Source organism: Aedes aegypti, chromosome 2 (assembly GCF_002204515.2).
Source record: "Aedes aegypti strain LVP_AGWG chromosome 2, AaegL5.0 Primary Assembly, whole genome shotgun sequence".
Lineage (NCBI taxonomy): Eukaryota > Metazoa > Arthropoda > Insecta > Diptera > Culicidae > Aedes > Aedes aegypti.
This window is the reverse complement of record NC_035108.1, coordinates 248156996-248445353: the sequence shown is the minus strand read 5'-3', so window position 1 is coordinate 248445353 and position 288358 is coordinate 248156996. Positions and strand designations below refer to the sequence as shown.

General features: G+C 38.2%; 1 protein-coding gene across 6 annotated transcripts; it reads right to left on the bottom strand.

The window, feature by feature from the left end:
• Positions 1-88832: 88832 nt before the first annotated feature.
• LOC5569378 (dual oxidase) lies at positions 88833-282266 on the bottom strand. 6 transcript variants are annotated; one of them, XM_021844763.1, is made up of 15 exons: positions 282201-282266; positions 212027-212228; positions 133726-133806; positions 109315-109869; positions 108837-109240; positions 100816-101093; positions 100585-100752; positions 99553-100522; positions 99291-99494; positions 98919-99228; positions 98736-98859; positions 91172-91422; positions 90281-91113; positions 90087-90215; positions 88833-90025 (listed from the first exon to the last, which is right to left on the bottom strand). In XM_021844763.1, exons 2-15 carry the CDS (start codon positions 212115-212117, stop codon positions 89897-89899), a joined length of 4527 nt encoding a protein of 1508 aa, XP_021700455.1. In that variant the 5' UTR covers positions 212118-212228; positions 282201-282266; the 3' UTR covers positions 88833-89896. The 6 variants fall into 6 exon arrangements, with proteins under 6 accessions (XP_021700455.1, XP_021700459.1, XP_021700456.1 ...); XM_021844767.1 differs by having other exon boundaries at positions 212027-212173; positions 282201-282264; XM_021844764.1 differs by lacking the exon at positions 282201-282266 and adding an exon at positions 212515-212692.
• Positions 282267-288358: the final 6092 nt, after the last annotated feature.

The following is a 288358-nucleotide window of genomic DNA, read 5'->3' as shown; positions in this document are numbered from 1 at the left end:
GTGACAAAATCGGAGCGTGATAAAATCTGAACGTGACAAAAACTGAACATACCTGTACTATCATCGGTGGTAGGTCATTTGGCATAAAGTCGTTTGGCATAAAGCCGTTTGGCATAAAGTCGTTTGGCATAATGGTCATTTGGCATAAAGTCGTTTGGCATAATGGTCGTTTGGCATAAGGGTCTTTTGAAATAATAGTCATTTGACATAATGAGTCTGAAACCAAGAATTTCTCAATTTTTCGTTTTTACGTTTCTATTGATTCTTTCTGATGACATCAGGCTTGTTTTGGAGTCAATTGATACAAAATGACACTTTATTCAACAATCATTAGCTCTTGAATAAATTTAAGCAAATTTGGAAAGTTATTGCCAATAGTATTTTATTATTTATCCAGAAATTACCCTTCTTTCAAATAATAATTCTTCTTCTTTTATGCATAGGCTCCTTCTTTTATGCATAGACTGTTGAAGCTTATTTTTTTATTTTTTTTTCGTTTCCAACTGACAAAAGGGTGGCAAACAATAACATTAATCTGCTAAAATTATCAGCGAAAAGAGAAATCGATTACTGCAGTAACTTGTGCTACTTTTCCCCGAATGTCGTTTCCCCGAACGCCAGTTCCCCGATTAGCCCACTTCCTCAAAAAGTTTTTGGCACTCATAATTGTAGTAACTTTATACATTTCAGGGTGGTGAACAAACTGACCATCTAATATGCACTCTTCTTTATTTAATTGGCGGTTCTTTCGAGTTTTACCGTCCTCAGCATTTTTGCCAACATCTGTATAGCCGAGAATGACAGAATACTTCCTTTTTCTGACTGTTTATCGCTCTTTCTTGCCACCACTTTTCGGGGAAACCAGTCATTCGGGGAAAAGTAGCATAATCACTTCGATGATTCTGAACGTACTTTTTTATGTCTTTTCGTTTTATTATGCCGAAATAATTTTTGGCGTCCATTCTTCTATTGGTTTAATCATAAATTTTGCCTTCTTTTAAAATAGGCTGTTCTTTATACTTACACACTAAGCTCTTACGGTGAATTTCACCGAAATCTCAACAGCTGAACAGTTCGGTGAAATAAAACACCGAAACTTCGTCGGAATTTAACGGATTCCGGTGATTTTTTACGGAACACTGTAAAAATTAACCGTACTCCGTTAATTTATTTTACCGAACTGTTCAGCTGTTGAGATTTCACAGGAATCCGTAAAATAATTTAAATGTGTATACTGTTTTAAATTTTATTATTTAGTAAAGCTAAGTGTTAACCATTTTTATATTTTGCTGTATTATCAATTCTTGCCAGATGTGTTGTTAGAATGATAATTACTCTAGAACCTGCCAATATTCAACATCTACTTTTTTGGGGGCAAACGCGTGAGATCTCCTCCCGAGATATGCTAGAAAAAATATTATTTCAATCACAAATTTTCTCTTTTCTCGATATAAGACGGTGTTTTTTATGTACACTTCCAAAATTAGAATTAATATTGAACCGTTGAAAAGTTTTGCCACAAATGTTTTTTTTAAAGATGTGTTGTTCATTTGACCTATGCTGTGAGCAGATTTTTTGCGTTAGAGCCTTAAACATTTTAAACGAAAAATAATCTGCTCTCGTATTAAGGCTATTTTTGCATTGAGTCGCATTAATAGATCTTTGAATTAGAGCTTTTGATATTTTGCAACATAAAGATCTATTCTTTTATCAATTAATTTTCATCGAGTGTTACGTCCAAACTGGGACAGAGCTTGATCTGCAGCTAAATATTCTATGAGCGTTCCTTTGATCAATAACTGCGAACTTTCTTTGCCAATTCACTGTTTTCAAATATGCACATCGCAACAAGCTCGAAGATACTCTATGATCTGAGATGTAGATACCCGTCACGAGTTTTATTTTGTAATGCTCTCTAATGTCACAACAATTTTTGAAATTCTTAGCTTGAAAAATCTCTGAACGAACACCACCTACCAAATTTTTGTACTACGGGCTCGGTGGTGTTGATCTCGATAAAAGTTTAAAAAATACCGATATTTATTTTAAGTCAATCATTATGCCAAACGGCCAATATGCCAAATGACCATTATGCCAAACAGCCATTATGCCAAACGACCATTATGCCAAACGACTTTATGCCAAACGGCCTTATGCCAAACAACCTAATGCCAAACGACTTTATGCCAAACGGGGTACAATCCTATCATCATCCGGGTACAAGCTGATCACTATTTTACCCTTGAGACCTCAATTCCCTTACTTATTTTACCATTACCGTTATTACCATTGTATATATATTGTAACCAAAACCAGTAATTCGTTAATCTCGATCATTATAGGGTACGTTATTATATTTTTAATGAAATAATAATAAATTTATCATAAAACTAGCTCGAATACAGTACTTACCTGATTTCACCAGCTCCTTTACGAGGAGAACTTTTTGTTATCACCGTTCAATTCAATATTTTTTTCAAAATTTATTACAATTCTGTTGAAATTTGTTCAAATACGCATTGACGAAACGTTTATATTGTAAAATGGAGCTTAACGAAAAAAAATATAAATAGTGATTCTGTCAAAATTATCTTCATGCATATTTCTTCAATAGATTACTTGTTCCACTATTTTTCCAGAACCAGCTTCTAAAAATGAATCCTAGAATTCATACAGAAATTGCTCTAGTGATTCCTGCTGATATTTCTTAAGTGTTTTCTATGGGAAATCTTACTCGATTTTATTCTGAAAATCTTTCTCTGTTTTATTTCATCAGAAACTTTACCTTTCTACGGATTCTACTAGAAATTTCATTATGTATTACACAATTATGTTCCTCCAAAATTGTCAAATTATCCTCAGTGGGAAAAAGCCGGCTTCTCAGATTAGTGTTCAATGAACACTTCCACGGTTATTAACTGAGAGCTTTATTTGCCAAAGTTGCCATTTTCGCATTCGTATATCGTGTGACAGGTACAATGATTCTCTATTCCCAGGGAAGTCAAGGAAATTTGCATTATGAAAAATTGACCGGAATCGCAGACACCTTCAACAAGGCTTTGCTTAGTAGCCGAATGACTCTAACCACTCGGCTAGGGAAGGTCCCGGGATGATATAATATTTGAAAGAAATTTCTTAAAGCAGTATTGGCGATATATATTGGAGAGTGTTTTGTGCAAATGCAGGCATTATTTTTTAAATAACTACTTTTTAAATTCAGGATAGCACCGGCAATGTTTAGAATGTTTTACTCAAAGATACTTTTAAGATTTCCATAAGTGTCTTTGAGTAAAACATTTTTAACATTACTGAAGAGTTATTAAGAATTCTAAAAATATAAGATAAAAAGAAATAAAAAGGCACAAGTCTTTGAAAAAAAAAAAACGATTATTGATGAAGTCAATGGAAAAATTAATAAGAGAACATCTGGTAACACCAGCAGTGGGGTTATTTGAAAACTACTGAGCTCATATTTGGCTACAATATGCAACGTATTGAATTGCTTCTTATTGAAATGTTTAAGACAATTCGGCCAAGAAAAACTTCCATGCAAAAGTGAATCATGGAAGTGTCCAAGTAGCTCTGCACCCTAGTAAATGTTTTGAAGTTTTTAAATTTCCGGCGGGACGCTTGAAAGATTATAGCAGGTACTTAGGAAGCATTAGATTGTCTTAGAAGTGAGCCTAAATATGATTTGAAACATTGAAGAACAAGAAACATTGAATTGCTCGAAGATTGCATCACAAATACTGACAAAATATTGTCGAACGTTTCCTTATAAAATTTTTCCCAAGAACTAATTGACAATATCTTAGAGTTTATGACAAAATATTCAAAAAATCTCCTTATAAATAATAAGAGGGATACTGAAAACATCATTTTTAAATTTCTTAGAAATTTGATAAGAATAATTTACACCTGGTGGACGTTTCGATGGAATTTGTGAAGAAATTTCTAGCAGGATTTGTGAGAAATATGAAGAAAGAAATTTCTTACAAATTTAAAGATAAAATACATTAAGGAGTACATGTTGCAATTCTTAGGGGAAAAATGTGAGATAATTTCTGCTACAATATCTAGTAGAATTCCGTGTAAAATTTTATGTTATACTTTTGAAGGAATATTCAAAAAAATATGTCAAAAGATCAATTTTCAGTAGATTTCTTCCCAAAGGTGTTAATGGTAAGAAAAACAAAGATGTTATTATGGTTAGAGAGGGCTACAGGATTCTGGAGAGGGCTTTGTATGGGATTTATTATGGGAAAACCTACTTCTGCAAAGAAAAATCGTCAAAGTGCACTCATTGATCTCTATAATTAAATCTAGTCCTAGACCTAAATATGTATTTCTATGACGAAGAATATTGCCGACAACCGCAATACAATCAGAAAGTTTTGAAAAAAGTTATTTGATGATGACGACAATTAACACATAAAGGAATGGCAGACACGATGATACTCTATGCCCAAGGGAGTCAAGGAAATTTCCATTACGAAAAGATTCACACGCGAAGGCCCCGAATTGGTTTGCTGTCTTCAATATTCTTCATCTTAGAATTACCTAGGCCTACAGGGTATCCGCAAATTATCCGTACAAACTTTGAAGACATGGCTCTATACAATCAAGCATAATAAATTCAATATTCTTGCATGGATTTAAACATTGAATTATTATATTCTTAAGAAGTAAGTTTGACACATTTCCAATTTCAAATATTTGCACAACCAAGCCAAATGTATTGAGGCGGCTTAAAGGGAGCTGTTTTTCAAGCTTTGTGGTGGAAGAGAAATGTCCATAGAACTCACTGGATTTGAACCGTATAGTTTGCTATTTCCTGTATAACTTGAAGCCACTAAGCTGTAGGTTACTTTAAATAATAATAGGACATTTGGATTCATCTGTTTTATATTTCAGGGATCACACATCTCCAGTATGACTAGCGGCCCTCAGGAAAACGTCTCCGAAAAATTTAAATTCGCCTAGGGTCAGTGTTCCCTTAGTGGTCAGTCCCCTATAGTCGCACTAGTGACTTTTTACGGCCGTTTTGCTATGAATCTTTTCAAAATATTTTTTTACATGAAGGTCAGGAGCTATTTATCTAAGTACCATTGATACACAGCTTGATTTTGTTCAAAAAATGATCGAAATAATTAGTTTTGCTTAAAATTTTAGCTCTCTTGCGCCTATAGTTAACCTATTGTTCCTATAGTAGCACTACTGAGAGAAACTATTTTTTATTATACGAAATAATTGATGAATTAAGTACTTTTTTACATCAAACTTTTGATCCACATTTTGAAGGAAAAATATAAAAGCTTTGTAAAAATACGGTTTTGATTAGTATTTTGCCAACGCCGTGATGCTAGTGCTACTATAGGAACAGAAATTAGAAATAGTGCTACTATAGGCACATGTATTCCTATAGTGGCACAAGCGATAATAAATGCAAACATATGATGTTTCGCAGTTTTCGTATTTTTCCCACAAAACCAAGATAAAAAGCTTCCAGATGATGTAAAAATAATGACGCTAGCGTTATTTTTCGATTTTATACGAATATTTGTTCTTAGATATGCGGCTATTAGTACATCGACCCTATCTCAATAACAAGCAATCATTTCGAAAGTAGATTAAAAAACCGAATTTAGTACTATACCATTTAATTCCACTAGAGTTTGTATCCTTTGACAGATACGCGTATTTCGACCTCAACTGTAAGGCCGTCTTCAGTGTCGTGTACTAGACTCGACTTAGAGTCTAGTATACGACACTGAAGACGGCCTTACAGTTGAGGTCGAAATAAGCGTATCTGTCAAAGATACAAACTCTAGTGAAATTAAATGGTATAGTACTAAATTCGGTTTTTTCATCTACTTATAGGTATTCTACTAAACAGCTCGAAGATTTATTATCAATCATTTCGAAATTTTTTAAAGTTGTTTTTTTGTTAACATAAAGTTGTTTTATAAAAGGTAGCTGTACATCAATTTTTCATTGTTTTCAATGCGAGCTCATCTGTCCAATATTTTGCTGTTCGGATAATTTGCGGACACCCTGTACGTTTAGATTTTTATAGAAATCAATAGGCGACCTCTGGCAATCTTTTTTTTTTTGCAAAAGTAAGTTTTTCCATAGTAAATTTCATACAAACTGTGAACGGCTGGCGCTAAATTATAGTTTTACTGGTCAAGCTGAACTTGTGTACACTTGTTATGGGACCGAAATGACACCTAAAAGTAGACTGAAGCGAAAATTTATATGTTTCATATTATCAGGTTCCAAGCCTCTAATAAGCTCATGATAAGCTATCGAAAATCTAAGGGGATCGGTACTCAATCAGCAGTTTTTCAAACTCAAAGTTGAAGATGACCATCATTGTGCTACAGTTTACATAACTAATAGATAAATGAAATGGGGCCTTCCTTAGCCAAGTGGTTAGAGTCCGCGGCTACAAAGCAAAGCCATGCTGAAGGTGTCTGGGTTCCATTCCCGGTCGGTCCAGGATCTTTTCGTAAAGGAACTTCCCTGGGCATAAAGTATCATCGTACCTGCCACACGATAAACGAATGCGAGAATGGAAATTTTGGCAAAGAAAGCTCTCAGTTAATAACTGTGGAAGTGCTCATAAGAACACTAAGCTGAGGAGCAGGCTCTGCCCCAGTGAGGACGTTAATGTCAAGAAGAAGAAGATAAATGAATACTTTTGCGATGATTACATAATTTAGAAACATCGGATGAAGACATTTTTATAAGAAATAGAATACGAAACGAAAATATAAAAATCATGACATAATGATGTTACAATGTCTTGGATATTCGGGTAGATTGAACGATTCTTTTGAAATGTATTGTATAATGTTTTTATGATTCAATGGGCCTTCCTAAACACACTTAAAAATGGAAGTACCATAATTATATATCCATACCATAATTATATATCCAACATAACATCAATATCAGAACAATTTGGATGACTTTAAACATTGCTTTTTACATTACTTTTGAAACAGAAGAACTTTAATGTGTTCCTACAAAGTATGTAGAAAAATGTCGTCCTAAAAGGTTAAAACGAAGATATTAAACCAAATTATAATATCTACGTTTAATATTCGTGCAACATTTGAAGCACCACCCTATCCAACACGAATCACACGCAGAAACTCAAACAGTTTCTCAGTCTCGGAGTGCCAGACCCAGGAGCGATCACTCATCGAGCTCCGTCTTGAGCGAGTTACTGCTGTTCACCATTATACGTTGGGTTTAGCAGTTTCCTACTTCACACGTTGGTATGTTGGGTACCTCACTGGCTACAAGCAAAAAAAAAAACACTCTCTGGGCTCCGGATGACGGAGCTTTTCCGCATCGTCTGATGCTGGGGATTGTACAAACGAAGTTCACGTCCGCATGCGAGTTTCGCCTTCGGTTAATATGCTGCGAATCTGTAGAGTGAGGAGCTCTTCACCTACACTTCCAGTAGCTGGTTGTGACACAATAATGACTTCTGTGCGACAGTTAAGCACAGCACATATTTTTGCACGCATTGACCCGAACGTAATATGAGCGGCTTTTGGGTCGTTCATTCATGGGTAACGACCAGAAGCAGGAAGTAAAGCTCGAAGTTTTTCACAACGATTGAACTTCGTGTTGTTCCATTGAGACACGCGCATAGTATCCTTTCTATTATATGAATAATCACAATAAGCAGTTACCCTCGCTCGCTCAGTACAACGATGGCTGGTTGGATTTCATATCCGCGTGCTACATTCACTCACGTGCCATACAATATTTGCAGTACGTGAGCGTAAATCAGCCTCCTGTTGCCCTTGGTTAAGGTCGCAGTGAACAGTTGCGGAGGCTGACATAAGATATCTTACCCCTGGTGTATTCTTCAAAACACTTATAGGGTTATCAGTGCGCGTTATACTCGTGTGGCGTACACAAATTATTTCTGCTGGAAAATGATTTGATACTAACTTAACCAATAAGACAAACACAAATTTTCCGAAAATTTTGATATATTACCAAAAGCAATAAATGAAGACATTTTCCGAGCTTTTCAAATCAAGTAAGGGGCTGTCCATTAATTAATCAATTTTCAACTCCCCCTCTCCCCATGGTATGATTTTTTGTATGAAAATTAAAAATAAAATGTATGGCACGTAAGAAATCTCAAACCCCCCCTCCCCCCACGAACCCTTACCTAATTAATGGACGGCCCCTAAGGAAGCAAAAGGTACTGCTAATCGTAGTCAGTATTTCTAAATATGGTGAATTTAGACAATGAATCGTGAGCTCCATCAGAGAAATCAAGGTTCCCTTCCAAATGACCAAACATACTAGCGCGTTTTACGGGAAACCCTCAAAAGAAAAATAACCATCATCGTTTTAATAATTTTCAAAAACATTTTTTTTTGCTCAAAATTGAAGCAATTTTCAAGAAAATTTCTTACTTACTATCTGTAATGCAATGATCGATTTTCTTGAAGATTTAATAAAATTTGAATGAAAAAACAGTTTTTTCATGATTTATGTTTGCTGATGATTGAATGATGGATGATTCTTTAGCCTTGAAGACCGTGAAAAAATTCTCAAACATCTTGGAGAAAAGAGGCACAAATTGTTCACTTATGGCCGTTTATAAATAGATCTCAAGTGACTATTGATCATATGGATTGATCAAAACTTAACCCGTTAATACCCAAGGTAACTCACAAAAATAAACACAGTCTCGCGAAAAACTTAAAGTCTATGGTGAGGATCCAAAAAAATTCTTAAATGTGTGTCGTCGATATCTGATACCTTTATACAATTAATTTTGCATTTTATTAAGACAAAAATTATGCAAGTTAATCCTTTAGGAACAGTAAGCGTTGTAAAAAAATCTTTAGGGTTGGAAACATTAAACTTTTTTACTACCACGAGGGTGGGAACTTACGCTTATAACAAAGGGTCCAGAAAAAGTTAAAAGTCCTACTTAACGATGCCTAACTCCGTCGTTTTCTAAGCGATTTTCAATTTTTTTTTGTTGCAGACAGGCACTATTCGTGATCATTACCCATTAGGAATGTATTTAAAAAGATAGTAAGGAGTGTGTCCAAAAGTAGTTGCAAACATTCAAAACAATATATCTCAGAGCATAGTTTATCTTTCTAAAAGCTTTTTTTCACGCAAATCTTCATCATGTCATCAAGTTTTGAATCAACTTAAAAAATATTAAATAATATGTAGTGTTAAAATAAATACAACAAGCTTTAGAAAAAAAATCTTGCACAAAATTACATTTTTGAAGTGCCTTCTGAAGATTCGATGATTTGTATTGAACAAAATTTAAACAAAATAGGATGAGAAACTTATTCCATTGGAAAATATGTGTACATCATACAGCACGTAAAACGTATTTAAAAAAAATATTGCTCTAAGAAAGCTCATTTGTTGGGATAAGGTCGATTTTAGAAAGTCTCTTTTGTATAGTCAACTTTTGAAGCTCTGCCATTATAGCGGTAATTATATAGAGTGCCATTTTTTGCTTACGTTACTTTTTAATATGCAAAGAAACTTTTACAATCGAAAACAATTTTTTTTATTCGCTCCAATCGTTCGATATTACCTTTAACGTGTAGAAAAAAAAAAATAAAAAAAAAACAAGTTCCTTAAAAATCGTGTTTTTTCGATTTTTGTATTTGCTCTCAAATGCTTGGTAATATATTTATTTTTCAATATATTTTTGACACTATGTCATAAGAGTTGTGGCAAAGAATATATTAGCAAACACAAAAAATATGTTTTCCTAAAATTTAACATATAAATTTTTTCGAGGTGTGCAAAGTTTTCATCGTCATCTGTTAGTAATTTGAAAATATATCATACAAAATGCCACTGAAACAATATTAACTTTGGCAACGAAAACTCTCAGTTAATAACTGTGAAAGTGCTCATAAGAACACTAAGCTGAGAAGCAAACTCTTTCCAGTGTGGACGTAATTGCAAGAAGAAGAAGAATGCCTCAAGATTCTTAACACAATCTTGAAGTTTGGTACTTCCAGAAAATTAATTAAATCAAGCTCATATGTGGGTTCTCCATTATCTGGCATTTCAAAACTATGGTGAAGCAAACGAATACCAAAGGTTTCGAAAACCGTAACCACAAAATTGAATGGTTGCCGACTGAGAAGCAATTAATACTTTGTCGACAATACCTACAGCTAAGTCACTGATATACAAGGTTTTAAAATATTCAGCTCACTATTGCCCCTCAGTTGCCAAAAATAGAACTAATCAGACATGTATTGCAAAGCCTGTCTATCAAAAAACACCATCGAAAATATAAACCTTCTATTGATCAACATCGGCAGATATAAAAGATTCCAATTTTCAAAGCTCACTAGCCTCACTACCTTGTCAGGTTCAGGGCTATGTGACAGAATATGGTAATGAAAAATAGTCCACACTTTTGCTGAAAACATTGGCTTAATAGCTGTTTTGAATAATGAGATATGAGTTGAAAATACATGGTGCTATCTAGCACCTCCAAGCGGTAGAATGCTTTAAATTTTAGAAATGCATTCTATAGCCATTCTCCTAACTATAACAACTTTATCGAAAACAAAAGCCTTCTATCAAAACTACATTAGCCAATATCTTAATTTTGGTTTGGTTTGGTTTCTTTGCATTTTTAAGTTAAACATTTCAAAGTTTGTATTTGAAAATCTGTCAAAACTACAAAATTAGTTCCCTATATGAATATTTTTTTAAATTTATTTGTTTACCTTCAACTGTCGTTAAGCACTGGTATCAGTGGTAACACGTACCTCATCAACTAAAACATTACGAAAATTATTTATGCACGTCTTCACTCGTACTGGGAACCCTCAACACGTGCCACATTGGTGCGGTTCAATCGATGTTGTCATCGAATGACGTTTCTCATACCGAATCAATGGCTAATTGTCCACAAGCGGCGAGATGATACCTCATGAATGACGCCACTACCATATAAACACTTTGCTCGAGGCGATGTGCATTGCTACCGGTTCTGAGAGGAGGAATTCATCGCCGCTTCGTCGAGACATTAGATGCACAACACCTTATAAAGGAAGTTGATGTATTCAGCCAACAACGAGTCGATACCTTCCTTCTATTCATTCCGGATTTGAACCGATAGATACACACGTACAGACCTAGCACGAGTGCGATATGAGCTGGAGCAAACGAGCTTCATCAGGTTGTTTCAGAATCATAAATTAATCTAACCCCCCTTGACTGAGAGACGAGTAGTGTGATGCAGAGTCCTACAGTACTGGACAGAATAGAGTATGCATTCCATACTTATGGTTATTAGTGTATTTCATGACTTCTTGTTCATAAATCCGGCAACGTATTCCATGTGCTGGTGCATAAAGTAAAATAGGCTTTACCAATGCATACACAGGGCTGTCATTTCCATAGAAGAACTGTCATACAGTTTCCGAATAAGCTAATAATGATTTGAAACGTCTCATGAAAAGACCTTTAGAAATTTCACTTACGTTTGAAGCGTCTTTTGCTAGTTTTATGACTTGAAAGTTTTGGTACATTATTGAATTTGGATTCCAAGCTGTTTCTCCTTAAGTTATGCATTTTTTTTTTTGCAAAATGGATGATTTAAGATAAATTAAAAGTTTGACTTTGAAATATTGGGAATTCCCTGCTGAGTGAAATTCAAGTTATTTTTGAACTGTGGTGAAAGTTTCAGATCGTTTGAAGCTGTTGAAGCTATGAATGAAAGCTTGATCATTTTGTATGGTAACACAACCAATGTGTACTTTATTCTGACCAGTACTGTATGTACGTGCAGGGGAAGATCGTTCGCGAGAAGATGATCGTAATTCTAGTGCCTTTATGGGCTGCTGCTGCCCTGCCGTGGTCGTTGGATGGAATCGCATTTCATTATTATTGTAAATTTAATAATAATAGAACCTGAGCTATTTAGCATTGACTTTTAAGTTTCTACAGCGCGGTACTTGCTGGTAGAAGCTTCCACGTTCGACGTAAATTAAGCAGTATCGTGTTTTCTCATTTGTAGCCGACGGATTTTTTTTTGTTCGGCTTGGAATCTGATGAGCGCACGTTGACTCAACGGGAATACGTGTGATTGCACTGCGAGCCGGCACGATCGAGCAGTAACCTAGAGGTCATAAATCGAGATGAAGGTTTATCAGGCGCTGATTTCATCGGCGTCCTTATGGAAGATATCCTACAGAGATTGTCGGTCAAGAATCCCTACGAAACGAAAAAATACAAGATATTCGGAAAGCAGAGCATTAGTCAAACTACATAAGCCTACAAATGATGTGATATTTTCCGCTTCACCTATGGGGACACAACTAAAAACTGAGCGGTTCCATTTGAATTCGAATGTCGGTTTACTTTTGTATTTTTTGATTTGGATGAAATTTTGCACATGCTTTCTTTATGCCCAAAAATGCCTTTTTGCATCATCGGCTCGCCATTTTGACTCTAGCCTTACTTTTGAGAAGGGCCTAAGAAAAAAACCCTTAATAATTTTCAAAAAATTATAACCTAGAAACGGTTTGTCCGATCAGTTTGGTGCCTTCCGCAAAGTTTTAGGTGCCTTCCGCAAAGGTGGATCAAGCTGGAGAAATCATGGACAAAAAAGTTATGATTTTTTTAAAAAAAAAAGGTGAATTTGTTGAAAATGGTCATAATAAACTTTTCAAATGTTTCGGTAGCAATTAACAAAATTTTCTCATATACCTTTTTTGTTGAAAATTTTGCGTACTTTCATAAAATCGGGTCGAAAAGCATTCAAAAAGTTTATTTAGACCATATTGAAAAACCAACCTATTTTCAAAAATATCATAACTTTTTTGTCCATGATTTCTCTATCTTGACCCACTGTGCAAAAGACTTCATTTTTTGTCTACTTTAACATATAAAAAAATTAAAAAAATCAAAAATACGATTTTTGAGAAAATTGATTTTTAAGCTTTATTTTCGATATATAAAATACACATTTTTTTACAGTGTATATTTTTTCCAGATAGTCCTAACAATAACCTAAAACTTTGCGGAAGGCACCAAACTGATCGGACAAACCGTTTCTAAGTCATAATTTTTTGAAAATTATTTAGGATTTTTTTCTCAGGCCCTTCTCAAAAGTAAGGCTAGAGTCAAAATGGCGAGCCGATGATGCAAAAAGGCATTTTTGGGCATAAAGAAAGCATGTGCAAAATTTCATCCAAATCAAAAAATATAAAAATGAAATTTGGGAAAAAAGTCGTCATTTTCTGTGGAACCGCTCAACTGTTTTTTATTCTTTCTGGCGTTATATCCCAACTGGAACAGAATCTGTTTCTCAGCTTTGTGTTTTTATGATCACTTCCACGATTATTGGGTGAGAATTTTCTTTGCCACCTTTTCACTTTTGCATTAGTATATCGTGTGGTAAGCACAAAGATACTCTAAGCCTTATTAAGTGACCCAGTTACCCACCAGAATAACTTCAGCCACATGAACATTCCAGAGTTTCTTTGGTCCCTTTCAGTAAACGTAGAAGTAGGCGTAGGTATATTCTAACAAACAGAGTGACCACGAAATAATGCAAAAGTTTCAAATGGCCAACATGGTTTTTAATCAATACTTGGTGAAGTATTTGTACAGTGTACAATTAATCTAACCCAATATGCAAGTTATTATGTTTATGCCGAAACAGTCCTTGTCGTTTTGAAACATCCAATACAGTTCTTGAAAATAAACAAATAAATACATAGTTCTTAATATTACACACTTCGTTTTTTTTTCTACAGGAATTCATCTGAATGTTATCTACATAGCCGGATATAATCGGCTTACAAGCAGGGACGATGATTAATAACTTCGGACCACTAGCGATCAATTAGCATCTATGTATTTCGGTTAGATCCATACCAGAGATAACATTTTCCTAATTCAAACATTCTGGCTGTGCCTGGTAAGTAGACCAAATCCATTAAGCTGCTGCCAAAACCAAATGAAAAAATGAGCACCGTCGTACCATTATTTCCACTTCCTACAAGTGGCGAACCTACAATATCACGGCAGATAATTGACGATCACCAATGGGTGAAATATAGAATGAAGGAAAAAAATCTAACAGCATAAACACCACCTGCAAAGTTCACACTCCAACGATTGGTAGATTTTGAAACCCCCGCTGTTCCCAGTCTTAAGTCGAATTCACATTGGATACACATTGGTACCGCCCATAGGCCAAAAATCGAAAAATAAGTTGTCTTGTTTTTTCAAACAATTTGAAGTACAGAGCCTTTGAACAAATGTATATTTATTACAGTCAACCCTCCATGAGTCGATATTGAAGGGACCATCGACTCATGGAAATATCGAGTCATGGAACAGCAATGCTATGGAAAGCTGTTTGAGGGGAGCATCATAGTAACCATGAAATTTGATTTTTAGTATGTTTCCATGAGTCGATATCGAGTAATGGAACATCGACTCATGGAGGTTTAACTGTACTTGTGGTGCATAATAAAGCACGATGTCTTTGTGGAGTAACTTTATTGCAAAAAAAGTAGGCCTGTAATTTCAAACTAAATGAACTCAGACTTTGCTCAATCATTTACGCCTAACATCAAAGAAATCGTTCGGGTCCAGAATATTTTTTTTTAATTTTGCGTTAAATATTTAAATAAATTGCTATTTACGAACTAACCCAGCGATCACGTTCGACATGTAGGCTAGTCATATCGAATTCGTCCATCGTGCGCAAGAGTATCTGACTCGGTATTTCCACTACCGACTAAATCCACCTTCGCCCACGAGCCATTCCCCATGGAACTGCCTCTTGGCATTACTTCATGGGGGATGCTGTTGTGCTAACCAGCACTTGTGCTCCTGTACTTCTCTTGCTCATTTCATACTGCACTTGAGGCTGGCGTCAGGCCAGGACCATGTTTCTACTGTCGCTTCTGTGTCGCTTTGTTGCTCTGCTGCGATGCGTTTGGGGCTGATATTTCGCCAGAGCCCTGCGCAGTTTCTGTGCCTGTTGCTAATCCACTGTTTCACGAGCTCTCCAGGTTTGACCAGTTGGATTCCGAGGTCGGTCCAGCGATTCTGTGGGTAGCTTCCGGTTCACTGGCGTCCCGATGACACAAAACTGGTGGTTTGTCACGATCGATGCTACTCGGCATAGTCCCGACAGGGGAGCTAGCCTACTCCAGCGGAGAGTTCCCGACGTAGGAATATCTCGGGAAACCATTACCGTAACGCGTTTGTTTTCGCTTAACTTCTGCTGACCAGTGGAGTGTCGAGGTCAATCCAGTAATTCCGGTTGGAGGATGACTTCCGGTTCATTGGTCCCTCAACGTTTCAAGCGGGTGACTCGCTACGGACTACTCAGAATACTCCCCGATGGTGGATCTATTCTACTCTTACGAAGCTTTACCCGACAGCGGAAGATCTCCAGAACCGATACTTTCCGGGCAGATACCGAGGTAAGTCCTGCGATTCCGGTGGTGGGAAACTTTCAGTTCACAGGCGCCCCGACGATCAGTTGCCGGTGCAACAACGCGATCTACTCAACTAGTCCCTGACGGTGGACTTAACCTACTCCGAAGCTGGCCGGGCAGATGCCGAGGTTGGTCCTGCGATTCCGGTGGAAGGAAGCTTTCGGTTCACAGGCCCCGCGACGATTATTTGCCTGTGCTGTTTCGCGATCTACTCAGCTAGTCCCCGGCGGAGGATCTAGCCTACTCCGACTCGATGGTGGTCGGCCAAATGTCAGGGTCGGTTCTGCAATTCCGGTTGGAGGATGTTTTCCGGTTTGCAGGCGCTTCGACGACTTATTACCGATACTACGCTGCGCTCGCTCTACTCGGTCTGCTCGCTTCAACATCCTGACTTGTCGAGTGCCGTGGTCGGTCCGACGATTCCGGCTGCCCCAACGACTCAGAGCCATGTGCTGTCCGCTACGATAAGTGCCACTACTCCTCTTGCCATCTTCGTTATAACTGATACATACGCTGGACGATTGTCGAGCGCTATCCCACTGCTGTTGCTATTTTCTCATGGTTTCATCTCTTGACGAATTCCATGCCAAATCGGTCAGTCACAGAACTCGACCATCTTCTATTTGCAGTCAATTTTGCACATGGATTTGATAGGGAAGAATAAGTGTTTTCCATAGAAAAATCTAACATTTTGACTCAAGAATAAATTTGAAAATGGCCTATAGGTTTTTGCATGCAATTTATTTGAAAAACTCTATCACCGAAACTGTCTATTTCAGAGAAAAATGTTCTTTGAAGAAGTTGTAGTCCAAATACTACAATAAAAATATACACTGAAAAATATTTAATGTTTTTCCTTGGAAAATTCAACACCAAAATTAAAATTTTAAATTGCACAAAAGCTCAAAATTTAATATTTTTTGAATTTACAGAAACTTGATAGTAAACAGATGTTTGGGGCAAAGTTTCATGATAAAGAAATTTTAAATAAAAAAGTTTTCTAAGAACAACTTTGGTCGATTTAAAAAAAAATGTTTTTTTTTTGTCAAAATAAATAAGTTGTGTAATACAATAAGAATCTTCAAATTATTCTAAACCATAACACTACGGGACACGTTTTTGTCTCCAGAACCAAAATACCGCTATTTACTCAATTAAGGATTGCAGAATCCATTGCCGCTTTCAGAAATATTACAGCACGTCTAGTTTTTGAGATATTGAATGTTGAAAATGAAAAAAATTACTTTTTCAGCCAACTTGCATGCAAGTTTGACAGATTGTAGAGCAATTTATTTGCTTTATTTGCCACATAATTCAAACGTTATGCAAAAAAACTGTTTGAAGTTGAATAATAACTGTTTGAATAAAACTGTTTGAAGTTGAACTCAATACTTTTGAGACTGTTATAAATGTTTGCAACAACATTTTGGTACACTCCTTATGTGAAAAAATCCTAATACCGTCAAACGGGGCTACTTTTGAATCCGGGGGCTACTTTGGACACTCGCCTTCTGGATTTATTTGCAGCATAAATATTAATCTGAGCCATTTCGTGTCTTCAGTACTTTTATAAACCAATATATGCTCTACAACTCTTTTTTGGAACAACATCAACAATAACAGGATAAACAAGAAAATGTTTCAAAAAAGTCCAAACAAATATTCGCAAGCTACAAAACATTTGCTATGTAAGCCTTTTTGGAATTTTTCACGTATCGTGCAAAGTTATTGGGAGCATCACAAAACTAACGAATAGTCCTGTTTCAAAGAAACTTTCGATAATTTAATGTTGAAAATTGCTGTTTTATAAAAATAATTGATAAAAGGTCATAATTTTACGATTTTTTTTTTATTTAGAGTATTGGTTTGTATATTTTACAACACAAACAAAATTAAACTAATGATTCAAGAAAGTAAATAACAATAAAGCATATATATTCCAATATATATAAACAGCAAACTCACGACATTATCTTAAAACAAAAATGTTCGGTCATATTTTTCATGAATCCGCAGTACAAAGTTATTGCATACATCATCTGCTACAAATAAACTATTCTCACGGCATCTCAAAACTATTGAGAACCAACATGCATGTAAGATAAGCAAAAATTTCAATTGTTTACGATCTTGTGAAACTTATTCTGATACTTTATGGATGGCACTTTAAACGAAAATTACTTTTATTTACAGGAATTGATGAGATTCTTCTACATATCATTCATATAACATTAAGAATCAGAACGAATGTTTTTGTACAAAACTCATTGATCATCGCAGTACTTGGTAGTTACATCATTCGTGTGTATCAACTTAAACAGTCAAACATTCGTAACAGACAGTTCTATTTTAAAGAAGGTAAACTTGAAGTTACAAACTAAAAATTGTGAGGAGCTTGTTTCGCAGAAATGTGTTATGTATATGCATTTTTTCAGCTTTACAATTTTCTAAATTATGTTTTAAAAACGTTCAAAAACATCATAATCGATGATAATCTATAGGATCTGTTTCAAATGAATGAGAACAAATCATATTATTATAAAATTGTATTGATTTCTAAAAGTGTCCAAAGTAGCCCCTTTTTTGTTTTTAAGGACACATTTTTTTCGCTATTCAAGCAATATATTTATTACTTGATGGATTTGTCTTATATTTTGCACATTTGTTACATATATTATATTTTGCACATTTGTTACAACATGTATATAGTCAAGAATTATCGAAATCTGTCCATAATTCTTCAAGCTACAAATTCTCAAAGTTGAAGAATGTGGAAATAATGTCAAAAGAACAGGTAACATGATTTGAATGGACGTCAATGACAATCACCACGAGTGTGTTTCCGATAGTCAAAACATGACCGCTTGGTAGAACAAATGGTACCACTGTGCAATCCTATTGGCCGATCGTCCAACCGGTAGTGCTCACCAAATAATGTACGGTTCTCATAAGTTTATCGTCCACCGAACGCTCCACTGACCGACCCGCGCGCAATATCTGGAGATTGACCTTGGAATATTTTTTCCTCACTTCGGATGGTAATAACAATAAAAAAATGGTTTTAACCACGCTGACTCGCCAACATTCCCTGGCTGTTGTTGAGGAGTTTTTTTTTTCTCTTATAGTTATTATTGTTTTCAGGTATGTACTCGACAGCGTTCTTAAAAAGCGGATGGCGTTCACTTACCAACCCGTTGATTTGAAGCGTGCTTCTCCAAGTGGAACTACCGTCTTTGTTCGGGCTCTGATGATCGTCACAAATCGCTGAGAATCGAAATAAAATCATCGCCATCGCAAAACAAGCTCAAGCCAAAGCATGAACCAGTGACCGCCGCGCTGCAGTTGAATGTGCTCCCCAGTTTGCACTCTGCGGGTTGAAGGATCTTGATCGGATGTGACTGGCGGCGGTGTAGCGAAATTAGACAGCTAACTAATCGACTGCCGTTGGAATTGGCAATTGTTTGATTTGGCACTTTTAGGGTTGATCCTTCTGGGTGAATGAATGGGTGATGCAAAACAGCCATAAGTTAGAGCTGTTCGTAGCACTTGGAATCTAAAATAAGGTTCAAATTATTTGATCAGAATCAGGAGCTAAAATGTTGCTGTAAAATGAGATATTTTTGGTAAAATTTTACATGAACCAATTGAAACAATCAAAAATCAATCGAAAGAAGAGAAAAGCGGACAAAGAGGATTACATTTTTAGTATTAACCGTAATCCGGGGTAAAATTGATTAGCGGGATAACATTGAACGGAATGCCCCTCCTGATAGTTCGAATCATCATTTATCGATGGAATATTTTCAATGCATCCATGATGCTTTTCTTTAATATATTCATAAGCTAATAAAAAATAAGCTTTTTGTTAAAAATATTTTTCGTTCATACGTGAATTTTTCAACTTTTTGATACAATGATTTCCAAGATTAGCGATAACGTTACTCTAAATTCATGTCTCACATGTGTTATGCAACTGATGTAAGCAAGAAACATGGTTTCGACTAATTATAGCATCACCAAAATTAATCCAGTTGTCAACATTTTCATAGGAATTTTCAATTCAACAACATTGACGAATTAATATGAAAAGCCGTTTATCTCGGTTTAAGCTGTTTTTATTTTTGAAATAACTTAAGAAGGAAATTAGGGTCGGTGTTCCCTTAGTAGACAATCCCCTATAGTCGCACTAGTGGATTTTGTTAAAAAATAATCGAAATAAATAGCTTTGCTTCAACTATAGGCTCCTTGACACCTAAAGTTGACCTTTTTTTCCTATAGTAGCACTACCAAGAGAAACTATTGTTGATTGTGATGAATTTGAAACTATTTCAGATCAATCGAAATATTTCGATTCACACTAAAAAAAAGAACGGGTTTGAGTTGTATTTTGCCTACGCCGTGTAGCTAGTACAACTATAGGAACATAAATTAGAAACAGTGCTACTATAGATACATGTGTTCCTATAGTGACACAAGCGATAATAAATACAAAAATATGAGTTTTTGTAGTTTTCATATTTTTCCCACAAAACCGAGATAAAAAGCTTTCGGATGATGTAAAAATAATGCCGATAACTTGATTTTTCGTGATGATAATAAATCTTAGAGCTGTTTAGTAGAATACCTATAAGCAGATGAAACAAATAGAATTTAGTACATTACCATTTAATTCCACTACATAGGATACAAACTCTAGTGGAATTAAATGATAAAGTGTTAAATTCATTTTTTTCATCTACTTTTATTTTTCGATTTTATACGAATATTTTGTTCTTAGCCTTGCGGCTATTGGTACTAGGGTTCCTAGTACCGACCCCTTTTGGCGAGTACCGGTTCTACGGTACTGTCACTCTCAGTACCGGTAGTACCAGGAAAATACCGGTACTGGAAGATTTTTTTGCAATAACATACTGCATTGGACAAAAAAATTGCAAATTTTTCGAGTTCGTTCATAAACACAAGTTTGCTGAAGCTTATTCTTCATTTTAACGAATTATTCATCTAACAAAATATGGTTTTCAAATTATAATAAGTATACCGTTCTAACTTTATAAAGCTAAATATGCTGTTTTGTTCAGGGAAAGCAAAAATTTTTGCGGAAAAGATGGTCAAGAAATTTTCTAGAGCAAGTTTTAAGAATTTTTTTTTCTCAGGTGCATTGTCCTCATATCTCATGAAATACTGAAAAATATGTGTTGCAATTCAAGATTTGTCTGGACCACATTCATTCAAATCTGTTCTTTAACCATCCACAGTTGACAGTTTTATAGCTATTTAGGTACGGAAAATAATTCAAAATGAATAATTTATTGACTTTTTTCACCTTGCTTTTCATTCATAAAAAAAAATTCAGACACGGTGAAAGAACCTTCTGGGTTCATCCGGATTTTGTTACCCATGCACCGTGAAATGTCAACAAATATTTCGCCTTGAACAGACTCGTAATACACGAATTATTCCTGTCAATTTCAGTCAATCTTAGTGCCATAATTGGAGTACCTTTAAATGCTTCAATATCCTGAGACCTTTCTTTATATTTGTGCCTAGTTTTCTAGAAAGCTTTAGCATCAATAACCATCAGCAGCTTTAATTGTATTCGATAATTGATAAGGGGTCGTCCATAAATGACGTAGCTTTTAAAGGGGGATGGGGGTATTTACGAATTTGTGACAAAGTGTGACGAGGGGGAGGGAGGGGTCCTAACTAGTGGACGTAGCATTTTGAATCAAGATTTAAAATCAATGCTCTAACTACTTGGTGTACATTTTTTTGCCATTTGTTAACATGACATAAAGTCAGCCATTCTAGTATTATCCATATTTTCTGTTGAGGCTTTATTTCTTCAAGAAAATAAAACATGCTACTCTTGGCAAATATTACAAAGATATTTATTCCATGAATTATGCCTTCAATATTGCAGGAGATCTCCACCAAATCAACTCATCATTTGTTTTGATATATCAATGCTCTTGCTGGAATAGCCTGAATATTGATGAGGATAATAGATTCGAATGTTATCAAAATTTCCCTTTCATAAAATTTTCTTAATAACTCGGTAATTTGAAGAATTTTTATTATTTAACTGTTTAATTATATGTGTGTAAGATTATTTCAGTATGGAAACGATAATGAAATTCAACTGAAATATAAATAGAGATTATTGTTTTTGTATAATAATCGGTAAAATTTTCTAAACATTCCAAATATTTCAAGTGCAATCTTTTATGTATCTGGCCACTGTTTGCTAAAATGATTTGAAATTGGATAATATTAACGATGATTCTTTTCAAATTAATATATTTTCTTGATCATCTTTATTGAAATCTATTTCCTAACAACGAATAATTTAAAAAACAATATTCTAATATAACGAAATTTTTGTTCAATATATTATAAAATATATTGGACCCTTACTCGACAGTAACGAGCTTCATCAATCCAATCAAAATTTTTTTTTCACTTTTTTTATAGTAAACTTGTTTTTCATAGTAAGAACAGCAAAAGTAAAATAATAAAACCTATATGAAACTGGAAACCAAAACCAAGGAAAAAATTTATTTAAAACATTTCCAAATTACTTTTGAGCGCTACTGTATATCAAACTGTTAGATTAGATTATCCTTACATTTCAGTCAGTAATTAATATCAAACTTTGTATTGAACTTCTCAATTTCAATTTTTTGTTTCAACCCAGGGGGAGGGGGATGCTTGATATGCTACGTATTTTCCAGGGGGGAGTACCAGCATTTGTGACGAAATGCTACGAGAGGGGAGGGGGGTGTAAAAAATCATTGAAAAAATGCTACGTCATTTATGGACGGCCCCTAATTCGTTAATCTTTGGTAACCATAAGATGTAATGTATCATTTCCGTTTAATCATATCTCTCTCAGTAAGGTACCCCGGGGCAAGTGAGAATCCGGGGTAAGTGGGGCGTTTCGTCATAGCTCAACTAGGAAAAGTTGTTCATGGGGGTATTCTTCTAGAAAGTTGAAGATACAATGACAAGGAACGTATTTAGTACTAAACATATTGTTATTTTTTATTACCATGTGGTTCATGTAACAGTTGTCAGTTCAGTGCCATTTTCAACTTGCATGACAAATTGTGACACGTTTCACGTCTTGCATTGACTCGCAAAAAATAAATGTGTTTTGAATCGAATTTTCATCAGTAAGCTATAATTTTTAGTATTATTACAAGCTGCTAACGATAAACCAGTATTTTGCTTTCATTTCATATGAAATTTTCGATGGTCTATCTTACCCTAAAATATATTTGTACCTGGGGTAAGTGGGATCTATCAAAACAAAAACCAGAATCAAAACTTTTCGTACACGTTTCATACATTTTGCTAGAGAGTAGCGCTAAAACATTCAAACAAATGATTTTTATCAAAAAAGATCAATCTCAAATTACGTAATTGCATAAGAGGGAGAAGAAAAGTGTTATTATTCTTTATTTTTTAATTTTTTTTTTATTTTTGAAACACGACTTCAAAATTGAACAAACACACAGCTGAAATTTGAAATGCATCATGAGAACAATTACTTTTCTATGTTATTTGAACTTTATTTGTTATTTCTACCAAATTAAGTAGTGATGGAAAACAATTCCATCCCATCAGGTGGTTTTCTGCCATGCATATAAATAATAACAAAACATATTTATAATTTCGTCAATTATTGATTGTTTATGTGTTACATTTTAATTAACAACTTATAAATGGTATATTTTGAACATGTTTAATCCTCTTTACGCTTATATTGAGGAATTTTAAGTTAATATTAAATGTGAGGTGACATACTATTGAATAAAAAGTATTTATGGTTGATCCCTTATGTACATCAAATATGTACTTAAAATTAAAAATCTATGACTTATCAATCCTATTATTGTAATGGTTGACTTTTTTATGTGGATTGACGCATGAAACTGGATGTGTTCCACTTGCCCCGCTTAGCGAGGTAACTGCGTACATTGGCTCATTCTAAAACTTTCTTCCAAGGTTTTCACAATTTCGAAATTATTCGATTAATTTCATGCACACACCAGCAAATATGTTGCCAAAACGTGATAGTGTTGTTGGATTTGAAAAATATTGACGTGTGAAAATTTTATTGAACAATTTGTTTGAACTATCGTTTTTTTCGTTCCCACTTGCCCCACGGTACCCTATGATAATAATGATTTCTCTGTTCTAACGATTTTATGTACGGAGATGAACCATATTTAATGATGAAAGGATGATAATTATAATTATTATAATTCTAATTAGAATGAGCCTTTAAATACGTTCTATAATCGACCTGAAAAAATCGCCATCAACGAACTTCATCAAACTTACGTACCGTTTACTGTGAAGAAATTCATTGGTTCAAACGATTATCGAATTATTCCTTAAGTACCGAAAATACCGGTACTCACTGCTTTCCAGTACCGGTATTTCGGTACCAAAAAAAATGGTCGGTATTATTGGTACTTTCGGTACCGTTACTCCCGGTACCAAAACCCTAATTGGTACATCGACCCTACTTGTTAGAATTTGGCCCTCATATTTGGCTTCAGGGGCTATGACTTAAGTTAGTTAAGCCTACTTCAATAATTCAAACCATTGTTTAATTGGGTGTTCAATGCTACCCCATATCAGCTAAATCAAAAAATCTCACAAAACATTTTTTTAAACATGCTTGAATCTATCAAAAAAATTAAATGCAGCGTATAGTCATGAGCAATATTGCCAACTATTCTTCCAATACCCGTAAATAGATTTTGTTTGTTTGTTTATTTGAGACATTTTACACCAAAAGAATGCACCCCCCATGTCTTAGAAAAAGAAAATTACCTCTAACCATTTTTACATTTTCAGAGCTTCTTGTACAAGTTGGTTTCATGCAGAAATTTTATCCTCTTCGTTACTTAAAGCATCTTGTAAGCTCGTTCTACTAATGCCATACTTAACTCGCTCTTCTTCATCCTTTCTACAGAGTAGAATTATGTGTAGATTTTGTTCGTTCCGGTCTAAGCTTTCTTTTCAAAATCATGATGTTTAGTACCCAAATTTGGCGGTGTCCACAAATTACGTAACGCTCAAAGGGGGGAAGGGAGGAGGCTCAAGAGTTACAAACCATACATTTTTTTTTTTCAATTTCCTAACAAAAGGAGTTACGGAGGGGGGGGATTTAAAATTTCCAATTTGAGCGTTACGTAATAAATGGACACTGACTTTGCCAGTTTACAAAAAAAGGTCTTTTTGGGGCAGGTTTCAAGGTGGTCCCAGAAAGAACCGAAAGAATATCCAAAGCAAAGGCTTTTACTTACTTTTGATGACGCTAAGTCATTCAAGACATGACCTGCGCCACAATATTACGCCAACTAACTCGGTCCATGGCTACTAACCTCCAATTTCTCGATCGCCCCACACTTCCAAGATCCTGCTCCACTTGGTCAAACCACCTAGCTTGTTGCGCTCCCCTTCGTCTTGTACCGGCCGGATTTGAGCTGAACACCATTTTTGCGGGATTTGTTGTCCGGCATTCTCACAACGTATCCCGCCCATCGTACCCTTCCAGCTTTGGCGACTTTCTGGATACTGGGTTCATCGTAGAGTTGCGCAAGCTCGTGGTTCATTCTTCTCCTCCATACGCCGTTCTCACATACTACGCCGAAGATCGTCCTAAGCATACGTCGTTCAAAAACTCCTAGCGCTTGCAGGTCCTCTTCGAGCATTGTCCACGTTTCAAGCCCATTGAGGACAACCGGTCTTATCAGCGTCTTGTACATGGTACACTTAGTACGGCGAGTAAAGTTTACCAGACCGGCTTGTGGAGCCCATAGTAATCACGACTTTCGGCAATGATACGTCATCGAATAACAGGTGTGGTTTCTGTTCAACTACACACAGAAAAAAAACCGTTCTCGTATCCGTGAACAGCAGTCGTGAACTCGCCAACAAGCAAAAATACACCGTGAACTAGATCATGTATATATGAACGTGTTGCCTAGTTCCGAGAATGTTCATGTAAACATGATGGTAGTTCACGGTGTATTTTTGACAGTTCACGTTTCCCAGAACACTTTTTTGAGCGTGCACTGTCACAACAAAGTTTTGTTCAGAACCATTCCGGTCATGTCACACGCCAACCACAAACCCGTCGTAATATTTGCGTTCCTTGATAGTGGTTCAGACTAAACGTTGGCGGAGAAGTCGCTGGTTGAGCAACTCTACGTGGAGAATACTGTATCCCCTTTGTGCATGCAATGGACCTTCGGTGTCAAGCGAACTGAAAAAAAAATCCAGGAAAGTTCAATTCCACATTGCTGGAGTAGGGCAGAGCAAGCAGTTTCCACTGAGAGGCGGACAGACAGTGGAAAGCCTGGATCTACCTCGACAATCGATTCACTTTAAAAAAAAATGGAATGTCGTTTTCCTCATCTGCATGGATTACCTGTCATGAGCTACCGTGACGGTGTTCCTGGTATCCTTATCGGTCTGGATAATACCAAAGTGAAGACTTCGTTGAAACAACGTGAAGCCAATGAACCTGTAACTACCAAATTCAGCCTGGGTTGGGTTGTGTTTGGCCGTTCCTATTCCGTAAGTCACGTTCAACCCAATCGAGTACTCCAGGTTTGTACCCGTTCTTATGACGACAACCTCAATGATCTAGTCAAGCAGTTTTTGTTTCCGACAGAAAGCGTTGGAGTGTCTGCTTCAATAGTAGAAGCATTAACCTAAGAACGCTAATGTCGCTGCTGTTCGTGTTACCAACATCTAGTTTGCCACGCTCTGACAGCGTGAGTACTGGACCTCAAAGTGTCAAACAAATTTACAAAAACATAGAAAATCATCCTCTACAATATGGCATAGGATAAATATTGAAAAGACTGCCCGGTTGTTTTCAGTCGATATCCTTGACGATACAAAAGCCAGTGTTACCAGTATCCTTTTAAAGCAAATCTTGTTAACAAATTCAAAAATCAAGGATCACAATTTGATTGTTACGTGCACGCTTCATTCATTTAGTGCAATAGAGGATGCTATATTTTTTAAAACTCAGGTTTAAATTCAGCACTGACTATATTTTTAGAGAAAAATGACACAAATTTCATCATATTGGTCTCAATTAGGTATTTTTTATTTATATTAGCATTGTAGGAGCACATGCTTTGAACTTAACATCGAATATAAATTGATTTGAAACAAAAAGATTTAATGGAAAATTTCCAAACTTTTGATAAAAACTCTAATCTATGAACTGGCAACACGGCAGGACTAGCAACAAAGTGCCCTGTTGCAATGAAACTCAACGATGTGAAAGTAGGCCTTTGCCAAAACGACCAATGAGAAATGGTCTTTTTTGACAGGCAATTGGTTTCATTTTTGTACTTTGACCTGTCACGTCTTGTCTTAGATCTCGATGCGTGGGAAATTTCTTGCAAGAAATGCTCAAGAAAAGCATTTCTCTTTGATCGCAGTACGCTGTTGAAAAGAAATGTCATTTCAAATAGAGCTAACTGTAGAAAATTTCTTGACCATTTCTTGGGCAGAAATTTTTACTTTTCTTGAGCGGAACAGCATACTTAGCTTAATAATAAAATAATCCAATTTTGTGACAACAGCGCCACTAGCGTTCTATTACTAATATTTCTATTGCTACAATACTAACTGAGTCCAATTTTCCAAACAGCAGACCAATGGCTGAACATCGTCTCAAATGCCTCGAATTCTGAACAACGTCTCGCCAAGTCACCCAGCGTTTACGAGAAAATGCGACAGCAGATGGCCGAATATCAGGCAAAAGGTTACGTCTTTCAAACTACACCACAGTAGTTGGTAGAATCTGATCCCAAACGGGTCTGGTACCTGCCTTTAGGCATCGTTGTAAACCCTCGGAAACCCGATAAACTGCGCATCGTCTAGGATCTAGACGTCTAGGGTCTAGCCGCCACCGTTCAAGGAGTCTCGTTCAATTCGATTCTTTCGAAAGGACCGGATTTACTAGTGCCTCTTCAGACTGTGCTTTGCCGCTATTGACAAAAATAAGAAGCGATTAGCGCGAACATTATGGAAATGTTCCATCAGGTGCAGATCAGACAAGAAGATTGACAAACCCAAAGGTTCTTGTGGCGGGACAATCCAGCAGAGCCAGCAAAAGTTTTTGTGATGAGCGTGGCAATATTCGGATCGACGTGTTCGCCATGTTTCTCGTGAAAACTGTCCACGAAAGAGCTGGTTTCCAGGTGCGGCATTGGATGTCGAACTCTTCGGACGTATTGAGGTACGTAAATCGGAGACCAGGACACTCAAGTGGTGAAAAGTTTCGTGGTGGACAAAGGCAGTCAGCAAGAATGGTCTGGTTACCAAAGGAAGACATGTTTTCGTATAAGACAAGTTTCCATAGCGATCTGGAACGCCTTTTTGGTGCAGCGGTTGTTCCTACTAAACGGGAGGTTCTGAGGCTTTTAATGAGCCTATTTGATCCGCTTGGTCTCATCGCATCTTTTGTCGTGGAAGGAAAGGGGATCATCCAAGAAATCTGGAGAGCTAAAGTCGGTTGGGACGAGCATATTCCCTCTGAAATTCTTCCACGTTGGCAGCAGTGGCTGGAAGTGTTAAGTTCGCTTGATAGAGTGAAGATCCCCCAATGCTACTTTCCGGAATATAACAAAGAGGCTGACGAAACACTCGAACTACACGTCTTCATCGACGCGAAAACTAAGGTGGCTCCGTTAAGGCTAAGTAGCCTGTCATTCGTTTTGACAACAATGATGAGTTTTCAGCTTGCATTTCAAAGTGATAAAACTCAATCTTGATAGTTTATATTGACTTGAAAAGGAACACTGTACGCGCAAACATGCATAAAGTATGCTGATACTTTTTCAGCTGTGTCAGTGCAAAACCAACTGATTTTCTTTGATTCGAAATCGTGAGATGAATTAGCAACAATCATTAACGACGCGTACAAATTTCAATGACGGCCTACTTCGCCTTAAAATTGCTCTCCATACCCCGCTTAGAACTTTAGGCGGCTACAATTGGAGTGCAGTTGATGAAGACCATCGTAGACAACCATGCTATCCCGATCAGATGGAGAGCCATTCAAAAACGGTGCAGGCGTGGCTTCGGTCAGACCAAAGGCGATATCGACAGTTTGTGGCGTTTCACGTCACAGAGATACTTGAAGCAACGAACGTTGCAGACTGGAGGTGGGACCGACCAAGCAGAATGTGGCGGACGAGACCACCAAATGGGGCAAAGGTCCTCACTACTTCGAGATCTGCCGATGATTCAAAGGAACTTCCTTCTTGTACGAGGAACAAAGTCAGTGGCCAGTGAAAAGCGTAGTGGAGTGTACCACCGAAGAACTAGTACAGTTTCAACGATTCTACCATTGGGAGAGGCTTATCAGAACCGTTGTTTATGTACGCCGTTTCTATAGCAATTGCCAACGCAAAAAGTCTGGCTCTACAATCAACGTGGGCTGTATAGAAAGCGAAGAGCTAAAATGGGCTGAATATACATTAAGGAAGTTGGTACAATCGGAAATGTTCCTAGAAGAAGTCCTTGTATTAGGAAAAAACAAAACTTTCCAGAAAGTCAGCAGAAAACTGTGAAGAAAAGTAGCCGTATCTATAGACTGTTGCCGTTTATTGGTGAAGGAGAAGTTACACGGAAGAATGGACGAATTTGCAGCATCACCATTCGCTCCGTACGATACCAAATCGCGGACAAATGTCAAGCGATGGGTAGCCCTGTTTAGTCGCGGCGTCGTTGTCCACAGAATCATGTAAACAGGCTATTCGGATCAAGGATCCAATTTCCAAGCAGTTAGTGGTGAATTGGCAAGGCAAATACAGTCCATCAGCGATACCTTCGCTTCTACCATCACCAACCACAGGACCCAGTGGAAGTTCAACCCTCCGTACGCTCCACACATGGGAGGCGTGAGGGAGATACTTGTGCGATCCGTTAAAAAGGGTCTAAACTAGTTCGGATAGACACTCTGATGATGAAACTTTGTCGACAGTGCTTGCTGAGGTAGAATCGCTTGTGAACTCACGCCCACTGACCTACCTACCCTTGGAGAGCGAAGAACACGAGGTTTCATTTTCTGCTCTTAAGCTCCAGTGGGGTGGTTCAACCAGTTCCGAGGCCAACAGATTAAGCTGCTGCTCTTCGTTCCAGTTGGCATGCGATTCAGGTAATGCTGGATAACTTCTGGAGGCGTTGGCTCAGGGAGTACCTTCCAGTTATATCGCCTTAATCAAAATGGTTTAGAGAGTTGCGAAATGTTCAAGTTGGAGATTTGGCGATGATAGCTAATGAGAAGAAGCGCAACATCAGGACGCGAGGGAGAATATTCCGAATTTATCCAGGAAATGATCGCAGAGTTAGGAGAGTGGACGTGCAGACTACGATGGGACTTCATCAACGACCTGTTTCCAAGTTGGCTATAGGGGAAGACGGGGTAAGACCGCCCGCCTAAGCAATTTAATTCATATGTCAAAATCAAGAATCAATAAATCCTTTTTCGACGCAGCATGTCGTTTTTTGAAGCCTTAGACATGATCAAAAAATATCACAGGTGTTGTATTTCTAAAAAATATTTATTTCTTGGAGCTTTGAAAAAGTGATGTCTTATCACGATTATTTTTAGCGACGGGGTAAAACCGCCCACCCGCGGGGTAAGAGCGACCACCACGATTTTCGTACACAGTTTTGCAAGAAATATATCAGTTCCCTGTGATTCTAAAAAGTATAATGTTTTATGAATTCTATATTGATTAACGTGGATATTGAATTATTTTTAGGGTTATTTTTTCCAAAAAACTTAAATATGTACTTATTACTACCTTAAAACACCCATATTTTGGAAAAAAAAACTATGCGAATTTGGCTTGTATTTTTCACAAAATTTATTTCATTTCACTTCAACAGTAATGTACAACGTAGTTACAACTTTTAAAATGGTTTACACAGTTATTTGATATAAATTAGGGGTGACGGTCTTACCCCTTCAACAGTGGTCGGTTTTACCCCGCTTGCGCAATTTTCAAAACTATGGCCTTATTTCAAAGCTTAATATTTACAATTCATATTCCACTTCACCGAAGCATATTTCACATTTCTGTTAAAGCATGGACGGGTAATTTGTAATGTTTTTCCAAAAAAATGCCTTCCGAAATCCTTAAGTGAGCATCTGTTTAATTTAGATCAAATTAAATATCGACGAGCAGAAACTTTGTTTATGACATTTGTTATGGAAATATCACACTAAATGCTCCGGAATGTCAAAAATCTTGTGTTTATGGAAAGTGCTTGGCGAACTTTTAAGAAAATTGCCATTTTCATACCAAACAGAAGGTTGTCTGTCTTACCCCGTCTTCCCCTACTGAACGTTGCTGGAGTTCTAGGTATGGGGCTCTGCACAAAAATCACACGCTCTCTTTCACTCCTTCATGAAATTAGTAAACAACAAGGCCAGTAAACGTCAAAATCCTATACAAAATCATAACAGTGCAAAGCCCCATAGCTAAAGGTTCGGGCAGCAATACGGGTGGGGGTATGTGCGCGACGCAGCCTACTACGTTCAATAACGCCCAATCAACGCCTGCTCCAATAGCAGACTAGACGTTGCTGTCATCTCTTTGACAGATTCTTTGAAGCCTATTGCTAACACAAAACAAGATAAAATTTCCATAAAAGCACGTGAATTATCATGTTACTTTTGTTAAGAGCATATTTTCCTCCCAAAACACGTTAAAATTGTAAGTTAAATTAATTAAATTTGAATTGGTAAAAACTAAAAGGTATTCTCTACAGAGCGACTCAAAATACTGAAAAATAAATAGTTATAACAGACGGAAAACGAACGAAGAAAACTAAACACTTTAAGTTAACCCTAAATTTGTTGAAATGTAAAACCTAATAAAATATTTGTTGTAGCTTGAAGCTTACTCCGCGAAAAACGAGTTCGTTTAAAAAAGTTTTTGAAACTCCATCCGTCCGTTCCATAATATTTTTTTTGAAAAGTTGTAGTTTTTCCATGAACAACCATTATGGTTCGTTCGTGACATAACGTTGATTTTTTTGCCAAAGGACTATCTTCGTTTTGGGTTTACAAGCGACAATGGAAAACCCTGTTGAAAAAAAAAACAAACAACTCCAAGAAAACGCACGGCCAAGTGCTAATCACATAATCTCGATTACATCTTAATTCAAGGGTTCGCGGCAGTGAGCTGTCATCGTCCACTTGGCACGAAGGGTATCTACAGTTCCAAACAGCAGCCGACCAGACAAACCGTTGCGTTGCGTCGCGCCATGCCGGTTACGATGATTGCGTTGCGACAAACTTGCTGGCAATGGCCACTACTGCACCATAGTTGTGATCCATAGCCGCAGATTTGCGCTGATTATATGTTACCTCCAATCACGGTACAACCACAGACGAACAGACGTTAACGATTAATAAATGTTACAAGCTTCACAACGAGTGGCGTGCACATCGATTTCCTTTGTGTATGACGTTTCGCACTAGCGCCTCTTTGCATATCATCGTATCTTGTGCAACATGGTCGTCTGTTTGTCTGTGGTACAACTATTGTGCACTTTGTTGCTACCATCTACTGTGGCATGCATCATCATGTATCTATAATAACATGAGTGGCCGACTATCTGCTGGTAAAGATTAAATTCAGCGGATAAGAAAAGAGGAAGGAAAATTATAATAACGCTCAGACTGTTTTACAAATCAAGGTATCGATCGATATGAGGGAGTGTTCGGTAGAGTAGCGCGAGCCCTTGGTAACCTTGCCCATAACGAGAGAATACGTGCTTGTTCGTTGGCCTACGTTTATACGTGAGGAAGTGTTGCAGTTTTATGTGGCTTTGAACTTCGATAGTGCGTTAATTGATTTCATAATGATCCACATACTGTTACAAGAGTGTGTACTATCTTCAATTTTATTTCAATCAACATTGCATAATATATAATCATTTCGGTACTTCCTTATTAACAGTAAATTTAGGAATCTTTTGAGGTAATCTGAGCCACAATCATCGCCAAAATATATTGCCCACTTGCTTGTAATCATGCTATTTGGTGAAAATCTCGATAAAATCTAAAATAATAGCAACCCTTTTTCCCCTTTTTGGCTCAATCTTATGTGTGTTGTCTTAGACTTGTTCAGTGTGTGGTGATAGTGTGTTAACAAATTTTGTTCTTATATATAATAATAATCTAACAGTTCACTAACATTTAACAAACAACAAAATAACAATTAACACAATATAATATTAACTCTACTAACAAATACTAATCAGAGCAATATATTTACCAGAGCTGGGAATGGTAATTGTAGTAGACTAGTAGGCTTGAGTTTTTTTTTGAGAAAATCACGTAGCTCTTCTAATACAGTAGTTCAAAATTGTAAATCTCATCATGTAGCCTATGTTGGGTACGGTTTATGGATATAAGGTCGAAAGGACAAAAGGTCGAAAGTGATTTGCTTGGTGGGAAGTTTTTCCTTCTTTGAAAAAAGATTTTCGACCTTTTGTCCCTCCTTTTTCTTTCCTTTCGACCTTTTGTCTTTCGACCTTCTGTCCTTTCGACCTTTTGTCTTTCGACCTTTTGTCATAGATTCGTTGGGTATCGTTTTGTCTCAAATTCCGAACAGACTCATATTCCGAACACTCGTTTTTTTTTTGTAGGGAGATTTGGTTGAAATGTTTCGCTGAAATATGTCACCAAATAACAAGGAAATGGCAGTCACGTGCAATTTAATTCTAACGTCCTCAATGTAATTTATACCGCGGGAGAAGTGATGATTCTCTAGTTTGAGACCAGTAGAACAAGCTCAGATGAATTTATTAGCGAAATTATTCATTTGAATACGATTTATTCGTGACGTTCGGAATTTGAATCATGGTGTTCGGAATATGAGACATAATGAACACAGTGTTCGACATTTGAATCAAGATGTTGTTCCATACTTTTACGTAAAAACAATACTAAACCTAATAAAATCAACATTATTATTAGTACACCCAATATCCAACAGTTAGACTTTGCGAAGGAATTAAAAATTACACAAATATTAGCTAATTTATGCCAATCAGATTGGGAATATGAGTCAAAATGGTACATGAATTTTTGCAATTTCTCATCGTAATATTTTTCATCATGCCAACCCGTCATGGAATGGCTTTCTTTCCCGCATTATCGTATGAGTATATTACCTAACGGAAAAGCGTTTGGTAATGACTCATTACGGAACGCATTTGAGTGATTCTATACCATTACCCGGAATACCATTACCCGGAATGCAATTTACCGGAATACCACTTACCGGAATGTACCATCAGCTGGAAAAACCATTTACCGGAATGTACCATTTACCGGAATGCACCATTACCCGGAAAGCCAAATTTCCCATTTTCGACGACCTTCTTCAGTACATTTGTGTACAATATTTATTCTCTTTCATTGATGCTGAGCACAAATCATGTCACGCTAACCATGGACATTCTTGTCTCGGTTTCCATAAACACTTTTTCAAAAGTCATCTTCAAACAGCTATGGACCAAATATGTTTTTCTTTATGCCGGCGTTACGACTCAACTAGGACAAAGCTATTCTAGTAGCATTTCTACAGTTAATAACTGAGAGCCTATGTCAATCGACCACTTTTACATTCGTTCATAGTTTAACAAGTATGTAAGTACTCCAGCTCTGATACGTCGTCAAGTTTGCCAACCAGAAATAATTTTGAACCGGTGGTATTCAATACTACCAACCTCAGCTTGATCTTTCTGAATAGCCTCACTTTGCCGCAACGAACATTACAATACCAAAATTTCATTGCACATGTCATTTATTTGCGATTAAATTAGAAAAGAATCGCCTGATATGGTGCAGAGCTACTTGGGAACTTCCATGATTCACTTTGACATGGGAGTTAGTTAATATATTTAACAAATGTTTTCAATTAGCATATTTTCGTGATAAATGGAAAAATGCTAAGGTTGTTCCAATTTTAAAAACAGACAAAAATCCTGCAGAAGCTTCTAGCTATCGTCCAATCAGTTTGCTTTCCTCCATCAGTAAACTTTTTGAAAAGGTTATTTTGAACAGAATGATGGCCCACATCAACGAAAATTCAATTTTTGCCAATGAACAGTTCGGATTCCGCCATGGACATTCGACCACTCATCAACTTTTACGTGTAAAAAATTTGATCCGTTCCAACAAATCTGAAGGCTATTCTACTGGTCTTGCTCTTCTAGACATAGAAAAAGCATTCGACAGTGTTTGGCATGAAGGTTTGATTGTAAAATTAAAAAACTTTAATTTTCCAACATACATTGTTAGAATAATTCAAAGTTATCTGTCAAATCGTACACTTCAGGTTAATTATCAAAACTCCAGATCTGAAAGACTTCCTGTAAGAGCTGGTGTTCCTCAAGGCAGCATTTTGGGACCAATATTATACAATATTTTCACATCTGACTTACCTGAGTTACCTCAGGGATGTCAAAAATCTTTATTTGCGGATGACACAGGCCTCTCCGCCAAAGGACGAAGCCTGCGTGTCATCTGTAGTCGATTGCAAAAAAGTTTGGATATTTTTTCTTCATACTTGCAAAAATGGAAGATTTCTCCTAATGCTTCCAAAACTCAACTAATAATATTCCCACATAAACCAAAAGCTCTTTATTTGAAACCTTCAAGTAGACATGTTATCACGATGAGAGGGGTTCCAATAAATTGGTCAGATGAAGTTAAGTATCTAGGGCTCATCTTCTTCTTTCTGGCGTTACGTCCCCACTGGGACAGAGCCTGCTTCTCAGCTAAGTGTTCTTATGAGCACTTCCACAGTTATTAACTGAGAGCTTACTATGCCAATGACCATTTTTGCATGTGTATATCGTGTGGCAGGTACGAAGATACTCTATGTCCTGGGAAGTCGGGAAAATTTCCAACCCGAAAAGATCCTCGACCGGTGGGATTCGAACCCACGACCCTCAGCTTGGTCTTGCTGAATAGCTGCGCGTTTACCGCTACGGCTATCTGGGCCCCTATCTAAGACTCATGCTAGATAAGAATTTAACTTTCAAAAATCACATTGAGGGCATTCAAGCCAAATGTAATAAATATGTAAAATGTTTCTATCCCCTTATTATAGAAAATCAAAACTTTGTCTTAAGAACAAGCTTTTGATTCTAATTCAAACAAATTTTCAGGCAGCCATGTTGTATGCTGTACCAATATGGACTAGCTGTTGTAATAGCAGGAAGAAAGCTTTGCAGAGAATTCAAAATAAAATTTTGAAAATGATTCTGAGACTTCCTCCCTGGTATAGTACCAATGAGTTACATAGAATATCCAATGTTGAAACATTGGAACAAATGTCAAATAAAATAATTAATAATTTCAGGCAAAAATCGTTACAATCTTCTATTGCCACGATTAATGCGTTATATGTTTAGGTTAAGTTAGGTTAAGTATATTCAAAGCGTTTTTTTCTCTTATAAACAGGTGAAATCTACTCACCTGTAAAAAATCTGAACTGCTACGGCAAATGAAATGTAATATGTTGTTAACAAAATGTTAATTAAATCTTAAATTTGTTTTACCAAATTAGGATGATAGTGTTGTCTAATAACACAGAACACCTAGATATAAGAAATGAATGTAATGTTTGGAATGATACTAATAAAGAAATTAAAAAAAAATATATATATATTTGGCAAGTCCTTTTTGGAGCCGGTCGATATTTGGAACGCATCTCCCAGGGAAGTGGTCGGCTTTATCAGGCTGATCGTACCAGATTGGGGGATTCACAATGCTGCAACTTAGGACTTTTGCCCATCAATGGCAGATGGCTAAAAGTTCAGTCACCGCGCAAAGTATTCCGGTGGCGTTCTCGCCACTGAGTGTCTTTGTAAAAGCAAAAGGGTATATCACAATAGTTCTTAAAAATGGACGCAGTGATCTCACACCCGACAGAAGGAGGAAGTATCTACGCACCATCTATTCATCGATTTCAAAGCGGCCTTTGATACTGCTGCTTAAAATTGTTGTGGTTTTAAACTTTAAAATTCACGCTTATGAAATCCGTTTCATAGATAGAGGGATCGGTTGACTATATAGACTCTTCATGATTTATAATTTAAAATGTTTTTCCAACGATCAAAATCATTTAATTTTAAAAGCATTCATCTGGTTCAGCCTGGGAATATTATGAGATTTTACAATCATCAACAATATCCATAGAAAAAAGAGTTTTCGATTAATAATTAGGATTTAATTCTTTTGCCGCAATAATAGGCAAATTATCCTACGTTATTTTAAAGAAAAGTTGTTAGAAATTCCACCTACAGATACAAAGGCCCGTGTTTACCTAATTTGCATTTTGTGTGCAGTGTATGATAAATGATGTTTAATATTCATTCAGGTACTACTGGTTGTGTTGGTTTTTTTTTTCTATGTACACCCAATACGAAACAAGGAAGTGCTAACGAGGCTTAATATATTGCTGATCGTGAGTAAAAGGAGAAACTGACAGCTTTTGTCATCGGCTCGGTAATAGTTCATTTGCATATCAGATATCGTGCAAATTTTTTCGGTGGTGATCGAAATTCATCGATATTTTAAATGAACACTGTCTCTTAAATTGCGAATGGATTTACCACCCAAAACTTATAACGTCGGTAATCGTAATCCAGTCCCCCAAACATTTGTAATTAATCAGAAGTCCCCTCACCGTCTCAATCGAATCATTAAGCGGAATGTACGCTGTTTCCCTCCTTACTCTTCCGCTTAAATATGCTTCATTTTTTGTGGTATGATGTCATGAGCTTCATAATACTCGCACTAAGAACGGCGAAGATCTTTATCCACCACACGGGAACAGGATTTTTGCTTTAGCTAAAAAAATATCTCCAACTCCTCAGGAGATTGACGTCTCGTTCCTCAGCACGTGATGAATGGAGCCAGGTTGATTTCATGCTTGATTATTGCCGTCGTAGTTCTGACAAATAGTATACTGAGAAGTGTTTGCCTTCACCGAGTGTAGGCATTAAGAACGGCAGTCAACTAGTTTCTGACTATAACGTAATCACCCCGCCATCATCAGTGAATTCTGTCACGATTGGATCCAAGGACGAGTCAGCTCGCTTTTATCTGCAAGCTGTGCTAATCTGAACGTTGCGGAATTCCAATCCCGAGGAAACAGAATGAGCTGGCATGCATTTATTAAAATCTCTCACTCAATACATGAAAAGTCGTTAGTCATAGTCGTCACATCGACTTGCGGTCAACGATCAACTCAGCAGCAGATCCTCCAGTGACCTCCCAGAATGCTCGCAAAACACAGTGAACTTGACTGCTAAAAAGCGACAATAATTGCGCCAGTCGTTCAACTTCTGCGTCGGTCGGTTCCTGAAGTTGAATGAACTGAACCGGGTCGCCTACATCGTGTAGTACGTGCATATGTGGACTCGAAATGAGTCAGTTTGTTGGTACGTTCACAGCAAAGGTGCGGAAAATGGTCATTGCATCTGTATGAATCTGATTTGAGTAGTTGTAATGGATTTGGAGACTGCTTTAAATGGCATTTGAGTTTTAACATGCACTTACCTTTAGCGTTTGTGAAGATTAGATGAGCTTTAGAAGGCAACTTGAATTTAATTCCAATTTAATCACGTGGCTCTTCGTATTTTTTGTTCTAATCGAATCCAGGATGTCTCCTGCGTTCTCGGAGCCTCGCGTGGTGTAGTTGGTAACGCATCTGTGGCCAAGCCACAATGGCCCATATCGTCAATTTATTAAAAAGAGTGTTTTCTCTGTTGTTGTTGATTTTAGACGAATGATGTCTCCAGAGAAGTTGTTCGAAAATGAGTTTAGCATCTTCGTAGAAACAAGTTGAATAAGGTGGTCCTTATTCACGGAGAACACGTATCCCTATCTGGAATCTTCGAAGACGAATCTCTCAAAGGATGGATTATTTCATTATTTGGGATTATTTCATTTTGGTACGGAGAATGCAATGACCCGCCTCCCCCTCTGGCTACCCTCATGGTGAAAACCCAAAAAAATCAAGTATGAAAACATTATTTTTGGGGGTTTTTGAATCCAGCAATCGTAGACGTTGCCATTTTAACAAGCTCACATACAGTTTGTGTGGAGTTAAAAATTATTGAAAAAAAATTATAGCCATTTGTCTCTAGCTGGATTTCTAGACATCTTTGTTAAAATATTGAGAATTCCATACCCAAAGCCATTCCAAATCAACAGTCAATTATCAAATTAGCGTGTCATCACTTAAAATTTAGGAAAAGAATGTATCATCCAATGTGTTCACTTGAACTCACGTCATCAGGATCGGAGGCTTCGATCATTTTACGCCCCCTCACTTGTACAAATTATCCAGGAATTTGCTGCGCTTGTCAAAAATATCATATTCCGATCTGCCAAATCAATTCCTGGCTCGGCACGATCGAATGACGAAGCAAACGAGAGACCTATCGGAAAGCAAAAATATCATCGCCACTTCTCCTGCGGCATCGCGCACAGGAGTAGTTCCGGTAAATTATTTATAAAATTGTTTTACATCCTTTCTCTATACGATGTTGCTAAGCTTGCTTTGTGTTTCAAGGGAAATATGGCACGAATTACGTGAAGTAGTACTTCCTCAGGCTTATGGACTTTTTCGTAAACTCTTTAGCTGGCGTACGAGGAGTCCACCAATTTAAGTAAGCTGAAACGAGTCTCCTCTAGTTTTAGCATATAGAAAAGAAAAGATCCTTGATCTGTGGGATTCAAACCCACGACCCTCAGCTTGGTATTGCTGAATAAAAAGCTGCATGTTTACCACGGCTGTTTATGTTCCATTTTATATATATCCTTAAGGTGAAAATGAATCGAAGCCAAACTTCAAATTTTCAAGAGCACGGATCTTCTTCTTCTTTGTGGCGTTACGTCCCAACTGGGACAAAGCCTGCTTCTCAGATTAGTGTTCTTATGAGCACTTCCACAGTTATTAACTGAGAGCTTTCTGTGCCGATTGACCATTTTTGCATGTGTATATCGTGTGGCAGGTACGAAGATACTCTATGCCCTGGGAATCGAGAAAATTTCCTTTACGAAAAGATCCTCGACCAGCGGGATTCGAACCCACGACCCTCAGCATGGTCATGCTGAATAGCTGCGCGTTTACCGTTACGGCTATCTGGGCCCCTAGTGACCAATCGATTAGGTTTTCAGCTTAAACGGCTGTTTGGTTCTCCAGATCCGTGCTCTTGAAAATTTGAAGTCTGGCTTCGATTCATCTTCACCTTAATCTAACTAAAACATGCGGCATACTATAGATAAGTTAAAAAATATATTGAAATAAAAAATCTCGAATATTTCTATTCAAATATGGCCACGAATAAGTGCTGATAACTCTTCTGTGGCACTGTCCGAACGGTCGCTGGTTTTGTATCGGTTCAATGTCGGTTACAGTCAGCGTACGGTCCAATCAAACACATCGAAAGAATGAGGCAAACGTGTGGTGGACGAATCATGGAGGAAGCCCAGTCATCGATCTAACAGCGGTTAAGGCGAACGTGCGCTAGCGGTTGAGTTCAAGGACGAGCTCCTTGAACAGAAAGAAAAAAAATAGTCAGCTACGCTACACGGACAATAAATCTTGCTCATAGCTTTACGCTGTCAATTATTAAAGATACGTACTTGAGAACAACAACGCTAGTGACCATAGCAAACATACTTCTTCCATGTAATTGCTGGTATCCTTTGTTAATTATGATGAACTTCAAAATATTGGGGTTACGGTTCGAATGACCCGTAATATGTAGTCCTTCCTGATTTCAGATGATGTCCATGGGAAAACAGCTTTCTCAAGTGATCTGTACACCTGAATCAAGTGGATGTGAATAAAAGGCACTTGTGGACAAATTATCACTACTTTAGAAAGATAAGAATATTTATATACCGTCGTCGGGGGTGTTATTGGGCCTAGGGGTGACATTGAACCAAAGCATAACCTGAAATATCTCAGCAAGTATTGGGCATAACAATTTAAAATTTGAATGTAGTATTCCTTACAGTTATCTGTAGCTTCCATCAACAAATTAGAATCCTGGAGCTTGTAGTTTATTTTTTTATGAATTACTGGAAGAAGCTTGATAAAAAGGTCTTTTTAAATTGTCACTAATAAAGTTTCATAGAAAATCTCACTTTATAGTGGATGAAGACTGTTTTGAAATCCTACAGAAAGGAAGAATCAAAGATGAGGTTTTCCACATTTTTTTGTTCAAAATCATATTAGAAGAAGGTGTAATGATTTTTCAAAACATCCTGTCTGGTTCAATTAAGAAATAATAAATTTGAAGAATCGTAAACAGCAACTACATAAAAATTACAAAAACCATAAAAGCCAAGAGAATTTACAAGTATATTTGAACATGAACGAACAGCTTAATTCAGCAATGCGATTGGTATATGAGAATTACTACTCGTGGCCGTGCGGTTAATGTTACCAAGGTTCGATTCCCGCTTCAGTCCGGAATACTTTGTGGTGCTTCCTTCAAAGGGCAAATCGTCCACTGGAAGCATTAACTTGTCGGTGTTTTTTAAAACTTGAGCAAGAAATCAAAAACCGTTCTAAAAATTTCTTCAACTATGTTAAATCTAAACTAAAATCCAATAAGTTTCCTTCTACAATGTACTTTAATGATAAAATTGGCCATAGCTCACATGAAATATGCAACTTATTTTCATTTTTGTTTTTCAAGAAGTTTACAAAACATACTCTAAAGCTGATTGTACTTATGAATAATTCGATTTCCATCCTGAATTTCTTAACGAAGTTGATATATATGTCATATATAATATTATATATATAAGATAATATTGAATGGTTTGAAAAACTTGGATGTAACCAAAGCAAATGGACCGGATGGAGTTCTGAAACGATGTTTGCTTCGTACTGCCTGCTGGTTGCAGACTAATATATGCCGATGACCTGAAGTTATTCTTAGCTGTGAGTTCAGTCGAAGACTGCAAGAAACTTCAACGAATAGTTGATATGTTCGTGGTCAGACGAAATCAACACACACAATACCATGGTTATCTCTTTTAGTAAGAAAAAGCAGCCACCCACTTGGAACTACAGGATGAAGGATGAGTCACTACAAAAAGTATGTGCTGTGAAGGACCTGAGCGTCCTCCTTGACACAAAGTTTCTTTTTAATAAACACTATGCCAGCATCCTTGCAGCAGAGCAAATCGCAACCTAGGAATGGTCTTCAAATTTGCTAAAGAATTTAGTGATCCCTATTGCTTGTGATCTTTGTTCTATTCATTGGTGCGGTCGATACTGGAAACTTGTAGTATTACAAATCAATTTCGCATGGTTTAAATGAATCTTCAAATTTCCAGTACTTGCCAGTACTGTACTCGTCATTCGCATTTGTTAAAGTCTGTTTGTCATAAATGACATCACAGCCAAATTCCTTCCTAGAAGATCTCCGGAAACCTTCCATAAAATATGCATAATAAATTGTGACACTCAGCGTTTACCAAACTGTGCAGCTAAAACATTCTCGCTTCCTTTATTTTGAGACCTTCGTAATTGTTACCACATGTGCGCAAACAACGCAGGCAAGTTTTGAAAACTCACTCGCATCGCTCGTGCAGTATCCAAGCCTTCTCAATACCTTTGAAGTTTTCAATAAAACACTTTCAGTCAACCGTCCAAAGGGTTCGCATGTTATCTCATGAACTGAAACTATCCGAAGTTCCGATGCCTGATACCAAAAACTACGACAACAGACATGGAGTCCTACTTCACTTATTTGAATAAGACGAATCGAAGGTATCCAGCGAAAATATATAAGATTTCCGTTGAGGAGTTTACCATGACCTGCCTCCCTATCCTGATCGCTGTCTACTTTTAGGTACGGACACTCTTGAGAAGAGGAGAAATATCATGAAAAAGGTGTTTGTAGGAAAACTTTTAAAAAGAGAAATCGACGCACGACATTTTAGCTCGAATAAACCTCAACATACGAGCAAGGACTGTCAGGAATACTAACTTTCTACGCCTAGATCACCATCGTACGGACTATGCCCAAAATGAGCCGATAAGATCAATGAATATAACGATGAATGAAAATGATCACTTATTTGATTTTAATATTTCGATCAATGTTTTTAAGAATAGGCTTGTTTCAAATGGTATTGTATAATTAAGTGTCTTCAATGTTAGAGTTAATGTAGTCAGTTTCATGTAGACTCAGAAAAGTCCGATGGAAAGTAAGCACAAATACAAATACAAACATTCTGAATGTGAATTATGATAAAGGTCTGCGTGGTCAGTGGGGATTTGAATTCTAAACTTGTAACCAAATGAGTTATTGGGTCACCAAGTGGCTCAGTAGTATAGTTGGTTAAGCGCTTGTCTAATTTCACCCATAATGTATCCATCTTTACCACGCGTAATGAGTTAATTAATTTACTCCCATATTTTGCCTCTTTAATATGTCACTGGAGTCTGGAATATTTCCAAAAATATGGAAGAGCTCATATCTTGTTCCCATTTTCGAATCTGGCAAAAAATCTGATTTAATTATTAATCGTGGCATTGCCCTTATTTCGTGCATCCCGAAGCTCTTTGAGACCATTTTAAATGAAAAAATATTATTCCAAATCAAATATAGAATCACTACAGCGCAGCACGGCTTTTTTTAAAGGACGATCGACAACCACTAATTTGCTCAGATTAGTAAACTACTCGTTGAGAGCAATCGAAAATGGAAATCATGTAGACGCTTTGTACACTGATTTTAGTAAAGCATTTGATCGTGTTTATTTACACATGCTTCTATTTAAACGGCGAAAAATGGGTAGGGCAAACGCTCCCTTAGTGGAGGTAGCTCCAATAGTGGATGTACTATGTTTTAACATGTTTCGCACTAATAAATGACTATGTGATTTTTTTTCTATGGTACACTATGTGCAAATGAAGCATGTAATCGAAAAATATCCATGGAATTTAATCTTAAAGCTAGGTGAAACAATTATTATGCTTAACGTATTTTGCTCCTTTGTACCTATACTGGTGCATCAGTATCCATAGTGGAGGGTCCCATAAGAAACCAATGGATTGCGCCACTAAAGGAACCATGTTAAAAACATACCTCCACTAAAGGAACGGTGTTCCTATTATTGGTGCAAGGGTTTTTGAAGGGAAATTTTAAATAAATCGTGATCTTTATACATTTGAATGATGGAAGAATTAGAAATCTATCGACTGATACGTTGAAATCGCATATTTCATGATTTTATCAGCATCTTTTGGCTGTTTTCCCTTAGGTGCACCACTATTGGTATATTTTCGCTATTAAAGCCAAACTGCTGAAATGGATTGAACCATATTTAACCACTCGCGAGCTAATAGTGAAATTAAAAGGAAATAGGTCAAAACCCACTTCAGGGGTTCCACAAGGCACTCATGTCCTAAACATTTGTTTATACTGTTTATGAACGATCTGTCGTTCATTCATGACAAAATCAAAGTATTAATATATGCTGACGATATGAAACTTTTTTTTGGAAATAAAACCTGCACAGAACGTTGAGTGCAGCACAATTTGGGCACTTTCATGATTCACTTTGGCATGGACGACGCATATTGTAGCCAAATATGAGCTCTGTAGCTTTTAACCCGTATAGGCCTGAGTGAAAGCAAAAATACTGAAACCTTCACCGCTCAGAGAATTCATAACGGATTCAAATGATTTTTTGTCAGTTCACTGGCCCACATATCTAGTTTCTAGAAGTGGCCAGAGGAACTCGGAAATATTCCTGTGGCCGGAGTTATTCCGGTGGATCACTGGGTCAAGTCGGGTAAAAAAGGGCTATTTTTTGTGACATGCCAAGTTACCTTTATTTATTTGCAATGACAATCATTTTAATTTGCATAAATCATTAAGATCTATTATTCAACATTATAAATAAAGAGGTAAGGACCGTTTAGGATATATTGGATGTGGCCAATCGGGCTTCATGCCGTAAAGAATAGGCTATAGATTTGTTGAATACTGTTTCGTTTCAATTCTCTAAAAGTAGAAATCAAACATAATTGTGCACAAAAATGCGTTCCCATAAGCTTAGCACAGATGTTCAGATACAAATTGGCCACTTTATCGTTAATTTTAGACGTCCCGGGATCCGAAAATGGTCATTTGTAGGATTAATCAAATGCAATACTCGTAGTTATCCAGTTCAATCGTTTCTCACAAGGTTTACACTGATGCAATTTTCTTAAAATTCCGTCATGTAGTGGCCACATTATATACGATTCCGAAAGTTATCTGTGACTTGAAATTTGCCTACCTCCAGGGGCACAAACGCACAGTACCCTTCTCTCCCGACCTGACCCAAGGATCTACCGGAATAACTCCGACCACATGAATATTTCCGCGTTCCTCGGTCCACTTCTAGAAAGTAGATATGTGTGCCAGTATACTGACAAAACAACATTTGAATCCATTAAAAATTCGCGGAGCGGTGAGGGTTTTAGATTTTTTGCTTTCACTCAGGCCTATACGGGTTAAAAAACCCCACTGCCCGAGTGAACCAAAAGTGCCAAGAATAGGATCCGGATCCCTACATACTTTTAAATATGAAGTACAAATCTTCCACGCTAGGTGTCGGAAAAGCCTACTACAACTGAAAGTTAAAAAAATTAACCTTGTATCTTTTAACGGGAGAAGAAATATTCCTAATATAACTATAACTTTAGGCAATCTAAATGTTGAAAAAATGTAATAGAATCAAAGCCTTAGGAATAATTTTAAGTTAAATATTTACTTTTATTGAACACTATACCCATTATTGCATATTTGAAACATTCGACAAAAGTAGGCATTGAGTAAATGGAGTACTAAGTATGTATTTTAGTCCAGTATGGGAAGAAACCCAAATTTCAAACAATTACTAAGAGCTTCAGAATACATATTTGAAGCTGAAATTGTGTACAGCTCATACCGCCCAGTAAACACAAACTCGTATACGATATCGCATAAGAGTACATAAGTGGAGGCGATATACGTACATGTGCCATATGGCTGCATGCAAAATGTACGTATATCGCCTCCACCTCTGTACTCTTATAGCTCATCATATACGATCGTGTGTTTACTGGGCGCATATTGTGTAAATGGACAGAAAATTAATCTGAAAGAAATTTCATCAATACTTCATTTTGAGGCCCATGTATAATCCCAATGTGTCTGTTATGCGGTTACAATTGCCAATGTGACAAAATAATTTGGTATTTTCTTCGAAATTTCAAGAACAATCTCAAAGATTTTATTAAGTTAATCGAAAGTATTTATGATTTTATGGTGTTCCACGGTATTAACTCGAAATCGTTAGCAAAAGTTTGTATGCGCAATTTACGGGGGCATTAATAAGTCCAACTTTTGGGATTGCCCTTCACGTAAGCGAATCGTCGAGGCTCGTATCAGGCAGATGAATTGTAATTTTTTTATCGTTTCTGAAATTCGCCTGGTAGAATTTCAAAGAATGCTCATTTACCAGTCAACGATTGTTTGCTTAAAAATCATACCAACCAGGAAAATTATTATCATGCTCATAAACAAGCTAATTTTGTTCCGTCGGGTAGCTGTTTGAATCTTTTGATTTTGGATACCCAAGCAAAGTCGTATGCCGATATTGTACCAAGCAGTTACAACTCCTCTTTTTCAAAATGTCTACCTACGGATAAACATTCTACTTGTTTCAAATCGTTTGGAAAACCCCTGCCACCGCAGGCAACTTCTATTCCGTCTCTTCATTAGTGCATAATCCCAACAAAAAATCATCAGAAAATAAACCTACTTCTAGTGAAATGTATGCCACTGATTTTGATTTTTAAAACGAACAATGGAATCACATGAATGATGCAATGTTCAAAACCATCATAATGGCTAAAGTAGTCCAAGTTGGTGTAAAATTTACTAATCAAATTGTTACCGGATAACTTTTCTCTAATGGATCCAAATATTTTTTTAAATATGTTAAATGGATCATTAAAATAACCAAAACGGCCGCTATGAAAAGCATAGATAGTGCCACCGTAGCCTTGTGTGTTTGACAGAACAGCAATGCTGTCACAATGTTAAATCCCATACACAGTGGCGCTTTTGTTTTGATGTGGTGAGCACTGGCAAAAACTACCTTCAATGATCCATTGCAATGCTCGTTTTTTAAATGGCAATGAGGACGAGCTGTTTAACTTTCTAGCAGCTAATAATATACATACAGCAGTTGTTACTAACACGTATTTGAAACCTGGATCCAGAATCCAGAAAATCCAGAAAAGATTCAAACATTTTTGTTTATCGTAATGATCGAGGGGAGTTGCAATCATCTTTCATAGGCGTATAAAACATCATGGCAACTTTGGCAAAAAAGCTCTTAGATCATAACTGTGGAAGAGCTCTAAATAACACGAAGCTGAGAAGCAGGCTTTGTCTCCGTGAGGACGTTAATGCCAAAAAGAAGTGTGTAAAACATCAACTTTTTTCGTGATTCAAACCCAAAGTTTTTGAAACTTTAAGTATTTCTGTTGAAACACTGCTTGGTAAATATACTTTCATAGCAGCCTATTTGCCATGTCAATGCACTGAGTAGCAAGTTAATTTGCTTCAAACTGACTTGCGAAGATTGACTAGCAACAAGTCGAAACAAATTGTCATTGGAGACTTTAAAAAAACATTTCTCATGGAATATTTGGCAAAGCAAGCTCAACGGCAGAATTTTATGTGATGAGTGTTCTTCAGGATATTTCTCAATTCAATACCCTAATAGTCCTACATTTATTCTCCCTTCAAGAAATCCTTCTACGACTGATTTGATTAATTTAGGACTTACTAGTCCAATAGAAGATTTTGTTACTCAGGATTTCGAAAACAATCTCAATCGAGAGAAAATTTTCGAAAATTCCTGAGTGATTGATTTGGAAGAAGTGAGAACAATTACACTGCGGAACACGTTTTTGTCTCCAGCACCAAAATACCGCTATTCACTTAATTAAGGGTTGCTGAATCCATTGCCGTTTTCAGAAATATCATAGCACGTCTATTTTTTGAGATATTGGCTGTTGAAAATGCAAGAAATGACTATTTCAACTAACTTGCATGCAAGTTTGCCAGCTTGTAAGACAATTTATTTGCTTAATTTGCTACAGAATTCAAATTTTATGTGTCTAACAATACTTATCATCAAAGTTCATAATAGTTTTGACGGGGAAAAAAATATTTTCTGATGGTTTAGAGAATTGTTGTATTATGCCATATTGATGAAACAAAGAATTATGTATGGAGACTGCAAGCATGTTGAAAAAATCAGTTTAATCGAAATTTAATCGTGCAATTTCAATCAAATTATATCTGAAATGAAAGTTCAAGTTCAATTTTGCATGCTTGGTGGATTAGATTACAAAAAATGATAAATTGTTCTTTAAATTTCATGTAAACATCAATGAAAGCAGTGTTTTATACAACTTTGGCGACCTGTAGCTTAAAATTATGACGTGCTGGAACATTTCTAAGAATTCCATCAGATTCAGCAACCCCAAATCTACTCGAGACACATAATTTGATCCTTGAGACACGCAAAAATGTCATTTTTTACGCTGTGTTATTAAAGAATTCAAAAATATGAAGGCTTTGGCGATCATGAAACATCTAGATAGTAGCCTATCATTCTTAGCAACTGTCGAAGTTAGGTTGTTTTTTTAGCAATAGGTAAAAACATTTTGTTTTGTGTCGTGTGCAGCCAGCAATCCTCAACATAGGTCTTTAGCTGAATGAAAACGCTCTCCTTCAGCACTGTTGAAATATTATGGGATCTGTTATTGGACGAAATTAACAATCATTCTACTGTAGTGTCATGGCAGCTTTGCCACTGATTCATTATAGGGCGCCGCTCAGTGCGTTGCTCCATAGACAAAAATCAAATTTCAAGTTATTTTTTCGGCGATAATAAGTACCCACAAGTGTTTATAGATAACATCCGTTATTGAAACAAGTATTTATAAGTTTTACAAAGCACTAAAACATCTATAACAAGCGTCGAAAAAGACAGTTGTCGGAGTAGCAGAAAACCCAAATTTTGTCGCATGTTTTCAGCATTACTTTCAACTAGCACGGAGAGTGTTGAAATCAATCTATTCTAATCTAATCTAATCTAATCTAATCTAAGCGCTTGCACAGCCAATATTGATAAGCATCCTGGAAATACTTGAATTTTTTCTAGTATTTTCTTGTCAGCATTAATATTTGCATCATATCAATGATATAACACAAATACTAAAATGGCCAGGCCCACTGTGCAGACTTGGTTTCGAAGATAATTCAAAAGATCACGGCGATCAGATTATCCACTTATGAATAATATGATGAACGTAAACATTTGAATTTCATTAAGGAAGAAACGGGGACAATCGTACCAACCGTCTCATTCTAGGGGGTAAAAGTTTAAATCGTTGGGAGTGGCGTTGCTAAGAAAGTTAATGCGCACTCCATTGCTGCTGGTTGCTGGTGTTCTTTTTCCAAGGATGGGACACAGGTATTTCTTCCTTATGTCCTGGCTTGGAAGCCTAGGCTAAAGTGCCGTTACTTGCTCTCTGTAACGAAAAGAAAATGTTAAGGTTGATTTCCCCACCCCTTTCATATTATTGCAAAACGTATCAAACCACAACAATACTCGCAAATCGTAGATGGATAAGTAGTTCGTTAATGGATTGTGACAACAGCAACTGTTTAGTCTGGCTGGATCAAGTATTTTAGGTGGAAAAAAAAAGTGTAACTGCTTACATTGTCAGCTTTGCAGCTTGCAAACCACACAAATGAAAAGTTTTAAATAATAAAAGAATAAATATGAAAGATCTCACCAAATTAGGAGTTGTCAAATGGCTGTATTCGGCTCAGCATCACACGCATTGGGACCTTGAGAGCTCCATCGGCATAAAAAGACGGATAATCACTTCAAGGTTTACATTATTTGTCAGCTTTACAGCTTTATATCACACACTAATTCCAAATTAAAACTGTTAACTCAAGACGATTCTATACTATGTAGCCGTTTGCACTTCCGATCAACTCGCGGTACTAACAAACAACTTAAGTGACAAAAAATCATTTCTTCAAGCACTATTTGTAAATTACAAATGGAAGGACCGTTACCCCACTCATCAAAACATAAATAGGTTTTGTAAAACTCTACATTTGAATAGGTCGTTTCGCGATTCAGCAAGCCGAAATGAAAATTTTATCGGAGCAAAAAAACGTGACAGAAATTTTAAAACACGTTAGCTTGCACGCGTGGCTTGCTGCGATTCTCTCGGAGAGTGTTGAAATCAATCTATTCAATCAAAATCTAAAAGAGAATATGACTAAGTATGTTTGATGGGATAAGAACACCCATTTAAACTTTGAATATTAGAAATCGACACGTTGTGTTGGCTATGAAATCAAACTTATGAAATACCAACATGTAACTTTGATTTGTAGAGTTTTACAAAAACTACGAGTGAAAAGAGACATATTTGCAAATAACTTCTTACATCATTATAAGCAATAAAAGTACAAATTGCGAGTCCTTCTTTGGCAAATAATGAAATTGGCACTTGGGACAGTTTTGCGATTATGCATATAGTATATGTCATTTATGCAAATTGTAGCTCTTTTGACCAGAAACAATTTTCCCTTACATACCAAGGTGCTCAAATGGCTTGATCTTCCAGTTTTGATTTTTGTCCCGCATCTCCATACGTTCAACGCACTGTGCGCCGTCCACAAATTACGTAACGCTTGGAGAAGGGTAGGGGATAAGCTCAAGTAGGGAAGTGTAACATTTCATTAATTACTTAAATGTATTGTGGTTAGCTATTAATACGACCACCAAATTCTCCAATACCTGGATAAGAATGCAATTTGGCATGGATATCATTCAGTTGTTATATATTGCGGAATCCAGTCGCTAGCATGTCGATGAAGTAATAACAACTACTATCATCCTTTTAGCAACGATGATCTCTATGATCTGCACTTATCAAATTCTTAAAAATGCAATCTGCTCCCTTCTCCGCTTAACCCGAAATTTGTTGAAAACAGATACAACATCGAAGCAAATTTGACGCCATGAAAAGTGGATTTGCTGATTTCTGAGCAAATATGAGTAACTCAGAGTTTGCTCGATGTGCATAGCTCAGAGCAAGGCTGTCCTCCCCACTGTACTTTTGAAGTTATAAGCTTCCACAAACATATCAGGTATAATATAAGGTATATCGGATGAGCAAGTCGCGATGGGTGGGATAAATGAAATGCAAAATTTTGAACATAAACATGATAAATGTTAGCAAATTGTTCTATTTGAAAAGATCGCTACATCGTAATACAATTTCTGACCATTCTTAAATTTCATTATGATAACTTGTCAGTTCAAGTGGTTGGTAAATGGCTGGGCATGGCGTACCATTGGTACCTCGCGTACCTGAAGGAATGAAATAGACCCCTCTGTGCGGACCCTAGCCTCCTGCCCAGCAACTCCTATCTCTACCTCCTCGCAGTACTGACCGGGGTACGAGCAACTTTAGGGAAGATCGGGTAACCAATTCCGTTTTGAACTTTGATCGTATGCTGACAGGGAAGGGGGCGTTTGCTTCTGCAAACCTGAAGCGTCTGTACTCCATGTTAGGAGCGGCTCACAACAGCGTCTGTCTCCATGATCAACGTCCGAGAGAAGGAATCTAAGCTAAACTGCGCACTATGGTCCCCCGAACATTTAGGGGGAATGGTCCTCCGGAAATTTAGGGGGTTGGTGTCAGGCACTGCAAACCAGCCGTAAGCAATCAAGCAATGAATAATCAACGAGATAATACGTACCGGGACAATCGGCGAAGACCACAGCGACGTAAAGGGACTAGCGATTGGAAGCTCGGTACGTGGAACTGTAAATCTCTCAACTTCATCGGGAGCACATGCATACTCGCCGACGTGTTGAAGGACCGCGGATTCAGCATCGTAGCGTTGCAGGAAGTGTGTTGGAAGGAATCAATGGTGCGAACGTTTAGAGGTAACCATACCATCTACCAGAGTTGTTGTACACGAAATGGGAACAGCTTTTATAGTGATGGATGATATGCAAAGGTGTGTGATCGGGTGGTGCCCGATCAATGAGAGAATATGAAAGTTGAGACTCAAAGGCAGGTTCTTCAACTTCAACATAATAAACGTGCACAGCCATCACTCCGGAAGCACTGATGATGATAAAGACACTTATAACGCGCAGCTCGAACGCGAGTACAACAGCTGCTCCAGCCACGACGCCAAAATCATCATAGGAGATCTAAACGCTCAGGTTTGCCAGGAGGAGGAGTTTTTACCGACTATTGGAATGTTCAGCGCCCACCGGCTGACCAACGAAAACGGCTTATGACTAATTGATTTCGCCGCCTCAAAGAATATGGCCATTCGTAGCACAGCCTTCCATACCGATACACCTGGAGATGGATGGACGGAAATTCTCCGACATTATCGACATTAGGACCTATCGTGGCGCTAACATCGACTCTGACCATTATCTGGTGATGCTTAAACTGCGCCCAAAACTCTCTGTCGTTAACAACGTACGGTACCGACGGCCGCCCCGGTATGACCTAGAACGGCTCAAGCAACCGGATGTCACAGCGGCATACGCGCAGCACCTCGTGGCTGCATTACCGGAAGAGTGTGAGCTGGATTAAGCCCCTCTTGAGGACTGCTGGAGAACAGTGAAGGCAGCCATCCAAAATGCAGCTGAGAGACGTGGGACGGAGTCGACGGAACGATTGGTTCGACGAGGAATGTAGGCAGATTCGGAGGAGCAGAATGCAGCGCGGGTGGTAATGCTGCATCAAGGGACCCGGCAGAACGTGGAGCGTTATAGACGGAAACGGCAACAGCAGACCCGCCTCTTTTGGGAGAAAAAACGTCGCCTGGTGGAGACGGAGTGCAAGGAGATGGATCAGCTGTGCCGGTCTCAAGAAACACGCAAATTCTATCAGAAGCTCAACGCATCCCGCAACGGCTTCGTGCCGCGAGCCGAGCTGTGTTGGGATAAGGATGGGAGCATTTTGACGGACGAGCGTGAGGTGATCGAAAGGTGGAAGCAGCACTTCGACAAGCACCTGAATGGCGCTGAAAGCACAGCCACTGAAGGACGGGACAACGGAGGATGAAAACCAACCAGCCCCCACTTTGAGGGAGATTAAGGATGCCATTCACCAGCTCAAGAACAATAATGCTGCTGGTAAGGATGGTATCGGAGCTGAACTCATTGAGATGGGCCCGGAGAAGCTGTCTATTTGTGTGCACCGGCTGATAGGCACAAGTTGGGAAACAGAATAGCTAAATGCGGCCTACAAAGTATTATCCCAGATCATCTTCCGTCGTCTGTCACCTATAGTAAGTGAGTTCGTGGGAAGTTATCCAGCCAGCTTCGTTGACGGCCGATCGACAACGGACCAGATCTTTACTGTACGGCAAATCTTCCAAAAATGACGTTAATACCAGGTCCTAACGCATCTCCTTTTCAAAGATATCAAGGTGGCATACGATAGTATCGACCGCGTAGAGCTATGGAAAATCATGGACGAGAACAGCTTTCCCGGGAAGCTCACGAGACTGATAAGAATGACGATGGAAGGTGTGCAAAATTGTGTGAAGGTTTCAGGCGAACACTCCAGTTCGTTTGGATCCCGCCGGGGACTACGACAAGGTGATAGACTTTCATGCCTGTTGTTCAATATTGCGCTAGAAGGTGTTATGTGGAGATCCGGGCTCAACAGCTGGGGTATGATCTTCACGATATCCAGTCAATTTGTTTGCTTCGCGGATGATATGGATATTGTCGGTCGAATATTTGAAAAAATGATAGACCTGTACACCCGCCTGAAACGCGAGGCAGCAAAAGTTGACCTGGTGGTGAGTGCTTCCAAGACAAAGTACATGCTAGCTGGTGGAGCCGAGCGCGACAGGGCTCGCCTAGGTAGCAGTGTTACGATTCACGGGGATACGTTAAAACAAAATAACAAAACATGACTGGGATTGAACAAACGATCTCTGAATCGTCAATTCCACGCGCTAACCAACAGAGCTATTATAGAATCATGAGGAGGATGGGTTCATTTGCCAATAGAAGCAACTATGTGATGGCATTCGTTGGTTGGTGCGAAGCAAGCGAATATACAGTAAACGGCTCCTTCTTGTGTGTAACTCGTGCATTCTTTCGTCGATGACGAGACGACGACCTGCCAGAGTTATTATACTGCATGACGATGTCATTTTTTATTTCGTCATCGCACTGTGACGAATCTGACGATTGCCTGCCCTGGTACCATGTTCAAAAAGGTTATAAGGCCGGTAGTCCTTTACGGGCATGAAACGTGGACGATGCTCGAGGAGGACCTGCAAGCACTTGGAGTGTTCGAACGTCGGGTGACGATCTTTAGCGGTGTGCAGGAAAACGGTGAGTGGTGACGAAGGATGAACCACGAGCTCGCCCAAATCTACGGCGATCCCAGTATCCGTAAGGTAGCCAAAGCCGGAAGGATACGATGGGCAGGGCATGTTGCAAGAATGCCGGACAGCAACCCTGCAATTATGGTGTTCGCGTCGGATCCGGTTGGTACAAGAAGGCGTGGAGCGCAGCGAGCTAGGTTGGCGGATCAAGTGCGCATCGATTTGGAGAGTGTGGGGCAGAACCGAGGATGGAGAGATGCGGCCACGAACCGAGTATTGTGGCGTGAAATTGTTGATTCAGTGTTGTCTGTTTAGATGTTTACTAAATAAATGAATGATACTTGTCGGTTCATCTTAGCCCAGCCGTTCCAACTTATCCCAGTGTACCTCAAGACGTTTTCTTTATCGCAGTCCCAACATGCATAAGTTTTCTGCTAGAAGTCACCAACGATTAAGAAAAAATCTCAGAGCAAAATACTATTCCTTCCGTCCCAACCAACGCCAAGGAATTAAATATGGAATAAATTGGGTATAGCTTAACCAAATTTCTAAAAACTTTCTAGAAGAAATGTGAAGTATTTCTGGACGAATGTAAAGAATTATTCTTCGAGAAATCTTAAGATAAATCTCTGATGTTCAATTTTAAATGGAAATTACGACCTAACAAATTCCCATGGTAATGTAAAAAAGTCATTCTGCTAACAATTTTGGAAGTATCCAAAAGTCTGGGTAGACGAGACCTGATACATGAGGACATTGGAGGGGTGTATTTTGGTGGTGATTGAAATTAGTAAGTTTAAATTTTTGTTTATGAATTTTCAACTTCATATTTCGTAGGGGAAGTGGGAGAGGGGATTATTGACCAAAACTACACAGTGCCACGAGGGGGACGAAAATTCAGAAATAAATTACCACGTGGATTATGGATGGCCCCTCTGTTAGTTTTCTGAAAGAGATATTTGATAAATTGTTGGTGAATCGTTGATGTTGAATGAGTTGATCTCTGTTATAATCATTGGTGTATGACTAGCGATGAAAACCATGGAAGGAGCGAAAACAACCAATTTGATGTCCTATGTTTATAAGAAACCCCATCAAACATGTGACAATTGCGTAAAATGGCATGCAATATAGAACAAACACACGTTGATAGCCTTGCCATATTACGACTTCTAATCTTAACCATGCTGGCCATCTTTGCAAATCGTTCTCAGTCACATTTTCGAAGGGCGCTTCTTCAATTGTTCAAACCACAACAAGTCATTAAAATGCAATAAAACATGCAAAAAAATGCCAACTCATCATAAACCACACGGACGCAATCGTCACATGAAAAACAAACCACGAATGGCGCTGAGACGGCTTATGTTGGAGCTGAGATGCTTATCGTACAGTGGGCTGTCACATTACGAAATGATAGCGAAAACTACAAAGCAATTAAACACGATCGCAACCGCAGACAACGCATTTAATTCCGCGCTCACATAAATACCTACATGGCAGACAGACAAGCACATAGAACTTCAGCAGTACACGGTTAATGTCATGTTATTATTACACTACGCAGCACCTGAGTGTTCAAGTTTTTTTTATGACAGTTATCCACTCCGCTGATGTCTTCCGCATTCTGGTTCAAGAATTTTTCGAACGATTCTGCGTTCCCTCCGTTGCCACAATTTCGATGCTTCACCGGCAGGGGGATTAATACATTTGTGTTTGTAATTGACAGGTTTATTTTTATGAGAAAATGGAGCAAGCAAATAATATTAACTCCATTTTCAAGGATAGGTTGTGAACTCATAATTTACTAGTAGAGGTCCGCAATGGCGTAGCGATGAACGCACAACTATTCAGTACGATCTTAATTAAGGTCGAAGGGTCCGAATCTCACTTATCGATAATCTTTTCTTGGGGTGGAAAATTTTCTCAACTTATTAGGGAATAAAGTATCTTAGTGCGTGCCACATAAGATTTATAAAATAACTCGTATAGGACTGAGTAAATACCAAAATACCCTTACAGCTCAGCGAATACTTAACGGATTTCAAATATTTGTGCTCGTACACACCAAAGGCCAAAGAATATTCGGAAATTTTCCTGTGGCGGTAGTTATTCCGGTGGGTCACCGGGTTAGGTCGAGTGAAAAGAGTGCTGTGCTTTTGTGCTCCTGGAGGTAGTAGTAGTTTTTTTTTCACTCAGGCTTATAGGTGTTAAAACCACATTAATATTAGTCAAATATTAAATGCATGAATGCTTCAATTGGAATAGAACCAATCAAAGCTAATATATATCCAGCATAATCCAACTAAAAGCTCCTTGTTGATATAACCAAACAAATTTAAGGCCAATCTTCTATTCTGAAAATCCTTCACATATCTCCGCTTTTATTTGCAACCCCCCAATTCGTTTATGGCCCGAATAATTAATCAATCAACAGTCCAAATGCATAATCGTTGTCATCAAACACGGGAATAGGCCAACCGATTGATAGAACGCTGGCCGAATGGAGAACTGCGCGATCGCAATCGGTCAGTAGAACGTGGTTGACCATGTCAGTAGTCTAAACCGGAAAACCTTGTGGAATTAGCTTTACCCACATGGAACGCTATATGTGGTCGTCCAGCGGAGTGCTCTGTGCTCTTTACGTTCCTACACGGAGGGAAAAGAAGCTAGTTTGAAGGAATTGAGTTTATGGTTGAAGTACAAACTATGAAACTGGTCGTTTGCAAATGGAAAATATATTGTATACATCTTCCGCTAAAATATATAGAGAATGAAGAAAACAGTTTATCCTGTAAAAATCAAACTGCAACGTTTGGTTCAATCAAAACTAATTCTCCTATATAAATATCGTATTTTTCGGAGAAACGACATTCGGGGAAATGTAGCATAATAAGAGTGCTCATACGGTCTCATATCTCATAAAACGAATATACATAATACGAATATAACATTTTCTGAACTTCAAGGTTGGGTTGAAGTCAGTTCATTCTCCATGAAATGTTTGAAATATTTGTTTCTTGATGCAAATGCAACAAATTCTCCTGAGATGCAATATTATTAGAATCATATGATGGCTAAAATTCCAGTTTTGCAGCTTGTATATACTGTGAGATGTGTCTTGCCTCTCTTATAGTGTCTCAAGCTGTGGGTTACGATCGCCTGAGGAATTGTAAGCTAATATTAGGCGGTCCCAAATAATGTGTTTTTCGCCTATGTATATTGTCGCAAACTTCTAAGAAACAAATCAATTGTCTCACAATAGTTGCCAATACAATAATTTTAAATTGGTCAGAAATTTATTTAAGTTTGAATTGAGGAAACAAAATTTTTTGGGTCCTGTCATAATCCACGGTGTGTTTCGTAGAACAAACACATTACAAAAAAAACAGGTAAGTCTGAAACTTCGCAAAAAATAAAGTGTAGGTCTCTCGCGTTCATTTGCGGCGAAAATCAAAACAATCGGTCGGTAAATAGATCTAGTTTAGAGTTGCCTTTTCCAGGGAACCGGCCAGAAGAACCGCATGCACAAATGGAGGCTCTTACCCGTAGGCACACGGCAAAGGTCTAGGATAAAAAGAGGAAGTTCCCCGAAATTTTACGGTATGGCGTACCATCGGCTGATCAACGGAATTCGAAGGATGAGGAGATTTCAAAATTATCGATACTAACCAGAGTTCTTACTTTTTAGCAAAGATATTTGATCGGAACAGATAGATCGCAATGAAACACGACTTGACCGATAAAACTGTCGAGTATGTACTGCACTAATTCTCATTCTAAAAGGGGTGCCGGTTTACTGTAATATGAAATAGTTTTGGCATGTATAGTTGACTCTCCACATCTCAATGTACTATATCTCGATATCTCTCCCTACATCGATGATTTCTTAGGTCCCTTCATTCTGCATACAGTTTCTCACTTCACATTTTGATATCCTCCTTATCTCGATATCTTCGTTTCTCGATGTGATCCTGTTGGTTTTTTTTCCCAATTTCCTCTCTGTATGTCGATATAACCAATATCAAAGGTTACTAGACCAAATTTTTGGGAATCGAACCAAATTAGAAACGTGCAATGACTTCTGACTTTTTATTATTTTCTTGGTAACGGAGTGTTTTCAATCTAGTATTCAATAAAAAAAAGTTCTTTGTCTCGATCTCTCTCTATCTCATGGTCCCCTCGATATTGAGATGTGGGAAGGCGACTGTAATACATCAATTGCTCAATAAAATGCAATTGAATTTTCATGATGTCATTCGATTTTTCGAATGCATTCCGATTGCCAAAATTTACAAATTTATTCATTGACACTTCAATTGTTTCGCTGTTATATTTTGTACAACATTGGCTTTTCCTTTACAGCATCTGCGTTCTGACGGTACAGTTCGCGTTACAATTGAAAATCCACTTTAACCGTAGGTTTCTTTTTTGTTATTCATGAGAGGCATGATGATGGGTGTGTACAATATTGTGGAAGCATTCCAGAAAATACAAACAACAAAATGGATTGAAGGGAAAAACTTTTTTTTTAATTTCATGGCTTGCTGACCTGATTGACCATAACAAACCTGCCAGCTGTCACCTTTTTTTCAATATGGTGGAATGCTCTATTTGACGCATCGAACTACCTCTCTTCTAAATACCTTGCCCCCTCTACAATGTTTTAGAGCAAATTTGCCGAAGAATCCAAATTTCTATTTCTTATGGTTCGCGAGTTATGATTTTTATAAACAAATAAGTTGAATTGAAACAAATGAATTGAATTGAACGGGATAATTTGAATGCCCAGATAAGATAATTACAGATACCTTCTTATCTCTATGAGAGGATATCACGGGAAGTAAGGTTTTGTTAATAAGAAAGTATTGGTCAAAGGATACGTTTAGTTATCATTTAGGGTTGATAAAAGAGATGGGACCGGGATTGTATACATGATGTTCTGCTTAGTAAGCCGAATCGGTAGCAATTTATCACCGGCCACGTCATAGGATTAGTTGGACAAACTTTATTTCACGAGAAATAACAAGATTCCGTTTATGGATAAATCTTTCGTTTCATCACTTAAAAACTGCTTCAGTAAATGTTTTTCCTACTTCCTACTCCGCTTACTGTGATGGATTTATAATCAATACATTGTCCATACTCGCATAACAGTCCCATTTGAATTTTTGACACTTTCGAGTTAACTTCATAAATAGTGTTCATTATTAGTGTACTTTTTGGAAACATTCATAAAACTGTACTTTTGTATGGACTTAATGCGGATAAAGAAATAACCAACCATGTGCGTCCCATATTGAAAGCACTCGCATAACAATCCTATTAGTAGATTACGACGAAATTTCACCAAATCTATTCCTCTTATGATTTCTGTAATCTTGTATCATAATCTTTATTCTATTATAAACAGGAATCATACAAATTTTCTTACTTCATGGGGATTGTGAAAATATTCTTACTTGAGATGATTTTTTTTTTTTTTTTCATAATGCCTTTTGGTGCGATATGTAGTGATGCCACATATAGAAACGTATTCTAGCGGTCCTCTAAACAGAAACTAAGCTAAATAGCTTACTTCTGAGATATTGTACTTCGGCCGATTGCAAACGCAATCTCCGGCAAGATCATCTTTCAAATCTATTTAGGGTGAGGGTTTTGGGCTATGAATGCGCATATCGCCACTGGCATCGCAGGTAGGGTTGTTAAAATTGAGTAGGGAAAGTGTACCAGTTATGGACATAGTGGTTCCCTATTTGGCCATATGCGAAATTCGGATAGCTTTCACATTTTTAATCATTTTGAATGTTGCAACATCAAGATATATCCTCTATCTTACTGCTAAAACTCAAAAAAACTTTTCAAAATGTTGATACATTCAAATTATCCCGTATGACGAAATAGGGAACCACTATGGCCATAACTTGTACACCTACCCTAATTGCGACATCCAATGCTGAGAAATAAGAGGGTCCAGTACACACAGTAAGTTTAACCATATCTAGGGAATTTGCTGACACCACACCATTCCAAACTTGCTCGATTATACACCTAGGTATGCGTCAAATCCAAAGTGGGGCATGTGGATCCAGGGAATTTTAAGTACTGGTCGGCCGCACGGTTCAAATCAAACCCAGGGAAATCTTTGCACCTTCACTCTTACCACCATATAATTTAATAATTTCTAGAAACTATTGCAATTAAAAGAAACGATTATAAATAACTGCAAAATCAAAAGTGTCTTGAAATCTGTTGTAATTTTGAGTATAAATATGTCAGGGTGACGCGATAACATAGTAAGCGAGTCCCAAGTAATAGGACTGGTCACTAGACCTATTCATACTTTCAAAAATGTCTAGAAACTCCCCAGTCAACCAATACTTTCATTTTCCATTGCGAAATGAACTTCTGGCCAAAATTTCACTCAATTTAGAGTCAATTTAGGTATGCTTAAAATCAATTATGTGTTTTTGGGCTGTTTTCAAGCTTTAAAAAATCATAACTTCCGAGCGAAAAATCAAAATTTATCGAAAATACCTCTACATAGTAGTTTATCCAATTTTATGAACTTTTGCCGAACACGATTCTAAAATTGGAGCAAGTTTCAACATAGTTTAGTTGAGGTTTGTATCTTGAGGTTCTTGAAAATCTCTTTTTTCGGGAAGTGTTTTCACGGAAAAGCATGCCTGCATGAAAATTTCGGATTTTAAATCTCCAGACATGATGACTATGCATATCTTAAAGCCAATCCCGTTCAAAGTTACCATTTATCTTACGAAAATAAATTGTAAAAAATAGGTAATTATGAAGCACATTTGCAAATCCACTGTAGGTGAGCCAAGAGCGCCGCCGTGAGCTTCAAAGAATACAAAAAATGAACACGTTAGCACTGCCTTTTCTCAGTCTATGATGATGATTGTTTTCAAATCGTTTCAAATGATCAGTGAAATGCGATCAAAACAATCATCACCCGGAAAGAATAAGCAATGCTAACTTGTTCAATTCATTCGTATTCGGTACATGTGTCATGCATGATTTAACTATCATTAGGTTGCGATGCGGTGTTCGATCTTTGGGCATTGATTGTACAGTCAACTCTCCCTTACTCGATATTGAAGGGACCATCGAGTTAGGGAAGTATCGAGTTACAGAACACAAAACCAGTGCAAATGAAATCCAAGGGACCATCGAGGTAGCCATGAAAACCAACTTTCACTATGGTTCTCTAACTCGATATCGAGATACAGAATATCGAGTATGGGAGAGTTAACTGTAATTTATTGCCTTAAGCAAGATGTAAGCTGTTGATGTGCAATGTATTCATAAATGTATTATGTTTGATTCCCTTTGACTAGGGCCTGAAAAAATAATGTCAATGGGTGATTTATATACCATGTATATTGAGAAAACTGTAATTTCTGGGTACTGTTGAGAACAAATTTGGATCAAACAATGTTAAAACTCAATTTAATCTCATTAGCGTGTTCTACAAACTTTAACAGAATACAATTAGCTTTCAAATAGTGGTAGGTAGTGGTTTTGATTTTCCACATGCTAGTTAGGATTTTTCAAACCTTGAAATAACCCCAAAAACAGATTTTCAACTTGAAGCATACTGAAATCTTTATCAAATGAGCTAAAAATTTGACCAGACATTGTTCTTGGCATGAGAATTCCGAATACTGGTTGACCGGTAGATTTCCAGACATTTATTTAAATATGAACAGGTATCCAGCTTTTTACGCAAACTTGCCATAGATTTTAAATCACCCCCTTCTGACATCTCTTGCAAGCACTATAATAATTTTTATAGCTTGATCAAAGCAAGCTTTGCGGTGGTAAAAAATAGTTATGTTGACATAGAGAAGTCAAGTCTTGTGTTTTTGGAAATGAAAATCAATCTTATTTAAAGTTCCCCTTTTTATTCTAATCGGTTTCGTATTTTAGATTGACAGACAGGAAGCTTATGGCTATGATACTAATCTATTTTGAAGAAGCTATACACGTGCCTAACTGAGCTAGAATCGGGTTTCACCAAGGATCTAACAACTTAAAATAAGTAGGCATCTACTGCGAGAACTCTTTAATTGATTTGTAAAAAAGTTGGAACATATTTTTAGTAGACAGCTCCGCTGATCAGTCCACAGATCGTCAGGCTTCACATTTTTCAAACCCGTTATCTACTAGTACCCAACTTATTTTATATTTTCTAACCCTGACAAACATTGAAAAGCAAACCTGGACCCGACCCGAGCCCGAGAAAAAATTGTGAGGAATCCCGAATAAAACCCCATTTCTAAAAGATGACAAGTTCATCGTTTCTAATGCATCTAAAGCTTTCCTTCAGGTTGTCATTGTATTCACAATTCTCACCCAACTCGAATCAACCCGACTTTTTTCAAGCCTAAACCCGACCCGTACCCGATAGTCTTGTAGCCTACAAACCCGATCCAAACTTCAACCTGAAAAAATTCCAATTTTCAAACCCAACCCCGACCCCGATGGATTTGAATCAGGCATTGATCAAACCAATCGGATCGTAATTCTATCCAAAACCAATAGAATTCGAATCAAATGCACCACTTCCGAGGTTGAGTGTCATTCTGGTTAGCTTTTCCAGAACGTATTCGAATATGTAAGAAAAAAAAAATCAGGAAAATCTCACAGGATCCACGATTTCGCCCAGTGTGTGGCCTGAGTATTTGGTAGAGATATAGCTAGCAATAGGGTCCTAAAGCCCTGTCCCTATTTTAGTGCCAAACGCTTAAGTTTAGGCCAATAACACATGTTTACTCAATTTTCTAATGTTTTCCGTTGGTTTGAGCCCAAAAAACATTTTTTTTTTAAATTTTGTCACACCCTTTGGCTTAAACTCAAATTTTGGGTGTATTTTGTTTTCCGTGTCCCTTCCGAAATGTCAGATAGGAACAACCCCAGTGGTCGAACTAAAACCCCCCCATTAAACATTTGACAGTTCAACAGCCGACTAAATTAGTTGAAAAATCGGTCGATTGTTGCACCGACGCTTATGGAAGATTAACACAGGGATCAACCGAATATCACCCGACTTAATAGGGTGGGCCGACGCAATCCTACTAAATAGGTGGATAAATTGGTATTTTAAGTAAAATCCAAGCAAGTTGATCTACTAAACATCAGATTTCCTCGGTTACCCGATTTAATCTAGCGACTGATCAGTTGATCGCTGTGGCCTGTGGGCCCTGTGGTGTTTTTGTCGACTAAGCGAACGTCAAACATGATCTTAAGTGTCAAGGTTCATTTATGGACCCAATTTTTAAATTAAAGTTTAACCCGTATAGGCCTGAGTGAAAGCAAAAATTCTAAAACTCTCACCGCTCAGCGAATTCTTAGTGGATTCAAATGATTTTTTGTCAGTATACTGGCACATATATCTAGTTTCTAGAAGTGGACAGAGGAACACGGAACTATTCTTGTGGCCGGACTTATTCCGGTGGATCACTGGGTCAGGTCGGGTGAGAAGGGTACTGTGCGTTTGTTCCCCTCAAGGTAGGCAAATTTCATGTCACAGATAATTTCCAGAATCGGCTATAATGTGGCCAATACATGACGGAATTTCAAGAAAATTGCATCAGTGTAAACTTTTTGAGAAACGATTAAATTGGATAACTATGAGTTTTGCATTTGATTAATCCTACAAATGACCATCTTCAGGGCCCGGGACGCCTCAAACTTACGATAAAGTGGACAATTTGTATCTGAACATCTATGCCAAGCTTATGGGGACGCATTTTAGTGCACAATTATGTTTGATTTCTACTTTTCGAGAAGTGAAACGGTTTAGTATACAACTAATCTATAGTCGATTCTTCCAGGTATTACGTCCGAATGACCACATCCGGTATATTTCAAATGGTGCAAAACTCTTCATTTATAATGTTGAATATCAGATCTTAATGATTTATGCAAATTAAAATGATTGTCATTGCAAATAAATAAAGGTAACTTGGCATGTCCCAAAAAATAGCCCTTTTTTACCCGACTTGACCCAGTAACCCACCGGAATAACTCCGGCCACAGAAATATTTCCGAGTTTCTCTGGCCACTTCTAGAAACTAGAGATGTGGGCCAGTGAACTGACAAAACATCCTTTGAATCCGTTAAGAATTCGCTGAGCGGTGAGGGTTTTAGTATTTTTGCTTTCACTCAGGCCTATACGGGTTAAACATGATATAGCCGTTATTTGAGCGGAAAAAATTGCTAAAGTAGTTGCAGTAAGGTGCTCTTTCGTGTTATTGAATAAAAACAAGATTTCATTAAACATTTTAGGACCCAACTCCATTCAACGATAGAATTTTGCAATTCGATTCATGTAAGTATTATCGTATTGATCTTCTGGTTCCTAAAAGAAATGAGTTAAATGAATAAATACGATTAATAACTCTGAGGAACAACTGTTCTAGTCAATACTTGCTGCAAAACAAACGTAGTGAAAATTTTTGACATTTCAATCAACAATCTTAAATTTTAGTCTACTAAGATTTAACTATTAAATCTGTTGCCAATAAATGCCAAAATCAAATCACCCCTCATCGTTTTATGGCAAGCGTAAAAAGCTGGATACTGGTCACGGCATAAAAATTAACAAGGCAGGCTCTTTACTGATGTAAATATCAAGTTTGATTGCAAACATGTGACGTCACTCCTATCGTACCATATACCTTCCGGACCACTAGATCATTTTTTTCGCAAATTAGTTCGAGGTGGATAGAAATGACGTTGTCAAGTAGCTGTCAGTTTCCGGATTATATCACCTTCTTAATTCTTAACGGTATACTATCCGTGGTTGGGTATTAACACTTTTGAGAACAGAAGGCCTTCAGCTCAATCAGTGTATGTAGCTAAAGTTTTGGGGGCCTTCCTTAGCCGAGTGGTTAGAGTTCGCGGCTACAAAGCAAAGCCATGCTGAAGGTGTCTGGGTTCGATTCCCGGTCGGTCCAGGATCTTTTCACAATGGAAATTTCCTTGACTTCCCTGAGCATAGAGTATAATCGTACACAGAAAAAAAAATCCGTTCTCGTATCCGTGAACAGCAGTCATGAACACGTCAACAAGCAAAAGTACGCCGTGAACTAGATCATGTATATATATGGACGCGTTGCCCAGTTTCGAGAACGTTCATGTAAACATGATTGTAGTTCACGGTGTATTTTTGACAGTTCACGTTTTCCAGAACGCTTTTTTTAGTGTGTACCTGTCACACGATATACGAATGCGAAAAATAGCAACTTTGGCAAAGAAAGCGCTCAGTTAATAACTGTGGAAGTGCTCATAAGAACACTAATCTGAGAAGCAGGCTCTGTCCCAGTGAGAACGTCACGCCAAGAAGAAGAAGCTAAAGTTTTGGTAGGCGAAATTGATTCACCTGAAATACTTGCCAATCTGTCAGTATACGCACCAGAACGGCCACTCTGTACAAGAAGTTTTCTACATCTTCCTGCTCGGACAGTTAATTACGGATTGCATGACCCTGTTCAATACATGGCAGCAAGCTTCAATGAGCACTATCACCTCTTTGATTTCGGCTTGACAACTTCTTCATTTCGATAACGGATTGAACGAGTGTTACGCGAGGAAGAACGGGAAGATATTTGATATTTGTTTGACGCATTTTTAAAGTGTTAGAATTAAGTTATTCATTGTCTTTGTCTTCACTATGCGTTTCAAATAGTTAATTGTTATTTTTTTTAACTTCAATTGTTTATTGAGACACAGAGTCAGATGAATTAACAATTATACAAATACAAATACAAACTTATCCTGACGTCCAATCAAAATGTGGTCTTTGGCAAAGTTGGAGCTGAAAGGATTTCACATGAGGAGAGTTTGTTCACTTTTCCATTAAACTTTGTGACAAAAAGATAGAGGGCTGAACACAAAAGGTTGGCGTTTTAAATCGGAATCTCCATATAAAATTAAAATTGGCGTGTGCACAGTCAAATTTCTTCAGAATCACTTCAAATTTTAGGATGATGCTATTTACCATAATAAAAATCGTTTAGGTATAGGAGAGCCGAAATTTAAAAATTTGCATCACTCTACTGCACAAGCCCTTCAAAGTTTGTATAGGAATTAAAATAAGAAAAGCAATCAATTAATTCAATCGGTCATAGTGTTCTCCCATGTGCTCTTGAGGATAAGATCTATGCTGATACTGTTAGATGCATTCCTCAGCTGCAATTTCGCCAAAGACCTTTTTCAAATCGAATCGCCTTAGTAATTAGTTATTGATTTTTGCATGAGTTGAAAATCTCAAATTCAACCTCAATTTTGGGAGGAAATCAAGAATTTGATCTAGAATCAAACTAGCGGCGTGGAGCGAAAAATGTTTTTTTGAACCTCCTATATCTATAAGGTAAAGGTTAAACTGAACGAAAACTCGTTTGCGTCTACCAATATTTTCTCTCCGTGTAGATATCTACAGCTTAACTTCTGATAGTGGCGACCAACGTGAGGTGCGACGTTGACCGCCAGCCACCGCCATGTGTCACTGCAAATTGATTGACTCCTCATACGCTCGAAATACCGAGCTATTCGCAGTAATGCGTGTGAGTAAGGCAGTATGTCATATAACTTAACCTCAGACAGTTGTTTTCGGTGCGATCAGCCAGCAGAGGTTCGTTCGATCATGCCGCCAAGGGTTGAAATGTCGATATCCCATCAGGAACAGGCGTGGAGATACCGCTCTCTTTTGCTACCTAGGTACCGTAAACCGGGGGAAAATAGATCATTATTCAACAGCTTTTTGTTAATTTCGACAAAATCAAAACTTCCATTAACAGTATACGCAATTGATTGTTTGTGGAGTAAAATTTACCATTTTATTATTTCACCTGGGTTAAGTCGATAATCATATAACAAAACAGATTTTAGAACAATAATCCCTGTTCAATGCATTTCGGTCTCCTGAATGTGAATATTATGTTAAAAGTCCTATAATTAGTGCAATTAATAATTTTATTGCAAATTAAACTTCGTAAACTATAAAAATACGAGTAAATGATAAACCGAATGTAGTACTATACCATTCAATTGCACTAGAGTTGTCAAACTTTTCAATAAATACAAACTCTACTGGAATTGAATGGTATAGTACTAAATTCGGTTTTTCATTTACTCATAGGTATTCCACTAAACAGCTTGAATGTTTATTATCACAATAATACGGTAGGATTCCCTTGTTATAAGAAGAGTTGTCAAAAATTATTTGGTTTATGATGAAAAATATATGATTATTATGCTGTATGATTTTAAACCTAAGTTCATTAGTCCACAATTAAGCTCAGATAAAATTTAAAATACTTATAGTTTGCATGTAGGCTTAGCACCAGCGGATTATTTTAATACTGACTTTTTCAACAATATTTCTTACTCCTTCCAACTCTAGCATTATTTTTATGCATATTAAATTTATGAAAAAAATAATTAAATTGAAAATAACCATTAGGCTTCTATAAACTAGGAAACACAAAATATTTGTGATGCTAACGAAATATTTAGCATCCATATAAGATAATGCTATTTCGTGCCAACCTGATCCAATTCACCGCCCAATGATCAATTTGACCCCGTATTACGGTACTCGAAACAACAACGAAACGGAATGTCGGCTGGTGAGTGGTGCCGCATTCGGTCGATTGGCGAGTTATTGAACTTGTCCGAGGCTAATGTCACCGAGCTTCTCGATCGTCTAGCTAGTATGCGGCAGCAAGCAGTCCTGGTTGGCGAGTTGGTGTTACTGACCGAGTGGCCTCGTGGGGGTATCTCAAGCTATATTTTTTGCTGCTTACTCGCATGTTTGTTTGTGATCTGCACGCACGATTATGCGGCTGACAGATATTTTATTCAGGAACCATCATCTACCACCAGTTATCCAGCGTTTTACACGCACTTTGATACAGATTAGCCTTTGATAGATTTTGATCGACAGATAAAACGTGATTCAGGGATTTCCAAAAGAATGTGATATCAGGCTTATAATCGACCGACAACAAAATTTACGACAGAAGTCTAGGATAGACGAGTTACGTTCGACAAATTTAGATGATACGTTTATAATTATGCGTACAAAGACAGTCATTGAAACGACACAATGACAGTCTCGTGACTCAAATGCACTGTCGTTTTGGCACGGCCCATACAAAATTTATAATTTTTGTTTGGACAAATGACCACGAGGTGGATATGGAAATCCAAAAAAAATGACCACGTAGTTAGTGGACAGTCCCTAAATACCATTCCGGAATAATATTGCCCAACTTACATTTTAAGTTTTTTCACTTACTTTAAGCTATTGTTACCACCATATCATTAAAACTCATTTTAGACTTATTAGTCTTAACAACTTTAATAAACCCTTGAGAAAACTCCGTTAAATCAGAAAAGGCCTACACTATAGAAGATTGTTAAGACTATACAATCAAACTTCCATAAGTCGATATCGAAGGGAACATCGACTCGTGGAAATATCGAGTCAAGGAACAGAAATTCGTTGGAAAGCTGTTTCGAGGAACCATCATAGTAACCATGAAATTTAGTTTTTATTTTGGTTCCATGAGTCGATATCAAGTCAAGAAACATCGACTTATGGAGGTTTACCTATACATCAAAACGGTTTCTAAATTTCTTAGTTTTGTATCGTATCAATACATTCATCCTTGTAATGTGCTAGAAAGAAATACATAAGAGCTATTGTCTCATTGTCTTATTGAGCTCAACTAGCGGTATTAATTCTCTTGCGATATCCTAAAACACGGAATAAAACCAGTGCGAAGAGCTTATGATCGAGCAAACATCGCCCAAAAAGATGTTTATTTATTATTAACTATTTATAATACTGAACATATAAAATAAATAATTAAAATTATGTTTTTTTGCATGTCTATAAATTCCCTTACAAATTTCTACGCATGGCTACTGAATTTCTCCGCATATCTGTCCCACTATGTATTTTTCTTTTCAAATTTTAAATAAAGTGCTCATTTGATATGCTGTGTTAAATTTGTTCTCATATCATCTCTTTACTTTGGCTTCACATTCCATGTAGAACATTACCTGTTTCACACCATAGAGAACACTACTGTACAGGGGATAGGCAAGATGATTGGATAGGCGAAAATTTTCCTATATTCAAATGCTCATGGAGTGAAGAACTAGCCAAATGTGTTAAAATTAAATTAATTCCATCGGAATGTCTTTCAAAAAGGCTCTTTTAATTTCAGTGTAAGTGTAGAAACTAACTTGTTTTTACGTTCTGCGTCAATTCCACGGGAAGACTTCGCTTGAAATTAAAATCATTACTGGTAATCAACTTTCGCTGTTTTTTTAATAACAGAGAGCAATATACCAACTGGGCTGCAAAACGGTGAGTCGACAACTAGGAACACAGCTCTGGTCCTCACAAGTTCCGACCTCACGCTTCCACAGGTCAAACGATGACAAAGACCACCAGCTAAGGATTGCGTACTTAGCTGGTAGTGCAGCCTGGGCACTGTTGTCCTTCTGACATCAGCTAGATTGAGGAGGTACGTCTCGAGCGTCTGTTCGCCAGGAGGAGCTGCTCAAACAGCATCTGTGCTGATATCATGTGGCTGAGCAAGAAATGCTGAGTCACTCACAGCTAAATCCAAGGTGGGAGCCTCATCAGCGCGATCGTCCTAGTGTTAGTTGGGACGTTTAATAGAACTGGCACGATGGCGCTCCAGTGAGACAGGAGTGTTGGCGTAGGCCCAATAAGCAGAAACTTTGTTGGACTGGACAGAAGGTGTGGAAAAGCGGGCATCGAGCGGCTACCTTCTACCAAAGCTGTGGTACTACAAATGAGCTAGGAACTGGCTTCATAGTGTTGGGCAAGGTGCGGCAACGCGTTATCGGGTGGCAGCCGATTAACGCAAGCAAGGATGTGCAAGATAAGGATAAAAGGTCGTTTCTTCAACTTCAGCATCATCAACATACACTGCCCACACGAAGGGAAACCCGACGACGAGAAGGAGACGTTTTACGCGCAGCTGGAGCAGATATATGACGGATACTCGCCGCGTGACGTGAAAATCATTGTTGGCGACATGAACGCACAGGTAGGACGAGAGGAAATGTACAGACCGGTGATCGGGCGGAACAGCCTGCACGCCGTTTCTAAAGACAACGGCCAATGATGCGTCAACTTTGCAGCCTCTCGTGGTATGGTAGTCCGATGCACCTTCTTCCCCCGCAAAGAATCGAAAACCAAATCGACCACGTTCTAAGAATCGAGAACCAAATCGACCACGTTCTAATCGACGGAAAATTCTTCTCCGACATCACCAATGTTCGCACATACCGCAGTGCGAATATAGATTCGGATCACTACCTAGTTGCTGTATGTATACGCTCAAAACTTTCGACGGTGACCAACTCGCGTCGAAGCCGAACTCCGCGGCTTAACATCGAGCGGCTACGGGACTCAGAAGTAGCCCAAGAATACGCGCAGCAGGTGGAAGTGGCCCTACCAACGCAACGGAAGAGCACCTTGGCGCCGCCACTCTTGAAGATGGCTGGAGGCACATACGAGCCGCCATAGGTAGCACCGCAATAGCAGCACTAGGTCCAGCGGCCCCGAATCAGAGAAATGACTGGTACGACGGCGAATGTGAGCAGTTGAAGAATGAGAAGAATGCAGCATGGGCGAGAAAGCTGCAACACCGCACGAGAGCGAACGAGGCATGGTATAAACAGGCACGGAACAGACAAATCTCGATCGTCCGGAGAAAGAAACGCCATCAAAAAGAACGAGATCGGGAAGTGATGGAAGAGCTGTTCCGCGCTAAAGACACATGGATGTTCTACGAGAAGCTTAACCGTTCGCGCAAAGGCTTCGTGTCACAAGCCGATATGTGCAGAGACTGTGACGGAAATCTTCTCACGAACGAACGTGAGGTGGTCGCAAGATGGCGGCAGCACTACGACGAGCACCTTAATGGTGATGTGGCCCGTAGCGAAAGTGGCACGGAAATAACTTTGGGAGCACGCGCGGACGACGAAAGACTTCCGCCGTCGGATCTCCAAGAGGTGGAAACGGAGATAAGACGGTTAAAAACAACAAAGCCGCTGGAGTGGACCAACTACCGAGCGAGTTGCTAAAATACAGTGGTGATGCACTGGCAAGAGCGCTGCACTGGGTTATTTCCAAGATTTGAGAGGAGGAAGTATTGCCGGGGGAGTGGATGGGAGATGTCGTGTGTCCTATCTACAAAAAGGGCGCCAAATATCGTGCGATCACAATTTTGAGCGCCGCATACAATAACTCTCCCAAACTCAATGCCGCCGTCTATCACCAATTGCTAAGGAATATGTTGGGCAATATCAGGCAGGATTTATGGGCGAACGAGCAACAGCGGACCAAATACTCGCCGTCCGCCAGTTGTTGCAGAAATGCCGCGAATACAATGTACCCACACATCATTTATTTATCGATTTTAAATCGGCCTATGATACAATCGATCGAGAACAGCAGATGCAGATTATGCACGAATTCGGTTTCCCGGACAAACTGATACGATTGATCAAGGTGACGATGGAGCGAGTGATGTGCGTAGTCCGAGTATCAGGGACACTCTCGAGTCCTTTCGAATCTCGCAGAGGGTTACGGCAAGGTGATGGCCTTTCATGCTTACTGTTCAACATTGCGTTTTAGGGTGTGATAAAAAGAGCGGGGATAGACACGAGTGGCAGGAGAAGAAGCGGCACGACCCCGTGTTGAAGAATTCATGTACTTGGGCTCACTGGTGGCCGCCGTCAACGACACCAGCAGAGCAATCCAAGGACGCATCGTTGCTGGAAATCGTGCCTATTTTGGACTCCGCAAAACGCTCCGATCGAGCAAAGTTCATCATCGCACGAAGTTAACCATCTACAAGACGCTAATTAGACCGGTACTCCTCTATGGGCACGAAACATGGACCCTACGTGCAGAGGATCAACGCGCCCTTTGTGTTTTCGAACGGAAGGTCTTGTGGACTATATACGGCGGAATTCAGATGGAAGACGAAACGTGGAGAAGGCGAATGAATTATGAACTGCTTCAGCTGCTGGGAGAACCAATCATCGTCCACCTCGCAAAAATTGGGAAGCTGCGGTGGGCCGGGCATGTCACCAAAATGTCGGATAACAACCTGGTGAAAATAGTTCTTAAAAACAATCCAACCGGCACAAGACGACGTGGTTGAGGAAGATCTGCGGACCTTTCGCAGAATGCGTTACTGGTGACGAGCAGACATGGACCGAGTCGAATGCAGACGTCTCCTACGTACAGCAGAAGCCACCCAGGCCTTAGCCTGACTGGTAAGGTAAGTAAAGCCCGATCCAGGAACCATGGGCGCAAAGCAATAGTAACCCGTGGATACCATCTAGAAAAAAGAAAGCAGAGAGAAACCCGGAAACAGCGACTAAGGAAAATTCCAAACCGAAGATAGTGAAACGGATGAACTTAGACGAGACCCTTGTTATCAGAATGGAGGAGGCGAAATATGCCGAGGTTCTGAAGGCGATGCGAAACACGGAGGAGTTATTGTCATTGGACGCAGATGTGCGGAGCATAACGCGGACTACAATTAGTGGAATGATCCTAGTCTTAAAGAAAGATGCCAAGCAAAAGGGTTTAGCTTAGGTATAATCAACCAGCACAAGAAGCACTTGGCGACAAGGTTGATGTGAGATCCCTGACTACAGAAGCGACTCGGCAGTGTTAACATCTGGTTGTGATCACCGATGCAGCGGAGGTCTCGGTTGCCTCCAAAAAGCAGTGAGAAATCAACATAGCCAGTAAGGTGGATGACTTTAGAAAAGGCACAAAGGGCACCCAAGAGGCGGTGATTAGACTGCCAATTGCAGAGGCCAACAAAGCAAAAAGCTTGAGCATACTCAAAGTAGGCTGGTCGAATTATCGGCAGAGCATACAACAGCATCCTGAAGTTTGTTTCTAGCGTTTTGAAAAGGGGCATAAGTCGTGGAAATGCAATGATCTCGACAGAAGTAAACTGTACAGAAAATACGGCACCGAAGGCCATAGGGCAATTGTAAGCAAAGTACCAAATATATCGACAGAGCACACAACGTACACTACACGGGTGGACCTAAATGTCCGGGCACAAGCGGAGTATCGAAACAAAATGTATCTTCGAAATTTTAGATTACTTTTTTAGAGTTTTGGCAGTATCTTAAGTGTGTCAAGGTCAGCGAAAGTATAATAACGGTGCATCAGCTTTACCAATCGATCCACCGAATACTTCTGAAGGTATAGGAAGACAAAGAAATGCCTACCGGTTGGTTGGCCCAATCTACAAATAAGGGCACAGATTGGAATGCACCAATTATAGAGGGATTATCCTGCTGAATTAAAATACCGTCATGCATCCTGTTGGCGCCAACGCCAAAGTAGCGTCTCAGTCCGTTAACGAAAATGTCACATTACAAATTTTGTTATTTCCATTCATCCTGACCGCTTGCGCAAAGTACAGTTGTTTAATTTTCATTCAAACCTACTGAACCTTACCAGCGCACCGCCAAGAAAATCATATCACTACGGCGCAGCTTGAAAAATAGCAATAATAAGCTCCACCTTTCAGCTGGAAGAAGGTAATCGTATGTTGCCATCTCCACCTTTCGTATTATATAAGGCACATAGCAGTAAGAAAAACCAAAGCAGTCCTCCAGAGTTAATCTCCACCAAGGCGATCCATCCTGAGACGAAACATTTTTCCCGAGAATACAGTCCACTTGAGAAGACTTCCGCCTGCGAAGCTGTGTAGCATTCACCGATTTGGCTTGAGTGGTTCACCCCCCCTGATATCCTTTTTAGGATAATTGAGTTGCTAAGAACCACAAGATAGCCAACATCCGCTCTTGCGAGAGCACCTTGAAAGAAATTTAGAGCTGCACATTTTCGAGGTCAGACAGTTCCGATTTACCCACTGGAGCCGGGTTAGCACATCCTATTTGGCAAACTGAGACCGCTCGAGGAGTCCTTTTTCGGTGAACACCAGACTGGTTTTCGTGAGAGCCGCTCGACAACGGACCAGATGTTTACCTTGCAAATGATCTTAGTTAATCAGGGTTACTGATTTTAAGGCAGCGTATAATTCAGTGAAATGAAATGAGCTAGGGTAGATGCTGTATGAATATGGTTTTCCTGCGAACCTAATTAGGCCGATATGTGCAACGCTGGATGGTTCGAAATCAAGTTTAGAATTGCAGATTAGGTGTCAATCTCGTTTGTGACGTTAGACGGATTGAAGCAGAGAGACCCCCTTCGAAATTACTGTTCAACATTGCACTCGAGTGTGCTGTTAGGAGATCTGGCATGAGAAACGACACTATTATCACACGGGCGCATATGCTCCTTGGCTTTTCGGGCGATATCGATCTTATTGAAATCGATCGCAGGTCAGTGGAAAAGAGCATCGTGACTCTGAAAGGGGAAACAGCAAGGATAGGCCTGACCACTAATTAAAAAAAAGAATTATGTGATTGCAGGTAAAAATAGAGGTAGGCCTAGTGGTGTTGATGGTGACGTTGTGTTTTATGGAAATGTGTTTGAAGAGTTTGTTTACTTTGGAACACTTGTGACATGTGTTAATGACGTTTCTTGCGAAGTAAAAAGACGAAGCGGCTGCAAAAAGGGCTTTTCACGGGTTACGTAACTGGCTTAGGTCCCTGTGGAGTTCATCAAAAACTTGACATTCCACTGTGACGTTACTATGGACCGATGCACGATTTCACTATTTGACGTTTGAGCGGTGCCGTGTTATTTACGTGACCATGGCAACGAGTGAATTCGGCAGATCGTTTGATCCGATGCTACATTCTTCTGATAAACTTTTGATTGTCATCCATGGACCGATGCTCGAGTTCACTAATGGACCAATGCACGAGTTCACTAATTTGACGTTTCAGCGGTGCCGAATTCACTCGTTTCCATGGTCACACAAATAACACGGCACCGCTCAAACGTCAAATAGTGAACTCGTGCATCGGTCCATTTGATGTTTGAGCGGTGCCGAATTCACTAGTTTCCATGGTCACCTACACACTCAATCACTATTTGCTTGTTCGGTAATTGTTTATACTGGGTACGAATTGTAAATCATAAGAAATACCGAACTTTCAGCTTTTTGACTGAAAACTTCTGAGGTTCAGTAATAATTTGTACTTTTTACTGAACTACGGTAGCTGTCAGACCCAATTTTGCAACATTACCGAACAGGCCGAAAAGTCAGTAAAAACAATTACCGACTATTCAGTAGCTGATATTTTTTTACTGACTTGTCGTCAAAATCAAATCAAAACAAATTGATGCGCATGCGGGAAAGTGTCAAATGAGAATCTCCTGCTGTAGAATCGTCCGGCGCCGGAAGACACGGCTATTGCAACCAAACTTTTCCTGCACCTATTTTGCGCTTTCTCGTGGTAAGTAGTCGGAATTTAGTGAGAAAATCAACCATTTTAAGCTGCCAAAAAGGCTCAGCATGATTTTAACTGCTTACGTTGGAAAATTCGGTTGGTTTCCCTACAGGAGGTAAATTCATCTGTATCATTGAGTTTTCCTCTTGTATGCAAACCAACCAAATAATGATTTTGTCACACGTTTTTCGATTACTTCCACTGAGATATAAGCATACCGTAGATGTTTATTCGTACGAAAAATGCATGTCGATGTTCATGTTCATATCGATTGGGTTTTAATTTGTATTGATTTCTGAAAAAAACAGTATCCGGAGTAGCAAAGCATGAAGCATGGGAAACTGGAAAGCCAGTAAAAACGCTCAACAATTTTACTGACTAACTCAGTTATTTCCATCAATCAAAACATATTTTGGATTACTGGTTTTTTTCGGTAATCGTAAAAATTACCGAAAAAACCGTAGTTCCAAAACCCAGTAAAATTTTACTGGGGTCGGTAATCTGAATTGGCTGTGTAGATAACACGGCATCGCTAAAACGTCAAATAGTGAACCTGTGCATAGGTCCATTATAACAGGATTAGAAACCAAGATCCATAACAATGTTTATTCAGTAAACAGAAACGCCCTGTATAAAACAGTGGCTCTTCACGGGCGCGGGACATTGAAAGAGGCAGACCGGAAAGCCTTCGGTGTTTTTAGCGTAATGTACTATGGACAATATTCGGTAGGAAACTATAAAATGGTGTTGTATCAAGTGTATAAAAATGCGAATACTATTAAGCGTGTAAAATACGGCAACTTTAATGGGTTGGTCACTTAGTGCGAATGTCAGAAGAAAAAATTGCAAAAATAATATTCAGCATGGAACCAGGTATCGTTCGGCAACTTTGTGGATGACCACGTAAACGCTGGCTGTACGTAGTAAAAGAGGACCTGGCGACCCTAGACGTTCGGGGCAACTGGAGGAGTATCGCCCAAGACCGATGAAAATGGAGTTCTACAATACGCCCGGAAATGGCGTGACGCTACGCTATAGCCATGACAGAGGATTTTTACTTCAGTAGGAAATGCACATCGTTCTTTGAGTTAGTTGAAGAGTCGTAGAATGTTTTTTTTCAACTTTATTTTGAAAATGCATTAGACGATGAACTAAACTGGTAAGATTTTGTGAATTGTTCTAAGAATTGTAAAACAAATGGCGGTATTCATTCAAAGTTTTCTACTGCAACTCTCGCAGTTAACTGAGTGCATAAAATGTATGATCGACTACCAATTTTAGAAGGACAGCTTGAATGCTTAAACGATGATCTTGCCATAATTTTATTGTGACCACATTAGTAAGGGTAATTATTTTGTCAAGGTTTATCTCACTGAAAGATAGTGTAGATATCAACTTTTCCATTATTAAATGCTTGTGGTATTTGGGTTTTCTAGCACAAACAAAAAATCGTTGAAAACCTGATGTGCACTTATATACTGTGTTGGAATGATCCTCGTCATTCAAAATGCCTAATGGGAAACAACTTCAGCAGCATCAGTTTAATGTATTTTTTATGTTTATTTTTGCCAACGGCTCCCAAGACAATTGGCGATGACTTCAAGGTCCATCCAACCATGATCTAACCTATTTGAGCGACTAGACATAATGGATCCACAAAACAATTCTATCAGAGCAATCTCTGCTGGTTAAAATAATAATTAACGACTTACGAAATAACTTCTAAATAATCGAAATACCTACGTTCCCACGTAACTGAAATCGAAAACATCCTATACAACACAATTCATCAAAAACACCACCATTATTCAGTAGCAATAAAGTTGCGTTCCGTCATCAAGCATAGATTTCATTTCGAGAGAAACGCAAAACACTTGGCTGTACACAACGACCGAGTGTCTCATCCGAGCATTGGAGTCTGCGTCGTTCAACAATTTTCCGGTTGAGTATAATCATATTGGAAGCAGATTATTGATTATTAGTTTTACGCCCCACAACGCGATGGAGGCTCGAAACAATTATACCACAAACGAGAGAAAAAAAAACAATTTGCGGCAACGTTTTCGATTTGGCCATCCAATTTGCGTTTTTCGGTTGTTGACCGATCATGTGTGCTTCACGAATCCTCATCAAACTGTAATTATCTGTCTCAAAAATATATTGCATATTGCCTACAGTGAAACCTCCATGAGTCGATATTGAAGGGACCATCGACTCATGGAAATATCGAGTCATGGAACAGCAATCCTTTGGAAAGATGCTTTTAGGGACCATCATAGTAACCATGAAATTTTGTTTTTAGTGTGGTTCCATGAGTCGATATCGAGTCATGGAACATCGACTCATGGAGGTATCACTGTATTTTGAAAGCGATGCGTACAAATTTTCACGATATTTAATTGCTGGTGGTCAACGCTACCGTAATACCGAAATCATGTCAACTTTGAGAATTACGGACGTACATACGGCGCTAACTTTTGACGTATAATAGGTTGATAACCTCCATAACCGAACAAAGCAGACAATTGCAATTATTATTATTATTATTATTAGCTTTAATAGGGAGATTTTCGGCATGTGGCTAGTTCATCTCCAAGCACACAATTTCCATGTAGTTTACGGAGGGATCCAAAACGAAATAGGTTCAGATTTCTTAAAGTCAAAAATTTGATAAGAATAATGCTGCCTTTTCTATCAAAATTGGTAGAAAACTTTGAAATTTTGTAACAATGTTTATTGATAATAAATCTTCGAAATACTTAGTGAAATACCTATAAGTAATTGAAAATCTTGTTTAGTAATATACCTAGTAACATATTTATAGTTTATTGGAAAATTAAGGTTTTTTTACTTTATCACCACACAATTTAACCAAACAATGTTGATTTCTATGTCTAGAGGAGCAACAACATTTGAATTACCCATGGCTTAACGAAAATTGATTCGTGACACGTAAATAACGATGAGTGATCAAATTGGACATTCGGATATCGGAAAAAATAAACTTTGTTTTCAAAACGTTTACTGTCAGTGGAAACCAAGCTGATTGGCCGATAGACTTCGGCAGGATTTTATCCGGTTTTAAAATTGGTACAACCTTGGTATTTTCACGAAAATATGTCAACTGAAAAATTTTGTTAAATATGTCAACCAAAAATAATAAGCTTCTTTCTGGATGTTCCTTGATGAAGGCGTAGCATTTTATAATCACCAGCAGCTTTTTTTCTGATAATAGCTCGTATTTCATCCTAACCAGTCCCCCAAGAATTGTCGGAATTATTCTCTAGATAAAAACAATATAAACTCTGAATCACTAGATTAAATTTATAAGAATTAAAATTAAATTGTGCGCGCTTATGGATAGAATATCAATTCAGAAAAACCTTTATTAATTTGATTTTGTTTATGCAGTGCAGATCCGGCTATAATATTATAATAACCGCGTGCACCGTGTTGCAATTTCCTATACTGTCTCGATGAAGGTAGATAGTTATCGATATTCACCAAGTAGTGCAAATATGATTCATGTCGCGCTGCATCTTGTTTTACGCCTAAAACTAGGCTTGCTTTTAGGTATTGTATTGGCTGCATGTGTCTCTCGTAACAACAGAGACCAACAGAAATAACAATTTTCTCGAACTTGCTGGCAATATTTCAGCGAAATCAGACCACTTGTGAAAAGTAACCTTTTTCTGCGGAGCTGCATGTTCCGCTCTGGGGGAAAACCGAATTTCATTTTCCCTAATTTTAATTACGACTAAGATAAATTTTCAGATATCTAAAGAAACATTGGCCACTTTTCGGTTCTGGAATAGACTCCATGATTTCCGAATAAGTAGACAATTTATTAATTTAATATAACTGTAGAAATTTGCAAAGTTCCATAGAAAAATCATCAAAGAAATTTTCTGTTATGTAAAGAAACATTGGCCATCTAGTGGTTCCGTAACAGGTCCCAAGATTCCCGAAAAAGTGAACAATAGCTGAGCCGTGCGGATTATCAAAATTGTTAGAATTCCTTTTAGAATTTATCATAAGTATCTTGGGTATCATTGACCCAAATGGCCAATACAAATAATTGATGGATTTTTTTTTGAGGAGCTATCATAAACATTTGCCGTTGTCTCATACAACATTTGCTACATCAAAATGTACATGACTGATTAGAAAATTCATCAGATAGCTTGTCTGAAGGAATATCGAGCACCTGGTGCTCCATGAACTGTTGCAGAAATTCGGAAAATAGCAATACTAGACTACTCCCACCAAATGCGATCGCCAGTTTTGATGAAGGGTGTTGTTTCCAAAGCAGTTAAGCCCTTTTGAAAAGTTGTTATCGATTTGGAAACACGTGAATCAAACGTAAATAAAAATACGATCAGTTTTAATATTTTTGACAGAACACAGTCAACGTAACTGTGTAATCTTACAGAATTTTATGGAGAACTAAGCAGATAATAAATAAGTGAAATCATCTAAAATATTCTCTAATAAGCCAAGCCGTAAGAACTATCATATTGGCGATATTTTGAGAACCTTCCATTCTACGGTAGCGGCAGAGTTCTACCGCTGCTGCCAAAGTTCTATCGCAGGCTTGAGAATCATTCTATCATTGTATAAAACATTTTGATCAAAGTATTCTGGTACTGCAAAAGCCATGAAAAACAGTTGTGGTAGTGTTCTGTAAAACAATAAAACGAAGAGTAATCTCTAAAATTGCAATACATCGAAGAATTTTGCAGCAAAATAGATACTGTTCTCTGAGCAGGTTAGTACATTATCAATTTATAATTTTCATTTCGAAAAGTTTGCGATAAATTATTCATGAAATTCTATAAATGTTGATGTGAAGAATTTATTTGAATTGACCACTGGTCCTAACTCCCACAACCTGTTACGGAACCACTAGGTAGCCAAAATTACTCATGATTACTGAATACATTTCTAAAGAGTTGTCTACACAACTCCAAAAGGTTTTATGAGCCGTACGGTCAGGTTCCATCAAATGTTTAAATTGGGCATTTATCCAATACTCTCGAGACCGCTAAGTGATTAATGTACCTTAGTTAACTGTTTTTGATTTTAGGCACCAATGAGTGACCAATGCACAATGGACCGAATCTACAATTTATCCGGAAAAAAGTATTTTCTTTGTTCTCGTCGATTTTACACGTTCGATGTCTTCAGAGAAGTTATTCGTAATTGAGTTTTGCAACTGTTAAGAAAAAAGTTGAATTGGGTGGTTCTTATTTAGGTTAAAATTTTGACTCAAACTATTTTGTTTGATGAAATTTGTGGCTACGCTCTTCTGCAAAGTTCTAAAAAATATTATTTTGAACAACTTTGCCGAAGACACTTTTGGTCTAACTCTTCATTTGAACTAAGTAAATTGATTTTGAAAGTTGTAACTTAGGGTGGACCCAAAAATTCAGTTATTTTGATCTAACTTTTTATTTTCAGTTTTACGTGAATGTGGTCTTCAGAAGAATTGCAGAGGAAGTAAAAATGCACATTTTTGCTGAACATCGCAAGTTTGTAATTCTTGTGATTTTGAAGTTATAACCAAATTTAAGTGAAAAACTATGCAATCCTTAGATGCCTATAACTCATGGAGTTGGTTCGATAAAAAATGTCTTTTAGCGGCATTAGAATGGCCATACAATAGGCAACTCTTGCTGCAAAAACTATGAGAACGTAATTTTTGTAAATTGAGAAAATTCACTTCAAAAATACACTTAAAAAACTCGAAATTTGCTTGTAACTCACAAGATTTTGAAGTTAACGGCGTGCTGTCTTCAGCAAAGTTGTAGAATTTAACTAGATCTACAACTTTCCCATCAGGTATCAGGTATCAGAAGGCCGGCTCCAGAGGCACGTTTCCCGCCATTTGGGAGATTTGTGCCATCGCCATATTTGAGCCTATTTCATCATCTACCCGATGGGAGAGGAAAGGGAAGGGAAAGATGGGAGGAAATAGGAGTGGGGTCCCTTGAAGAGGAAAAAGCGCATAAGAGAATTGAGAGCATGTAGCTCCATACCACAATGGGTACGAACAGCGCCCTAAAAAGGACACTGCAAAACGCATGAGCGTAAAGGGAGCCTATAGCTCATTACCACAGCGGGTTAAGAATAACAGAATGTCCTGAAGATTCAGGTTTCTGAAATCAGTTTCACTTAATAAGTGTTAACCAAGTAATTGGAATCGCAATTACGCGAAGATTGGATAGTTACATATCAGGTGAGAAGAAGTTTCATAATCGGAATCACAACTATCACACACAAATGTATCAACACACTGAACATTTGCCATGTGATAGTTGATGTTTGCTTTTGCAAACCTGGAGCGTCTGTACTCCATGTTAGGAGCGGCTCACAACAGCGTCTGTTCCCCATGTCAGGGGCGGCTGATCATCGTTCGAGTGCCAGAGAAGGACTCTAAGCTAAACTGCGCACTATGGCCCTCCGAACATTTAGGGGGAATGGTCCTCCGGAAATCTAGGGGGTTGGTGTCAGGCCCTGCAAGCCAACCGTAAAAACACATCAGCACAGGAACGTCAACGAGAGAATATGGACCGGAACAATCGGCAAAGACCACAGCGACGAAAAAGGACTAGCGATTGGAAACTCGGTACGTGGAACTGCAAATCTCTCAACTTCATTGGAAGTACTCGCATACTCTCCGATGTACTGAAGACCCGTGGTTTCGACATCGTAGCGCTGCAGGAGGTGTGCTGGACAGGAGCATTGGTGCGAACGTTTAGAGGTAATCATACCATCTACCAGAGCTGCGGCAACACACGCGAGCTGGGATTAGCTTTCATAGTGATGGGTGATATGCAGAGGCGCGTGATCGGGTGGTGGCCGTTCAACGAAAGAATGTGCAAGTTAAGAATCAAAGGCCGATTCTTTAACTTCAGCATAATCAACGTGCATAGCCCACACTCCAGAAGCACTGATGATGACAAGGACGCATTTTACGCGCAGCTCGAACGCGAGTACGACCGCTGCCCAAGCCACGACGTCAAGATCATCATAGGAGATTTGAACGCTCAAATTGGCCAGGAGGAGGAGTTCAGACCGACGATTGGAAAGTTCAGCGCCCACCGGCTGACGAACAAGAACCGCCTACGACTGATAGATTTTGCCGCCTCCAAGAATATGGCCATTCGTAGCACCTATTTCCAGCACAGCCTCCCATATCGGTACACCTGGAGATCACCTCAGCAGACAGAATCGCAAATCGACCACGTTATGATCGATGGACGGCATTTCTCCGACATAACCGACGTCAGAACCTATCGTGGCGCTAACATTGACTCCGACCACTACCTGGTGATGGTGAAACTGCGCCCAAAACTATCCGTCATCAATGATGTACGGTACCGACGACCGCCCCGATACAATCTCGAGCAACTGAAACAACCGGATGTCGCAAATGCGTACGCGCAGCATCTTGAGGCAGCGTTGCCGGATGAGGGCGAGCTCGATAGGGCCCCTCTTCAGGACTGCTGGAGGACAGTCAAAGCAGCCATTAACGACGCTGCCGAAAGCATTGTCGGATATGTGGAACGGAGCTCAAGAAACGATTGGTTCGACGAGGAGTGCCAGGAGGTTTTAGAGGAGAAGAATGCAGCGCGGGCTGCAATGCTGCAGCACGGTACGCGGCAAAACGTGGAACGATACAGACTGAAGCGGAAACAGCAAACCCGCCTATTCCGGGACAAAAAGCGCCGCCTGGAAGAGGTAGAATGCCAAGAGATGGATTTGCTGTACTGTTCTCAAGAAACGCGGAAGTTCTATCAGAAGCTCAATACATCCCGCAAAGGCTTCGTGCCGCGAGCCGAGATGTGCCGGGATAAGGATGGGAACATCTTGACGGACGGACGCGAGGTGATCGAAAGGTGGAAGCAGCACTACGATGAACACCTGAATGGCGCAGAGAACACAGGCACAGAAGGTCAGGACAACGAAGGCGATGGCTACGTCAGCACAGCGGACAGCGGAAACCAACCTGCTCCCACGATGGGGGAAGTTAAGGATACCATTCAACAGCTCAAGAACAACAAGGCCGCTGGCAAGGATGGTATCGGAGCCGAACTCATCAAGATGGGCCCGGACAGGTTGGCCGCTTGTCTGCATCGGCTGATAGTCAGAATCTGGGAAACAGAACAACTACCGGAGGAGTGGAAGCAAGGCGTTATATGCCCTATCTACAAAAAGGGCGACAAACTGGAGTGTGAAAATTATCGTGCAATCACCATCCTAAACGCCGCCTACAAAGTGCTATCCCAGATTCTCTTTCGTCGTCTATCACCAATAACAAACGAGTTCGTGGGAAGTTATCAAGCAGGTTTCATCGACGGCCGCTCGACAACGGACCAGATCTTTTCCGTGCGGCAAATCCTCCAGAAATGCCGCGAGTACCAGGTCCCTACGCACCATTTGTTCATCGATTTCAAGGCGGCATACGAAAGTATCGACCGCGTAGAGCTATGGAAAATCATGGACGAGAACAGCTTTCCCAGGAAGCTCACAAGATTGCTCAGAGCAACGATGGACGGTGTGCAAAACTGCGTGAAGATCTCGGGCGAACACTCCAGTTCGTTCGAGTCTCGGCGGGGACTACGACAGGGCGATGGACTTTCGTGCCTGTTGTTCAATATTGCGCTTGAAGGTGTTATGCGGAGAGCTGGACTTAACAGTCGAGGCACGATTTTCACGAGATCCGGACAATTTGTTTGCTCCGCGGACGACATGGATATTATTGGGAGAAAATTTGAAACGGTGGCAGATTTGTTCACCCGCCTAAAACGCGAAGCAACAAGAGTCGGGCTAATGGTGAATGCGTCGAAAACAAAGTACATGCTGGTTGGCGGAACTGAGCGCGACAGGACCCGCCTAGGAAGCAGTGTTACGATAGACGGAGATACCTTCGAGGTGGTGGACGAGTTCGACTACCTCGGATCCTTGTTGACGGCTGACAACAATGTTAGTCGGGAAATACGAAGGCGCATCATCAGCGGAAGTCGTGCTTACTATGGGCTCCAGAAGAAACTGCGGTCAAGAAAGATTCACCCCCGCACCAAATGCACGATGTACAAAATGCTCATAAGACCGGTAGTCCTCTATGGGCATGAGGCGTGGACTATGCTCGAGGAGGACTTGCAAGCTCTTGGGGTTTTCGAACGTCGAGTGCTAAGGACGATCGTCGGCGGCGTACAGGAGAATGGCGTGTGGCGGCGAAGGATGAACCACGAGCTCGCTCAACTCTGGAAGGAAGGAATAAGTTAGTATAAAGGATGTATCTAGATGTTAAAACATTCAAAAATATAAAAAATGTGAAAGTTATCAAAATTTTGCATATGGCCAAATAAGGAACCACTATGGCCATAACTGGAACACTTTCCCTATCTACAATAAAAACGAAAAGAAAACATCAAGAAACTATCAATATTTATGGAACGAGTGTTCAGACCAATGCGTTGCACAGTTTTGTGTAGAAAAATTGTAGAAATCAGTGATGGTTGCAACTCGGATCACAGGCGTTTCAGTTCAGGTAACCAAATCATAAATTATCCCTACATTTCAATAGCTTTAATTAGTACAGGATAAATGCATTTTTTTTATTTATTTATTTATTTATTTTATTTGGAGCAGGGAAAAGCCCTTGGGAGTGAAGATCAAGTGTATCCTCTTCTCCAAAAGGCATAAAACCTACTCTTCTTTTCGATATATATATACAAATCATGTGCACTTCCAGTGAGAATATGTTCTCTTTTAAGGAAGCGCCTACTATAACTACAGGATACAAGCTTACTAATTAGATAGATTATAAACTTTATATAAATTGAATTAGGTAGGATGAGCTGTTGACTATGTGCCGTTGAAATGATGTCTCGCTGACAGGGAAACTGGTGCTACTGCTGACCAAGGATACCTGGATGAAAAACGACGAAAAACGGTGTCGTTGTAGTCCAAGAGCTAACGGCGAAATGTTGTTGCTGCTGAGTGCTGGAGACATTGCTGACAGGGAAATTGGTGTTACTGGAAGGGAAACTGGTGCTACTGCTAACCAAGGACACCAGGATAAACTACGACGAAAAACGGTGTTGCTGTAGGCTGACAGGGAAACTGGTGCTACTGCTGTCGCTGTAGTCCAAGAGCTAACGGCGAAATGTTGTTGCTGCTGAGTGTTCTGTACGAAGACGTGGCGAGGTTCTGGAAGCGTTAAAGGACTCCGTTATGGGCGTAGTATCACTGGCTTCGGCCAGACATATACCAGTTTCTGTTACCTGGAAGGGAAACTGGTGCTACTGCTGACCAAGGACACCAGGATAAACTACGACGAAAAACGGTGTTGATGTAGGCAGACAGGGAAACTGGTGCTACTGCTGTCGCTGTAGTCCAAGAGCTAACGGCGAAATGTTGTTGCTGCTGAGTGTTCTGTACGAAGACGTGGCGAGGTTCTGGAAGCGTTAAAGGACTCCGTTATGGGCGTAGTATCACTGGCTTCGGCCAGACATATACCAGTTTCTGTTACCTGGAAGGGAAACTGGTGCTACTGCTAACCAAGGACACCAGAATAAACTACGACGAAAAACGGTGTTGCTGTAGGCTGACAGGGAAACTGGTGCTACTGCTGTCGCTGTAGTCCAAGAGCTAACGGCGAAATGTTGTTGCTGCTGAGTGTTCTGTACGAAGACGTGGCGAGGTTCTGGAAGCGTTAAAGGACTCCGTTATGGGCGTAGTATCACTGGCTTCGGCCAGACATATACCAGTTTCTGTTACCTGGAAGGGAAACTGGTGCTACTGCTGACCAAGGACACCAGGATAAACTACGACGAAAAACGGTGTTGATGTAGGCAGACAGGGAAACTGGTGCTACTGCTGTCGCTGTAGTCCAAGAGCTAACGGCGAAATGTTGTTGCTGCTGAGTGTTCTGTACGAAGACGTGGCGAGGTTCTGGAAGCGTTAAAGGACTCCGTTATGGGCGTAGTATCACTGGCTTCGGCCAGACATATACCAGTTTCTGTTACCTGGAAGGGAAACTGGTGCTACTGCTGACCAAGGACACCAGGATAAACTACGACGAAAAACGGTGTAGCTGTAGGCTGACAGGGAAACTGGTGCTACTGCTGACCAAGGACACCAGGATAAAATACGTCGAAAAACGGTGTCGCTGTAGTCCAAGAGCTAACGGCGCAATGTTGTTGCTGCTGAGTGCTGGAGATATTGCTGACAGGGGAACTGATGTTACTGCTGATCGAAGCAATGTAAATCTGAAGTAACTTCTGGGCGAAGGCGTGGCGTGGTTCTGGAAGCGTTAACGAACTCCGTTATGAGCGTAGTATCACTGGCTTCGGCCAGACATATACCAGTCTATGTTACCTGAAAGGGAAACTGGTGCTACTGCTGACCAAGGAACCAGGATAAAAGGGAAACTGGTGCTACTGCTGACCAAGGACACCAGGATAAAATTCGTCGAAAAACGGTGTCGCTGTAGTCCAAGAGCTAACGGCGAAATGTTGTTGCTGCTGAGTGCTGGAGACATTGCTGGCAGGGAAATTGGTGCTACTGCTGACCAAGGACACCAATTACTGGAGAAATTACTGCAAAACTGGAGTAACTTCTGGGCGAATTGCAGGCGTGGTTCTGGAAGCGTAACGAACTCCGTTATGGGCGTAGTATCACTGGCTTTGGCCAGACATATACCAGTCTATGTTACCTGACAGGGAAACTGGTGCTACTGCTGACCAAGGACACCAGGATAAAGGACAATGAAAAACTATGTCGCTGTAGACTAAGAGCTAACAGCGCAATGGTATTGCTGTTGAGTGCTATCCAAAGGCTGGAGACATTACTGCAAAACTGGAGTAACTTCTGGGCGAAGTGCATGTCTTAGAAGTGGATACGGAAACGTATTGATGAAGTTGGAGCTAATTTAGTCAAGCTAAATCAAGTACAGGTTTACATTGCTTTTAACGTATCGTTTTAGCAGCCTTAAATTTCATTAGATTCATTTCCGATTTCAACGCCGCGGGTAAAGCGTTATATCGCAGGAATCCATTGTACGTGAAGGATTTCTTCCCAACTTCCGTATTACGACGAGTAACGAATAAGTTATTTCGATTCCTCGTTCCATGCGGGTGATGAGCTCGCTGAAGAGTGAAGTTGTGGTGGATCCGTGGGTTGTAGAGGATGTTTTTCATCATAACCACGGTTTGCAGCTCTTTTAATGCTAATATAGGACTGATTGAAAGAGCTGCATTTGTGTACAGATTTATTGTTGAATATAGTCGGGGTTTGCCGTATACAATTTTGAGGCATCGATTTTGTGTACTCTGCAGTGGTTTCAGAATAGTTTTTGATGCAGCAGCCCATATAGAAACAAGGTATTGAAGTTTAGAATGAACAAACGCTTGATACATAGTAATGACTTGTTTCAATGGAAGAAACTTCATAACTTCATTTCATAAACTTGAATACACAATTGAACCTCAAGAAAATTACGTGATTATTTTAATTATTCCATGTTAATATGCATCTGTCCGGATTCTGATTCATAAGTGTCCGGATTAATAGACATGATATGCTATAGGTGTCCGGATTTAAGGACAAGACAACCCTAATTGTTTTAACTATTTTCATGTTAAAATCTCAACTTTTATCAGAAATGTTATCAATTATACATAGATTTGGCATAAAACGTTCGTTTAATGCAAAGATTTTAATTTAATATGAAACTGCATTCAGGCTGACAAAAATTCACGTTACAATACTGGTCTACAAGTGGCGTTGACCCCCGCTGGAACGTGGTCGACGAAGCTTCAAATTGGAGGTAAACATCCAATCGTTGTTTTCAACAGTAAAAAAACTGGATGAGCTTCGTCCAGTCCACTTTCGTTGCGACGCAATCAAGGAGCACTCACTGCAATTTGGAAGATTTTCAAAATGGGAAAGCTTTTTCCAAGCTGTACATCAGTACACAGATTGTACCTACGTATGACATTTTCAGGTGTTCGAACTCATGTCATCCTAGCGATACTACCTACCTAAGACGTCCAATTGATACAAATTTCATAAGATGGTTTTATGTTACGACGAATCCATCGCGTGCTGTAAGATTTTGAAATCCAGATATAATATTTTCCATCCCAGGCGAAAAGTTTGACGTCATCGAATTGCTGCCTTTACTTTTTTGTGGTTTTTGCCGAACTTAAAAAATCAGTTGAGACAAGACATGTGATAGTTTGTAAGTAAAACAAATGAAGGTAAATTTCCACTAGCATCTTATTCAATTGCGGTAATAAATACAGATTTGCTGACAAAGCTATTTACAACACATACAGTATGTATTATCGATAAATTACACGACTAAATGGAAAGAAGATGAACATTTTTTCGAAATTGTCGAAAATTTCCTTCCATGGCAAAGCAAATAGAACATCATTGGGAATAATAGAAACACCGTATCGGAAAAGCTTAGCAGTATTGGAAATTTCAACGAGTTGTACTGCCGCCAATCACAAGTCAGTCCCATGTGTATTTTCGTCATAATCAATAATATCATTTTGGGTCTCAATTGCATTTGCCTTTGTATGGAATTTCTGAAAGTTTCGTTAATTATTTATTTGTTTTTATTTTAATATTTGTGTATTTTTCATAGGTGGAAATGACTTGTGATTCACGACAGTTCTGATAACAGTACTTAAAAGATATCTATCTTTAAAAACTAGTTCACTGATGGTTTCTTCATTCGTTGTATGAAATCGGGCAGTTGATCATGCGGCTTACATCGATGCTTGGTAATTCGGCATCGTGCAGTGGTAAGTGTCTCTTATACTAATTCGATGTACAAAAGGGTTATCGTTTGCACAACTGGAATGCATTTGTTCTCTCAGGCGAATTAACGGTAATATCACTAACGTTTCATTATCAATTTGTAAATGATGCACTGGACAATGGATTAGATCGTTTGTGCTCAACACTGAAACGAAGCACATTGCTTATCGATGAATATCTTTTCGCTTGAACAAAATTAACAATCAAATAAATACGCTTCGGGGTCCTTTGAGGCACGAGAAGCTAATACTTTATTCACGACGACACATTTTGACACAAACCGACATCTGTAACGGGAAAACTTTACACATACTCAGCTTAACTTCTTAACACTAGGGAAATTGATAATTTATCCTAAGGATCGCAGGTGTAACTTCGCTAGGCTTAACAAATAAAAACATAAAATTGACAAAATAATAAAATCCTAAATGAGCAATCGAAGGGTGTGGTGGTAAGTTCTTTTTTTAATGAAAATGTTCATCGCTCTGCTTGGCTTAGCCAAAGTTTTCGAAGTGGTGGATGAAATATGGCAACTTTCTACCCTTGTTGACTTCGTCACACGCCGACATGACGCTCTTGGTGAGGGGCCGAGGCCCACACGAGAACACACCTATTTTAGATACCTGCAAGTACAACGGTTTACATTAAAAACACTTAGATAGGCTATGGTATAGGATTACTTACATAGGAGTGCTTCTTCTGTACGAATTTAAGGAAACTAGACATATCAGGACGCCCGAAATGGTTCACGGCCTTCAGACCTGTGAACATGGACGTTTTCGATAGACGCTGGAAGTGGTTTTCGCAAATATACTGTAACAAAAATATCGTTAGTTAAAATCCCGGAAATCCTCATAGAAAAAGTTTAATAATCATACCAGCATTGTCGTTCGCAGATCGAACTTATGGAAGAATTGTGTGATGAAGATGTGAATTTCCAGCACATTGGTAACGTCCTTCTTCTCCACGTCCCGCAGGACGTCTATGAACCACTCAAAATGTTTGTGTGAGGGACAAATCCACAGGAAGTACACCTTCTTACAGGCCACTCCCGAGTACCTATTGGTACTCGTTCCAAATACCAAATCATTCAAGATCGAAGCATAAGGGGTAACTCCAATACCACCGCCCACCATCACGGCCACCTCAAACTTGTACCAATCCTGGTTACCACCGCCGAATGGCCCTTCGATCCGAATCTTCGGTTGATCATCGGGGTTGTAATTGCACGGGTCGAAATAGTTTCGCAGCTTCCACGTCCATGGTCCTTGCGCTTTAATGTGACAGCTGAGGAAGTTCTCGTGCGGTGCAGAAGTTAACGTGAAACTGTGCATTTCCTCGGGCTTGATTTCTGTACAGGACAATCGGACCCACTGGCCGGAAAGATATTTTAGATTTGGAGGTCGGTAGAACTTTATCTTGATTACATCCGAGGGTAGCAAATCCGTTTCAATGACGTCCAGCGCCATATACTTTGTTCGTAGGGAAACGATCTTATCCAGAGTGTAAACAATGCCGGGTCCAATAAAGAACAGCCAGAACCGAGGTGCTCCTGTGAGACGCGCCAAGCCATGAATAAGGCAAAGCGCGTACAATACTATGTACAATGAATGGGCGTTCCAGAAGAACTTGTAGGCCTTCTTTCGGATTGTGGAGTGCGCAAACGCGAATATAATACACATTATAACAAACAACATGACTCCAGTGACACCTGCAAAAAGTAAAACGATAAAATTGCTGAACATTCTAAATGTGTGCATGATACTGACCTGTAACTGTTTGGAACAACCAGTAGGTAATGTCCGGCCGGTAATCGGAAGTGAAATGCACTTCCTTGGTGAGACATTTGAGATTCTCGATGGACTGCGTAGATACATGGTAGAAGTTAACGATATGACCAACGGTGTGCAACAACGAGAAGAACAGTGCCGTGCAAGCGGCAATCTTGTGGAACTGGATATGCGAATCCAGCGGGATGTACTGTTGGATGGGGAATTCCTTCAACTTGGTGATGAGATTTCTGAAAAAAAAGGATAGAGTTGAAATTAATAAATACCGTTTTCTGCAAGCGTGAAATTACTATCGGAGCCATCAAATAGAGAGGCTAGTTATTGTTGGAATACCTGACAGCGTTAAATGCAGAGCCGATGGATGCATTAGGCACCTTTCGGAGATATTGTGCAGAATCGATAATATACGTGACGTTCTGTAGTCAAAACTGGGCCGTCAGTATCAGTTATACTCACCTGGCGGGCAGAGAGCAGTGTGAAGTTACTCAAAGTAAGCTCCAGATTAACGGAATAATTTGCACAGTGACGACGTAGATGTAGAACTATAGCGAGGTTGTGATGCTTCTCACGATACAAGTGCACCAACCACAGAGTTTTCTTAATGCCATTTTTCTGCACTATGGACCGACAGTAGAAACGCGTCGGAGATAAAGTTGGCTGCTTTGCTTAACACTTTGGAATTTGTACTCGATGTTTTCGACCGACCAAAGAAATGAACATTGAACATACATTGTAGTTAAACGTATCGATGGGATCGGAAGGTTTACTGCGTGGACGAATATGGAGGAATTGACGATCATCGGGATGATGCAACATTTGCATGTACATCTTTTCGACGTCTGCTACAACAGCGACGATTTGTGCTTCAAGACAACCGGTCTAGCGAGAAGCGTGTCGTTCAAACAATAGCCGGACGAGGTCTTGCATGACGCGTCAAAGACTACCCGGACCTTCGTAGTCGTGATGGATTCCTTGAAAATGATGTGATGGAGAATGTAGCAGTGTGGAATACTATTATCCATAGGCTCTTGCACCTTCTTCATGTGCTGGAGATGCAGATACTCTGCTATGAATCGATTGTATGATTTCTTGGTTGTAGGATGTCTTTCAAGTCGGCGTTCCAGGCTCAAAAAGTGACGATCAGCTATTGATTTGGATTCCCCCAAAACCTTTCCTATCGTCCAGTTGCATAGCGCGCCGTCGTTGCAGCGTACAGCTTTTCACAACTGCTTTCTTCGGTGGATTGAACTGGACCCAATGGAAATGTTTCCATATCCCAGAATTTTTGTAGAACGTACTCCAGTCGATTATCGACAGTAGAAAGATAGCATAACTGTGGATACAGGTAGCAGCAACCGGAAACAGATACCGCCCAACCAAATGGAGTTTCAACTACTTATGGAAAACCTTTGCCCAGAGATATATTCCGTCCTGTATGCAATCTCTGAACTGATGATTTGCAAGCTGTCTATCGGCGTTGTCGTTTCATCAAAATCGTTCGATCTCCCGACTCGATGGTTGCAGTAATGGCACTACTAATCTTCTATGTAGATTATCCGATATCTGTGACGGACACATCCACTGTAGACCGACGGCTGTAGAGATTCTTCGCCAACGGGTTACCGTGGTCATCGACGATGTTGGGAACAACCGTTTCCAGAAGAGTCATGGTACATGTAGTTTGGACCTCCATGCTGACCTTGCAGGAACCAGAAGCTTCCACATGTTGAGGCGTGAATGGTAGCGGTTGTTGAACCATTGCAATGGAGCCGTTGAAACAGCGGGCTTTGATGCCACTGGTAAATCAGCTGAATTTGCTTGGATGGCTGGAAATGTTTTGTATGTAGTCTACCTATGCTTGACGAAATAAATTAAGGTTTTTCCGAAGGAACACCGGATAAGTCCGGAGCGAATGGCTGTCCGAATAGGAAAGCGGGCACGAATAGCTTGAAGGCGAAGCAGTTATTGCGTTAGCTGAGACTTTTTGCTTGGAATTCTTCTGTGGATAGCCGGCCATCTTCAACGAGGCTGGATTATGGAGCGGCACATCCCAATTGTCCACCGGTTCGCCCAGTTGGGATAGGGCGCGAAAATTATGTTAGTAATCGTCGACCAAACCGTGGAGCCGCGTTGCATACTCCTGCTTGATTGCTGATAGCCCGTAGAGAGCCTTGAAGAGCTGCTTCTTGAGGTACTTGCGGTTGTCGTATCTTTTCAGCAGCGCATCCCATGTTGTTGCGTAGTTGTCAGCCTCGCGAATGCTATTCAAAGGGTTTCTTGGCACTACCCTCAAGAGAAGATATTAGAGTTTGGCGACGGCAGGAATGTCACCGTTCACGTGGACCATCGACGTAAACGTATCCCGGAATGAGATCCAGCGTGAAAAATCACCGTTGAACTTCAGCATTTAGTTTTTGGATAGGCAGAGGTAGAAATTTGGATGATGTTGACGAGCAAGCACGTCTTAGGCTATTATTGATTCGTTGAGCAACGACTGGTTGGTATCTGCACAGCGCTTCGCACGAAGAAAACCCTTTGACTTGCAGTAACGTAACTCTAACACCACACGTTTGTCGATGTGTACGCCATGTGCTTCTGGATCATCGTATCTCCAGAGCAGATTGATAATCCGCGAAATCTGCGTTCAATTTATCCAGTGAATCAATTCGCACACACATCTGAAAACTGTCACGATCGTGATTGTAATCAAGGATAAGAAGAACTAACTCGCAATACAAGTGGCACCAATCAAAGAAATTTTCCGTTATCTATATAACGAAATCGATCACTTTACTTATTTACAATTAAAAACTTTTTCCAACATCAAACCAAACACCCCTCCCTCCTAGAGTGGGTAAGCATCAGGCATGCTTCGACAGTGCGAAATGGAATTCGTAAGCGGCATGCCTACAGCGTGTTAATATTTAAGACCAGAGGGGCCATGGCGCCCCAAGAAAAGTCGCTCTAACTCTTGCGATCAACAATCGATGTACTCTTTCCGCATAAAGCCATAACCTCTGGTCCCCGGTGCCGTATGCGGCAGATGAAAGGGAAGAAGCTACGAGGGTGATGAACGAAGAGCTGATAGAAATCATTCGCGTAAAACAAGGCACCAGGATCCGATGGCATCCCGAATATTGCCTTAAATGCGGCAATCAACTCGAATCCAAACATGCTCAGTACCGCGATGCAATGTTGCACAGATCAAAAAATCATCGCGGATGTATGGAATTGACCCTTAACATATACGGAAGGTGCGTATGACCTGTCTTACAACTATTTTGGATTCAGGAAAGGTACATCTATTCTGGACGCTATCCGCTATCTGCTATCGTTCAGGCAATCGAGCATAAAAAGAATGACATCCGTTACTGCGCGGTTGTCACTCTGGATGTGAAGAATGCCTTCAACAGCACAAGCACACGCACTTCACCTGCTCGAAGTACTGCATGCTTCTAGAAAGCTATTTTGATGATAGGATTCTACTGTACGACACAGAGGAGGAACAGAAAAGCGTTACGAAGTGAGTGAAGAGCTGCGTAAGCAATGCAGCCTTTGAGAGGAGGCCATGGTGAGGAAGTCGTACGACGGCATACCGTCAACGACGATTCGGAACAAATTGGTGGAGAAAGGCAAGAAGAGAATTGGCTGGTTGATATGCCCACTGAGACTGGTCACACGAGCAGATAGGCCACCGATGCGATGCTTCAAGTGCATAGACTTCGGACACCCGGCGGTGAGCTGTAATGGTCCGGACAGAACCGAACTGTGCAGGAAATGTGGAGAAAGAGGTCATTTTGGGAAAGACTGCAAGAATCGACCAAGGTGCTTGCTCTGCTCACCGGAGGAAGGAAAGACCCATTCGACGGGCAGCTTCAATTGCCGTGCGTGCTAAATCCAACAGCTGCAGAGGTAATGCAGATCAATTTAAATCACTGAGACACCACTCCGCAACTCGTCCCATTGATGCTACAACTAGATAACTCGAAATTTGAAATTTTTGACTTCAATATGCCAAAACATTTTTCTTAATTAGATCTGTAAAATACCTACAGCTCATAAGCGTGTGATTCAAAATACACAAATTAAAGTTTATTTTTGAACCATATCCTCTGCGATTAACCGTCACCTTGTGAAAAGGTCTTATTTTCAAAGTTGCACATCCCAAAATTTTGATTTTCGAGTTATCTAGTTGTAGCATTAAGGGGACGAACTGTTGTCGCAGTCGACAACTGAAACTAAGTGCGACGTTGCGATAATAGCTGAACCATATCGAGTAATCAGGTGGCGGATAGCTCAGGCACAGCGGCGATACGAGTGACGGGTAGATTTCCTATCCAGGAAGTGGTTGCCAGCTCAAACGCGGAGTTCGCGATCGCCAAAATCAACGGAATCTACTTTTGCAGCTGCTACGCGCCTCCAAGATGGACGCTAGAAGAATTTAGTCGGATGTTGGACGAGCTAGTTGGTCGAAAACCAGTGCTGATTTGAGGTGACTGCAATGCATGGGCCGTGGAGTGAGGTAGCAGGGTAACCAATGCCAGAGGTCACAACCTACTGGAGGCTCTAGCAAAGGATCTACGATTGTGCATCGAAGGCACCGTTAGCACATTTCGGAAAGACGGACAGGAGTCGATCATCGACCTAACATTTTTTAGCCCATCACTGGCGGGCAACATAAACTGGGAAGGGGGAAGAAAAGAGAGCACCCATAGCGATCACCAGGCGATACGGATACGATAGGGTTGGCCAGCGGAACACTGCGGCAGTGCAGAGGAACACAATTGGCGACTGGCAGTGAGACGAAGGCTTTCGACGAAGATTTCTTCTTTGAGGCACTTCACACCGACAGCGATGCCCTGGACTTGGATGCGGTAGAGCTGACAATAAAGATGGCAAGGGCATGTGATGGAACGAGGCACTCAACGCCATCCGCACTGCTTGCCCTCAAGCCAGGAGTCGTCCTAAAAGTAATAGGCGAAACGCTGGAGGAAGTGGAAGTGCTTGCCACGGACAGCTGGATGGATGGAGTCATGCTGAAGATAGTCCATCACAAAACGGAGGTGCTACTAGTCAGTAATCGTAAAGCGATTCAACACGCTGAGATTGGCGTAGGGATAACTTTTCATAGCATCACAGCGGTCGCTCAGTCACCTGGTTGCTGCTCCAGTATCGTCAGATCAGCTGCATTTACACAAGCAATCAACCAGATGAATGCTTGGGACTAACAGACACCCTAAGTGTATAAGTGCTGATGATTTTCTATTTTTAGGCAACAATGGCGCCTGCCACGTCAGATTGATAACCAACGAGGAGAAGGGGGAGGAATTGATATTGCACTGGCCCACTGTAGACCGTGGGGTCCAACTGCATCTGGCGTATAGTGCGGGAGTGTATGGGTCGGGGGAAAAGTATGACAGAGAGGCTTTCTATTTGGTAAGCAGACTGCCTATGTATCAGGCGTAAAGTAAGGCGTGATATAATCATGGAAAAATGGAAGCGCAGGGAAACGGTTTCTTGTTCGTCTCTGGTTCTAGCGTTTGCCATGAACGAATAGTTTCAGTGTGATAGATTTAGAGTGAACGATAGAAGCAAGCGAAATATACAACTACAAAGCACGAAGAAAGGGACGGGCCTATGATTGAACCCATGACCTTCTGCAAGTAAAGCAGAAGCGGTAGCCATTAGACCATTAACCCCGTTCCTGGACATGATGATAAACGATCAGCTAAACTTCAATAGCCACGTTCACTATGCATGTGAGAAGGCGGCAACAGCGACCAACGCACTTACAAGGAGCATGCCGAACGCTCATGGTCCAAAAAGCATTAGAAGGCGTCTTCTGTTGTTGTTGTTGTTTGAGAGGGACTTTAACCCGAAGGTCATTCGTCCCTTCTTCTGGATAGCGTATCAACGTCGATACTGAGATAGGTACAGCATTGCAAACCAAGCGCAATCGAGACAAGCTCAACAGCACGTTCCGGCTCATGGTCATAAGAGCAGCAAGCGCATACAGAACAATATCGTCGCAGGCAGTATGTGTGATCACCGAGATGATTCCGAATTGCATCACCCTGGGAGAAGACATCGAGTGCTATCAGCGGAGAGGCACTAGGCAGGTGAGGAAATTGACGTGGATCGCTGGTCAAGTGGCAGCAAGAATGGGATGCCTCCTAGAAAAGTAGGTGGATCCACAGACTCATCCCGAATGTGTCCTGGGTAAATAGTGAACCTCCATCTGATACTCTTCCTGTCAAGTCACGGTTGCTTCAAACAGTATCTGCATCGGTTCGGACACGCGCTGTCACCGTTCTGTCCCGTGTGTAATGAGAGAAAGGAAACACCGGAACATGTTGTCTTCGATTGCCCGAGTTGGAACGAAGCGCGGCGGTGTCTGCTTTTGGACAGACTTCAATGCAGACGGAATGGTAAGCGACCCTAACCTTTGTAATCTGGGGAACAATATGGAGGTGGAGATAACATCTATCTTGCAAAGAAACTGGCCGGAAAAGCAGCAAACCGAGAGGCAGAGAGCAGTGCCTAGCATCGAGTCGTCGAGACGCTTATGAACCGGAAGTCAACCCCCAACCGGAATCGTTTGACAGAAACCGAAAATCACCCCTGCACGGAGAAATATTTTTACCTAATTTTTGAGTTAACTTTACCCAAAATTAAGTATATCGATTATAGTTTCGACCCAAAATCTCTCGGTTTTCTCTTTCTCCCACACGAATGTTGTCAAAAATAGAGAGAGAGCTGCATCTACCCAATGGGGGTACTTTGGCCCAATAAGCCAAATTTGGGTAAATGCAACTTTTCTTATGTTTGGGTCGAAAGAACTCAATTTTGCGTTAAATCAACCCAAAATTGAGTTTATTTTTCTAATGGAATTAGAGCCAAACTACCTAGTGGGGACCTTGGAAATTTAGCCAAAATTGAGTTATTGGGCTCAATTACGGAATTGCGTTGAAACAACCCAAAATTGAGTTGAATTCCGTCTCCGTGTGCGATAGCCGCCGGTAGTCGGGGCATCATCAGTGCGGACGTCTCCCCAACCAGTATTGGTGACAACCTCCGACGCCGAAGGAAGTCAGGAGGAGAAGAAGGATAAATGACGGAAGGAGACAGGGAGGCGAAGGAAGATGAAAAAGTAGTCTGCTCAACATGCAAGAGCAAACCACTGTCAGACTGCGCAGGGTGCAAGAGCACAGAGCGGGAAAACGTCAAGAGCGTGATAGAAGTGCAGATGCACGCTCCAGCTCCATAGTCGAGGAGGACTTACACCATAGTGTCACAGCTGGAAAGTACAGCAGTGAGTCTTGAGATTTTTTCCAATATTACGGTAAGTCCAGCCCATTTCAGACCATCATCTCATTTCATAAAAAAATGCATAACTATGAGGCCTTCTCATTTTCCAATCCTTCTGGAGTTACCGAACAGTGAAACATGAAAGCAAGAGCGGGTGTCCTTGACTTGACTTTGGCAGCCTATTATCATGAAGCATTTAATTATGAAAAAAAAAACATATATCACAAGAACTTACCTTGACATCGTGAGTAATAACAATGAGTAACAGAAGGATAATGAAGCGGCTGAACCTCGGGTGATAGCTATTCCAACCCCCATGATGTGTCTAAGATCTGTGTGTTCAGCCATGAAAGAATAATCTAAGAAAAAACGAATAGGAGTTACTTAAAAGCCATCTGTTTGATTCCACAATACTTACGAATGAACCTCTCGACAAACAGCACAATAGTAATCACGTAGAACAAAAACAAATAGAAGATATTTTGCCGGTTCTCCTCCAGAAACGTTGTATAGCTATCCCACTTTTCCTGCATCCAATTTCGGCGGGCATCAGAAGGTGGCTCAATATGGAACGAAGTCATACGCGCCACATTCGTTGAAGTGTCCAAGAAATTCTGCTTCGCTCCCTTACAGTCCAAACCGATGGCAACAAAGTCACCCTTGTACTCTTTCATCATCAGCTTGAAATCCTGATACGTGAGATGATTCTTGTGCTCTAATCCAACATCCTGAAATCGAACAAACAATATAAAACCTATGACTTGAAACTAGGGTCTAAAAGTGGCTATACCTGGAACATTCCATCAATCAACTCCTTTACTTGAGTGTCCGTCACGCTCGTCGTTCGTGCAATCTCCACCAGCGAACGCATCATTTCACTCAGCTCTCCCTTATCAATCACTCCGTTGCGGTCATTGTCGCACATGTCAAAAATGATTCTCAGCTTATCATCCGTTTTACCTCGTGAAAATAGCACCACCGTTTCCAAGAATTCCTACAGAAATTTATAAATTATGTTTCAATGCATTTCTCTGAGTACCACAAGGAAATACCTGGAAAGAAATTCTTCCATCCTGATCCTTGTCGACAATGTTAAACATCTTCCTGACGAACATATCATCGGGCTTCATTCCCAGAGCAGCGGCAAATTCAGACTTCGACAGGCTGGTTCTCATGACGGTCATCACTTCTCCGTCCACTGATGCGTCCGACCTTCGACGACGTTCACCCGGCCGCAATCCGAACGTCAACGCGTATGCCTCGCGGAAGAAATGCTCCAGCCGCTTCTGACGACGCTCACGTGTTTCGGCCTTCGCCAACATAATGTCTCTCGGTACCTCCACAAATGTCATGTCCTTCTTATGCAGAAGCAAGAAATCTTCCAACTTCTTCACAAACTTTCGACGAGCGGAATTTGATTCCAACTCCAAGACAAGATCATGATCGCTTGGTACCCTGAGCAAAATGTATGGTTTCTTTTTCTTGTAGTTTTCTTGTGATTGCTCCACGGTAACGACATCCACATTTTTTAAACTGAATGTTCGTAGTTTCTCCCCTTTGCGATCAACCGTGTAGATCGCTGCTTCGGGTCCAAATTTCACCGTTACCAAGCGTTTGTGATTCGCGTGCAGCCATTCCCGGGCTACCATCTTCTCAACAGATTGCTTGCTGTTTCCAGCATTCTTCAACGCTTCTTGCTTAATCTTCAACTTGCGACGGCGACTGTTCTGTAACTTGATGACACAGTATCCAGCACCAGCACATAGGATGGGCACAAATCCGAGGAATACACACGAATAAATGTACGCCAGTTCCGATCCGGAGAAGTAATCGTACCCCTCCAGATAGTTACATGGCTCGAGCAAAGTAGCATTCAGCTGCTCTGGTTGTGGACAAGGATCACCTTCACTCCAGTGGAAGACATCCTTCTGGATCTCATCCGGATCAATATCCGTACTGTTGACGATTATGTCCCACATTGTGATTTTGCGCAATTCAGCAATTTCTTCTTTAGTGAAAATTCTGCAAATGTTCAAAAATACTTTGAAATTAGCCTCGTAAGAGCATATTAACGTGAATCTTACCCGTTATCCTCATTCTCGAACCAAAACCGATCGGCATCTCGGACCCGTGTGAATTGATCAATGATCACGGCAGTGAACAGTTCTCCTGGCTTTCCATCAGACTCCAACATTCCTCCAACGTATACATCTACGTTGTCCAATCGGTTTTCGTATGTTTCAATTAGCAAACTGAAAATTATGGAAAGAATCTCAGTTATCTAGCGATTTTGAATAATAAGATCAATAACTCACTTCAACAGTTCTGGCTGTCGTTCGAACACCTCTGGATTGATATCGCGCCACGTTTTCTTCTTTGGTAGTTTGTATGCAACTCTAGCTGTATTGTAATCGGGCAGTCCGTTGTCTCTGCCGCGCATGATGTTGAGCGCTCCCAGATCCCGCCGGGAGAACTCCATGGGACCGAACAGTTTATCCCGCACGTCTGAGCACAGCAGTGGATCTTCGCGCTCGGCGATCTGTGACGCCATGCCCATCAGGAACTCCTCGATGGGGGTGTCGTCCAGTACGTCCTGAGGGGATATCACGAAAACAATGTTCAATTTGCGAATTGAAAAATATTGCAATTCATACTTCAGTGAAAAACATAAAAAATGTTGGGTGTTGCAAGTCACCCCATCTGCGGGCAGCAGGGACGAAAGTCCAGGGGCTTAACGGACCCCCCCCCTAGACCTCTGCGAGTTGGGGAGTTGCCCAGGATGCGGTGAAGTTCGCAGTGGGCTCTGATGAACCTTCATAAAAACCACAAAAATCCGAATGCAACTCTGTCACAGCAACTGTGCCGCTTAAAGTACCAATGCACCCTAGCCCAAACTAACAGGAGTGCCAAGCGGCACATCAGGATTGATGCCAGTCAGATCCTGATTATGGCATACTGGTCGCGATACAAACGGACAAGGCATGGAACTACGAATAGGAGTGCTTTGAGCACATTGGCTCAAATATTATTCGATACGCGATGCGAAAGAGGGGACTATCCGAGGATGAATACGTGGCGAAAAGGCTTTTGGTTGCTAAAGGAAAAGTGACCTACGCGACCGTCCTCTAGAGCGGAAGAGCTGGCACGAGCCAAGCCCCGCGATCAAGAGGACATGGCAACAAAGGAGAGGCCAACACCAAGCCTAAGGCCAAGAAAGCCAAGAAAAAGGAGCCACGAGATAACCCGAACCAGGCAGTGCATCCACCGGAACCACGGGCGCAAGGCAACAGCAACCAGTGGATACAAGTTGGAAATAAGAAAAAACAGAGGAAACTGAAAACGGAGCCCAAGGAGGGCTTGGTGAAATGATCCTAGTTTTAAAGCAGGATGCCAAGGAAAAGGGTGCAGTCTATAAGCAACTGGCATAAAAAGTACTTGGCGACGAGGTTGATGTAAGATCCCTTACTGCTGAAGCGACACTCCAGTGTAAAAATCTGGATGAGGTCACCGACGCAGCGGAGGTCACTCAAAGAGCAGTGTGACATCGACGTAGCCAGTAAGGCCATCCAGCTTAGAAAGGGCCCACAGGGCACCCAAGAGGTGGCGATCAGGCTGCCGGTCGCAGAGGCCAACAAAGCGAAGAACTTGGGCATAGTATATTTATTTATTTATTTATTTCGTCAATCAATAGTAGACTACACGTTTGCTTAATTCTATGTTGTATTAAATCTTAAGGAATTAAAATATTGTCTTAGCTTTGTTCGCGACATGGTCAGATCAATTTCTGTGCAATGCTGATTATAAAGAGACATCATTCGATTCATTGGGCCGAATTTTGCATAGTTAGTTCGATGATTATTTGATGCAAACAAATTCCGATTTCTTAACTGTCTAGCGGGCGTGTAGAAATTCAAACATGATATAAAATTGGTGGAATCAATACGCTGCGATACAATATCATTGACAAATGAAATCAAGGCTATTTTTTTTTTTTTTTTGAGGCACTCTGTGCTCGTGGCTACTACTGTGCCGGAATCAGTTGATCTGTAGCATCTTCTTTACCGATACAGATCTATTTTTAACTTATCTATATTTACATCTTGTTTTCACTCTCTCCTACTCTTTTACTCTCACACCGAGCAGGTAGGAGAGAGCTCTGTTGTTAGTGAGGCTAGCTGCCTGCGAAGAGGGTCAGTTTGTCTCAGTCACCATCTGATACTGACGGATGATGGATGTGCTCCCCAAAGCACGGTCCTCCGTGAGGCGTCTTCTGGTGGCTGGACAGGTTTTTTTTGTGGAGGGGCTGGGAATCGAACCCATGATCTTCCGCTTATGAAGCGAAAGCGTAACCTCAAGGCTACAGACCCCCCTAAAATCATGGCTATTTCGCGACGCTCATTTAAGGTTTGAATATCGATAAGCATGCATCGAGCCTCGTATGATGGCAGTGGAAACGTTGTCCAGCCTAATTTGCGTAAGGCATATAAAAGAAATTGCTTCTGTACTGATTCGATTCTATCACCATGTGTTTTTATATGCGGAGACCACACAATACTACTCAAGGTAGGCTGTTCGGTTTGCCGGCTGAGTATACAACAGCCTCCTGAAGTTTGCTTCAAGTGTTTCGGGAAGGGCCATAAGTCGTGGAATTGCAATGGTCCCGACAGAAGTAAGATGTGCAGAAAATGCGGCACCGAAGGCCATGGGGCAAGCGATTGTAAGCAAATCGCTAAGTGCCTAATATGTGTCGACAGAGCAGACAACGGACACTTAACGGGTGGACTCAAATGTCCGGGCACAAGCGGAGTATCAAAGCAGCCAAAACGGAAGTAACACAGTTAAACTTAAACCACTGTGATGCAGCCCAGCAGCTGCTTTGGCAGTCAGTCTCGCAAACCAAGACTGACGTGGTGTTACTATCGGACCCATATCGCATACCAGCCAACAACGGGAACTGGGTGGCGGATAGGTCTCAACAGCTAGCAGCTATAGGGACGACAGGACGATACCCAATCCAAGAAGTAGTCTCTAGCTCAAATGACGGTTTTGCGATAGCAAAAATCAACGGCGTGTTCTATTGCAGTTGTTACGCGCCCCCAAGGTGGTCGATTGAGAATTTTCCCACATGGTCGACAGGTTGATAGCCGAACTAGCTAATCGGCAGCCAGTAGTGATATTTGGCGACTTTAATGCATGGGCAGTGGAGTGGGTTAGCTGCTGCACCAATCAAAGAGGCCAGCTATTGTTGGAATTCCTGGCTGCATTAAATGTAGATCTGGCGAATATGGGTACAATGAGTACCTTCCGCAGAAATGGTGCAGAATCGATTATCAACGTGACGTTTTGTAGTCCTAACCTTTTAGGTACCATGAGCTGGCGCGTTGACGACGGTTATACTCATAGCGATCATCAATCGATTCGCTATAGTATAATACCAGGCGGGCGGACGGCAGCGCGATGTAACTCGACCCAAGCTCGAGGATGGAAAACAGCACGCTTCGACGGCGAAGTATTCACTGAAGTCCTGAGGCGTGAACGGAACACTCTGATCCTAAACGGTGAAAAGCTATTTGCTCTGATATCACGAGCGTGTGATGCTTCCATGCCGAGAAAAGCCCCCCTAGAGAGAACAGGCCGTCGGTGTACTGGTGGTGCGAATCAATTGCAAATCTTCGAGCAATCTGCCTTCGGGCTAGACGAAGAATGCAATGCGCACGTACAGAAGCACAAAGAGAAGGACTCGGTGCAGCATTCAGAGAGGCAGAGTTGCCTCTTAAAAAAGGAAATCAAGCGTCGAAAACGGGCATGCTTTGATAGTCTATGCGTGAGTGCCAATTCTAGTCCATGGGGTGACGCCTACAGAGTGGTAATGGCTCAGATCAAAGGTGCCATAGCGCCCCAAGAGAAGTCGTCCGAGTTGCTGCGATTGATAATCGATGTACTCTTCCCGCACTATCCCATAAGCCCATGGCCCCCAGCGCCGTATGCGGCAGATGAAGGAGAAGAAGTGTCGAGAGTGACGAACGAATAGTTGGCAGAAATCGTGAAATCATTCGCGTCAAATAAAGCACCGGGACCCGATGGTATCCCGAATGTTGCCTCAAAAGCGGCAGTGAAAGCGGATCTAGACATGTTCAGCTGAGGTGGCAATCGAGCATAAAGGAGCGGCATCCGTTACTGCGCGGTTGTCATTCTGGATGTGAAGAATGCGTTCAACAGCGCAAGCTGGGAAGCAATAGCACACGCATTTCACCGTCTCAAGCTACCGGTGCAGTTGTGTAAGCTTCTAGAAAGCTATTTTGATGGTAGGATTCTACTGTATGACACAGAGGAGGGGCAGAAAAGCGTTCGAATTACCGCGGGAGTACCTCAAGTTTCAATCCTGGGCCCGCTGTTATGGAATGCGATGTACGATGACGTACTGAGGCTGCCCCTTCCGACGGGTGTTAAGATTGTTGGCTTCGCCATAGTTGAGGAATGGATGAAGTCTAGGAAACTAGGACTGGCCCGTCACAAGACTAAGGTGGTGGTGGTCAACAACCGCAAGTCCGAGTATAGAGCGCTTATCTCAGTAGGTGATTGCACCATAGAGTCCAAGCGATCCCTTAGACATCTTGGGGTAATGTTCGATAACAAGCTCAGCTCCGCTAGCCATATTGACTATTCCTGTAAAAGGGAATCTACGGCTATATAGCTTTCAAGTATGATGTCTAACAGCTCTTCTGTAATTCTCAGCAAACACAAGCTCGTGGCAGACGTGGCGCTATCCATACTGAGATATGGAGGACTAATCTTGTTAAAAGCTTTTTGAACGAGCAGAACCTTAAGCGGTTGAGAAGCATGTTTAGGATCATGTGCTTAAGAGCAGCAAGTGCATTTGGAACGGTTTCCAAAGAGGCAGTGTGTATCATAGCCAAGATGATGCCCATCGGGCTCACCATCAAGTAAGATGTTCAATGCTTTAACCAAAGAGATACTTACCAGAGGAGTCCGCAACGCGTGTAAGAAGACAACGCTAAGGGTTTGCAGTAGGTATGGGATAACTACACTAAAGGTAGATGGACCCATCCGCTGATACCAAATGAGTCAGGTTGATATAAAAGAAACCATGGGGAAGTGAACTTCTGCCTGTCGCAGTTTCTGTTAGGTTGCTGTAGACAGCACTTGAATAGATTCAGGCACAAAGAGTGTCTGTGAGAGATCGCATGCTCGCTACATGCGGAAGGGGCCGCGTCCCCGGACAATATAATCCAGAGAATGTGTGCGGATGCCGAGTGCTGGAATGCAGTAACTACGGCTGTCACTTCCATTATGCTATAATTTCAGCGCCTATGGCGAGCCGATCAAGAGTTGGCTGCAGAGAATTAGCCCTGCCGGGGCTGGTCCACTTCAACATTGTTTAAGTCGGAAGAGTGTCCATTTCCCGGCCATTTGGCTCGTCCCGGGATTCGGGACAAAAATCTATGCTTGTCCCGGGAAATCCCGGGATCCCGGGATTTATCAATTTTTCAATAAAGCTAGCATTTCGGTTGAAATGGAAGTTCAAATTTAACAATACAATGTTTTTTCAATGAAATAAACAGATAATGTAACTTTTCAAAATAATATGTTAATTATAGCAAATCACATTTCAGATATTCTGATGAAGAAACCTAACAAAAATCAAAACTTAGCTTAACTAATCACGGGTTTGCTACGGATTTTTTCAAATTCTCTATAACACTTATGAATGGAAGTTTGATAGAAACTTAAGTCATAATATTAAAGCGATTTGTTTGAATTTGAAAAGCCATAAAAACTTTAGAACAAAAGAAACGATCACAGATCATTGAAGGTATTGTAGATCATGCTAAAAGTTAATTACTCAAAATTATTGACTGAAGTTTGATGCCGTGAATCGCAAGTCAGTGCCATCTACATTGTGGTCAAAATTGAGTTGAGATCAGTTTTCATTATATCTTCTAATGATCTTTCAGCTGCCCTAACGAGAAATCACTTTTTGTTCAGTAAAATTAGGACAGAACACCAAGTCGAATTGTCCCATAATGAACAAAAAAACGCACTGCAGATTTTCGCATCGTGTTCATTACATTTATTAATTCATTCAAAAATGAATCGTTATTTGGTCATCTTTATATTTTTCCTAGAAAGGTTACGGAATGGAAAGCAAATTATGAATATTTCATCAGAATTGAAACATGTTCCATTCTCCTGGAATTTTTTGAATATTAGTATGGAAAACGAGATTGAAAACAGCTCAGTCAATTTTCTCAAAGCCTACTTTTTACAGATGGTACCGACTTGCGATTTGCGGCAGTTTAGGTGTACTCAGCATAGGTTTATAAAAAAGGCTAATGTTTAAAAGAAAAGCTTTAAAACTTTGCAACTAGACAAATAAGAATATGTACTTCTAACTTGGTAAATGGATCTTTTTAATTACTTTTTAATTACTTTAATTTTTAATAATTACTCGTTTATTCTCTTTTTCATTATGCTTTCCTACTTCATCAAATAAGATTGATAGTGCGGAAAAATGTCATTGTTTTTCATTGAAATTTAGTGGTTTTCATCAAGTTCTACATACATTTCGGGAATCCCGGGATTCCCGGGATATCAGAAATAAAATCCCGGGAAACGGGAAATCCCGAAATTTGTCAAATCCCGGGATTTTTTGTCCCGGGATGTCCCGGGATGGACACTCTAAGTCGGATAGAAGACGCAGTCTGTCTAGGCTGCTTCTGCTACATGTGTTAAGTATTATTGCACTGGCTCCTCCCCGAAGAAATACCGTAAGATGGTTCCGGGAAGATAAGGGTTACCTTCTCTGTTTGCAGTTTTCCCCTTTGCAAAAAAAATACTCAGAGTTGCGAGTTCGACTCCCGCCGGTCGAGAATCAGGTTGGAAGCTTTATTGAATTCCGTGAACATAAATGTTTTCGTGTTCTATAGAATCTTTATAAAAATCCACAGGTCTACAAGCAGCTCTGTGCATGTGACTCATGCCCTTTTTTAAGCAATCATCCAGCACACGGATACCAGCTGGTATACTGCCCGCATACATAAACAGACAAAGTAGGTACATATGCAGACAAGATCATGAAATACGTTAAGTATATAGTAACTTGGCGCAACAGAACTGACATCCGTACTATTCATAGTCATAGAAAATGACGCCACTGCGAAGCGGCAAGTACGATAATGGTACTGTCGCCTTCGTCCCAGTTAAATCTAGGCAGATCTCGTAGCATGGTTAAAAGTCGTTGCCTTAGTCGATTCAGATGCAAATACTGAATCGCGCCGATTTGAAGCTGAACACGGTACGCCTTAAAAACCAAGTAAACCTTGGTACAACTTGTAATGACAACTATGAGATCACTAGGGTCACTGTTTATCATGGGTGAAGAAAACGGTTTGTAGAGAGAGAATGGTGAAGCGGTTGGAGAACGGTTTGTAGAAGCTTATGAAGCTGTGACTAGCCAAATACGCGCAAGGAACTCATGGAAAAAATATCCTCAACATCAGCCTGCAATATAGTCAAAGATAATCGATAAAAGGCGTAATTTGGACAGAGCTCGAGAGTGCTCGCACAATTACCCGAGGACTGTTTGTTCGGGCGGCAGACTCAAGAGTTTTTTTTTAAGTGTGAGTAAAGGTGAGCATCGCAACACGAGAGAGAGAGAGAGTAGCTGAAAAAATACTCGCATTTTTTCACACTCTCACTCGAATCGCTTGAGGATCCGTGTTGAAAATTTTGAGTTCAATTTTTTCTTCTCAGAAAAACGGCAAAATCGCCTCCTCTTTGCATCGCAGAGGAGTTTCTATCAAGCCTGCCCATCAGTGAGATTCATATCAAACTGAGACAGGCTGAATAGCAGAAGCGTCTTCTAAGAAGTTGTAGCTAGCGTTTCATCATCGATCCTGCAATATGCGATTCCAGCTTGACGCTGGCGTTGGAAACCAAGCGGAATCGCGAAGAGCTGAAGAAAGTATTTATACATTTCCATCATTCTGAGAGTTACCAAAAAAAAAGCAAAAGGCGGCCGCTTTTTTGGAAAAATAAACAGAGATGTTTGAAAACCGATGAAAAGTACCGCCTTAAATATGAACTTACGTAATAATGATTTTGACTATGGACACAAAATTTTCATCTCGAAATAATAGTAAAAAAAAAACATTATAATTTGAAAGTGATAATGTACTGGGGGATCTCCCACTATGTTGATACTTGCCGTTTTGTAGCAGTCTATCAGGATCTACTCGTCATGACTTTTTAAAGCATGTAACCAAAGCAAAGATAAAAAGAAGTAGTTTGTTGTGATTATTTCTATAATACTTACATTCGAATTCCACCACGAGGAACACAATCTCAGTGCCGGATAGTCCATGTTCGTTTTGCGGAAGTCACACCTTCCATTCCTTCGGAACAAACCGGGCGGAATCAACGAATGTCCGAAACGAAACGCGGCAGCTTGGAACATGTGACTCACGCCTGGGTGAGTATCGGCCTTGTAACCCGTATAAGGTGGCAGTTCGGCATCTAAAAATGCTGGCAGATATTCGTAGGTTATCACATTCTGTAAACTAGCTACTACAACTCTCCGGGCTCGCTGGAAAATTTCCTCATCAGTCCAATCGCGATGCTGCTTTCGGACCCTCTTGGCGACCACATTATGCCAACGCAAAAGCAGAATGGCAAACGTGAGTAAGGCGGGATTTTGATTCGTTCGTGGATCGCCCAGAACTGTGAATGAAAAACAACGATCATTATTCCGCATATCTCTGTGGGTTGCCTATCGAAAGGCGTTTCGTACTTACGATACAATCTCTCTGGGCTCAGCATTCGCATCACATGCGGCACCGGGTTGTTGAACAGCGGCACTCGCATCGTGTTTTTCACCGGCATCGTGCCGTCTTTATCGGTCAGCAGCAAACCGTCCTGAAACGCTCGCATAGCATTCAACCACGCTTCGGACGTACTGTAGATGAAGCTACCGTCGATCCACGCTGTCATCTGATTGATTTGTTCCCTGGGTGCATTAGGACTCTGGCCGGTGTTTCTATCGTAGGCCGCCCGGTGAAACGGAATGTATCGATCGCCACGGCACTCGCGGTCGTACATTTCGTCACACTTCTCAATTTCGATTCGATGCATTTCAATGGGGCAGCCTGACTCGGAGGCCATAACAATCTCGTTGGTAACGACCTGACCGAAGAAGGCCAGGATGGCAGTGCGATTGTGCATGGAGGGCAGCCCATCTTTGCCCCGCATGAACAGCCTACTCAGCTTCCGAGGCGAAGGTCGGCTTGACCCGGCTAGGACGTAAACGCCGTCGGAGTAGGCCGGTGGTGCCTTCCTCGTTAGATGATTATCTGGAACGAAACGAAAATGATCAATATTACGTCAATTCATTTGGGGCGTTGTGGAAGTGGTACAATAAGTAATGTGATTGAATTAATTTTGAATTTGTATGGTGATAATGTGTAATATCCTGTGAAAACTGCAATTTTCTTTTCAAATTTGTAAAATATTTTGTCTAAGCAAATTCTTCAATTTTTGTCAACTGAAAATTGCCGATTGTGTTAATAAATACGGAACATACCTGTGAAGAGTCTGTTCTTCAGTGATCCTTGATTTTAAATTACAGATTATCCCAGATATGAATGGTCAAATCGGCATGTCTTGGTTTATTTCAACTTTTAAGAAACATCATCATCCTTAAGAGCACAACGATTACTTATGGTCATTGTTGAAGGTATGTGAATTTGCATTTTAAGGTACGAGTTCAAACTTGGATCAAACATTACTTGACACTGTTCAAAATTGGTTTGACCTATAAGCTGAATGTCAAACACTGTGCACTAAAATCGCAGTTCACATTTTACAATCTCCTGTTGAATTATGGGACTCTTCGGCGCTGACGACGCATCACGCAATAATATATGCCTGGTTTACTCATAAAGTTCCAAATCGAGCAGTGCGAATAAGTAAGTGAAAAAAAACATCCAATTCATAGTTAAACTCGTGTCAATCTCTTCGCGAACAGATTTGCTCCGTCATTGTTGGCTGAAAATTGGCTCAGACAGCCGCCGTTTATATGCTAAATCATCCCAGCGAGAGTATGTTCGGTAGCAGCTAGCAATTATATGCGCATAATTTTCGCCCCCTTGTGGTCAGGTCATTATCGAGGCGAATCATAACTTTTGCAACTTTATGCATCTGTGGGGATTGCACGTGCTCTCCTCGGTGGCCGGCTCCGGTTGACTAAAAGGCTATTTAGCTCCAGTAGTGTGTAGACAAGTTCGGACCAAGGGACAATTATTATTTATGAGTTCGCCACTGACATTGGGCTGCTTCCGTTTCTGAGCCTAGCGATCTCGTCGTCTTTTGCGATGCTCGTTTTGGTTGGCATAAAAGGCCTCGTACTAAATGTGTGGTGACGGGCGTAATTTGTTGCATTTTATTTTAATCGGTACAACAGTGGGAGTTTTGTCGTTCAGTTCGATTCTTGGTCGCTATACATCTACTAAGAAGTATATAGTTTTGATAAGATATATGATTTTTATCAGAATAAACAAGGGGGTTTCAATATTCCCTTCGTTATTTCTGCCAAACATTAGCTTTTATTCAATATATCTAAAACAAAAGGTCGAAAACACTATTGCTATTGCAGTGTCCCTTACACCGATCGTTTTATTGCCACCATTAGTAGGCAATCCTGGGCCATCCTTATTAGACGACCTGCCATGTCTTATCAACACCCTGTTTTTGTACAGTGGTAGAACGCACATTTCCACCGCATCTGGGTGACCACCTCGTCGTTGAGGTATCACAGGCACTTTCACCCGGTTAGTTAGGACTACTCCATGGCTCCTACTCCTGGTTCATACGGCAAACGTAACTTGGTCTCCGTAGTCAAGACTAGCGGACTTTGGGGCAAGTGTGCCATAGGGGCAAGTGTGCCACCCCTGCTTTTTATAAAAACTACAATATATATTTTTTCTTTGAGCTTAACAATATGTTCCTTCATAGTTCACAATATAATAATCAAAATATGATGAACGTTGCTCTATTTTACACGTATTTACATCGATTTTTGCAAAGACAACCAAATTTGAGTGGATTTTTATAAGATTTCGTTGTTTCCAAATAGCATGGTAAAAGGTAAATTATTAACAGATTTTCCTAACGTACTGTACATCGTGATACTATTCAAATGTGTAAGTTATTGTGGCATTTGAACGAAAAAAGTATTTAGTTTTACATACACAATCCAGATTGGTTGAAATGTATAGTTATTGGGGCAAGTGTGCCACCTATTTGGTAAACAAAAATTGTTGAAGTGAAATTTATAAAAATGTAAACATCATCAACAAAATCATAGTAATAAACTAAAATGAGGCACCGGTAGTGGTTTCTGAAGTATAGTAGGGGAATAACTAACAAGTTTACCCCCCAAAGTGATTTTATCTCAAAATATTCAATAAAAACCTTTTTTTTCGGCTTATTAAGTACCGTTTTACATATCTACATCAATATTTTACCGTTATTAAGTGCTGATCTAGTGTAATATTATACATATTTGCCATAATATAAGGGTACTACTTATATTGTATTGAATGGAGACAAAAATAATCATTTTAGTTATTCGAATGAGTAATAGGGAGTTACGCATGTTTTGAACCTTGTTATAAAGCACCACCTTATTACGGTAAACTTAAAATTATTTTTTAAATTATCGATTAGCGTCTGCTTTTTAAGTAATATTAATATGAAATAAAGAAAATTTCATTACAAGTCGAATTACATGCGATGTTCATTCGGTGGCCGTCTTGCCCCATATGGGTGGCACACTTGCCCCATAGTGTCGAAAAATAGGTTATTTTGGATGATATTTGAGAAGCTCCAAAACTAATACTTTTTGAAATTATTTTCATTTAAAATGGCACAGTGGTTATGAAAAGATGTGAAACTATCATCATGAGGCTAAATTGGTGGTTTTTATGAGCCTTGGGCAAAGTTAGAGAACAATTTGCTTAAGGTGGCACACTTGACCCAAATTCCGCTACCACAGAGCCTCCTTCTTGGGGTGACTCGCCCAATCGCTACATACATTCTGGACTCATTCCGATAGCAGCAACGATGATGATGTATCTCAATATCCTGATAAAAGGTATTATTCAAGAACTTTCGGTGTCCTTGCTCTCCACATCAAGTCATTTCGCCTTAGCATTAAAAGCACAGCTCACAGCTAACTGGCGTAAGTTCTTCTTGGGTGATTGCTCTCCAGAATGTAAATTTTACATCAACTACCGCTTTGAACCGACCGACCTTCTACAACGGTCATTTATCTTCGCCCATTGATTTGAACGTGTAAGTAGCTTCATTGCAAGCTTGCACCGTAGTGAGCATTGTTCTTTTCGGATACACCTCACCATTTACCAGACGGTGATATCACAAGAAGACACAAGAACCTGCTTCTATTGCCAGGTTCCCAGTATCATAAAAAAAAAAACACTTGCCAAAACCAGGAAGGTGATTCCTCCGCTCAGAAGAAAAAAAAATAGCAAAATGCTTAGAAGACAGGTTCGTTTTTTTTTTTGACTCCATTACAATTTATATTGAATGAAAAATAGCTGAAAAACTTTAAAGTAGATTTCCATAAAACTATAAAACTTTTTGTCACTGACGCCCCTTAGCTTTTAATTCCATATTCATGCCATTACTTCAGATATTACTCCAGAAAATTCTGAAGAAGTTCAATTAATGATTATTTCCCAAGGAATTTCTCACCGAATTTTCCTTGGGAATTTCTACAGGAATTTTGTTTAGGATACCTCAAGATTTCAACCTGGATTTTCTTAAGGAGAACCACAGCAATGGAATTTCTCCAAAGATTATTTCAAAAATTATCTTCCCCCAAGAACTCTTTGAGAAGTTTTTCAAGAATGTCCCTGGGACATTCTCCATGATTTCCGAGCAAAACGACTTTTAAAATTCAATCAATAGCTTCTCCAGAAAATTCGAGGGATTTCCTTCTAAATTGTCTTTCAAGATTTATATTAGATTTCAACAAGGGATTTCTCTAAAGATACCTTCAGCAATTGCTCCAGAAATTCCTTCGAAGGTTTCTACATAAATTACTCCAGTTGTTCTTTGACATGTTCTTAAGTAAGTCTTGAAATTTTTATCGAGAATTCTTCCAGAAATGTCTCCATGGAAACGCTAAGAATTTTTTTTTTGTGAAAAACACCTCACATTTTTAAAGAAAACTCTGGTAAAACTTGGATAAGTTTTAAAGTCACCCTTAATGAATAAGGATCTCTGAAATAACTCCTGGACTCTATAGCAAGTTGAAGAAGATTTCCTAGATAATTTACTAAGATAATCAAACAAATCACTCGACTCTCGGTATAGTATTCTGTAGGATTTTCTAAAGAAATTTCTCGGAAAACATTGAATGTGAAGGAATGATCGGAGAAATTATTGTAAAAATTGCTTTAGTAAAAACTGAAGACTTGAAGGTTGCATGGGATTTTTTTGACAAATTTTTCAAGATTGTTTTGGTAAAACAGTAATACTTATATGAAATGCATGAGAAATTTCTAGAAAAAATAGGTTAATTCGAAGATACCCTCAAGGAATTTTGATTTTTTGTAGGAAACGTGGAAGAATTCTTGAAGCAACCCATATGAACAGGTGGAGGAATTCTTGCAGGGTTCCTTAATAAAACCCTATTTTTTAAAACACTCTCCCAGTGTCACAGAATTCTGTTGAAAGATTAGTGGAAAATATCTGGAGGAAATTTTAGGATAGCTTTATAAAATAAATCAAAGTAATAACTGAGGAAATTACTGGAGGTTGAAGCTTTGAAGTTCCCAAAGATTTCCTGAAGTAAATTCTGGAGAAATTTTCCTAAGCATTTTTTGAAAAATCGCTGGAAGAGAAATCTTTAGAAGAATTTCTGGAGAGGAAGACTTTAGGAGACTTTGAAAGCATTCAAAATAAAATTGTTCTGATAATTCCTGAAGCTTTTCCTCGTGGAATCTAAGATGAAAATCTTTCAGAGTTTGTTAGACCCGTTACAGTCTCAGAAGGTTTCTTTGGAGCCTGTACAATTTGCATTAGGATTCAATGCAAAGATCATTCATTGGATCAACTTTTGTTATCATTCATATTTAAAAAAATGAATATCCTAAAAAATCCTGCAAAAATAGACAAAACTGCGTATAAATCGTATTCAAACGTTTAATTTCGCAAATAAAATAAATATATCTCAGCTAGTTTTACTAACCCCGCACTAGAGAATCATCACAACTCCTGAGGTACAAAATAGATTGGAATATGTTAAATTTGAATTTCAACCAAGTCGCTATACAAAAACCGAGGGTTTGGAATATGAGTCTGTTCGGAATTTGAGACAAAACGGTACCTCATAGAGGTTAAAAATCGAGACCAGAAAACATAAGGCAGAATGCTTATTTTGGGAGTTTCGGCTTGCAGTCTTTCAAAATTGCGTTGATTAATTACTTATCATCGCCGACGTTTCGGTCCGGCTATTGGACCAGAATGAATTTACAAAAGTTGTACTCTACATGGTGTTTACGCAACTAATAAGTAATAATGCTCCACATTTTGTTTTACAAAACTGTAACAACAACTTTTTTATATAAATACTTTTTATAAAAATGCTCCTATGCGCGGTGACTTGCTACATTCAATTTCTAAGCAATTAAATAATCTATAAAATTGAAACACTTCTGTTGTAGGTCTATTTTACTATTAAACGAGTAACAACGCATCAATTAACTACAAACACCCGATAAAAAATTTATTCAGATAAGAAAGGAGCTTGATGATTCCCATATAAAAATATGTCAATCAGTTTGTTCCAAAAAATTAGTAAACAAAATACTCTTGTACCGGTTCTAATGCTTTGAATACATTAAAATTAATACTTGGGACTTTAAAAAAACGTCACCTTTTTATGATCCTGTTTTATGATATGATAAAACAATTCGATTCAATCTTTGGTCCATTCAGTAAGCGGGCTGGCCATTAAAAATTCAAAAAGGTAGTAAATATTAGTAGGAATCATTTAGATCACGGTTTTGGTTGATTAATGTTGAAAATTGTTGCAAGTTACACCGCACAGTGGTCCAGATTTAAGAAATCGTGGCAGAAATTACGCATTTTACTCTTTTTTGCCATCAACATTGTTTGGTAACACGATCTAGGGCTGAAGACTCTATTCTGAGCATAGTCACAATGTTTTGGTTCTCATAGAGCAACTCCAACAAGAATGATGTTTTTCATGCATGGCTCTCAACTTAAAAAAAAAAAAAACTATCGTTTGAGCAAACTTAGGCATGAAGAATCTTTATCAATCGCCGTTTGATGGTACGGAGGAGATATAGTCAACAGATACATACATTTATTGGGTCAAAAATCGCAAGAAAAAGCTTTCCTCGTATTGATAGTGATATGCGTCGACCATGCAATCAAGGACAGCATATACAAATAAAATATATGAATAATTAGCAAAGCGTTACTTCACGGTTCGTTATATTCGGGACATTAATCAGACAGCCTTTCAAACGCAGACACGCCTCCAAACCTTTTCGGCTTCCTTGATCAAAATTATCATCATGATCAATCTTTAAAATTCTTGTGCCAATGACCGCTCTCTCGGCGTGAAACCAACCAAATCTCGCGTAACATTACTAAAGGACCTATGTACAAATGAGAGATTCTCTCCTCTCTCGTTCTCTTTCGATTATAACAGTGGAACACTAAAGATTTTGGGAAGTTTTTCACTATAGATCGAAAGTCAATTTCCTTGACTAGCGTTTCATACAAAAAACGCAATAGATGAGATTAATGTGACTCAGTTATTAATGAAAGAGAAAGTAAACAAAGAGAGCCTCTCAATGTTAGATAGGTCCTTTAGTAATGTTACGCGAGAAATAAGCTCCAAGAGCCGCTTATATCTAATTAAACAATTTTACGGCAAATTTAAGTGCGACTGAATTGCAACAGAAACGATGACGATCGGATGCTCAAGCGAGGCTCTCTTCATGCATCCAAACTCATAAGGCATGAAGCCTCAACAAGCGGTAATGGAATCAATCTGAGATCGTAATTCTTAGCCATTTAGTTTCAGCATTGATCATAAGCACTCGTCATGTATTTTGTCGTCTTAAAGCGAATTTGATAATCGATTATGCTAACTGAAATCTCGCAATGCAGATAATATCATTAAATTCCTTCTTCATCGTGGAATTATATCCCAACTGAGACATAACTACACTCTTAGAAAAAATCATGTAAATTTAAGTCATATAGGATGCACATAAAAGAAGCGAACCGTTTAACATAAATTTACATCCGTTCTTAAAATTACACGAATATCACAAGCCAAAAAAATACACGCCATGACGTAAAAGTAAGTCATAAGATTTACTTTCACACCATGGCGTGTATTAAATTTGTATCAAGCACATTCACTGATGGATCTGATAATATTAGAAAGCGATGATCATGGCGATAATCTTCACGCAATTGAACAAACTGATTTGAAGCTCTCAACGAAGAAAACACTTACCATCTAATAGTGGAACTGCTCATCCTCATGTCGCAAGTGTATTCAGAACACATCAGGCAATTGTGTACTTTCATGCAAAACAAACTCCAGATCTATCATAAAATCAACATTTCAGATCATATCAATTATTTGTCCTGCACAATAAGCATATTTCAGTAAAGATGCACTAGGAACACAGCACATGCACTTTGATCCACTTTCCGTCAACATTTTGTGCTTTTAAAATTGGCTTGGTCGACGACCGTGTATCAGCTGAGTTAGAATAAATTTAGAGTCCTCTCGGTAATTTTGATTGCAGGAACGGCACTTGCAAAATATTCGCGCACTTCTAGAACAAATCTTCGCTCGACGCAAGAAAGATCACGTACAGGATTATTTTGTAATATAGGATAGTTAACGATAACAAATTGCATTTAATTACAAACAGTATTTTGCCAATCTTTTTTCATCTGCACTCGCTTTGATTGACACGATGCACACGATTGAAAACAGACTCGAACGCTTGCCATGGCGTTGTCGTGGGCATCAAAGATCATGTAAATTTACACCTTGAAAAACTTAAAAGTGAGTTATGTGTTGAACTTTCATAGCTTATGATATCTAAATTAAAAGTCGCCCAATAAATTTCAAATGTTATTGTAAAAATAGGTTATCGAACAACTAGATTTTATGATAAGGTACCCCGGGGCAAGTGAGAATACGAGGTAAGTGGGACGTTCCGCCATAGCTCGTCTAGGAAAAGTTTTCCAAGGGAGTATTCTTCTAGAAAGTTGAAGCTACAATAATAAGGAATGTATTTAGTACAAAAAATATTGTTATTTTTATAACCATGTGCTCCTTGTAACAGTTGTCAGCTCAGCGCCATTTTCAACTTGCATGATAAATTGTGACACGTTTCACGTTCTGCATTGGCTCGCAAAAAATAATTGTGTCATAAATCGAATTACAATCGGTAAGTTACAACTTTAAGTATTATTACAAGCTGCTTACGATAAACATGTATTTTGATTGATAACTTAAATATTTTGAACATGTTTTATACTTCTTTGGTTTTTGTGAGAAATTTTCAGTAAAAATTAATGTGACATGTTATTAAATGAAGGGTTTCTTCCTAAAACGTTAAGTATTTTATGGTTAATCCTTTATGTACATCAAATATGTACTCACGATAAAATATCTATGATTTATCAATCCTACAATTGGAACGGTTGACTTACTGAAGTGGTTTTACGCACGAAACTGGATGTGTCCCACTTGCCCCGTTTAGCGAGGCAACTGCGTCTAATGGCTCATTGTACATTTTTGTTTCTAAGATTTTCACAATTTCGAAATTATTCGATCAAATTCATGCACACACCAGCAAATATGTTGCCAAAATGTGACTGTGTTGTTGGATTTGCAAAATATTGACATTTGAAATTTATTCTGAACAGTTTGTTTGAACTATCGTTTTTTTATATCCCACTTGCCCCGGGGTACCTTACATCAAAAGAAACCCAAAATTGAGTCACATTTCTATTTGAGTCTATGAATAATTAAGTTTTACAAGATTTACGTCACATGTAAAACTCATTATTTTTAAGAGTGTATATTCTAAGTTCAGCATTCAACCAAAACTTATATGCTATTAACTGCTTTCTTTTCCACTTGCTTAGTTTCTGCCTGGGATGTCTAAAATATTTCCATTACTCGGATTTGAAGCTGTCATTTTAATGTAGTGAATATTTACACAGATTTGTCAGTTTGGACAATTTGTGGACACAGACTATTTGGTTTTTTGCAGTACCTACTAAATGTATTGTATTGTGGATTTCAACTAAAATAGATTATTGGCATTTACTCTGCTCAAGGATATATCGGTTGAAAACAACTGAAGCTCTAAATTAATACTTTTTGTCAATTTTACTCAAGGTCTTGGAGTTTACAACACTTGATGCTCTATCTAAATACAGTGAAACCTCCACGAGTCGATGTTCCATGACTCGATATCGACTCATGGAACCATACTAAAATCAAAATTTAATGGTTACAATGATGGTCCCCTCAATCAGCTTTCCAAGTAATATATGTTCCATTACTCGATATTTCTATGAGTCGATGGTCCCTTCAGATATCGACTCATGGAGGTTTGACTGTATAGAGATCTAAGTGTGCAATTTCCGGTCAATGACTGCTTCTGTGCACAATTTGGATCTAAATTGCTTCCACTCAAATCTAGGTTTCAATAACCAAACCAAATTCATCCATTTATCACACGATTTGTCAAACAGGGGGCTAACATTAGTGCTTGGATTATATTTATTAGAGACTTGATCTGACAAATCACTGCACTTCAATACTACTCAAAGCCGCTAATTGATAGCATATTGGGTTTGGCCTTCATCAAAAAGTATCGCCGGGGGCTTCTGCGTGAATGCAGCTTATTGTCTATTAATCTCTTACTGTGTGTGTATTTTTTTCACTACTGAATGGACTTTTCTTCTTTAGTGGACTGCTATTATTATTTTTTTTCCTTTTTTGCCGTTTACTACGTTAACAGCAAGAGATAGGAACCTGCGAAAGAAATATGCTTTTTGCTCGAGTTCTGGAATGTGCAATTGAAAAAAGTTAAAGACACAAGGTGATATATAATAGGATGCTGGATAAACAAGTGAAGGTCGACATTTTTCGTTTCTCTTGCCACTGTGCATTTTCTTGCATTGAAGTAAGCATTGACATAAATTCATAAGTTTCCAAAAAGATTGAATCTAAAGAAATCTAAGGAATTCCAAGTGAACGAAATTCGCTTACCTAATGGTGACTTTACTTCTTCTGATGAAGAAGAGTGTTAGAATGTTTTTTCAATACACACTTCCCCGGTTGTGTGGACATAGCATCTACGGATAAACCAAATGTCTTTTCGTGTAGTTATGAGTCTCTGGCTTCGGCTCGCAGTATCGTAATTACTGAATCGATTCAATGGGCACTAAACAGTTTTGCTCCTTGCAAATCTCCAGGATGGGATTTATCCTGTTCTGCTCCAGCAGGGATTTGAGTTTATCAAACATGTTTTCAAAAAGCTACTTGTAAGCAGTTTTGCTACCTGGCGTGACATTACTGTAAAGTTTATCCCGAAAGGAGAACGTGCGTCATTTGAAGAAGCGAAGACCAATCAGTCTGACCCCTGATCAGAAGACTGAAATGGAACGCATTATCGATCATCACATCCGTGATGTTTATTTGGCAAACATGCCTCTTTATGTGAATCAACTTGCTTACCTATATGTAAAGTCCACTGTGACTCTTTTACACAAAGTTGTACATGATATCGAGAAAGCATTCGCTCAGAATCAATCCTGCTAGGGTGTTTTTTTTAGATATGCAGGGTGCCTTTGATAACGTGTCTTTCGATGCCATATTGGAAGCTGCACGAAACCATGGGATACCTACAATGATTACCAATTGGATTCATCAAATGCTCAAAAAACCGACATCTCTTCCGACATTGCGTCAAGCAGCGATTCGGAAATTGAGTGTTTGCGGATGCCCCCAAGAGGGAGCCTTGTCACCACTTTTGTGGAATCTCGTAGCAGATACGCTATTGAGGCATTTCAATAATTGCGGTTTTCTAACTTATAGATTTTCCGACGACGATCTAGCTTTGATAATTGGTATGTGCATAAGCAACCTATTCGACCTGATGCAAAGTGCTCTTCAAGTAGTCGAGAGTTGGTATCGTAAATATGGCCTTTCAGTTAACCCGAATAAAATATCTATTGTTCTTTTCACGGAAAGACGAAACCGCGATGGAATTAAACTTTAGAGTAAGGTAGGGAAAAAGTTCGACCTTAAAGGTACAATCAAAGTTTCCAGGAAAACAATAGCAGTTAAAACAAAACAAATACCATACAGTGAACAGGGGGACGGACCTGGTGTAGTGGTTAGAACACTCGCCTCTCACGCCGAGGACCTGGGATCGAATCCTATCCCCAACATAGTCACTTATGACGTAAAAAGTTATAGTGACGACTTCCTTCGGAAGGGAAGTAAAGCCGTTGGTCCCGAGATGAACTAGCCCTGGGCTAAAAATCTCGTTAATAAAGTCAAACCAACCAACCAACCATACAGTGAACCTTCAACATATTGGCTATAATTTTGCTGAACAAACTTGTGTCAAAATATTTACCCATTTTTAGTTATAACAGTTTCAAAATTGATTGTCTTATTCGAACTTTTGCCCCACCGGTGGGGCAAGAATTCGAATCTAGTGTGGGGCAGAAGTTCAGTGGCTAAAACACAAAATATCGATCCTTTTATGACAGGCATACTTTACACCAGCCGTAAACTTAAGTTTGACAAAAAATACACACTAAATTATCATCAAAAAATTGCCCAAAACCGGGTTAATTGTAATATACTCAAAAATAGCAGTTTTTCACAAAACTAAGTGGAAATGTAAAATTTTGGTGACAGTTTTCACACGATCAGACAAATTTAACTAAATTTGAAGATAATATGTGGATTTTAGGCAATTTGCAAAATTTTCCGTGATTTTATACATGGGTCGAACTTTTGCCTCGCTGATTCGAACTTTTGCCCCACTATGGGCCAAAAATTGTTTTCAAGCATTTATGCAAAAACAAATACACCTCAAAGCAACCTAGAAACGCCCTTACATAAAATATTGAAAAAGATTTTAACTTCAATTGGTTCCATGCAACGAAAGTTTGAACAAAATTTACAATATTCACGTCGAAAAACAACAAATAGCCATAACTTTCCCAAATCTCAATCGATTTTTATAATATTTTGAGTGAAAGTCTCTTAATTGAATAGCATTCGAACCACCATGACATTTCTAAGTTTTGTTTTAAATTAAGCTAGAAATCTTAAAAAGAAACTCTTACCCCACTCGAACTTTTGCCCCACTTTACTCTACGTCTTTTTGGCACTGAGATTAATGTGACTAATCAGGTAAAGTATGTCGGAGTCGTTCTAGATTCCAAACTTTCTTGGACACTCAACATTGATTTCAGAGTCAAAAAAGCTTGCATGGCCTTCGGTCAATGCCGGCAAACCTTTGGTTAAACCTGAGGCCTCAAACTTAAGCATATCAAATGGATTTACACAACAGTTGTTCGACCAATATTGACATATGGATGTCTTGTGCGGCGGAAAAAGGGCGAAGTGAGAACAATCCAATCAAAATTGGACCATGTCCAAAGGATGTGCTTGATGGCGATGTCTGGTGCGTTCTCTACAACTCCCACAACAGCGCTCGAGGCCCTTTTCGAAGTTGCGCTACATGGGTACTGGATCTACTGGAGAAAAATCCAGTGAATCGTAAATGGGGACAAAATTGTCCTTACTCCAAGTGATCTCCCGATTGGGTCCTAAAACCTTAAATGAATTCTTCTTTTCATTTAATAATACGAAAGTGCATATTCTTGCAACTATTTTAGCAATTTTTCCAGCTCAAATAACGGATATAGCATATTTAAACTTTAATTTTAAAAATGGTTTCAAATATGAACCTTGACACTTTTGATCATATTTGACGTTCACCAACGAAAATTATTTAAAAATTTAGTAAACATGTGTTTCTAGAATAAACGCTTAGCGTTTGATACTAAAATTGGGACAGGGCTTTAGGACCCTATTGCTTGCCACTTTCCTTACAGGACATTTAGCACACAATTCCCTTCACGGGAAGAGTGTACGTCTGGCTATTTGGAAAGAACTATATCAAACGATATAGTATGTTACACTGATGGCTCCCTTCTTGAAGGTAGAGATGGTGCAGGAGTATATTGTCGTGAGCTCTTATGTGTGGAGTGCAATCAGCACTTCAACAGCGCGTAATGGGTAAAGTCATATACTTCTGTTCAGATAGTCAGGCTGCTATAAAAGCTCTTGCTTCGGCCAACTAAAGGTCGAAGCTTGTTATCGCATGTCGAATTCAAATTGAAGAACTGATTTCAGTCAACTCTGTAAACCTTGTATGGGTACCTGACCATTCTTCCATCGGATCCGGAAATGAATTGGCTGATGAGCTAGCTCACGATGGAGCATCGCATGACTTCATTGGCCCTGAGCCAGCTATTCCAATTTCGAAGTGCTGCGTGAAGCTTCATATAAATTCTTAGGCGGCAACTCAGCACAAGCAATTTTGGAATAGTTTGGAGTCGTGTCGTCAAACAAAATTGTACATTACTTAGCCATATCCAAGGGCGGTGTAGTATTTAACAAATCTATCAAAACAGAATTGCAGTCTTTTGGTCAGAGCGTTGACAGGCCGCTGCCGACTCAACAATCAAATGACAAATATTCAGCGTGCTAACTCATTTGTGTGTGATGATTTTGACTCCGATTATGGATCTTCATATCACCTGATAAGTAACTGTCCAGTTTTTTCGCAAATGCGATTACAATTACTTGGTAAACACTTATTAAATGAAGAATATCCTGAAATTCAGAAGCCTGAATCTTCAGGATAGTCTGTTATTCTTAACCCGCTGTGGTAATGAGCTAAAGGCTCTCTTTACGCTCATGAGTTGCATTGCCATTTTCAGGGCGCTGTTTGAACCCATTGTGGTATGGAGCTACATCCTCTCATTTCGCTGTTGCGATTTTCGCTCCCGGCTTTCCCTTAACTTTCATTTTCCAACGGTTAGATGATGAAATAGGATAAAATATGACGACACATGGTCGGCCTTCTTATACCTGATAATTAGGGTACCGATAGCCGTAGCGGTAAACGCGCAACTATTCAGGAAGGGTCGTGGGTTCGAGTCCCGCCGGTTAAGGATCTTTTCGTAAAGGAAATTTTCTCAACTTCTCAGAGCACAGAGTATCTTCGTACTTGCCACACAATATACACATGCCAAAATGGTCAATTGGCAAAGGAAGCGTGCTCAACAGAATACGAAGCTGAGAAGCAGGCTCTGACTCAGTAGGGACGTTACGCCAAAAAGATGAAGATGAAGAAGAAGAAGGGTAAAAACTTGAAAAAATCTAAGAAAATGATATGAAAAAAAAAAATCTAAGGAGTTTTCTGAGTGCTATATTACGATTGATTTTGGGATGCCTTTGATAGAATGAAAAAAATCAATGTGTGTTTCTTTAAACGGAGATGAACCAGCCAAGGGCTGAAAATCTCCTTAATAAAGATAAATAATAATAAATTCAAGTGCTTATAGTAGAAGTTGCATCCTCAGCTTTGTGGCAAAAGCTTTCACTGGATTTTCTATGTAAATCAATCAAAATATTTTCTACTGCTCAATTAGAGATAAGTATGCATTGAAAATACTACAAATAAACGGAATATGTTTAAAGAAAAAAATAATTTGACAGACATTTAATCTGAATTTGGTAGGAATATTTTTTTTTCGTATTGTTAAGTTGTTTGTGATACGCTAGGAAGTATTATGAGCTCCTTTTCCTATTTTATCATAATAGGACATTCCATGGTTCAGTTGATAGAGTAGAGCCGCTAATATTATATCGTGCTAAAGCATGCCAAGCTCTTCTCCAACTTTTTTAGGGACAAAGTTTCGCATATCACTTGTTATCTTCTATATAAATAAAAATGAAATCTTGTTTGTATGCTACGCAATGGCGTGAAAATAGGTCAACGTATTCACACACACACTTTTTCTATTACCCTCGTTAAGAGCTGCAACGTGTTCGTGCGTAGAATAAAAATTAGGACAGTCTCTGAAATTTTCGAAAAAACAAGAGAAACTAACACAGCGGGACAATTTTTTGTCTCAAGCACCAAAATACGCTGAATTCATTGCCGTTATGAAAAATGCTTCAGCACGTCTGGTGTTTAAAATATTGACTGTTGGAAATGTATTGATTATTGATTTCAGTCAACTTGCTTGCAAGTTTTCTAGCTTTAATGGTGATTTATGTGCTTAAACTGTTACAGAAATCAGTTTTTAGGTGCTAAAGAACGCTAATCAACGAAGTGTGTATAGCTTTCGTTATTAAAATAGATATTCACGCAACAAGTTGCAAAATGATGTTTCACGATACACGAGTCGTACATTTATCCAACAAGGCGTTCCATCAAGTATGAACTAGAGTGTCCATTATCCGGTCGTTTTGCTTGTCCCGGGATTCGGGACAAAAATTGATACTTGTCCCAGGAAATCCCGGGATTTTTCAGATTTTTTCCTTTTTTTTTCAATGAAACTGATTTTGAATGAAACCTGTTTTTTTGTTGAAATGAAAGTAAAATTTCATCAACACAATGTTTTCAAAATTAAATATAGAGAAAAAAAATTCCAAGATAAGAAGTTAATTACAACATATTGTGTTTTACATATAGGGTGCCGGTACCAATGATTGTAATGTACCAGTAGATTGGACTATGGAATAAAATGTACATTTTTTGATAAAAATGACCAGTGCTATTTTTGGTGGGTAGATCGTCTCTAGTTTAGTCGATTTGACAAATTTCAGCTTGTTATTTTATCAAAAAGGCATATGAATAATTGAGGTTATGCAAAAAAAAAATGCTTCTTTGCGCCAGTAGTTGCCGTCATGTTCCAGAAGTGGATCAACGGGTGGAAGCAGTTTTTAAAATGAAAATAAAAAAATGAAGAAAAGTTCCAGAGATGATCTTTATGCTTCATTCGAAAGATATTAGTTGCTGTTCCGAGGGAAAAATGTTAAATCTATATAAAGATTAACTATTTTGTTTAAAATTCCTTCTAACATTCCCAAACGTCTACTACTGGAGCACTAGCGCAACTACTGGAACACGTGTACCAATAGTGGCTCAAGCAATTTTATGCCCAAAAAATAATTTTATCACTATTTTTATATTTTTCCCATATGGTACAAGTTATATTCGACAAATTTCGGGATTTCCCGTTATCCGGGATATAAGTTCCGACATCCCGGGAATTTGAAGAAAACCACAAAATTTTAATGAAAAACAATGTCATTTTTCCTCAGTATTAAGGCTTATTCAATAAAACAGAAAAGCATCATAAAGAAGATAATAAATAAGTAAATATTTTCATGAAAAGATCAATACACAAAGTAAGAAATAGATATTTTAATTAGTCTAGTTTCAAAGTTTTATTGATTTTCTCAATTTTTTCAATATGATTTTTTTATAAGCCTAGGCTAAAAAAGCAAATTTGAAAGTACACCTGAACTTCAGTCGATAATTTCACTATACCTTACTATACTATAATCACTATACCTTCATAGATTTTCACACCTATTCTTGTATACGTTTTAATGCTCTTTCGATCAAAAACCGTTTTGCATTCACGTTTACGCCAGCAAAATCAAGTGGGCCGTGGATTCGAACAAATAGGATTCGATCGAAAGTAGAATTCGCCGTAAACAAGAATGAGGGTGTATAAGAATCATAGAAAATTTGAAAAAGCGCCAAGTAAAACCGTAATTAATCATGTTAAGGTTTGATTTTTGTTTAGTTACTTCATCAGAATAAGAAGGTCATATATGTAATGTGATATAATAACACCCTCATTCTTTTTTACGGCAGATTCAACTTTCATTCGAATCCTATACGTTCGAACTCATGGCCCACTTGATTTTGCTTTCGTAAACGGGAATGCTAATGCTTTTCGGTCGAAAGAGCAATCGAGCGTTTACAAGAATAAAAGTGATTATCATGAGAAGTTACATTATCTTTTTATTTCATTTAAAAAACATTGTATTGTTGGATTTGTTCTTCCATTTCAAGCAAATTACTTGTTTTACTGAAAATTTGAAAAAAAAAATCCGAGATTTACCGGGACAAGCATAGATTTTTGTCCCGAATCCCGGGACAAGCAAAATGGTCGGGAAATGGACACTCTAGTACAGGTTGAAATCTTTCTGTTGACGCCAAAAGATCTGTGTTAAGGCTTTTCGTTATTATGTTATGATTTTTTATAGCTTAGGTAGTCCACTAATGGCAAAAAAACGTAATCAAAACTCTGAAGAACAAAACAAAAGTTTCAAGATTATTGGTCATTTATAGTTATAAAGCATACTGAAAGTTAATAACGGAAAATTCTTAACAGTTCTTCTTCTTTCTGGCGTAACGTCCCAACTGGGACAAAGCCTGCTTCTCAGATTAGTGTTCTTATGAGCACTTCCACAGTTATTAACTGAGAGCTTTCTATGCCGATTGACCATTTTTGCATGTGTATATCGTGTGGCAGGTACGAAGATACTCTATGCCCTGGGAATCGAGAAAATTTACCTCACGAAAAGATCCTCGACTAGCGGGATTCGAACCCACGACCCTCAGCATGGTCATGCTGAATAGCTGCGCGTTTACCGCTACGGCCATCTGGGCCTTAACAGTTGTCAATGTGTATTTTCACATTAGCTTTCTTAGTCTTATCTTCTTAGCTTATCGAGGAGATGGCTTCATTGAAAAAGAAAATAAGCCTTTACAACTACACAATTAACAATATTTTTGCCTTATCTGGTAATTTGGTCTCGTCATGACATAAATTTTAAATTTATTCACTTCTTTTTATGGTGCTTTTCCATTTTATCGATAAAAGCTTGAGGGTGACAAGTAACTTCATTGTTTTGCATACAACTTAAGTGGTTTTCATCAACATTTATATTAATTTTGGGAAACCCAAGATTCCCGGGACGTCAGATCTTATATCCCGGGAAACGGGTAATCCCGAAATTCGTCTAATCCCGGGATTTTTTGTCCCGGGATGTCCCGGGATTGGCACTCTAATATGAACTATTTAATGGCCTACTTTTCGTACCAATCAAAACAGTGCTGAAAAGGGCTACTTTTCAGCACTATTGTCGGTGCTGAAAAAAAGCACTTTTCAGTACTCTTTCGAAATCGTAAACTAGAGATCTGAATCTCTCTCATCGTCATTGTTAGAGTTACTCTGCACTCCTAATGGTCAACAAACTTCTGATTTTACATCCATTGGGTAATCTGTGACCGACTCAGGTAAGCCCGATGAGCCAAACGAAGCCGATTTGTAATCGTCTTGTCTAGTGGACTTAAGGGATGCAGCAGAACCATTTCCCAAAATGTTCGAAACTTTACTGCATGTTCTTAGGGTCTGTCTCAATTGCGTTGTTAAAATGAGTCCGAACTTAAATTTGACAGTTAGGAAATTATTTCCCCTCTGATTTCGATCTGTCAAAAATAAGTCTGCTCTAGAGGAGAATTATTTTTGACAGATGGAGAATTATTTCCCTAGTTCGTTGTATCGTTGTTATGGATGCTGTCGTTTACACTTTTGGTCCCGCTTCGATTACCGATGTGGCCATCGGTCTGTCCTTCCAGCTGCACCAAGGAGCTATTGTAAGTTAGAAAGTGCAATTCGTAGGATTTTTCTCGGAATCCATGCAAGATACTCTACTTCGGAAGTAGGGCGCATCATAGCACACCCGGATGCGGATCGAATGCACCACTTTCGAAGTTAGGTAATCTAGCATAGATTCCAAGAAAAATTCAACTTCAGAGAAGAACCGTTTCTAAATTTTACCGCGCCGAAAATATAATGCTTCCGTGGTGTGGTATAGCTTGTTCCATTCGGATGATTACACATCTTCTGCAGAAAATTTTTGTGTTGACCAAACGAATAGTTGCAGGGCTGTTAGCGAGCCACTTTTATTCTGGTAACTAAAAGCCAGAATTTTCCACTTTTTGGTAATTAAAGTCACTATTTTGGTGAATGCAATAAAATTTAAATACAGATCGTATTATTGTAACTATTGATACTTAAGGAAGGTGGTAAAAGCTATTGTAAGCGTGGGATACGATTATATGAAGAATATAAATTCTCGCTTCCGTCCACTTTTTGGGTGTTATTTCGGCCACATAAAAACTGTACAAAATTTCTGCTCGATCTGTGATGCTATAATTTAGCGACAGCCTGGATGTATGGGATTTACTATGGAAAAGTAATATTTAAATTAAAAACCAGGAGTCGCTCATTGACTTCTACAAAAAGTCTAAACATAAACGACGATAGGTAAATTTACGATGAAGAATATCGCCAAAGGCCGCAAAGATATGCGATGCTTGTAAAAAAAAGTTATTCAGCCTTGACTAATTGGGTTTTTTATCTAATTTTGTTATTTATTAATCCTTCATCACCTTACTGATCTATTTTTATTGCATAACTTTTTTCCACAAGAATTGGATTGCTTCATGGTCTTCGGCTATGTTTTTCATCATAAAATTACATATCGTGATCTGCATTCATTTTTTATTAGAAATAAGTGAGCGTCCTTCGTCGATTTTTCGTTGCCATAGCAAATCCTATAGAAACTTTTAACGGCTCGCGCTAAATTATAGTTTGGCCGATCGAGTTTAAATTTTACACAATTGTTATAGGACTCAAATGGGACCTGAAAAGTAAATTTGATCGAGAATTCACAATAAAAATTCATTCAAAAAAATCGTTAAGCTTTTAGGGAAAGAGGGTGTGTTAAAATGCAAAATATTTCTTACAAGGTAGGGAGGACATTTTTTTTTGTAAGAATCCCTAAAGAATTATGAAAAATTTATCACGGCATTCCAGCAAGTGTCGTGCAGTGCAGATTTTCATGAACCTTGCTTCAATGTTAAATGAAAAAGGAACAGGTTTAGAACATTATTTCGCGGTCTCTTCTTTGGTTTCACAATAACGGCATTATGGGAAATCATTATGGTTAAGTGCAGATTTTCTTTGATTTCAACGAGACATTCATGGCATATTTGTCCATTACGCATGTTGTAAATCTATCTAGATAAATAAAAATGGAATGATATTTGTAAGGCACGAAATGGCTTACGAACGGATCAACTTATTTGAATGATTCTTTCTCCGTTTTGTTCGTCAAGGGTTCCGACGTGTTTGTGTGTATATAATTCCTAGGATATTCGCCGGGAAAGTTGGAAAAACGAGAGTGCACGGAATTGTCATTTTGTATGGGACGATCCATAGTGTTTTCCAACAGCCTACTTGATGGCAAGACGAAGTTTTCCGGGACCACTAGTCAGTAACAATTATTATCCAACAGTAGAGGATCAACAACCCCAAATTTTTAAAGCAGAAAATAAATATAGTCAACTGTCTCTCATTCGACATTCGGTATCTCTATATCGAGTTAGAGAATCATAGTAAAAGTTGGATTTCATGGTTATCTCGATGGTCCATTTAATCACATTTGCATTAGTTTTAGGTTCTGTAACTCGATGGTCCCTTCAATATCGAGTTATGGAGATTTGAGTGCAAAAGTAAATGCAAAAATTAGAAACTCACCTTCAAATAACTTTTTTAATGATATTAGGAATCTGGTAGAAACAAGGACAAACACGCCTCCTTTGAAAAAAAAAATATATATATTTCGAAGGGCGGCGAGTTGAGGCGCGTCGCGAGTGAGTTGTGTGCTGTTCGGTTTGGTGGCGGTGCGACAATAACTTGCATGCACTTGGGGTTGAAATTTCCTGAATCGGCTTCAATTTCTAATTGGACCAGACAAAAATTAAATTTGACAGTTCATTAATTAATTGGAGGGAAAATAATTTCCGAACTGTCAAATTTAAGTTCGAACTCATTTTAACAACGCAATTGAGACAGACCCTTAGAGGCAATTCTTGAACGGTTCTTGACGGCACTTCGGAACACGGTGAATAACTGTACAGCAGTTGAAAACTGCATGCGGAGTCTTACCTGGTCCGTCCTTGAATTTAGAATATAGATGGTATGGTATGCACGAGTTCAATATTTGACGTTTGAGTGGTGCCGTGTTATTTATGTGACTATGGCAACGAGTGAATTCGGCACCGCTCAAACGTCAAAATAGTAAATTCGTGCATCGGTCCATGGACCAATGCACGAGTTCACTAATTCGACATTTGAGCGGTGCTATATTCACTAGTTGCCATGGTCACGTAAATAACACGGCACCGCTCAAACATTAACGTGTGAACGCGTGCATTGGTCCATAGACTGAAGCGTGAAAATGGACCAGTGCACGATTTTGCATGTTGACGTTTGAGCGGTGCCGTGCTATTTACGTGACCATGGCAACTAGTGAATATTGCACCGCTCAAATGTCGAATTAGTGAACTCGTGCATTGGTCCATGGACCGATGCACGAATTTACTATTTTGACTCCTTGCCATGAGTGAATTCGTAGTTGTAAAATAAACCCAAGAATCAGATGCAATTGTGCTTATTCTGTGCAGCATGTAAGGCGAGACGAGTTGGTGAGGTGTCGACTCGCTTCCATTTGATTAACATTAGTTGCCTCACGTCACCCGAGGTGAGAACAACTCGTCTCAATTCACACGCCGCGCAGAATAAGCATGGCATGAAGAGACTGGGTTATTCGGTTGACGTCTACCAAAACAGTGCTGAAAAGTAGCACGTTTCAGCACTGTTTTTTCAGTAGGAAAAGTAGGCCGTTATGTTGATCAACTTCTCAATAACAAGTTGATTTATTTGCAACGGAATTGCAATAAACATTGTTTGCAATTTCATAGAAGACCGCTTGAGGGTATCAGAAATTATATCGGAATGCATTCACTATCATTTCACAATTTCTGAAAAATTGTTATGTAATGATTCATTACGCAACTCAAAACAGTTGCGTAATGAGAAAGCGTTGTGTAATGAATCATTATAGCACTAGTTTCAGTTGTGTAATGAGTATTCCCGCACTGCATACTTCAGTGCAAGAAAGTAGGAAAAACAGCCTATTACGATGAGAAACTGCAAAAAAAGGTTTTATGTACATCGTTCGACTAATATTGTACAATGTTGAGATGATAAAAAAGCCTCCAAAATAATAAAATTTCACACGAATAAAGAACAACGTTTAAAACGGTTGATTTTTGGAGGTTATGCAAATCAATAATTGTTAGATATTGGCTTGAAAATTCGACAATCTATATTTTTTATTTTCAAAAAAGGCTTGTTCTTTGAAAGCATCACCAATCAAAAGCCTGCTGAAAAATATCAAGTCATTTTTGGAGCAACAATTTTTCAGATATAATATAATCATTTTTTACCGATTTTTTTTATTGATAAGTAGATGAGTATGAGTAGACTTTTTTGGTTTAAAGTTCGTCCTGACGGAAGTACTAATATAGTATTAATATGAAAAGTAACGTACGCCTAGATAAAGTTTCGTATTTAGTTCTCACGTCACATTTGAAGCACAATAGAAAAATAAATTCTTCATTTTCTGAAGACCTTTCAAAGCACAATAACAATTATCAAATTGGCAACACTTCTGTAATGAGAGCGTTTTTATTTTTCATTTATTATTTTCATAAAATGTTATTTTGAGATTATCGATAGAAATATTTAGAGAAAAATGTTTACAATTTTCTGTAGATCGATAAATTTATACTAAAGAACGCGGTTAAACCCACGATTTAGCTCTCTTTTATACAAATATGGCTTCTTTAGTAATCTAAACAATTTTGAACACACCTTTTACTTGTTTTTTTTTTTTTGCTAGTAGTAAATGGAGGTGTATCAGCAAATTTGACCATAAATGGATAAATCACTAGAGTGACCTAGTGTCAGAAAATGGTGAAATATTGTTAATTTTTTTAAAGCTCTACGTTTATTTTATTTTACTTTTCACAGTTTTCCTTTAATAAATGCTAAACAATATTTCAGGGGATCATTGGATATCGCAAAATGATAAATATGATCATTACTATGTAAATTCTACTATTTATAAGGGATGGTATACAAATTATATCACGCTAAATTTCTAATTTTTTGACATGAAGCAAATTGATGCAATCGTTTTTATCTAATGAACATTTATGTTTCTGTTTTTTTTAGAAAAGCTCCTTATTATTTGATATTGTATAGTTCACATTTTATTTTAAGTTTGTTAAATTGATTAACAAAGTAAAAAAAAACTGGTGGCCAAATGACTTTAAAACGGATATGTTAACCCCCCAGGAACATCGAAATATCTTTCAAACAAGATGATAAATGATCAATATCGATACAGATTGTAAAAATAGAAGAAAACTCTGAGAGCCTTGAAAAAATGGTGCAAGATATAGAGAAAGAAAAAAGTTATCGCGATATGAATATTGTTTTGTGTTACAGAAAAGGAACTAGTGGAACTCATTGAATGAATCTAGTAGACTCTGGATTATGATGTAAAACGAAAGATAAATGCTACTTCATCCATGTAAACTGCGAGAAATTATTTTTCTGTCGAGACAAGATGATGTTTGTGACAGACAGTTTAATATATCATATTACTATTGTGAAAATACAGCCCATAGCAAAATGTGACGCAAGGAGTCCCCCAGAGACAGCAAGATCATTAACCACAATAACCGCATACCGAAAGTCACAATGGTAATAAAATGTGACAGATTTCTTTAGCAGAAGCACCCTAGGGGATTTTTACGCACCGCCCAAACTGGTGATGAAATTTTTCAGCAATCCGTTGATATGACATTTCTTAGTTTGGACCTTCGAAATCCTGCTGTAGGGTATAAACATATCAAGACATTACTTATCATTGAATGAGAAAGAGCTGACCAACTCCGATTCCTACACGACGAAGATATGGATAATGATCGACCATTACCGCAACACTTACTCAACAGGCGGGACTTATCCCACCTTTAACATAAAAAAAAACTTCAACTTACCAACAGCTCCCCAGTCCGGGTGGGCCAAATTGTTGTACCATCCATCGTACCGCTGCTTCTCCACATGACTCATTAGCCGTTCTGCGAATGAAAAGACCAGACATGATGATCGTTAGTGAGATTAGATGAATCTTAAGCATGACTGCTGAAAAAATAATTAAGGTGTCGAAAAATGCTCAAACCCATTTACAGTCCTTGCACTGGATCGACCGAAAATAAATAATTCAAAACGACTGAAAGGATTGCGCACAAAAAAACGGTCACTCCAAAAACGGTAGGACTTATCATAAACTGACCCGACGCGCCGTGAGCTCAAGAAGTGCAGATCGGTCGATACTGAACTGAATAGCAAGGCTGTTGGCGTTAAACAAATTTCGCAGTCATTAATCATGCGCGAGTAACGACAGGAATATAATTCTGTGAGAGAGGCCTGTCGGTTATGGTGAACGTATTTGGGAACAACAGTGAGCTACCAAGAAAGTGAAAAAAATGGCCAGGTGTGCAATGGAAAACAATAAGGAAAACGCATTTAGTTTATGATCTATCAGCGTTTATGGTGTCATAAATATTAAATGTAATAAGGGAATTGCAGGGTATTAAAAATTTATCTTGTAAAAGATTATAAAAAGGCAATTCGCATATCAGGGTGATTTTTTTACGAATTTTATTGTTTTTTTTAAGTTTCATAATAGAAACGGAGTATTCCTAGACATTTGAGATGCATTATGGTTTCTTTGGTTTGCTGTGTTTAAAGACAAAAGGTCGAAAGTCAAAACGTCGAGAGGACAGAAGGTCAAAAGACAAAAAGTAGATATGATAAGATGTCTAGTTTGATTTTCATGGTTGGAAATTTCCTTATTTGAAATTTTGAGCTTTTGTCCTTTTTTTTCTATCCTTTTCGATATTTTGTACTTCGACGTTTTCACGTTGTTTCTTCCAACCTTACGTAAAAATTTGCATGAAATGCAACGCCTTTGTTTGTTTTATCCAATATGATCTTCTAAGCTGTTTCTACAAATAATTCCTTGATATTTTTCCTCTTCGCGAGTCTTTCTCAGATGTTGACGTATGGAGATTCTTCTTTGAACAATAGGAACATGGACGTAGCAAGGATTTCCGGATCTATGACATTTAATCGAATGACATTTAGTTTGGTTTATCCATTCGATTTCGATTTGGTCGATCCATTTTGTCGAGCATTTGACTGTTGGTCAAACCGAAATTTCGTCGAAAGGACATTTGGTCTTATCTAATTAGTATGGAATGTGTTCACTGTATTCTATGCTTCAACCGAAACACAGTGAACACATTATCATCGAACAATTTTTAATTTTGAACAGAAAAACTGTTTTTGAAGTTTTGATGATGACGAAGACGGAGCGTTTAACGTTAATTGCTCATTTAAGGTGAAACATCTCGGAATTCAAAGATGGCTGGCGCAATGGCCGTCTTGTGCCCCTACTCACGTTTTCAAAGGCACTAAACTGGAGAAATAGTAGGCAATCGTTTCTGATCTTCTTATTTTAAGTTTTCTGCTAGTGCACAAAGTCAAAATAAAAAGTACACTGTTGTTGGATGTTTTCTTCGCAAGATTTGTGCCTTTGAAGTTTCAGTGTAATCTTAGAAGTTGAAACTGTTTCACCTTAATTAATAGGGCGATATTCAAAACTGAAAAGGCAATAGATGGCTCTTTTTCAGTGGTAGTAAAAGCAAAACTCTGAAGCAAAGACAGCACCACGGAAGAAGAACCAAATACAAAAAGTTATATTTTCACATTACGCTTGATTTCTAATCACTACTTTTTCGATCCGCTTACCTTATTGCAAGTAATTTACGTGTTTCAATATTTTCCATACGTTTTGATATTTCTCGACTACCATTCTTCCATGCGCTTGTGTTGGAAGTTTGAGAACCGAGTGTAGCGCAGCAGTGAGTGGAATACAAACATTAGTGTCGCCGCTCGGCGACCAGTGAGATAAACTTAATGTTCGGAAAGTTGTTGTCTGTACTTTTTGCCATTGGCTCTAACTGTTAGCATTTAAGAACCGTATAAACAGTCGTTACCCTATTGTCAAGTTCTAGGCAATTTCAGTCTAGGGAATTTTTCTGTTATAAGGTTTTGATGTTTTGAAGTTCACATCAAATGTATAAATTGAAATTGAAACTGCGCCGGGATTCGTTCTCGTCGAACGACGACCACGCACTAAATTTCCTGACCGATAAGTGATCGGTAGGTATCGTTGGGTCACGATTCCGATGTCTAAAAATATCGTCTCACTCACTTCAATGTCTACATGTAGTACATGCACACAACGACGTATGTGTCAAAAGCACACCTCACACATCCGAAGGAAGTTTAGACTGCGAAATGATGATACCATGCGCTTTGGAAAATCGAATTCAGCATCGGAATCTCTCAAGTTGCTCCGCTTGTGGGCTTCGTGGCCGAGCGGTTAGTGTCGTCAGGCAGAAAGCGTGTCATGGGGTGTGGGCTCGATTTTCGTTTCAGCCGTTGAAACTTTTCGTCAGTAATGTTTCATGGCTGTGCCACAGGAGCTTCATGTCCGTTGTCTAGTGTTAAGTTTACAGTCTGTACAGCTAAATGGCTGAAGAGAGTGTCCGTGTCTTTTTTACTCCTGAGTGTCACATGTCAGTTTATCGCCTACTGCTACAGGTCGGATTATATCGTGGGAATAACTGAGCATGATAAAACCCATCATTGCTATCTGATGTTCGGAGATTACATCAAGCGTGTGCTAGAATAAGGGCGTAAGTCACATGATTGATTTCTCTCCATCGATCCTCTCTTCTGTGAATAGAGGTGACAACACGCAGGTTTGTCAGCATTTTTTCACCTAAGGACGCAAGATTGTAGCGCTGCCAAGCGGTCTGAAGAAAAAAAAGCCAACAAACCCGCGCCTTGGCACTTTTATTCACAGAAGAGAGGATCGATATAGATAAAACGATCATGCGACTTACGCCCTTATTCTAGCACACGCTTGACATATCATGCCAGTAGAGTAAAACACCTACCCTCAATGATAAATAAACGAGAAAACTTGGTTTTATCATAGCTTTCTCTTTGGGGCTTTCCTTCGCCGCTGCTGTTCATCAAACTTGCGAAGCAGTACTGATCCTGGACCGACACATATGTATGCGATGTTTTCTTTTTGCTTTCTTTGATTGTGTTTCGAAATCAATTGAGAGCGAATTCTTCAATGCATGATCAATGCATAAGACGATTGATTGTTGAATTGTGATGAAATGTAAGCTCACCTAAAATAAATTGTTGACCACATGTTCAAGGCTTAAACAATTCGACAGAAGGTACTTTCTCTAAAGTCATCAGCACTACATCCAGCAAGAACTCCCGCATTTCTCTAGGTATCCCTTAATGTGTTTCGATCAGTATTTCTTAAAGAATCCAGCGTCTCAGGACTTCTCTAACATTTTTTTCAGTTATTCCAGAAATTTTTCTAATCTAATTTATCTAATGTGATGCTTTAAAATTACAAGGCATGAATTCATAAGATTTATACTAAGACTATCAAAACAAAAACATGAAGAAATTAAAAAAATACCAATTATTCTTTTAAATCATTCCAACAATTTCACTACTATCTTCGTCAGATTTCTTCAAATATTTTCAAGGTTATTATTTCTCATATTACCATAAACACATTCCTCCAGACATTACTGGCATTATTATAGGACTCCACCTTAAATATTCCATAGCTTCCAATAAAGATTCCCATATTTAACTTTTTCTGTAATTATTTTTTTTCTGGAGATTAATTATGAAATGCATTCAAGAATGTTTACCAAAGAGACGTCTTTAAGCAAACTTCTGGAAATTCTATCAAAATTTCAACCCAAAAACCTACCAAGAATATATTCTGACTTTTTTAAAGGCTTTTTTGATACAGATATTGAAATTTCTCTAAGGATTTCTATTGAAATTTCCCAAATTTTCAACATAAATTTCTTCAGAAGCTCTTCTTGAAATTATTTTAGGCATAATTCAAAAAGTTCTATACAATTCCAGAAGTTTCCACATAAACTTTCTCACAAATAATTTAAATTACTCCTTCAAACATTCGCTCCCTTTTGATAGAACTGCTGTACTGCCAATAACTGCATATCAGGCACATTCGACATTTTTGACAATTTCAAGTTAATTCCGGGGAGGGTCATTAAATGATGAATACTTTCGATCAATCAACAAAAATCTGTGATTTTGTTCTAGAAAATTTGAAAAAAAATACCAAGTTGTTTTGTCACATTGGTAATTGCAACCGCATAATAGTCACACTGAGATTATGCATGAGCCTCGTAATGTAGTAGCAAAGAAATTTCTAGCAGAATTATTTTCTGACTATGCACCCAATATACGATATGAGCTGTATACAATTTCAGCCTCCAATAAGCACTTTTGAGTTCGTGGTAATTTTAAGAAATTTTAGTTTTTTCCCATACTGCCATTTACTCAATGCCTACTTTTGTCGAATGTTACAAATATGCAGTGATGGGCAGCTTAGTGCGAGCTTAGACAGTATTCTTGTTCTATTAATTGAATTTCAAAGTTTGCTTTTCTTCGAGTTTATTACACAAAACTGAAGACAGTCTTCCAACTGAGGTCGAAATACGTGTATCAGCCAAATGATACAAATTCTATTTGGAGTTCATTGGTATACTACTTGAAGCCTTCCTTAGCCGAGTGGTTAGAGTCCGCGGCTACAAAGCAAAGTCATGCTGAAGGTGTCTGGGTTCGTTTCCTTGTCGGTCCAAGATCTTTTCGTAATGGAAATTTTCTAGTCTTCCCTGGGCATAAAGCATAATTGTACCTGCCACACGATATACGAATGCAAAAATGGCAACTTAGGCAAAGAAAGCTCTCCGTTAATAACTGTGGAAGTGCTCATAAGAACACTAAGCTGAGAAGCCGGCTCTGTCCCAGTGGGGACGTTAATGCCAAGAAGAAGAAGTAGATGGTATACTTCTTAATTTTGTTTTGTTTTCACATATAACATAAGAAATTTTTTCATTTTTGTATGTTTTAGGGTTAGAAGCCAATATTATTTTTAAAATAAACTTGAAATTGTGTCATTATTATTATTTATAACCAATTTTACTTTAAATGTTTTCGGTATTATATTTCTTCCTATTCCCTAGTTACGCATGCGATTTTGATCCGTAACTCGATAAGCTACGATCCGTATGATCCGTAACTCGATTTGCTACGAAAATAACACGTTCCTGATGCTGTCAATCTAGCTCGATGATACGCAGAGCATTTTTTTTTGTAGCGAGATGATATGCAAGAATCCATTTCCTTATACGACGGTGACTATATTATTTATTAAGTACCACAGTGTTAATAGCGATTTCGTGCCTCAAGCACCTGTTGCTCGGGGTACTCGGCGATCGGCGCTCGAAAGCACTTCACCAAAAAAAAATGATTCATTGTTCTAACCCGAGAATACAGTTTGGGATCAAAAATGTCACAAAAAATTGATAATGATCTGTAATACACGGTGCTTGGAATTAATATCACATCTATCCATTAACCCGTTGGCGTCCGGGTAGGTCGTGGGTTGGATTTTTTTTTGTCCTCATCTCGTTGAACGATCATTTCCTCTACACAAAAGAGCAATCAACGCTGATTACGCAGCGAACTGAGGCCCACCATCCGTAGTTGCAGGGCTAGTAGCAAATCTCTTTTTGAAGACTTTTTGGTCTCTATTTTAATGTAATTGGGTCTTAAGTCTCTTTTTTACTCGAATGGCCTTAAAACGGGCCTTCCTTAGCAGAGTTGGTAGAGACTACAAAGTAAAGCCATGTTGAAGTTGTCTGGGTTCGATGCCCGGTCGGTTTAGGATCTTTTCGTTATGGAAATTTCTTTGACTGGAAAGTGGACTGGAAGTGGAAGTGCTCATAAGAATACTGAACTGAGATGCAGTCTCTGTCCCAGTGAGGACGTGATATCAAGAAGGATAAATCCTTAAAAGTAACTGTTACGGTAAAAATGGGGGTTTTCCGGGGCTCACAGCCAAATTCTTCAGAGCAGCTCGCAAACTCCGTCGTGTGGGTGCGAATCAGCTTAAAGCTAGAATTTATTGAATTATTAGGATTACAATTACGAACATTTCTTTATAGGTTACTTACATAATTTGGTTTGAGGCATAATCTTGGATAACTATTCATTTCACTCGTAACATCTGCATGTATTTTCCTGAGATTATAACTTCTAGGTTAGAATATTAAATTTCAATAGCTTTTACTAACTTACTGTGATATCTGCTGTGATAATTAGTTTAGTTTAATTCATTTTAAATTATTTTAGTATTTTAAGAAGTAGATGTAAGTAGATTTATAGATTTCAATAAATTAGATCAATTATTAAATCACACTATCTCAAATTACACTGGCATGGCTTTGCACCTCACTACTATTCATTATAGTACTCAGTATATTTCTCTCTTAATAATTCTGTCACATCTCTCCGTCAAATTCAATTGCAATGTCATCACTGGGCAGTGTTGGCAGCAACAATAACCTTTTTCCATGTCCTACTTACAGTGAATCCTGGTCCAAATTTCAAAAGTTCTTACGAGACTATTCCACAAATTTCTCATAAAACACAAAAACTCCTCCATGCATTTTCAGTAGATGCTAACAAAAATTATCTAGGTTTTGGTCAAGAAAACTTTTGAGCACTCCAATGCTATTACATCAAGTAATTTCCACCTAGATTACTCTAAAAAATTTCATAGAGACTATCCTGATTCATCCTCCACAGAAATTGTCATTTATTCTTTCATTGATATTGAAAGTTGTTACTCTAATAAACCATGCAAAGTTTCCTACAGGATTTCTGGAGGAGGTTTATTCCTGAGTTTTTGGCTGTATTCGCTTTGAGGTTTTTTTTTTCAGGACACCCTACCTCCAGCAATTCCTACGCTGATTTCTCTGGTTATTCTTTCAACAGTTTTGTTATCCATCCATCCGCGGTTTATCCAGGAATTATTCCAGTCCAGAACATTTATTAAGAACTCTTCCTTGATTACTTCTGTAGTACTTCCAATGCTGCAAATATTTGTTTAATTGCTGAAGATATCCATAGAGGTGATTGGTTTATTTTTATTTTCTTTGTTCCTGTTTGGTCTCTTTTTTGAGGATTCTAAAGTTCCCTTCTTAGAACACTGAATCGCTACCAGCCCTGTCGTTGTGGGTCCTCTGTGATTGCTCTTGAACAGATTTTGACAGTGATAAACAAGATTATGATTCCGTGTTTTCGAGCATTACAGTCACCCCACAGTTATGGATAGCATACAGATATGGATCAAAGTTGCATTAAAACTGGAATATCTTCTCAAATATATTTGGAATTACCCAAAACACATTTTATCTACGTGAACAATAAATCTATATAGCATCGCAATCAATTATAATATGCTCTGGCATATTTTTTCCGCCTCTAGGAAATAAAATGTTAATCGTTTTCCCAGAAGCATTGATTCATAACTGTGGGGCAATAAAAACCATACCGTAATCCGGGGTAACATTGATCAGCGGGGTAACATTGATCAGGATGACTCATCTTGTTAAACGTTCAAATAAAGATTTATTGATGAAACACTTTCGAACCATGAATGGTGCCTCTCTTTCGTATATTCATAAGCTAATGATAATTAAGGTTTCTGCCAAAATTGCGTTTAGTTCATGCGCAAATTTGTCAACTTTTTGAAACAATGATTTCTATCATTTTCACTGACACTACCAAAAATGCATGTCTCACATGAGTTCTGCAGACGATGTGATCAAGGAAAATGCGGTTCTTACTAAAAATGGCATCGCCGAAAACGATTCCGTTGTCAAAGCTTCCATAAGTTTATTCAATTAGGCAACATTAACTAATTACTATTACGAATGTAGAATTTCCTGAGGAAATTGCCTACTAGGCGTATTCCGCGGTTCAAGGTGTTTTTAATTTTGAAATAACTCAAAAAGTAAATGATTTGTAAGAGTTTGGTCTTCATATTCGGCTTCAGGGGCCCTGATTTTAGTAAGTAACGACATTTCCAATATTAGCGAACGTTGTTTACTTGGGTGATCAATGTTACCCCATATCAGCTGAATCAAAAAACCACTTAAAACATTTATTTAAACATGTTTAAATCTTTCGATAAACAAAATAAAGTACATAGTTAGGAGCGCTGGGTGCCAGTACTTGTTTTAGAAATATGAAACTTGTAACATTTGTATTGTGAAATGAAAAATTTAAGAAAAACTAAAAAAAATGATCAATCTTCTTCTTCTTCTTTTTGGCGTTACGTCCCAACTGGGACAAAGCCTGCTTCTCAGATTAGTGTTCTTATGAGCACTTCCACAGTTATTAACTGAGAGCTTTCTATGCCGATTGACCATTTTTGCATGTGTATATCGTGTGGCAGGTACGAAGATACTCTATGCCCTGGGAATCGAGAAAATTTCCTTTTACGAAAAGATCCTCGACCAGCGGGATTCGAACCCACGACCCTCAGCATGGTCATGCTGAATAGCTGCGCGTTTACCGCTACGGCTATCTAGGCCCCCCGTCAATGTTACCCCCGGATTACGGTACCACAGTTATGAATCAACGATAAGACGATTCCGAAACAAACACCAAAACGTATGCTTTCACTAACACACCATTCGTTTTCCTCGCAGATAAATTGCCGTTATAGTGTTTTGATCCATAATTTGAGTCTATTTGATCCATAATAAGGATCCGCCTCTCCCACTGATCCACATCTGTGGGGTGGACATCGTTTGAAATTTCTAGCAAAATTGATACTTTTTCGTAAATAATCGGGAATTTTAAGGTGTATTCCCAAAAACAAATATATTCTGCAGTGCCAGGAAGGAAATATTGTTTTGTACAGCGTCACCATGATTATTAATTACATATTGTTCTGAAAAATGACCCTTAGTTGATCCATAACTGTGGGGCGACTGTACTCCGTTTTCGTCTGGATGCGATTTACTGTGTCATTGTCGGTCACATTTGTAAACCATAAGAAAGCAAAAAACGACAGCTTAAAGGGTCAGAGTACCTACTTTTCCATTAAAATCAACTTGCTTCTCCAGTAGCCCACTGCAAAGGACATGATTGGCTCTGTCAAGTAATGGAGTGTTTTCAGCTCAGTTGGGCACCACAGCTAATCCAGACCGAACCAGATTACCACGCACGATGGAATGTGGAGGTTACCCGACACAACAAAAGTATGTTTTTATTTAATTTTATTCGGACGTTTTCGAGCCACATCCGGCTGTAATCGTGGTCGGCGAGGCTTTGTATACATCCTGACAGAAACATGACGAGTCGTTTTTTCGAGCGTCTTATTTAGGCAATTTCTCACTCGTGACTACACACAATTAATGTATCAGATCTGGTTGATGACGAGGCGAAACAAATGTCCGCACGATTAATGCGTGAACGGTTGCTATTCGCAAAAAAGGAGTATTTTGACTAAAATGTATCTAAGTGTGCCAACTATGCGGAGAGCGAATTTTGAGACCCAAAGTACTCTTGGTTAATCTGTTCCATTCTATTCATCACTAATTAACCCGTTGTAAAAACACTTTAGGATAATTATTATCTTTAAATAAAAAATAGAGTTGTTTTGGACCTCTAGAATCAACTATGCAAGAAAACGGAGAGAATCTGGTATTACTCAAAAAGCCTTCCCTAGCCTTGTTAAACCCCTCTACAAGCAGCTTCATTTTTTATCGTAAAAATCAAATTGCTATAACTTTTTTGTTTCTCCAAATTTTTGCACCATTTTTTCACTAGTTCTCATAAAACTCTTCTAATTTTAGAACCTGTGCCGATGTTGATCGGTGATTGATATTGGTCATCCGAATCCAGAGGTATTCCAAAAAAATTCCTTGTGGGACCGACGCGTAGCCATAATCCACGTAACTTTCGCGGGCTACAGAATTATTATCGTATTCAGATATTCACTCTTCACAATGTTGTGAAATAATAAAGCAGTTGGGTGCAGCCGTCGCTAGTCAAACAAAGATCTTGAAAACTTCAAAAAATATCATATCGTAATTGTCAGATATCATTAAAAATACTTAACTGATTTGCATGATTTTTGCAGAGTAGCTCCTTTTTAGCTGGCATTGCATAGTCCAAATTTTATTTTTTTCGAATAACTGACCAAAAACAAAATGTTGGCGGCCATTTTGTATGGGACATTGTCCCCCAAAGAACATCGGAATATATTCAAAACCAGATCACCAATAATTAATATCGACATAGGAAGAGTTTCTCGAAAACTTTTGAAAAAATGGTGCAATTATATTGAGAAACAAAAAAGTTATCATGATTTGAATATTTTTTTTGCGGCAAAAATGAAGCTGGCAGATGGGTTAACGTCCGCGGCGTTTAAGCATAGTTACGTCCATGAGTTTTTAAACTTTTTAGAGCATAAGGTATAATCATATCTGCCAAACGTTGTGTGATTGCATAATAGGCATCTAAGTAAGCTCAATCAAATTCCAATTACTTCTTTAACATCTCTTAAAATGTGACCAGAGTTTGGGTCTGTTTTGTTCGCTGAATTGACATAGGTATTTCCTCCATTCAGGTGTTCATGGAAGTATTGCTTTCGCCTTTCAATTACTACACGTTCATCCGTCAAGATGCTTCCATTATCTGTACATTTCGGTTCGTAGCGTGATTCTTAAAAACGCTCTTTGCAAGACTTTTTCTTATTTTTGGAATAACGTTCCCATTGGAGCAGAGCCTGTTCCTCTGCTTAGTTAGTAGCACAGACAAACAGACGTAACACTTAGAACAAATCGCGATAAAAATCATAGTCACGAGGACATGTACGCCCAATTCTAATATCGGTGTGTTTGGCCGATGGACCAACAGATGGCGGTAGTGTGCAAACGTCAAAAGCGAACAAAAACGATGTGAGCGCTGCGAGTGGTGGATTGGCCACCTACCATATATTTGAATCGGCCTTTAAAAAGTTGGTCGATCGACATCGATGAGAGTGTGACGTCTGTTTGTCTGTGTTAGTAGCTTTGCTACAGGAATTATCTGAGAGCCAAAGTTGCCATTTCCGTACATCGTATAGCTAGTGCGATGATACTCTACCCTGCATATAGGTTCAAGGATATTCCCATTACAAAAAAAATCACCCGGAAATCGAACCCAGACACCTTCAGTATGGCTTCGCTTTATAAAGTTACATACGGTGTGTGAAAAATAACTGCCAACAACTTAAAGAAACTTCTTCTGTTCCTAAAAAATATTAGGCTTACATTCAGTTAAACTATATTTAATAACGTAAGTACTACTTATTTTTAAATCAAAAATAAACTCTTATTTTAAACACGATTCCTTCCTCCTAATTCTACTACCCTCCATTAAAAGCATTAAAACAATCTATTGAAATCGTCAGCAGCTTTAAGGCAATATTCATTTCAAACAACATAACTCGAAAGAACTGCATATGATTTAAAGAAGCCAAAGTATATATCGAACCTTTGTGCCAACGATAATTAGGATTGTGTGAAATAGCCAATGTCAGTCTGGTTTTCAAGAGAGTCAATTAACCCCCGAAAAAGGCCGGAACGATTTTGAATTTTCAAATGGCTACCATCTGGAGACCAGTCGATCGATTGATTGAAATAAATTTTGAAATAAATGCGATTAGTTGGTCTTACAATTCTTGAATGAGTCATCCCCCCTGGGTAACAAAAAAGGCTTGGACACGAGGGGCCCAAAATTGTTGGGATTTCTTAAGGGCACGATGAGTTAGAAGGTTTGTATCTCTGGTAAAGTTTTTTGGCAATTCAATCTAACAATCAGCTGCTAGGTGGCGCAAGCAACAAATTTATTCAATCATGTGTATCCTGATCAGCTATAAAGTTGGTGTCTTCAGCAAAGATGTTCAGCATACGAAGCGCTATCTGGCGGTAACGAGTCTGATTGAGAAATCATTCACTAGATGATGTTAGTAAATTCAAGCTGAGATGTGCCGGGATAAGGATGGGAGCATCTTGACGGACGGACGCGAGGTGATCGAAAGGTGGAAGCAGTACTACGATGAACACCTGAATGGCGCAGAGAACACAGGCACAGAAGGTCAGGACAGCGAAGGCGATGGCTACATCAGCACAGCGGACAGCGGAAATCAACCAGCTCCCACGATGGGGGAAGTTAAGGATGCCATTCAACAGCTCAAGAACAACAAGGCCGCTGGCAAGGATGGTATCGGAGCCGAACTCATCAAGATGGGCCCGGACTTAACAGTCGAGGCACGATTTTCACGAGATCCGGACAATTTGGTAGCACACATGTTATAATTGAGGCAGAATAACTCTTATATGACCAGATCTGGTCATATAAGAGTTATTCTGCCTCAATTATAACATGTGTGCTACTCGGGTATGGGCTCCAGAAGAAACTGCGGTCAAGAAAGATTCACCTCCGCACCAAATGCACGATGTACAAAACGCTCATAAGACCGGTAGTCCTCTATGGGCATGAGGCGTGGACTATGCTCGAGGAGGACTTGCAAGCTCTTGGGGTTTTCGAACGCCGAGTGCTAAAGACGATCTTCGGCGGCGTGCAGGAGAACGGCGTGTGGCGGCGAAGGATGAACCACGAGCTCGCTCAACTCTACGGCGAACCCAGTATTGTGAAGGTAGCGAAAGCTGGAAGGATACGCTGGGCAGGGCATGTTGCAAGAATGCCGGACAACAACCCTGTAAAGATGGTGTTCGCCACGAATCCGGTCGGAACAAGAAGGCGTGGGGCGCAGCGAGCTAGGTGGATTGACCAGGTACAGCAGGACCTGGAGAGCGTGGGTCACAGTCGAGGATGGAGAGAAGCGGCCATGAACCGAGGGAATTGGCGAAATATTGTTAGCGAGGCTTTATCAAGATAATTGATGTAAAGCCAAATAAATAAATAATTCGGCAAAAATTAGAGTGTCCATCCCGGGAAATCTCGAGGCAAAAATCCCGGGATTTGACAAATTTCGGAATTTCCCGTTTCCCGGAATTTTAGTTATGACATCCCGGGAATCCCGGAATTCCCAAAATGTACGATGAATTTGATGAAAAACTAAGTTTTAATGAAAAACAATGACATTTTTCTTCACTATCAAGCCTTACTTGACAAAAAAAGAAAAGCATCATGATTTCCCGGAACAAGCATTGATTTTTGTTCCGAATCCCGGGACGAGCAAAATGGTTGGGAAATGGACACTCTAGCAAAGATGTTTAATGGATCAAATACTATCTAATTATTATTGGAATTATTGATAATGCATTCGCTAGGAGACACTAGCAATTTGTTTAAATTCTTATCAAGACCCATTTAACGAGTGTCTCATTTATTCGAGTTACCTCACTCGATGACCCTTTAAATATCGAGTAAGGGAGGCCCATGCATATACGCTATTGCGTTTCGATTTTTTAAAGACGAGTAAATATGCTATCTTTTTATACATACATACATTATACATATACATCCTAGCGAGGCTTGCTCTATGAGACAGCTATTGATAGATATATAAATCTGCAGCATTCGCTCTTCAAAAATTCATAACTTTCTCAACAAATTTTCACACCTACCAACGACGCATGCTTCGGATACTAACGACCTTTTCACAATAAAAGAATATGCTTAACTTAACATACCACAATGAACAATTATACTCCAAAGATACAGTCAAAAAACATTAAACATGAAAAGTTTCTAAGACAGAAGGGTATAACACCCCATGAGCACCCCTCTGCTAGATGACCAAAAAACTTTGCCGAAGACACAAATCTTCTAGTATCTTGACAAACTGGAGATTGAAGATGATTTGTTACTATTGTCACATAGCAGATTAATTCTCAATCAGACTCTTAACCGCCAGATAGGACTTCATCTGCTAAAGCTGTTCAGCACCGAAGTTGTGTTTGACCTTTGACCTTGTCGCGCGCTCCAGCGGGGGCGGAGGCGGGTGACGAGATTAGGATCAAACACGGGATTTGGATATAACGTGTCACTCGTTTAATCTTTTGATCGTGTCACTTGCTCCTGCGGGGGGCGAGCGATAAACACTTGTTCGGTGTACAAAGCGGTTATCGGATAATATCGCGAATTCGGTTAGGCGTTAAAAAATCATTTTTATCGTTTCGCAAAACGAATCCCTTATCAAAACTTTCCCAATTTCACTTTATCAACACTTTACCAATTTCCTTAAAGCAAGTAACACGTCAACATTTCCTTCCGATTCCTAAATTGACCTGCATTCGAACGCAGCCGGCACCGTTATTGTTTGTTCTAGCTTCTAGTTGATCAGGATCTTGAAATACAAAATTTTTAAGAAAATTTGTTGCTAGCACTACCTCGTGAATGAGTTTTCAATTAGTAAAGCCTGTCCACGATAAATTTCGGACACGGATGGCGGGTGTACCACAGAAAGTTCGAGAATTTTACAGAAAGAAGGATTAACATCCTTGTCAACTGTTTATTTTGTACATATAACTCTTTTATTCTGAAATAAACAATTGTTTTTGTTGAATTATGAGTAACTTTTTTTTGCTGCCATTATTTGGGTGTCCGAAATTTAACGTGGACAGGCTTTAGTTTACGGAACAAGTTGCAGAATGATGATTTTTACAGCACGAGTCGTAAATTTATCCTACGAGGCTTGCCGAGTAGGATAATTACGACGAGTGCTGTAAAAATCGAGTTCTGCAACGAGTTACGTACAACATTTTTTGCAAATTCGTAGGAAACACCTTGAGGGAATCAGAAGTTATATCGGAATGCATACACTATTATTTCACAATTTCTGAGAAATTGTTGCGTTATGATTCATTACGTAACTCAAAACAGTTGCGTAATGAGAAAGCGTTGCGTAATGAACCATTACAGCACTGGTTTCAGTTAGGTAATGACTATTCCCGCACTGCATACTTCAGTGCAGGAAAGTAGGCCGTTTCATGACAGATTGGCGTGATAAAAAACAGCCTATTACGATGAGAAATTGCAAAAAAGATTTTTTGCAATTTCTCATCGTAATAGGCTGTTTTTCATCCCGCCAATCTGTCATGAAACGGCATACTTTCCTGCACTGAATTCTACAGTGCGGTAATAGTCATTACGCAACTGGAACTAGTGCTGTAATGATCCATTACGCAACGCTTTCTCATTACGCAACTGTTTTGAGTTGCGTCATAAATCATTACACAACAAATTTTCAGAAATTGTAAAATAATGGTGAATGCATTTCGGTATGATTTCTGATACCCTCAAGTGGTCTTCTACGACATTGCAAAAAATGTTGTGCGCAACTCGTTGTAGAACTTGGTTTTTACAGTACTCATCGTAATTATCCAACTCGGCAAGCCTCGTAGGATAAATGTACGACTCGTGCTGTAAAACTCGTCATTCTGCAACTTGTTGTGTAAACTACTATTTCACCACCAGATAGCCCATCATCTGCTAGACAGCTTGCCAAAGACACCAACCATCCAGCTGATGAGGATCTTGAGATACTGAAGATCGAAGATAGTTTATGGCTCGCGCTACCTAGGATATGCAATGCAAAAAAAAGAAGAGAAGGGGTCAAGGGCGATGACTCACTCTAGGCAAATTTTGAGATTCCTTAAATTATTGCCCATTTTATGAATGTTAATTTTAAGATATTTTCTTCAAACTAGAAGAAGCACAAAAATATCAATTATTACACCATGGATGTGCATAAACAGATTGTACAACTTTAAACAGCCCAGAAAACTGCATAATTTGAAGGGGCATCAACAAGAAATTTTCATCTTTTATGCCGCTCTCGAAACTTAACGTATCAGCTACAAAATCGTTCTATTTGAGCAGCAGGCTTCCTGTTTAGCAGCAACAACGTCTTTAATTAGGGAGTCGATGCCGGTTATGGACCCTTTGCGTATTATGGACCCCCTACAGAAAAACATAAAATTAGCACTCAAAGCAACCTTATTCCTATGAAAATCCACCGGGGGAACTTCGATTACATTGTTAGTCAGCAGTTTCAGGCAAAATATTTGGTTTGAGGCGCATAAATACAGATATTTGAACAGTTTTGTAAATGACACAACACAAGAGGGTCCATAATACGCATTTCCAGGTGGGTCCATAATAGGCACGTCGGCAGCGTGCCGGATTACATGGGAATCAAATGGAGGGTCCATAATACGCAACGTCAAATTTGTAAACAATCCTATTATGGACCCCGGGAGGGTCCATAATAGGCATTCGGACAACAGCTTTCCAAATGTATATTTCTCTGGGAAAATCGTATGATTTTGTATGTTGCATGGGTGTACTGTGAAGTAAAGACATTGAACTTGTTATTCGACTCCACAAAACGTATATCGGCCTGAGATATAATTGCGGAAAGGCGTCGAGAATAAATTTCAGCTACTAAGGGGTCCATTACTAGCATTGACACCCTAATATTCCAACTGAACCTAAAAATTTAGCTGAAAATAGAATGTTTCTGACAGAAAATGAACTGCAGTTTTGCACTCGGGTATCTTTCTTCTAGGTTTTGCGCATGCGTTATTATCATTAACCAATATCGAAGGTTACTAGACCAAAGTTTTGGGATTCAAAACAAATTAGGAGCGCAAACTGACGTTTGTTTGTGTATTACTTTCTTGGCAACGGAGTGTTTTTCAATCTAGTTTTCTTTAAAAATATGTTCTTTGTCTCGATCTCTCCCTATCTCGATGGTCCCTTCGATATCGAGATGTGGAAAGGCGACTGTATGAAAAAAAAAACCTCGATTTGCTGGACCATCACAGAACTCTCTGAAGCCAAAAATTACAGTGGCGAACCATCCAAAGTTTGTTGAATTAAATTAACCATTTTCAATTCAAGTAACGGAAATTTTCTTGACTTACCTGGGAATAGAGTATAATCGTACCTGCCACGCGATGTCAGAATACGAATACGAATGCGAAAATGGCAACTTTGGCAAAGAAAGCTCTCAGTTAATAACTGTGAAAGTGCTCATAAGAACACTAATCTGAGAAGCAGGCTCTTTCCCAATGAGGATGTAATGCCAAGAAGAAGAACAATTTTTAAGTCTACACTTATAGTGTCGAACTATTCTGTCGTATTCCCATTGATAGTTCAACATTTTCCAATATTCAAAACTTCACTTTTCGAGAAACGTGGTCACAACTTTTTTTCAATCGAACTCCAAAAATAAACGCGACTGTACTCGACAAATTTCGATCACTGAATGCTGATCTCGATCCTCTCGAAATCCAACTTGCGAAAGCTTCGCGTCCTTTCCGGCTTAATTAGCGTTTTTCGAATGCGTTCAGACTCGTCCGTTCTATTTTCGAACATTTCCAAAGCTCAACCCTAGAAACCACTTATTTCTTTTTACGGTGTATCAATGAAAGATTTCCTTTTCGATTTCGCCCAAGCTTTCGCTCGAAATGTTTCATCGCCACCAGCTGTCAAACAAGAATATAGTTCAGTGGACGATTTTCATTATTTACTCTGTCACCGGGTCAGAATGTTTCTCAGCTAGTGCGACAGCAGCAGTTAACTGTAAGTATGTAATAGTTTGTTTATTTCTCTCTAGACTGCTGAGTTATTTACTACATTCGCCCACTTCTCTACTCTGTTTTGCGATCGGTAGCAGCGAGTTGTGATAGTATCATGATAAACAAAAAACTTGGCGTTTTATTCCTAGTTTCCCAATTCACTTGTTTATTTATAAGCTGATTTTCAGTTTCTCTTATCATTAATCATAAAACGATCATTTCTTCTTGTATTTTCAGAGTTCATCTTTAACAAAAAACGCGGTATATATAGCGGTCATCGAAGCGTTTAGGACGGTTGATAGCGGTTCTTTCTCGAAGATTCCTAGCTGAAGAAGATTCAGAATTTTGATCTCCAGGCATAGATCCCGTTGTTCCATCCATAAGAACTGCATGACCGGTGTTATCAGATGGTCCTTCGCCATTAGGTTCATTACCGTCGTCAGCATCTCTTCCAGAAGTTCTCGTGAATTCGTCGGTTGAATGCGGATCATTGAATGCATAACTTCCAGGAGCCTTTTTCACCTCCCGTATGTTTCGCGAATACTGTATTCCAGCTGCGCTCATGACGACCACCTTTGCACCTTCTCTGGCGATCACCGTATAACGTTCCAGTGAAAACGTCGGATCTGTTTTGCTTTTTTTAGATTGTGCTAGAAGCACAATATCGCCAACTTGGATGTCAGAAACTTTAGCTCCACGAACAGAGTCAGCGTACGTTTTGCTGGCCAGTTTAGCTTCTGCGTCCCTCTCTTCTAATTCACTCTTGTCAGGACTTCCGCTACAAGTAGGGGACCACAGACTAGGGAAAGTCCCACGATATCTCCATCCAACCATCATCTCGAAAGGTGTTACGCATAGTCTCGAGTGGGGAACAACCGTATTGTGCCGATGGACATAACTTTGCAAGGCAATTCTCCAATTTAACCCGTCAAGCCTGGAGGCAGCCAAAGCCTTGATGATGCCTTGGTTCTGCCTTTCAACGCACCCGTTCGATTGGGGACTCAGTGGTATGGATTTTCGTACTTCAACCCCTTTGTTTTGCCAAAACTGGATAAATTCAGTACTTTGAAAGGGTGGGCCATTATCACTCTGCAAAATGATAGGGCATCCCCAGGTATGAAAAACTTCACAGAGAGCACTGTTAGTGCTGCTTGCATTGAGGCTTTTCATCTCCACAACGCACAGATATCTGGAATATGTGTCGATTACGACGAGAAGTTCTCCGGTTCCAAAAGATGGTACGGAAAGAAAATCAATTTGCAAAATCTCCCATGGTCCATTAGGTAAATCTCTGCTGGCCAGCGGTACAGGAGGATTTCGCTTTGATAATTGCGCACATGTCTCACAGCTTCTAACAAATCGTGATACCTCGGCCGACATCCGTGGCCACCAAAAGTGCAAGCGCATGATACGTTTAGTAGCAACTTCTCCAACGTGACCTTGGTGCGCTAATTGAAGGGCTTTGCTTCGGAGTGACACTGGAAGAATCGTTCGATCATCTTTGAATACCAACGAACCAAGGGTATGTAAGGTTTTTCTCTGCGCTTCGTAACTACGCAGCTCCGCTGGCCACTTCTTTGAGATTACAGCTTGTCTGACTAATGCCAACTCGTTGTCATTTTCTGAAGCGGTTTCGATTTCATTCCACGTCAGTTGCATGCAGCCTGCATCTAGGGCATAGAGATAGTGACTGTCTTCATCCTCGTCAAATGGTTTGTCTATTTGTGAAGCCGGGATCAACCTTGAAAGGGCATCGGCAATATTCTGATTCCCTGGAACACGTTCAATCGAGAAGTCGTATGGTTGAAGACGTAATGCCCAACTCTCCGCTCTGGATATTGCACGTTTGCCTAATCTGTGATTTGAGCTGAAAATAAACTGGTTGGCTTCCGCATCCGTACGAATGACAAAGAATTTGGCCAGCAAGTAGAATGAAAATTTTTCTACTGCCCATACAACTGCCAACGCTTCTTTTTGCGTTTGCGGGTATTTTTGTTCGGCTACTGTCAATACTTTGGATGCACAGGCGATAATCCTTGGATCCCCATCAGCATTAAATTGGGTCAAGACTGCACCCAGTCCAATCGGGGAAGCGTCGACAAATAGTTCTGTTCGGTCTTCTGCGTTGAAATATCCCAATCTCTTGATGCATGTGAGAGCTTCTTCCTTGAAGTAGTTGAACTCTTTTTCTTCATTGTCTGACCAATAAAACATATCAGATGAGGCCAAAGTACGGAGGTATTCTGTCTTTGTTGCACGATGAGGGACAAACTTATCGACAAAGGTTATCAATCCCAAGAAGCTCTTTACCTCGGAGCATGTCGTAGGTTTTCGAAAATTTTTAACTGCCTCTACTTTTTCATCGTTGATTTGCCAACCTTCTGGAGTTAACGTGAATCCCAGAAATTCAGCTGCCTGAGTACCAAACGAACATTTGCTCTCGTTTAGTTTGACGTTATGATTTTCCAAACACGAAAGCACTTCAGCCAAATTCTCGTCGTGTTCAGCTTTGGTGGCTCCGAAGACAAGCACATCGTCGAGATAATTTTTACATCCTTTGCAGCCAGCCAGTACTTTACGTTGAAGCGCCTCTTGGAAAAGATCGGGAGCATTGCATAGTCCAAAGGGTAATCTCACACAACGGTACATACCAAATTCCGTATAGAAATTAGTGAGATGTCTGGATTCTTCGTCAAGCTCCATGTGAAAAAAAGCATTCGACAAATCGATGGTTGAAAACCATTTTGCGCCATTCAGCTCCGCCAGTATTTTCTCCAAAGTTGGAATTGCAAACGGTGTACGGTAGATATATCGATTTGGCCCTCTTAAGTCGACAACAAGCCGTATGTCGTCCTTACCCTTCGGGACGATCAACATTGACGAACAAAATGATGTGTCCATGCCCTCGACAATGGGTTCAATGATATTGGCCGATACCAATTCTTCCAACCTTTTCTCAACCAAGGGCTTTACCGCTAGAGGAATGTTTGAGAATACATTCCTGCACGGAGGTTTCGATTTATCGTAGAATATTTTCACTGGAGGGATATTAAACTTGGGAAATACCTTATTCTTCTCCACCACAGAAATTCTTTCGATGCAACGAATTGTTTCGTTGGTCTGTTGCAATGGATGGATAGGTACCTTCAGACCAAGTAGCAATACGCTGTATCTCGTTGCTGTCGCTCTACTGAGAAGTGCTCGACTTTCCTTGACAACGTAAAACTTCTCTAGAAGCATTGGTCTATCTTCGGTAATGTAAAGGTACGCATCAAACGTTGCAAGTACTTCGATCGTTTTGTCTGTTGCGTATGCTTTGAGTGGTCGGTCTGTGGAATCCCTGATATTATAGACTTCCTTACTGAACTCAGGGGTCTCAATTAACTTGTGGAACATGCGTTCGGTGAATGTGTTAACTTGAGCACCTGAGTCGATGAGAAAAACACAATTCATACCAGCTACCGTAACTGTGATGTATCCGTCGCCGAAATCGCTTAACGCAGTCTGTATTTAATGAGAACGAATTACTAAAAATCCTCGCATACTTAAAGCATCAATATTACTCAATATATTCAATAATACTCGTTGCACTAACTCAGCGCTCATACGAGGGATTTTAACATCTTCGTTTTCAATACTGTATATAGTATCTATTTCCAACCAATGCCGAAGCGAACTTTTGGCTGTGTCCATGGCTCCATGCTTAGTCGACCTGATCGTTAAACCCTGACAAATAATACAAATTTCTTGTTATTAATAATAAATCTTTCAATTAATTGTTCGAATATCATTTTATTTTATGAAGTTTTTTTTTCCGTAGCGATTTTATATGCTTGATAAAAAAAAACATTTATCATATTAAGTTCAGTTCGAATTCATGTCAATATAATAAGAAGGTTGAAGAAAAAATCATATTCTCCGTAGTTCAAGTGATGTTTGCGAGTGAAAATGTCATCGTTTACAGTGTATAACTAAGTTTCAATATTATCACTCACTTTATCGTTGTCAACTGTGTCTTCTTCCGATTTTCCAACATGGGCAATTCGCTGGGGCGTTTCTTCACGACTCCTGGCCATTCGTTGATCACGACCTCGCTCAACTGCAGCGTGACAGGCCCGACTAATGTGTCCTTTGTTGCCGCAATTGTTGCAAATCTTCCCTTTGGCAAAGCAGTCATGAGGAGAGTGGAACGAACTGTAGCATCTCCAACATTTCGTGTTTGATTGGTTGCTGTTGAGATAGTGAGATGGTCTCCATTCCGTTTTTGGTTTCTGTACTGGTCGCTTGTAAGGTTTTGGTCGTGTCTGATAACGCTCCGGGAATTTATTTCGATGCTGATAAGGTGCTGCAACTGCAGCAACCGTGGCATGGCTTACTTTACCTTGTTTTCGCATAACATATTCCTCATTCAATCGGATCGATTCTATCTCCCTGACTTTATCCACAAGGTCCGTAAAGCATCCTTTCTTACTTAACGATTTCAGGGCTGTTGCTCGTACTTCTCTATCACGAGCATGTTCTGCAATGGTAGCTGCGACCTCCTCAAACTCTTTTCCTTCGTCATATCCACATAGCCGAGCTGTAGATCCAACTCTCGTAACGAAAGACAGATCTGTTTCGTTTGCTTGCTGGGCCATCAATGCTAATTTCCTTCGCATCAGCAAAATATCCGACCCCGAACCAAAGTATGATTTCAGCCGGTCCATTGCGTTGGAAAAGGGTTTAGCTTGTGGATCGGAATCGCTGTTTTGGGATTTTGTGTTCCTGAATATCTCCAACAATTTAATCCCCGCTTTCACCTTGAATACAGTGAACATTGTACGTTCGTCATCAATGCCCGCTAGATTCATGGAGTCCACAAGGAGATCTTTCCATTGCTCGAACGTTTGCCGATGGATGTCTCCGTCAACTGTTGGTTTGCATTCGGGTACATTTATCGAAGCCACCGAAAGTTGATTCATCGACGAAAGAAACCTAGACTCATCCTGGCCTGTCACGGTACGCACAACGCTTGATCGAACCTCCTGTCTCTCCTTTGTTGTGTCTCTCGCAATTCTGATACGAGATTCGTCGTCACTGGACAAAAAAGGTTGTTCCTCATGACCGTCCTCTGCAGTGCCAATTCGGTGTGTTCCGTAATCATTCTCCTGAATTATTCCGGCCGAGATGTGCTCCGTAGCTTCCGGGTTTTCGACTGATGGATTCGAATCGTCATCCTTACATGATTCCTCCCGTTCTTTGTCCTGAACCGTTTCTGTCATGTTTCGCGTGCTGCTAAATCTGTTACCCTCTCCGAATCCAAAACTTCCGCTCGTCGAGTCTGTAGCTGGTTGTTGATTTAAACGATCGATTAGCAGTTTGTTTTCGTTCCGACTCCGCTTTAGCTTCTTTTTCAGCAGCTTAATTTTCGATTTCTCGGCCGCTAACTGGCGAGCCATTGCTTGGAGTTTGTTTGCTTTCTTTGACTTTTCTGTTGGTGGATCCTCTAGAATTAAGAAGATACAGAAAAGAATATAAGCTCAAGTACCCATTTTCATAATTATTTTCATAATTATATTCTCAGAATAGAACTTTTACGAAAACTGGTTTCTAGTTTTTTTTTTTTTTTGTGAAGCAAGGGAGCTACAAGAAACTTACTGAAATTTTAGTTTCGCGAAAACTCTCCCACGACAACAATATTTCCAGCAAACTCTTACTAAAACCATTATGTGACTCATTTGTGTGAACTCTCTCACTACAATGATATTTCCAGCATACTCTCTTACTGGAACCATTATATGAAACATGTTTGAAGTCACTCACTTTTATTTTGTGTGAACTCTCTCAATACAACAAAATTTCTAATAAACTCTCTTACTGGAACTATTATATGTTAATTTTGTAAACTCCCTCACTTTTGTTTAGTGTGAGCTCTCACTACAACAAAATTTCCAGTAAATTCTCTTACTGAAACTATAATATGTTAATTTTGTGAACCCACTCACATTCGTTTTGTGTGAACTCTCCTACTACAATAACATTTTCAGTAAACTCTCTTACTGTAACTATTATATGATAATTTTGTAAACTCACTCACATTCGTATTGTGTGAACTCTCTCACTACAACAAAATTTCCAGTAAACTCTCTTACTGGAACCATTATATGAAACATTTGTGAACTCACTCACATTCGTTTTGTGTGAACTCTCTCACTACAAGAAAGTTTCCAGTAAACTCTCTTACTGTAACTATTATATGATAATTTGTGAACTCACTCACATTCGTTTTGTGTGAACTCTCTCACTACAACAAAATTTCCAGTAAACTCTCTTACTGGAACCATTATATGAAACATTTGTGAACTCACTCACATTCGTTTTGTGTGAACTGTCTCACTACAAAAAAGTTTCCAGTAAACTCTCTTACTGTAACTATTATATGATCATTTTGTGAACTCACTCACATTCGTTTTGTGTGAACTCTCTCACTACAACAAAATTTCCAGTAAACTCTCTTACTGGAACCATTATATGAAACATTTGTGAACTCACTCACATTCGTTTTGTGTGAACTCTCTCACTACAACAAAATTTCCAGTAAACTCTCTTACTGTAACTATTATATGATAAATTTGTGAACTCACTCCCATTCGTTTTGTGTGAACTCTCTCACTACAACAAAATTTCCAGTAAATTCTCTTACTGGAACCATTATATGAAACATTTGTGAACTCACTCACATTCGTTTTGTGTGAACTGTCTCACTACAAGAAAGTTTCCTGTAAACTCTCTTACAGTAACTATTATATGAAACATTTGTAAACTCACTCACATTCGTTTTGTGTCAACTCTCTCACTACAACAAAATTTCCAGTAAACTCTCTTACTGTAACTATTATATGAAACATTTGTGAACTCACTCACATTCGTTTTGTGTGAACTGTCTCACTACAAAAAAGTTTCCAGTAAACTCTCTTACTGTAACTATTATATGATAAATCTGTGAACTCACTCACATTCGTTTTGTGTGAACTCTCTCACTACAACAAAATTTCCAGTAAACTCTCTTACTGGAACCATTATATGAAACATTTGTGAACTCACTCACATTCGTTTTGTGTGAACTGTCTCACTACAAAAAAGTATCCAGTAAACTCTCTTACTGTAACTATTATATGATAAATTTGTGAACTCACTCACATTCGTTTTGTGTGAACTCTCTTACTACAACAAAATTTCCAGTAAACTCTCTTACTGGAACCATTATATGAAACATTTGTGAACTCACTCACATTCGTTTTGTGTGAACTCTCTCACTACAAGAAAGTTTCCAGTAAACTCTCTTACTGTAACTATTATATGATCATTTTGTGAACTCACTCACATTCGTTTTGTGTGAACTCTCTCACTACAACAAAATTTCCAGTAAACTCTCTTACTGGAACCATTAAATGAAACATTTGTGAACTCACTCACGTTCGTTTTGTGTGAACTCTCTCACTACAATAAAATTTATAGTAAACTCTTACTGAAACCGTTGTGTGAAACGTGTAAACTCACTCACAATTATCAGTTTTTATTCAAGAGCTTTACCTTTAGAACAATGCACTTAATTTTTACTTACCCGCCGACTGCGCCATGTCGTATTCCCATTGATAGTTCAACATTTTCAATATTCAAAACTTCACTTTTCGAGAAACGTGGTCACAACTTTTTTTCAATCGAACTCCAAAAATAAACGCGACTGTACTCGACAAATTTCGATCACTGAATGCTGATCTCGATCCTCTCGAAATCCAACTTGCGAAAGCTTCGCGTCCTTTCCGGCTTAATTAGCGTTTTTCGAATGCGTTCAGACTCGTCCGTTCTATTTTCGAACATTTCCAAAGCTCAACCCTAGAAACCACTTATTTCTTTTTACGGTGTATCAATGAAAGATTTCCTTTTCGATTTCGCCCAAGCTTTCGCTCGAAATGTTTCATCGCCACCAGCTGTCAAACAAGAATATAGTTCAGTAGACGATTTTCATTATTTACTCTGTCACCGGGTCAGAATGTTTCTCAGCTAGTGCGACAGCAGCAGTTAACTGTAAGTATGTAATAGTTTGTTTATTTCTCTCTAGACTGCTGAGTTATTTACTACATATTCAAAGATTTTTAATTACACAAATAAAAGTGAAACGAAAGGGGATTTTCGAAAAAAAAAAGTAAAACATTAATGATTTATGAATAAGAGTTTATGCCTACACTCACAGTGACATAACCATTCATAGTTTGTATAAAAATCATATCTACGTCCCACCGTCGTAACGATTAAATATGAAGTCATACATATTATACAAATTTGAAATAAAAGCATGAAACGGGCTCACCAATTGATCCTTCATCTTTGACTAAGTACCCACAATCCACTTTCAGCTTCACTTAACGCATACAGACTAACTAAGAAAGAAATCACTTTGAAAAACGCAAGAAAAATAGCACTTTTGCTTTTCAGCAAAACAAAAACACGAATGCTTGGGCTTCCACGAAACATTCCACTGCCCAGCAAAACGCACGGAACAAAACAAAAACCAACTTCTTCACCAGCTCTACGAAAAAACAATCAGACTTGAATCCAAAGCCCAAATCATTTTTTCTGTTTTCCGCACGAGAATGTAGTGCATTAATTTTGTTTGAAATATGTTTATTTCTTTTCCAAAACCAACTGATTCGTATCGAAATAAATGTTGAAACAAAGGGATCATCAGAATTTTTATGGTTCGGCAGATTGTGCCACTGCTTGCATTGGATTGAACTTTTGTTGTACGTATAGAATGACAATGTTTTTGAAATGTTTGATTTGATTTGATATCAAACAGTAGTTTAGTTGCAAATTTTCATGTGTATGCATACTCATTGTCAAAGTTACTCCAAAACCGAAAATTTTTCTTTCGATTCTAAGATTTGCTGACAATATCCAACGAGGCAATTATTATTATTATTATCTTTATTAAGGAGATTTTCAGCCCTATGGCTGGTTCATCTCCATAACGAGGCAAGTGTGCGTAGATTTGGATATTTTCAAGCGTAGAAATTAAGGCAGGCTTCGTTGGGCTGGTTTTGTAGCCCGTATACTGTAAAAACGACAAACAAGGATAATAATCAACAGCATTCCCGGACGAGGTCGTCGACTGCGTAGCAGACTTATAGGAATTTTGCAGTTGGGAAAGACTTTGGAGTACTGTACCTTCAGAGCAACTTGGATCAATAGACCCAAACCAAGTCCAATTTAGAAAAAAATATCTCAACCGCAAAAAAACTGATTTGAAATTAAAATTTCGAAAAACAATGGCAAGTTAACGCGTTGTAACGCATAGAAAAAAAATGTGAAAATAGAATAAAAATGTTTATAATGTAAAAGCTAGCCAACTTTCAAAAAAATCTGGAACCACGATGACGAATAATGAATTCACAGGGAGAATGTACATGAATAAATGTCAACAGCCATCGAGACCCCGCTAGAGATGCAAACGATTAGAACTCAATGTCATTTCCAACCAGACATACACTGGATCACTCCAAACAAGCCGTCGTCGTCGTCGTTGTCGGGGCTTCTGTTTTAGATGCTAAACAAAATCCATGCAAATTGAGTGGAAAATTGACTGCTCCCAGTTTTGTGTCTTGCACCTTCGTCGAATTGAATCACCACTTGGCGATCAGTTGGTTTCACATGCATTCCCACCATAAGGCCATACAAGGGTTCCACTCGAGGATGGATATAGGCAATGCAGGGTGCACTTACTACTTTGACTTAGTCTGACAATGCAACGATTGGACAAGGTCGCCCTTTTAAAAAATTGAAATAAAAAAAAGATCTGCACGCTCCTTGGATGCAGTCATCTCGCCAGCTACTTAGAACTCACGCTTCTCAATCATCGTAAAAAGCGCAGTTCCATTGGACAATGCATGGCTGGGGATGCTCTCGTATGACGACGGCACTAAATCAAACAAACCAGATCAAGGGAACATGCCATTACTTGGCAATTATCCCTCCAACGAAGATCCCATACTAGTAATTCATGCTAAACGATTAGTAATTACGTTGCACCTGTGCATCCCTATACCGTCCGATTGATCCTCCAGAGGCTGGCTAAATGTGTGACCTTTAGACATTAGCAGTGTAGATCAATTCAGCGCAAAATTTCCAATCTACTTCAAGTCGTAGTGCAAATCGCCTAATAGGCACGCGTGAACCGATCGACCTGACCGCGCGAAGCATAAATAACAGCAGAGAGTTCGCATTGCGGCCGACAACCAGAACACGCATTCAAATCATGATCCGCTGGATTTTGCGCCTTTGGAGTGGTCGTGTCGGTATGGAGTTTCGCTTTGCGGAGTAAACACCGGACCGGAGTATGGCATGGACCAATAACCGGCGCAACATCTTGGACGGCTCGATCACGATCACGGTGCACAGTGGTACAGGTCATGGGCCAAAAGTCGAAAACTAAGTTGTCTTGTTTTACACTCAGTTATCTTTAGATGGATTAAGATTAGTTACCCTGTGTAACTTTTTTGAGGTCACCGTAAGCAATCTACTACAGGTCTACAGATGACACGCAGGCTTCGTCCTTTCAAGGAGAGGCCTGTGTCATCCGCAAACAATTATTTTTGACATCCCTGAGGTAACTCAGGTAAGTCAGATGCGAAAAATTTTGTATAATATTGGCCCCAAAATGTTGCCTTGAGATACACCGGAGGTAATTAACCAGAAGTGTACGATTTGACAGATAACTTTGAACTATTCTAACAATGTATGCTGGAAAATTAAAGTTTTTTGATTTCGAAATTAAACCTTCGTGCCAAACAATGTCGAATGTTTTGTCTATGTCTAGAAGAGCAAGACCAGTAGAATAACCTACAAACTAAGGTTAGTTACAGTTCGTGAGATCACCACTTCCGCAAGGGCCGTTATGAACACCTCCTCTTCCGGGATCGTCGGGAACTCCATGTACGCTAAACCCGACTCGACTGAACGTACTAGCCGTTTCCACACGCCTTCCATATGGCGGGCGTACGGAGGGTTGTGTTTCCATTGGGTTTCGGCGTTCGTGAACGTCTCCGCTAGACCTTGATTTACCGCTCCAATCTGTTGTCTCAATTCTGCGCTAGCCCCCTGGAAGATGGTACCCTGATCCGGGTATATTTCCTGCGGTGCACCTCGGCGGGCGATGAGCCATCTTGCACGATTCAGAAGATAGGCTATAGGCAATTTCTAAATGGACGGCTCGGGTCCCCAGACAGGTAAAGAGTGCTCCCATCGAACATTCATCGGGCCGAAGTACCGTTTTGATTCATATTACGGACAGCTTCAAATTCCGGATACTCTACTTTGTATGGGAAACATTTCACACGAAACACACATCTTCCAAGAGTGTTTTAAAATAACAGACTTTGCGAGGCGTGCTCCGATCACAGAGGCTTGCAGCTCCAACCGTGGAACTGACAGAGAATTGATTTACGCTACTTTGGTTCGGGTAGATACCAGACTGTAGCGTACTTTTCCACAGTCTAAAATCCGGAAATAAGCTACGGCGGCATATGCTGAGCTGTAGTTCAGCATAGCATCGTATAGTTCAAGCGAATTATAAGCTTCAGGATTGTATCCGGGAAAATCTCATCTAGGTATATTCACCGCATGCATCGTTCCGAGCAATTTGGCATACTGCTCCCATCGGTGTACGATATCCCCAGCAGCTCGTCCCAGCTGATTCCGGATCTCCACACACTTCCTTGCCATGTACCACGAAAGAAGCAACCATTCCAAATGGATCGAAAACCTCCGGCTCAGTAGCTGACGCTTGGTTGGCACGACGGGATCATCCAGTAGACGCCGCAGATCTTCTCGGAAAGCCATCGAAACTTTGAAGACATCCTCTTGCGGTCGCCGCACCATCTCTAAGACTCGTTCCATGTTGCTGCCCTTGTTCATGGTAAAATTCTTCACTGACTTCGTGCTCTGTTCTCCAATGCGTGTCAGCACCTCTTAGTTAGACATTCAGTGTCGAATAAGGAATCCTGCCTTCTCGTGCACATCCTTCTCGTCCAGTGCTAACTGGACTGCTTCCTCGACCGTATTGACGTTGTCCAGATAGTCGTCTACATAATGATTTTCCTTTATCGCCTCGGACGCCCTCTGGAACTCCATCGCATACTCCTCAGCATTCAGGTTTTTCAAATAATGGGTTGAACTAACGTTGGCGTATAATGCTGATGGTTTAAGAAGACGATGTTCCAAGCATTTTAGTCTCCGCCCAGCCATAGGCCTGCTATAGGGAAACTCAACGTTGGCGATTATCCACAAGAGACAGATTTCGAATCTACCGGTATCAGTCTTGATCGTGGTTGCTTGAAGAGTCTCTTGAGCCCGCTTGTCATCCTACTGATTTCTTCGCCTGAGTTACCGAAATGCCAAAGCTTTCCGTGGAGAAAACACTTTTGCACCAGTCCGTGCAATTCGTCGTCGCGCGATTTGGTGCAAATATGCAGAACGCGCTGTGGCGAGCTTCCGACGTCGTTACCAGATCGGCTGTAAATAATCCAGCCCAGCCTAGTTTTGGGAACAACCGGCCCGTGTTCTGGGTCCTATCGCAATTTCAACGTAGTCTGGAACTGCGTCGTTGAAGCTTTGCACTGGCAGACATTTCAGATGCGGATATTTGTTCCTCACAGACTGACGCGGAAGCTTTAGCCCTTCGTTGGTTTATCGTCTCCGTATAGTAAACTGTCTATTTGTATTTAATCCAGAAATATTCAGCTGAATTTTCTGGGATTCCTCTTCCACTCGCTCAACTCCGTTGGTGCATTTCATACAAAGCGAAGATGTTGGAACTTGCACACCCAACTGTTCTGCCAAAGATCGCTCCAACAAGGTGGTATCTGAACCACCATCCAAGAAGGCAAAAGTTTGTACCGATCGACTATTAGCGTGAAGGATAACCGGATTTATACGGAATATGATTTCCAGTTGCTGCTGATGAACGGAGATTACGCCGGAAACCTGAGAAGATCCTTCTGGTCTTGTCGTTGTTGGCAGCCATTTACTCCGCAGTTTACCAAGCAAGCAACGTCTACATAGGCTCACTTCTTGGGCCACCGTCCACTTGTCTTCCAAGGTCTTCAACTTGAAGCAACTGCAGTCCTTTGGTTTGTGTCCGGGTGTCTGACAAACCATATAAGGACGCTCTGTCCTCGTTAGGCTGGATGGTTCTGGTATCTCGTTCTGGATATTCACCGTGTGTATTTCGGATTTCCCTTTCGGCTTCTCGTGTTTGACGATAGTTGGTGTTACACTATCAGCTGCTGTCACGATCATGTTCATGTAGTCCGCAAAGGCTCTCAGATCTACGTTCTGCACTCGCTGCTTATGTATTACCCAATCTAGCTTGATATTGGACGGCAGTTTTTCTACTAGCTCCTTAATCAAGATCGGGTTAGCCAAATGCACCTGTTGTCCAGTTGAAACTAGATGCGTACAGAAGCCGAAATTGAGGATCGTTTCCAGTTTTTCTGGTCGCGGTGTCGGAGTTGCGTGCACTTCAGCCTTAAGAGAACTGAAGACCGCTTCAGGGCGTATATGGAATCCGCAGCATGTTGATTATCTCAGGAACGTGCGCCGGATGAAAGAGAAAACTACTCACTGAGAAATTCTCGCTGAAACCAGGCCGCCATCGGCACCCATCGTTAGAATTCCAATTTTATGTCACTGATCGCTAGTTTTCGATAAAACTTAAGGGTGGTCCTTTCTGTTTTCTCAAATTGGTGGACCCCTCGAACGCCAGCTAGCTGAACAGTTTGCAAAAAAGCCCATTTTTTGATAAAACTTGGGTATTTCTTCTCGGGATATGTCTCATATTTCACTTGGAACACATAGCAAACTTAGTGGCATCGTATAGAGAAAGGATATAGCTTTCATTTAAACCTGAAAAAAAATTGGCGGCCATCTTGAATTTTGTTTGAAAAATCGATTTTTCACCATTAGCGCACCGCTAGTTTTGAATTCTGAGATCACCATCAGAAAGCTGAGGAAAAATTGCGTAAGATAGGCTACAGAAACTAGGTGAGCAAAGGTATTTACCCTATGATATGAACGATTTTCTAAATCATGTTCTACTATTTTGACGTATATGGCGAGTGCAATCAATGCAAACATAATTTTTTGTACAACAAAGAAACAAGTTTTCAACCTTTGGTGTTTTATTCGAGTCGAGTAAAGAATAAGAATATTATTTTTAGTGAAAAAATCTGGCGGCCATCTTGGATTTTGACGCCATCTTGATTTTAGGTAGTAGAATTATTTTTTCACCTTGATAGCACTCATCGGTTCTCCGAATCTGATAGCTGCTCCAGAAAATCGGCCACTCCCAGAAGGAAGGTTTTTGGAAACCACATGGCGCCGCCAGCTGCTGCGCATTCGGACCGTGCGATGGTTGGAACCCCTCATACTGCAGCTGTATAGCTGTTTGATAACTCGACTCACTCACTACAGGAGGACGAAGTGTTACCGGAGTTCCTAGGTATTTGAGAGTACCCTAACTGCCCTAGCGTAGAAGGGGAAATGTGAGATGCTTGGACACAATTTTGTGTGATTGGTTCGCCGATTCTTCTTACAATGACTTCTGCTCTTGTATTACTCATCACAGTCGAACTAGGTAGTACATACGGATTATGCTGCCTAGCATGAGGATCCATCCACGTGCGCCTGACGTCTTGTGATTGATCGTTTCTCCGATATGACGATACCGGTGCTGAGACCCGAGGAAGCATCGAACTGCCGCCGACGGTTGAACCAATAACTGGATTGTAGAACTGTTGGCACTGGATGGACCGATGCACGAGTTTACTAATTTGACGTTTGAGCGGTGCCGAATTCACTCGTTGCTATGGTTGCGTAAATAACACGACACCGCTAAAAAGTCAAATAGTGAACTCGTGCATCGGTTCATACGGTCGCTATGACGTCGTCGAACGAGTTTGAAAACAGACCTGGTTGGGTCGGTCAATGCCTCCCTGGATCTGATTTCGTGGCTGCTACTGCTGCGACTGTAGCTACCGGTTCTTGCATCAGTTTCGATCTCGTTGGAACGACGTGGCCACCAGCCTGTGATGTGAATCTAGCGGGAATCTCTTTTCTTTTGTCGATCCAGCTTCGAATTTATTCGGCACTTTCGGCTACGCTGACCCCGCTGTGTACACTCGCTCTCGAGCTCGTCTTCACGTTCTCATCCAGCTAGGCGTGAAGTAACTGGAACTTACGGTGTAAAAACTCCTTTTCCAGTTTCATCAGATCGTCCATAATGTTTGCGCTTCTTTTTAACCATCATCTTGGCTTGAAGCTTCTTTTCTTCGGCCAGTTGCAACTTTGCCTCTCTTGCACTTGCACTACTCGATACTGTAGATTTTTCCGATAACGGAGCTCGAGAACTCCTCGGTTGGCACTAAAGCGGCGCACTGATAGCTACGATCGTCTGCTTCAATGCTATCGCCGACACCGGCGTTGCAACCGAAAAGTTGTACCTACCAGCGGTGACATCCATCACACTGGACCATCTTGGCTTCGGCCGCATTCGTTTGCCTACATACAATGCATTGAGCATCAGCAGATTCGTTAATAGGTTTTACATTACTTTTTATAAGGCCTGTACCGTTACGATTCATATTACGGACAGCTTCAAATTCCGGACACTCTACTTTGTATGGGAAACATTTCACACAAAATGTTTCAATTTTTGCCACTCCAAAGTTCTCGCTTTTTAGGCATTTTTATAGATATCCATGCAAACTTAAAATGACAAACTGCCTTAGACGTTTATTTTGTGGTGTGACGATTTCAATTGATGATTTGACTTTTCTATTTATGATTTTCGTGAGTTGTCCGGAAATACAATCAAAGTGTCCGGAATATGAGGCGAAAGTGAGAAAGCGTCCGGAATAAGAATCATGAAAAGTCCACACATTTCTATTTATTGTTGCATGTTGCAGAATCAAAATCTTTACCCATCATTTGGAAGTTAAGTGCTCTGAAGGCTCAATAACGTAGAGGAATCATACCGAAAGATTTATTTTACATGCTTTCTGATGAGTTATCCTTTACTGAGGGCTTAAGTGTCTGTAATATGAATCAAAACGGTACTCGAAAAAAATGCACCATTTTTATCCGTGTGTAACTTTTTTGTCGGTGGGTAAAAATTGATGACAAATACCTGGGTACAACTAGATTAGCGTGTATTGTTTACATGTGCAAAATTTTATAACAATCGGTTCAGGCATCGAAACAAGAAGAAATTCGTCATGAAAATCCAACAGCGAGCATGAGATGGATCGGAAGACAACTGGGAATTACCAATACAACTATCTCTCGGGTGGTAAAATCTTTTTAGAAGCCCTAGACGACCGAGCGGCAGCCTGAAAGTGGAAGAAAATCGAAGACAGCTGACCCTGTGAAGGCCCGGAAGGTGTTTGGTATTATTTCAAACGTAATCCGAACCTTTCGATTCGCGACGCGGCTCTGAAGGCCAGGTGTCCCGCCTGGTTCGTTCAGCAAACCATGAAACGAGCTGGGCTTCGTGTATTCAAGGTCCGGAAGGCACCGAACCGGCGTGATCAACAAAACACAACGGCTCGATCCCGCGCAAGGAAGCTATGTCGAGCGTGGTTAACGAAACCGAAATGTATGGTTTTGGATGACTAAACCTACATCAAAGCAGACGCAAAGCAGAAACCGCGGCTGGAGTTTTACGTTGCCAAATCACGGTTTGATGTTCCGGAAGACATATGGAAAAAATGGACAAATTCGCAAAAACAAATATTTGTTCTGGCAGGCCATATGCCAATGCAGTAAACTGAGTAAACCATACATTACAACGGCCCTTCCTGCGGTCTCACGGGGGCGAGACATTATTTTGGCCGGATCTGGCATCATGTCATTACGCGCGATCGATTTGTACATCAATTCGCGATCGATTGGTACAGAGACAATAACGTTGTTTTTGTACCAAAAACCGCCAACACCGCAAATTCACCAGAAATTCGTCCGGTTGAAAGATTTCGGGCTATAATGAAGGCCAAAGATCGAAAATCGTTCAAGGTGTTTAAAAACGAGCTGGAATTGAAGAAAGCATGGTTCATGGGCTCCACCATTGCACAAAATGTAATGAGGGGTCTTAACGTAAAGGTGCGGGTTTTCAGCGAAGGAAAGAATATTGAATAAAGTAATTATGCCGAAACATAATTCATATGTATTAGATCATTCCCTGAAAGATTCAAGAAAATCAGACTTAAAATAAATTTTTGGCGAACACTTTTGTCTGGCGCATTTTTTTTCGAGTGCAGGCCTTAGGTTAACTTACTACATTGATTTGTCTTCGACTTTAGTTTATCCGTCGTTTGTAACAGTAGGGTTTTGTTCCAATTTGTGTTTAGGCTAAATGTATTATAAATTGTGTTTAAAATATATAGTGTAAGGAATTCATTTAGCATGAGAACCATCAGATTCGTCACCGACTGGTTGACGCTGGGTGAGGGACAATTCTTCTTTTTTTTTCTTATGTCACCGACTTTTTCCATTTAATTATGTATATTAGGTAGGAACAAATGTATTCACTCTACTAATTAAAATGCAAGCATGACTTTAATAATTTGATGACAATCGTCAACCTAAGCTCCCTATCAGAGCAATAGCATTCGCATGTCACTCAATCTGCTTCCCTGTGGTATCTTTGTGAGGGCTGTGCTAAACGCACTGATCCGTGTTGCCAATAGAAACTTTGTCGCTAAATAAGAGAACACAACAGATACTAACAGAACTTTATTCTCGAGAAAGTAACTCATACAATTATCAACAACTAGAAAGTTCAAAACAAGTTCGATTCGAACTTTTCCCTACTTTATGGTAAAAATCATTCTATTTAAGCAATTGAAATAAACTTTATGTGAACTGAAGTTCGGGTAATGACTTAAAAAGGGAGCTGCTCAAACCTAAACATGCCCTTTTTATCGGAACTTTTGGTTGCTTGGGATATACTATTTTTGTAGCACTGAGAAGTACTGTTTTTGTGCTTCAGATAGTTTTAAAAACTTCCGAAAGCAGAAATAGCAAAAACACATTTGATTTAGCAACTTATAATGAAATATATCATCAAATATTGTATAACATGATTTATGATCGCTTCGTAGAGCAAACGAAACCACTATGCGCTGCCGTCGAACTTGATTTTCGGTCACATGTGCCGTGGAGAGCTCATGAACATTGGCACACCATAAAGATCGAAGTGGATGGAGAAAAAATAAAAAGCAATCACGCATGACATACCGCAAATTGGACACTGTGTCGATGTGAGTCCATTAGGCGCAAACGTCCATTGACGTGTATCAATAGAATGGGACTGTCTAATACTGTCTCGAGCGCATGAAATGCCCAAGGATTTTGTGATCGTATATTTGAAATTTGAAAGTAATCTTTGCCACCGGGGAACCGTAGGATTTGTGATTATTAATTGAATAAATATTATTCAAGCTAATGATGCTTATGTTCAGCATTTTATTTGATCTGATTGGCCCGAAGGAGCCGAGGAGAGTGGGAGAAGACTGTTGGTAAGGAATGGTTCTTTTCTGTATAACAAGTTCTTACAGTATGGCCCAAATGCGCAAAGTGTTTGAACGTGAATGTAATTTCTGATTGTTGTAGTATATTCTGACACAACTTCGCTATCCAGTACAATTTTTGTCATATTTTTCTTACTGTCCTAAATAATGTAATAAAGCAAATAAGTTCAAAGGGTTTTTTCCGCCCAATACTAGAAACAGCGTCTGATTGTCGTATGCTCTGGTGATAAACTTTCCACCTCCAAAAATCACACTTTATTGTTGAAAATTTTAGTTTGTTTGGTATCAGCGGATGGAGGAGTTCTTAGGGAACGTGTTCTTCATGATCACAATAAAATATTTTGCCAGGGTTTGCGTTTTGAGAGCATTTGCGTCTTATAGGTTTGATATGCCTTTATTTTTTGTAAAAGTTGAATCTATCTAAATAAAAATGGAGTGGTGTTTGTATGTCACGAAATGACTTGAGAACGGGCAATCGGATTTTGAAATTTATCATGTAAATATGATCCTGAGGTTTTCCGACATGTTTGTGTATTAAAAAAAACTCAAAATGTTCACATGAAAGTTAAAAAAACGGGAGCGAACGAAACTGCCTGTTTTGTATGGGACGTCCATGACGTTTTTCAGCAGCCTACTTGATGGCAAGACGAAGTTTGCCGGGACCTGGGAGGGAGGCAATGTGGTATAAAGGAGGTGAGGAGGAAGTCGCTGTGTGCATGTATTAGTACAGCGTAAAATCAACATAAAGATTGAGGGGAAGATTGGTGACGTCATACCGTTTCAATAAAATGATATGAGTGGGTACAAAACGCTCCTTTTCGGGAAAAAGTCTAGATCAGACCAGATAAAATCTGTCACTATCACCTAGTCGTAAGACTCGTTTAAGTAGATGTCATCAGGAATAACGTTTTTTGGCAATAAATTCAAGAATTTCACTTCTTTTACAAACCATATTGATTTACAGCACTGCATTCAGGGACGCATTAGCATACGCAAAATATTCGTAAACTCATGCACATCCAATACCATTACATCCAACTACCAGCATTTTAAGGGTTTAAATATTACGGTGCCTTCCATGGTTCTATCTCCCTGATTGTAGATTTCATTCTAAAATGAAACAAAAGTTAGAACTAAATTACATGAATTACCTCCAGTGCCATCTTCCCGTGCTGATTTTTTTCATGTTTTTGTTTGAGTAACAACTATCGAACAGCCTTGGTATCGGAAGGGTGACTAGTAACGAAGCCCCAGAAACCATTCGATAACGAACTGTATGACGTCACACATAGTAACATTGCAAAGGGTTGCTGTGTGAAAATACGGTCCATTCACTAATACAATCAAACAGTTGTGTATTATACAAAATCATCTCCTCACCTCTATTAAAGCACATTGGGAGGGAGGCACCGATACTACACACGAAATATAAGACAACGTTATTTTGAACTGCAAGATAACTCCAGCTTGCCAACAACAATCAAGGTAGGCTTCGAGAAAATCGGTAGTATCCTTTTGTTGTGCACCTTCGATCTTTCCTGACAAACATGAAAAAATGGCCACAGTTTTCTATGCACTAAATATTCATTTTCATTGGAAAAAGTAGAACGATGTGTTTTTCAATGTTTTATGTACAATCAGATTAAATGGTGCTCACGTGACATTACTTGCGTTATGTGCATGAATTGATTTTCATTCGATTTTTATCACTTTTGAAGAAATACGAAAATGTATTTTAATCAGTTACGCGCTTTTTTCATGTTTGTCAAATGTTTGAGATCTGGGCTCACAGTGACAGTTCGTGACAGCGGAATCTCGGCTCATTATGACGTACAGAAATTTTGAATTGGTTTCTCCCTCCCAGGCCGGGACCAATAGTAAAAAATAAATACGGAGGCCTGTAACAGATTTTTGAGGATAAAATTTGTTCCTTTGGTTAGAGACAACTTATATCATTACTAGTTCATAGGTTTTGAGCAAAACGGAGCCGCTTATCACACTTACATGAAGGTTCAATCAAAGCTCTCCGTTTGTTCGGAAATATGTTTAAGTCTCCATTTACCCATGTATGAACCGATTCTATCATTTCATATGGGCGTATGCTGGAGACAAGACCTGTCAAGAATCTCACGCCATCGTTGATGTTTTAGAAGATATCATCACACAGATATTGAACTCGACGTCCGCATGATAAAATTTGAAGGTATGCTTCTAATTCCTCTCTGGTAAGGTGAAAGTAACAGATAAAAACCATGTCCAAAGCAAAAAACTGAGTCTAAATAGATTAAACAATACAAGTAATGAATAATATTTATGTTTCATTCACATTTTCTATGTAAAAACTACCATAAAACATGATATGACCATTTTCGCATTTTTTTATGGGCCATACTGTAGATGTGCATATTTGATTAGCAGGGGACATTTCATTGTATGAAGTTGAATATTTGGATTTCAGTTAGACAATACTAGTCCAAAGTACATTTTTTTAGTGTTCAACATGATTTTTGATGTTATACTTTTTTTTACTTGAATATTTATTTAGTGCGCTCAAGCGCCGTCAGACATAACGGAGTCAAATTCATTTGAGTTGATTTACAAATTTATATTGCTTCTTAAAAATTATTGATTATTGATTTTAATAGTAATTATGGTAAGAGAAAACTGATGTCGCCACTGAGTATTCGCAGATCTGGAGAAAAGGACATAAGATTCATCAAAGTCAAACCTCAAATTTTCAAAAGCACGAATCTAGAGAACCAGAAGACCGAAAATTTAACTTATTGGTCACTCGCTGGTGATGACCAATCTATCAAACTTTAAACATAAACGGTTGTAAGGTTGTCTAGATTTGTGTTTATGAAAATACGAGGTATGACTTCGACGCATTTTCACCATTAGATGTCGCCCAAATGAACACAAGGTTGCAACACGTCGGAAAGTCATCGAAACAAAAAAACAGAGTATGAAATTGGCTGAATTGCTATTTGTTGTAAACATTTAGGACCCACCTCGAGGTAATGTTCTTTTTATGACAAACATGTAATTAGAATCAAAAATGCAGATTAGGGTATTGTGCCTTTAAATTCTGCAATAATTACTAATGAATTCATGTTTTTCTTTAGCAATACGAAAAAGCATGTTCTTTCAACTACTTTACTGCCCATAACTGCATATTTGTAACATTTGACAAAAGGCATTGACTAAATGGGATACCAAGTTTGCATTTTACTGCAGCATGGGAGGAAACTAAAATTTCAAAAAATCATTAAGAATTCAAAAAATCATTAAGAATTCAAAAGAGGCTGAAATTTTGTACAACTCATATTGGGTGAATAGTCTGAAAATAATTCTGGTAGAAATTTCGTTGCTACTAAAACTACAAAACAACGTGATATTTTTTTCGAATTTTCTAGAACAATCTGACAGATTTTAGTAAGTTGATCGAAAGTATATATCATTTGATGACTCTCCAATTATGGGCAGTTTAGCAACCAGCTCAACCAGGCTATAACATATTTGAACTCCAATTTTTAAAATGGTTCCAAATACGAACCTTGACACTTTTGATCATGTTTTACGTTCACTTTGTCGACAAAAATTCCACAGGGCTTTTAGTTTTAACACTGGGGTTGTTCCTATCTAAGTTTAAATAAAGGAAAGTGACAAAATCTTCTTCTTCTTTCTGGCGTTACGTCCCCACTGGGACAGAGCCTGCTTCTCAGCTTAGTGTTCTTATGAGCACTTCCACAGTTATTAACTGAGAGCTTACTATGCCAATGATCATTTTTGCATGCGTATATCGTGTGGCAGGTACGACGATACTCTATGCCCTGGGAAGTCGAGAAAATTTCCAACCCAAAAAGACCCTCGACCGGTGGGATTCGAACCCACGACCGTCAGCTTGGTCTTGCTGAATAGCTGCGCGTTTACCGCTACGGCTATCTGGGCCCCCAAATCTTAAAATCGTAAAAAAATGTTTTTTCAACTTTAACCTATGGAAATCATTTAAAAATTGAGTAAACATGTGGTTCTTCCCCCAAACTTACGCCCTTGGTACTAAAATTGGGACAGGGCTTTAGGACCTATTGCAGTTTTCTTCAGTTTTTGTTCTCATCTACTGGATGCTAGTAACATGCCAACTTGAAAAGATCCTACGTCAGTGCGATTCGAGCCCACGACCTTTTCAATAGGCGTGCTGAATTGCTGCGGTTTTCCCACTACGAAATTTTTGAGCACTGGAAGCTGTTTACTGCTTAAAAATCATTCGACAAAAAAGTCTAACTTTAACACAGCAATCAAAAATGGTTTGTTTCTACACACCTTTAATAAAACCTGTTGTATCCAGCCCATGTCATTAAAATTAAACAATTAAACGCATTACCAGACAACGACTGAATCAAGCAACAAAACCCAACATTTAATTAACTGCAAGTATTGCTTAACCTCAATCCGGACCGTGCGCAAAAATATGACAAATATTCAGATCCAAACTATTTTAACGAACGCAACTGACTATAACTCAAGCTTTGCTTCGGCCCAGCTCTCCCTTTCTACGGGCAAACGTTCTCTGTCCGATCGAAACGGCAAATCATAGGTACCCGAAGCCCAAGTCGAACATGTTCTGAGTTAAGTCGTAGCAGAACGAATAAGAAAAAAAAGTGTGCGATGTGACGGTCGCACATTTTGATTCGCTAATTAATTGAAACATAAAAGCATCGATTGTCGGCTCGGGTAAAGCTCGATGGTGGTAGCCTCTGGTCATCGCCACAGATATGGCGTGCAGTGGTTGCGCTTGAAAGGTTGGAGAGGGCGCGCTGCATTTTTAATTCCATAATTCATCCGTACAAAGCAGACTGGTTCAGAGCCCGTTTAAGTAAAAACCACTTAACGTAAGTAGGATTTGGATGGATAATTCACCAATACCGAACATTAAGCTCCGAGATAGTATATGGATCGATATTTTACCGCACTGTGGGTCAAAAATGGTATCCAAGCATTTATACAAATACTAATAAACCTAAAGCACCTTTTTGATAGGCCTACCAACGCGCTCATATAAAAAATAAATTTACATTTTTCGTTCCATGCAAGGGAAGTTCGGCCTAAAAGTATGATTTTCACATCGAGAACCAACAAATAGTCATAATTTTTTCAAATCTCAAGCGATTTTTATAACATTTGGTGAGAAAGTCTCCTACTTGAACAGCATTCGAATCACCATGACATTTATAATATTTTTTTGAATTGAGCTAGATATCTTCAAACTGTAAAACATATCTTCAAAGTGAAACAAACTCAATCTTTTGCCCCGCTTTACTCTAATGAAGTGTTGATCTTATTGAGAAGACTCCCTATCTCAAATACAGAAATTCAATGTTCAATTCGTTGAACCAGTCTTACGCGCAAATATTGAGAATGGAATACTTCTGCGATTTGTTCGTTCTATGTGCTTGATCGACTGGTCTGAAGTGCACTGGATGAGAATGATTGAACGGCTCACCTGTCTTGTGCTGGGCATTTGCTTCTAATGATAGCTGCATTTGGTACTTAGTAACAGTACACAGTAAAAATTTGCAAACCGTTTTACAGTGTAAAGGTAATTCGGCAATGGTGATTATTTGAATAAGGAATTTTGATAATAAATAAAAAAAAATACTCATATTATTGTTGAATGATCATCCAAAATTTGTTACAGTGCCCCATTAAAATGTAGCAACACTTGTTTGACAGCATGTCCAACCAATGTTAAGTACGATCCAAGTGAAACATACTACAAACTTATCGAAAATTGACAACTGAGCGATTTGATGGAATTCGCCAAAGCACTGTCAATACCCCTTTATATCTCACCGCCATCGTATCACATGAAACAATCGAGTATGATACTAACAAAAGAGAAGAATCAACTTGAATTAATGTTTTTTTTTTGCGTTACCATGTCAGTCTTGCCCAAGCCATGCCCGAAAAAAACAATCATCTGATGTGTCAAGATGAATGAAAAATTCATTATCTTTTTGCCTATATCGATCAAATCCCCATCGGACGCGCTTTTTATGCCTAACGGCTCCAAAATCAGCCATCTACCGCGTGGTCGAACCGTGCGATCATAGAGGGACCTATGCTGCAGACAGCTTTATTGTGCTAGAGGGGGGCTAGGTCTGTGTTCGATTGATTAGATGGTTTCGGTTGCCACCCCTATTATTTAAGAATCAATCTCCTTGAAGGGAGGAACGTTTCATAACGTTAAACGACAGAAGCCATTTGGCTTTCAATTAAAATTTTGGGTTATTTGAAAGTTTACTCCTATTGACTCTCATGTTATTATACGCTCTGAGTAAAGCTGTTACATACAAAATTTGGACTGGAAGTTACTGCGTGGTAGTCATTTTGGATGTGAAGAATGCATTCACCAGCGCAATCTGCAGGATGACAGGCTACGTATTTTACCGCCTCCGGTGCAGCTATGTAAGCTTCTAAAAAGCTATTTTGATATTAGTATTCTAGTACATGGCACAAAACGTGGAACGGTACAGACTAAAGCAAACCCTCCAATTCTGGGACACAAAGCGCCACCTGGAAGAGGTGGAATGTCAAGAGATGGAGTTGCTGTACCGTTCTCCAGAAACGCGGCAGTTCTATCAGAAGCTCAGCGCATCAGCGAAGGCTTCATGCTGCAAGCTGAAATGTGCAGGGATAAGGATGGGAGCATCTTGACGTACGGATGCGATGTGATCGAAAGGTGGAAGCAGCACTACGATGAATGGCGTAAAGAACACAGGCACAGAGGGTCAAGACAACGAAGATGATGTCTATGTCAGCACAGCGGACTGTGGAAACCAAGTAGCTCTCACGTTGGGGGAAGTTAAGGATGCCATTCAACAGCTCAAGAATCACAGGGCCGTTGGCCAGGATGGTTTCGGAGCCATCAATATGGGCCCGCATGTTGGTGTTCTTCTTTCTGGCATTACGTCCCTTTTTGACAGAGCCTGCTTCTCAGCTAAGTGTTCTTATGAGCACTTCCACAGTTATTAACTGAGAGTTTACTCTGCCGATAGACCATTTTAGCATGTGTATATTATGTCGCAGGTAAGAACATTCTCTTTTCCCTGGGAAGTCGATAAAATGTTTAACCCGAATAGATCCTTGGCCAGTGATATTCTAACCCACAACCCTCAGCTTGGTCTTGCTGAATGGCTGCGGCTATTTGGTCCCCATAACCGCTTGTAAGCATAGGCTGATAATCAGAATCTGAAAGATAGAACTACCGGCGAAGTGAAGGCAAAGTGTTGTACGCCCTATTTACAAAAAGGGTCGCATCATCTGTGGAAGTCATGCCTACTATGGGCTCCAGAAGAAACTGCGGTCAACAAAATTACAACCCCCCGCCAAATGAACGATGTATAAAATGCTCATGAAAGCGGGCATTAAACTTGGACAATGCTCGAGGAAGACTTACAAGCTCTTGAGGTTTTCGAACTTCGAGTGCTAAGGACCATATTCTTCGTAAGAATTCGCTGAGCGGTGAAGGTTTTAGCATTTTTGCTTTCACTCAGGCCTATACGGGTTAAGAAGAGGAGGAATTCATGAATGAATCTACACACCTAGTTTTTTTTCGTGAACTCAGCAGTGTTTTTCAATTATGGACCCATGCACGAGTTTACCGCTTGCTCAATCAACTCCCTTACGTTTGAGCCCCTTAAATATAGAAACTTTCAATTTTTTGTCCATTGTTTTTTTTTTTCTTAACTTCACTGTGCACAAAATATTTGCCTATGTTTGTCCTACCCATGGTTTCGAACGTGTAGTCAGTCTAAGCTAAGATAAGCTTTCTAGTTTACCACTCTATAACTAAATACTATTCTTGTACATTTTTTACCTGCATCACTTGTTGGCGACAAGTGACATTTGGGAAAACGACATTCGGGGAAAATAGCACAATCGGCTAGGGAAGGTACCCGACAATTCAACAATTGATATCATTTTAATTATTTACTGAAATCAATTCTCTTACCAAGATCTCGGTTACGGTGTACTAACTTTCGGCAAAACATGCTATGTTTCGGATTTTTTCACACTAGAGATCAGTATTTGGTCTACATTTTCATGATCCAAAAAATTCTATCTGTGAAATGTCTTCTATTGATTCCGTCAATGATATGGTCGGCGTTAAGTCAGAGTGGACCAAGTGACATTTTTGATATTTTGAGAAAAATGGGTTTAAAGTCTAACGCTCTGTAATTTTTGAACTCGTTTAAATTTCGGTTCAATATTTTTACACGTCTTTATGTTACTTTCAAACAATATAATGTGAAGTGATAATCATGAAAAATCATAATCCAAACCTTTAATAAAACGATTTTTTTATGGACTATGTGTACTTGGTCCACTCTGACTGAACCAAAAACCACCGTTCAGTGAGCTGGTTCACTCTGACTGAACAATTTCTTGAAAAATAACAATCATTTAATGCTTTCATGGACAAATTGGGTGCATATCTCTAAGATAAACAGATTATCAAGACCCTTCGACACCAGTATCGTAATTTCTTAAATAACCCATATAGTAAATACCAAAATCTGTGGCATTACGATAGCTTGAAAATTAAGGTTTCGCAGGGTCAGGGCGTTGAAGACCAGAAATATTCAAATATGCGTTCAGTCAGAGTGGACCAAGTGAAAATCTTGAGTACCGACCAAAATATGCTGGTCCAATAAGCGGATTGTAGGACATGCCATACATACACCATAGAACTACCGTAAACTTCTATCGGACTCTGAAATTGACTCAAAAATTGCAGTAATCAATCATTTTATTGCTTTTCAACACTTGGTCCGCTCTGTCTGCACAGAATTTGTTGCAATTTCTGACCACCCATCCGAATGTGGTAAATTGTCAAAAATTAAAATCAAATGCATCGAATCATGTAATATTTATAAATTTCTATTGATGGATAAGTAGAAGAATGATTCGATGTCAAAAAATCTGACAAATCTCCTGAAATGTCTTTCATTTCCTCGCATTCTTAAGCGCGCTGATCATTTTCGCTGTTAAGGTAATAAGCACTTGGTCCATTCTGACTGCACACTTTATCGATTTTTGTTGATCATCCAAAGTAAATTTATTACATATCTCTCGTAGTTTACAGCATTCCTCAAATCTGATCAAAGTGTAACGAAGGTAAAGTAATTTTGCATCTAATGAGAGAATAATCCAATTTTCTCAAGTTTTGTACTTGGTCCCCTCTGACTTAACGGCGACCATATAGAGGTGAAATTTTATTTAACTACTCAAATCACTGAAGATGGTTTTATAAAATATATTTATAAATAATTTCAATTCAGCAAAATAAATGATTTTGAAACGGTTAAAATACAGATTTACCTTACGATTCTAACAACTTGAAGGCGTTTTTCACTGATTATACATTGCAATACAAAACTCAAATAATTCAGGATTTGTAAGTATTTGGCCTACATATTCGGCTTCAGAGGCCATGTATGTGGCTAATGGTAATTAAAAATCGTATCAAATTTGTTTATATGGGCGATCAACATTACCCTATATCAGCCAAATAGAAAAATCAACTTCAACATTTATTAAAACACGCTAAAAAAATTGTGCCACCAAAATACGATATCCAATCATGAGCTGTGGATGCCATTACTGTTTTGAATAATATAAAGCTTGCAATTTGCACTTAGTTAAGAAATATCAAAAACCCTGATCAATGTTAACCCGGATTACGGTACTGAGATTCGTTCTAGATAACCATATAGTTATCAGGTGTTGGATTTCCAAATATTTGGTCGTTGAAAAAATAGCTTATGATTTATAGGTTTGTAACTGGTGGTTATACACACTTAGATTAAATTACTGAGGTCGCTAAAATTTTACTGGGTTTTGGAACTACAGAAAAAGTCAGTAAAATGAAAACTGTCGCCGCGCGTAATTGAAAAGCAAATTTGTTATATTTTTTTTATCGATATATGATATAAAAAGAAAGCTCTCTGCAAAATTTCAGTGAAAAATCTCTGTTTTTCGATTTCTGACATTTTATTTTAGTTTACTGACTCTTTCGGTAGTTCCAAACCCAGAACAGATTAAGTGTGTACTGTCAGCTTTCTATGCTTTGCTGCAGGATCCTAAAATCACTAATTCAACTTAAAACTTACATATTTTTTGTTCACAAAAAATGATCGCTTTACCTGATTGCACCTTTTTTCATATTCTCCATAAGTTAATCGATACATACCTGCAAAGATATAAGAAGATCACAATTTAATATATTCTATCTCTTCTATTTACGAATATTGCTAGTCAGTTATCTTAAGTTTTAGGAGAAAGTATTCAACTTCGAAGCATGAGCAAAGATAACCGTAAAATTTGTAGTGACTACTCCGTGATTGACCAGAGCAATTTTTGATTGAGGCTTGGGATTAGCTTAGTCTTCTCAATGGGCACAAATCGAGATCTCAAATTTTAAAAGTCAATAACGATGCCGACCATGGTGTAAGGACGTGTCCTTACGGCCGTCGTGGAAGGGAAGAAATGTTAGTTAAACAACCATTCTTACTAGATACCGAATATACTTCTGCATCTCTATAGTTATCATGGAAAGGGGTTCCGGGTCATTTGGCCGAATGCCATTTGGCGGAATGCCGTTTGGTCGAACGCTATTTGGCCGAAAGGGTCATTTGGCCGAATGCCGTTTGGCCGAATTTTAACACAATAGTGAACTACAATTAGCATGAATTTTGTAATTAATTTCAAAAAACAGTTTAGAACAGCATCCTAAAACGATCAAAGTATCAGCACATGATTTTTTTACCCCGCAATAGGGTATATTAAAGATAATTTTAGCATTAAAATGACATTCGATAGAAAATTTTGATAAATGAGCCAATGAGATTCATCTTCGTTATTTTTCTCCTGCATTCAGCTGCTGATCTGTAATATAAATTTTGAAAATATGCTTCATTGCTTTAGCATACTGTTACTGTATTTTGAAATGATACATAATTTTATGAAGAATTGTTCAACCTTTTGGATGAATCTGCATAAAATCTATGTTATATATCAAATTAATTTGGCTTCATTTTGAAATCTTTTTTAAAGCAGTATCCATCAGTGATTTTGATGCGCATTCGACTATTATGTGATGAATATGTCGTGACTTTCTTTAAGCGGCGATTTAACTAGGGATGAAAATCTTTCTTTCACCTTAACATCATACACGACAAATGGTCGATAACAAGGTGAAGCATTCTGTTGAAAACTTGTTTTAGAGTGAAATTACATTTTTTCAGTTCAACTAAGGTAGGACGAGATAAATGGATGAGAGAAATACCTAGACATGCCCCTGAACGTTCAAAATAACAGGCTGTTCGTTTTCCATTGTCACGATGTCATTCAACAGGTTATTAAAGGATCAATAGTGGCACTTGTTTTTCATCGATGAGGTGTTTACCTGGGAGGGAGAAACCAATACAAAATTTCTGTACGTCATAGTGAGCCGGGATTCCGCTGTCACGAACTGTCACTGTGAGCCCAGATCTCAAACATTGGACTAACATGGAAAAAGCACGTAACTGATTAAAACATATTTTCGCCTTTCATAAAAAGTGACAAAAATTGAATGAAAATCAATTCATGCACATAATGCAAGTAATGTCACGTGAGCACCTTTCAACTGATTGAATATGAAGCATTGAAAAACGTATCGTTTTACTATTTCCAATGAAAATTAATATTTGGTGCATAGAAAACTGTGGCCCTTTTTCCATGTTTTTCAGGAAAGATCGAAAGTACACAACAGAAGAAAACTAGCGGTTTTCCCCAAGCCTGCCTTGATTGTTGTTGGCAAGCTGGAGTTATCTTGCAGTTCAAACAAACGTTGTTCTATACTTCGTGTGTAGTATCGGTGCCTCCCTCCCAGGTGTTTACCAATACGCACTTATTTTGTTTTTATGTTGAAGCCAGTGCAACTTGCTGAAAGCAAACCCTTTTTCAACAGTCAGTAGCAATTATTGAATATTAATGACCTCATAATTGGCAGATATTATCGACAATAGCGGTTTTCTGACTATAAGGCATTTTGGCATTAAGAATATATAAAAGGGTTTGAACAAACTTCCAATGAAAACTGAGCGTTACAATGTTTCAAATACAACTAAAATTTGATGGATTCAGATAACTCACAATGTGGCGAAACCAGGGTGGGGGTGGGGGGTGTGGGTGGTTATACGCAACGAGGTGCGCCTACCGTTCATCTTCTGAGTTATCATCTGAATTCCTCCAAAAATTCTTTTATAGATTTTTGAAGAAAGTTCGAACTTTTCCAAAATTTCATCCTTCTATTTCTCTGGGAGATCCTCCAAAATTTTCCTTTCTAAATATCGTCTAAAATTCAACCAATAATTTCTCAAAAAGTTTCTAGGGATTTCCTTTGAAATTTTCATTCAGGATTTAATTAAGATTTCAACTAGGGACTTCTCTAATAATACAATCAGCAATTCTCCAGTAATTCTGTGAATTTTTCTCAAGTATGTCTTGAAAGTTTGTTTTTCAGGTTTTTTTCCAGGGGAATATCAAGGAAAATTTTCTGAAAAAAAAATCCTTGGAGTATTCTAAAGAAAGTCCTAGAATAACCTCTGATAAAACTTACGTAAATAATAAATAAACTTTTGAAGATTGCATGGGATTTAGAGTTTTTGGAACCTTTTAAGAAATGTTTAGTAAAACTGTTGGAATAAACCTAGGATGAAATGTCGGAAAAATTCCAGAAAAAAATAGGATTCGTTCAAGGAATTTTTGATTTCTGGAATAAAACATAGATGAATTCTTGAAGCAATCCACACGATCAAGCGGACGAATTCTGGCAGGGTTTCTTGAAAAAAAAAAATAACACTCTGGAATAAACATTTGAGGATTTCCTCGAAAAAAATTCGATAAAAATCTTTGAAAGATCTCCTGAAATAACAACTGGAGAGGGGACGGGCCAAGTGTAGTGGTTAGAACATACGCCTCTAACGCCGAGGATCTGGGATCGAGTCCCATCCCCAAGATAGTCACTTATGACGTAAAAAGATTATATTGGCGACGTCCTTCGGAAGGTGAAGTAAAACCGTTGGTCCCTAGATGAAGTAGCCGAGGCCTGAAAATCCAGTTAATAAAGATAGAAAAAAAAAACAACTGGAGAACTCGGTTGAAAGATTAGTGAAAAAATATTTGGAGGAAATTCTAGGATAATTTGGGGAAAAAATCAAAGTAATGCCGGTAATACATTGGGAAATTACTGGAGGTAGTAGCTTTTGACTTCTCAAGGATTTACAAGAGAAAATTTTGGAGAAAATTCTTCAAAGAATCCTTTGGAAAATTGCTGGAAGAATTGGTAGAGAAAGCTCTAGAAGATTTCTTGAAGAGATCGCTTTAGGATACTCTCGAAGTATTCTAAATAAAAGCACTATGATGTTTCCTGAAGCATTTCCTCAGGGAATCTGAGACGAAATTCTTGAAGAGCCTGTTGAACCCGTTATAGTCTCAAAAGGTTTCTATGGATTCTGTACATTTTTTCATCAGAATTCAATGCAAGCAGAGTAAGCAAAAAAAAAGACTTAGGAGACCATTTTTTTAAAGACCTTAAAGACCTTCTATTAAAAAAGAGATATTAGAGACTTGCATTTAAATAGAAACCATTGCTCAGAAAATCGTTAAAAGGTTCAGCAAAGCTTTGATAGATTATTATAAGAGTTCAGGAATCGCTAGCACCATCACACTCGTGCTGTGTATAACACGATGCAACTGGTATTAAATTAATTCATTACTTCATCCAAAGATTCTTCAATAATCTTCTGATGATTCTCTATGGATGCTCCAGAAACTTCTTAAGAATTACTTCCAGGAATGCTCACGGCAATTTGTTCTAGAACAAATACAGGGTTGATCATATATATTTTTAAGAATTTACCTATTAATTAATTAAGAAATGCCATAGTGATGCATTTGTTTTTCTAACGGTTAAATAAGTTTCTTGTAGCAATTATTACAGTTTGATTTCCATGATTTTCACTATAGATTCAACAATGTCATTATCGATGAGAATACAATGAAAAACCTTATCGTATCTTCCATCCTCCATAAGAATAAGTACGACATTGATCGAGTTTACGTGTATATTGAACAGATGATAAATAATTTAGTTTGTTTTTCAAGCTTTCCGTTGATCTTGTTTTTGTTTTTGTTGGATCGTAGGTAGGACAATCCTTTAAGTGTCCTACCCAGGTGTTTTTGTGCGTAGTACATGTCCTACCTGTCCTACCCACTTCCCGCGCCACTGGTGTGGCTCACAACACTGCTAGACATCCCGTTGGTTGAGAGTTGAAAAGCATCAGTTTTTGCTGGCTGGCTTGGCCCGCGTTTTCGACCTGTGCACGCATTAGAGATGATAGTTAGGCGAGCTTTGTTCGTGGTTGACAGCCCTACACCCACCCTCCGTGATACACGTAACTTACACAATGCTATCGACAATGTACTTTACAGATTCAATCAATAGAAGTGACAAAAATGGGGTCCATCACTACTTAACCGACGTTTATCAATCACATCCGGTTCACTGAGGGCTAAGACGTCCTAACAATTTGGGTCAAACTATCGTGCTCTCTACTGGTTCGTGCGATACCGATCACTTTCCGGAACTCAACGCTGCTCAGACGTGTCTTGCACACATTTAATCACATTTTGTGTGTCACTCACTAGATGCACTGGGAAACCGCAATTCCTCATCAACTATGTTTGAATTCCGTAAAGCATCTTACCGCAGTTAAATGCGTCATACATCAAATATTTGTGCAACGGTGGCACGACAGGCGGCAGTCAATTGGCAATCAACCGGCAGTAACTTGTAGCATACCATCAATGGGATACACACCACAGTGAAATAAATCATTCAGTTCCTCTTTGAGTATAGGTTTACTACTCACGACGAGAACTGAGATGGTGAGGATTGTCGTTGATAAAAGCAGTTTGTGTGGCACTACTCATCGAAGGAACATCACCACGCTAACATTATAAGTCGTTGTTCTAGTGCCTCAAGTAGGTTAATCATAAATCATTAGCATCCTATCATGAATGGAACGTAGCAAGTTGAATCTTGTTGGCACGTAGATAAAACACTTTGGTTGAACATGAATTAAGTTCATTCCAACTTTCACACCAAACGTAGCTTCAAAGATAATTAAATGCGATAAGACATATACGTTAACAATCTTGATCTCAATTTATGCAGTCTGCTACAAAAACTCAACCAAATCAAATTAGAGCCACCATACGAGAAGAGAAACCAAAACCCACCAAGTAGAGCATTTAGTCTTATCATGGTGATAAATCTCGTTGTTTATCGTCAATTTTATAGCCATTCACTGCGGCGTGCATAGATCATATCAAAAACGATTCCATTGCAATTTATCGTTTCATCAATGAGCATTAACGTTCTTCCTGATTGTGACCCGCAAGCAAACCTCAAAATTTCTGTTTTATCCAGCGTTTTTTCCGCTATAAATATTGTCGGTTTATTTGTCTCAGAGAATTCGACGTTGCTTCGAGTTTTTTTTTTTGTAAATTGATGACCCAGCACAATCGGCAGGAACACGGACTTCCTTCAAGTCACTAATGTGTTGCAATCTGAGTGAATTCGATTAGAGACTCAATTTGTCTTCCATTCACTCTAATCAAGAGGGGGTGCAGAATGGAATGAGACATGCTGTTTAGAAAAAGCTTTTTATATAAAACAAAAACGGAGCTATCGGAGTTAAGTTTCGTTTTGCACTCGATCAGTTGCAACGAATTCAGCCATGCTTCGTCAAGGTTGATCGATTACGATTCGTGGAACGTTATTTGATCATTCCTCCGAAAACAAGTGTCCAAAGCTGATTCATGTTAGCAAACGAACTAAACCAAATGCAGATTAATCAAACAAAACTTGATTGTGGTCACAAAGTTAGACTCGATTTTTCATGCGACGACAACAATCTCTGCAAACCATAGAGCAATTAGCGTCGTGAAGCAAAACGGTGGCAAACCGGTCTGCAGTGGTTCGAACTATTTGGTAGAAAGGATCAATGACCAATGAGCTATTGTGGAATAGTCAAATATTGTCGTGATGTGACGCGATGAATATGCCGAAATTTGATTTGGTTTGGACTGAGTGTTTTCCAAGTTCCTCAACAGATATGCTACTACGTTCTGTCTGCGGCACTCCAGCAGGAGCAGAGGAAAATAGCAATAACTTAGCGAAACTTGTTATTTGACCATAAATAACTGATGAAGGGATGCTAAGTGTTGCGATTGAGAGTCATTGCCAGGGCAGGTCTTGTGATTCCTCCTTCTATACAGTGGGATTCCGTTTTGGCAACAAAGTCGAAATTTTCAGTTGCCAAAAACGGAACCGTGCCAAAATCGGTACCCATATTTTAAATTTTATTTTTCAACTATTGGTTTTGAAAACATCATTAGAATGTTATTATATGATCCTTATGGAATCATTTGGCATCTAGACTTCGGAACAGTTCACTTCGAAGCAGTTTTTCGTAGGGTTGTAATATGCTCTGAATTTATAGCCCCGTAATGTATATTGGTGCAAACGTTGTACATACTTTTTACGCCTAAAAATTTTCAATAATGTTTTGGAACCTATTTGTATGAGTGGGCCTCGTACAATCAATAATCGCATAAGTGACCTTTATTCAAGAATTCGACATTTTCTTAAAACTGTGTAAGAATATGAAAAAAATGAATGTATTACTGTGTTCTTACAAAGACGTATTTACAAAACAAAAGCGCTGTGGTTGATGAACATTAAAAATCAGTTTAACTTTTAGACTTTAGCGGAAAATTTTACAAAATTCAGTAAGTTAAGAATTGCCCTTTAATCTATGTTGCTCATAAAGTAAAGCATTGCATTATGAATGATTGACTGCAGTCAAAAGAGCAAACAAAAATAAGCATAAACTTGAGGTGATCCATAAATGCGGTTTGTAATTATGTAGAATATGATTTTTACTTGAAATGAGTTATAATTGAGCTTCATATATGTTTTACATTTACCTTATGAAATCAACAGAAATTTACATGATAGCGCTATGAAACCTCAAGAGCCTGATAGGAATCCTCAGGTGCTCGTAAAGGATCTACAGGACATCGCTAGGACTCTGAAGTATATTGCTAGGAAAACGTAGGATTTCACCTAAAATTCTCAGGATTTTGCTAGGAAATAGCATCTTTGGATTCCGCTGAGATATTGCTGAAAATTCTCAAGTCTCCGGTGAAAATTTTCAAAAGTTTATTATTCTTAGGCTACCACTAGCACTCCTCAAATTCCTCTGGAAACCTTTTCTAAATCACCAAGATTTTACCAGAAATTCTCAAAATATCACTAGAAATCTACATTATCCCGCAAAAAAAATAATAGGACGCCTACACAGAAAAATCGTATCCGTGAACAGCAGACATGAGCTCGTCAACAAGCAAAAATACACCGTGAACTAGATCATGTTTATGTGACCTTTGGTGGTAGTCCATGGTGTATTTTTGACAGTTCACGTTTTCCAGAACTCTTTTTTGAGCGTGTAAGCAATCTTATGAGTTTATTAGGAATAACCAGATTTTGGACCTAATCCCTAATAACCAAATAAATATTCTCAGGATCCCACCAGAAACCCACAGCATCCGCTAGTAATCTGCAGATATCATCAAGAATCCGTTAACATTTCTGAGAATTCCTCCAGGAATCCCCAAAATCCCCTGAATCCCCAAAGGATTCTCATAGACCCAGCTCGTGAGGAACATTTTTATTATGTTCAGACCCGTATCCTTGATTAAAAATCTTATATAGAATTCTGGATCGTCTCTTTACAAATCAAACATCTTACAGAATCTCTAACAAAGAGGGAATGTTGCTCGAAATAGTTGACGCAGAATGATCAATATACATACCAATACCACAGAAATAAAGTAAGAACACTGTCAATCGGTTTTATCACACGCTTCAATGATATTTTTGAGAATAAAGTGTAGTTTGAACTGTGTTCGCATTTGTCATAGTGCCGGTGATTCCACCTTAAAAAATATTTAGAATGTAATGAAATATCCACTCTTTTCATGGATTATATGTTGACACTTCTGCAAATCTCTAGAATAGCGCAATATATTTAATGAAATTCCTTAAAAGTTATTATAAACGACATTTTTCTGTATTCATATCTGTGTGTTTGTGTTTTTTACACACGCAATGTATGTAAGTTCATAATAATAAAAAAGTTGAGACAGAATTTAGAACTCTGTGTGAGTCATAAAATTTGTGTTACTCTTGTGCTGTGCTTGTGCTCAAACAACATGTGCCAAATATGAAGAAAAGTATTTTTTAGTGTATCACCTACTGGCAGACTCAAGTGAGCTGGTCACTCAGTATGAATGCCTAATAAAAGAAATTGGTTTTTAGTTGAGATACTAGTGGAGATTATTGGCCTCATGAAATCTTGCGAATGCATGACCAATGACCATCCCGTAGATAATACGCGCGTACGGGAGCCCTTAGTAGTTGGTGAGATTTGGGGGAATATCGATGAAAGTTGAGCTCTGGAATGTTATCGGTGTGGGGTTGACATGTAATTCAAATGACTCCAGCAACACACACAAAAATATTTACAAAAATGTACATATTTTAATGGTTTTCAAAAATGTTGCCAAAAACGGATCCATTTTGTTGCCAAAATCGGGGGGTGCCAAAAATGGATCATGCCAAAAACGGAGCATGCCAAAAACGGAATCCCACTGTACAGTTTTGATATAACATCGAATCTTTTCAGGAGGATCCTACGCTAGCTTATCTCAAGACCGGAGACTTTTGTTCTCTTCCAGAAGAAAACGTCACAATAATCTTAAATTAAAAATGATAATTCGAGGATAGGATGGGTCTTCAGGTCTACGGCGTTATAGAGTCCATGTGTTCTTACCATCACACTAGGTTCGTGGTCTAAGATGAATACAATAAACTACACTTTTGAATTTTGTTGACCGGCATATCGGTCTATTTTGCTCGAAGTAAGAGGGAGCATGGAGAAGAAAGCAATGGTTACTAGATGGATAGGTACCGTAAGGGAACGGCGAGAGAAATTAGATTAGATGTTGAAGAGGGTATACCATATGAAACAGTATTACTTGAAACGTCCTTCCTTGTGACTAACGTCCCCTATGGGAACGGCTTGGTGTGTTTTTAGAATGACACTACCAAGACAGCCTGTGGCTGTTTAATACTGTTTCAAATGGTATGCCCTCTTCAACATCTAATCCAATTTCTCTCGCCTTTCCCTTACGGTACCTATCCATCTAGTATTCATTGCTATCTTCTCCATGCTCCCTCTTACTTCGAGCGAAATAGACCGATATACCGGGAGACAAATTCAAAGATAGATACCTAAGCATATTTATAACGTCCAACTGCCATAGACGTCCCTGTAGTGGTTTGACGATTTCATTTGATGATTTGATTTTTCTATACATGATCTTCAGGAGCTGTCCGACATAAGAACCAGAGTGTCTGGCATATGCGGCAAAAATAAGAAAGCGTCCGGAATAAGAGTCATAAGAACTCCACACATTTCTATTTATTTTAAATTATTTATGTTGCGGCATCAAATTATTATTTATTTAGTTAACATCTGAACAGATAACACTCAATCAACAATTTCACGCCACAATACTTGTTTCGTGCCGCATCTCTCCATCCTCGGTTCTACCCAACGCGTTGCAACGCTCGCCAAATCGATACACACTTGATCTGTCCACCTAGCTTGCTGCGCGTCAAGCTTTCTTGTACCAACCGGATCCGAAGCGAACACAATCTTTGCAAAGTTGCTGTCCGGCATTCTTGCAACATGCCCTGCCCATCGTATCCTTCCAGATTTGGAAACCATCTGGATACTGGGTTCACCGTAGATTTGGGCGAGCTCGTGGTTCATCCTTCGCCGCCACTCACCGTTTTCCCTGCACACCGCCAAAGATTGTCCTACTCACCCAACGTTCAAAGACTTCAAGTGCTTGCAAGTCCTCCTCGAGCATCGTCCATGCCCGTAGAGAACTACCGGCCTTATGAGCGTTTTGTACATGGTACATTTGGTGCAAGTGTGAATCTATTTTGATCACATCTTCTTGTGGAGGCCATAATAAGCCCGACTTCCAATGATGATGCGCCTCCGTATTTCACGGCTAACGTTATTGTCAGCCGTCAGCAAGGATCCAAGGTAGACGAACTCGACGACTACCTCGAACGTATCCCAGTTTTTCGTAACACTGCTATCTAGGCAAGCACTGTCGCGCTCGGCCCCACCAGCTAGCATGTACTATGTCTTGGCCGCATTCACCACCAGTCCAACTTTTGCTGCCTTGCGTTTCAGGCAGGTGTACAGGTGCCAGGTGGCAGGGGCCACATTTCCAAATGGTCGGTCGACAATGTCCATATCATCCGCGAAGCAAACAAATTGACTGGATCTCGTGAACATCGTACCCTGGCTGTTAAGCCCGGCTCTCCGCATAACACCTTCTAGTGCAATATTGAACAATAGGCACGAAAGTCCATCATCTTGTCGTAGTCCCCGGCGGGATCCAAACGAAGTGGAATGTTCACCTGAAACCTTCACACAATTTTGCACACCTTCCATCGTCGCTCCTATCAGTCTCGTGAGCTTCCCGGGAAAGCTGTTCTCGTCTATGATTTTCCATAGCTCTACGCGGTCGATACTATCGTATGCCGTTTTGAAATCGATGAAAAGGTGATGCGTTGGGATCTGGTATTCACGACAGTTTTGGAGGATTTGCCATACAGTTAAGATCTGGTCCGTGGTCGATCGGCCGTCAACGAAACCGGCTTGTTAACTTCCCACGAACTCGTTTACAACAGGTGACAAACGACGGAAGATGATCTCGGATAATACTTTGTAGGTCGCGTTTAGAATGGTAATCGCTCGAATGTTCTCACAATTTAACGAAGTCGGCTTGATAACTTCCCACGAACTCGTTTGCTATAGGTGATGGACGATGGAAGATGGTCTGGGATAATGCTTTGTAGGCCGCATTTAGAATGGTGACCGCTCGAAAGTTCTCACAATCTGATTTGTCGCCTTTCTTGAAGATGGGGCATATTACCCCTTCCTTCCAGTCCTCCGGTAGCTGTTCTGTTTCCCAGATTGTGCCTATCAACCGATGCATTCAAATTGCCAATTCACCTCCAGAACCTGCCTACAAAGCAAAACCATGCTGAAGGTGTCTGGGTTCAACTACCGATCGGTCCAGGATCTTTTCGCAATGGAAATCTCCTCGACTTCCCTGGGCGTAGGGTATCATTGTACCTGCCACACGATATACGAATTCAAAAATGGCAACTTTGGCAAAGAAAGCTCTCAGTTAATAACTGTGGAAGTGCTCATAAGAATACTAAGCTGAGAAGCAGGCTTTGTCCCAGTGAGGACGTAAGGCCAAGAAGGAGAAGAACCTGCCTGCATTTCTCGTCGAACCAAGCGTTCCGTCAACTCCGGCTCACGTACCCGACGTTGCTCTCAGCTGTATCGGTGATGCATGCTTTCACTGTTTTTCAGCAGTCCACAAGACATCGACTGCTATCAGCAAAGAGAAACTAGGCAGGCAAGGAAGTTGGCAAGAATTCGTTCGCTGGCTAAGTGGCAGCAACAATGGGATGCCTCCGAGAAAGGCAGGTTGACCCACAGGCTCATCTCGAATCTATCGGCCTGGGTGAACAGGGAGCTCGGAGAAGTGAACTTCCACCTGACACAGTTCTTGTCAGGTCACGGCTGCTTCAAGCAGTATCTGCATCGATTCGGCCATGCGTCTTCACCATTCTGTCCTGAGTGTATGGAGATTGAAGAAACGCCAGAACATGTTGTCTTCGACTGCCCGAGGTTCAACATAGAACGAAACACGGTGGCGACTGCTGTTGGTGAGTACTTCAGTGTACACGGGTAGAAATCAGAATCCAAAAACAAGATTATGGCTCATGATATAATGATTCCAGCGTGTTTTCGTCTTATGAAAATACACCATGATTTGGACTCATTATATCATGAGTCAGATTGCCGTAACGCAACACACGCGTTAGGTTTTTGTAGCTGATTGCTCGGAATCATGATTCAAATGCCAAAAATGCTGAGTCTCGCATCCGTTTATCGACAAAATAAAAAAAAAAGTTAAAAATAGCATACATGAGATTCGAGCCAAGAACCTTCCGATTGTGAACCACGTACTCTACCACTTAACCGCTTCGTCATCTTGATTTGGGAGTGATCGATACAAATGAGATGAAGCAAAGTGCGCCGCTTAGTGTTTTCACACTGGATGTTACGTTTATGAGGAATCATGATTATGACTCCAGGAACCATGATTTGTGATCCTGATATTATGACCTAACCAATTTATGAATTTCATGATTTGTAAATCATGGTGTGGGGATCAGATTTTTATCCGTGTAGAAGGTGTGGTCCATGGAATGATAAGAGATCCCGATCTTTGGAATATGATGACCAACATGGTGGTGCAAATAATGTCTGGCTTACAGCGCAACTGGCGAGAAGAGCAGCGAAACGAGACGCAGAGAGCAACGCTTGACGTCGAGACGTCGGGGCGCTGATGAACCGGAAGCCAAGCTCCCACCTCGGCACTTGATAAGTCAGCCTGTTGATGAGAGGAGACAATCGGGCGCGATCTTCCGTCGGGGACTTGACCAAGTAGAACGAGCGTAACGTAGTATCGGTAATAAGTCGTCGAGGCGCCTGTGAACCGGAAGTCTCTCTCCAACCGGAATTGCAGAACCGACCCTAACGCTTGGTCGACCACCATCGAGTCGGAGTAGGCTACATCCTCCGCCGGGGACTAGCTGAGTAGATCGCGAAACAGCACCAGCAAATGGTCGTCGGGGCGCCTGTGAACCGGAAGTTTCCCTCCACCGGAATAGCAGGACCGACCTCGGCATCTGCCCGGTTATCTTCGGAGTAGGCTAAGTCCACCGTCGGGGACTAGCTGAGTAGATCGCGGAACAGCACCGACAAATGATCGTCGGGGCACCTGTGAACCGGATGTTTCCTTCCACCTGAATCGCAGGATTGACCTCGGCATCTGCCCGGATAGCATCGGTTCGGAAGATCTTCCGCCGCCGGGGAAAGAGTAGGAAAGATCCAACGTTGTGGGCTATTCTGAGTAGTGCAAGCGTATCACCGGCTTGAGTCGTCGGGGCGCTTGCGAATCGAAAGTTACCCCTCAACCGGAATCGCAAAACCGACCTCGACATCCAACCGATCCGCCCGTAGAGCATAGCGAGCAGAAAAATGAAGTCAAGCGCATCAAGAAAACACAGCAGCATCCATCGAAAAATTCTCACATGGCCCAGGCGTGTGGTCGGCCCCAAAATGTGAGTGACGTTGAAGAGACAAATTGCAGCCGGATCGAATAGAGCAAGAGGTGGCGCAAAGGCGTAGAGGCATCAACAAGCCCTCTGCCTCCTGAAGTAACATCATGAGGTAGTTCCAGGGGGACATCGGACTTGTAGCCCAAGCCAAAGAAAAGTGACGTGGTACAGAGTTGTTTTCCCCTTTTTTTTCTCTGTTACCGCACCCGAGACGTGCATCCGCAGTAGACCGTAATAGACCGTTAAGTGAGAACCACAGAGCCTAAACCCCATGTGCTCCCCAGATAGCCGGGTTAGGTGAATGTTTCTAGCTTTGCTAGAATTGCTAAAATTCTATAAAAAAACGGTCCTCAAGAGGGGCTTCATCCAGCTCACCCTCTTCCAGTAGTGCAGCCTCGAGGTGCTGCGCGTACGCAGTTGCGACATCCGGTTGCTTTAGCCGCTCAAGGTCATACCAGGGCGGCCGTCGGCGCATTTTCACCATCACCATCACGTGGTCGATTTGCGATTTTGTCTTCTGAGGTGATCTCTAGGTGTAACGATACGGGAGGCTGTGTTGAACATAGCTGCTACGAATGGCCCATATTTTTGGAGGCGACAAAATCTCTCAGTCGTAGGCCGTTCTCGTTCGTCAGCCAGTGGGCGCTGAATTTTCTAATCGTCGGTCTGAACTCCTCCTTGTTGCAATTGTTCCGCTCAAGGACACTGCAGATAACGATAGATCGTTAATTTTACGGCGGAAATATATTTGAATGCTTACTCTAAGGTCTTGAGGCTACATAAGAATAGCCATATTAAAATCAAATCACTTTTGTTGGAGTGCTTGATTTGTTCGGATCGTTTATGTGCAAGTCAATTGTGGAAAACACGTTTTCAGTTCAATTTGGTGAATTCGGAACAAGAGAAGAAATTGTAAGTGCCAATAAACAGAAAAGTTAATAGCCTTATTGAATGACAAATTATAAAACTTCTCTGTAGGATGATTATCTGACTATTATTTGAGAAGGCTTTAATTAGGTACCAATTGTGTGAAATATAGTGAAGAAGACCCAGGTAAGACCCTCCACGAAATAGTATGATTATCACGTTAATAGATATCCCATTTACGTGGGAGCTAGTTTCGGAGCGGAAATTCTTCCGAATTGAGATAGGAGCGACGATTCTAGCAGCTTAATCGTAGTGAACGGTAGATCCACGGACATATATGCAAACCGCATTACAAACGCACTCCAAGGACTCGGAGACGCTTCCAATCCGTTGGATTTGTCCAACCACCCGTCGGGAAATTGGTCTGTCCGAATTCCGATTAGGCGCCGAAGGTTTCTAACCTCTCTTCGTCAAGCCGAGAGAGTGAGCGAATCGCTTATGCGTACACACGCTAAGCCTGCTCCACGCAGCGCATGTGTTTAAACTACACAGAATGAGGCAACCAATGCCGAACTGGCTGACTGAGTGAAAATTCTGTGTAGGTCGCACTCATTCTGTGAGTAGCCGACGTGTTGGCCTTCGGCTGTGCGGGGATCGATGGAAACGGAACTGTCAATCATCTTCCGCGCGGCAGCAAACAGGCCGATGGAATGTTTTCTGGGATTTTTTCTAGCGAAAAGCCGGAAGATGGTTGTAAATGCGAAAGTTTTTTCCCTACTTGCTTCCGCTTCGGCTGTTCGAATGAAAAAATCTCTGAAAAACTTCAAAATTAGAATGTTTTTTAAATGTTTTCAGAAGCAAAACAAAAATGGGAGCAAATTTCGCATTCCAAGCGTTCCTCCTCTGTGCGCATTTCACTCATTCTGTTTCTTTTACCACCGTTTGCACAAAACTGTGTACAGCCCCCTTTGCACAGAATCTGTGCTACATGAAGAGAGGCTGATTTTGTGCGCTCGGCACTCATTTTTGAGCGGAGGAAGTTTAGCGTATACTGCGCGGAGATCTTTCGCGTAGTGAGACCCCAAGTAACAATTCCACAGCAATTTGGCATTCGTGTGGATTTATTAATGTTTTATGACAGTTATGTGAATGCTGTAATAGCTAGAGGCGACATTTAACGTTGCTAAAAGATGTTTTTTTGTAAGTCAGCTCTTAGTTGTTTTCAAAACCTTTTAGAGACAAAATATAAAGTCAAAATATTGTGGCTACAAAACCAGCTTTATTGCAGCATAAAATACCTTATTTAAACTGCTTGCCGTGGCTAAACGATCCTTACTTGTGACGGCTATGATAAAAGACTCATATAATACAGCTTGTTGTCATAAAAGCTGCTTTTAAACTGATTAACTTTCACTTGAATCTTGATAACTTACCTTATTTATGCCTCCCAAATCATTATTTGGGCTCGTAAGATGCGATAACACCATTAGCATTGCAAGTTCATCACTCACCACACTAACATAACATCATAAACATTGCGTTATTACTCAGAAACACTTATTCCGGATGGAAAAATGCAAAACTAATGTCTGTTTTCATTGTTTTTGCATAGATTCTTCAAAACAGCACCCTCAAACTGTCAAAGTTTGTTGAATGCTGCTTAGTTACCATAAAATGCGAAAAAAGCTGAATCATCTTCGATCAGCATTTATCAAGGCAATTTTACATCCACAAATGCCGGATCATAACAGTGTGCCCTTATTTGTGTTTTTATGATGACAAAACAGCATTTGTCGATGAATCAATCAATTATGGTCCCGCCATATTAATTTCTTTCCGGCTGCCACAATTTCACTTTTTTCAAATCACATTATCTCCATGAATTCGCTCATAAGATGCTATGGTAGGATTATTAAACTGTCTAAATATAATTTAGCGCACAATTACTGCCCAATCAAACCACAAAATGCTGAATATGTTTTATTCTTCACTGACGGTTTATTTTAGCAAATGCTAAATAACTAGAAATATACCGCTTTCAGAGGGGGCACTCGCAATTTTACTTCTTTTTCATCACATTTCACTGTAAATCTCACTCGGCACTAATGATTTGATCACTATATCAAAATAAATAACTTCAATTATTTAACTGGCACTACGAAATTAATTATCACAGACGTGTTTTCAATCTTATTTTGTTTTATTTATTTTGGAATAAATCCGTCAACATCGACGTTACGATAAAATCATTTTCAAGATGAAGCTACATTCATCTAGTACAGGTGGCATCAACATAGCTACCATAAATGCTATTTTGCTTTATTTGTGTAACATAAATATGCACTTCATAGCCTCTTTCAGAGTGGGCCAACTAGTCACGTTCTAATCTACAAGAGGTTTTGAGGGATGCGATGAAGGTAGAAGTACTTTGACCGTGGTTTTATCGGCGTTTATTTATAGCACCCTGGAAATAATTCGTAAAACTAATATTGTTACTTGGGACGCGAACACCCCACAGCAGGTGTCGAATTCGTCACCCCGTCTGGTCGTCGCAGAGCTATGCAGCCGAACAAACGAAAAGGGTCTAAAACAGGCCAGTGATTACTGTAGGTTAAAAAATTGAGCTCAATTTTAATTAGGTAAATTTTATACTTTCAAAACCCCGGGTATTTAATTAGAATGAGTCATAAATAAATTGTATTCTGTAAATAGACCATGCGCGATCGAATAAATAGGTTTTTGAATTGATTAGTGGACGTGGCGCTCCCACTAAAGTAGTTTTCGTATAAATTAACGGTAATTAATGTTTTTAGCAAGTGATTTTGAGTGATTTTGATTTGGTTTGAAGTAGTTAGTCCTTGATTGATATGAAATAGTTTCGATAGACTCGCCCACAGATTTGGAGTTTCAGGCCGGGCATCCCTGAAAGAATCTCCGCCAACGACCTCCAGTAAGGAGTGGCGCGTAAGTCGTTTGCAGGTAATGAAGAAACATTTTGTTCGCATTTTCGGGGACTTGGCAATATAACGCTCAGTCCATTGGTAAAAAGGAAGCGTTTCAATTAGAAGCGATATAGATGTGTTCTTCATAACGATGTGATGATTTTAGAATGCTTTTTCTTTTACTGTTAAACTTATTGTGTTCTGAAGTATATAATATTAAGATTGATTTTTATTGTTCAGTAAGACCATAGAAGTCAGTTGAACCAGTGAATAAATAAATAAATAAATAAATAAATAAAACCCTAGTTGCGTTCAAATTATGCTACACATCGAGAATCATAATAAGAAACCATATATTTTAAATAGTAAGCATAATTTCATTGAAAACACAACATCAATCGTACATGCCTTTCTTTATTATTTGTTAAGCAAAACCGGAATAAGCTTAAATCAATCAATCAAGCTTAAATAAATATGATGCTAAAAGGTGGTACGGCATTGTAAACAAATTTCATAGCGCTGGGTGGATGTCCTCGAAATGTTACAGCTCATACAAAATTCACAGTATATTCATGCAAAAAGCTACTAGGCTCTACTCTTACAAAATTTTTCATATTAGTTTTAAGGGAAACTTTGGCAAAATTCTCACAGAACCTTTAGCAGGATTCCTCAGAATCGTCAAAAGCAAATTTTCACAAAAATCCGTGCATGGTTTCCAAATATTTTTGGGTGTATCCAAGAAACATTTTTAACAAAACGCAAAATCATCATAAAATACTAAGAGGGATTCTTACTGAAATTTAAAAAAAAATTACTTTGCTCATTCATTTAACAAAAATGTTGGACATGTTTTGGCCCGCGGTTCAAAAAGGTTGGGCAGGTTTAAAGGGTGAACCCCAAATTTTGTACGGTGACTTGAATGACTGTTTCATTGATTTTAAATAGTTTTTGCAATTTCTCATCGTAATAGGCTGTTTTTCATCACGTCAATCTGTCATAAAACGGCCTACTTTCCTGCACTGAAGTATGCAGTGCGGGAATAGTTATTACCTAACTGAAACCAGTGCTGTAATGATTCATTACGCAACGCTTTCTCATTACCCAACTGTTTTGAGTTGCGTAATGAATCATTACACAACAATTTTTCAGAAAATGTAATATGTTAGTGTATGCATTCCTATATAATTTATGATACCATCGTGTGGTCTTCTACGAAATTGCAAAAAATGTTGTGCGTAACTCGTTGCAGAACTCGATTTTTACAGCACTTGTCGTAATTATCCTACTCGGCAAGCCTCGTAGGATAAATTTACGACTCGTGCTGTAAAAATCACCATTCTGCAACTTGTTCCGTAAACTACTATTACAGTTTTATTTTCGCCAAAATTTAGCAAGTGCTCTGAAAAAAAATATAAGATTACGATTCTAATAGGGTCGATGTACCAATAGCCGCATATCTATGAACAAAAATTCGTATAAAATCGAAAAATAACGCTATCGTCATTATTTTTTCATTATTTGATTTAAAATTTTGGTCGATCCAATACTGCAAAAAAACCATGTTTTTAGGCGTGTTTTTTTTTTTTTTGAAAAGTGTCACAACTTGAAGTATTTTAGTGAACATGTTACAAAAAATGTTCATGTCAAAATACCTACGAAGTAAGATTAACTCATTGTCCTTCCAATGCGCCATAAAGAGTTACAATCGGACGTGTAATCACATAGTTATGGACAAAACAAACCCAAACTTTTGCATGGGAGTGTAGTTGTAAGAAAGAAATGTAAGTTTTGGAATGATACAAATAAAGAATTATAATAAGGAATGTTGCAAGAATGCGAAAGGAGTGGTCAAGTACCGAGTAGTAATCAAAACTATTTATTCATGCGCAGCGTAATTCAGGTATTGACGTCATTAAGTTCATCGAATACGGCAAGGAACCATCCATTGATCAGAACTCATAGTCATGTTTGTTAGAAGCATGATGTGAAGTAGTGATTAATATGTTTCCATCAACCTACTAATTTATTTCAGAAAGCATACCTGATCAGGAAGGCAAACAAAAAAAAAACAAACTAAATAATATCAAATGTTGCTTTTGGATATTGCTAAAGACAATTCACCAGTATAAAGCTATCCTTTGTAGAAAATTCAACACCTAATTGGTTATGATTTATTACATAGTTTGCTCTAGAATTATCTTGTAATAATTTAGCTATGATAATTGATCCATTAATTATTCCTATAGTTGCGGTAGTGCCATTTACACTGATTTTATTGAATTAGCTGCAGATCCGACACCTCCAATCGACGTATTGGCTTATTGATACACGAAATAACCGAAAACATCGTTCAAATTGCTTCAAAATTGATAAAATACCACCAAAACTACTTAAACTTTTCTCACTTCTACCAATAGTTGCGGTAAAGTGTACCTTTAGTGGAGGATGTCATAAGAAAATATGTCATAGGAGCACAGATTAAAAATATACCTCAATTAAAGGAACAGTGTATCAATAATAGAGGTATTATTTTTCACTGACATGCCGATGGTTACTGCGATGAAATCAGTTTTCTCATCAAGTAAATGGTCATTACTTCCCATTACAAAAATAAAATATACATTTATTGCGCTACTTAAATTTTGAGGGGTTAAATAAGGTTGAACCGTGCTTAGTACCTCCACTATTGGAACATTTACCCTAACTATTAAAATTTTGTAATTTCTGATAAGGGTGAATTAAATCAGGCTATCGGTTTAATTTCATCGAGTTAAAAAAACATTTTTTTTCTGTCTCATTCCAACGAAATTCTAGTATATGGTTATTTTTGTTTGAATGCTTCCAAATGTACCTATACTCATATCGAAGGTTGCGAACGAATCATTAATCGCTCAAGGGCAATGTGATGCTTGCAATAAACGTCGTCATGCTCATCATAGTGGAATTTCCTAATCTACTTTTTTGACTGTGATTCATATTACTCTATCGTTCTACGAGCTGAAATCGTTTCCATCAAACACTACGATAATGGTCCACCTGAAAATAAATATCAACAACAGAGTAATATAGAGTCGAATTAAGAATTGTATTCGAACTTGACCACAAATCATCAATCTTTTTTGTGAGCTAGAACTCTTAACACGTCTTTTAAGAGTCAAATTACCCTTATATTAGTGCTACAAATTTCAGCACCAAAGTCGGTAGCGTTTCCCCTCCTCCAACGGAACGGCAGATGTCTCGAAAGACAATCCAACAAATGTGTTTTGTTCGCACGAAGGTTTAATAAAATCATTCGTATAAATTAATAAAGTGCTGGTGCTTCGAGGGTGTTCATCGACGGAAGATTAGGAGGTTTCCAAGTGGATGGTTCTGTTTATTTTTAGCGTCGACGACCTTCAAGGTCTTTTGAGAGCTCTCAACGAACTGGGAGTTTATAAATGTGAGATATTTTAAATTACTGTCTGTTAGGTGTCAAGGAGCTTGCGCTGAGTAGATTTGGAGGAGACTTCAATAAAGTATCTCATTAAATTTTCCAAACAAATCCATTTGCCTCGAATTGAAAGTACGGACAATAATGCAGGTCCATAGGTCTGAAGTAGTGTCGCTCTGAATCGAATCCGGTTTAGATTGTAATTAGCCGGCCCGAAGCACGTGTTGAATTCGTACGCTCTGAAGCAATTAGCAATCACTGAACAGGTCGCTCTGCCTACACTACTGCTGGAGTGCAAAACTCAGCTGCGGAATCACGCCAGCATAGCAGGGTTTGGAAGAGAGGACAAACTTGATCCCCAGCGGTAATCCGAGCGTGATCGAAGCTTATGATGTTGCAATATAAACGTGCAGTAATTATATAATCGTAACTGTTTCACGATGGCATCATTTCGCTTCTGCAGGATCGAAGCAATGTACAAAGCACAAATGATTTGCAAGTTCGCGAGGATGATGATTTTAGTTCAAAAGTTATTAAAGTTTTTGTGATAAAAAATATTTGACTTTCAAGACGTTTTATTAGAGTTACAAAAATAACACATCTGTAATTTTTTGATATAATATACAATTTAATTTTGTCTTTTGAACGCCGTCAAAAGATATTTTTTATGTTTGCCCCAATCAGAGATATTCACAATCAAAGTAGGCATGTTTTTGAGAGATAAACAACAATAACTCCTAAACGGAAGGAGATAGCGAGTTTCTTCACTCACCAAATTACGCATTATTCAAAGCTCTAAAAGTGTTTCATAGACTACTTTGATGAGAAATTTGAATTGAAAACTCTAGAGCCAGAAAACCAGTTTTGTTCGGACCACCCTATGTCACCGTAGAAAAAAAGCTCTAAATCGGTCAATTTAAGAGATACAAAAAAACTTTTTTTGGCAAAGTTGCTTGAAATTGAATGGTCTACAACTTTGCTGAAGCATGTATAATATAATTTCTACAAATAAGAAAGTTAGTTACACAATTTTTATAAAAATGTGGTCCACCCTAATTTTCAATAAAACCAAACAAAGGGCTTAACTAATACAAACAACTTTGTAGAAGGCCGTTTTTGTCTAATGTTTCATTCTAAAGCTCAAAATGCATCTTTCCGCGTAAAACTGATTCCTGGACCATAGTGCATTGGTCGTCAAGTCCTAACATAAAACTTCACTCCGCGAAAAATGAATCGCTTGGCATGTGTGCTAACGATCAATTGTCCGCAAACCAAAGTCATAACTTTTGGCGGATTTTTTAACTTTAATTCCGCGATCTGCCTTCTAGTATGCCATTTCAGATCAATCGGGCCAAATTATGCCATGAACGCGTTTTGATTCATGTTAATCGCAACTTGTTTCAACATCCGACAAACGGTTTGTCCCGCGACAAGCAGTGCATCGGATGCTCCATATAGGGTTTCAATGCTAGTAATGGACCCCTTAGTAGCTGGAATTCATTCAAGACGCTTTTCCGCAATGATATGTCAGACGCATATACGTTTTGTGGAGTCTAACAACAAATTCAATGTCTTTACTTCATAGTACGTCTATGAAACATACAAAATCATTCGATTTTTCCAGCGAAATATGCATTTGAAAAACTGTTGTCCGAATGCCTATTATGGACCCTCCCGGGGTCCATAATAGGATTGTTTACAAATTTGACGTTGCATATTATGGACCCTCCATTTGATTCCAATGTAATCCGGCTCGCTGCCGACGAGCCTATTATGGACCCACCTGGGAATGCGTATTCTGGACCCTCTTGTGTGGTTTCATTTACAAAACTGTTCAGATATCTGTATTTATGCGTCTCAAATCAAATATTTTGCCTGAAACTGCTGACTAACAATGTAGTCGAAGTTCCCCCGGTGGATTTTCATAGGAATAAAGTTGCTTTGAGTGTTAATTTTATGTTTTTCTGTAGGGGGTCCATAATACGCAAAGGGTCCATAACCGGCATCGACTCCCTATCCTTACTATGCGCGCGTAGTAAGCTGATCAGCTCATGCTTCTGCAAGAGCGCCGGCCCTCTTAGATTATTCTAATACTATGCTGTTAGTCGCTAGATGCAATTTTTTCCATCCTTGAACATGAGTATTGGAAAGGACGAGCGACAATATTTACATATTATGAATAAAATAAAAAAGTTTTGTTTTCAAACATTGATTCCCAATGTTGTCGAAGTCCCTCGATCTTAATACCAGCAATTTTTGCACCAACTGGTCTACTGCTTGAATCATATGTTTTTTGTTTACCATTGGCAATGACAGTTCGATGTCTTTTATACATACTGGACATACCACTTGCCGACTGCTGGAAGTTGGTACAAGTTTGAAACTCGCTTTCACTTCTTAGTTCCGCATATGTTATGTGCAGGACGTTTATGGATTTAAGTTAAATATTATAAATTGCATTGCAAGCTGCGGTAGTACTATTTTTCCCAGAATATCGTCTTCCCGAGCAGCAGTTCCCCGAATGACCCTTTTCCACGAATGCTACATATATCCCCGAATGACCCGTTTCCCCGGAAAGTTATGCAGTTCAAAAAGGTGTTATAATAGTTTTCAATGGCAGGATTGTGAATCAGAAAAAAAGATTATCATTCGGAAGGAGGATATATTTCGTCGTGGATTGGCTCTACTGTCTCTAGCTCTAGACTCTGAAGTGAAAAGTCGTTGAGTTTGAACATTATGTCTTTTTTACGGTTCAAGTTGGTGTCGAAGTAATATACAAGACTTCCACCCCGAAGATTGAAGGTTCAAGTTTATGAGTCAGGCGTATACGATTATATTGCATTATTTCTTATTTCAAATCAAAACATACAACGTTGAATTCAATGGCTGTTTCCAAGCGCAAAACTACTGATATCATGATTTTTATGACATAAACTCAAAAGAACCACCAATAAAATACTGAATACTGAAGAGGAAGTTAAATAAATATAATAAATAAGGGTGCATAACAGATGACAAGTTTGTTTATCACCTTAAAATTTATGAAGTTAAGGTACCCCGGGGAAAGTGGGACCTTCCATCAAAGCTCATTTGGGACTAGTTTTCCGAGGGGGTATCCTTCTAGAAAGTCGAAGATACAATGGTACGGAATGCATTGAGTACAAAAATAATGTTATTTTTATTACCATGTGCTCCATTGAACATCTAGTTTACCAAGCTCTGACTGGTTGAGTACCGGGTCTATAAGTGTCAAATCAATTTTATCGACCAAAATAAAACATTCTATACAACATGGCACTACCCAGACAACCAGAAGTCGCATAACAGTTTACGAACAAAGTCGTTTACTCATACAAATTGCATCACATCCGCACTAAATGGTGGTTGAAATCGTTTCATCGATGAGTTTCCTCGCATAAAACGCTATTTTACGAGTTCATATGTACATTTTGTTTCGTTCCGTATACTCGTACAAAGTAATTCGGATCAATCCGTAGCAGCTGTCAAATAAATTTTGTTATCATAAATTAAGTCGCATAAGAGTATAGATTAGTTTGCAATAAAATCTACACACTCGCATTGAATGCTATGTTTCATCATATAAAATATGCACGTATATCGCCTCCACTTTTATACGTATAAGGCCTTTTCACGACATCTTATACGTGAAACATTGCACATATAAGCATCGCATAACGCAAAAGATGATTTCATTATACGTGCATTCTGGTTGTCTGGATAAACAATCAATCAAAAACTTCAAAAGTAAGTAACAATAATAAAATTTTATTTTGTGATAACAGCGCCACTAGCGTTCTACTACTTATATTTCTATTTGTACAGTCACCCCACAGTTATGGATAGCACACAGATATGGATCAGAGTTGAATTAAAACGGGAATATCATCATCAAATGGATTTGTAATTACGTAGAAAACATTTTCTATATGTGAACCATGAATCGGTACAGCATCGCAATCAATTATAATGTGCTTATGCATAGTTTTGCCGTGCGTAGGAAATAAAATGTCAACCGTATTCCCGGAAGTGTTGATTCACAACTGTGGGGTAATGAAAACCATACCACAGTAATGAATCAATGATAAGATGATTCCGAAACAAACGCCAAAACGTATGCTTTCACTAGCACACCATTCGTTTGCCACGCAGATAAATTGCTGTTATAGTGTTCTGATCCATAATATGAGTCGATTTGATCCATAATAAGGATCCTCCTCATCCACTGATCCACATCTGTGGGGTAAACATCGTTTGGATTTTCTATCGAAATCGACACTTTTTCTTAAATAATCGGGTATTTTGAGGTGTATTCTCAAAAACAAATATATTTTGCAGTGCTAAGTATGTAATTTTGTTTTGTACAGCGTCAGAATGTTTTTTAATCTTATTTTGTTTAGGAAAATGACCCTTAGCTGATCCATAACTGTGGGGTGACTGTAACAGTCAATTCAACGCTATTTTCAACTTGCATTATGAATTGTGACAAGGCATTGCAGAATTAAAGCAAAGACAAACATCCCATCTGTGGCGGTCCATGATGGACAATGTATTGCAAGTTGTAACAAGTTTGATGAATAGAAGCAGCAAGGGGCCCAGATAGCCGTAGCGGTAAACGCGCAGCTATTCAGCATGACCATGCTGAGGGTTGTGGGTTCAAATCCCACTGGTCGAGGATCTTTTCGGTCTGGAAATTTTCTCAATTCCCAGGGCATAGAGTATCTTCGTACCTGCCACACGATATACGCATGCAAAAATGGTCATTGGCATAGTAAGCTCTCAGTTAATAACTATGGAAGTGCTCATAAGAAAACTAATCTGAGAAGCAGGCTTTGTTCCAGTTGGGACGTAACGCCAGAAAGAAGAAGAAGCAGCAAACAAGAGCCCCAAAGAGAGACCGATAATCAAATCCATTTTTCCCGCTTGTTTACCAATGGGAGCTACCGTAATCCGGGGTAACATTGATCATTTTTATGTATTTCTTGAAAATTTCAAGACAACCAATCAAAAGTACTGACACCCATTGCTTGTGTATATATACTGTACTTTGTTTCCTAAAAGTATGCAGCATCTTTTAAAAAATGTTTTAAGTGATTTTTTTATTTAGCTGATATGGGCTAACATTGACCACCCATGGGCACTACGTTCGGTAATATTGAAAATATCATTACCTACTAAAATCATGGTCCCTGAAGCCGAATACGAAGACCAAACTCTTACAAGTCATGTACTTTTTGAGTTATTCCAACACTAAAACACCTTGAATTGTGGAATACGCCTAAAGGTAGGCAATATGTTGGAAAACTTATCATTCTTTATAGTCATTTGTGAATGAAGCATAACTGAACATATTCATTAGATTTTTGACAACGGTATCGTTTTTGGCGATATCATTTCTAGTGTCAACCGCATTTATCTTGCTCATTTTGTTCTCAGAACTCATGCGAGACAAGATTATTTGATCGTATCATTCTTAATTATAAAATTTATTTTTCACTGTCAAAAGTTGAAAAATTTACACATGAACATAATTTAATTTTCGCAAAAACCTTAATGACTATTAGCTTATGAATAGTAGGAAGAGAATCATCATTCATGCATTGAAAACATTCCATCGATAAATCAGTGTTACCCCGCTGATCAATGTTACCCCGGATTACGGTAGGTGTTTTGTTTTACTGGCTTGATATACAACCCCCGAGCATTCGATAGCAAAAGTGTCCCCCAGGTTTGGAGCTTGTTAAGAGGGTTTTATCATGCACATGCCTTATGTACATCAAATTAAATCAAAATTAAAAATCTATGATTTTTCAATCCTATTATTACAATGGTTCACTTACTGCTGTGGATTGACACATGAAATTGTATGCGTGCCACTTGTCACGTTTAGCGAGGTAACGGCGTCTAATGGCTCATTTTAAAACTTTCTTCTAAGCATTTGACAATTTCGAAATTTTTCATTCAAATTCATGCACACACCAGCAAATATATTGCCAAAATGTTGGATTTGTAAAATATTGACTTTTGAAAATTATATTGACAATTTGTTTAAACCTGGGGGGTGCGAACTGGATTTCAACAAGCAGCCAGGCTCATGTCAAGCTAAAATTTTCTTCAAATGATCCGAGTATGCCTAGGAGTGTGCGCGGTTATTACTTCGTCACGTCAAAATCTGCTTTACATTTTATGAGACACAAAAATATCAACTGTTGAAAAAAAAACGTTTACTTGCTCTTATTGATGCGTAAGTTTATCAGAACTTTTGTGAAATACATTTTTAACTAACATACTATCTGATTCAGTTAATTTATTTAACTTATTGCCTGCATCAAACTGCAGAAGCTATGTGTGAAGTATTATAAGTGTGCGAGAAAAGCAAACAAACAACGGTTAGCACTGGTAGAAAAATTTGAGTTCAAATTGAATGGCCAAAATGTTAGAGACCGCACCTCTCAGGTTTATACTATCGTTATTTTAGGTCCCACTCGCCCCAGGGTACCTTATAACAATTATAAGTGTAAAATACTTTTCGGCAAACTGACATTCGGGGAACTGGCGTTCGGGGAAACGATGTTCTAAAAATATTCGAGTTAAAATAGACAATCGCTATCTGAACCCCTATTAGTACCGAATCGTGAATGAAACTACGAATCACGTTGAATGCAACTGATGACTTCATCGCACTTGTTATTCATTTCACGCTGAATAAGGAATAAAAGGGGTTTACAATAAATAGAGGACTCAAAAGGAAAGAAAGGGGATGACAAGGTTTACAACATATAAAATCCGTTTTCATGTAAATCGTACTAAGCACTATTACTCCAAACTAACAAAATCAAAGTCCAACCCATAATATTGGCATGGTGATGCAAAATTCAAATTTTCAGGACTATTGTATAAAGTCGAAAATAGTTATAACGATTATTTTAACAACGACTAGATCGCTCTGTGATGACATTTTTCGGTTAATTTATAATGTATTTTTTTCAACAATACACTATGGGCCAGGGACGCAATCTGGCGGAACGAAATTAATAACTCGATAACGAAGCGTTTAGGCTATTTGGTGTATTCGAAAAAGTTTTTAGTAACAAAGAGAACCATCTACTGACATAAATGGATAGTTCGTAAATCGTCCGTATAGGTGACGCCACAATCTAAATTTTTACTGTGACGTTCTAGAGACTTGGTATGTTCGGCAAAGTTGTTCATTTCCATAAAATAAACAACTCCCTTGGAGACATCAAAATTCCACAGCCTACTGTTGTCTAGTTATTAGGAAAACTTTAGTTAAAAATGAACGATTTTTTCACCGAATTTAATATTTTTCTTAAGAACTATGTTGTTCTTTTTTTTTGGTGAAAATATTACAATCACAAACACTGGTTGAAAATTTTTAATAATACGACGTATTAAATTAAGAAATAACGAAAAACCTTGAAAAATAGAGTAATTTTTTAACCTTAAAATCTCCAAAAGCGCAAAAAATCAAATTTTCAGGCAACATAGAACAATACTAGATAAAACGTATGTCAAAATTTCAGAGAGGTATATATTGGTGTTTTTGAGATATATCCATGTTTTCTACTATGATTATATTACTCAAATACAGTTAAGTTTCCATGAGTCGATCTGAAAGGTCGATCGACTTTTATAAATAACAAGTCACGGAACAAAAACTTTTAGAAAACTGTTTGAATAAGCCATCATGTTAGCTATAAAATTCAGTTTTAGAGCAGCTCTTTGAGTTGATATCGAATAATGTGGATGAAAGTGTAGATTAAAACTGGGTACCTGTATGTTTTTCTTCATTGATTCAAATGATATAGTATGCCATGAAAAATGTGATCATGTGTCAGTTAATTGTAGTCATCATGGCCTAAGCTGAGTAATTTAGTTTGAGAATGTGTTACTTTTAATACGGAAAATCAAATTTTAAAACATATTCCTGTCGATATCTCTAAATACAAAAATTTCAGAGCGCACGATCTCTTGTCATGACTTTGTAGGTTTGATTTTAATTGGGAAGAACGTTGATCCTTGGATGTTTTGAAACTGAGGATTCAGATCGAAATGTATCGATTTGACTTTGAGAACGGTTAGGCTGTTTAAGCTTATACATGTGTTTAAATTCCGGTGATTCGTTTAAAAGGAAAGCTTTCAAAAACTGTAACAGACGAATTCCAGATGAAATCCAAGCTGGCTTTGTCCTGTGGGCAGATATAATAATTTCATGAAATAATAACGTATATTTTTTCCGCTAATTTTAAATTACACTTAAATATTTGACACGAAAATATTTATCGCGTAATGAAAAAAAAAAAACCGTAAGAAATGAAAAAAATCTCGAAAACACCAAAATATACCTCTCTGAAATTTTGACATCCGTTTCATCTAGTATTGTTCTATGTTGCCTGAAAATTTGAGCTTGTGATGTTTTGCACTTTAAGGTTCAAAAATTGCTCTATTTTTCATTTTTTTTTTTTTTCAATTATTTCTCAATTGTTATGGGTCGTATTATTATTATTTTTCCACCAGAGTTTGTGTTTGTTATATTTTCATCAGCAATAACATTGCTTGATTCTTAAGAAAAATGTGAAAATAGATGAAAAATAACGTTTTTTTTTACTAATTTGGTCTTACTTTGCCAATAACTAGAAAACAGTAGGCTGTGAAATTTTAACGTTCTCGAAAGAGCTGTTTATATCATCAAAATGAACAACGTGGCCGAACATGCCAAGTCTCTAGAACGTCACAGTAAAAAGTTAAATTGTGGCGCCAACCTATGCGGATGATTCACGAACTATCCGTTTATGTCAGAAGATGGTCCTCATTGTTATAAAAAACTTTGCCGAAAACTCAAAATACCGGAAACGCTTCGTTACCAAGTTATTAATTTTGTCCCGCCAGATTGCGTCCCTTGCCCATAGAGCAATGACGACACCACATGGGTTAGAAGCAAAGGGGTGTAAGTGACAAAAAAACTTCTATTAAGAAAAACGGTTTAAAAGATTTTCAGCAATTATGTACTTAATAAGAATTGTTTGGGAGCCAAAACGATAAGCCCATTTTCTACGAATTATACTATGTATACTAGACTGGCCCAGCTCAGTATGGGAGAAAAATAAAGTTGTATAATTCCACGGGGCACCCCCCAGGATTATTCCTTAGGCTTCGAGGAAGACTTCCTGAAAATTTCAGCTCATATGGTCGTTCCATGAGCTGGCGCAATTGAATTGAAGTTAATATGGGAATTTCAGCTCAAACATATGGGAAATAGAACATCATCTCCTGTTCGGGTCAGGAAAATTGTTGATCGCGTTCAATTGAACTCAGAATGTCAAAAACACTACTTGATACCATAGTGAACAATATTGTAGAAGGTTGTATGATGATTTACATTGAGAAAGTTGGTGTTTTAGCCATCTGAAGTAGATTTGCAATTCTGCTTAGTATTTCTGCAACATAGCTGGGTGGTAGCCACTAAGCGCATCATAGCCACCTATGACGTTGGACGAGCTTGAAGAAACAGTTGAATAGCCAAAAGATGAAAATTTATCGTATGTTTTGTGTGCTTGACGGCAGTGTACGTCACTACAATCCATCACCAAAAGCCACATGTTTCCGAATTCAACAACCCCGAACAGCTCACTGTCTAAGTTGATTTAAACTCCGTAACCAATTTGAATGAGCCCCCAAGTAGAAAGAATCCGCAATTCCTTTTTGGGACCGCATTCATCTGAAGTGTAAATATTTCTCCACGAGGCGTCAAAATTATACACGCCCCTGCCGTCATCACGCACGGTCCGGACATGAATGCCTCACCCCAAGATCATTAGTGCTGAACGTGAGTGCTTCATCATGTTCGAAATCATGCATGCCATTCAATTGAGAGTGAGTGCTGATTCTCTGTTATCATCATCGCCGTTTTCCCATAAGTCATATACCTAGAATAATTCCTAAGTGGTGTTTAGATGACGCCGGATTTGTTTTGTGAGCGTTTTCCACTTTGCGCAAATTGGGAATAAGAACTCATCAAATTTGCCGACTCAACAAGCAGGTAGATTGACGGGGGCGCGGCTCGCAGAATTAGATTCTAAAGAAGGAAACAGCATATCTACCGCATCGGATGAGGCGCGAACGTACAGCATCACGTTCAACACGTATATCGGTTAGGCGCTTGGCGCGAGGTTGTGACGTGTGAAGCGATCTTAGAGGTGTGTAGATTTATGGTCGTACCCGAGGATGGACGACACTGGTGTTCCCTTCTTTGTAAGATTTAATTGACTCATGCTTCTCAAGCGATGACGCCAAACTAGTCGATTCATTACGGCATTCTCAAACGATGGTGGCCGGGTTCGATTTGTAGGTGTTGGGTCGTGTTTGTATTGTGCAAAAAAAAAAATGCGAAATCTTTAGAGTCATGGAAATTATGTTAGCTTTTGCGTTTCATTAGCATTGTGGTTTCATTAGTCTGCTAAATGCGGCTGAGTTCGATTCTTGGTCAGTCCATGATCTTTTGGTAATAGAAATTTTCAAGGAACCCAAGGGTATAAAATATCATTATTTTTGCAGCAAGATGTCACACGAGGTACGAATGCAAAAAGGGCAACTTTGGCAAAGAATATTCTAAAATAAGATCATTGGAAAGTGCACTCAATACACTAACCAGAGAAGAAGGCTCTTGCAGAATGAGGACGTAACGTAATGCTAAATATAAAAAGAATGGATGTGAAATTTGAAACAAGTAAAATCATTGATGAATCTAGAGAAGGATTAAACTATTTGATGAATAGCGTATGAAGAGACTCTGATATTTTATTAATGGTAGCGAAATTACACATTTTTGCTCCTTATTAGGATGGTTCGAAGAACCGTTCTTGCTCCACAACACTCATTTGCTTCTGAGTGTCTTGCGCAATTGGTTGAAAATGTAATCTGCAACTTGTATGGAAAAACGAAACAGTTCATTCAATCATTGATAATTTTTGTCCATGGGCCCTTAAGGATTAGTTTTAATCTGATACTATTGAACAAATGTATCAGCTGCAACACTATCGAATAGTTTTTTTTTTAATCTGACGCCTCAAAAATCAATTATTGTGTTTTATCTTTTTGAGGTAATTTTCATTTTATACTGAAAAAATCATCAAAATCAGCAAATGTTTATATTATTTTTCATGAAAATTTTGATGATTTTGAAGTTGAAACATTATTTAAAAGTTTTACACATCGGATCACTGCGAGAACAAGTTTCATTAAAATAAAATTTATGTTGTGATCGAAAAAAAAAACTTCGGAAAACATCATCATACACTCTTTTATCTATACTAAAGGTTACTTGACTTACCTCCTCCGCCATCGTTGCTCTGGGCCAGCAGTAGGGACGTCACGAGACACAGCACCAGCACAGCCACAAAGGGCCTCCGGAGGACGCTCATATTTTCGCCTCACTACAATTAATTTCTCACTTGATTTTCATGTAGTTCTCATTTAGCTGCAATATTGAACCGATTATGTTAATGAACACCACTAGCACTACAAACAGCAACCTAAAGCAATAAACCCATCCAAAAAAATATCAAGCAAACGTAATAGCATTTATATTTATTTTTATCGATTTCAACACTTTTGGCTTCTTTATTTTCATCACTTTGTGCTCGTTGCGTTTCCCCGGATCACATTCCTTTCACTTTCCTACGCCACGTTGTGCACCAAAATAAAGAAATACGGGCCACTAGTTGTAGTTCAACGTTCAATATCAGCGAACCGGAATGGCTTTATGGCTTTGGGCAAATGCTTTTTTCTTTTTTTACAACTTTAGCAGCAAGCCATTACCTCGGAATGCTCCACTGGATAGCAAACGTAATCGCGCACTTGAAAGCAGTCCCCAAACTACCGGGATCAACCATCGGATTGTTTATGATCTTTCCGCAACGAGCCAACAACAAAGACCGGCAGGGTGTATATGTGGGCAATTCGAACGGGTCAGATTGTACTAATTTGAGGTATTCATGGACAATCGAGCCACACACACTGCGACACAGAACTGATCGTTTTTTAGCTGCTAAACGGCAAAAGAAGGGCCTCCTACTTGATCTTGAAGATCACTTGTTCAACATTTGAAATAACTCTAAACGTTCGTAGGTATTTTAAACTAAAGCTGTCAAGAGTGAGCTTGTCATTTCTGATATAATAGATCGTGAAAATTTTGACGTGCATGGACGGAAAAAAATATCCAAATTTGATCGGCTATTCTTATCAATGGTGAAGCCAGGGGTGTAGGGGTTACGTTGCGATTAGATGTGGACTACCATTTTCATAGAAATGAAAAAGTCAACTTTTTTATATGTAGGAATTATAGATACATGCTTCAGCAATGTTGTAGACCATTGAATGCTAGGCAATTTTGTTGACAAAAGTTTTCTGCGGCTCTTTTTCTTTTAGACGGCTTTAGAGCTTTTTTCCTATATTGAAATATTTTATATGCGCTGTGAACCTGTTTTTTTTTTTCAAATGGAGATAAACCTTATTCCGGAAACATTAAATATGGATAAATTTTAAAGATTTTTAGTTCAAAGTAGCACACTCATCAGAGGTTATCCCATTTTCTGAAAACAAAATATTTATTAGATCAATGTTTCACACATAAAACATATAATTCAAAAATGTTTTTTAATATGAAACACAAAATGAAACGACGTTTTATCGTGGGGGGGGGGGATACTTGCTTTACATAATGCTAGCCCAATGTGGTGTGATTATCAATTATGTCCATAGTTAATATTCAATGTTTGATGTCCAGATCTGGCAAAACTAATTGTTGGACATTTTCACAATGCATGTGGAAAACCATATGGAAGAAAATTATATTTACACAAAATTATTACTTAATATTACATTCTTTGGATTAATCATCATGCTCTCATTTATTTTGTATAACTATTAAAAACAAAACAAATTCTCAACAATCATACTTAAAAACTAGTCGGTAAGGCAGCTTATAAAAACGAATGATTAACTTTTGTGAACAATCTGCCAGTCAATTTTTTTGGAATAATTAACTCTCGTTATATGACGTTTTAACGATTTCAGTTCAATATATTGCTTAATCTTTTATTGTTCTAATACGAGTTTCTTCGTGTTAAACGTAGAAAGTTTTGAGTGAAAAAGTAAAAAGTTAAGTGAATGCATTGGTTGAACTTTTTTTTTCCAAGCTAAATACGAGCAGCAGGATGGGTCATGATCAAAAATGCTCCTATATCCACAAATAACATGTTTAATAGTAGGTATACTTCATCTGCGTCATTCGGAATATAATTCTTATATTCAATAACCAAAACCGATCAAAGATGAGTTGTCATAAATGCGTAATAAAATGTTAAAAAGTCTACAGCTGCTAACCACAGTTTTTATTTCCCTTCGTCTCTAGTAGATGTTCTCAACATCATGGAGACGATGCTTGAAAAGAATGCAATTTAAGTTAAGATTGAAATATTTATATTCATCTGTTGACTCCTATTTGTACTTCCAGCCATAAAAACGCTCTGAATTTATTTATTATTGGCCTAAGTTTCAGCCCTCGAATCGTCAATGAATAGAGAAAAATCTACATATGCTCAAGTGAAGTATACAGTTGATACAAGAGCTATCGTTGAAAACAGTCTAGCGTTACGAATCGCACAACATTTTGAAAATTTTCATACAAAAAACTTCACGAAAGGGGGAGGGAAGTAGTCAAAAAAATTCAATTTTTGGCGTTACGTAATAAATGGATGATGCTTTAGGTAAACGATTGACGAACATCTGTTTTGACTTTTAGTCCTGCATCTTTAAGCAACGATCCAAAATCATGGTTCAAATATTTTTGACGATAGGTCAAAATCTTCAAATCACGATTAATTTGCTTCCTTCTCATAAAATATTTTAAAATTTTCAGAGAACGTGCCCAAATATTTAATTTTTCAAAGGTCAAGTGAAAATATTATAAATATATATTTTTGATGACAGAATTCTTTGATGCGACGTATGCGTATAAATGTACTCTAAAATAAACTTTAATTGTTACTTGTGTTTCCGTCAATGAAATGTCTTCAAATTATCGGGGTTCATGCTTAGATATAATATCTTTCAAAAGTTGGATATGAACCTGATGGTTATTCTATTGGTTTTTGAATGATAAATTATGCAGCATAGGGGAATTTTTTTAAACAATGCATCCCTTGAAAATGGCCCTAAACCTTCAAATCACTATATTTTCAAATTCATGGAGAGGATGCTAAGATATCTTTCGAATTGTAGGAGCATAGGTTGAACAGATACTAAGGGGATGTCAATTAATTACTTTAAAAGTTATGGGAGGAAGGGGTTTCAAATTTATTGCGAGCCATAAAAAATATTTTATATTTTCATACAAAAATCTTACCATGACCCTCCCCTCATGGTAGGATTTTTTGTATGAAAATATGCAAAAATCATAAAAATTTAAAAAGCCTGAGACCTTGAATTTATAAATGACCACAATTCAGACACTTGTAGATCAATTAATTTGAAATAAAATTCGAAGTAAATGCGATTAGTTGGTCTTACAATCCTTGGGTGAGACATCTCCCCTGACCCCTCCCCCTTCTCTTGGTAACGGAAAAAAGCGTGGACAGGAGGGTTGCAAAATTGGTTTCAAATGGATATCTCAACATCCAAATGAGCTAAAAGGTTGGTGTCTTCGGCAAAGATATTCAGTAGTTCAAGGGCTATCTGGCGGTGAAGAGTTTGATTGAGGATTTCCCGCTAGGTGGCGCTAATGACAAATTTTCTTCAATTGTCTGTATCTCAAGATCCTTAGCAGCTAGAAGATTAATGTCTTCGGCAAAGCTATTCAGCAGTTCAAGGGCTATCTGGAAGTGAAGAGTCTGATTGGAAATTCATCCGCTTGATGACGCTAGTAAAACAAATGTTCAATCTTTTCTACCTCAAAAACCTTATCAGCTAGAAGGTTGGGGTCTTCGGCAAAGTTATTCACCAGATTGGCTATCTGGTGGTAGAGGGCCTGAATGAGTGTTTATCCACTAGGTGGCGTTAGTAGCAAATTTTCTTTAAATGTTTGTATCTTGAGAACCTTGAAAGCCAGAAGGTTGGTCTTCGGAAGAGATGTTCAGCATATGTAGGACTATCTGGCTGAGAAGAGCCTGATTGAAAATACATCCGCTAGGTGATGCTAGTAAAAATAAATGTATAATCTTCTCTACTTCAACTGCAAGGCAAAGATATCAAGTAGGTGAAAATTCTGAATGACAGTTTATCCGCTAGGTTGCGCTTAACATTCTTATCAGCTGAAAGGTTGGTGTCTTCGGCAAAGCTGTTCATATGAAGGGTTATCTGGCGGTGATTCGAAATTCTTGAGATACAGTCAATTGAAGAAAATTTGTTACTAGCTTAATTACGAGTAATTGGTTAAAGTATAAAGAGTTCAAATTGAATATAAATAAAACTAAATTTATGTTGATTTCGTGGAATCGAATCATTGTAGACGTTTCAATACAAATTAATGAGGATACAATTGATCACGAGCATGAAATTAAATATCTTGGCATGATAATGAATCTTAGAGCTGATTGAAATGTCTTTAAATAAATGAAAACCAGATTTAGTACAATATCATTTTATTCCATTAGAGATTGTATCCTTTGACAGATAGGGTATTTCAACCTCAACTGTAAGGCCGTCTTCAGTCTCGTGTGCTAGACTCGACAAGTACATGACACTGAAGACGTAGTTATAAGTTATTCCTTTTTGTGTGTAGTCTACAAAGCTTTGAGTCCAGCGCGCGATATACAAATATGAACGACTATTTGATTATTTATAATTTGAATTCAGTACAGTAAGGACCTGATTTTGTCAGCCCCTCAATGAATTTAAGGCTGACAAAATGGGGAACCTGACAAAATCGGGTCATTTTATTTTGTTCCCGTTTTTCAAATTTTGACGTGTTACATGGTTACATGGACATTTAAGAGGGCGATGGACATGGGCGTAGCCAGATTTTTTTTTTATCAGGGGCTCCCCCCTCCCTTATATTGGTAATATCGATTTTTAACACTTCATAAAAAGCATTGCCATTGCCCCCTCTGGCTACGCCCATGCGTGCATGACATCAAACATCATCATCAATTTTAATGTAAACGGGGTAAAACATGACGATAACAATTTTTTGGCAAATTTAAAATAGGCTGACAGAATCGGGTCAGTACTGTATTTAGGTTGTTGGAGGATTTTATGCATCAGTAGTAAGTTTTCTGGTCGAATGTCAGTAATTTCTTGAAAATGCGAATGTCACAGATAGTTTTGAAACCAGCTTCGGGGTTATCAATTCTGGCAAAGTATTCGATTTTGTTCAACTGGTAAAATTTATTGTTGAGACCTGCAATATTTTGCCATTTTAATTTTTGCTTTATACAGGTCGGACTCGATTATTCGAAATTTTTTACTCGATTATCCGGTATATGTTTTTCTATTTCTTTTTTTGGTTTACCTGTTTTTATGCATAAATTTGAGATAATTTAGTTTTGCATTATACTGCCCATAACTGCATATTTGTAACATTCGACAAAAGTAGGCATTGAGTAAATGGGATACCAAGTTTGCATTTCATTGCATAATAGGAGGGAACTAAAATTTCAAAAAATCACTAAGAATTCAAAAGTGCTTATTTGAGGCTGAAATTTTGTACAATTTATATCGTATATTGGGTGAATAGTCAGAAAATAATTCTGATAGAAATTTCGTTGCCACTGCATTACGAGGTTCATTTATAATCTCAATGTGACTGTTATGCGGTTACAATTGCCAATGGGACAAGACAACTTGGTATTTTTTTTTTCGAATTTTCTAGAACAATCTCACGGATTTTAGTAAGTTGATCGAAAGTATTTTTCATTTGATGGCTCTCCCCGGTATTAACTCGAAATTGTTAAAAATGTCGAATGTGACAAATATGCAGTTATGGGCAGTATACAATATGAATGGTTTTGCTGTATTGAACTTGGGTAAGAGAAGGGGGGTTGAAAAAGGGGATTTTTGTGTATGCTAATCAAAACATTTTTTTCTTCTCAAGACCCCTAATTATCCTAAAAATAATTACTGACTACCCCACTGCATCATAATGGGCATATCGACACATGGAGAAAAAATCGGGAATGAAAATCACATCGAGATATGGAGAAGGAGATTGTATGCCGAATGAAGGGACTGAAGAAATCATCGACATAGGGAGAGATATTGAGAAGGATAATCGAGTCCGACCTGTACTATGGAAACGTATGAAGCTATTTATGTCTGTAAAAATAATCAAATCGTTTATTGCTTGCAAATCTGGTTAAAATGATTACAATGAATTATACTTAAGATATATCGTCTTGTTCAAACCTTTGGTGGGACCATTATCATCATCATCATGATCAGCTAGCAAATAAATTCTTACTTTGATTTTTCACCTCCACAAACCCTTTTTTTCGCTGAATTCAGCAAAATCTCGCAAAAAATTTCAGCAAGCAAGCAATATACTTCAACCTTCTATTCTAAGCTAGTAACGCATATTATTCAATTGCCTGTATCTCAAGAATTTCGAATCACCGCCAAATAGCCCTTTATATGCCGAACAACCTTGCTGAAGACAAGGACTAGCTGATAAGCATGTTAAGATCAAAACAATTGAAGAAAATTTGTTACTAACGCCACCAAGTGGATAAATTCTTATTCTACCTCTACCGCCAGAAAGCCTTCAATCTGATGAATAATTTGCCGAAGACACCAACCTTCTAGCTCATCAAGCTATTGAGGTAGAGAAGATTGAAGGTTTATTTTTACTAGCACCACCAAGCGGATGAATTTCTAATCAGACTCTTCACTGCCAGATAGCCCTTGAACTGCTGAACTGCTTTGCCGAAGACACCAACCTTCTGGCCCATTTGGATGTTGAGATATCCGTTTGAAACCAATTTTGCACCCCTCCTGTCTACGCTTTTTCCGTTACAAAGAGAAGGGGGAGGGGTCAGGGGCGATGTCTCACCCAAGTATTTTAAGACCAACTAACCGCATTTACTTCAAAATTTGTTCCAAATTAATTGATCCACAAGTCTCTGAATTGTGGTTATTTGAAAAATCAAGGTTCGTGTCGGGCTTTTAGGGTTAATGGACATTCCCTAATAAAACATCCGTCCACAGTCGTACCCGGATCCGGAATCTCGGAACATCTCATCTGAAAAATGTTTTTGTTGCAGTTTTCTGTACGGTTGGTAGATATTTTTGCAAACGTAAATCTTACCGGAGGCCATTCCTTGCAAATTTTTGTCAAGCATAGTCAATGCGAAACCGATTCCAGGGGTCTCTAAAAGTGATCAGTCTAGACAAATTGTTTTTTTTTAATTACCTACTTAACAACAAATGAATGACTTCTAAATCCCTATGACTTTTTATGTTTGGATGTCTTTTGTCAGAAGGATGAATGATTGTTTATTCTGATCCTCTGTGGCCACCAGGAGGATCATCAAACATTAAAATTCCTGCAAAGACTCATCCAAGGATTGTAAAAAATCATAAACCATGACGCAAAGATTTTTCGCTAGAAATAATTCATTAGTTAAGAAAAAACATCAAAAAATTTCAGTCCTTCAAGGTTTATTAAACATTTTTTTTTGCAAAACATTTCAAAGAATTGCGCCAAGAATTACACGTGGTGTTTTTCAGGAACACAGGTCGGTCTCGCTTATCCAGACTATCGATTTTTTTTCACATCGGATAATCAAACCACTGAAAAAAAAATTGAAACCTGCGATAGAAGACCGTATTATTTTCCTAGGAACATTAGGGACCTTAAAAAAGAAAAAAAAATGTTAGCACGCTTGAAAAATAATCATTTCAAGTACAGTTCTAACTAATCTTTCACTTGATCGGCTATGCTAGCTGTAGAGGTCGTACATAAATAATATCTTCATAACGGTGGTGATGATCCATAAAAAATATATCGAAATATTCATACAAAAAAATTTAACATAGAGAGGAGAGTGTGGGAATGGGCAAATTTTACGTAACGTAATTTATAAGCTTTCCCTTAAACGAAAGCTTTTCGTGTTGGACGTAATTAATCCAGAGAATTTTTTCGGTGAATCTTTCGGGGCACTTTGTATGCTCCTTCGCTAGATTTTTGTTTAATTTTAAATACTAAATGATGATCAAAGTTAAATATATGGAAATGTTCCTACTTATGGTCAGCATTTCCTAGCTTAGTCAATGATTATTGAAATAATCATAATATTTTCATTTTAATTCATAAATTTTATATTGATTGTAAATATTTGAGTTTCTATATAAAAAATAATTTATTTTTCAAGACCCCCCACCACAGCCAAACTGCTAAATCAATCATATTTTATATTTGATGGAATATCGATCGTGTAGACTGATTTTACAGTGATCGATATCGACTCATTGAACCATACTGGAAACAAAATTTCATGGTTACTATGATGGTCCCTTCAAACAGTTTTCCAAAGGATTGCTGTTCCATGACTCGATGTTTCCATAAGTCGATGGTCCCTTAAATATCGACTCATGGAGGTTTCACTGTAGTATTCATAACGTCAATAAATCCCAAAAACGTATTGTACATCGTAATACAAAATTATTTCAATTTTATATATTCAAACCGAAAAACAAGAAACATACTCCGGATCTGTACTCCCAAAATGTCTTTATTATTTTCTGAAGTTTGCATAAAATTCTTAACGAGCCTTAACGATGACTTTTCTGTTTAGCAGCCCCGTTTTGAACTTTTCTCAGATAAAGCAGGTTCGAAGGGAGATAATTTTAAGGAAACAATTAATTGAATATGTTTCCAACGTTTTTCATAGCATATTCAATCGAATATGATGTGAAGGAAAAGATCTGGAAAACAATTCATTACAATGAAAATGTACTGAAAAAGTTTTTCAAAAATTGAAAAAATCGGTATGTATAATTTATTTGAAAAAATATAAAGTGACTGATTTTTTTACAATGGTGCAACATCTGAACATTATTTCTCACAGTTCTCTCCATACTAAAGTTTTTTTCGTAACAAACTTAGCTATTATTTTAAGTTAGTGAAAAGTGAAATTTTGAGACACCCCACCCCACTAAAGAAAATTCTTGATGTATATGTAAAGAATTGTCTTGAGGAGCCATAAATTGGTATCTTAATTGGAGTATTGAAGTGACAGTTTGAAAAATCTTAATGTTTCGAAGAAATCTGCAAAATCTTAAAGATTCTCGCAATATCCATGTGAGATGCTCAGAAGAGTTCCTGACAAAGTAATTTGTGCTTAGGATTCTGAAGGAAAACTAAATAAAGTTGCTAAAGTAAACATTGGAGGAATCCCTGGAAAAACTTCAAGAAAAATATTTGAAGTAGTTTATTTCTAGAGAGATTGCTCGTCACATATTTCGACCATTCTTCCAGAATATATTTATTTTCAGATGACTCTCTAGATGATGCTGGAGAATTTCATGATAGTTATTATTGAAAGTTTTCTTGCAAGATGCGTTGCAGACTTTGAAAAAATCTTTGAATAACTTCTTATAGAATCTTTGGCAGAAGCCTGATTTATAGTTAGATTTTAAAAAATTTCAAAAGGTTAAATTTGTCTATGTATAGATACTGAAGAAAAACTTTTGAAAAAATCAATCGAAATCAGTTGCTTCGTCGGTCAGAGATAGGGAGAGTGGTAATACCCTTTTACCTTTTTCTAGCTACATCCATGACTCTCATGGCTAAATGAATAATACAGGCTATTATTATCTTGCAAGGTCGAATAAAAATTGAATTATACTATCCTCGAAATGAATAGTGATATGAAGGATAAGATAGCCGATTATTTTTCTATACTTTCGTATTTCCTCCAGCTTGAACCACCAGAATTAAGCAGATAAACTGCAATAATGGAGATACGTTTCCATCGGCTGTTTCGCTAAATTATGTAAGCGTGCGCTCCAAGCAATCGAACCGGTTCAAAAATAATTCGTTATCAGTGCGTGCCGGGCCTCAAAGGTCAATTATGGAAACCAATCTGAAATGAAGAGGAAAAGAAAGAAATAAGTTAAACGATGTTTAATAAAATATCATTAATATAAACAGGTTCTCACTATTATGTTTCCACAAATGAAAAGAGATAGTTATGAATGTGATCATTTCGAATCAATTTTGAAAACATTGGATAAACAAATGTAGCACATTAGTCGAACTCTAAAGGCAATTTTAACCCACTCATCGGTTCCATAAGTTGTTTGGATTTCACTTTTATCTTTTTCTTAAATCGTGTAATCGCATCGATTTGCCAGATGCATTTATTTTCTTTTGAGTATCAACGCCGCTGTTTCGCAACTTGTGTACTGTCTGATATCCGATTTGTACGCGCGTTCGTTCATCGCAAGCCAATCTGCAATCGACAAAAAAAAACAATTCACGATCGTCTTCGGCAGGTCACCCGCCGGCCGCCGCCGACACACAGTGGCTGCAGTTCATACAATCGTCGATGGACAAACAAATCTTGTGTTTGAATTTTGCAATATATGAGAGGGATACTAGCAAAGGGGTGTAAGTGACAGATAACTAGTTTTAAAAAGATCAACTTTTAAAATTTTCAACAAATTTTCATTCTTTGTATGGAATTTTCTCCTAATGCTTCCAAAACTCAACTTATAGTATTCCCACATAAGCCAATAGCTCTTTATTTCAAGTTGATATGTTGTCACGATGAGAGAGTTTCCAATAAATTGATCAGATTAAGTTAAGAAACTAGTATCTCTAGTTAGATGAAAAATTAACTTTCGAAATTTAAATTGAGTACCAATATGGACTAGTTGTTATAATATCAGGAACAAAGCTCTGCAGAGAATTCAAGATAAAATTTTGAGAATGATTTTAAAGTTCCCTTCCTAGTATAGTACTGATGAGTAACATTGAATATGTATCCAATATTGAAACATTGGAACAAATATCGAATCAAATCATCAATAATTTTAAACAAAAATCGTTTCAATCTACTATTGCCACGATCAATGCCTTACAATTTCAGGTTAAGATAATTAACAGCGATTTTTCTACTCTTATAAACAGGTGAAATCAACTCACCTGTAAAAATTATGTTATGCTACGGCAAGTGAAGTAAAGTTGTAAATAAAATATTGATAACAGCTTAATGTAGTTTTAACTAATTAGGATGATAGTTCTGCCTGACACAGAACACCTAGATAAAAGAAATGACTATTATGTTCGAAATTATACTTATAAAGAAATAGAAAGGACTATTTTTTTAAATAAGTTCTGTTCATCCAGATTATGTTAAGATTGAGAATAGATATAATGGTTTTGATGGAACAAGATCTACGAAATTGCAAGTGTTAATTTCACTTGACGCCTCTACAATTAACATAATATAAAAATCGAAATATATACCAATGGATTTAAAACTTTTGGAAGTTGATATTCAATACTATGGAAAGGAAGATCTTCATTGTTTCGACTTAGGGCCAGCTTTGGACCACTTAGTACCAGGAAGTGCTCCATCGTTCGCTGGTAGATCCAAAGCATACTAAATTTTATCGCAAATCGCCCAAAGGCTTTCTATGCGAAACCGCTGTTTCATGCCGGAGATTAACCATGTCAAAAAAAAAAAACGCACAAGAGTCGTAATTGATTCACCGTTAGCATTGACTTGAATAGTCATCATCTCTGCTCAAACTCGTTGCAGCAAACAGGGGGTGGTACGTCTGACAATAATAAGACAAGACCCACGAAAAAAAAACCGCAAGACGAGACGTCGACCGGCTGCGTTCCATTCAAGGTCGTTTTCTTTTTCTGCCATTAACGGGGAGCTGCAAAACGAAGATATACCGCATTTTTTAGGTTTGAAGATTTGAAATGTTAGATGTTGCGATTAATTGCTCATTCATTGTAAGTTATAATTAGTCTGCTAATTTTATAAACTGAACTAATCAAAACTGTTGGTAGTGATTCCCTTGACCGCATAGTTAACGAAACGACGATAACCAAGACCGATCGTGTCCAGTACTGCGGTTACGAAAAGAGTATCGGTCATCTATGTTCATTTCAAATGATATTCGTTTACCTATACGAATTCCTTGAAACAACACCTTCCCATTTACAAATTCCAAGTGTTTTCTTATGGAAGTGTAGAAGACTCAACGGCTTCAGGAAAGCAAATAACACACCAATATTTCCTTCTCATCCCCAAATTGACCTGCATTCAGACGCAGCCGGCGCTTTTATTGTATGTTCTAATTATAAGACACACACACTGACGAAGTTTCTTTTAAGTATTGTTTGATTTTGAACATAATTCCCGCATGCAGAAGCCATCAATAATAATACGTTTTCGAGAGTGAAGACCATATTTCTTTACACTAACTTATTTTCCTTGATGGAGAAACGCGAATAACTAACGAAAACGGCCCATTTTAAAATTTAAATAATATTTTTTAATTAAACTCGATATAATTCGAAAATGACTACTTCTAGAGACATTATCCATATAATCATTATAGTTCAGAATTATTTCAAGATTGTTATTGTATCATCAGAACGTATTTATTTTGACTAACTATCAAAATTTTTAAAATCGGCCAAAAGTTATTCTAAGAAAAAAAAATTTATTAAAAATTTCTCCATCATGAAACATTGTCCATTACATCTGCTAACTATCAAGATTCTCTGGTGATAATTAAAAAAAACTATTAAGTATAGGGTTTTTGTGTAATTTAAAATTTAAGTTTTATTTCTTTATGAAAATAAATAAAATATTATTTCAGTGTATATTTTTTTTCTAATAGTCCAAACGGTTCACTACAACTTCTTCATAGAACGTTTTTCTCAAAAATCAACAGTTTCGTAGTTATAATTTTTCAAATAAGTTGCATGCAAAAATTTATAGGCCATTTTCAAAAGTTATACTTGAGCCAAAATGATGAGTTTTTCTATGGAAACGTGTTTTACGATACCAAAAACATGTGCAAAATTTAATTCAAATCGAAGACTATCGAGCACGATTTTTATTTTTTTTTTTTCGACTTATTCTGGATGGAATTCGTCAGGTGGAATATAATTCATTGTTTTAAAGCTACATTTAGTTGAAAAGTTAAGAATACCAACATACAATTTGAACATAAAATGAGGATGAAATATGGAAAAACTTTTTAGCTCTTCAACCAAAAGCATTTTCTAAGATCCTATAATTTCATATCATTGTAGAATAATTTAACTACAGAAAACCAAATACGATTTTATCAATAACTAAAAAAATATAGCATGAACAAAGTGTCCACTTTATAAAATAAACAGTCCTTATGCTGTATCTTTTTAATTTATCAATGAAATTGCAATCGGTTTTCTGTACATTGTTCGACTCATATAGCACAATGTTGTGATAATAAAAAATCTTCCAACATAATTGAATTTCACACGAATAAGGAACAAAGTTTAGAAAGGTCAATTTTAGGAGGTTATCAAATTCAATGATAGTTGGAAATTTGCTGGATAATTCGACAATCTATATTGTATATTTTCAAAATGGCTTGTTATTTGAAAGCATCATCAATCAGAACCCTGCTGAAAAATATCAAGTTATTTTGGAGGAGCAATTTAACAGATATCATAAAATCATTTTTCACCTTTTTCTTTGGTGAAAAATATTTTAAATATAAAGGGAACTGATATTTGCAGTTATTTTTTTTTTTTGGTTTAAAGTACGTTTTGACGGAAGTGCTAATATAGTATTACAGTGGGATTCCGTTTTTGGCATGCTCCGTTTTTGGCATGCTCCATTTTTGGCACCCCCCGATTTTGGCAACAAAATGGATCCGTTTTTGGCAACATTTTTGAATATCATTAAAATTTGTAATCTTTTTGTAAATATTATCGTGTCTATCGCTTTATTTATCTGAATGGCAGGTCAACTATACACCGATTACATTCCAGATCTTCATTTTCGTTGATATTCCTACAAATCTCATTAACTACTAAGGCCTCCCGTACGCGCTTATTTACTTCAGGATGGTCATTTGTCATGCATTCGCAACGTTTCATAAGGCCATTCATCTCCACCACAATCTCAACTAGAGATCAATCTCATAGGCATTCCTATTAAGTGTCCAGCCCACTTGGGTCTACCAGTAGGTGGTACACTAAAAATCACTTCTCTCCTGTTTTGGAAGAGCTTGTTTGAACAGAGCACAAGCACATTAGACAACTAAAAGTCACCTTTTTAGCTCACTGTTATTATTATGGAGTTACATACATTGCGCATGAAAAACACAATGCAGTAATAAATGAAAATACAACAATTTGTCGTGCATCATAACTTTTAAGAAATTTCATAGAATAAATTGCTTAATTTTAGTGAATTGCAGAAGTGGCAGCATATAATCCATAAAAAAGTGAAGATTTTACTTTATTGCATATTATTTTTTAAGAATTGCAATGTTCCATTCAATACCGGCACAAATGCGAACACAGTCCAAACTACAACTTATTCTCAATAATTGAAGCGTGCGATAAAAACTATTAAGAGTATTTTAACTTTTTGTTTGTGGTATTAGTGTGTATATTAATATTTCTGCGCCAACTAATTAGAACTACGTTCCCTCTTTGTTGGAAATTCTTTAAGACGTTAGATTTTTAAGAGACGGGTTCGGTACAAGATTTATAATCAAGGATACGGGTCTCAACATAAACAAAATGTTCCTTGCGAGCTGGAACTATGAGTTTCCTAACTGAAGCCTGGAGAATCCTTAGGAGATTCTTAGTCCTTAAGGGACTTATCAAAAGTTTTAACGGATTCTTGAGAATGTCTGCAGATTCCTAGCGGATACTTGGGGTTTTTTGTGGGATCCTGAGAATGTATAGTTGGTTATTGGGGATTAAGTTCGAAATTTGGTGATTCCTAATAAACTCTTAAGATTTCTAGGGCATCCTGGTAATTCCTAGCGGGAAAATGTGAATTTGTGGTGGTATTTTGAGTGTTTCTGGCGAAATATATACCCAGGACATTTGATTTGTACTTAAAAACGTCTTTGTATGAATACAGTAACACATTTAATTTTTTTCGTATTCTTACATAGTTTTAGGAAAATGTTCAGTTCTTGTATAAAAGCCACTTTTGCGATTATTAATTTTACATGGCCCACTCATACAAATAGTGTACATAAAGCTTCTAAAAATCATTAAAGACGTTTAGGTGTAAAAAGCATGGATGTAGAACGTTTGCCACAATTAACATTTCGGCGCTATAGATCCATAGCATAGTACAATATTACGGAAAACTGCTTCGAAGTGAACCGTTCAGAAGTCTTTATGCCATATGGTTCTATAAGGATGATGTAATAACATTCTAATCATGTTTTCAAAACCAGTAGTTGAAAAATAAAATTTAAAATAAGGGTTCCAATTTTGGCACGGTTCCGTTTTTGGCAACTGAAAATTTCGACTTTGTTGCCAAAAACGGAATCCCACTGTAATATGAAAAACTAACGCCTTCATAGAGTTCCTTATTTAGTCTCTACGTCACATTTAAAGCACAATAGAAAATCAAACGATTTATTTTTGGAAGACCTCTCAAAGCACAATGACGATACTCAAAACTGGCAACGCTTCTGTATATAAAATCGATTTTATTTTCCACATATTATTTTTATAATATGTTATTCTGAGATTACCAATTGAAACATTTGGAAAAAAATGTTTACAATATGCTGTGGATCGAAAAATATGTGTACATGATTTGAAAAGTATCAGACTTTTTAGTAAAACGACTATAAAGAGTAAAATTTACACTTAAGACTGCGGTCCAAATTCACGATTTAACTCTGGTTCATGTTTGTTTAGTAATCTAAACTAGTTTGAATACTCTTTTTACTTTTCATTTTTGCTGGGAGTGAAAGGATGGTGTATCATTAAATTTGGCCATAAATGGATAAATCACTAAAGTAACCTAATGCCAGAGAGAGAATGGTGGAATATTATTGATTTTTTAGAGTTCTACCTATGGCAGAATAGTAAAGGATACCAACATAAACAGTTTGCTCATAAAAATGGGTATTTTTGTTATGCGAAAAATAATGTTTGACTTTGACAAATAGCTTTTCTAAGGAGTTTTTGAACAAAAAACACATCTCGTTGGTAACCTAAAAACGCACCAGACTTCAGTTACGAGTCTTGACACGATGTGCGGAATTCACAACTTCATCCTGCATTTACAAGTTGAATTCCCTTGTGTTCTATATACTGACCAGTGAACAGGCTTGGGAACTGTGACCACAATTTACCACAGTTCATTGATTCTGCCAGTCAACCAAAACACAAAGCAGCAGCAGCATCAATACCATCAGGCGTTGCGCTGCCGACGGTTCACACACTACTTGAATGTTTTTGTCTCTCCACTATGATCGTTTCCAGGCAGCCATCCCGAGGTGAATGATCGAAAAAAATGTTAAATAATTCAATCTCTAATATCTAACTTGTGTTTTCAATTAATTGAAATCTATTACTACTAACAGCAAGAGCACAATCATTCTGTTGCGATACATACAAACAAGTTCAATTTTATGCCGCCTTCACCGAGCAAAAGTAAAAACCCCGAAAACCGGAAAAATCGTGTTACCACTGTGCTCGAGTAATTTCGCATTCGGGTTTGAACAAAAGTTGGGAAGAAGAAGATTACAGTTTTTAAGAACCGTGACATTTTTTTTTGTTTTGAACGGACATGATTTGCTTCGGATTTTGATGGTCGTATTGAAAAATGTGAATGTCGAGGTGGTAAATGTTTGCTAAGGTACATTTCCCATCCCTGCCAGTGAACGAAAATGTACCGTCAAAAACTATAGTGAGTGTGACATTCACGCATTGACTATTACTAGGGTAGAAGTACCAATTATGGCTATAGTACCAATTATGGCAATAGTGGGAACAAAAAGAGATTTTTCTTATTGTTTCACTAGACTATAATGGCTTATATTCACAGGAATGATTAAACTATTTGTTTTTGATGGTAACTAAACCTTGAAAAGAACATTCGTGCAATAAACTTCGAAAAATGAACATTTGAAAATTTTGCCTCACATATATGTCACCTTCTTAGCAGTTGGCTAAGGGACCTCCGTTACGAAATGTATGTTTTCATCCTGATAAACTGTTTCAACCGATGAATGTATGTTGCCTAGTGAGAACAAATGAATCAATTTAGCTGGAATGCAATCAATTCTACTGTTTAAAGTTGGAAATCGTGTTATTTCATCTATGTCGATAACTGGTACAAAGAGTGTATGAGAGCCCAATTATGGCAATACTCTGGTGGCGGTTTGTTTACATTTTTTGATCAATGAAATAAAAGAAGTAAAGCTATTTTACGGGTGACTTCCACGACGGGACGGTTCGGTAAGGCATTATCTTCATGTTTTGTACTCAATTACTAAAATTTTTCAATCACACGTTCGAAAACGTTCGCTAGCGGAAGATGCTAATTTCATGGCAGAGAGGGGTTTTCAGCGACACTCGATTTTTGAATTTTCCCTCTTTTTTCGATAAAAATTGGCACTGGAAAGGTAATGTGAGATCATTAATGCTGTTTTGTATCATAATTTGCATTTACACTACATTTTGACTTTTTTTTTCGAAAATTAATTTTCTCCCATGAACCCATTGCAAAAAAATTATTTAACATCTATTTAACCCAAAATTTTAGGAAAATTTTATGAGCGATATCTTTATTACATATTAGCGTTGCATTATCATTCGCTCTTCATGGCGTTTGAGTTCATTTCGTGCAAATATTCGATAGTCCATAATTGGTACACTTTTATGTCGAATGCTAGGAACGCTATTGCCATAATTGGTACAAAGACAACGCTTTTTAAAATCCATTTTTAGAAGCTTAAAGTCAATTTAGTACTAAAACTGTTTAAATCAACAGATTCGCAAGGCTTTAAACTAGTAATTGACACCAACAAGTCATGCTTGCGTTTTAGAAACGCGGTTACAACTTGATTTTTATCACTACTGTTGACATATTGCATCCATAATTGGTACACCTACCCTACTTTCATGCAACAAAAACATTCATGCGATACTGAAAATAAAAGTCACGCGTGACTGTGACTTTTTTGCTCAGCTGTAAATGTATCATGGTTGTATTGAATTACTGTAACTGTCGGAACACGACGGAATACTCCCATCTTCCCCTGATGCGTCACGTAATATATGAGCGATCTCTAAAGGCGGCGATCAAGCTGTGATCAAGTGGCAACTTGGATCAGAAACAAACGCGAAAAGAGTGCTTGCTACAATTAAAGCTGCTTTGTGATTGTTTTTTACATTCATTTTGCACTCCCATCATGCACGACAGCATAACGTTCATGGTATGCTGAAAAGAATGGCACGCTACTCTTATCCATGTCTGGTGATACATTTATGGCTGCAATAAGCATGTATCAGTAGCAATCCGAATGTCACAAATGAATGTTTTGAAACCTCCTGCATTTGAATGTAACAGCGATGTGACAGTAATATTAAAAATGTACTTTACGCTTCACTGGTGTGTCAGTAATACTTTTCTTCATACTTGCACTTCATACTTCCAAAGCTCAACCAATAATATTCCCACATAAACCTAAAGCTCTTTATTAGACATGTTGTCACGATGAGAGGGATGAGAGAAAATCAAAACATTGTCTTAAAAACAAGCTTTTGATTTTCAAACAAATTTTGAAGCCAGCCATGTTGTATGCTGTACCAATATGGATTATCCGTTGTAATACTAGGAAGAAAGCTCTGCAGAGAATTCAAATCAAAATTTTGAAAATGATCCTGTAGCTCCCTGAGTTGTATAGAATATCCAATGTTGATTACTGGACCAAATATCGAATAGAATAATTAGTAATTTAAGACAAAAATCGATGCAATCTTCAATTGCCACAATATATCGTTTTGTCTCAAATTCTAAACAGACTCATATTTCGAACACTCGTTTTTTTGGTTGGCGATTTGGCTGGAATTTTTGGCTAAAATATGTCATCAAATTACCAGGAAATGGCAGTCAACTGTAATTTAATTTAAACGTCCTTTTATCTACTTCAGGGGTTATCATCCATTTGGGCTTGCGGAGAACATTTTGAAATTCAATTGTTGCGCTCCTGTTTTTCATCTCCGTTTCAAATCCGATTTTGTATACGCTTAAACCGACCCAGTAATTCCTACAAAAACCATGAAGTGAAATTTACGGTCAATGACAAAAGTAAGTAACCAAATGCATTTTTTTTTTCAAGTCTAAGTTCAACACTAAAGGAAATATTGAGTGAGATATTCTAAACTGTTTCAAATATCAACACAAATCGGAGTTAATTCAGCTCAGTATTTTTACGGGTATAAGTATCCCAACAAAACTTGAACACCCTGAAAATTTCAAATTATTCTTTCGTGAAAAAATATCATACCATACCATACCATACAAAATTTGATCAAATATACGCCGACAGAATACTATTAACCTCTCAATTACAAAAGTTCAATCTAAATTCTATGTATGGCTTGGTTTAATATTATTAAAAGCATATTTTCAAGCAAAAAGTTGAGATATTTTCAAGCATTGGTACAAATTTTCAAATTTATCGCGGAAAGCCTACCAAGGCTTCGCGGAGCACTACTACTATACTTTGTAATTAAATTAAGTGAACAAATTGAAGTTAAATTTGCGATAAAGTCATACGTTTTTTCGGTGAGAACAACTGAAGAAATTAACGATGATTTTTTGGCAAAATACAGTGACCCCACGCAGTTGAATCACCCACAATTTATGAATCAGCTGATTTCAAAAGACAAAATGATTATCAAACTTGTCACAAAACATCACAGAATTATGTTTACACATAGTTTCTTATCAGTAAAAACAATTCTGTGATGTTTTGTGACAAATTTAATAATAATTTTGTCTTTTGAAGTCAGCTGATTCATAAATTGTGGGCAGTGCCGTAGCGTGCGGTTGGCCAGGTTGGCACCCGCCAAGGGCGCCAGGATTCAGGGGGCGCCAAAATGCCTGACGCACCTTAGAGAATCTCTAATAGAGATACATATTTAGTAAGCGCGTTTCTAGAGTCACAATATCTAGAAAAACAATCATGTTGCGTCACAGACAAAGTTTCATCATTTATCTTATAAAAAATATTAGCTCTATTCATAAACATGGTAGATTAAAACTTTTTCAATAACGATTTTAACAAAATATTTTGGAAGCGTCTCAGAAGATGTTGAATGTTTCGTCAATAGAAAATTCCTGAGATGCGGCCTTGTTAATAAAAATACATTCAATATTTTTGAAAATATTTCTCCACAATGATAAATCAGCTTATGCACGGTGCCTACTTTAAAAATAGCTATTAGGTATCACAACACGAATATGACAATTCAACCAACTGGAAGTAAAAATTTCACAGAATATCTGCATAATTCTTAACAACTCGGCATATAATGTTCACAAATAATTAATTATAAATAACTCATAACCAATATTATAAAATACTAGGCGGCTCCCACACAGAATTTAGAGCAGGATTAATAATGTTTCCACAAAACCTCAATCCAGATTTGCATAGAATTTTAGAGAAAAATTTGAATCAATCCTGAGCAAAATTATTATAGAATCCCGAAAAGGATTATCAGATAATTATAGAACTTTGATATAAGTGAATATAAGTGAAAAAAACAAGAGCGGGCCATTTGGCATGAAAAACTTTATGACTTTCAACTTTAAAAACCAAATGACTATTATTTCAAATGACCTTTATGCCAAATGTCCTTCGTGCCAAATGGCGTTATGCCGAATGACCTTCTGCTAAATGGCTTTATGCCAAATGACTCAGACCCTTGAAATCAATGGAATATGATATTTGTATAAAACCAGTTTTTTTTTTCGTTTCCCCCAAACACTGCTTCGAACTGACTGATAAATGTTTGAATTCGTACAGAATTTTTCGTAATGAGCAATTCTCGCTGAAACCAGGCCGCCATCGGCACCCATCGTTAGAATTCCAATTTTATGTCACTGATCGCTAGCTTTCGATAAAACTTAAGGGTGGTCCTTTTTGTTTTCTCAAATTGGTAGACCCCTCGTACGCCAGCTAGCTAAACAGTTAGCAAAAAAGCCCATTTTTTGATAAATCTTGGGTATTTCTTCACGTGATATGTCTCATATTTCCCTTGGAACACATACCAAACTTAATGGCATCGTATAGAGAAAGGATATAGCTTTCATTTGAAGTTAAAAAAAATCCGGCGGCCATTTTGAATTTGGCCGCCATCTTGAATTTTGTTAGAAAAATCGTTTTTTCACCATTAGCGCACCGCTCGTTTTGAATTCTGAGATCACCATCAGAAAGCTGAGGAAAAATTGCGTAAGATAGGCTACAGAAACTAGGTGTGCAATGGTATTTACCCTATGAAATGAACGATTTTCTAAAACATGTTCCACGATTTTGACGTATATGGCGAGTGCAATCAATGCAAACATCATTTTTTGTACAACAAAGATACAAGTTTTCAATAGTTGGTGTATTTTTCGAGTCAGATGAAGAATAGGAGTATTATTTTGAGTGATAAAATCTGGCGGCCATCTTGGATTTTGACGCCATCTTGATTTTGACTAGTAGAATGAATTTTTCACCTTGATAGCACTCAGCATGTCGAATTTAGAGGTTACCAATAAAAACAAGGTTACGTATACTCTTCTTCTTATTATTCTTCATTTTCCTGACGTTACGTCCCTAGTGGAACCGAGCCTGATACTTACCTTTACAGTTATAAATACAGGTTATTAAATAGGAATTTGCTTTTATAATACGATTTTTAATAACAGAATATTTCTTCGACATATCTTTGAATTCGGTTATTATGAATAAATAAATTTAATGAATAAAAACCGTCCAAAAACATGGATTGAAATAAACAAATTTTTTTTTTACCATATGCTTTTTTTGTCATCGAATGAAGTTTATAAATTGTGCGTTGGGACATTAGTAAGTTTTGTGGTAATATCTGTAGTTTTAACGTAAAACATTTCCAAAAGTGCATTAATTTAGAATGGAAATCTTAAATTTTTAAGCAAAAAAAAATCCTTGATTTTCTGAATCATAAAGTATTGTTTTTACTAACACCCAACATGCATGTGAAAAATAGCGAAATTGAAAGGTGAGAAGCAGGCTTTGTTCTAATGTGGACGTAATGCCGAAACTCAGGTGAATCATTTTGAGTTTGGATAATCTGGTGGCCATCTTGGATTTCGACGCCATCTTAGTTTTTAGCAGTAGAATGATTTTTTACCATCTCATCGCTCTTCATGTTTAATTAATTAAAGATCTCCGTTAAAAAACAAACAGATTCTTTATTTCTTATCTTATTTTAGCTGTTCAACAGATTGTTCATTTCTATCAATGGTTTTAGACCAAATAAATGAAAGAATTAATGCTATTTTTCAACAATCATTCAGGTGGCAAATAAGCGTTAAAAAATTCTACTTGTTAATTTATTTTTGAAGCTTAGGGGCTGGCTCTATTCCAGTAGGGACGTAACGTCAGGAAAAAGAAGAACAAGAAGAATAGTAAAGGTAACGGTGGCATTAAAATTCAACATGTTGAGTGTTATCAAGATGAAAACTCATTCTACTACTTAAAACCAAGATGGCGTCAAAATCCAAGATGGCCGCCAGATTTTTTCACTCAAAATAATACTCCTATTCTTCATCTGACTCGAAAAATACACCAACTATTGAAAACTTGTATCTTTGTTGTACCAAAAATGATGTTTGCATTGATTGCACTCGCCATATACGTCAAAATCGTGGAACATGTTTTAGAAAATCGTTCATTTCATAGGGTAAATACCATTGCACACCTAGTTTCTGTAGCCTATCTTACGCAATTTTTCCTCAGCTTTCTGATGGTGATCTCAGAATTCAAAACGAGCGGTGCGCTAATGGTGAAAAAACGATTTTTCTAACAAAATTCAAGATGGCGGCCAAATTCAAAATGGCCGCCGGATTTTTTTTAACTTCAAATGAAAGCTATATCCTTTCTCTATACGATGCCATTAAGTTTGGTATGTGTTCCAAGGGAAATATGAGACATATCACGTGAAGAAATACCCAAGATTTATCAAAAAATGGGCTTTTTTGCAAACTGTTTAGCTAGCTGGCGTACGAGGGGTCCACCAATTTGAGAAAACAAAAAGGACCACCCTTAAGTTTTATCGAAAGCTAGCGATCAGAGACATAAAATTGGAATTCTAACGATGGGTGCCGATGGCGGCCTGGTTTCAGCGAGAATTGCTCAATATCAATTTCATTGATTTACAACGTTTGGCATTTAATTTTCTTATACTATTTTTAATCAAACTTCTATAGAAGATCTTCTTTTGGTCTCTTTGAGTTATTCCTGAGAAAAAAATGTCAAACTTTTTACTTAAAATCATTGCGTAAATTTAAAACTTCTACATACAAATTCATTACGTTTCTTTGACGTGAATGCTTAGAAACTATTCTTGAATGATTCAATGCAAATTCGACAAATTCTTGAACTTTAAAGAAGCACTTTTTTGAATATATTCTCCAACTAACTCTCCTTTTAAAGACAGCAAAATATGATCAAAAATTACAACAACGAAATTTATTGGACATTTTCTTTGAAATATTGGACAAATGCATTAAAAATTTATGGAGAAATAAATAAATCAGCAATATCTACAATAATCTTTTCAGGGGTATACATTTCATTGAAACTTTAATAGAGGCACATAAAAGACGTGACGCCAAGTTCTGTGCAATGAATCCATAAGTTTCTTTCGTCTCTGGTCATATAAACATCAATTTTATTTACAATTCTTCAAAAATCTTCAAGAACCTCTGGTTATTTAAACAATTCTCCTTTACAGGAGATTTAAAAATTGTTGTATGACTTCTTGCACAAGCCTTACCAAAGTAATCAAATGTAAGTATTACTGGAACTTTATCATGTTACTTTTTGAGAATTTTAATGAACAAAATTTCAGGAAACTCCCTAGAGTAAAAAAAATCCTCCAAAATCAACTGGAAGTTTACGTAAAGCTGCGAAAAATAAAGAACTTTGAACAAAGGGCGCTCAAATCGCGGTTCGCCAAGGGCGCCATGAGGCCACGCTACGGCTCTGATTGTGGGTGATTCAACTGCGTGGGGTGACTGTAACTGAAAGAACGAAATTACCTGTATACAATTTTTAAGTTCAAACTTCTACAATTTTCTCCTATATTTTTTGGTTGAATAAAAAAAAAGATTACAAATTACAATGGCTTATTCTGTCAATAACTAATTACTGAGGCGTCTGAAAACGGTCTTCGGAGAAGCTCTAGCTGACTAATGTATCAAACAGTATCCTCAAGAACACATGGTTAAACACTAGGACCGATTGAACGAAATATTTGTGATCTAGCATCAAATGAGCGGTGTGGACTAGAAACGATTTTTGAATCACCCTAATAACTATATCTACCTCTGATTCACTGTTACCAAACTCAAACCTTGCGGAAACAGTTCCCAATAGAATCATATTCACTAATAAGTACATCCATTTAAGCACCATGACTTTTCAAATCACCACTTAAGTATTCAATTATCAGATCCTCCTCAAGTGTGGGTATCAATCACGCCAAATTGAAAAATTCGCGTCGTGACCCTTGAGGTGCTGAAATCTGTTGAAAGTGATCTCAGCTAACAGCGGCACGTTTAAATGAAACTCATGCTTTTGGCCCCTTATGAGCAAAACAAAAGGCAGCCGTACCCAGATGACCGTTGAGTTTTCCCTAATTTATTTCAATGTCCGCCTCCAATCCTCTTTTCCTTGACCCTGGCAGCTCCACTCAGGCTCCAACAAAGTTATAAATTGATTAGGAACATTCCTCGTGGTGAGGGTGTTCTTCCTCCAACCGAAAGAAGCCTGTCTGACGCTAATTTGGCGATGAATAATGATTGATTTGCATACCATGGCTCACGATTCATGAAGTTCGCATTTTTCTCCCTTCAATCGTCCGATATTGCCTTCCTCTCTAATTGACTGAAGCTCACTATAGGCGATAGTCCAGCAAAAAATCCGAAAAAAATAACTTGTTTTGATAGGTTTTTCTTGTTTATCATTGCACATTAAATACTTCTAGCAAGATATTCCTGTAAAATGAACAAAAGATCTTTTGTAGTTTTGCTGATCTGCCCATAGCTTACTTGTAACATTTGACAAAAGTATGTATTGAGTAAATGGGATACACAGTGTGCATTTTATGGCAGTATGGGAAGAAACCAAAATTTCTAGAAATCACCAAGAAAGAAGTGCTTATTTGAGAATGAAAATATTGTACAGCTCGTATCGCATATTCGGTGAATAATCAGAAAATATTTTTATTAAAAAATTGTTGCTACTATATGACGAGGCCCCTGTGTGATCTCAATGTGACTATAATGCGATTACAATTACCGATGTGACAAAACAGAACAATCTCACAGATTTCAGTAAGTTGATTGAAAGAAACTTTCCATGGTATTAACTCGAAATTGATAAAAATGATTAATGTGACAAATATGCATATCATAAATCTTCGAGCTGTTTAGTGGAATACCTATTAAGTAGATGAAAAACTCGAGTCTAGTACACGACACTGAATACGGCCTTACAGTTGAGGTCTAAAAACGCGTATCTGCCAAAAGATACAGTGGAATTAAATGGTATAGTACTAAATTCGGGGTTTCATCTACTAACAAATATGCAATATGGACTATAATAGGCCTTATTCAAAAGCTTGATTTTTGAAAACAAAGCATCTAATATGTATCATAAAATTTGTTAAAATGACATAAGGTTTCAAAATATTTTTGGCCAGATTCAACTACCCATAGTGAAGCTCACTGCTTGGAACTATCTGGATCTGCAGCTCCTACTCGCCCTACTTGATCCATCCGCTCTGCGGTTCGTTCGTTCGTCTTAATTGAATTAATGATTTCGAATTGGTAACAAGGCCGTCCAGGCGTTGCGATACATCGGCTGATGGCTAAAATTAATCCCTTCATGAGCGGAACAATTATATTCAAATGGTGTTTTCGGATGACTGACGCTCGGTATGGAATTGATAGTGTGGGTAAGTATTAGGCCAATTTGAACTTGTTCTTCATTTTAAGTCAGCTAATTCGGCCATGGACTTGGCTATGTTGTTTTGACCTTAGATGTTAGGAGCTTAGTCAAAGGGACTCAAAGTTTTTTTTTCCTGAATTGACTTGACTAGGATTCTTTCTTGATTTTGTAAACACTTCCGCAAAGGTTTGGCTAAGGAATGATTAAGACAGACTTGCTAACCATTAGTCATGGTTGGAAGAATTTTCTGAGAAGCTTCACGCCCAGTTAGTTGATTTGTTGTGTTCTCGCTCATATCAGTTTAGAAGTTTGTTCGAACTACACTTTTTTCTCCTATTCATTATTGGATGTTCCCTTAATAGACGATCATCTTTTTAAAATCACACATGTGCTTTTTCGAAGGTTTTGCAATGAACTCATAATATATTTTTGTCACGAAATCTGGTTCCACCAAAACACAGCAATCATCTTTCTTTGGAAAGAACCCTTGATTCTCTAAGGGAGTTCAAGATTTCCTATCTAAACCCACCAAATTCAGAAATACTAACCCTTTGTTTCCTCATTTGAATCGAACAGCCTGCGCTAGATGCTACTTTGATTTGCTGCTTGGAAAATTGTCTTAGGCGTCGAACTGATTGACCATTTTAATGCAAATATCATTATCCATTTCAGAGTTGAAAAAAGCGACCATTCCAGAGACACGATTTTTGATAGTTTGAAAACTCACTATTTAGAAAGAATCATCGATTCACCCTTTCGCTTTTCGTGATAGCAACTAGGTATGATTGACAATACGGTGTCCAAGAAGGATTGCCCGTTATAGTTTTCTCCAAAGAGTCCAACGTAAAATCGAAGGCACTGGTTATAAAATGGATTAGAAAGAGATCAATAAGTACCGTGTGGAATCGAAATCCGTACTCCTAAGAAGGGGATTTAAATCCGTTGTGGTTCTCAAGATTCATATTTCCCAAAATGAGAGAGCTTCGTCTTTAGATGTTGAAGTTGATGTATAAAAATATATAAATTAAAAGGTTAAGAAAATAAGTTTTAAACTCAAATGGATAAATCAACACCCTCTCTTTTATAACAAAAAACGAGCGAATGCCTTCAGTCTTTAAGGTTTCATCTGTATAATTATATCTCGAATATTTTTCATATATGCAATTTTCCGGAAGTACTGGTAATTGACCCTATGTTGCAATGATTTATTGATTACTAGTGGTCCCAGTGGAAAGAACACTTCGAGCAATTGTTGAATGGAGAGAACTCGAGCGCGTCTGAGAACAGATTAAGGTGAAACATCTCGGAATCTAAAGATGGCCGGCGCAATGGCTGACTTCTACTCCTACTCACGTTTTCAAAGGCACAACACTGGCGAAATAGTTGGCAAACGTTCCTGATATTTTAAGCTTTCTGCTAGTGCTCAAAGCCAAAATAATAAAAGTGCACTGTTGTGGGATGCTTTCTTCGCGAGATTTGTGCCTTTGAAGTTTTAGTACAATCTTAGAAGTTGATTCCAAACTGTTTCACCTTAATCATCAGCAACGATGGACAAGCTGTGGAGCCCCCGACGCTAGATGAGGTTAGAAGAGCGATTAAGGAGTTGAAGAACTGTAAGGCTGCTGGAAAAGACGAGCTCCCGGCCGAACTTTTCAAGCACGATAGTAAGCAGCTGGCTGGAGGGCCTCATCTACCCTCTCTATGAGAAGGGCCACAGATTGGAGTGCGCCAATTACAGAGGAATAACGCTCCTCAATTCGGCGTACAAAATAATGTCGTGTGTTCTGTTCAACAGATTGAGAGTCCTTCGTCGGCGAATACCAAGCTGGTTTTCGTGAGGGCCGATCAACGACGGATCAAATGTTTACCTTGAGACAAATCCTTGATAAGTTCCGTGAATACAACTTGCAGACTCACCATCTGTTCATTGATTTCAAGGCGGCGTACAATTCAGTAAAGAGAAATGAGTTATGGCAGATAATGGTAGAACACGGTTTTCCGGCGAAACTGATTAGACTGATCCGTGCAACGTTGGATGGATCGAAATCAAGTGTGCGGGTTGCGGATTAGACTTCAACCTCCTTCGTAACCTTAGATGGATTGAAGCAAGGAGATGCGCTTTCGAACCTTTTGTTCAACATTGCTCTCGAAGGAGCTATAAGGAGAGCGGGCGTGCAAAGAAGCGGTACCATCGTCACCCGGTCGCATATGCTCCTAGGTTTTGCGGACGATATCGATATAATCGGAATTGATCGTCGAGCCGTAGAAGAGGCATTTGTGCCTTTTCAAAGGGAGACAGCGAGGACTTACCGTCAACACCAGCAAAACTAAGTACATGATCGCTGGTAAACAGCGTGGTTCCAATCGTGACGTTGGTAGTGAAGTGGTGCTGGATGGTGAAAAATTTGAAGTAGTTGAAGAATTTGTGTATCTTGGTACTTTAGTGACGTGCGATAATGATGTTACCCGCAAGGTGAAAAGGCGTTTTGCAGCTGCGAATAGGGCTTTTTACGGGCTCCGTAACCAGCTTAAGTCCCGTAGCCTGCAGACGAAAACAAAATTCGCGCTATATAGGACACTTATCCTTCACTGCTTTATACGGCCATGAATCCTGGACGTTAAAAGAGGTCGACCGGAAAGCGTTTGGAGTTTTTGAGTGTAAAGTGCTGCGAACAATACTCGGCGGTAAACAAGAAAATGGCATCTGGCGGCGTCGCATGAATGAATGAAGTCTATAAAGAAGTGAATATTATCAAGCTCATAAAACACGGCAGGCTGCGTTGGGCTGGTCACGTGGTACAAATGCCAGAAAAACGACAAGCAAAAATAATATTCAGTACAGAACCCGGGCGAGGCCGTCGGCTTCGTGGTAGGCCTTACACACGTTGGCTTTTTGCAGTTGAAGAGGACTTAAGGTCACTTAAGGCGAAGTAGGCCGTCATTGAAATTGCTAATTCATCTCACGATTTCGAATCAAAGAAAATCAGTTGGTTTTTCACTGACACGGCTGAAAAAGTATCAGCATACTTTATGCGTGTAAGCGCGTAAAGTGATACTTTTTTAAGTCAATATAAACTATTAACACTGAGTTTTATCAATTTGAAATGCAAGCTGAAAAGTCATCATTGTTGCCAAAATGAATGACGGGCTACTTAGCCTTAACGTTCAGGGCGACTGGAAGCGATTGGCTCAGGACCGAGCCCAGTGGAGAAGAATTATCCATTCGGCGTAGATTCAACGTAGCGGATTGTAACCCATCAAGTATCAAGTAAGTGGTCCCAGCGTCTTGCCATCAAGTAGGCTGTTGAAAAGTTTAATAAAAAACAAAAAACCATACAAAATGGTATATTAATTTTTCCCCGCTCTACCAAATATTCCAAAAAATATTTTCCTTAATACGAACAGGTCGTAACCCTTACAGAAGGCAGAAGTGAAAGAATTGTGTATATCGGTTGACCCGTTCTCAAGGCCATTTCGTGACATACAAACACCATTCCATTTTTATTTATATAGATAGAAGATAGATAGATAGATAGATAGATAGCTAGATAGATAGATAGATAGATAGATAGATAGATAGATAGATAGATAGATAGATAGATAGATAGATACATCGTTCTATACTCTCAGCGTTGAAGATTGATGTGTCGCATGATAGGGTTTATTATCATCGGATTGACGTAATTTTAAAACAAAACAAAATGCTTGCGACCATCAGAGTAATGATTGCGAGTAAACGATGCTTAAGTGATTCTTGAACGTGTTCAGAGCTGTTCAGAGTTGATTGCGCTTATAGGAAGAAATTTCTGGATTTTAAGGATTTTACTGTTGATTTGATGGATATACAATTGAAAAACTATAAAAAATCACACCTTGTTCGATTGCTCACGAGCAAGGATGGAAAAAATCATACCTCTAGCGACTAACAATACAGTATTCGAATGGTCCAAGAGGGCCGTTGCTCTTGCAGAAACATGATTTGAACAACTCATTACGCGCGCATAGTAAGGATTTATGGAGCATCAGATGCACTGCTTGTTGCGGGAAAAATCGTTTGTCAGATATTGTAACATGTTGCAATTAACATGAACCAGAACCCGGGTCCCCTCAAACCATGCCTTATTGACTTTCGAATCAAAAATGGCAAACCAGAAGGCAGATCGCGGAATAAATGCTTAAAAATCCTATAATATAGTTTGGTTTGCGAACAATTGATCGTTAGCACACATGCCGAGCGATTCATTTTTCGTGGAGCGGAGTTTGTTGTTAGGACTTGACGATTAATGGTTTATCGTTATTGATATGCATGATAAAAAATAACCGCTATGCATCATATATTTTGTATACTATATTTAATTCATGATTTTGTTAAAAACACTGTAGTTTTTAGTGCAAAATTATTATGAAAATTAGAGAAAAAATGTAAAAATAGGTCAGTAACGCAAAAGTTAATCGGATGATTTCAATACAACTAGCGTTTTGTCTCCAATGCTGCACATGACTGACAATTTCAGATGTTTGTTATATGAAGTTTTGAATGTAGAGGAGTTGAATCATAGAATAAATGATCATCCTTTAAAGATATCATAATGGTTTTCTTGGAAAAAACGCTATAATAGAGCAAGTTTTCGGAATATGAGTCATGGTCGGAATTTGAGACAAAACAGTAGGGGAAGGGGTGGTAAAATGAACACCTTAAGAATATCATCTTCTTTCTAACAGAAAAACGATGAATATGTGGTAGTTCTATCGCACAACTTCAATAATAAAGATTTTATCTTAAGCAGCAACACGAATTCAGTGTAAGTATTTATTTTACATATTTTTATCGATAGCAAAAAATGATCCAAATGTTAATATATCCTGCCCTATGTGAATTAAATGAACAGCAGTTGGTGGTAAACCGAACATCCTACAAAATATATGAGCAAAACAATTATTTTTGAAAATGTCAATTGCCTTTCCGACAATATATACATAATTGTAGGTAACCCATTCATAAAAATATATAAAGGTATAAAATTTTACCTCATTTTATAACGATATTCAGCTGACTGAAAAACCCAGTAGCGTAGCTAGGGCGGGGGGGTGCATTGGGTGCGGTCCGCATCGGGCCCCGATCTCCTAGGGGCCTCAAAATCGCAGTGCGGATATTTCTCATAGCATAAAAAGATCGACATAGCTAGAGGAAACTGACAATTTGTAAGATACCAAAAAGAAAATGAGTATGGCAAGGATATGTTTTGGAGGAGACTTGGAGAAGTGATGTACAGGGGCCTCTTGATTATCCCTATTTTTTTATATTTTAGCCCTAGGTTTAGAGTGAGCCGAGAGCCTCGAGTGAACCGTGGCATTTCAGGGGCCTTCACAAATATTTGGTTTGTAAGTTATTTTCCTTTTTGTTGTTCAACCGATTGCGCGCATGAAAGTACTGAGCCTTCTAATAGATAAACGCGGCCCTGATGTGGAAACTTAAGTAGGCTCCGATACCTATTTTGAAGATGTTGATGATTGAGAATTTATGTTGAATTCATTTATATAATACTTCATGTATTCAAATCAATCCAAGTTTGCAGCACTTCAAAAATCTGAAGCATTGGTGGGTTTTTTACTTGTACACAATTTTTTACTATCTCAACCGTTCTCATTGTCATAAGACATGATGCAGAAACCAAAGGTACATACGTGAGTTAAAGACCAAAGGTGTAATTTTTTTTAAGAATAAAAAGTTTGAGATATATTCATAATCATGAATTTGGTAGAATGAGCAAGCTAAAGATTTTGATTTTTATTTACTATTCAGACTGATGCAAATATTTTTTTTTTTTGTTTCCGGGACCACTTGGGAGGCTCAAGGCGAGGAAAAATATTTAGGGTGCAAACAAATAATAAACAAAATAGTAATTTTTACGAATTTTAATTTTATGTTTTTATTTAAAATGAATTTCCTGCAGGTGTTGTTCTTTAAATCACCCAATAAAACCTACTAAAAAAACATCCAAATTATTTCTCGACTGACTTAAAATAATTCATGAGGATATTTCTTTTAAAAAATTCTCCTGATAACTTATATGAAACTATTCCGTGGATTTTGCCAACATTTTTTTTATTTAAAGTATCCAGAGATTCATCTAAGATTTCGTTGAAAAAACGAGGCTATATTTGCAAGAATTCGTTTTAGATTTCTTTCGGTTTTTTTTTTTTTTTGCAGATATTTTTGAGCTTATTCTGCGCGACGGGTGAGTCCAGAGGAGTCGCTCTCACCTCGAGTGTCGTGAGACGACTAATCATATGAGAGCGAGACGACAACTGTCACCTAAATCGACTCGTCTCACCTCACACGTCGCGCAGAATAACCACATCTAGATGATTTTTTTTAGAATTAATATTAGCAACAAATCCAGGGAACTTTTTTCAGCAGTTTCATGTAGGAACAGTACAGTATATCCAGAGCAATGACACCAGGACTTTTTAAGTAATTTAAAAAAATGCCTCAGGCTTATAATCACTATAATATGGACAGTTAAAATCTACGTGGCGTTCTTATATAGATAAGGGCTAGTGTAGTGTGCTATTCCTATATCTAAAAAACAATGCGCTCTCGGGCTAGGCATTGGATATATATAGAAAGCGTTGTGTTTGGATGGGCATCTAATTCTTCCGAAAGAGGTGCACTTTGCGAAAGAGGACCACGTGATTATTGAGCTGAAATCGAATTCAGGTTAACTTCTGCGTTCATGAGTCCTCTCATGGCGTAGTGGTTAACGCGCCCCAACTAGAGATCGGGGAGTCGTGAGTTCGATTCTCACTGAGAAGACGTGTAACTTTTTCGCAAATCTTCACATCAATTTGTCCATCTAATCCAATTGCAAATTATATGTAATGTTTAGCTTTTCGGTAGTTGTTAAACTTCCACTCGGCTGGTTGGCCGTAAACCACGATTCATAATTAAAAACAAGTATTTATCGAGCAACGGACTCATGTTCCGTAACCGGTCGTTTGAGAACGTCGCGACCCATTGGAAGCCCACACAATAGAAACCTCAGCCAGCGCAGTTGCTGGCTAGTGTAGTGTGCTATTCCTATATCTAAAAAACAATGCGCTCTCGGGCTAGGCATTGGATATATATAGAAAGCGTTGTGTTTGGATGGGCATCTAATTCTTCCGAAAGAGGTGCACTTTGCGAAAGAGGACCACGTGATTATTGAGCTGAAATCGAATTCAGGTTAACTTCTGCGTTCATGAGTCCTCTCATGGCGTAGTGGTTAACGCGCCCCAACTAGAGATCGGGGAGTCGTGAGTTCGATTCTCACTGAGAAGACGTGTAACTTTTTCGCAAATCTTCACATCAATTTGTCCATCTAATCCAATTGCAAATTATATGTAATGTTTAGCTTTTCGGTAGTTGTTAAACTTCCACTCGGCTGGTTGGCCGTAAACCACGATTCATAATTAAAAACAAGTATTTATCGAGCAACGGACTCATGTTCCGTAACCGGTCGTTTGAGAACGTCGCGACCCATTGGAAGCCCACACAATAGAAACCTCAGCCAGCGCAGTTGCTGGCTAGTGTAGTGTGCTATTCCTATATCTAAAAAACAATGCGCTCTCGGGCTAGGCATTGGATATATATAGAAAGCGTTGTGTTTGGATGGGCATCTAATTCTTCCGAAAGAGGTGCACTTTGCGAAAGAGGACCACGTGATTATTGAGCTGAAATCGAATTCAGGTTAACTTCTGCGTTCATGAGTCCTCTCATGGCGTAGTGGTTAACGCGCCCCAACTAGAGATCGGGGAGTCGTGAGTTCGATTCTCACTGAGAAGACGTGTAACTTTTTCGCAAATCTTCACATCAATTTGTCCATCTAATCCAATTGCAAATTATATGTAATGTTTAGCTTTTCGGTAGTTGTTAAACTTCCACTCGGCTGGTTGGCCGTAAACCACGATTCATAATTAAAAACAAGTATTTATCGAGCAACGGACTCATGTTCCGTAACCGGTCGTTTGAGAACGTCGCGACCCATTGGAAGCCCACACAATAGAAACCTCAGCCAGCGCAGTTGCTGGCTAGTGTAGTGTGCTATTCCTATATCTAAAAAACAATGCGCTCTCGGGCTAGGCATTGGATATATATAGAAAGCGTTGTGTTTGGATGGGCATCTAATTCTTCCGAAAGAGGTGCACTTTGCGAAAGAGGACCACGTGATTATTGAGCTGAAATCGAATTCAGGTTAACTTCTGCGTTCATGAGTCCTCTCATGGCGTAGTGGTTAACGCGCCCCAACTAGAGATCGGGGAGTCGTGAGTTCGATTCTCACTGAGAAGACGTGTAACTTTTTCGCAAATCTTCACATCAATTTGTCCATCTAATCCAATTGCAAATTATATGTAATGTTTAGCTTTTCGGTAGTTGTTAAACTTCCACTCGGCTGGTTGGCCGTAAACCACGATTCATAATTAAAAACAGATAAGGGCTTGTTAAATATTTTGCTACATGGATTCCGAAAAATTCTACCTGGATTTTTTCAAGGATTCGTCTTCCATTTTTCATCCAGGGAGCCCTTCTTGGGTTCGTTCATTATTACAAAAAAGTTCTTCGGGTAATAAAAGCAGCAATTCCCACAGAAACTCCTTAGCAGTTCTACCAGTTTTTATCAAGAATTCTTCTAAGACTTCATTTATAAGAAGTATTTAAAAAAATCTAAAAATTTAAGGATTTTTACGGAGTTTCAAAAACATTTTTTTTGTTCTTGATATTTTTTAATTAAGGTATATTCTGAAATACTTCTACGAGATTCATTGGGACTTCCTTATCAAACAATATTTATAATAAAAACAAACATTTTATCTTGATTGTCTTCTTGATCTGCATCGAAAACCATAACAACAAAATTTCAGGGATTTGCGCAATACATGAATTTTAAGAATATGTCCTGCGATTTTACGAAAATATCTGGTGAATCGTTCCACGATATCTTTCACAGGTTTTCAAACAGTTTAACTAGGAATAATCGTAAGTAAACTACTAAACAACCTACAACATACAAGAAGCTTTCTTGTGTTTTTATTTTATATAGGTTTTCAGCTTTCGCAACTGTTTCGCCTCTTACAATACCGAAAGTTATTCAAGAATATGCAGCTCCAAGAAGATCCATTAAACAGAAACATATAGGAACTTCTGAAGCAATTGCTTTATTTATATTTTTCGATTGCATTAAACGTCGCATCAATAACTATTTTCTGACGGAAGTTCTGGCTACGCCCTCGTTTGGGTGGATTTTTATCAGTAATTTTTTTTAACCCTTAAATCACAAAATTTTCTTCCAAATGTTAAACGTTTTCGAAAAAATGTTGAAGTTTCGTGTGAGTTCGGTAATAAAAGACATATTTGGCAAACCTCTATTTGGGGGACCCCCAAATCTACCTCCGCACCCAGCCTCCAAAACTCTACCTACGCCACTGGGAAAACCTCAAGGCCTAAAATTATATCAGTTGTATTTTTAAAACCTGGATTTCTAAAATCTTAGTTTTTGTTGATATTTTTAATTCAATTGACCTCCGTATCAACCCGAATACTCTACTTTATGCTCTAAATCGTCTATGCGTGATGATTTTTCCACCACTTCTCCTATATCTCATAAAAGTTTAAGTCCTATGTTGCATGCTCAGTGGATAGAATTACCAAAAAGTTTAATAAATCATAGTTCAGACTTCATTTGAACATCAATAAAACCGTAATTTTATACCGTTTCGATTCAAATTCCAAACATGTCTCATATTTCGAAGGGTGGCGATATTTTCACAACTTTTAAATATAAAAGACATGAATCATAGAATGATTGTTCATCCTGATAAGATATGAGTGGTTTTCTCGAAAAATTGCTATAAAATTTTCGGAGGGCTTATACAAAAACCGTGACAAAGGGGGGGGAGGGGGTCGAAAAATTTGAAATTTAGCGTGACATAATTTGTGTACCATCCCATACCTACTGCAATATTTCTGAGAACGGCAACGAATTCGTCAAATCAAAATATTCTGGAGACATAATTTGATCTTAGAGAGAAGCGAAAATATTTATTTTTGTTCCGCTGTATTATAAGTAAAATTACGGAAAAAATCCACGTGCTCAGGTGGGATGCAAATCCACGATTCTTGTATGCAAAACGCGTACTATGCCAGTTAAACTACTGGGTTATTCATGTGTGGGCTGTTGAGATTTTGAAGTCGGAACCTGTAGCCTTTTGAGTCAATGAGTCATCGAGTGTTCAGCCTATTAGAAAAATACATAGCAAACTTAAGGAACATGTTGAGGTTGCACCGAAATGTAACAGTGGTAATAGTTTTTTAGTTTGTGATCGATTCGAAACTATGGGGTACTGCCAAAAAATATGTAACAAATTTCATTTAAAGCTCCTTGGTCATTATTTTGACATTGAACTGTTTTATTTTTTTCGATTGTCTTTGCCCATTCAAATGAAAAGCATCCAAAGCGTTCAAGTCGATTCCGACATTCTTCTCTTCTCAGTTAGTGACCTCTTCCATCATCAAGTGTACAAACCTGCTGACGACGGTCCGTACAAAGATGTAGTGCAATGACGATGGTGTTAAAGGCCCACGCAGCATTGAAATTAATTGAACATCTAGGTGCTTGTTGGCAACTTTTTTTTGGCTTCTATTTTTCACTGATGGTGTTGAGCCTCCGCACCTTTTTTTACAGTTCACAGGCCGCGGCAACATTGAAGCACGTCGGCATTCATAGCTGGTCGTCGGTCGTCGGTTCGGTGCACCACTTGAAAACGTTTTTTGGAGCGAAAGTCGTTTTCGGCGGCTTGGAACTATTTCGACCGCCAATTGGTAGCAATATGCTTAATACGTACGTACAGGCGAGGGATTGTTGAAAATTTTATGAGTCAAATCCGCAAACGAGCAGGTTACCGTAACCGCAATGAGCGATGAGAATCAGCTCAGCTGTGTAGTTAGGAACCTGCTCTATGATTAACTTCAATGCTATGGCCTTTTGATTTGGTCATTTCCAACGCCTCGCTACATCACTTTGCCTGAACGATGCAAATAGGACCAACTCGGTTATAAATAATTCAAATACTAAGCTTCGTTTAGGATCCAACAAAGCACTATTTTAAGCAAAAACATCTTTGTCTCATATATTTTCATCTCATGAACTAGCATTTCTTTGCCAGTGCCATCCAAGGCCGTTGATGAAGTTCAAGTGTTTTTATTCGGGCAATTGAAGTGAGTGAGTGACTTTTGCGCTATGGTTGTTCAACAACCACTAGATTGCCTTTCCATCAATCTATGAAGTGTGAAGTGATTCTGTTATGGTAGCATTCAATGTTTACTAATTGATTGGACTTAATCCATCCAGCGGGAAAAAAAAGAATTGAGCATTGCTTGACCCTCATTCAAACCCTCAATCGCAGCGCAATTATGAAGCAATTAGAGATCTCCAAGCTCAGTGCCATCTTAGTGAATTGTTCGTCGGTGTCGTCACGTTGCAGTTTGTTATATTATTTTTAATTATTTTCTAAATCCGGCTTCAGCTCCTGGCTGTGAGTTCTGTGTTTTTTCAAGTTCCTCCAAGTTATCGATTCTTCATCTCCACCTCCATTCATTCAACAGCCATTTATGTATAAAGTTGTTTACCTACTCACACGATTTACATGTCAATTGAATAATTACAATAAATTTTTCATCGCGTCATCCCTGTCGCCGAAAGGGGTCTCTCTATCAATTGAATTGATACGTGTATTACTCGGCCAGCTCGGCGAATTTGCGACAGGGAATCGTGGTGCTCGTGAAGGATCGGGCGTGTGCCCGTGCGATTTGAATAGCTGCCTTCGTCCGCACTCAACCTTCCTCACCTGCATCGAGGGGCCAATCAATCGCATTGTGCATCGGATCGGTAATCCAGCAAGCCGCATAACTTATTGCATATTATCCATGGCTGCCAAAGTTGATATGGCGAAAAGAGCTTTGTGCTCGGCCTGGAGGCTTCGAACGACCCAATACGAGGTTACGAGGTCCATCATCGACCGAAGATTGCGATGACCGATCAGTGATACGGCGTGTGCCCTTATGGGGCAAATGACATTAAGAAAGTGTTGCATAACTTATCGGCATTGCAAATTACTGTAAATCGACAATTGTCATATGGTTCACGAACTAAGATGAGTGCTTTTAAGCTATCTGAATATAGTATTTATGAGCATTGTTATTAGCTCTTCTACTCTAGATTTTGGTATAGAGGATAAAATAGGATTTCAGCAATAAAAGCTTCGACATAAAATACGTCCAGTTTATATCTCACTTTCTCTAAAATTCTGTGAGTTCTCAAGCGTTAACGAGTATTACCACAGCTAGGACATCATCAAATATTTTTTGTAAAATTAATAAGTGCACAAAGTCGCCTCCCAAAACTATTAAAACGATTTGAGCTTATTTGGTGCTTTTATTTTTTTTATTATACCGTCGTTGGGGATATGTACTATTTATTTATTGAATAACTATCGCAATTTAACTCCAATAAACTTTAAATTTGGTGTTTGTATATTTTTTGATGGTAGATTAACAACTGTCCAAAAAAAAAAAAGAAAAATATTTATTCACTGCGGCACTACAAGTGCATGAGAAATGACCCAATCTCACCCCATAGGAGGGTTGACATTGGGTCACTGTAATTGAAATAACTTGTTATCGAGAATATGATTGCAAAACCATTCAAAGCTGAAAATATCGATGAAATACGATGCAAGTATGCTATACCCACTTAAAAGAACAATTATAGCAAAAAAGTAAAAGTTATGAGCAAAAATATTTAAACCCAGCATCTATCGTCAAGTTTACATTTTTTATTTTTCCCTCAAATTGTCTTCAAAGTCTCATCTCCATTGCCATAAAGCCTATTCAGTTTCCTCAAAAAGGATTACTGCAACAGTGATTATTCTAAACCTTCGCAAATCGTTAAATTTCGATGCGACATTCCACGATCAATACATTTCAGGCAGATGTTGACGTCATAGTCCCGGAATTTCAGACATCCAACTCATTTGTACTTCCGTTAGATGATTCTATAATATGAAATACTAACATATAATTGAATTTAAAAAAATCCATTTGTTAAAATTTTACGATGTTGTTGGGCACGAAAAACAGTTGCTGGTTTGAGAAGTTGTCAAAATGCGTTACACTGTTATTCAATGCACGGAATCCTCAACTAGACTTGTTTGATGTTTCAGCGATGCTGTATATAGAAGGAATAAACACATCTTAATGAGGGAATAGTACACATTGCACCGTAAAAACACCAAAAGAGTTGACTTGTGATTTCATTCACTGTCGTTCTTCCTTGACCCAATCTCACCCCCATTTTCAATGTCTTAGACACCGTACCGAAAAAAAAAAAAAATGAAATGTTTGTGGAAAAATCAAAATACGTGTGTGGAAAAGGAAAACACGTGTGAAGTGTATTGAAAAGACTTTCAACATTCTACTAATATAGCCTTGGAAGTTAAAGTACATGCGTGATACTTTGCACAGGAGAAATTTAATGTTGACGGACGAACGAGAGGTGATCGAGAGTTGGCAGCAGCACTTCGACAAACACCTGAATGGCGCTGAGAGCACAGACAATGAAAGACGGGACAACGGAGGAAATGCCTTCGTCAGTACTGCTGGCGATAAAAACCAACCAGCCCACTATGGGCCAGAAATCAAAATTTCGCGACCAAAGTCCGAAAACCTCTTTTCAATAAATTGAATTATTGAGATGAATTTCTCATTATTGGGAACATGTGTGATTCGTCATTACAGTCATTTTTCAAAGTTTTTCAGAGTGTCTTTAAGAGATAGTAAGAGATAGTAAGATAGGAAGAAGTAAGTAAAAAAAAAATTCTTCAATTTGATTAAAAACGGTGAACACTAGGCGATTGGTTTGTTCGGCAAAGCTATTCACTTTCAGAAGTTACGGAAATTTTCAAAACACACCAGCTCAACTCACTGTTATTGACTTAAAACAAACAAAAATCTCGGTTGCTTGCTTTAGTCTTTGAACAATTTTCTGAAGCTTTTTGAAAAATAAATGAACGTAATGAATTCACATAAACTCAGGTTCAATTAAATTTCATCTGATTCGGCCAACCAGAAGCTCAGATACAAAGCTCCAAACATGGGCATTTTGTTTGAGAGGAAATTCAGTTCACTGACTGCAGTTGAGTAAAACTAAAGTAAAATGCAGTTGAGTTGCACTAAAGTAATCGGGCTGTGATGTTACGTCTTTTGGATGCACATGAAATTAGCAAGTCGAATGATCTAAATTTGCGTCAAATTTCAATTACGTTAGTGTCTGATACGGGTAATTTCGATAACAATACTATCATTTTTGTGTCCTTTAACATGTAAAATTTTATTCAATACATCTTTAAAAGCACGTTTATGTCATTCCACCGCTTACATCAGTGTCCCAAACTTTTTGGTACAATCACCCCCTTTACGCCAATATTTATTGAAATCGATTTCTTGTTTGTGGTTAAGCTGCGACAGCTGAAAAATTGCTTTGAGCCTAAAGTGTGTGACAGCGTCTAATGCGAGAGCTTACAAAATTCGATATTTTCTTTTATGCGATCAATGTATTCTTGATTATGTATGAGCATTGTATTTATGATTCAATCAAGTTCTGTTTGAAAACTTCAAATTTCTTGGATCTGTGGTATCCCTAGCGATAAAATGTGTAGTAGAGTAATTGCTTTACTTTGATTTAGCTTATCTCAAAAATCTCATTTTTGTCTCCTTAATAAAAAAAAATTGCCGTGAAGAACGGATTTTATGGGCTGAAATTGGAACGATTTAATTTTTCAGCAGCAGCGAAGAGCCACAATCAAACATTCTGGAATACATCTCGTGAGACATTCAACAACATAGAGATGTTTCACAATATATAGTATCTTTGTAACAGGATTTTTTTTTTTTGAAAAATTGAACTCTGGAGTTTTTTTTTTCAGGATACAAACTCCCGTGCAAAATTTTGTGATCACTCTCAGATAACATTCCAAAGTGTTTTAGAGGAAAATAACCATCATCGTTTTAATTTCCAAAACCATTTTTTTCAAAATAGAAGCAATTTCTACCTATAAAAATCTATCATTGCCTTGCACTTGCTATGTGTAATGCAGTGATAGATTCTTATGAGGCTATCTTTGAATTTTAACAAAAAAAATAGTTGTTTTTATTTTTGATTATTGCTGATGGTTGAATAAAGTTTTCTTGAGCCTTATTTCTTTTATGCCTTATTTAAACTTTCTAGGAGGGCAATTAGTAGAGGTAATCAGTAGGTATCTTGACCAATTTTTTATAATACTGTTTTTTTAGCATTGGTTTGACCAAAATTTTAAATCAACACGACATTAGAACCTTAATCATATATTTTTCGAAGAACACTTGCAAAACATCTTGAGAACTATCTAAAACTATTTGTCATTCAAGTCATCGTGCAAACTTTTGGAGTCACTAGAAATTACGGTAACCCCAAACTTTAGCGCGATGACTTGATATAGTCATATTTTATTAATTTTGGAAACATTTTTCATCCAAATTTTGCAAGCGCTCTTTAAAGAATATAAGATTATGGTTAAGATTTAATCGAATCTAATCCTACAAAAAAAATACATGATTTTACATTGAAGTTCCGCTAAAAATGCCACTACTTCAAATAAAAATCTAGTAAACAACATTCAAAAACTGTATAGTTAAAATACCTAAGAAGTAAAATTAACTTTGTTTCGAATGAACCATAGATAAAGAGATTCAATCAGAATGTTATCAAAGAGTTATGGACAAAAAATACAGGCATGATGTATTGATATTAGGCTATGTGTTACATTGTTTTAGAATGAAAGGGTTTGAGTGAACCTAACGGCTTAAAAGTATTTTCATTTCAACACAAAAGCTAGAAACAAATAAGATTTTTCCATTACCATGTTTATATTGTTCTTGCAATAACAAACCCAATGTATGCTCGAAAGTGCCAAATCAAGGCCACCTTTTGCCGCCTGACCGTCTCTTCATTTGGACCGGAATAGCCATTCTACAAATCCGATCACCATTGATTCCCATCCATAAAAGAGCTAGTCGAAGTAGCCATCGAGAAATTTGCCATCCATTTTGAGTAGACGGACTTCGAAGGAAAGGTTCGAAATCAGTAACGATAATAACATACGAATGCTTCGATTGGCTACCATTAAATTAGATCTCGTTCCGAAAAGGGGTTGGCTAATTCTAGGCTTCTATCACTCCGCCTTCAAGTCTACATGCAAATTTGCTCCGTCATCGTTGTGGGCCACCAAAGACACAACGTCCGAGACGGAAGTGCGCTAGAAGAAATCAGTAGCTCAAAATCTACAATCGTTACCGGTCGCGATTTGCGATGGTGGAAAACTGAGTAATCGACGCATGACAGACAGTGACGAGATCTGACACCAACCCCCACGATCGTAGCACTCCATGACAAGTGCTTTGCTTTGTTTTTTTTTTTTTTGCGCTGTTTTGTGCATGGGCGTAGCAAGGATTTTCATTGAGGGGGTGTCGATCGACCTCAAAATTCATACACGAATTTCACGATCATTTTGCCAATGGGTAGTTCTCGTTGAAACCAAACCGCCATCGGCTGAAAAAAAATTGGTGCCTTTAGAATTTCGTAAGAAAACTTTTTTTTCTCCGAAGAGCTCTGCTTGGTTTGAATTCTGAGGTCACAATCAGAAAGCTGAGAAAAAACTGAATAAGAGCTGCTACAAAAACTAGGTAAGCAATCTATGATCTCTAATGACTTTGCTCTCGCGGGAGGGCTTTGAGATTTGAGTGTAACCTTCAAGTGGCTCGGTAGCTTAGTGGGTAAAGCGCTCGTCTAACAAACAGGAGCCGTGGGTTTGAATCCCACTTGAACACGTGGATTATTTTTTCATAATTTCAATCATAATTTGTATATCATTACCACGCGAAATGAGTTGATTGATTTTTGAGAAGTCCATCAGAGAGCTACATGAGCAAGATTAGGTTCCTAGAAAAAAAGCTGATGAGATATTTGCTAGGAGTCTTAAAATCCCATCTTATTTTTTGTACCAGACTCAGAACATTCCCCCATGCCACCCATCTAGGTACGCCCATGGTTCTGTGGCTCACTCCACTTAGAGGTCTGATCTGGCACAAAGCCACTTCTCTAACAATGTCGCTAAGTTTGTAGTGCGTTGCAGGCACGATGCGTGTAAATTTTTCGATTAATCATAACCATCAAGGTGAGAAGCATATCAAACGCTTGAATCAATATAGCGATACATTTTATTGTTATTAGTCACCCTGGAAACGGATTTTACGTCGTGCCTTTTGAAATGGCTGGCATGCAGGCAGGTATGCTGTTACGTGAAGACCGAGTTGGCCAAGCACTTGACGTATCACCTAGCAACTCGTTGACCTGCGCGACGGTAAAGGCAGTCAGACGGCCTACTAGACTGACACCCCTGACTACGGTAGCCTAGGCCGGGCAAAGTTGATCGATTCTGGTCCCCTCATTTTCGCGTGCATTCGCGTGACCTCATTCTGTTCTTTTTAGTAAAATTTATTGGCCTTACTCGATATTAATTGGACGGGACCTTTCACGAGCCTAGGTAGGCAGGAGCATTCTCTCAGGTGAAACATAAATCTTGATCCAATGGCAGTACAATGGTTAAGGTCATAACTCCGTTTAAGCCGCTATTGGTCTTTTTGTCAAGTGAAGAGATTCAGTGACTTGTTAATTTTTGATTATATGCGCTTTTTATGAAAGATGAAATGAAATGAAGACGACAAAGGAGAATTGCTTCGATCTTTCAGGAAATTGTGAGTTTAAAGTTTTTGACACTTCTGAGTTGTCTGCAATCACATTATACACTTTGCAATTCATTTAAAGCTTCTGAATCTGACTTTTGGCTCAGCAATCTATGCACCGATACACGAATTCACTATTTGACGTTTGAGCGGTGCCGAATTCATTGGTATCCATGGTGACATAAATAATACGGCACCGCTAAAACGTGAAATAGTGAACTCATGCATAGGTCCATTATAACAAATAACTAAAACATTCGATGCTCTACACTAAAATCTCAATTTACTCAATGGGTCGGGGGTACGTGAATTGAATCATTACGTAAAAGAAATTCTTGCCTTCGTTTGTTCGAAATTATGTGGGTTGGCATCAAATTCTAATCAAAACCAAAAAAAATGAGCCTTTGGTGAAGCTTTTGGAAAACTATGTCAGCCAATTGAAAATACTGTACTTTTTTTTAACAAGATGCACTTTCAATAGCAAAACTATGCAAATCAACACCGTTCGTATGAATTCTACGATCCAAATATTTTTTTTTATCGATTATAACACAATGTAGCGATCGGTGGACAATTTTTAACCTCTCACCGAACGCACCGTGCCTTCACCGTTTGGTTAACCGTTGTCGAGTTGCCCCCAATGTCTGAAAGGTGTATCGACTAATCAAATGAATTAGCTGTGGGACTTTGTGTTCAAACGATTGAGCTCGATAGACGACGTAATGGTAGGCAATCAGTGAGTGGGAGATCGTACAAAGTGGTCACAGTCCGATACGATGGTGGTGACTTGACCGTGACCTCCAATTCGACATTTCAAAGTTCCCAAGTGCGAAGAATAACTCGCTTGCTTTTGAAACTATAGGTATACTAGAGTTAATAGTAATGTGGGTTCAGGCTGCCACTGTTGAGCTTGCTATTTTTGGGGGCAAACCGATATTTTGTTTGAGGTCCAAGGGGTGAGATCACACAGCAGGAGGCACAGTCAAATAACCACACACATTTAATGCAAGGCATCTGCAGGTAATTTATGGTCTAAGCGAGCCATTGGGTATTCTAACACACGAGTATTGCTTCTCGGTACAAATTACACCATAATCTAAGGCTAATTGAAAGCCATTTATAAACTGAAGGATATTATAATTTAAGATAGATCCTCATTTGACAAGCGAAGGTACGTGTTGGACTATCATTTTCAAGCCTTTTTTTGCCATTTTTAAGGGGGCTAATTATTGATAGGGACTTCTGTTTGCAATTTTTTCATAAACAATTCCTGTATTATGTTAAATTATGTTTCTGTGATGGTTCAAGTGGTAAGCACCAATGTAAAACATGATCAGTACGGGTCTAAGAGGACCGTACGCCACGGAAAAATTTCAATTTTATTTGAAGCTCAAACAAGTTTTGAGTTAGGTTTTGGATTACTCATTAAAAAAATGCGAGTTCAACTAATTGAGTGGTCAAAATATTTTCAGGGAAAATGTGTACACGCTGTGTAATTGCTCATCAGAATATGTGAGGTAATGAGATAGTTTCAATAGAAACGTAGTACCACAAAGTAGGAAAAGAAAAAGAAACTCTCAAGGTCTGTATAACTCAATCTCCACCCTAACTTTACACCCGGAAATAAATAAGCTTATTTCACGAAACGCTTGCCAACCGTATCATTTGGTGTCAATAACCCGTCGGTAACACCCATTAACAAATGATCACCAATTATCATGTCAAGATATGGACCATAATTTTAAGTGTCCGAAAAGAGCAGTCTTTGAAAGGTACCTTGGTACAATCACAGTACCGAATCAACTTTATTGGTATTTATATACGCGCAATAACAAGCAGATCCACAGCTCAGATAAGACTCTTCGTGATCCGAAATGATTTTTTTATTTAGGCTCGCGTACAAAAACTGCTTGATGAGAAGCCGTTTTCACTTGCGTAGCAAGAAGGATTTATCATCAAGCATAAACACTGATGTATAAATATAATCAAAAGAATGCTGATCGTATTGGTTTTAAAACACGTGCTAAAAAGAGCTCTCTGTAGGAAACAAGTTCAAATTTCCGCAGCATATTGAGCGTTATTAGAGTCATAAATTTAGCGAAATTTGGAATTAAAATAGCAAAAAGCAAGATTTCTCATATAAAATGAAAATTTTCTTCGAAAATCCCTAATGTCCACCAAAAAAAAGGCTTCGGTCAAAGATCTCCGGATACGTTTCGTCGGGAATCCACCATGAATTTGCTGAAAAGTCATAATGAGAATCTACTAATTTCTGTCAAAGGGTTGAGCTACTTTTCCCCGAATGTCATTTCCCAGAACGCCAGATCTTCGAATATCCCATTTCACCGAAAAGCCCACGCAGTTCCACGAAAAGTTTTTATCTCTCATTATTGTCATAACTTTTTGCATTTCAAGGTGGTGAACGAATCACTTACTTACTTATTTGGCTTTACATCAATTATCTTGATAAAGCCTCGCCAAAAATAATTCGCCAATTGAACAAATCAATCATCTGATATTTGCCCTTGGTTATTTTATTAACTATTCGTTCGAGTTTCACCGTATCAGTATTTGTGGCAAGATGTGTTCAGGCAAGATTAACCAAATTTCTTTTCTTTTGATTGCTTATCATCATTTTTACTTCTGCACCCTGTCAAAAAAGACAGTTTTTGAACCTTTAGAACTGCATTACACCGCCCTGGGATTGAAGAAATGTTTCAAAATGAACGCCAAAAGCATTTTTATTTTATTTAAAAAAAAACCTCCATGAGTTTTCATCAAATTACAACACGTATTCCAACAATCATTTAATCTTGATTAGTGGGATTAGAAGCATAATGAGCACAGGAGGAAATTGACACCTGCTTATTCTCTTAGAATATGCATAAAAATCATCAAAATTGTATAATCTGTATTGTATATGAGCTGATTGTCAGTATAAAAGATAAGTTCAGTCAGTATAAGTTCGACATTTTCTTCTTCTTAAATTTTTCGTCCACATCGAACTTGCTCTTGCCGGTGAAAAACTCCAACCCCAGAATTAGCTTAAAATCGGCTTTTATATACGTTTCGTCGTCCATCACACAGCAGCCATATTTTGTGAGCATCTTCTCGTAGAGCTTCCGTGCCCGAGTTTAAGTCGTCGATTGTTGCCGCTCATCGCGGTTTGGGAAGTTCTGTACCTTGTATGTATGTAGTCCAGATCTCTTCTTTGCATTCTGGACGTAGCTCTGCGACATGCCGATCTTTTTAGCCGAATCACGGCTTGAGACGTTGGAATTCGCTTCAATCATCCGCTTCACCTTTCCCTCCGTCTTTTTGTTCTCCGGTCCCGGTTTTCTTCCAGTTCCTTTGCCGTGGTCCAACGTCAACCGCTCCTGGAACCGCTTCAACACTCTGGAGACGGTTGAATGGTGAATGTTCAACATTTTTCCCAACAGCTGGTGCGACAGGTCAGGAAATTCCAGATGTTTGGAAAGAATTAGTTCTCTCGACTCGCAATGGTTGACCTCCATTTTCGTTGAATCGAAAAAAAAAACACGACTTCGAGTTAGACAGCAACAATACACATCAATGAGAAAGTGTGCAAAATTTGGTTGATGTTTACCCAATGGTAGAAAAGTTATGTCCTGTTGAATGTGTCGCAATAATTTTGAGTTCGCCCTTTATATAAGCAAGACATTGAACATATTTTTAAGCAGAGTAAGAACTTAGAGATACATATCTTTGCTAGTGTGATCCAGGAGGAGCTCTTTTACGTAGCCTATTGAAACTCATGAATACATAACATTATTTTCTCAAATTTCCATTAAAGTGCATATTTTGCCCCGACTCCTTTTTAAGCAGCCTTGGTGTTGACCCAATTTTCTATCCCTTTTTTATATTTGATATGCTTTTTATCACAGAGGTGCCTTCCTTAGCCGAGTGGTTAGAGTCCCCCGGTTACAAAGCAAAGCCATGCTGAAGGTGTCTGAGTTCAATTCCCGGTCGGTCCAGGATCTTTTCGTAATGGAAATTTCCTTGATTTCCCTGGGCATAGAGTATAATCGTACCTGTCACGCGATATACAAATGCGAAAATGGCAAATTTGGTAAAGACAGCTCTCAGTTAATAACTGTTGAAGTGCTCATAAGAACACTAAGCTGAGAAGCAGGCTCTGTCCCAGTGAGGACGTTAATGCCAAGAAGAAGAAGATGATTTTTATCAACATTCCTGAATTCAGTACGTCGTACTTATACTAAACTTGAAAAATAGCCAAAGGTATTTGAAAATTATTGCCATTTAATGATCTTAAAATGAGCATTTTCTTAATGTTTTCATTATGCCCTTATTTTCCTTACCTACTGAAATTACACAAAAAAGATAGTACAAGATTTTTAGTAACTTGCAGAAATTTTCGACAAATGTGCCTGTTATTTGTTCTAATACTTTTTTCATGATTTTTTAAGAGCTTAACTAGCAATTAATTAGAGCACATTTCTAAGAATGAGTCCAGACATTCTACTTCGAGATTTGCTACAAAAATATATTCAAGATTTTCTCAAAACATCTATCAAAAACTCGTATAGAAACTTCTGAAGAAACTGTTCCATAAATTTGTCTGGGATTCCACAAGCATTCCACATATTTCTGCAAGTTTTTTCACGGATATTTTTTCAGGAATTTCCAAGGATTTTTTCCTATTTCACACAGTTATTACTCTAAGGACATATCCAACTGTTTCAACAGACTCTGCTCAACCGAGAAACAAGAATTCCATTTAGAAAAATCCGTAAGCGAGTATGGGAAACTCTATTGACCATATGTTCTATAACATCTCCTTAAGGTGAAGATGCATCGAAGCCAGACCTCAAATTTTCAAGAGCACAAATCTAGAGAACCAGACTGCGGTTTGAGCTGAAAACTTAATCGATTGGTCACACGCTGGTGGTGACCAATCGAATAAGTTTTCAGCTTGAACGGCTGTTTAGTTCTCTAGATTCGTGCTCTTGAAAATTTAAGATTTGGCTTCGATACATCTTCACCTTAATGTTTCTTTCTTAGTCCAGTAATAACGCCCGCGGCTGGAAAACACTATGGGCGATCAGGTGGTCAATAATCGAAAAAATGACTTGTTTTAATAGGTTTTTCTTGTACATCATTCCATTGTAAACACTTTTATTGAGATATTCCTGGAATATCAGGGCAAGATTTTTCACTTTTTTTATTGATATAGTATGTCAAAGTTAGAGTTTTTAAGAAAAATAAAGAATTCAGTGCTAACACAAGGTACTGATTGAATACAATATACTGAATAATCGTAATATTTTATACAGACCTTTATACACTGTCCGAAAGCTTATTTAATAGGCAATTTGTCCAAGGCTAAAATGTATTTCCAAGGGTACTTGAGATGTAAACTACAGGATCGAGAAGAATTCAGTTGCACATATTTGCACTTTTTAATTTAGGACTTTTTGAATTTTTCCTATATTTTTAACCATTTTCTATTAAAAACAGCTAGAGAATAACTGAATATCGCCAAGTGATTCATATCATCATTTATATGTAAGTTCTAATATGTATAATGGTTTGCACAACGTTAATCGCATAAATGGCTTATATGCATCATTAGTAACAAAACTTATTATTTCGCTTAGGCCCTATTCAAAAGTTAGTCCCGAAAACTTGTTTTTGAAATAAAACATCAAATTTGTATCACAAAACTCGTAAATACGACATGAGATGAAAAAACAGTTTTGGCCGCTAATCTGTATGGAAACCGCCCATAGAGGATAGCGAAGTCCTGCTGAATGTGTCTGGGTGTGATTCCAGTCTGGTCCAGGATCTTTTCGCAATGGAATTCCTGCCCTGGGAATTAGGGTGCGAATTATATTTCGAAAGTTCTCAGAACCAAAATTACGTGTGCTGTTTCGAATTCAATTCACACAAATAGAGAAATCTCGAAGTTTGGGCCAAAAAGAAAAGAAGGCACAAGCGACTAGATGGTGAATTTTCAAGTTATAATACATTACCTTCAATGGAGTCTTTACAACTCTGTTTTTTTTCAAATTTATATAATATTATAACTAGTCTCGGTTAAAAGTAGATTTCTTCAATTGTGTTTCTCTTTTACTAAAAAAATCATTTTGTTCGACCATAACTTCATAAATACTCAACCGATTTCAAATTATTTTGCATAATTTTGAAGCTTATCAAATTGTTTTAAACAGTGTGCTTAACACATTTAATTAAAAAAGGACTTAGTTGTTCAACAAAAAATATTCAAAAACATGGCTTTTCACTAAAAATTAATCTAATTACTCTGGATTTATAAAGCATCTTGTTGCAAGTACAAGCTAAATAGTGTATATATTTTTTTAATAAATACAAAAATAATGTTGTTTGAAATTTATTACACAAATGTTGTTAAGACATACTTAAGGAGTCACCATAAGAGAAAAACCAGTTGAATCTAAGTATTAACGTCTAACAGGCAAACATTTTAAAAATATAGTATTTATCGTTAAAATTGTATGGTTTTGGGTAGTTTTTGTTATATAAACGAGTCATTTTTTTTTTATTTAAATCACAGTGTACAGTTCAAAAACAACTAAATCTTCAAAAGCTTGTAATAAGATTTAAAATCGGTTGAGTACTCATGAAGCCATGGTCAAACAAAGATGAAGTTCTTGATAAAAAGAGGAAAATTTTGGAGGAAACTACTTTTCACTAAGACTTAGTTTTGATTTTAGACAAAATTGGTGTTCTACAAACTTTTCATAAATTTAATTTGAGATTAGAGAATAAGCTAAAAGCATCTAATTAGATATAAAATGACAAATTTATGGAAACTTCACGGAAGGTCATATTTTATAACTTGGAAATTCGAATGAAGTCGCTTAATTTAAATAAAAATTAAAAATCTTAATATACTTGGCTCAAGCTTTGAGATTTTTACGAATTGAGAACACGAATTTATGTTTTTAGAACTTTAGAAAAATAGATGAGCTCTCAATTAATAATTGTGAAAGTGCTTGTTCACGCCAAACGTGAACTTTATTTGCAATATTTTGGCCATCAACATGCTATGCACGCACCCATAGTGCAAATAGAGTTCCATACTGTAGTTCAATTAAACCTTGCTGTGATTTATCCTCGTCGTAGGCTTCTAAACACAGATGAAGTGAACGATGTGTGAAACTGCGTCAAACGTACAGCAAATACAGTAGGACAATTTACAATCCGGCTCGTTTCCACGTTGTTTCTAAACAAATGATTAGCCGTCCAGCACAGTCGGGATTGTTCATCTGTACTGTAAGGATGATGTGGAAACTGATCACATCTAACAATACGTATACAGCAGTATACGATGTAGAGCAATACAGTTTCACTAGCAAACCCCCACCCCTCCTTATCCCATTTCTGTGAGATACTCTACATCTAAGCTACAACACCAACAGAAGAGTACTTGAGCATACTATTAGTTGAGTTATTAGTTGACCGCCGAATACTACGGTTCATCGGCACAGTCAAGCCGTACCCGCGCGCGTTCGATTCTCGAGCCTTCGATGCCCACAGACCGGGTATGGTGCAATTGAAGAATTGTAATTAGTGTATATAGCCCTCTATGTTAAGAAATATACATCTGTGACCTATGAATACAGTATTTCGTAATGTGTGGTGTTAAATATCACTGAATTCCTGAATTGCTGGTGCACCATCGGCCCAGAGCTCGACCATACAAAAACGGCGTCAACAGTGCTTATAGAAAACATTATGGCCTAGTGCTGCCCTAGTGAATATATAGTGACAAGAAGAAATAGAAATGTCAACATTAGTTAATGTAGGTGTTCTATTAAAACCTCCAGAGACTTCTGTAGAATTTCGTCCATAACAGCTTATTCAAGAATTCAAGAAAGTACTCGAAAATTTCTGCATTAAAGTTTGCAGAAATGTCTTCTAGAGTCATTCTAAGGGTTCCAACTCGGCCCTATGAAAATGTCTTACGGATTAGCACTTTTCAAAAGATATCCCCAGTAATTTCTTCAGAAGTTCTCATGAAGGTTTCAGAAGTTTTGGATGTGATCCATTCATGATTTTTTTAAGGAATCCTCAAATGCATATCATCGAGAATTGTTTGAAATATGGCAGAATTCCTGAAAAAAAAATCTGGATTCAATTCTTTGACTTTTTTAAAGAATATCTAAGAAAATTCGTAAAGGCATCATTAGCGGAATCTTTTGATGAATAATTCGTAGAACCTTTAAACAACTCTGAAAAATTCTTCGAATAAGTTTGGAACTGATACCTCACGCAAATTCCATGATTTACTGGGTGCTCAAAACAAAAATAAAAATACCTTAAAATATATGCTATAATAATTTTGAAAATTTGTGTCTTTTTGTTGAAACACTGCTTAGTAAACGAACTTTTTAACTGCCCATTTGCTTTTTCAAAGCACTGGGTGGCAAGTTCAAATGCTTCGAACTGTCTTGAGAAAATTGTCTCAAAATAAGTCTTTTTTTTATCCTTCGAAATTTTGATGCCAAACACCATTCGTGGCACAGTTTCCAAAGCAATTCCAACGGAAGGATTTTATTTGACAAGAGCTCTTCGGAATAATTTGCAATTCAATATACTGATGTTTGAATTTTGAAGCTCTGTAGAGGCTTTTTTCCTGGTATTACAACAGCTAGTCCAAATTTGTACAGCATATAACATGGCTGGCCTGAAAATGTGTTTGAAGATCAAAAGCTTGCTCTTGACACACAATTTTGATTACCTGTCAATAAATGGATTCAGACTTTTTACTTATTTATTACGTTTGGCTTGAATGCCCTCAATGTGATTTTTGAAAATTAATATGAGTTCTAGATACTTAATTTAATCTTAGCAATTTATTGGAATCCCTCTCATCATGACAACATGTCTACTTAAAGGTTCAAATAAAGATCTCTTGGTTTATGTGGGAATATTATTAGTTGAGTTTTGGAAGCATTAGGAGAAACCTTCTGTTTTTGCAAGTATTAAGAAAAAATATCCAAACTTTTGATCGGATGCGAACCAGTCAACGGCTGAAAGACTCGATAATAAAGATAATAATAATAATATCCAATCTGTTTTGTAATCTATTACAGATGACTCGCATGCTTTGTTTTTTGGCGGAGAGACCTGTGTTATTTGCAACCAACACAGGTAAGTCAAATGTGAAAATATTGTACAATAATTATCCCAAAATGCTGCCTTTTATAGGAAGTCTTTCAGACTTGGGTGCTGTGATAATTAACCTGAAGTGTACGATTTGACAGATAACTTTGGATTATTTTAACAATGTATGCTGGAATAGTTTTTTAATTATACAATCAAGCCTTCATGCCAAACACTGTCGAATGCTTTTTCTATACCTAGAAGAGCAAAACCAGTAGAATAGCTTTCAGATTTGTTGGAACGGATCAGATTTGTTACACGTAAAAGTTGATGAGTGGTCGAATGTCCATATCGGAATCCGAACTGTTCATTGACAAACATTGAATTTTTATTTATGTGGGCCATCATTCTGTTCAAAATTACCTTTTTAAAAAGTTTAGTGATGAAGGAATCCTTCAATTCAATTCAATTGACAACTCTAGACGGATTTTGAGAGAGTGGTTCAGCATAAAAATATCAATCAAATTGATAATCTGTACAACGCTTCTTGTTGTTCTTTTTCCCATATTTGCTTGTAAACTCCACACTATTCCACAGAAGACCTTACGCCCCATATAATTCGTAGCGAAGAGTTTCCGTATTAGCTTGCTTAGTCTCGTTAGTAAACCTGGAATATCTACAAGCTCATGAAAATTCATTCTCACGCGTGCTCAATATTCTTTGTTACAGCAGAGCGAGATTCCTGGAAGCATCACACAACGCTCTTCGCAACAATAGGCTTTGAACTTTTGCCTTCTGAGCTCAGTTGAAACAACGAGCATCGTTAATGAGCTACATTAATCCCATTCAAGAGTAAATGTTTAATTTCAACAGCACAGCTTGCTCAATTTGCCACCACTTCATTGGCCAGGAACCGTCAGTGCATAAATCATGCCGTCAACCACACGACACGACCTGACCATCACCGAAACTGGTAACCCGTATGTAGGATCTACCTCAAAGACTACCGCAGAGGCACCCAGAAGCAATGGAATGCAGCATGTGGTCGCGTACGAATTCACTTTCAAAACAACATTCACGCAGCACTAGCGAGTGATGCTGGCTTACACACGACTATCAAGCTCCGGATCAGGCACCAGGGTGGTCAGATTGTTTTTGCCTCATCGGTAGGTTTCATGAACAAAAATCGATAGTTATCGGTAGGCTCATCAAACTCAATAAAAAATGTTGGACATACTTTTTAAGTCTCATCTGTTTGAACACAAGTTTGAAATAGCAAATTTGTTTTCAAAGCCCAACAGAAATCTATATTAGTTTCAAAGTGGAACACGATGAAATGTTTTAGCATTAGCTTATAAAATTGCTTAAACAAGAATTCAACATTACTATCAGATTCAACATATTTGTTTACTGAAGTAAATATACTTTTGAAATAATTTAATGATTTTTTTCGAATCATTTTTCTTTCTTTTTCAAAGTTATCTTAATTTATTACATTTAGTGTAATAAATTAAAATAACTTTGAAAAATAAAAAAAATATGGTACGAAATAAATAATTAAATTATTTCAAAAGTATATTTACTTCAGTAAACAAATATGTTGAATCTTATTGTAATGTGTAAAGTATAATAAATTAATGTCAATGAATATTGGAGAATGGGCCCCGGTTAGCCGAACGACGCAACTTAGTTCGATGCTCTCACAAGAGCGCTGGACGTCCATCTTCCGGTTACAATTCCGGATCCTCCGTTAACTACCGGTCCTTGCGAAGTCTATTAAGCTTTCTTTGTCTAAAACCAGGAAACAATAGTAAAAATTTTAAAATTTTGTATTATAAAAATTAAGAATTGTTTCAGAAATATGTTTTACTTTTAAAATAAACAAGAGTTAAAAAATTAACATTATTTGGTAGAAAATGTAATATCGTAAGATTTTTGACTCATGCCTGTAAATCGGTAGAACCACCTAGAAATCGTTAGATCTGGCCACCTTGTCAACCACATTGCCACCCTTCCCATACACTCACACACCGTCACGAAAAAGCTCAAAACCACTAAACCACCCGGTGTCATATTTTCTTCCATTGCCGCCCCATCATCACGACGAATGCGACGGCGCATTGTGGGATAGGTTGGTACAGTGAAAAAATCGCATCAATACAACCCACCACACATCGCACCAGCACAACCATACAAACCAGCATGGTCGTAGCGAATTTCGATGGTCGGCTGCCAGACGCACCGTTCGGAACAGCAATAATTGTGCAGTGGTGAAACGCGAATGAAAATAAAAGTGTGACACAGTTTCGCTTTCAAAGAGATTCCGACGCCTCGGAATCGGAAACCTAACGAGCTAATTTAGGGGCACAACAACGGTGCGGTTGCTATCGGGCCCGAGCAGCGGAAGAAAATCGGGCGTCGTGTGAGACTCTGGAGAGATGAGAGCTTCGAACAGGGTTCGTGAGAGAGGAAAATGAGCCGCACTTTACGCTGCTTTCCATGCATGTGAATAAGAAGGCTACGCAACCTGCTACAGTGAGTGTTCAATTTCATCAACTGTATGCTTCGATTATTGGAACCTGGGAGGGAGGCACAGATTCTACACACGAAATATGATAAAAAATATCTGAACTGCAAGATAACTGCAGTTTGCCAACGACAAGCAAGGCAGACTTGATGAAAACCACTAGTTTGGATGGAAAACGGGTCACAGTTTTCTATGCATTTAATTTTAAATATTTTATACTCAATCGGAATAAAAGCTGCACTCGTGGCATTACTTTTGAATATGCTTGAACTGATTCTCATTCGATCTTAGTTTCCTTTGATGAAATGCAAAGATGTGTTTTGATCAATTACGTGCTTTTATCATGTTGGTCCATTGTTTAAGATCCGGGCTCACAATGACAGTTCGTCACAGCAAAATCTCGGCTCACCTTGATGAGCATAAATTTCGTATCGGTTTCTCCCTCCCAGATTGGAACTTGGCGTTGAATGTCGCAAACAATCTTCATGTTGTATTGTTAACACAACTTCTGTAGTAGAAGACTTCAACCCTCTTTTCCAACGTAGCTGCAGAGCTCCACTGGTTCTCGATAAACTAGACAAAAATGAAGCAAGATGAATACTAGACAATAGTTGTCAAAATATGTGCTTATTATATCCGATAGTTGAGCTGAAACCAGGCCGCCATCGGCACCCATCGTTAGAATTCTAATTTTATGTCACTGGTCACTAGTATATGCTAAAACTAAAGGATGGTTCTTTAGGTTTTCTCAAATTGATGGACCCCTCGTATTCCAGCTAGCTCAACATTTTGCGAAAAAGCCCATTTTTTTTTAAAATCTTAGGTATTTCTTTACATGATATGTCTCATATTTGCCTTGGAACACATAGCAATCTTGGCGGTCGTAGACACAAAAGTGAATTTTGGACGAATTGAGATGTAAAATTATGAAAAATAATAGAATCGTTCTGGTGGGCTTCGGTCCCACGACTCCCAATACACTAGACTGGGCGCGTTAACCAACTACGCCACAGAACGGGTAAGAATTCTGCAGTGCAATCGGCCAACCTGAAACCAAACTCCGTCACGATCCCATATTCTCCTTCACAACCCTACACCTCCTTCGGCTCTCTAAGATGCCCAATTCGACTCTCCTAAGCGTGCCTATGAACAATAGTGAGAGATTTTATTTTTAGCGTCGCACTGTTGCCTTGTTTGTACCACACTACTCATATATCACGCAGCGAACTGGACTATTGAAATTCATACATTTTGCCTTATGAAAGATGGAACGGTTATCGCAATACGAACGCTTTATGTATCGTTTTAGCATCACTCAACACCAAGGCGTCGATAGGCGCGGGATGTACGACCGAGCCTATCGATCGCAAGGTTCTTGGTTCGATTCCAGGTTGCCGCGAAAACTATTTTTGTTTTTAAATTTCGATTTCATAAGGTAAATTTATGAATTTCAACCCGATTCCTTGTGGCGAATTTTCATAAGGGGTTCCTATGTTTATCGATAGTCCATTTGCCTGAGTGTAAGCCAACGTTGGCTCAATGAGATGGTTAGTATGTAGTTAGTTAGATCTAGTACTGCAAGTGAGTTGAATAACTTTCAACAATTTTTCAATACAATTAAGAAGAACAGCCAATGATATAAAGAAGGGTGAATCTCCTATGAAGCATATAAATCCCTGTAAAAATTAGTTCTAAAGAACAGCTTAATACACAAAGAAGAGAAAATCTTCAATAGAATTGCCTCTAATGGGTGTTATAACATAGTAAATTTTAAGAAACTATGAAAAACTCAAAAGCCATTTTATCATGTAAATCTCACGAAGAAATCATTTTTCGTTTACAGTCAAACATCCAAAAGTCGATATCTGAAGAGACCATCGACTCAAGGAGCGAGTCATGGAACTCAAATGCTATGGATAGCTGTTTGATGGGACCACCATAGTAACCATGAAATGACTCATGGAGGTTTCACTGTACTTAACATCGTATGCTGAAAATCATAATAATTTGAAGAATTTTACATGCCTTAGTATTGTCATGCACAGCTTAGTAATGAAGTAATATTATTTTCCGGGGAATGGTTAATTCTGGCAAATGGTTTTCTGGCAAATGTCATACAACCTCCTCTATAACATAGCGGAACAGAATGTTCGTGTTCCAAAGATCAAATTATACCTCAAGTAAATTTGGAGTTGCTGAATCCAATGCAATACTCAGAAATGTTCCGTCACCCATTTCTTAGTTCATGTCTATGTTCAATGTTCATGTCATGTCATATGCGAACATTACTTTGAACGCCTCTAAGAATTCCCATGAGTATTTTTAAGACATTTGATTTTTTAAATTTCAAGGGATTTCGCCAAGTTTTTTTCAATAATTTTAGAATCATAGGACAAAAGCTGCATTTATTTCATCCGGATACTACAACAAATCGGAATTCTTTTTGTTCAGAAACATAAAAAACCTAGCAAAACTGGAAGGCTAGTTCCCACTGGTTCAGGGGTGAAACGCCTACTCGACTGAAAAAGTTATTTCCGATCTGTCGAAAGATAATTAAATTAGGGCGGAATTGAAAGGTACAATACTCGATCTACTTTTAGATCCTCTTTATTAAGATTCTGTTCAGATGGTTCGAATAGACAAAAAAAGAGGCCTAGTGATATTTTTGAGGAGTTCCAAGAGCATCTGAAGGAGTTGTCAAAGAGCTCGAAGTATTTTAACAGAATTACAGAATCACTTTTTTAAAGAGTCTTATGATGAATTTACTGAAAAGTATTTTGATTAAATTTTACCGATTTTTCTGATGAAGTCAAGAAAAAATTCGTTAAGAAGTTTCTGAAGGAATTTTCGAAAGCGAATCTTGGACTTTTATAAGGAGTACTAATAAATTTCTCAAAGAGTTGGATCAATTTTTTTTAAACTGATTAGTTTTAAATTGGTCCGTATTTGCAATCAAAATTCGGTTTGTTCTCTCAACCTATCAAGTCGTGTGTGCGTGTTGTTCCTCACTGCAACTTTTTTTTTTCGCATCGATGAAGTTTAATTGTATGATTGTGAATAGTGTTACATAGTTGGATTGCAGTAGAAAAGATGGAAAGTTTTGAAAATAACAGAAATTGTGTGGATGAACGTGAATAAAATGTGGAAAAGTGATAAATTAAGTTGAGAAAAAATGAAGGTTGAAGGCGTCAGAGCGCTGTTAGTGAGAGTGAAAAAAAAAAAAAACATCCGCGGATATAAGCTACTTGTTGTGACGGTTGTAGTGTGTGTGCAGTGGCGAGATCATCATCATCTTCATCATCCATAGATATTGCGCCGTTTGGGTTGAGAGATGACGGAAGAAGTGATTAGGGGGTATAGGCCAGGAGAAGTGGATGAACTTGTCATTCATTTTTCTGTCAAATCTCATACAAAATCTACTTTTTCTTTGACAGAAATTCACTCTAGGTGAACCACTTCCCCTGGCCTATGCGTGAAGTATCAGTATGTGGAAATCACGATGAATGCAGCGTGATTACGACACCAGTACCTGGCGTCTAGGAGATGAGGAATTGGAGTGCTTATGGCACGGCAGGCAATTCATAGAAGGCCCGAAGCTAAGTATATTTTCATATTTTTTTACGTATTAGCGGGCACATCTCCAAAGCGTGTCGCAAAATTACAAATGACTAGTATCATATCGACAAACGCCCGCAACGCTTGCGCCTGCACATCACCATAATCATCATCATCAGCGTCATTAATTTTTCGCTAAAACGTAGATAAACAGAAATCAATTGGTGTGCGTGATAGTTTGCTCGTCTGAATCTCTATAGGCCAGGAGAAGTGGATGATCTTGTCATTCATTTTTCTGTCAAATCTCATACAAAATCTACTTTTTCTTTGACAGAAATTCACTCTAGGTGAACCACTTCCCCTGGCCTATTTTCTTTTGCAGAGCTGATACATGTAGGTAGTTGCTGCAATGTGATGCTCTCTGTTTTGTCGGTTTGATGGTGGTGGGAAGCTAATATCGCTTTCATTCTTTCAGCATTTTTGTATGTTTAGGTATCTTGTCGGCCGGAGAGGCGTAGAATACATATGGACTTATCCACGGTCTTCTATTATTAGTGATTTTCTTTTTCTTTTCCACTCTAAATGCGGGCCGTGTTAACATAAAATGACATCCGGACCAACATCCAGTGAAGGAATGTTCACCGGATGAACATTGAGTGGATCGTTCATTTTTTGTAAACACGGCCCGCAGTAAAGGTTTTCTTCCCGCTGGAAGTTGCAGCGTGACGTCATCGTAGATTAGTTCATATAGGCATCGTATACAATTTACGGTGGCACTACAATCAAAACAAAATATATGACGTAGGGGAGGAATGGGGCAATCAGTGTTAGCGATTCGTAATTTGGAACGATGCCACATATCTATATTACATATAATGTTTGTTTAAAATATCCAGATTTCACAACACTTCTGTTTCAGGAGCATATGGAGAAAAAGATTTTCAGGCTTATGCGTAGATATCATATGAACTTTTTTTTCTAATGAAAAGGTACACTTTTATACACCATAAACAAAATAATAATATTTATACCATTTGAATTACAATGATATTTTCAAGTATTCTCAATTTCAGCATTCATAGTATAGGATCACCACGTTGGAAGGAGTTTGTATAAATGTCTTTAATAAAACAGAATGTTGAATTTAAATAGCTGTTTAAACTCACGTGTTGTATGGACACGTTGGAAGCGATAGACCATATTATATCAATATTTACTATTATTTATTTTCGGTTGATTTGGTAATTTTTTCAAAAGTAGTTATGTTATTAGTTAATATAATTTTAAAAAATTATTATTCATTTAGTTCTACATCATTATCCATATAAAACCACATAATATTAAGCCAATTTACTTGGATCTTGGCAGCCATCCTTTATCTTCGGCCACATAATACATTCTTCAGAACCAGTTGCGCCTTGTCAATCTTCCTATTCCACTGCGTTCCATGGCTTTAGTAATTGTCTGTATACCATGGTCGGCGTATAACCTTATAAAATGTTATATTATATTTTATTATATTATTTTATACTGTTCTATATTATTTCATAATATAATATATACTATATAACATATGTATTATATTACCAATATACCGGGAAGGGAAGGATCATCATGGCAAGATTGAAGATGCGACTTTACAATGAATGAGAGTTCCTGAATGAGACGCGAATTTTGTTTTTAGAAGAATGTTATTTTGAATTATTACCATTGGCCCTGTCCAGCGTACACTTCAACCACTAGTCATTTACAGGATACTGGGGTTGGTGTATTTTATAATATTATATTTTGTTTTACTATAATATATGATGTTTTATATATCATATTACATTATATTGTATTAAGTTATTTCATATTTAAATACTATTTACTAAATAACATATATAATATACTGACAATATAATAGAAGGGACAGAGTACCAAAGCATCATTCAAGTTGCAACAGGACAATGAAATGGAGTTACTGAAGTGACGTGAACTTTGGTTGTACGGTATTGTTATATGGAATAATTACTATATGCCCTGTCCAGCGTATACTTACAGCATTAATCATTTTCAGGATACTGGGTTGGCAGATTATAAATACTATATTATATTACATAATGTTTCGTTATATTATATTATGCTTTATTATATTATATTTTATTATGTTTTACATATATCATATTATTTTTATATCATATAATATTATACTATATAACATTGACAATATACGGGGAAGGGAGGGAGCATCAGGGCATCATTGAAGTTGCAACTGGACAATGAAGTGGAGTGCCAATCGGAGTCAGGAGGAAGAATGTTAGTCGCTAGCGATCAACACTTTTCTCTCCAACAGTTGTAATCGATTTGACGCGCCCTTCTATTAACAAACCATCCCGTGGAAAGCTCGACAAGTACTGCAAATTCCAATACTCAATCTGTTGGATCACACTGTTGGAAGGAGATTCTCTACTTCCCGCGGGTTTCGCGTAAGTGTCTCTGCTTACGGGTCCGCCACCCCCCTTTTGGCCCTTCATACAGCAGTATGTTGAAATCAGGTTGGTAATGAAATTTGACCTTACTGTTGAGTGGAACCGCAAGCAGAGCAAGACTCAAGCAAGGATGGTGGCTACCTACATACCTACATACATACAACAGCAACGAGGTTAATTCGGTGATTATATAAATAAGCTAGACCTTGTACAGTATCGGACATATAAAATTCCCCAAAGCAGTTTTTCCATATAAAATTATCAACTTTACTTAAGGCCCAATTAAAAATGGTGCAAAAGTCAAAACTGAAAAAGTAGATTTCTCCTTATAAACCAAACAAAAATAAAAACACACAGCCGTTTCATTCGAAAAATTAAAGAAATCTGTGTGCCGATTTGTTTGATTAAATGAAGAAAACTACTTTTTCAGTGTTGGCTTTAGCACCATTTTTACTTGGTAAGTAAGCTAAACTTTGACAATAAAAATGCATGAATACAAAAAATGATGTATCAGAAAAACAACGAGTTAAAGCATTTAAGTATTCAACGCATTTATTCATCGAGTAATGATGGACAACTGAGCTGTAGACACCAAGATGATTTTACGTGTTGTTTTCATATTATGTACTTAAATTTTTACCTTGGTGCATTTTGCTTGTCAAAATTCAATCTTCCTGTAACTATTAAATAATTTACACACAGCGTACCCTATATTTCTCAAAATTTGTAGTCCGTCGAAAAATAATTAAAAGAATCGATTAACCCGTATAGGCCCGAGTGAAAAAAAAAACCAAAACCCTCACTGCTCAGTGAATACCTAACGGATTTCAATTATTTTTTGTCAGTATACTTGTACACATATCTAGATTCTAAAAGTGGCCAAAGGATCTCGCAAATGTTCCTGTGGCCGGAGTTATTCTGGTGGGTCACTGGGTCATGTCGGGTGAAAATGTTTCTGTGCTTTTGTGCCCCTAAAGGTAAGCAGATTTCAAGTCACTTATAATGTAGCCACTATATCAGAAAATTTTAAGAAAAACGTAGATCACGAAGCGGAGAAGCAGGTTGTCCGAGTTGGAACGTATCACCAGCAAGAAGAAGAATATGCTATCAGAAAAAAAACATGATTATTTATTATCTCTGTGTTCTATTCTCACAAAGAGTAAACATGTGAATCTTTCAAATGCGCTTCTTAAAAAGTAGATATTGAGTTGTTGGTGTCCCCGTTTTCTAAATCTATATATTAAAAACCCCAAGATGTGTCTGGACATTTTCCAATTCTACAAATAAATAGAAGTCGTGATAAGCGAGAAACATGAAGAAAATGCTGAATCACAAAGAGAGAAATCGCTGATAAGCGCCACACGCTTGGCGTAATGTCGCTTTGCCATGGGAATCCCTTGGGAGTCAGCAATAAGCAATAGCGCCAAATTTCCCCCAATTAAATGGATGGCAAACAATTTCCCATTCAAAGCATCACACATTTCCACGAACGTGCCCTAGATGGCTTCGTTAATTTTAATTGCCCTAATTTAGACTGATTGAATTGTATGTATATGCGTAAAATAGAAACGGGAATGGATTCACAGTGTTATGTACTTTGAATTTCATTATATTCCCAAGTAGATAAAATACACTTATGACACTCATGAAATCAACCACTGAAAGGTAACCAAGTTCAGTTGCGTGCGATCATAAATTATATTGTATATGTCCAGCCTGGCAAGGCGTCTGACAGTCTACACCTCGAGCACCTCATCAGCGTCACATCAATGTGCAATTGCGGAAGAACCGGAGGTCGAAAAACCGTCCAGTTCCATTATTGCTGTAAGCGCCGACCGTCGTCGTCAGCAAATAGCTTCGAAAATACGCGTCACCTGCCGCAACATTTCGCAACGTAGGACGCATCTTCAAAATGCCAATGAACTTGGATTGTAGGACGAAACGAAATCTCGCACCTTCCGTGTGTAGATGCAAGAAGAATCATCTGTTTTGGAAGAAAAAAAAACGGATGCCATTCTCCCCTCAAATCGCAACCGACTCCTACACCTGCGTTTTGCCGCTCGCGTATTCGTGAGGCGGTTTCTCGCTTTCCTTGCATTTAAGTCGCCGCGACGACGACATCAAAGTTTCTCTCCTTCTCCGAATGTTCAAACGACTTGTGCAAACCGCTATGTGCAAGGAACCTGTGTCCCAGTGGTTTATTTTTTCGATTTCGTGCGCTCTTAGATTATCTCCTGAACTATTAATTTTAACGATTGGTTTGTTCACGAAAAAAAGGAAATTTGAGGTGATTATAAAACGAAGCCAAACTTTGAATTTTCAAAGTCTGGAGAATCTGGTAATCGTCCGTGTTGAAAATTTGATCAATTGCTTACTGGCAAGTGGTGAACAATCGATCAAATTTTAGTGGAGAGCTGTTTGGTTCTTAAGATTTATGCTATTAAATATCCGAGGTGTGACTTCGTTCTATAATCATCCTAAAGCTTAAATTTAAAGCGGTAAGATATTATTTTTCTTCTTAATTTCATTCGAGTAGACATATGGTGTCTTCGACGGAGTTGTTTCAACAACTTTGTCAAAGACACGGTTTTTCTATATACAACTGACCCCTAAAAATAGCATTTTTTGAAATAACTTGTTTTCCACATTTTTACATTTATTGTGTTTTCTTGAAAGTTGTTGGTCATCCTTTTTATTTTGCTGAATACAGCGCCTTTTTCTCCTTCTTTTGATTGCTTAGCGTACTGTATAGTTCTCCATCCTGTCATTCAAGTCTATTCTTGTAACTTTATGACCTGCATAACTTTTCGGGAAAACGGGTCATTTAGGGGCCATTTTTCGATAACATCATTTTGTAAAAAAAAATCGGGTGAAAAGCCTTTTCTAATGATAGTCTAGATAAGTTTTGGTAAAATAACTAAGTATGCAAAGTGACTTATTTGTCAAGGTCAACACATCCAGAAAATATCATTGGAATCTGGGAGGGTGCTTCTAACATCTTTTAGAGTTGGCGCGAAATGCGTCTACTCAATAAGCGCACGAAATCAACAAAATAAGACACTGTGCTATGGTACTGTTTTCGTACACCCGGACGTAGTATCAGAGAGAAGTAGGTACCATCGCCGATCGGCATATAAATCGGGGTTTTTTCCGTCGTCAATCCGCTTTTAAAGTTTGCGATTGTTGGATTGGCGATGTTGCGACTCTTCTGGTCAGTAGAGCCATGCAATGCAGCGCCTTGCGGCAGGTTGGTAATGGTTAATCGCGTAGAGGTCTCTCTCCGTCGTCAGTCGTCACTCAAAAGATCCGCCACGTTACACGACCACCAGCAAGATTATGGCTACCCGACCAGACGTAAGAAACAAGATGATGATTTTTTTAATATCTTCTTCTTCTTAGCATTAACGTCCTCACGGGGACAGAGCCTGCTTCTCTCCTTAGTATTCTCATGAGCACTTCCACAGTTATTAGTTGAGATCTTTCTTTGCCAAAGTTGCCATTTTCGCTTCCATATATCCTGTGGCAGGTACGATGCCTAAGGAAGTCAAGGAAATTTCATTACGAAAAGATCCTGGACCAACCGGGAATCAAACCCAGACCCCTTCAGCATGGCTTTGCTTTGTAGCCGCGGACTCTAACCACTCGGCTAAAGAAGGCACCTTTTTTATATCACTAGTTGTTATAAAACATGTACAGTTACTAGTTAAAATAACATAAATTCTAACAACATTTGTATAACAAATTCCATTTCAATAACAAACTCACAGATGCAATGTCAAAAATATAACAATTGTTAATATAAATCTGTTACAAAAATACAGAAACTTAAGAACAAATCCAACTTGCTAACAAAATCAAAATATAGGGAAAATTTAACATCAAAATAACAAATGATGTCCAGGTCTTAGAAACGACACTATTTTTTTCAAAGCGTCGTATTAGCACCGTATGGCCAAGATGTATGCTCTTAACCCATATTTATGACATTAACCCTGAGGAAACCGATTGTAAAGTGAAATTCAACTGACATCAATTGCATAATGACTATTTCGCAACGATTTTACATAACACAACTGTTTTGAGTTCCGTAATGAATCATTGGATAACAATTTTCCGGAATTGTTAAAAAATAGTAGTTTACGGAACAAGTTGCAGAATGATGATTTTTACAGCACGAGTCGTAAATTTATCCTACGAGGCTTGCCGAGTAGGATAATTACGACGAGTGCTGCAAAAATCGAGTTCTGCAACGAGTTACGTACAACATTTTTTGCAATTTCGTAGAAGACCACTTGAGGGTATCAGAAATTATATCAGAATGCATTCACCTTTATTTTACAATTTCTGAAAAAATGTTGGGTAATGATTCATTACGCAACTCAAAACAGTTGCGTAATGAGAAAGCGTTGCGTAATGAATCATTACAGCACTGGTTTCAGTTAGGTAATGACTATTCCCGCACTCCATACTTCAGTGCAGGAAAGTAGGCCGTTTCATGACAGATTGGCGTGATGAAAAACAGCCTATTACGATGAGAAATTGCAAAAAGGTTTTTTGCGATTTCCCATTGTAATAGGGTGTTTATCATCACGCTTATCTGTCATGAAACGGCCAACTTTCCTGCACTGAAGTATGCAGTGCGGGAACAGTCATTACGTAACTGAAACCAGTGCTGTAATGATTCATTACGCAAAGCTTTCTCATTACGCAACTGTTTTGAGTTGCGCAATCAATCATTACACAACAATTTTTCAGAAATTGTAATTATGTAATATAACGATATAATTTCTGATACCCTCAAGTGGTCTTTTAGCACTTGTCGTAGTTCTCCTACTCGACAAGCCTCGTTGGATAAATGTACAACACCTGCTGTAAAAATCATCATTCTGCAACTTATTACGTAAACTACTGTTTTGTTAAGCATTGTAATCAATCAATCTGTCGATAACACTAGAGTTGAAACACTGCACAACATGCTTCTTCATTATGGTTGTAATGTATTTCGGCAAACATACAATAAAACTAAATGCTTATCCATTCTGTCATATAAACTCCGAAAAAATAAATTAATATTTGTTTATACCTTTTTATGTAGGAATTAGCTGCTATCCATACTTCAGTTAGATGTAGGAATTGATTTTCACGGCCTAATAATCAAAAGTATATCACTCTAAACTCTGAAAACCCATAAAGTACTTAACACCATGTTACTTTATGAAAAACTTATGATTTGGACGTCATATCTTTTAACTCTATATGCGTTTCAGCATTGAAAATAGGGTTCGTAGGGTCGTAGGGTTTGGGCCTCCTGATCTTTAGTCTTGCAATAATGTAATTTTTAAAGTCGTGGGTCTTTTTCACCTTAACTTTACTCTCAACGTCCGCATGAAGGTAGTCTCAAAATGTTGGTTTGAATATACGTTGTCGATTCAATATAAATTGGGAAGACTACTGTTGTTTATCTTTGTATTAGGCCATTTGCCCGTTAATTTGTCATAAGACCTACCAGGTAACGTAAATATAACATATTATTTCCATTTAAAATCAATAATTTCGCCCAAACAATTTAAACATACTTTTCAAAATATCTACCACTAGCTGTCAGCCGGCAAACATGATGATGCCTACTGTGGTTTTTTTTTGCCTAAAAATAAATATAAAAGAAACCAAAATTTCCCCAACTACCTAAAATTTCTGTGTTGTAAGTATCTTTTTTTGCTGATTTAAGTTCTTATGATTATGATTTTCTATCATTAATGTAGTGATGAATTAATGTAAATATATCTGAAATATCATTTCGCGTTATCATAGGCCCTAAGATTATGTGCGACTTACAATGTACAACAGTATTTATTTATTTTTTGTTATTTCCGTTGTTTTTTTTACGAATTATAAAATATAAGGCCTACATAATCGGTAATATGTTTTAAAATGATCAGATTACAAAACTACAAATTATAAATAATAATAATAGTTCGTAAACGATGTTTTAGATCATGTATCCATCGAAAGTTCTTAAAAGAAAAGAGGTTTCAAAGCATTCTAAAGCATTCTAAATGGATTCCGAAGCCGTTAATAATGAGGTTTTTAGAGATCTACAAAATGTATTCGATAAGGATTCAGATAATTTGCAGAATGAGGCCATTTTTAAATTTTCTAAATCATTTAAATCGTGGCAGTGAACAAAATCAATGTATTAGAATATTTACATCTAAAATACAGTCAACTCTCTCTCACTCGATATTCCGTATCTCGATGTCGAGTTAAAGAATTAAAGTAAAAGTTGGTTTCCATGGCAACCTTGATAGTCCCTTGCACTGTTCTTCATATAACTCGATACCTAGCGGACTTGGGGGCAAGTGTGCCACCCCTGCTTTTTATAAAAACTACAATATATATTATCTCTTTGAGCTTAACAATATGTTCCCTTATAGTTCACAATGCAATGATCAAAATATGATGAAAATTGCTCTATTTTTCACGTATTTACATCGACTTGTGCAAAGACAACCAAATTTGAGTGGATTTTTATAAGATTTTGTTGTTTCTAAATAGCATGGTAAATTATTAAGAGATTTTTGTAACGTACTGTTCATCGTGAAACTATTTAAATGTGTAAGTTATTGTGGCATTTGAAACAAAAAAGTTTTAAGTTTTACATACGAAATCCAGTTTGGTTGAAATGTATACTTATTGGGGTAAGTGTGCCACCTATTTGGTAAACACAAATTGTTGGAATGAAATTTATAAAAATGTAAACATCATCAACAAAATAAAAATAATAAACCAAAATGGCTCATTAAGTACCGTTTTACTTATCTACATCAATATTTTACCATTATTTAGTGCTGATCCAGTTCAATATTATACATATTCGCCGTAATATAAGGGTAATACATATATTGTATTGAATGGAGACAAAAATAACTATTTTAGTTATTCGAATTGAGTAATAGGAGTTACGCATGTTTTGAACCTTGTTATGAAGCATCCCCGTATTACGGTAAACTTAAAATTATTTTTTTAAATTATCGATTAGCGTCTGCTTTGTAAGTAATATTAATAGGAAATAAATAAAATTTCATTGCAAGTAGAATTACATGCGATGTTCATTCGGTGGCCGTCTTGCCCCATATGGGTGGCACATTTGCCCCATAGTGTCGAAAAATAGGTTATTTTGGATGATATTTGAGAAGCTCCAAAACTAACACTTTTTGAAATTATTTTCTTTTTAAATGGCACAGTGGTTATGAAAAGATGTGAAATCAACATCATTAGGCTAAATTGGTGGGTTTTATAAGCTTTAGGCAAAGTTAGAGAACAATTTGATAAAGGTGGCACACTTGCCCCAAATTCCGCTACCCAACTCGTTTGTCTCATCGATATCGACTGTAAAACAAACTTTAAAATCCCCAATGATCAAGCCATATTTTCCATACAGCTGAACCAAGGATAACATGGTCTTGAATTTTGAGCCCCGAATTATACAAGTTCCTATTCCATGCGAAATTATACTTTTGTAACTGTGCAACTTTGTTTTAGAATTTATATAACTATTCAATTAAATACATTTCATAAATGCAACATACTATTTTTTTAATTAAGAAAATGCAATACTTACTTTAAAACATCCAATTCTCCAGCCATGCTGCATTCGTCACAAAAGAACAGGCAGAACAGAAAAAAAACAACGATCCAAACTTGGACGCAAAGAGATGTTCATGCACTCGTATGGAATGGTGCATTCTCAAATAGCTTTGGCCTCTAAAACTCTCGAGTGCTAATATATAAATTACTACGCGCGGCGGTTGTTGCTTCTGCCTGGGCTGCCGGCTTTGGCCACTTGAGTCTCTGTTATAAGGTTTCCATAAGTAGTTGGCGCTGACTTTGGAGAGTGCCGAGATGATGATGGGCTACTGTGATGGCTCTTGATTAATTTGATTATCACACATGTAGGCATGCACCCAATCGTAAATATGTGTGTGCAATAAGTATTCGCAGCCTGCTTAGTTTGCTTAATTATGCTTGAGCGTTTCCATTCACTGATATTGTGGGTTAATGAGCAAGCAGGTGACCATGTCTTTGAAATGCACTGCACTCCTCTAGACGACACAAGACACAGTTCCAACTTTACGTGTCACTCACTCACAGTCAGCCATTCGTTGCAACCAATTACGAAATTGATCAACCCACGGTTGAGAGGTACGATTGTGTTTTTCTGGTTTCTTGGTTGGATCCGTTTCCTTTCCACGTCGATGCACACGGAGATATATTTTTGGAAGGCACACACGACTTTTGTTTTCGCCTCAGTACAATTAATTCCCGTCACTCGGAAATTAAAAACAAGTTTCACTTGAATTACAATCTCGAGGTCCAGCAGCAGTCGTGCACGAATCTCTGGAAGCAAATATATGCGAGCAACCCAAAAAAAACTGGCACTGAAATCACGCATACTCTCACTCACGATCTCCAGAAGCTGCTTGCGATTTCTTTTTAGAGCAATGATGAAAAATACCTACTAAACGTAAAGCAACCAAATAGGAGGCCCCCCGAGATCTACTTCACTCTACACCAGCCGTAATGTATGTCGTGGCTCAACGAGAGACAAAACGAGACAGAAACCGCGCGACAACCCCCACAATCTGCTTTCCACCCCAAAATAAAGAAAGAAAAAAAAACAAGAAATAAGAGCAACCACGAAAGAGAAGACTCGCGAAAAAGAAATACTTCACCACACCTAAGCAAACAGTAAAGCAGTGAATGCAAAACCACAACCGAACTCGCGAACACCTGGACGAAGACTGTCGCTCGGATGCAAAGGCGACCCACCAGGTAACCTGCTAAGATGCGGTAAATCGTAGATGAGCTCTCCTCGATCGTGAGACACGTTTAGACTCTCCCGCAGTCAAAAACCATCAGCTAGCGTCGCGATCTGCGAGCTGAGCATAGTGTTGCTGAAGAAAACTGTGAGCATGACTCCGGTTCGGCATGACTACTAAAAGCGTGACAGCTACAACATCGGCCGCGGGACAGCACTTACACTATGAACGCGGTGGCGCAGTCAACTACTAAACGCGGACCGGTTGTGGAGGCATTTGGTTAAAATGGGTGTACAGCAAGAATATGTGGTAAAAAATTTTGACAATAAAACAATCTATGATGCGGTTGAACCATTTAAATAAATAGGTATCACTTACCCGTTAGAAGACCACCTGAGGGTATCAGTACCCAAGTAACAATTCAACAGCAACTTGGCTATCATGTGGATTTATTAATATTTTATAACAGTTACGTGGTTGCTATAATAGTTGGAGGCGACATTTAACGATGCCAAAAGATGATATTTTGTAATTCGGCTCTTGGCTATTTTCAAAACCTTTTAGAGGCTAAACATACAGTCAAAATTTTGTAACTACAAAACTAGCTTTATTGCAAAATATAATACCTTATTTAATCTGCCAGCCGTGGCTGAACGACTCTATATTTCTTACGGCTATGATAAAAGATTAATATAATACGCCTTGTTGCCATGAAAGCTACGGGGCCCAGATAGCCGTAGCGGTAAACGCGCAGCTATTCAGCAAGACCAAGCTGAGGGTCGTGGGTTCGAATCCCACCGGTCGAGGATCTTTTCGGGTTGGAAATTTTCTCGACATCCCAGGGCATAGAGTATCTTCGTACCTGCCACACGATATACGCATGCAAAAATGGTCATTGGCATAGTAAGCTCTCAGTTAATAACTGTGGAAGTGCTCATAAGAACACTAAGCTGAGAAGCAGGCTCTGTCCCAGTGGGGACGTAACGCCAGAAAATAAGAGATATATATGCCATGAAAGCTGCTTTTAAACTACATGGCTTCCACTTGGTTTCTGATTACTTACCTTATTTATACCTCTCAAATCAGTATTTGGGCTCATAAGATGCGAAAACACCATTAGCATTGCAAATTTAATAACGTCACTAATATTGCGCTTTTACTAAAGAATATCAATTCCTAATGGGAAAATACAATACTAATATCCGTGTTTGTGTATATTCTTCAAAATAGCACGCCCAAACTGTCAAAATTTGCCAAATGCTGCTTAGTTACCATAAGAAGCGAAAAAAAGCTGAATCATCATCAATCAGCATTTATTAAGGCAATTTTACATCCAAAAATTCCGAATCATAACAGTGTGCCCTTATTTGTGTATTTATGATGACAAAACAGCATTTGTCGATTGCAATCTATCAATTATGATTCCGCCATATCAATTACACTCCGGTTGCCACAATTTCACTATTTTCAGATCGAATTATCTCCATGAATTCACTCATAAGATGCTATGGTATGATGATTGAACTGGCTAAATATGATTTGAAGCACAATTATTGCCCAAACACACCAAGAAATGTTGAATATGTTTTATTCTTCACCTGGCGGTTTCTTTAAGCAACTGCTAAATAACTAGAAATATACCACTAAAATCATTTTAAAGATGAATCAACATTCATCTAGAACAGGTGGCCTCAAAAAAGCTACCATTAATGCTATTTTGCTTTATTTGTGTGACATAAATATACACTTCATAGCCTCTTTTAAAGTGGGCAAACTAGTCACGTTTCAATCTACAATAGGTTCTGGGGGATGCGATGAAGGAAACAGTGCCTTGACCGTGGTTTTATGAGCGTTTATTTATAGCTCCCTGGAAGTCATTCGTAAAACTTAAATTGTTACTTCCCAAGTAAAAGAATGCGACGGCTCAATCTTCCCGGTTTTCTTTTTTTTTCTTGAGCATATGACCCATATAGGGTGTCCCAGAAAGTATGGGCACGACTTTGATAATGAATATCATAGTACTTTTCCAAACAATTAAATATTTTTATATTTTTGTATTTTCTATAGACTATTTCAACCAGCAACTGTGATAAATTAGTTTGATTTAATAATTATTATTATTGAAAATTTTGATTTTAGAAAATCAATTCTTATCTGGTTAGCACAGACCCTACATGTTATTTTTGTTGAAAAATAACTAGTAAAATATGTGTTTATCAAAATCTTTCAACGTGGTGAGTTCAAGTACATTGTATCAAGGGTGTTTTACATAAATTTTTGTTTGAAATTTAATATGGCTTTGTTAGAAAACACTTGAAAAATTGGAAAATTCGAAAAATCTCGTATTTTTCTCTCCACATAAGACAACATCATGAAGTTATAACTCTTCAGGCATTTTATAAAGTATTAAAAAAATATACATTTGAGATTTACGAAAGGTTAATTTTTATTCTCTTGGATAGGCAACTTTAAGTTTTGATTTACTCACGTTATTACGTGAATATGAGGTTTTTTTTACCATTTTCAAATCGACCACGGATGGAATCGGATTTTTAGTTCCAAAACAATTTTTTTTTTTAAATTTCAATTTGAATAAGTGATAAACCGATTAATTATCATACCGTCGCTGATAAATAGATTTTTTCAGATTTTTATTATACGCACTTTCTGACATAGAACAAATTTTGTAAAACAAAGTCGCAGTAACGCGATTTGTGCAAGACTGATAAGAGATGCTTCAAAAAAAATGTTACGTAATCAACACATTAATAATTATAGTATTCATTAAAAAATCTTAATCTACGCTTGTTGGGTACAGTGATCAAATGTGTAAAAATCAGATTTTTATCTTTACTAGTTTTGAAATATGTAGTATGGTGAAGTCGTGCCAATACTTCCTGGGACACCCTATATATGTTTCTCAGCGTTTCATCAGCGAGCTACTCATTTATCCAAACATTTTACGGGTGAAACATGAAAATCGGAAATTTCAAAAAATCCTTATCTGTGACAGTTAAAGGTTTTACATGTTAAAGATACAGGGCTATCGTCAATTTCAGGGATTTTAACGTGTTTTTTCTATAAATCTGTCAGCCTAAAATTCGTACGGTAAGCCCTGTTCGAAGTAAGAAAGATGGATAGTATCGTGAATTTAATAATACACTCCAACCTCTTTTTACGACCACTATTTAACGACCGAAATTCAGACAACCGACCGTTTTTAAAAATAATCAATATCTTAAAAAATTCAAAATAGAGGGTCATGATGTTCAACTAAATTGTTCAGCAGATTAAGGGCTAACATGTGGTTGAAATGCGGAATTCTGCCACCAGGCGGCGCTAGTGAGCATCGAAATTTTGTTTTTCTGATGTCTCAGGATCCTGACCACCAAAGATGTTCAGTAGCTCAAGCGCAATCATTATAAAAGCCATGAGATTCAAAATTTAGCCACCAGGTGGCACTAGTGAGCATTGATCTTTGGTTTTGCGATTATCTCAGGATCCTAACCACTTAGAAAGATGGCGCCTTCGGCAAAGTTGTACAGTAGCTCAAGGGCTACCATTAATTCAATCAAGAGATTCGAGATTTTTCCACCAGGCGGCGCTAATGAGCATGAAACATTTGTTTTCCGGATATCTCAGGATTCTGACCAATTAGAAAGATGGCCTCTACAGCAAAGTTGATCAGTAGCTCACGGTCTATCATTATTCTAGTCACGAGATGCAAGATTTTTCCACCAGGTGACACTATCTTTCTAAGTGGTCAGGATCTTGGAATATTCGCGAAACAAAAATTTCATGCTCACTAGCGGGGCCTGGTGGAAAAAAATTCGAATCTCTTGACTAGAATAATGAGTCATTGAGCTACTGGACATCTTTTCCTAAGCATATTTCTAAGTGGTCAGAATCCTGAGGTATCCGCAAAACAAAAGTTTCATAGGTAGATGAAAAACCGAATTTAGTACTATACCATTTAATTCCACTAGAGTTTGTATCCTTTGACAGATACGCGTATTTCGACCTCAACTGTAAGGCCGTGTTCAGTGTCGTGTACTATACTCGACTTCGAGTCTTAGTCGAGTCTAGTACATGACACTGAAGACGTTCTTACATTTGAGTTCGAAATACGCGTATCTATCAAAGGATACAAACTCTTTTAAAATTTTAAATGGTATAGTATTAAATTCGGTTCTTCATCTACTTATAGATATTCAACTGAACAGCTCGAATATTTATTATAAAAAAAATCATGCTCACTAGCGCTGCCTGTTGGAAAAATCACAAATCTCTTGACTAGAATAATGATAGTCTTTGAGCTACTGAACGAATTTGCCGAAGCCGCCATCTTTCTATATGGTCAGGATCCTGAGACATCCGCCAAACAAAAATTCTATACTCACTAGCACTACCTGGCACGCAAAATCTCGAATCTCTTGGAGTGAATAATGATAGTGCTTGAGCTATTCAACCAATTAGCCCAAGACGCCATCTTTCTAAGTGGCCAGGATCCTGAGATATCCACAAAATAAAAGTTTCATGCACGCTAACACTGCCTTGTGGCGAAATTTTACTTGAGCAGTGTTGCCAGCTACGACAAAATTTTGAACCATTCATGAAAAACTGGAATACAGTTAAAGAGTATTGCTTTGTTGCTAACCATTATATTTTTCTATTCCGCTCAAGTTTTATGGTTTTGATTTTTTTTTCTTATTCTTCTTAAACAGTGTTGCCAGCCACATGAACATTTGCGCTTCGACTGATTGTATGGCACGCAAAACTTCCCTTTAACTTTGGTGAACATTCGGTATCGTTACCTTTAAAATTTATTGGTATTTGCATATCACACCCCCATAAAATTGGCTTTTTTGATAACAATCGAGGAGTGTTGCCATCTATTGCCAAAATATGAAAATTTTAACGATTTTTGGAAAGTTCTCAACCCATGCTTCTACATTGCCGAATATCTCGGATCAGTATTTCCACATCTAGACGCTACATTTTTCAAAAGCATAATTAAAAGCCTGATTTTTACGACGGATTTTTTTACGACCCCGGTCGTAAAAAGAGGTTGGAGTGTATACTATTTTCATGACTTCTCAACTTTTGGACCAATACACAAAATCCAAAAAAGAACAGTCTTAAACTATAAATGTACGACTGAGTAATATATATTTACTGATACATAAATGAGCTAATTCTTGATAAAACTACTAGTTCTCAACCAGGAGACTGGAATAGATGTGAGCGAAGGACGCTCAAATTGTCAATTGTCAAATACTTTGTGTTTCATTTTTTTAATAATATTGAGTTGAAGTTATAAAAATTGTTTTATCATTGAAGCAAATAATCAAATCAAAGTATGTTTGAGGAACGGAACACTTTGAATAATACCAATAACCAACAATGCTCAGGGTGGCATAAGAGGTATCATTAAAGCCTTGATGATGTAACAGCTAATCAACGGAAAGTTTTGTATAAATTGCAATAATTGGTTCCATGATCTTCTTTCTATAAAAACTGTAATCATGCTTAATAGCTAAAAAGCTTGGTTTTCTAATTAACAATACGACTACAAATATATCAAACAAATTTCGCCAATTATAAAACGTGCTTAGGAGAATTGTATCATCCCTAGACAAACATGACAAAAAAGGTTTCGGCAGATGGTAGTAGATATGAAAAGTTTTAAAACTACATATTGCTATTGCATTTAAAACAATGATCATCCAGAAGTCTTGAAAATATATGTTCAACATGCAGTTTTATTATCGTCTTTTTTTATATTGCGGGGGCCAAAGCCAAGTTTCGGGGGGGCCAGGATTTCACTAAGAACTTCTCCTTGCTTTAGATAGGGATTCTCCAAGAATTGTATCATCCCTAGACAAACATGACAAAAAAGGTTTCGGCAGATGGTAGTAGATATGAAAAGTTTTAAAACTACATATTGCTATTGCATTTAAAACAATGATCATCCAGAAGTCTTGAAAATATATGTTCAACATGCAGTTTTATTATCGTCTTTTTTTATATTGCGGGGGCCAAAGCCAAGTTTCGGGGGGGCCAGGATTTCACTAAG

Coding starts and splice junctions, on each gene's coding strand:
- LOC5569378 (XM_021844763.1), bottom strand. CDS start 212,117: ATGAGCGTCCTCCGGAGGCCCTTTGTGGCTGTGCTGGTGCTGTGTCTC. Junction 99,495..99,552: donor ATGGAAGAATTTCTTTCCAG/GTATTTCCTTGT, acceptor AAATTTCTGTAG/GAATTCTTGGAAACGGTGGT. Junction 90,026..90,086: donor TACAGAAGAAGCACTCCTAT/GTAAGTAATCCT, acceptor TTGTACTTGCAG/GTATCTAAAATAGGTGTGTT.